This window comes from Heteronotia binoei, chromosome 10 (genome assembly GCF_032191835.1).
Source record: "Heteronotia binoei isolate CCM8104 ecotype False Entrance Well chromosome 10, APGP_CSIRO_Hbin_v1, whole genome shotgun sequence".
NCBI classification, from domain to species: domain Eukaryota; kingdom Metazoa; phylum Chordata; class Lepidosauria; order Squamata; family Gekkonidae; genus Heteronotia; species Heteronotia binoei.
In genome coordinates, this window is record NC_083232.1 from 42,435,866 (window position 1) to 42,698,607 (window position 262,742).

Below are 262,742 nucleotides of genomic sequence, written 5' to 3' on the forward strand. Positions count from 1 at the left end.
TTAATACATCCTCTGATGGTTCTCGTTGTTGTATTGAGTTGGACATCAAATTTGTGCATATGTGGGCTGCTGAGCCACACTGAAGCACCATATTCTGAAGTACTACACACCAGCCCCAAAGCTGAGCATCTAAGTGTTGTAGCAGACACACCCCAAGTAGTACCACATAATTTTTGGATAACAGTGTTTTATGTGTGAATTTTCATTGCCACATTGGTAAGATGGTGTTTATAGCTCAAGGTCCTGTCCAAAGTAACATCAACGTACTTAGGGTATGGTGTGAAAAAATGTTGACGTTTAATGGAAATAGAAGCAGGCCTTGATCAAATAACACGTTGGGCACAGTCACTACTCAAATGTAGGCGTCTCTTGTTTGCAGAGCACTTCACAGATCTCTTTGCAGTTTTTACCCCCTGTCAGATAGAATTTAATCCCATTGGCCACCGAATGTTTTGGTTTTTCAGGTTTCAGCAGCTATTTTTGCTTTCATGAATCCCCCTGGGAGTCTTCCTGTTCTCATGATGTCAGTGAGAAACTTTGCAAGCCACTTCTTAGTGAATGTGCTGTTGTGGATCAGTAAATAATGATGGATGCAGTCAAAGCCTAGTTAGTGTCTTTCTGTTCTTAATATCCTTAAGTGTCTTAGAAATCTCATCAGCACTGAAATCCCCTGAGAGCTTGCAGTCTCCAGGGCAGGTGCGTTCCAAAATCTGGAGTTATTTTTTTATCTTGGTTCTAAAATCTCGATCCCTCAGAGCTCTAGATAGGGATACCAGTTGGGCAGCTGCCTGGATTGATGTTACCACTGGATTTCCTCGTAGCACAAGTAGGTTTGCACCTAGTTTTTTCAACATACTCCAAGCTTTCCTACTGGAATGCCTGAAATCCAAATCTGCAGTTGCTATGGTCCATTTTTGTCTATGTGCAGCATTGAGTTTATGGAGTAGTACATCTGCTACTTCTGGGTCTTTGCTGTCAAGGGAATTTTGATACAGCCTCTCACTCTGCTCTAGCCTGGAATATATATTTTCTGAAATCTTCGAGGAATGTGCATCTTTGGCCATAGATATAACAGCTCCAGTGAATCGGCAGTAGTTATTATGTGTTGGAGGGACCCATCCAAAACACCTATCCAGATCTTCAATGAAACCTTTCCAATTAGCCCTCTTAAAGTTCCATCATAGTCTTGGAAAAGCACTGATAACTGGTATTTGGATTCCTAACTCAAGGATTACAGATTGACACTGGTTGTGTGGGAAAGCCTCAAGAACATGCCTGTGTATAGGCAAGGGCTAATTTCTCCAGTCAGACGAAACAAATGTTAAATCAATGTTGGCTTCTCTATTCCATGAAACTGATCTGAAGGTGACTCTGTCTTTAGCATCAAAAACAAAATGCAAGCCATGTCCTTCACCCCATCAACAAGTGCCTCACTGTTCCTGTTAACCATGTATCTCTCATTTCCATGGTGGCTTTAAAAGTCACTGGCGTATACAGAAGGATGAGAGTTGGTTGATAGGACATATGCTGGCCATGAAATTGCAGGTTGGTGAACATTGACAACATGTACTTCCCCAACTTTGTGACTGCGTGGATGTCATTGTGGATGTTGGTCAATAACAGCTTCACTTTTTCAGTGTTGCTGTAAGTCAATATGCCATTGGAATGCTGGTATGTGATGCCAATAACACCATATTCTGCAATTTTTGCTCTGTGGCAGACTTGATTTTTATCAAGAGGAGTTTCTTGAACAAAGCTAAATCTATTTTATTGGCCAATAAGATTTACAACAAGTATTTGCATTTAGACTTGTTTATATCTTCAATATTCACTTGGCAGATTTGGATGCAGTCTCCTATACCTCTTGTCAAGTAGTCCTGAGACAATTTGATTATTTCCATGTGTGTAGTGTAGCCAGGAGATCCTACGATTGTCTTGAAGCCAGAAGTTCTAGATCTTTAGCGTTATCCAGCGTGCAAACATGATGAGGTGAGCTAGAATTGCACGTGGAACACTAATATAATCAAGTAGTCTAAATCATATTTTGACCCTATGTTAGATAAAATTGGATATTCACTACAGTCTGGTATCTTTTTAGTACTTTCTCTTACTACTCACTTTTCTGGTCTTCCATACCCAGCTCTTGCTATGTTAAGCTAGTTATTTTTCACAGCATCCTTTCTTATTAGTGACATTTCCCCCTACTCCTCAGTTCTCTTTCCCTTCAAAACTCTGTCTTCACCTGTTCACTGAAGGTTCTGTTTGCAGTCCAGAAGATATTCTATCCCAATCCTTCAGCTAATCTCCTTTCTTGATCCTTACATTTCTTGCAGATTGGGTCCTTCATGTTCTAAACATCAACCTTTCCTTGAGGGCTTTACTAAGCCAAACAGTTCTTACCATTCTCCCACAAGAAGCTGTAAAGTGAAGTTATGAACCATCAGTAAAGTGGGCTCTGTTGAGTCAGTGGACATAATTAGTTGCTGCCACCACAAGTACTGCACCCTACATCTCTTGGGAGTTCTGTATCAACAATTAGGCTCAACATTAGGGAGAACTTCTTGAATGTTAGAGCGGTTCCTCAGTGGAACAGGCTTCCTCAGGAGGTGGTGGGCTCTCCTTCCTTGGAGGTTTTTAAACAGAGGCTAGATGAGCCACACTGACAGCCACACTCCATCTGACAGCAATGAAGATCCTGTGAATCTGGAAAGAAAAGGTCCCCTGTGCAAGCACCAGTTGTTTCCGACTCTGGGGTGACGTTGCTTTCATAACATTTTAATGGCAGACTTTTTTTACGGGGTGGTTTGCCATTGCCTTCCCCAGTCATCTACACTTCCTCCCCAGCAAGCTGGGTACTCATTTTACCTACCTCGGAAGGATGGAAGGCTGAGTCAACCTGAGCCGGCTACCTGAACCAGCTTCTGCTGGAATCGAACTCAGATCGTGAGCAGAGGGCTTCGACTGCAATACTGCAGCTTTACCACTCTGCACCACAGGGGAGGTATTTGTGAGTTTCCTGCATTGTGCAGGGGATTGGACTAGATGACTCTGGAGGTCCCTTCCAACTCTATGATTCTATTATTCTAATTACAGAAACACCTAGGTTCCTCCATGGAACTTATCGTCAGACAAATCCACCTGGGCGCAGAAAGAGCCCAAAGGACTAGAAGGAGAGCCTTCCACCCACTTCCGCTCATAGCAAATTACTTAATAACCTTGTAAAATCAATGTCTAACCTTTAATAACACTAAAATAAGAATATTTTATGTTGCTATATTGTGCATATACATAAAATGCTATCACATGTGTGAAAATTATTTTTTAAAAATTCTATTTATTTACACTATTTATATCTCATCTTTCAGCCTGTCAGGGCCACCAAATTGGCTAACTATTGCAGCATAATATATCATAAAGCCAGTTAAACGCAGAACTAAAATCAGGCTTGCCAGCCAGTAGCTGGCACCCAGCGGAAGATGGCACCCAATGGATGGAGCCAGTGAGGCAAAGATGGCACCCAGTGGAAGATGTGAGAGGGCAGGAACATGGAGCTGCATGTTCACCTTGATGGCATGATTTCACTCCTTTTGAAAAATTTCCAAAAGAAGATAGAATTATAATTTGGTACTTGCTCTCAGCTGCTAGGACATTGTATGCGCAGTTGTGGAAGCAAGAGAGAATACCAGAGATATGGGACTGGATCTTAAAAGTTATAACATGGAGTGAAATGGACAAATTGACAAGAATTTTAAAAGACTATGATTTAGAAACTTTTAGGTTGGAGTGGAAGAAGTTCAGAAGTTATATAGAAAAAGAGTGGAAAATAAAAGGACATTGGACAATTTTTGATAATGATTAAGTCTTAAAAGAAAGAAAAATAGAAATTTTTGTTTTATTAGTGGTACCTTTAAATATTAGTATTTTAAATATACAACACTGGCGGGGGTCAAGTAATGGGGGGAGGGGGGATTAGAAAAGTAATATATGGGATAGATAAAAAGAAGTAATTAATAATGCGAAGAATTAATTGTTACCATGTTACTGAAATAAAAATGTTTTAAAACAGAGAGTTAATTATAACTACTAACAGAGCTGAGCACCTGTTTTTGAGCGCAGAGCTCTTCAAATCAAAATATAAGGATGATGCTCTGTTTGTGGCCCCCACTAGAATCTTGCTATAACAAGTTAAATGGCCTACATTAAAGGCTGTTGTTAATCCTATTCTTATTTGAAATGTCACTATATGGATCTAGATTTCTCTTAGAATCATAAGTGTTGCAAGTGACCTCCAGGGTCATCTAGTCCAACCCCCGAACAATGCAGGAAATTCACATATACATTTATTTATTTATTTATTTATTTTATTCGATTTATATCCCGCCCTACCCCACCGAGGTGGGCTCAGGGCGGCTTACAACATAAAAACCAACAGAATCCATTTAAATACATTCATGATAGATTAATAATTATAATTATACAATAAAATATATAAAGTACATATAGAATACATAAAAATACATCCCCCCGCGCCCCCAGTTACCCCTGCTCCATGCCCAGAAGATGGCAAAACCTAATTTGAATATATCTTATATTATTATATTCTCAAATAGTTTTATTATATTGTTCTTTTAAAATGTAATAATATTTGGAAAGTAAAGACTATTATTGATAATGTAGTTTACTGATACCTTAATAATTTAACAGGAAGCCGTGGTATGTACATGTACACTTGTAAGCATAACATCGATATATTCAGTCTGTTTATTATCTGAGTTATATAGAAGTATTTTATCATAGAGTTTATGTTATTGTATGATTGTATTGTATGAGTTGTGGATTAGAAGTGACTTTAACATTCCTTTTCTGAGGAGGGCATTTCATTAATTTTTCTTGCTTCTACAAGGCAAGCTACACACTTCACCCAATATCTCTCCTGCATGTAGGAGATACAGGAGCCAAGCTTTTCTTTCGTCTGGTCAACTTTAGTTCAAGGTGAGCTTGGAATCATTGTTCCCTCTAAGCTGAGTTAGCATGAGCTAACTCACAGTTTTTTAGCTTCCAGCTCACACATTTTTGTCCTAGCTCAGGAAAAATGGCCCCAGAGCACAATAATTTATGCAGTAGCTCACAAAGTAGAATTTTTGCTCACAAGACTCTGCAGCTTAGAGGGAACATTGCTTGGAATACACCTATTTACTTAAAATCCCTCCTCCCTACCCTAGAAATGAAGATAATTAGCGAAAGGAATGCATTCTGTAAGCGCTCAGAGGCGCTTCCAACTTTTATTTTAACTTGGATCCAACTTCTCGACTAACAGAACGTCAAGGCAGCTATCACTCACTCCCCGCCAATCCCTCGGTCAACCAACGCAATTTGTGAAGGGGGGGGGGGCTTTGAGAGGAGAAGCTAAGAGGGGCGCTTTTCTCTTTCTTGGGGGTAACGCCTGAGGCTGGACCTGGGCAAGCTTAGAGGTAGCAGCTACAGGCAGCTTAGTAAGAGGAGGAGAAGGAGGCGGCGGCGCGGACGTCACTTTCCCCGGCCGCATGTTTACGTGGAGATGAAGATGGCGGCGCCGGTGGGTCCGCCACGGAGTCTCTGCGCCTCGTAACGCAGAAGAATTCGTGAGAGTTGAAGTTCGCCGTCCCTTCCCGCGTCTTGGGACGGCGGGCTGCCCCCTTTCAGCCTGGCGCTCGGTAACGCTGTGGTCTCTCTGCGCAGGGGCCATGGAGGACGAGGAAAGGCAGAAGAAGCTGGAGGCCGGCAAAGCCAAGGTAAGAGACCCGAGGCGGTGGGTAGAAAGGGAGGTTGTGCAGGAGGGTCAGGGCGCGAAGAGGGACAGGCCAGGGCGCTACCAAAGAAGGGCAAAGTAACCGGCAGGCAGGATTTAATGAGTGACGGGACATAAAGGCTGCCTATGCCCCCTCTGGCGAGCGAGCTAAATTTTAAAGCTCCAGGGACAATTGTGCCGGCGAGGCGTGCCCTGGCATCTTTCCCGTGCTGCGCTTTCTTTGTTTGACACGCTCTCTTTGGGTGTTCTGTGGAAGTGATAGTGGTAAGATGGGCCATTCTTATTCGCTTTAAAAAAATGTTGCGTTGCAGGTTTGGAAACTGTTTTCGCTTTTTTTATGTGTAAGTGTGGTAATGCGGTTGGCTCGTGACAGCTGTTGCTGGACAGAGGCAGCACATGCCTTGAAAATGCCACAGGTGCCAAGTGGTGTGCACAAGGCTGTGCCTTCTCTTGCTGAATAAATTAGTCCAGCAGAGCCGCAGATCTCACATGCGCATTGAACTGGAAGTTTCATGCAGCAGAATACAAAGGGAATGCATAGTGTTCTGTCTCCCCCATCACCATCATGTACACATGATAGCAGCAAGTAATGTAGGAATTATTCTTATGCGTCTGATTTTTGTTAAGCTTCCACCCAAAATAAAAGGTATCATTTATTATGCATACATCCCATTGTATTTCTGGGATGCCCAGATATGTGATTGGTGACACATAAAGCATGTTTTTATTAGTATGAAATTAATTTAAATGTTGTTATACACAGGAATATGCCTTTTAAAAAGTGTATGGCAAATATGTTCTTCATAACTTTTGCAAGGATCTCAGTGTACACAGTAATTTGCATTCCTATTTATCTTTGTAATTGGTGATTAATTGTGAAGTTGCACCATAGGTCCATTTAGTTCAGCATTTTGGGCTGTATTAGTTCTTTGAGATCTTTTCCAGAACCTGCTACCTGTGATCCTTTTGACTGGAAATATCCAGTAACTGTCATTGAGATCTCCCAAATGTGACTGTGTGTGGATTCTTCTCACCCCTCTCTGAGGGATAACCAGATCCAGAGTTTGAAATTGGAATCTCATGCATACTAAATTTGTGCTGTTTTGCAGGGTTTGCTCTTTCTCCGCATTAAATAGGAATGCAAACACAAATTGTCTTCACAGTGTGCTTATAAATAATATAGCACCATAGAGCTATAGCTAGCTGTAAGCGAAGCTGCCAGTTACTCAGTGAAAGGCCAGTCCTTAATGTGTTAGAGAGTGAACACCTTATCACACTTAACAGAATTCAGAGAACAGAAATGGTGGGTAATTTTAGGGGGGGTGAATGCTTATTTTGCCTTCTGATATGTGAAACTGGATAGCAGTTAATTTATGCAGTATTAGGTAAACATAAAAGTGTACTGGCCTAAAGGTGGAGCCTTTGGCACCTTTGTTATCAGCATTCCTCTGTGGTGGTGAAATTTATATGATGTATTTCTGTATGAACAAATCTTCAACCAGGCTATTATTGCCTTCAGATAGAGTTTTAGGGATGCTTGCGTCTTAAGCATTACAGAGAAGGCTGCTCGAGCATAATTTTTATTTATTTACAAAAATTTGTTTCCTGCCTTTCTGTGCCCACAAGGCAGTTGACAATTTAAAAAAAATACATGATAAAATCACATTTTAGAATTGTTAAAATCATCCCCCAGCAACATCATGAAAACAATCAAATCAGAGTGAAAATACATACAAGACAACCCACCCCCCAGCAATTAAAACATTGGAAGGAATCACTGAGAGAATACAAACAAAAAGCCCCTACCCACTGTTGAAAGGTGGCAATAGAAGAATCTCCCTGGAGAGAGAGTTCCAGAGGATGTCTGGGTAGAGCAAAAAGAGGAGAAATTAAAAATGGAGAGAGGTAGATAGGAAACAAATGAATAAAAGAGTAGGAGAACTAAGGTCACAACCGTTTCCATATAATCTCTTGCCTGCCCTAATGGTATGGTTCCAAATGTCTGTCTTAGCCTTTCCTATCTTTTATTATGAATGCCTTCTATATATTGGACAATATTCCTTTTATTTTCCCATCAGATAACCTCTGTCTTCTTTCTGAGTCCTGCATCTTAAAGCAAAGGCTTTCTAAAGTAGCCTCTTCATAGTAGTCCACTGCCACCTGTCACTGTCTTGTTCTAGAAGTGCTTGTTCCATAAGTCCTGCATTACTAGAACTTCCTGTCAACAGGCTATAAGAAATCTATTAATACCAGAACTTATAAACATAGTACACAGTTCTAAGCCATAATTTTAAAGGCTCTGCATGATTCTCTGTAGGAGTATGAATGACAAAGCTTTTTGTATGTCTTTGTGAGATACTTGGTGAATGGTACACTGTTAATCCTTTGTTAAAGAGTTGCTGCTGTCAAAGTGGCTTGCAGCCAAAGTTTTTTCCATTGAAGTTTAGACATCTGTATTATAATACCTAGTTAATACCATCATTCTACGCTAATTTCAGTAGCCTAGTAGTATCTATACTTGCGATGTGATAATAATTATAATACTGGTTTGGTGATTGCAGTAGAGTTGTATGGCAGAGGGCATGATTTAGAGACCCATCAATCATTCCTGTCAGTAAATCTCATTCTACATCCCCAAGCAAGACTCTGGAGGATGGCAGATATATTCCCAAAATAATTCTGAAGTATAAAGAACAGTTTGAGGGTTTAGAACCAGTGCTAGTACTAATCAAGAAACTTAATATTAATATGCATAAAGTAATCTTTCTTTTGAGTGCCAAAGTTTCACATCATTTTTCTAAACTTTTCTTTAAACTGAGGAAGAGAGCTTTAAAACAAATTCAGAGAAACCATAAAATCTTCAGTGACTTGCCTACATTTCTTCTCATATTCTGGGAGTCAAATGCATATGGTGGTTAGGAATGTAGAACTTTTACGTTAAGCAGGAAAATATTTGTGATTATTATGTTAATGATGGTCACTATGAACAATGAACTTGATAATTTTGCTATACATTATGCATGTCTAGAAAGAAAGCATGATGGGTGCCCTAAATCATGAGACTGTCTCCAGATTTAAGAAATAATGGCAAGTTTCTTTCCTTAACAGTCTCTTTCCTTTCCTTATCAGAGCAGCAGCTCTAAATATAGATTTAGACAAGATCCTACGTGTCTGCATAACACTCCCTTGACAGCACAGCTACAGCCTGCATTGGATCACATTGCTTACATATTAAGTGTGCTTACTGAAGATTTCCAAATTATTCCTGTAACTATTTTAAAAGAGTATAATATCCTTTAGGATGGCCACTGTGCAAAGTATCTTTCTGAGCAAGAACATGATCTCAACATGTTCTTGGGTATTTTGGAGGTTATTGCTCTTTGCTTCCTGTTCCTTTTCAGATCAATGAACAGCAGTGTTTAATTGCTTCATATGGAAACTACAAAGTTTGTGCTTCATAAAATCTCTGTAGGTAGGAACTTGATATGGGCTCATTCACCTGCATTTTGGCATTGCCAGATTTGCTCTGTGATTTCCTCTGACACCCCCCCCCCCAACCTATAGCTGGTTGTGCCATCCTGTGTTTGTGTAATCATGTACTTAATGTAGGGTTGCCAGGTCCAATTCAAGAAATATCTGGGGACTTTGGGGGTGGAGCCAGGAGTCTTTGGGGGTGGAGCCAGGAGTCTTTGGGGGTGGAGCCAGGAGACATCGGGGGCGGAGCCGAGAGCAAGGGTGTGACAAGCAAAATTGAACTTCAAGGGAGTTCTGGCCATCACATTTAAAGGGACTGCACAAATTTTTAAATGCCTTCCTTCCATAGGAAATAATGAAGGATAGGGGCACCTTCTTTTGGGGCTCATAGAATTGGACCCCCTGATCCAATCTTTTTGAAACTTGGGAGGTATTTTGGGGAGAGGCACTAGATGCTATACTGAAAATTTGGTGCCTCTATCTCAAAAAACAGCCCCCCCAGAGCCCCCGATACCCGCGGATCAATTCCCCATCATTCCCTATGGGAATTGTTCATAGAGGTGCATGATGGCTCTGGGGGCGGGGCTTCCCCCGCCGGCCAGCTGGCTGGGGGCGGGGGGAAGCCTGTAAAACCGGGGGATCCCCCTCTGGGACCTGGGGATTGGGAAGCCTAACTTAATGTACTTTTAATTAATATGTGCCTATTGTCATGTGGTTTTGGTCTGTGAGTCTGATAATAAAAATGGATAAACTTGGTGATAGATCTTCAAGCATGACCTGCAGTATTATACCAGTAAAAGTGGTTCTCATTAGCTGTTTTATATATAGCCTTTTCTTCTTCTCTGGCTCACTTCTAGGATCAGTGGTCAGAAATTCTCCCATCCCTCTCATGTTAATGCATTAAATACTTTTCCTTAAGAATGCTGCTGTTACTTCTTATGACTGCCTTAACAATGGAGTCTTTGATAAACGGCTTTCCCTTTTTCATGTCTAGATAGTCTCCTGACTTTCTTGCCACATGTGTAGCAAAGACTGCTGGTATCAGCCTTCTGCTTGCTTTCCTTTGTTCTTCATTCCCATGCAGAGGTGTGTCTCCTTTCCCTGACTGTACTAACATAGCCGGCTGCTGACAGAGCAAGACATCAGCAGTAGTTACTTCTATTATTCACACACACAAACCTCTTTTCTGCAGAAGCAGTGAAATTCTAGGCAATGAATGGGCAATTTTAATTAAGTTCAGGGTTTGTGCACAATGCATGTGTGTATGTGGAATGCACATATCCAAACAAAGGCCAATCAATAAGAGGTGTAAGTGCTAATCTTATTTGTAGACATTTGAACAAAGAAAGGTGCTTGCAAGGCTTGAAAATGGTATTGTAAAATAGCTACTTCCAATACAATATCTGAGGCTATTGTATTTGCTCTATTGTTATGGAAATGTAATGGGGGAAAGACTATTTATCTGTACATTTTCCATAACTGCAAAAAAGGGGGAGGGGAATGCCTAAGATGGCATATTTCTTAAAAGAGGCATACCTGTTTTTTAGCTTTGAAAACCACTTTGTGTTGTAAACTTGGCAGTTGTCATTACTAAGTATCTTGGAAAAGGGAATTGAAACTATAAAACTCTCTATGAGTTTGAGCAAGCAAATTATTCTTAGTTCATTGGAATCTGCTGTTTACATAGCTGTGGTATATGTTAACTGATGCATGGTAATTCTGTGATACTGCAGTAGCAAACAGGGGCGTAGCTAGGGCTTTGGGGGCCCGGGGCCCAAGATTTATGTGGGCCCCCCTATGTGTGTGCACGCCGCCAGAAACAGGATATGATGTCACTTCCGGTGACGTCACTTCCGCAAGATGGCCACCACTTGCGAGGGAGCCCTGCTGGAAACAGGAAGTGATGTAACTTCCCCAAAATGGCCACCACTTGTGGGGGGGAAACAGGAAGTGGTGTCACTTTGCGGGCGGCACCCCCCCCCAAGATGGCACTGCTGGTGCGATCTAGGTCATGTGATTGATAACCTGATTACCCCACCACACCATGTGACAGGGAGAAATGCCACAAGCAGCCTGCTGGCCCAGCTGTTCCCCTTGTGCCCTGAACTTGTGGGACTTCTATATTAAGCAAGCTTACAAGAAAAACAAGGAAAACAAAAACAGGCATACTGATGTGGTTTTCAACAAGCAAAGCTATAAGGAGGTCCCCATGGAACGTCTAATCACTTAGATTTTCTCCCAAGCTAGGATTTCCCTTGCCTTTATGCTAGTTGCTACTATCAGATCTTTCCAGGGATCCCTGGATGTCCCATAAGTAAGAATAAGCCAGTCAGCTATTTGTTAAAAGCAGTTCTTTATCTATTCCACCCTTTGGGTGAAGAAGTACTTCCTTTTATCCGTTTTAACCTGACTGCTCAGCAATTTCATTGAATGCCCACGAGTTCTTGTATTGTGAGAAAGGGAGAAAAGTACTTCTTTCTCTACTTTCTCCATCCCATGCATTATCTTGTAAACCTATATCATGCCACCCCGCAGTTGACGTTTCTCCAAGCTAAAGAGCCCCAAGCGTTTAACCTTTCTTCATAGGGAAAATGTTCCAACCCTTTAATCATTCTAGTTGCCCTTTTCTGGACTTTTTCCAATGCTATAATATCCTTTTTGAGGTGCGGTGACCAGAATTGCACACAGTATTCCAAATGAGACTGCACCATCGATTTATACAGGGGTTTATGATACTGGTTGATTTGTTTTCAATTCCCTTCCTAATAATTCCCAGCATGGCGTTGGCCTTTTTTATTGCAAACGCACACTGTCTTGACATTTTCAGTGAGTTATCTACCATGACCCCAAGATCTTTCTCTTGGTCAGTCTCTGCCAGTTCACAACCCATCAACTTGTATTTGTAGCTGGGATTCTTGGGCCCAATGTGCATTGCTTTGCAGTTTGCACTTGGCCACACTGAACCTCATCTGCCCACTCACCCAGCCTCAACAGATCCCTTTGGAGTGCCTCACAATCCTCTCTGGTTCTCACCACCCTGAACAATTTAGCGTCATCTGCAAACTTGGCCACTTCACTGCTCACTCCCAACTCCAAATCATTTATGAACAAGTTAAAGAGCATGGGACCCAGTACTGAGCCCTGCGGCACCCCACTGCTTACTGCTTACTAGCTTGGTGTCAGGGAGTGTGGTCTCATATGCAAATGACTTCCTGCTGGGCTTCTTCTACCAAAAATGCCCTGCAAAAACAATAGTGATGTCAGGAGGTGTGGCCTAATATGCAGATGAGTTCCTGCTGGGCTTTTTCTACTCAAAAAGCCCTGGTAATGCATGACATTTTCTCTGTATAAAAAAACCCTTGCTTACAAGAGCTAGGTGACTGGTGTCTGTACATTTCAAGTCAGTGTCCCTAAGAACATAAGAGAAGCCATGTTGAGTCAGACCAGTGGCTCATCCAGTCTAACACACTCTGTGTCATACAGTGGCCAAAAAGACCCAGGTGCCATCAAAAGGTCCTCCAGTTGGGCCAGAGCTCCAGAAGCTCCCCCACACTGTTGCCCCCCAAGCACTAAAAATGCAGAGCATCACTGCCCTAGACATAACAACGTAACAGAAGCCATGTTGGATCAGACCAACGGCCCATCCAGTTCAACACTCTGTGCCACACAGTGGGCAAAGCCCAGGGGTTATCAGGAAGTCTACCACAAGCAGGGCCAGAACTCCAGAAGCCTCCCCCCACCACTGTTGCCCCCCAAGCTCTAAGAATGCAGAGCATCACTGCCCTAGACATAAGAACATAACAGAAGCTACATTGGAACAGGCCAATGACCCATCCAATCCAACACTCTGTGTCACACAGTGGCCAAAAAACCCAGGTGCCATCAGGAGGTCCATCAGAGGAGCCAGTACACTAGAAGCCCTCCCACTGTGCCCCTCCAAGCACCAAGAATATGGAGCATCACTGCCTCAGACCTAAGAACATAAGAGAAGCCATGTTGGATCAGGCCAATGGCCCATCCAGTTCAACACACTGTATCACAGAGTGGCCAAAAAACCCAGGTGCCATCAGGAGTTCCACCAGTGGGGCCAGAACTCCAGAAGCCCTCCCACTTTCACACCATTCTGCACTCAGCTCAAACTGGGCAGCCTCCCCGCCCCAACACAAGACCCTTGCAAATATTTAAACCCGATTTTCATTTCATTCTTAACCTACCAAAAGCCAGCCAAAATAAAAGTCTTCTGCCTGTTCTAAGATGAAAGGATGGGAGGAGGAAGGAGGGGAACCACATAATTGCTAGCTTGACAAATGTAAGGTGAAAAGTTCTTCCTTGACTTCCCATGAGAAACTTTTCGTTACATTTCAGCACTTTACACAGCCTTTCTGAAAAGCCACTTAAGAAGGACCACTGTTAAATGTGGGATGGGTCCTATGATATATTACTGCGAAATAGCACTTTAAACGCAGTGGGTCATCGTAACAGCTTTGCACTTGGGTCACAAGTATGATGCCAGCGGGTAACCCTAGAGCAAATTAAGGAGCAGTGGGAGAGGCTGTAGTACATGATGAGACAGCCACTGCCAAGACAAAGTAATCCCAAAGCCAACTTTCCTGAATAAGCAGCGTCAGAGACATAATAATAATAGGAGCGCTGCGCCTTTAAGCCGCGCGGATGGGAGCTGTCCTGCGCTTTCTTCTCGGCGTTTTTTGGCAAGTCCCACCTCACGGGGGCCAACCCGCGCGCTCGGCTAGTGTGCGGGCGGGAAGGCCGGCGGCACCTGTCTGCTGGGGGGGGGGAGGGCTTCTCGTTCCGTCCAGGAAAGGCGGGAGAGCTCCCTTCGCTGCTGGAGAGCGGACAGGCAGGCGGGAGGAGCCGGAGGCAGCCCCTGTGGCTGGGCGCTTACCTGTCTGTGGGGGTGGTGGGCTCCGAAGCGATGGCCGTGACGCTGGACGCCAGGGAGAGCGAGGGAGACGCCGGGGTGCTGAGCTGGCTGCCGCTGCTGCTGCTGGCCTCGGCCGCCGTTGCCTGGCGCTCCTTGTGGTGCTTCTTCAAGTGCCAGTTGCCAAACGCCGAGCGTTTCTTGCGTTCTCCGCCGCCGGCCGGGGGGCTGTTGTGGCGATGCTGCTGCTTCTCCTGAGGAGACGGCGAGGGGAGCGGCGTCTCCCGGCTCGTGTCCGGCTCCGAGTCCTCCGACTAGCTCCTGTGAAAGAGCCTGCCGAGCCTCCTCAAGCCCCCTTTCTCCATGCCGCGCGCGCTGGCCCGCCTCACAGCACCTTAGCCTAACACGGCCATTGTTCGGGGGCCCCCCTTGGCAATGCGGGGACCCCCGGACCTGGGGCGACCCGCCCCCCCTCCCTACGCCACTGGTAGCAAAATTTAACTTTTGGATCTTGATCGTCACAGCTGAGTTCTGTAGATTTTGATACGGCACTTTAAAATATAAACCATGAGCTGATGACTCCTATGAGCGAGGAATATGTCTGAAGACATCCTCAGCTAACTAGTTATCTAGAGTTAAAAATCTCTATATCTTATTTTCAGTTGTTTAAGATATCCTGTTCTGTAGTAATTTGTTTTAGCCAGTTTGGTGTAGTGGTTAAGTGTGCGGACTCTTACCTGGGAGAACCGGGTTTGATTCCCCACTTCTCCACTTGCACCTGCTAGCATGGCCTTGGGTCAGCCATAGCTCTAGCAGAGGTTGTCCTTGAAAGGGCAGCTGCTGTGAGAGCCCTCTCCAGCCCCACCCACCTCACAGGGTGTCTGTTGTGGGGGAGGAAGGTAAAGGAGATTGTGAGCAGCTCTGAGACTCTTCGGAGTGGAGGGCGGGATATAAATCCAATATCTTCTTTTAGCACTCATAGATTGCAAGAGACTGATAATCCTTTTGGTTTATAAACTCCATTTAGACATTGTGTGCAGATTGTTTTATCAGATATTTTTAGATTACTTATCAAACAATGTTGTCTTCCTGACTTTATCTCACATTATTTGCAGGAAAAAGGTTTTTCCCCTAATTTGTATTTTAGTAAATATCTCTGAAAATGGCATATGTCCTGGACTCTACTAATGGATAGGTACAGCACTCAGGTATACTTGGAGAGAACGATGTAAACTACTTTGGTTCCCAGTTGGGGAGACAAATGAGGTGTGTGTATATGTGTGTGCAGCAAATAATAAATGTAGCTGAAGATGTGGGAGCAAGTTGGTAGGTGAAAAAAAAGACAAGGAAGCAGGGAAAGTTGAAGATATGGGGCCGCCAGGAGGAGGGAAAGAGGAAATAGTGTGGAGAGGGAGATATAGGAGAATGCTAGGTGCTTTCTGCAAGTATTTTCAGGTTCCCCACCACACAACTGGGTCAGTGGCTAGCACTGCATAGCCAGAATTTTCCCAGGTAGAGGCAGCCTTTGATGATGGAAAGACTCCCAAGGGGAGGGAAGGAGGGAAAGCTTAAGGTGGGAGGGGCAAATTAATGGGATGTTGCTGGCGGGTGGGAAGGAGAGGAGGAACAGGAATGGGGAAGTGGCAGTGGGGGCTTTTAGTAAAGGGAAAGAGGGTGGGGAATGAGAAGCTCCCTTCAAGTCCCTGCTGGTCCCCTGGTTTTATATTCTAATTCAGAAGCTTCCATGATACATTGTTTCTACTACCTATGCCTGTAAAAAGAAGGGTTTGGGTATCATGTTTAAATCTTAGCATTAGTATTGACTGCTTCATTTCTTGTGTTGAGTCAGAGGAGAGAATTACACCTCTACATAGTTTGCTGTATAAAGACTAAATAACAACCCCAAAAGTTAGTGCTTCTGGTGCTATTTTTCCTGAGCTAAGACAAAAATGTGGAAGCTGGAGGCTAAAAAACTGAACTTGCTCACACTAACTCAGCTTAGAGGGAACACTGGTCCCTGGCAAGAGGCACTGAATTAAAACACTGAGATCTTTTCTTGTATCCTACCCCTCTGGTCAGCTAAATGTGGAACTGTCCTTGGAAGAGAGGATAGCTTAGCCCCTAGCTGAGCAAAATGATAGGATCTTGGGCCTCTGGACTCTGTACATAATGGCACAAATGACATGCAGGGCATTTCACCAGTACCAACACCCCTTTCATGTACTGACCTTGTGAAATGAAGTATAGTGCAGAAGCAGCACCTCTTTAACTCACCTTAGAGCCAAACCAGGTGGCAGTGACACAGATGCAGGGGTTGGAGGAGTGCAGTTCCTAAACCTGGCCTTCCATAAACTAGGAGGACCAGGCTTGTTCCTTAGTGGCAGTGAGGCAGATCAGAACACGGGTGATCCATCTCTAAGACCTGCCTCATTGTAAAATGGCTTTGAGCAATGAAACATGAAAATGTTCCTGTGTTTCAGAATGTAATGACTGAGCATTCTCGTGTTCCTGTACCTTTAAAATTGCAAAGACCTGTGGGCAAGCTGCTACTGAAAAGCACTAAAAGCAGAATGATTTGTTTTTAGAACTGTTCTCACCAGGTGTTTCTATAGTTGAAGCAGGGAGATCATGTTCCTATTTAACATGAAACCATAGTTTAAGACTAACTCTGGTTAATGCCAACTTCACATCCTGGCTTTAAAACCTGGTTTGAGGTACCCTAATTAACACAAATAGTATGGTAGCCTGTGGTTACACAACCAATTAAGTATGGGTAGCTAAATTATTTTGTTTTAAGTCTGCAGTGGGCTTTTGGCTGCTTTCCAATATCACAAATAAACCGAGCCTTATTCATAAAGAGAATGAGTCTCCTAAATACTAGATTTACATACTCTTTCCTTCTCCTCTTACATCTTGTATTAGACTTGGAAAATGAAGACAATGTACTGGATAGACTCTGGTTTGTTATTGACTTTATTTTAAACATTTATTAGCCACCCTTTCTTCCTAACAGAGCTCAAGGCAGCTTATGATGCCCAAACTACAATAAATGGCAGTTTATTCTCTTATGTACAAAACAAACTAGGACTTAAAGTATGGTTAACAGTCCTGGTTTTTAACAAGAAAATGATTGCTGCAGTTCTGAAGTCTTAAGACCCATGGGTTGTCCAGAATTAGAAACTGCAGTTTCCCAGCTGCGTGAACTTCTGCAACTCATTTCTGTCATGATCAAACCACAGTGTTGGGGCACAAAGACTGGATATGGGCTAAGCATTGAAATCAGTTGTAGACAGATTTGAGATAATACAAAGCTCTGTGATCTGGAGAGAATGAAACATCTGTTCCCAATAAGTCTCTTCTCTGATCATTGAACTTTTTTGTTAAAGAGGAAGCTTACTACCAGTTTATAATAAGAGTGGTAAGGAATCTTTTAACCAAAATGTTTATCTTCATGCCCTTATACTGAAGAACAAAAGCAATTTTAACTATATAAACAGAATTAGAGCAACAAAAGAACAAATTGTTATAAACTACACCTGGCAATCCTAGTACCCATGGAGAAAATGACTGCTTTGTAGGGATGAGTCTATAGAGTATGAGCCTCAAGACAGCTGTTTTCTATAGGGGAATGGATCTGACTTCAGCTTTCCATCTTCCCCCCTCCCTGTAACCTCTATCTAGGAAAAGTACAGTCTTTCTCCACAGTGGGGGACTAAAGCAGCTTCCATCATTCTCCTCTCCCCCTTTTGATCTGTACAACAACCCTGTGAGGTGGGTTAGACTGAAAGTCTGTGACTTGGTTGCCTAGCAACACCCTCTGGCTAGGAGTTTCCCCAGTGGCCCAATCCTCATCTGTCCTGAGGTGAGGCTGAGGGGAGGAGGGAGAGAGGGGGTGACAGGAAAGAGGTGGCAGTCAAGGCCTCTGAGGAAATGCTCCCGTGGAAATGCCTTGCTGCCTAGTTGCATTATGGCAGGGGCGGCAACTTCCTGGCTCTTTTGGTGGCCTTGGGAGGCTGTCTGTGTGGGCCATTGAGGGGGTGGCCGAGGTCATTGGCTGCAGCTGCGACACCTTTTGTGAGGCTGCAATAGAGCAGTAGCCCTTTCTGAGGCCGGTTGACAAGAGGACAGAGAAAAGCATTGGAGATTTGTTTGTCTTTGAGGTAAGACTATTTTGGAAGTTTGTTCGACATTCCTGAGCCTGCAGTAGGTGGAGGCAAGGGAGTCAGCAAATGGGAGGCCAGAGACGCTGACTGAGCTGTAACGGGCCAATGGTTTATGGAGCCAGTGGGAGAGCTCCATTTGGCCACCACAACAGGGCTTTTATATATAAAGGATATCTAATACTGAAATGTGGTCCCCATCTTCAGATACCTAAATCCAGTGGCGGACTGGGCCTAAAAATATTGGTTGCCAAGAGACCAAGGGGGGCCACCCACAACTATAAGGCTATAATTTCAGTCTTATAAGAAAGAAATAATTTTTTCAAAAAATACATAAGTAGGAAAAGGTACAATTAAAATTTTTGCGAAATAAATGTATATATATATATTTAGTGATTACAATGTACAGATACTGGCAGTATACAGTAGATACTAAATGTAAATACAGATTGCATTTTCTCCAGGGGAACTGATCTCTGCCAGCTGGAGATCAGTTGGAAAAGCGGGAGATCCCCAGGCCCCATCTGGAGGCTGGCAACCCTAAATACAATGTAAATTTTAGTTGCGTTGCAGTAATAATATTGGAACTTCTGTTATATTTTCAAGGTACTAAAAGGACATTAACATTTTTAACATATTGTCTAATGTTTAAGGGGGGCTCGCTTGCCATTGGGCAAGCTGACACCCTGCTCTGTACGCCACTGCCTAAATCCATGGATCAGGGCCATACTAATGCTGAACAGATTTTTCTGCAAGCTGGGGAGAATTCCCCAGTTGTGCAAAAAATATGAAATGTTTAAAAAGTACATTGGTGGATTAAAGTAAAGCATTCTGTATACATGTGCAGACAATGTGCTTATCTTTAGAACTTACAACATTGATGGACATCAGGAGCTGCTCTGGGCCGATCCGTGGCAGATGCTGGGAGCTGCTCCAGGCATTGGAGGAATTAGGGGGGAATGGGCAAGGATGCTGCTGAGGATGGAGGGGGAAGCAGGTGAATGCCACACCAACAGTGGGGGCCCAGACAAGCAGATAGCTGACGATGATGAGAAGGTGAGATGAGATTAGAGAGCCAATCTTTGGGGGGGGGGGGGGAGAGACAAGATGAGACCAGAGACCCAGTGAAATGGGGGGGAGGCAAGCAGAGAGCCAGCAATATTTGGGGAGGTGAGTGGAGACCTGGCAATATGGAAGGAAAGTGAGCAGAAAGCCAAATATACAATGGGGAGAGGTGAACAGAGAACCAAAACAAAAGATAGAACAGAAAAGAAATAAAGCTTTAGCGGGGAGTAGCAGAAAGGGTGAAACAGGGAAATGGAAAGCAGGAGGAGATGAGAAAAGAAAGGGTGAGTGAGTGGGGACAGAGGCTGCTTAGAGGGGAAAAATCCATGTGAGCAGCTGTCTTAAGCAATTGAACAAAGCAGGAACCAAGTTGCACCTTTAAGACCAACCAAGTTTTATTTAGAAAGTAAGCTTTCGTGTGCTGTCTAAGCACACTTCATCAGACGAGGTGTAGTGGTTAAGTGTGCGGACTCATATCTGGGAGAACCGGGTTTGATTCCCCACTCCTCCACTTGCACCTGCTGGAATGGCCTTGGGTCAGCCATAGCTCTTGTAGGAGTTGTCCTTGAAAGGGCAACTGCAGTGAGAGTCCTCTCAGCCCCACTCACAGGGTGTCTGTTGTGGGGAAGGGAGATAAAGGAGATTGTGAGCCGCTCTGAGACTTGGAGTGGAGGGTGGGATATAAATCCAATATCATCATTATCTTCTAGAAGTCTAGAGGGAGAGAAGTGGAGTAATCACACTCTTCCTGCACCTTCCTGTAAGTCCTCACAGGCCTTTTACTTGTCAAATGCTATTTTTTTTAAAAAAATAATAACTTGATAAATCTTATCTTTTTAATATCAAGGCTTGACTTTTTCTAGTCACCTCATAGTTAAGAACTTGATTGACAAGCACTGCTTGGAGATTCCTGCAACCCTTGCTGGTGTTTCACGAGCTTGCAGCTTTTATAATTAGCTCCTGTGTAAAAAACACAGATGGTGTAGAGTGACCATAGTTTTCTGTATATTTCTGATTAAACCAAACCATATTTACCCTATAAAACTTGATTAGACAACTAGTACGTGGACTGGATCTATTTCAGTAATAACTGCTGGACTATGCATTTCAACTTTTTATTTGGGAAACAGAACTGAAGCATTTTGACTTACATCAATTCATTGTGGCTTTCACATCTAATCTCTGCATTCCCATCTTCTGGTTAGTTATTCCAGTATAAGTATTTATGCAGATGCTAGAGATGGGACCTTGCGTCTTCACAGGTGTTGGGTAACATTTGTGCATATTGGAGGTATTTGGGGGCTACATTATACATGTCTCCAGTGTGCTATGTGTCCGTAAATCTAACCATAATTCTGCACTGCTGTCAGAGTAGTCTTTGGTGTTAATAAAACAATTTTTAATTTTGGCCTTAGATCTTTTCCAGGTACATTGAATGCAAAGGACATCAATTTAATAAAATTAAACAAAGTGTACAAGTGCACATTTGTCACTGAAATAGTATAAATTCAGTAGATGTCTTACTCTGTCAGAAGGCTATAAAGTGCCACAAATAAGGAGTAATAGAAGTTGGGTAGTGTTGTCTTCTGTTGCAGGGAAATCCCATATGCATTTTCTCAGAATTGTCATCCTTAATTTCTTTTTATGTTATCAATCTTTCTAGGGATCATTGTGTCCTCTTTGGTGATAAACATTGATCAAGTGCTAGTTTTTTCATATTTTCAGTGGGATGCTTCCTTCCTGTTACACCATTTTCAGTATGCATACCTGTTCAGCATTTCACTCCAGGTGCTTATAAAACATGGCCTTAAGATCATAGACTGACACATCATTACAAAAAAGAAGCCTGGTGAAGAGTTCTGAAGAACTTGAAAGTTTGAACACTGTTTTGTGTCATTTTGCTTGTTCCAATAAAAGAAGTTATGTAGTTCTCGTTTTTGGATTATACTTTGGACCAGTGCAGCCTCTTCACTGAAACTGCTGAAATCCTGTTAATACCACCTTCCAGCAAGCAAACACATTCATGCTGTGCATCTCTATTGCTTGTTTTATAGGCTCAGCTAATCCAGATTATGTTTACTTACTGATTTACCAAGCATACTTATCTGTCTAATTTAGTATGATTGGTTGTGAAGAAAGATATACCACTTCCAGCACAAGCCTGTACAGAATTACTTCTGTCTAAGCCCATTGACCTCAGTGTATTTAGAATGGAGTAACTCTGTCTAGGATTGCAGTTTGTTTCATTCTTGCATCCCCCAAATTTCCCCACAAGATTTAACTGACTTTTTGTTTTGTTGTTCTATTAGATACACATGAAATATTTATTATATAAAACAACAAATCCTCAACGTTCTCTGTCATGCAGTTGCAGTAGTATTTTGCAGACAGTATAGTATCCAGTTGGAGTTGGAACTGAAAGCAGCTGGAGAAAAGGAGAAATTGCAGTGGGGGCATTAGAGTGGGGAGTGTTACGAGCAAGAGTTCTCTCTCTTTCATTGCAGCTTGTGATATTTTGTGGAAGAGTTTGAATACATCCAGGACTTGCTTATATTAATAAATTGTACACTTTGATTCAGGTCTTTTGCATTTTGCTGTCATATCTTGCTTTACTCCTGTGGTGTGCTTTTGAATAATTTGTTTTACAGTGAAAGATATAATCAGTGCCACGTTGGTATTGCTTTTGGAAACTGAATACTAGTCAGGCAGAGTTTCAAAGTAGATAACTGTCCAGCAGATGAGTAATAGACTGGTCATGCCAACTGTGCTCACACCTGTTCCTTATAGCAGACATGAAGTGAAATAATTACTGAAGTTGTGCAAGGATTGTCAGTAATTTTGTGTGTGTGACTAGAGGTTGGCATATTTAGTGACAGTCTGTGTTTTTGATTAACCTTATGTGTGCCAGAATCTCTGGTAGGTTGTTTGGTGAACTAGCAAGTTATTCTATGTACATTGCGAAAATATTGGTTCAGCACATTGCAGACACCATTTATATTCAGCCATGGAAATATCAGACAGTCCTGTCCTAATCCCGATATATTACCATTGCAGCACAGTATCCCTACTCCATGTCCTGTGCCCGTTCCACAGAGATTGAAGGTGGTAAATGACATTAATAATTAGTAATTAATAAAGGGCTGCTGTAGCAGCAAAGAGCAAGTACACTTCAAAGGTCTGCTTATAGTGCTCATGCAGGCTCTGCATCTCCTCCATCAATTTTGGGGGTTTCCACATATTAGGGGAGACTGAATTTGCTTTCCTTTGGAGGGAGTTGCATTGGAGCTGTGTCTGCTGTCACTTCTTCATGGAACTCTCTGAATCTGCATGGTAGTACACATCAAAGGTGTTTAGCTAGCATTAGCAAAGGATAGAGTGGTGTTGCTGGCAGTCACCAAGGAATGTGGTTGTGATACCTGTATCTCCCCAGCTGCAGGGGGGGGGAAGTTGTAATGTAAAGTTGTGAATTGATGAAGTTCCAGCGTATGTGTCTAGGGTTGCCAATCCCCAGTCAGGGGCAGGGGATCCCCTGATTTGGAGGCGCTCTCCCTGTTTCAGGGTTAGCAGAAAGTGTGTGGGGGGGAGGGAATGTCTGCTTGGCACTCCATCATACCTTTTGGAGACCAGTCCCCATAGGGTATAATGGAGAATCAATCTCTGGGTATCTGTGGGGGCTGTTTTTGAGGTAAAGGCACCAAATTTTCAGCATAGCATCTGGTGCCTCTCCTCAAAAACCCTCCCAAGTTTCAAAAAGACTGGACCAGGGGGTCCAGTTCTATGAGCCATAAAAGAAGGTGCCCCTATCCTCCATTATTTCCAGTGGAGGGAAGGCATTTAAAAGGAGTGCAGTCCCTTTAAATGTGATGGCCAGAACTCCCTTTGGCGTACAGTCATGCTTGTCACAACCTGTCTCCTGGCTCTACCCCCTAAAGTCCCCAGATATTTCCTGAGCTGGACCTGGCAACCATATATGTGTCACTCCCCTTTGAACTGCACATATTTACTGCTGGCAGCTGTTGGAGAAGGCAAGGTTGTTAAAGCAGTACACAGAGTAAGTACATGTGGGAACAATTGCACAGTCACAGTTTGAGACCAGAACTCTTTGTTCTTTACTTACCTGAGTGGAGTACATTGTGTTTCACCACCATTTGGGGGGAAGGAACTTATTTTCTTCAATGCTACATCAGATTTCTTGCTGGAATAGCACTGCACCAGGTGTTGGGGATGTGACCCAGGAGTAGAGAGACTTAGAATACTGACTGAGCCTTTCTCTAACCATGGTACGCTCTTGATGAAGCCCAGCTTTATGTGCTGATATTACACCAGCCTGACACCTTTGTGGTGCTGCTGGAGCTTCAAAATACAGGATATACCAATGTAGGGTATATTTACCACGGTTATTCTAGTTGTTAGTTGCCAGTGGTGCTTGCTGTGCTCTGTTTTTTTTTTCCTGAAGTATGTTTCTTTGAGGTATACAAACTACTGGTTATTAATGCTTACTCAAAATTATTAGTTTGCAAGACTTGTTGCTGGGTACTATTTTGTTTATTGCACTGCATTAAAAATATAAATAAGTGGCTGAACTCCTTTTCAAATCTTAAACAAAGAAAGGGATGAAATGCATGTAAAGGACATTGCTGGCTATGTATCTGACATTAATAAATATAGTAGTGTTTGCATATTTCATTTAGCATGTTTTGCTTTTTAAAAGCTATTCTCTGCTTTTTACCTTTCTAAATGTCTTTGAATTCCTGGGTTCCCTTTTTAAATAAGTGACTTCTATTTGTTAAACATATGCTGTGGGATAACGCTCTGACAATTCTTTCAAAATTTGGTTCTGCTAATATTTGGGCAGGGTATAGAATAGTATTTGAACTATCTTTGAAAGTTTCCAGTATTCAAAGTGAATAGGATGACTTAGCACATAGTCTTTAGAATATGTATGAGCTGGGTTTTTAGGCAGGAGTTTGAGGGGGATACAATACAGGGGGCACTGTTGGGGATGATATAACATCACTTCCAGGGAAAATTGGGAAGTGATGTCCACCTTTCTAGAGATCACTGGAAATTCCACAGAGAAAGCACAGAGTTTGCAATGATTCCTAGAGGGCACTGACATCACTTTTGGGTGTTCCCAGGCTGGGAGTAATGTCATATCATCACAAGTGGCTTTCTTGTTAATATTATTTTTCTCCTGCTGGTTGCTGGAGCTGTTGTACGCAATTGGAGCCAGGGATGGGAGATCTCCCACTGCCAGTGGGAAACTGTTAAGGCTAAGCCTATTGATGGAGACAGAGAGAACCAAAAGTATGACTTGGAAAGCTCTTTGTACACTCCAAACGGCTTCTTCTCAAACTACTGCTTGTTATTTTCAAAGAGCCATGCTGATTTTGTATTTAATTAGAAAGCTATTGAGCCTTTGTATGGTATCTTAAAATGGAAATACGTACTGTGCACTTGGAATTTCATAATGTCTCATCAAGAAGTTTAGAATATTGTGATTACTTAGCCATGTAAACTTTTTTCTCCTGAAACTCCAAAATACAAGGTTGCATCTGTCCATTAGTCATAGTTACTTTAATGTGTTTCTTTACTAAAAATAATATTACATATTAAAATCTTGTATGGAGATATATATATATATTAGAGGGAAGATTTGCAGCCTTAAGCAGTTGTTGGATGTCTGGACTGGCTGTATGAAAGGCTAAGGGAACTGAAAGCCATTCTTTCCTCCATTAAGGAGATAAATCTCTTGAGCTTTCAGTTGCTTACCTGAACTTGGTGGGGTTAGCAGCAAATTGAAAGGAAGGATAATTAAACGATCTCTAGTCTTGTGGGTGCCTTTTATTGTTGTTTTTAAAAATATTAATGAAATGTTGAGGGTTTCCAACATTATCAGTAAATTTATAAATACTTGCTAATGTAGAGTAAAAAAGGCTATGTTAATTGGGTAAGCTAATTAAGGAGGCAAAGAAGAACAGAAGGAAACAAATGCTAAATACGCCGGTGAACGTTTTTGGCTCAGCAAATCCCAGGGTCTTTCTGTGAGTGGAGCAGGAGCCATATGCCAGTGTGTCAGCAGTCTCGTCAAGGGCCTGAGATTGGAGTCTTCTGCTGGGGAAAGGAAAAGTCTGTACTTGAAGAAGGACAAAAGTAGATCGCTGTGCAGCATGTTATGGCTGATTTGCAAATACGGCAGCCCTCTGGTGGCATTTCTGTTAGTTTGAGGTTGGCTGATAAATAGAAGAAAAACCACTCACATTCCATCTTACAGCAACTGGGAAGAGAGGAGGTTTTTTTGTCAAAAGTTTGAATCCTTTTCAAGTCATTCGAGTGCTGAGGAAGAGGTTGAATGGAGACCTGGCTTTCTGGACTGGTGAATATCATGAGCACAGTATTTATTGCATTATATGGGCAAATGATACTGACTTTTGGCATCGGTTTTCAAAAAGGCATTTTTTAAAAAATTATAAGATAGGTCAGTGCTTGTGCCTGTATTTATTTTGTACCTTATAAGGAGACATGTTTATTCAACGGTAGCAAATCTTTCAAAGGAATGAAATCAGATGATAAACACTGGATGGTACTCCAGTGTTTAATCAAGTAGCCAATACATAATTTTCTTCAAGGTACCAATATTTGCTTTCTGCAATGAAAAAATATATATTGTGCTAGTGTAGTTGTGAAAATCCATTTATATCTCATTAAAAGTGATAAGCTGTGTGAAAGGCATTGACTTACAGTATTTGAATAGCTTATGCACTAATTGGTTTTCAGCTGTTCTTTGTCTGGCTTACCTGTGACTTTTGTGCATAGGCATGTTTTGCTACAAGGTAGGGTGTCTGATAATTTGCCTTCTCTTTCCTGTTATGCAGTTACAGAGTTTACTTCTGTGTATTTGAAAGTATTTAGAGATAATTTCATTACTTCTGCATTATGAACTCTTTAATAAAGTTGTTCAACTTTGTACCAAGTGAAATACTTTTCATAAGACTTTAGTGTGATGCTTAATAAGATGATGGTGAAGAATACAAAATGGGTAAATATAGATCATAGATTGTGAACTAAAAATGTGTTTTTAAGATGTGAGATTCCTTGTGAGCTCTTTTAAAGTAGGTAAGATACAGGTTAAGTATAACATTTGAACACAACACCTGATCATGTTACATATTGATGTACTGATCATATTACATGTGGCTGTGTGACGTTATTTTCATACCTAACTATATCCAGGGATATTTAGGATGTAGGACAGTAACCAGCTTAGTTTTCATTAACAGTTACTCTGGAGGTTTATGTAGCACAATCTATAAACCCTGATAATTAGTGTCATTTGCAATAAAGAGAAAACCTTTAACCCTAACAGGATTTTCTTTTTGTATACAGCTTGCTCAATTTAGACAAAGGAAAGCACACTCTGAAGGACAGAATGCAGCCAAGAAGCAGAAAAAAAAGAAAAAGGTCGCAAACACCAAAGATGAAGAACTAGTTCAAGAAGGTCTAGATATTGATCAGTCACAAGGTGAAGATACATATACCCACAGCTGTGAAAGAGGAGCAGCTGCTACACCTGACTTTGCTATAGTGAGGACTTTGCACAGTAGCGAAATGACCAAACATGATCAAACTTATACCACAGAAGTAAGTGTTTCTGATTTTTTGGGGGGGGGGGCAGATTATGGTTGTTGCCATAGATTTCCAGTTGGAATTTAAGAATCTCACATTATCTTCCACAGTAACGATCAGTGATAAAACTTTATATACATGTGTTCTCTTTTATATACATGCTTTCTCTGCTTTATTGTGAATTATGAAGTCACTCGCCATACATATTACAAGAAAAAAACTCTGATAAAAACAAATTACGTTTTTATTCCTTATGGTTCTTTTATCTAAATAATGTAATGCAGGGCTTTTTTGTAGCAGGAACTCATTTGCATCTTAGGCCACACACCCCTGATGTAGACAGTCCTCCAAGAGCACACAGGGCCTACTGTAAGTTCTTGGAGGGTTGGCTACATCAGGGGTGTGTAGTCTAATATGCAAAGGAGTTCCTGATACAAAAAAAGCCCTGATATAATGAGAGGTATTTTTAAAAACTAATTTAAAAGTGAAGAAAACTAAATCACCAATGAGCTGTTAATAAATAAATATTCTGCATTTTATTGGATGGAGTGTAAAAACACAGATGATTAATTCACACATTATGAAGTCCATGTTGTGGGCACATGGCTACCACAAGAATTTTGTGTGAGATATTTGGAGCATGCTGGTGACTTAATAACAAGGAGCATGGGGGCATGACTTGGATAGGTATTGTAGCTAGCCACACAAGAGGAAGAGGCTTTAGCTCTGCCACCACTCACCATTCTCCTAAACAAAAATAGGTTCAAGGAGTTATTGTTTTCTCTGTTGTGAAATTTATATGTAGCCATCAGAATATGTACAGGCAAAAAATGGCTTTCTTCAGCCATTTCAGGTCAGGAAAATAGCCTCTTCTCCTTGTATACTATGATCCTGATGCAAACTGGATCTGCACACCCCTGGTAATTAAGTTCCCAGGTGGAACCTCCCAGAACACATCTGTAACATCTGAATTGGCTGTTACTGTTTAAAGACTGAGTGGCATATATGCAGGGCCGGTTAGACTGGGCCAGGAGGGCCATTTGGACTCAGACTCAAGCTTAAAGGGAGCTTCAGATGTAGATCCTTTTTAAATTTTTTGCCATTTGACAAGTTTTGCAACTTGTCTCACTCTTTTTTTATGCTTTGTTTTAATGTGTTTTTATTATGGTTATGAGCCTAAGAAGCTGGAACTAGCTAGGGTTCCTCTGCTTGCTAATTCAAAATGAATACAGCCTCATTCTGAATTTGTTGTTTGAAAAGAACAGTATGCTATACCAAATTCTGTATGAGTGTTAATTTACAATGCCATATGTAGTTGGCAGTTCCAAGCTATATTCTGTAGCCAACATAAAGTTTTCTAAACCTTGAAGCTCACATGGTTAATGTAAGAAATAAAGAAGACTAAACTATGTTTATGAAAAGCTTGGCAACCATCAGGAATTAAACTTAAAAATTACATTTAAATGCAAAAAGCCTTTTGATAGTAATGTACCTAGGGTTGCCAAGTCCAATTCAAAAAATATCTGGGGACTTTGGGGGTGGAGCCAGGAGACTTTGGGGTGGAGCCAGGAGACATTGGGAGTGGAGCCATAAGCAAAGTCGTGACAAGCACAGTTGAACTCCAAAGGGAGTTCTGGCCATCATATTTAAAGGAACTGCACACCTTTTAAATGCCTTCCCTACATTAGAAATGATGAAGGATAGGGGCACCTTCTTTTGGGGCTCATAGAATTGGACCCCCTGGTCCAATCTTTTTGAAACTTGGAGAGTGTTTTGAGGAGAGTTATCAGATGCTATGCTGAAAATTTGGTGCATCTACTTCAAAAAACAGCCCCTCCAGAGCCCCAGATACCCCCAGATCAATTCTCTATTATTCTCTATGAGAATTGATCTCCATAGGGAATAATGAAGTGCCCAGCAGACATTCCCCCCCCTCCCGTTTCTGACGACTCTGAAGTGAGGGATTGGGATCTCTATTCATGAGTTGCTGAACTTCCAACTTCTTCAAAGTAACACAGAGCAACCAAAGGTTCAAGTTTACCTTTCCTATGCACAGGACGTCTGAAAAGATTGTGCAACCAACGGAGGGTCTGGGCTAATTTCACAGCCACTGTGAGCAGCCATGTTCTTCTGTCTACTCCCCCCACCCCCATTTAGCCTTAAAGACACAGACACACTATCCATTCAGCCTTAAAGACACAGACACAAGAGGAAGCCTTTCCAAACGGAGTCTGAAGCCTCTGGAGGTGGAAAGGCACATGGTGGCTGTGGGGGCTTTCCCCCGCCGGCCATCTGACTGGGAGAGGGAAGGAGCCTGGGAAAGCGGGAGAACCCCCGTTGGGATCTGGGGATTGGCAAGTCTAAATGTACCATTATCTTCATAAATTTTTAATTTTTTTAAAAAAATAGTGGTAATTTAGGCTAAAAAGCTTAGAGTAACACTGAATTCTACAAACTGGAGTTTCAGTTGAACTTGAAACTTAGAATGGTCATCAGACTTAAGTACTCTGGAAAGACCTGCAGTTCAAACTGACAACATACATTCTAATATTTACTTAGTATACTAACCAGATATTTCTTAGAACAGATTAACTTGAAATATTGGTTCTGAAATAAGGAAAGTTAAGGTTGCCTTACTTATGCAGCATTTATATACATGCTCTCAAGACACATGTAGTTGGAATATTACTCAATACTATAGTTATGCAAGGCTAAGAATCCTTTTGCTCATTCTTTTAGAAGTCTGAACAATAAAGTATAATTTGCATCCTTTGATTTTTATTCTAAATCGTTTTACAGATCTTTTTTCTACTGGCAAAAAGTGTATAATTATAAAAATCTTTTAAAATGCTATAGATAGGGACTGTATTTTTTCAGGAAAGAGTGATAATAGGATCAGTGTCCTCATCTGTTAGTACAGAGTTATGAATTAACCTCAGAATTCATTTGTGCTATGGTTTGGGAATAAGCATACTATCTCAAGGAAAGATATGCACTAGATCATGGCATGAGGTTGGATTTGCAAATGGATGTACAACTAGAGTACTTGGAGAATAGAAAATGTATTTCAGTCTGTGGTGTGTGGACTTTGAAAAGTTTCATCCAAGGAAAACCTGACAGAATACTCTCTAAGGATTGTGATTCCAAAAAGAAAAAGGTTTGGTACACCTAATGATTTGGGCATGCTTAGCTCAGTTTTATTTTGTTTCTTGATAGATGCTTCTCTTCCAACACCATATCAGAAAATACTTTTAAAAAGTCCCCTAGCATGTGGTGTACAGGAAGGAGGCTGGTACTTGAGAAACATAATCTCAGAGCCCCCTTTAGGTACACAGAACTAATTGTGTGACATTTTGGACTATGTGACATTGTGTGACATTTTGGATTAACCCAGTGTTCAGTTCAGATGCCAGATTTATTCCCAAATTAATTGAAGTCTAAGACTGACTAAACTCCAGATTCAAACTATGTATTGGTATGCATAAAGTATAAGTAAAAATCCTCCAAAAGTATAGGTTGCCATTAAGTGTGGGATCTGAAATATAATCAGTGTCTTGATGTTTTCACTTTAACATAAATAAAAATTAGCAAATGTGGTTTGTAATTTATGTTTGTTTATGATGTTGTTGCTACAATTGGGCAACCTAATTTTGAGCATGTCCTGAAGGCTACTTCACTGATTGTTTTCCAGTTGCACACATATGTTAGCATTTAAAAATGTAAAATGTAAATGTGGAAAGGGCACAGATTTGCAGATGTGTCATTATAAGTATAGGGAGCCACTTGTCTACCTTCATCTCTCAACTGAGTTAGTCCATAAATTTTAACTTGGCTCAGTGTTGTTTATACTCTTCACTTAGCCTTTCACTCTTCCAAGTTTTTGTGCATGAAGAGGAACTGGAATAGGCAAAGAAGGAACTCAAGCTGGTTCTTTGTTCAAAGATCAGCACAACAGAGAGAACCTTGTCAATTGCACTAAGGGAAGTCAGTTTTCTTTGATGCACTTTGGAGTTCTTGGTACCCAAGGAAGAGGATTTTTTTTGCTTCTGGGCTTCCTGCTTTTGGTGAATAGACTTGTGGAAGCCTGCTCCCAGTGGCAAACCAAGCCTTGCACCTATATATTGGGTGAAATAGCTCTTATATACTGTGTGGAGAAATGCATTTTCTCGTGGAGGGTTGGCAAGCAGCAAAGCCTTCCCTGTGCATCTTACCAGTTTATTTCTCTAGGTAGAGGAGGAAATCCTTTTGCTGGCACATCAGTTCACCTCCATACAGATGCTAATGGATTTAGACAAAGGAATGGTCAGTAATCCTCCTCCTCTTCCCCCAGGGATGGCACTAGGGAGTCGGCCAAGTGGGCCACTGCCTAGGGCACCATCTGGCGGCAGGGGTGGGCTACTGCAGGCAGGAAGGAGGAAGCATGAGTAGAGGCAGTGTCAGCTGCCAAGACCTAGTCCCTGAATGGGTGGCCACGCGGCATTGGTGTCCGGCGATGCAGGGGCCGTCCTGGTGTGAGGGACCATGAGGTGCGCATGGCTCTCCCTTTGCCTGGGCAAAGTTATCTCCCTCCAGTCCTCCTCCTTGGCTGCTTAGACCACCACCTTCGCAGCACAACCTCACTGAGCTGACTCCCAAGCACTGGCCCTGTGGTCACTTGAGCAGCAGGCTTGGCTGAGCCTCGCCACCTGTCCCTGCCTGCCCTGTGGTGCTATGCACAGCCCAAACCAAGTTCTGAAGCAGGCGGCAAGGTGGTCTTCCTTTCCCTTCCATCTTCCCCAGCCGGTTGATTGGTGCTGGGCCTGCTGGCTGGCTTGGGGGTGATGGGTTTGCTGTTGCTGTGGCAACGGGGCACTCCAGATGGCAGGGTGCCTGAGCTAGGCCAGGCTGCTGTTGCTGCTGTGGGAGGAGCTCTCACCACCTGCTGCCAACCTTGAATCCTTGGGGGAAACTTTCTTATAAAAGGCACAGACCATGACTGTTGTACTTGGCAACAGTATTGCCAGAACACTTTAGAATAAATGGATTAATCTCTCCTATTCCAATATTGATTGATTCTCTCTCTTAAATCTGAAGCTTTTGAAGAACTTAAAAAAAAAAGAAAGAAAATGAGGCTGTTGTTTCTTGGTTGAATTGTATTTTAGAACATGAGAGATAGGGCACCAGAACAAACAAGTTTCAACCCCTGTTAGGTCCCCCCCACACCCCCACCCTGCAATAAGCCAGTGAAGGAACTCTTTGGGAGTCTCTCTTGGAGTCCCTTTTATCTTTGAGGACTTCTCTAAGGCTCAACTTTTAGTTGGGCAACTTTTGTGAAGATGATGGCTTCTCTTCAAAACCATCACCATCTTTTCAAACCTCACATATTGCAGCCAGCTTGCTTGGCACATAGTCACCCCTCCCCACCAAGTGGAAATTTTATTTAGGGAAAATGAAGTGCATCTCTCAACACATTTGCAGATTGTGCAAAGTGTATTACAATATTGTGCTGAGGAGTTACAGATCCATGTGTGTGGTAGGCCAGTGGGGTGGGGGGCCTCGCCTAGGGCGCCAAAAAGCCTGGCACTGGCCCTGTTTCCCCCCCTTCTTCTCAAGACAAAAATGCTCCATGGGCATCCACGTGTAAAATGGTAGAAGGGCAGAAAACATGGGAAGAATACAGAAAATACTGTGAATAATTATACTCTGAATAATTATATTAATATTTAGAACTACATAATATATAGCAAAAACACAAATACATATAGCACAAATACAAAAAGATACTGATTAACAATTGATTCCATACTACTCAGATGCACAAAAGCCACTCAATGATAAAAAGCTTTTCATACAGAGTCCCAGGAAAACCAAGAAGACGAGGGAGGAGAAAACTCTCCCCAGAACTTTCTTCAAAATGATAGAAGACTGAAATATACTCTCAAACAATGCCGAAGTCACTTGCCCAATGATAATTTCAACACGAAATAGGTACCTTTTTCAAGGGCTGGACTTCTTCCTCAATAATAATTTTCATGGAACAGTATAGCCTTCGAAAATATAATATATGAACACAGCAGACCTGCAAATTCTAACACCTGACCAAGCAAGAGACTTGGGGGTGTTAACATTCTAGAGAGGCTTGAAGAAGTAACTCTTTGGAGACAACAGAAAAAGAAGCCTTCACCTGGATGAACCGGGGTCAGGGGGAGGAAAAACAGATTTGTTAAAATCACCTTGCAAAGGGAAGAAACTCTTTTTTCCTTTGGGTCCTGAGCTGAACAGACTTCTTGTTTGAGGTGGGAAGCAGGCAGCCATTTTTGGACCATGTGGCTGGCCCAAAGAGCTGAGAGTAAGGTAATGGAAGATCTTTAGAGAACTAGGACATGTAAGATAAAGAGGCTGTCCTAATTTAACATCTAGTTAGGGCATGTTTTAGGGACAGAGACAGAGGAATTGTGTTTTACCAGTTTCTTTTTTCCCTTCCTTTCTTCGATCTGGTGGTGCTAAAAACATGCTTGTAAACATTTTATTCTGGAAGCGGTTCTCTGTACCACATAGGCTTCCCAATCCAAAAGTCCCAGCGGGGGATCCCCCGGTTTTACGGGCTTCCCCCCGCTCCCAGCCAGCTGACTGGTGGGGGAAGCCCCGCCCCCTCAGCCACCATGCAGCTCTAGGTCTTGGGCAGGTTTAGAAACCTGCAAACAGGTCCATTTCAAATTGTGTGTGTGTGTCTGTGTGCCTTTAAAGTTGAGCAGGAAGTACTTCATGGGAAGGGTCAGCAACACAGTCCCTCGGCTTGTTTTGCTTTCGTTTCAGAGCAACTGTGTGTGTGTGAGAGAGAGGGAGCAGCATAGCCCCTGTTCTTTTCAGATGTCGTTGTGGAGGAACCAGACCCAGTAGTGTGTGAGTGTGAGAAAGAGAAATGGTTGCCAATCCCCAGGTTTGGAGGCCCTCCCCTCCGCTTTAGGGTCATCAGAAAGTGGCGGGGGGGGGGAGGAAATGTCTACTGGGCGATTATTCCCTATGGAGTATGCTTCCCATTGATCCATGGGTATCGGGGGAATTGATCCACAGGTATCGGGGGCTCTGGGGGGGCTGTTTTTTGATGTAGAGGCACCAAAATTTCAGTATAGCATCTAGTGCCTCTCCCCAAAATATCCCCCAAGTTTCAAAACGATTGGACCAGGAGGGTCCAATTCTATGAGCCCCAAAAGAAGGTGCCCCTATCCATTATTTCCTATGGACGGAAGGCATTTAAAAATGCATGCTGTCCCTTTAAATGTGATGACCAGAACTCAATTATGCTTGTCACACCCTTGCTCCTGGCTCCGCCCCAATGTCTCCTGGCTCCACCCCCAAAGTCCCCAAATGTTTCTTGAATTGGACTTGGCAACCCTAGTACCACGTAGACTCACATGGTTTCAGACATGCTATTTTAAAAAGGGAGCTCCAGGAAGGTGGGGAGAGGCAAGCAGTTGACAACTGGTTATTCCCCCAGGGATGCACAAAACATTAACCTGTCCCCATGGTAGCCAGGTGCTGGGCTAATGGGAGATGCTGTGGCAAGGCCTCTGAGCTTGGAAGGGGGACTGGGAGTCCTGATCCTCTCAGTGGGAAACCCTACATTGATCAGGTGGTAGTGATAGCTACTGGGAGAGGGTAAGGAAAAACCTCTCCAGGGGATTTGGGAACCCTAAGGAGGGTAAGGTAGAAATGGGGCCTGCAGGACAGAGTAGGCACATCTTGCCCCATACTGTATAAGAAAAGGAGCATTATTCACATCAAACATGAAAAATTCTGTTGAAATCTATACATATTATAGTAGTAATAGTAATTACAAAATGCTGTCCTTGAATCCAACCAAACTGGAAAAATTATTTTCACCCAAAAGAATAGGAGCTTGACTAGCCTAATGGATCTAAAAGAATAAAAAGATGAAGAGAAGTCCTAGGGAGTAATTGACAAAAAAATGGAATAAAGACACTGTAGTATCTTATACTTTAGTTGTCTTAAAACAGCAGAGAAAAATTAAACTCAAAAATTTATCCAAGTAATGAATATTTGTTTTGATACCGAGCGCTCTCTCTCTCTCTCTCTCTCTCTCTCTCTCTCTCTCTCTCTCTATATATATATATATATATATATTGTGATGCATGTAAACATAGAGCTTTCATACAAGTGGAATTTTTCCATTCATTTTTATGGGAAGAGTCTGTCCTGTGTTTGTTGAATGGTAAACCCAAACCCAGCGTATGGCAATGAATGGGGAAGTTTTGTGCATTCATTATCCTCTTGTATGTTCTGAACCTTGTAAAAAAGAGCCTCTGGCTTTCACTCTCCTTTAGAAATACTGTAATTCAGGGGTAAACATGCCAGTTTTAAGGGCATATGATTAAGAACTGAGGGGAAAATGTTCCTGAACTATCATTGGAACAATCTGTTGGGCCCAGTCAGTAGTTAATAATTGTAATTGTTTACCTCATGTATTCTCCATAGGAAAAGGCCAACGCACCATAAACCAGTTGTCTTCAGATCGGCTGTCTCTGTGCTTAATTTTGGATCAATACAATTTTCTAGGTGCCTCTCTTTCTAGGTGTCTCTCTTGCTTTTTTGGCTTACTACAGAGAGTCATCAACTTTCAGTTGGATTTATTTGTCAGGGAACAGAGGAAGTATAAGGGCTTGAGGGGATAATGGTGTGCATGGCATGTATTTTATAGAATAGTATGGATAATTTTATCCTTCTCATCTGTTTCAAAACATTTTACAAAACTGTCTCAACAAAGGAAATTTGATTTGTTTGAAATCTTACAGCTGTATGTTTATTTTTATCCTTTTATTTTTATCTTATTTTAGTTGGAAAGTGAGATTTCTACCACAGCTGATGATTATAGCTCAGAGGTAAGATCAGTTTTTAAATTCTACATAAATTAGTTGGTGTAATGACTGCTTGAATGGACTTTCCCAATTTAATGTCAAAAAGTCATTTCAGAATGTATGTATTCTTACCCGATGTTGTATATGCTATGCTAATATTTACTGTCTAGTTGTATCGTTGATCCCATTTTGTGCAAGAGAGAGAGCAGCTCATACATTTCCCCCAATGTGATACTTGCTTTCAAAACTCTGCCCCAAATGATACTAGCAGCACATGAAATAAGAAATTAGAGCCCTGTGGAAACATACATATTAGGCTTTATGAAAGTATGTAGTAACTCTTGTCTACAGATGCCCTTTTTAAATTGTACTTTTTTCAAGTTCTGACTATTGAAATACTGTTGTATGTGTATTCATTTTTGTAGTAGATTAATTTTACCTTTTGTACCTACCTTGCAGTTCTTTTATAACAGTAAAATATTTTTTGAGAGAATGTTAACTGAGGAAATACTTGGCAGGGCCAAGGCGGTGATGTGATGGATAATAGTTATAAACTTACTCAGCATCTTTGTGCTCAGCTGCACATGAATGTTGATTTGAGCTTAGTGAATCTTGTCACATAAGCAGGCCTGGTAGAGACCTAATATGCCTGTAGACTCTCTCTCTCCCTCCCTCCCTCTCCCCCCTTCTCTTGTCAGTGTCAGTCACAGTGTAGATTACCTCTGCACCAATTCTCCAGGTTTTTTTTGTTATCTCAAATTGTGTGGACCTAATGAATATTTGTGTGTAAATGTCTTAAGTTTTTATTACTAGATTAATTGGTTAAATAGAAAATTAATAAAATCCTTCATTTGAAAGCCCTGACAATACTAACTTCTGTCTTGATCCAGTTTATTTCTTAGACATACTAAAATTTAATGTGATCCAAACAGGCAGGGTCTGCCTGAGGCAATGGGGTTAACTCCACTGTCAGAGATTTTATCTTGTCTCTTTAGTAGCAGTGGCATGGATAATGTGCCCCCAGTACTTGCTTGAAAAAGCTCCAGGCAAGCATCACATTTGGTAGACTGCTTTTGTATACCAAAATCTAGAAGACTGTTTTTTAAAAGAGGTTGCTAACAGTATTCTAACATGGAATCATATTAATTAAACACTCAATAATAGTTATGATTGAACAAAGTTGAATGTTCAGTCAGATATACAGTTCTGAGATTTACAGAGAGAGATCTTGGATTGTTAAAGATTTTCTACCTCTACTCCCTTCCACATCCCATTCCAAATTCCACTGTGACACATTTATAAGGAGTTATAGAAGGTTAACTATTGGATACATGCATGTCTTTTGCAGCTGACAGGGTTAAATCCAAAGGTGCCCTATGCTGAGGGAAGAGTCTTCAGTTCACTGAAGATACTACTTTATTTAGAAAAAATGATTTCAGGAACATAAAATTCCTTCATCATAGGAAAGAATACCTTTGAGTTTAAACCATGGAAACTGAATATTGTTTGGAGTGACTAGATTTTTGTAGCAATGAAGAAAAGCCAGATGTATATCCATTAAGTATGGAGGCCTTCAAGTTACATTAAATAGGCTGACAGTATATGCAGCTATAATGGAAGAATCTATCTGCACAGTAGTAATGAAGTGAATGTCTCGGCTTCCACCATCCTAGCTTAAATCAGTGAACTGTGCTTACAGCCATCTCTTTTTGCTTGTGGAAAAAAAGAATCCAGAACTACAAGCCGTTCCATAGCTCATAAAAGACAGTGCAGCTGTGTTTATTATAGCAGACACTTGTAAAATTAAAGCATTTGTGTGCCCTGCTTGAAAAGAAAATCTCAGCTCTCTAAATTAATTAATCAACAGAAAGGTACTTTTGATTGTGCAGTGGAGCATGGAGAGAAACTGTGACTCAGTGGTAGAGCTTCTGCTTGGCATGCAAAAGATCCCAGGTTCAGTCCCAAGCATTCCCAGTCAAATATCAAGTAGTAGGTGATGTCGTCATCATCAATGTTTAATACGATCAGACCCATCAAATAACAGCAAACAACATATAACATCCATATAGCAAAATGTGCAGCTCATGCAATTTGATGTCTCAGTTTAAGACCCTGGAAAGCCACTGCTGGTCTGACTAGACAATATTGACCTTGATGATTCAATGGATTGATTTAATAAGGCAGCTTTGTGTGTCCATGTATGTGTTCAACATGTGTAATATATTTTGATTTAAGATTTTGCTTAAATCACCTAAGCTACATGCTAGAACATGGCATCTTGACACATGACATAATCAGTTATTTAAAAGAACAAGTTGTTAGACTGCAAATTCAGTTTAAGGAATAAACAAATTTAAAGGGAAATAAATATTTGCTACAGATATCACCCAGAAGTGAAACTTTCACCCACAGCTGACACTATTTAGACTTCGTTCTGAGATTACTGAAATTAGTAATGAATGTTAAACAAGTTTTTAAGGGCTCATATGCCTGACCAGGTCACTCAAGTGATAATACAGTAGACTTAGTGAATTTACCAGGGGAATAAATTCAAGGAGTAGATCTTCTTATTACCAGATTGTCAAAAATTCAGTGGAACAAGTTAATGTTTTAAAACTTCTACATTGTTTTTAGAGGATTTTATTATATATTTAATATGTTATTCTTGAACTAGAAATGTAACACTGTTTCCTTCTTGCAAGATTTTATGCCTTGACATGTCTTTGATATACATCCTGCTTACTAGATCTATACAAAGGGAGATGTATTTCAGGTACATTTACCGTAAATGTTATTAAGTTTTGTATAAACCTATAAAAGCATATAGATTGTAAGTTAAAAATGTGGTCTGATGCAGAGGTAATATTTAAGAAGAGTATGTAAGAACAGACAGTGAGACGTGAAATCAAACATAAACTGGAATTTATGAGGGCCTGTGGATTAGTATCAAGTAGACATAGTAAAGGGAAATTGGACATATGTGAAATGAGATACTGAGAGGGGAAAATGATGCACTATTCTTTGTCCTGATATCAAAACCAAATATCTGTTGTGCTCTGTATCCTTGAAAGGTTTTTCGAATGGGAATTAGCACATACTGTAGTGTTACATCTGGGTTCACAACCTTTTCAAGCCTGTGGACCCCTTTGAAATCGTGACAGTGTTGAAGGTGCAACCACAAAATGGTTGCCAAAGGACCAGAGCCAGCTGACTCTGCTCCTGTGGCAACCATTTTGTGATTGCACCCACACAGAGCAAGCCTAAGTGCAGAAGAAGATATTGAATTGTTCTAAAAATATACTGGGAAGAACTGTGAAATGGTATAACCTGTGGTAGCAACTGCCACTGAAACAATATTATTTTAATCTGCTCAGCCAGTGGATCTCTAGTAGGCAGCCTTGCTGGACAGGATCCCCATCTGTCCCAGCCCGCTTTCTAAAAATGCTTGGTGGGCAACGGGAATGGTGTTGGAGGGCAGCATGATGCCCATGGTCACCTTGTTGGGGACCTCTATATAGATGTATTTTGTCCATTATTTGTTGACTAAATTATGTTTTTTTCCTGTTTTTACTGCTAACTGGAAACTGAAGTACGGAAGGCTTAATAGACAGTAATATGATAAATATCTGGCAGAGAGATTTTTTTTCCCCTTTAGAATTATTTTATTAAATCATAAACGTACAACAGCTTCTTAACTCTACACACGCACTTGGCAGAGAGATTAATAGTTGGGGATAGGCATTCTGGTTTTGATTTCAGAGAACGTTAAAGTTGCTGTGAATCAAATATATGGAGTGTTTTATGAACAGTTAATTTTGTTGTATTATTTATGCTGGTTATATTATTTAATCAGCTGTCATTTATGGCTCCTGGGCTATGCCATTAAACAATAGATTACAAATATACAAGTAAGGTGCTTAGGTATTAGCAGAGGAATTCCTGCATTTCAATAGCATTGAACTCCTCAACATCAGTTTTCATATTTTGGAAATAACTTCTGATTGGGAAGGTAGAGCAAGATCTTGTTTTGCAGAACTTCTCATTTCCCCCTCGTGCATTCTGGATGCCTACTTCTCTTTTGGAGTTGCCAAGAAACATGAAAGAGAGTGCATGAAGGAAGACAAGAGAAAAGGGAACTGAGGAAGAGTGTGAGCCTAGGATTTGACTGGGTGCTGTGTTTGAACTAGGCCAGTCTTTGTGGCTTTCTTAGATAAGATTTTTGTGTTTGTGTGCATGCCTGGAAGCCATGGTGGTTGACTTCTGGTGACCCCTACTGGGGCTTGGACATTCAGAGAGGTGACTCTATTTCCTGCCTCTGCATCCTGGCCCTGGTATTCCTTGGAAGTCTCCCATCCAAATACTTGCCAGGGTTGGCCCTGCTTAGCTTCCAAGATCTGATGAGATTGGACTTGCCTGGGCTATCCAGTCAGGGCTGCTTAGGTAATATTTTGATCACCTTTACTATGATAATTATAAAGGCTGTAGTATAATCCTTAGCACTAATTAGCACAGATGTGTCAAGAACACAATAATGGCTTGTACTGGACTGCAAATAACTTTTTGCTAGTAAAATGTCTATCTTTTAGTAGATGCATTTAGTGGAAACTTTGGATCATCTTCTGCTGCCCAATACTGAAATTGTCTTTGAACAGTATAATATTTATTGAGTCATTAGTAAGTAGCATTATCTAGCTAAGAGGTCATCTTTTTAATGCAGAGGTTCTGTATGGCATATTGCTCTGTAAACTTTGGATGTTAAAAGTCAATGGATGTTAAAACCCAGTCAATGGACATTAAAATCCTACAATTATACAGGTTGCTTATCCAAAATTCCTTCCTTTGCTTTGGTGTTTTGTGGCAATATTGTTATTCCTACCCAAAAAATTGTTAGTTGAAAGAACTATGATTCTGCATAAATCAGGCAAAAATTAAAATGTAATTACCGTAGATTAAAATAAAAAAGATAAGGTAAATATTAAGTTGTAATGCATATAGCAATTGTTTTTGTACAGGTAAATGGTTGCAGTTTTTTGTCGAAAACAGAGGTACCTGGAGACTTTATCAGGGTATTGTATTGGACATTAAATCATGGCATTGACTTTTAAAAACACTAAATATTAATACACTACTAAAAGACTAAATGATTTGTGTTGGAAAATAGTACAAGTACTAACGGTTTCTTTTATGCTTGCATGCCATATAAATTTACTAGCATACTCAATCTCACATGTATGCAGTCTCTTCTATAACATTCAGGAGACAAAATTCTGTTTAAAATAGTGACTTACAGTAGTTCTGTTGTCACTGCTCTTGACAAGCAAATTATACTAACAAAGCAGGTTTCCATAGCAATATACTAAAGTGTTATCTCATATGACGAAAATGAAATGGTTTTAAGCATGGTCGTGTTGAACAAATTCTATAAAGGGTGGACTGTTAAGAAACTTGGATTGGTTTAGGAAGAAGAATTTGGATTTGGAGAGAATTATTCTGAACTTGGGATGCAGCATTCTCTGACACGACTGGAGATGGTGGAGAATGAATTGGCTGGAAAACAGCAAGAGATTGAAGAGCTAAACAGAGAGCTAGAAGAAATGAGGGCAGCATATGGTACAGAAGGATTGCAACAGGTATAATTACCTTATGTTGCTTTCTGCATGTTTCATGGTAACACTGACCATCCTTCATTATTGTCTCTCATGGTTTTGAGGAGGAGAATTTTTGTTACTGACATTTGTTCATCAATACTGTTTTTGCTTTTCAAGAAAATCCCATTTGTCTACCTCTTTGTCATCCTTTTCACTTCAGTGTTTGATTTTTGTATTTGGCAGTAATAGTGATGGCAGCAGTGTAACCTATCCTCAGTTGAGGGGGTTCACAGTTTGTTTTACAAGATAGCCTCTTCTGTTCCATTACGTGTACTGTTCTCGGTTTGTTTCCCCAAATGAGCTACTGGCAGAATTGAATTGCTAGTCAGAGGGTGCATTCACACACACTAAATCTTGCTTTGCAACTGTGTAAGAATAGCAAAATCCACTTGCAAACAGTTGCCATGTGAAAGGTCCCAAAGACTTTATGCCTTACTTATTTATACATTTTCCCAAAGTGATGAATAAAAATGGCTTCAGTAGAAAATAGAAACCTGAGGACTGACACTTCAGTGTGCTATGATAAATTAATACTGATGTGGTTGTACTAAGGCTGCTAAATTGGGGCTCTTTCTACTGAGGGAGAACTATGTCTGGATAGTAGTTCTGAAGTAAGTGTGTGTTTGTCCGTGTCTCTATGGCTTCCACATGGGGATATGTGCCCAGCAGGGAAGCTTTTTGGGGAGAGCTTCCACATGACAACATGCTCTTTCTGAACATGTCTTGTGGTGCTTCGCGGGCTTTTCCTTTTAAGTGGAGCAAAGGAAAAATTTAAAAGGTGGCATGTCAAGATGGCAGAAGGATGGCTGCTGCAGAGTCTCCATATGAAAGTTCTTCCTGTTGCCAGCCCAGGAAGGGGTGGGGAGGCAGAGCTTAACTTTCGAATGGTAGAATTAAGCTTCCCCCTTTAGCTTCAGTTGCCTTTCCTTGTTCCTAGCTTAGCTTTAGTATCTCTTGAGCCATGGCTTAACTGTGATGTAGGAAATGAGCTGCTTGTAGGTGAGCATATGATTTGTGCTGACATGACAAACTGTAAGTAGTGGTGTGGAGATTGTTGGGCAGGACCAGCACCAAGTAGTACACAGGCTGGGCCATGAAGAGGATGTCCCCAACTGCTTGTGTCCTGTTTGCTGCTGCTGTTGCAGCCACAGTGCCATTTTGCTTCCTTGTGTGGAATGTTTGAATGGAAGAGATAATGTGCATCCTGTGCATATCTGACATTCAACTTAGAAAATTTCCTTCAGTGTGTACATTTAAGACACAATGGTTTCTCACCTTTCAGTATCACCAGAGACTAGCATTCTGTGGAAAGATATTTTTTAAGTACATGCTTTGACCTGTTTCTTGTGTTTTATGTGTAGTGAAGACGTGCCAAATCAATTTTTAAGTACCTTGTAAGGACCAGCTCTCCCCATATGTCCTCAGCCTTGTGCTCAGCCTTATGCTCAGCCAATCAACACTTAATAGTTATCCCCAGCCCGAAAGATGTCCTCAACTAGGGCCAGGGCAATGAGATGACTCTTTTGCATCTTTATTCTTATAGCAAAACTGGTCAAATCTAAGGATATGAATCCTGCAATTTGTAAATGGACAAGAGAGATCTTTCTGTGAACCTGAAAAATGTCTCAGGTTTGCAGAAACATCCAAAATCTTAAAAAATCCCAAACCAGATGGTTGGTTGGTGAGCAACTGAGGAGAATAAAATTAGGCTGGGAAAGAGGATATGGGGATTTCCAGGCGAAGGGAAAGGGGAAATAATATGGAGAAGGGAATACAGGGGAAAGTGAGATGCTCCCCCCCCCCCCAATTCTTAAGAGTTCCCTATCATGCAAGTGGGCCTGTCCCAGCAGCCAGTTTTGCTGGGGGGAGCTGAAGACAGAGGGGCAGATAGAAGTAGGTTGACTGTTGTACAGGAAGAACTAGGAGGAAAGAAAGCAGGAAAAGGTTAAAGACTATGGGGTCTTTCAGGGAAGGGAAAGAAGAAAGGGGGGATTTAATGTCCCATGCAAATTCTTGCAGGTTTCCACTTGGAATTGCTTTAGGAAGTTATGTTTATTTTGTTCTGCAATTTTATATTTTAGGAGATTTGTGTATAGAATATTTGGGAAAAGCCAATGTGAATTGATCACTGTGTTCCTTGATTATATCAGCTGTTACTGATAGACTGTGTAGCCTTGTACAGGCTGTGTTTTGTTGAATTTTTAGCTATAATATTGCCATTCAACTTTCTAGCATGTTGGTCTTAAGTGAGAGATAAAAGCAGTGCATACTTTTAATTTCATGTTGAAAGAAATTATGGTTGTTTTTTTTTAAAAATCCCTTTTAATGTTAAATCTGGTGTTCAAAGACCTTTGAGTTGCCTTGAAAAAGAATACTTTCTAGACATTTACATAGTCAACTAATTTACTTTTCTGCTCTACCTTTGTCACGTCTAGACTTTCAGACTTTCTGCCTGTTTTGTTTGTTTGGCATCCCATGTTTCTTTTTTGAAGTATTGAAGGAAAAAATGCTTAACATTAATTAAAAATAATTCTACTAAATGCTACTGTGTTAGGGTTGAGAAGAGAGAAATACAGAAGGAGAACAAGGAACATGGAATAAATCAGAAAAAAAACTATTAGGGTTGCCAATCCCCTGGTCCAATTTCAGGAACTGCAGTCCACTGCCAGCCAGCTGGCTGGTGGGGAAGCCCCAACCCTGAACAGTCCCCCCCTGCATTGATGTTGTCTGTGTGATGACATCACCCAGAAGTGGTGTCATCATGCTCGGCATGTCATGTGTGGAAACGCTAGCGTTTTGGCTAAAACGCTGATTAACAGAGTTTCTGGCCAAAATGCTAGAATGTCTATGTACAATGTGCCCAGTGTGATGATGTCAATTCCTGGTGATGTCATCATGCCCACACACACATAGGAATATCCCAGAACGGACCCAGGAGCCCCTGCTGGAAGCCATGTAAGATCTGGCAACCTTACACTGTATAGCTGAATATACCTGAATATTTGTACAGAGATCAGAAATACCTATCATACATAAAAGCTAGAAATGAGTACAATAAGTACACATTTGATTTTCTGTGATGCTTAATTTCAGAGGAAGTTTGTTATAATCAGGGGTGGAATTCTAGCATATTAGGCTGCACCCCCCTGATGTAGCCAATCCTCTAAGAGCTTCCAGGGCTGTTAGTAGAGGGTCTACTGTAAGCTCCAGGAGGATTGGCTACATCAGGGGTGTGTCTCCTAATATGTATAGGAGCTCCTGCTAGAATTCCATCCCTGGTTACAATGTAGCTAGAAGTCTTCATGTTAGCTTTGTTTTAAATTGAAATTGAACATATTGAACATATGAAGCTGCCTTATACTGAATCAGACCTTTGGTCCATCAAAGTCAGTATTGTCTTCTCAGACTAGCAGTGGGTCTCCAGGGTCTCAAGCTGAGGTTTTTCACACCTATTTGTCTGGACACTTTTTTGGAGATGCAAGGGATTGAACCTGGGACCTTCTGCTTACTAAGCAGATGCTCTACCACTGAGCCACCATCCCTCCCCCATTTTTTAAATATCAGTACCCAAACAGTGGAAAGCAACTGATTTGTACAAGCCTCCTCACTTTCATACAGTAGTTTTATACTGGTCTAACTTGCTGTTTTGGCGTTCATTTATTTGTAACTAATTCTGTATAATCTGTGGAAATTTGACAGGACACAAATATTAGGCTAAAAACTTCCAGCCCCTTCTCTATCCCTGCTTGACACCCCTCCCACACACTCATCTACTTTCCTATCATCCTTCCTCACTGTGTCATTCCTCCTTGAGGCCTTGGAATCTGCCAGAGCAGGGTGTGGGGCCTGGTCTGCTTTTCTAGGTCTGGTCCTGCTCATTGTGCCCTTCAACTCAACACAGTCTCTAGGCTCTGAGAAGGAGGCAAGGAACCACTTCCAAACTTATTTGGGTTGTGGGCAAGAGAAGCAGTATTCCACATATTTCGAAATGAAAATTGTATTTCCAGGCCTTTTACCTCCTAGAAATAGAACTTTTCTTTGTTTTGATTTATTTAATATCATTTATTCTTATCTGAAATATTTCTAGCATAATAATTCAAAGTATCTCTGCCAAGCTATGTTTTCCAATATTAGAAAATATTAAGAGTTTTCAGTAAATATAATTTCTTGAGTATTTAGATGTTAAAGCTGATTGGAACTGCTCTCTGTTTAGTGTAATCAAAGCCCAGCATTCTGTTGGTATATAAAGAAAACGCAGTCATGATAGGTGTCTAATGTTTTATTAAACAAGTATTTCTGACCCATTTGGGACACAAGATCTTGAAAAGTTTAGAACTATAAAAATACACATCTCTTAAGAATACATTTCTCAAAAGTTCAGTTAAGCATTAATATAGAACATGCTTGGGGCCTGTGAGTAGCTGCAGGCCAGAAAAATTTGGAATTTTCCCCAAGTCTTCCTCTTAAGGATTCTGTATGTACTCAGGGGCTTAAACAGACTGATCCTGCCCACTCATCAATATTCCATGGCCCTATAGCATATTCAGTCAGCAAGCTAGTTTTTAGCATGCTTTTATGTTTTTTAAAATGTAATTAATTGAAGCCGTATTTCGCTGCAAGTTCCCGAGTACATTGCTGACATTTTGTCTGTGCACTGCTTGTTTTTGCTGCTTTCATAATCCATGCAAAGGACAGCCAGCTTTCTATTAGACAAAGTAACTAAGATAATTGTTTAGTGTTCATCTGGGAAATGATGTTTATAGTACATCTTTGTGCTTAAAAAACTTCACATGTATGCTTGAAACGTGTAGAAATGGCAGAAACAGACTCTGTATCCAGAATTTTATCAAGTATAACTAGTCCTGATGTGCATTCTACAGTTCATTTTGATTAATATTAACACTTTAACTTCTAGCTACAGGAATTTGAGGCTGCTATAAAAAAAAGAGATGACATCATCACACAACTCACTGCTAATCTTCAACAAGCAAGGAAAGAGAAGGATGAAACCATGAGGGAGTTTTTGGATTTGACTGAACAGAGTCAGAAACTGCAAATTCAGTTTCAACATGTAAGTTACCATGATGACAAACTTTTTGTTGCTATACATTATCAGTTTAACTATCTAAAGACCATACCAAAATACATCTTGCTGGTTCTTTTTCAGTGTGAACTATTATTGCGGTTAGGAAGAGGGAGAAGGTTGATCCATTGACCCTATTAAGTGGGTTGAAGGTATTTGGTCTAGAAACCAAATACGATTTTTGTGGAATCCCATTTGTACCTATTTTGTCAGCCCTGTTCATTAATTTCCGGAGGGGAGATTCCTTTTCTAGTGCTTGAAATACAAAATTTGATAGATATGAAAAGCAAAAGAGGAAAAAACTTACATTGAACATCTCAAGTGCGGAAATTTTCATTCAAAGGAGAAAAGTGAAAAAGAAAGCAGGATGATGATTAATTTCTTGTCTTCTCCCTCCTCCAGAGATCCGTCATTCCTTCCCACACAGATTTTAAATGAAAAAAAATTTCCATATTTGTAGCGAGTTTCTCTTGAGCAAAGATTCAAAAACCTACCCACTGATTTTTAGAGAAAACAAAATACTTGCCTACATATATATCTGCCATAGGGTTGCAGGTTCCCCTGGTCACTAGCGGGTTGTCAGATCCAGGTTGGAAAGCATCTGGAGATTTGAGAATGGAGCCTGAGGAGGACAAGGACCTTAGTGGGGTACAATGCCACAGAGTCCACCCTCAAAAGCATCTATTTTCTCCAGGAGAAATTATCTCTGTAGTCTGGAGATGAAATGTAATTACGAGACACCCCTAGCCTGCCGATGTAGTACACAACTTTGGAATTCTCCCCCCCCCCCCGGGAAGATTCAAATGTCTCCCTCTTATCTGTGTCTTTTGCCAGCTGACAAAGACTTTTTTGTTTCATTTGGCATATCTCTGATAATGGATTCTGGCCCTCTTTCTAGAGCTTGTTGAATTTTTAAATTTTATATTTTAACTTTATTTTGATTGTTTTAATGTTTTTAAGATTGCTGACTTATGGACCTTAATTCTGTGGAAAGGAATCGTAATTTTATTTTTAAAAATGAAATAAAATAAACTGTGTATTACTTAGCCTTTATCTAAGTATGTAATATTGAGTTCTTTTATTTTTAAATATGGTTGAGGAAATTCATTTGTTAATTACAAACATAGCTTCTATGCAACTTCTATCCATAGCTGATAATAAGTTTTCCTAAAAGGCAACGTTTTAGCATCATGGGTAGTCAGGCAGTCCTGACATAATGTAGCCCTATAACATAAACTATACTCTGAATGACAGTGCTTGATTATTTAGCATGACTGTTCTATAGTAACAGGCTATAATTCAAAACTTCAGTCAGGGTTTGGTAGGCCTAATACCCAAAACTACAGTAGGTTTGAAAGGTGTGGTCATTTTATCCACTACCACATGATAACTGCTATGAAAAGGCTGTTACTCAGATGATTTGTCTCCTGAATCCAGGAGTGGATTTGGAAATGAAAATAGTCGTGGAGCCCCAGCCAAGCTGAGTGTTGCCTGTGGCATTAGACACTATCTTTGCAGAAGCTACTCAGCTGAGCAGCAGGCATTTGCTCACTTATTACTTCCACCCCAAACTGGCAGCAGTGCACAGAGAGACAATTTGTGAGCTGACACCAAGTACCATGGCTGATGAAGAATCTGAGCTAAGTGGCCCCTAAGGCATTGGCAGGTTTGCTAAGGCTTGGATCTGCTTGCTCTTGGACACCAGCAGCCCTTGAGAGCAGTGGCCCACTAATACATTTCCCTGAAGTTTAGGGGCCTCACAAAAGCAAGTCATAAAATGCAAGTGTATGGAGGATATTGTCAGCATGATTTGCTTCCTGTTATCTTTACTGGGAAGAAATGGAGTATACTGAGTGGTCCTTTTTTGCCCCTGGCTATTGGTATTCAAACAGTATTAAAAGCTTAATCTGTTCTGTGTACAAGTTGCAGGCAAGTGAAGCCCTAAGGAATACTAGTCACAGTAGCACAGCTGCGGACTTACTGCAGACCAAACAACAGATACTTGCATATCAACAGCAGCTAGAAGAACAAGAGCAGCTATTGAGAAGCTATAATATGAAGAATGAAGACTATGAAATGCAAGTTTCCCTTCTGCAACAGAGAATAGCTGGCTTCGAAATGGTATGTTTCTTATTAATAACATTATTATTATTATTATAAACAGAGAGGGATTCTCTCAGTATCGTGTGTGGGTTTGCCTAGTTACTGTAGCATAAAAAACACTTAAATTCTTCATGGATATGTAGATGGAAAGTGCTTTCATGAGAATTTTTCTTTTCATTTCCCTTTCTTTTATATAGAAATTTAAAATATAGTAGTAGCCAAAATGAATTTAATCACTCGAATTCAGTGAACAATATTTATAATATATTGGATAATGGGCATCTATTTAAAATAGTATTTGTATGTTTTTAAAAGGCATTATTTATATAGTTTTATTTTGTTTATTACATTATAATTTTTTGTGCTTTTAGACCAACATTTTTATATTGTTGTTCTTTTGAAACAATAGCTATTTTGAAAAAAATAGTTTACTCTCACATCTGTAGCAGATGTGTAGCACACATCCAGCTTGGAACCCTTGTTTTGAATATTTCATGATCAAACTAAAGTTTACTCTTGATTAAGGTAGGCAGAAGGAATTAATGTTCTAGACTGGAGGAAATATTCAGTCTTGCAGCCTCTTTCTCTTTGTTTAACCATGGTTCAATAATGGGGAGCATCTTGTTGATAAACTTAGATTTACTTTTTAAAGGTTTATTTGGTTTGGTTATAATTTCAGATAATGTAAATGCCACCTAAATTCACATTTTCCTATAAGCAGCATATTATAGCACTTAAAAGCTAGCTAGAGTTCTCTTGGTCATCACTGAGCTCCCACCCTTCCCCAAACCTCAACCTGGAGTTGGCTATCTTATGCAAGCTTGCATTTGTGCATTTACCCAGGCCCGTAACTACAGTGGGGCCCCAGGGGGTCCAGGCCCCACCATTCAAACCTCTATGTAACCTTTCTGGCCTCACCTGTTAGTCCCCTGCTGCTCTGTTCAAACAGCGCCTGCAAGCGCCACTGTTGAGTCAGTCAAGCAGCACTCACTGCCACTGCTGCTTTCTCGCATTTTGTGCCACTGCCCAACTTTCACTGCAGCCAAGAGGCCCTCTCATCCCTGTCCTGGGCTTTTTCCTGGAGAGGAGAAGCCCAGAGGGGATGATGTGGCCTTGGAGCTTGAATGGGAAGCAGTTGCCTGCCTGTCACAGCTCAGCTGCCCATGAGGATAGGCAACCAGTTTGGGCAATCCATGGAGCCAGAGCAGGTCTGTGGGCAGGCACAGTGTCTCGCAGGAGAGAGGCAGATAAGAAAGGGTGGAGGGGAAGCGGAGCTACTATGAGTGCCCAGGTCCTGGAAGGACAGAGTCCTTTTCTCCAGCATTCAGGGAGAATGAATTACTTTTGAAAAATGTGGCTGTCACTGCCCCCCATCCCCCCGCAACCAAAAAATCCTGTTGAGGGCCCCACCAAATTTGGAACTCCTGGCTATGGCCCTGCATTTACCTCTCATTCTGCGATCCAAGCCTTGAGTCTCCCATAGCGTCTTCTACATATGATGGAGAAAATGGATCATAGCCTATTATATTATTTGTATGAATATTTGTATGAATATAGAAATTTGTATCAGCAGATGCAAATGTAGAGATGCAAGAAATCCTGGCAACATGTTTGTATTGCAGGAAAGGAGGCACATAGCTGAAGAAGATTGTATTAAGAAGAAGCTACAAGAAAAAGAAACAATTATTGAAAAATTGGAAACAAAAATAAGAGAAGAAGAAGAAAACATAGTGGGTCTTCAGAAAAAAGTATCACTTGCTGAGAAATCTATTGAAGAATTAAAAGAAGAGGTTTTACAAAAGAACAAAGAGGTACATAATGTGAGGGTAGAACTGGCAAGTTCGAAGCAAAAAGAAAAACAGTGTTCTGATGAAATAAAACAGCTAATGGGAACTGTGGAAGAACTGCAAAAGCGTTGTCACAAAGATAGCCAATTCGAGAAGGACATTATGCAAAGAATGGAACATGAAGCTCAAAGAAGACTTGAAGACCTCAGGGCAGAATTAGAAGAAGTGCATGGGCAACAGATAGTACACATGAAGCAAGAATTAGTGAGGGAACATACAATAGAGATTGAAAAGCTTCTTGCCCAACAGAAAGCAGATCTGGAGAGAACTTTGAATTTAGGTTCTGATAATGCTAATGAGGACCAAATACATTTAATGAACATTGCAATTAATGAATTGAATCTGATGTTGCAAGATGCCAACTACCAGAGAGAAAAGACAAGGCAGGATTTGTCACAACAGCTTGAAGAAATAACTTCAGAGAAGTCTTCTCTAAAAAGTCAAATTGAAGATCTTTATCAAGAACTAAGACTTGCAAGAGAACAGATTCAGAGAGCCCAGAAGACTATAAATGAAAAGGAAACCAAGTTACTTGAATCTGAAGAGTTACTAATCTCTGTTGAAGATGTAAAAGCAGAGCTTGCTTCTGCAGTGCAGATGCAGACAGAACTAGAAATAAAACATGAGGCAGAAATTACAAATTACAAAATAAAACTTGAAATGCTAGAAAGAGAGAAGGATGCGGTTTTGGACAGGATGGCTGAATCTCAAGAGGCTGAACTAGAGAGACTAAGGACTCAGCTGTTGTTTAGTCATGAGGAAGAACTATCAAAACTTAGAGATGATTTACTGCAAGAGCACAGAATAAACATTGAAAATCTTAAAGATAATTTACATATTAAACATAAACAGCAGTTAGATGGATTACAAAATGAAATGACTAAAAAAATAGAAGCCATGAAGTCAGAAAATGATAATTTAACAGTAAAACAGAATCAGTTTATGTCAGAAATATCAAGGCTGAAAGATTTGCAGCAGGCCATGGCAAATTCTAAATCAGAAGAAATGTCAATTCAGATCCACGAACTCCAGAAAGAGATAGAAATTCTTAGGCAAGAAAAAAGAGAAAAGGGTACTCTTAAACTGGAAATCCAGGAATTGCAACTCAAAATAGAGTTATTGGAAAAACAGATGAAAGAAAGAGAGGCTGATCTTCAAGAAAAATGTACATTACTTGAAACACAAAATATAGTTCTTGAAGATGAAAATAATGCTCTGCAAGAGAAATTAAAAAACTATGCTGTTATGAATATAGAAGAAAGTTTGATCATTGATAATATTAGTTCCAATTCACAGGACTTTGGTTTGCAAAACAGAATAGAAGATCTGATAGCAGAAAATGAGAGACTTGTAAAACAAGAAATTGTACTCAAAGAAGAGATTGAGAAGCAAAGGAATTCTCTTTCATTTACTGAGAAAAACTTTGAACATAATTATCAGGAACTCAGGGAAGAATATGTTTCTCTACTAAAGGTAAAATCTGATTTAGAAAAGAGCAAGAATGAACAAGAGGCTGAATACAGAGCAAGACTCCAAGCCTTGACAGAAGAGATCCAAAACTTGCAAAGAGATATGGCAGTTATACATAAAACCCAAAGTTCAGCCTTGCATGGTAAGAGAGAGAAATTTTTAAGATCAGAAACATTCGATATCGAGGAGGTTGTAGAAAAAGATACAACAGAACTTATGGAAAAGCTTGAGGTAACTCAGCGTGAGAAGCTGGAACTTTCATTTAAACTTTCAGATCTTTCTGAAGAATTAAAGTTGAAGGACAGTGAAATCTGTCAACTAAGTGAAGAAATTAAATCTCTAAAACAAGATAAAGATTGCATTGCAGTGAAGTGTAAAGAACTGGAACTCATTCTTAGTCATAGGCAGGGAGTGAATATGAAAACTTATGAACATAAGCTGTACTCCAATGGGGGAACACAGTTGGATCCTAACACATTTGCTGAGCCTGGCAGTTTAATATCTGATTCATGCAAAGAATATGGCAATATAGTAACAGAAAGAGAAGAAAAACAGACACCAATCAAAAGGATAGTTCATATTCCAGTGGAAGAGGCAATTCAGCAGAATCTGAATCCAGAACCACTGTTATTATTGGATAATTTACAGCAAATGAGTGCTGAATTAGCAGCAGACCCTTCATGTGTGAGCCTTGTGCAAAGTGAAAACAAACTTCGAGACCAGCTAGATATGCTAAAATCTGAACAGGTATTTATTTCCACTTTACACCTTTTTAAATGTTTAGTTTACAGTGAACTAGGATGATGTCTTAGTTAATATTTACTAGCCATGGGGTTTTGTTTCATGTAAATTGGAAAAATGTGTTCGTATACTTTAATCTACTGTTTAAGAATAGAAAATATGTATAAATGTAGGTATATTGCCCGACCTGAAAGTTATCTGTTGTTTGTTTGGCTTAATTTACAGAATAGTTAAATGCATCCAAGCAGGGGTGGTCTTAGTGATTCTGGGGCCCTGGTTGAGGATGGGGCACCTTTATTCCTACCCACCCCACTCTAAACAAGAACAAAATGCATAATTTTCACAATTCACGTGCCTTCAGAAACGCACCATGCTTTGTAATTTGACTTTAGTCTGTTTCCCCAGTATTCAACCCGCCCCCCATCAAAGCCAAAAAGGTAGAGCTATTAACATTATAATAGGAATGTGTCTGTCACTGAGGGTCCTTCTCTCTCTCTGACTGAAGTGGGCCTTTTATGTTACTACTCTTGTTGCCAAGATCTCCTGTCACTGCGAGTAACTTTTTAATAATAATTCATGTGATTCTTTCTCTGCTCCCCCCCCCCTTTCATTTTTCTGCCCCGTTTGGATGATTGCATTTCATTGCTTCTGGCTAAAATTGCCTATAACATAATGTTAGCTAGAATGATGATTGTGTGTATTTTAAGACTGACATACAGTGTGTGCTTGATTGATCATGTGTGGGTGTTGTTTTTTTAATTACCTACCAGCATGAGTGGAGTAGCTCATTTGCAAAGGGCAGGTAGACAGCTACAACTAGCTGAGGGAGGCCTTTTGCTATCAAATAAATTTAAAATAGATGAAAATACAGTTTTTCTTTCTGTACATTGGTAAAGTATTTGATAGGGTTGTTAGGTTCCCTTACCTTGCCAGCAGGGGCCTTTGGGGGGTGTTTCAGGAAGTGGACAGGGACGTCCCACTCCAAGTGGCATTTTGGACAACTTCCAGTAAAACCAGAAGTGGCTCAAAAAACAGGAAGTGGGACACAGCCAATTGAGTGGTCCTTATCACTAGGGGGAAACAAAGGGACCACACAAATGGCTGCCAGCCATACCATGGCCAGTTTTGCTCCCCACTCCACTTCTGATCTGGGAGAGGGAAATGAAACTGATCACTGAAAAGGTTTGCAGCCAGTTTAGCCTAAACTGGTTGCAAGCCTTCTGAGTGATGAGGGTCGCTGAAGACTTGCAGCCATTTGAGGAATTTTGGGGGGTGGGGTTTCCCCCCATCAGCCAGCTGGCTGGCAGTGGATCAAAGCTTTCAAAAGCAGGGGAACCCCCACTGGGACTTGGTCATATAATATATCACCACCACTGGCTTGTCAGGGTGTCTGCAGCACAGGGCCCTGGACAATTGCCCAGGCTGCCCCACAGAATGGGACACCAAGGATGTTTAAAAAATACATGTTCCTTCTGATAGCAGTATATTATAGTGGGGCAGTACTCAGGGAAAGAAAAAATACTAATATTGGCTGAGACTTTTGGGTCTTTGCCTTTTTTGAGAGTCAGTGCTTCTTGGTGGGTGTAGGTGTGAGTGTGTTTGGAAACTTGTCAGGAGTTGTGGGGGAATACCCCCAAATGCCCTTAGAGCAGACAGAATGTAGCTTGATAGTTGATTGTACACAGCATTGAACTTAATGGAATTTTGAAAATATTTGCTCTCTTTAGTTTGTTTCCTTTGAGGTTATATGGAAATGTTTTGCTGTTTTCAGTAAAGCACACAATTGCTGATATTGAAGATTTTTATTTTAGCTTACCATGGTGGTAAGTGGATTGTGTTCCCTTCAGTTTTTAGCTGTACAATACCAAGTATCAGTATCCAAAGCAAAACAACAATGTGCATGCTGACATATGAATAACAGTTGAATAGCAAAATAAATTACCATAAATGCCGTTCATCCTCGTTCTCTTGGTTTGGATGTTTGAAATTCCAGGAGAGATAGTATCCCTTGGAAGCAGATGCATGAAATGCTGCCTGATTCAACATGAATACAAGCACAGCGCTGCTTTCTAAGGGTGATTTTCAGAGCAGAGTGTTCCACTTTTCAGCTTGTTGGGACTCAGCTCCTGTATTTGCAAACATGCTGTATCTACTATTACTTCTTTGGTATGTCGGTATTCATAGGGGTTATTCTACATGTAAGAGTCTCAGGTATCATGAACATGAGGAATACTGTTTTCTTCATCTTTCCTCACTGTATCTTGATTTTACAGTTTGTTCCCTGGAAGCGTGGTTTTGCATTTAAACTAAGAACTCAGTCTGTTTGTTCAGTCCAATAAAATTTTAAAACAGAGTGCCATTCCAATTTAAGCCCTTGATGAGATTTGTTCCAAAGGGTTTTTATTTCCTGCCCTGTAAGAGGATCTTTGAAACCTAGTGGGAGACTACTAGTTCTGCTGACAAATAAATATTACAGCTGTACAGACTATAATTACATTTGTTTAAAAGGAAATATGGTTTGCAAATATTGTACTGGAGTGGGAAGTAATCTGTAGAGAGTCATATTGGGAGCCAACTTTTTATTTCACATGCTTGGATTGCTGCCTTTTAAAATAATTTAACCTTCTGAGCTTTTTAGCTCTATTGTAGCAATTTTTCATAAAACAAGAGACTTCTAAAAAAAACTTACATTGTGTCAACTTTTACTCAGAGTGATCTAAAGCTGCAGATGGAGGCCCAGCGCATTTGTCTGTCTCTGGTTTATTCAGCTCACGTGGACCAAGTGCGTGAATACATGGAAAATGAAAAGCAGAATGCGCTTTCTGCTCTTAAGGAGGAGCTCCAGGTTTGTCATGCAGAAGAGCTGTATGAGGTTAAGAAAAACCAGCTGGATTATCAAGCTACAAAAGATCAAAAACCAGGTAAACCACTTAGGCTTGCCAGCTTCCATGTGGGGCCTGGAGATCTCCAGCTGACAGAGATCAGCTTCCCTGGAGAAAATGGTTGCTTTGAAGGGTGGACTCTATGGCATTGTAGCATGCTGAGGCCCCTCCCCTTTCCAAGCCCCACCCTCTCCTGGATCCACCCCCAAAGTCCCCAGATATTTTTTTAACACAGACCTGGCTACCCCAACTAAAGCAGAAAGAATTTTCTGAGAGAGGGGGTTAAGTTTGTGAGGATATTTTATATTATATGGCAAAGTATTTCTCATTATATATTACTATTTCTGAAATTTATTTGTAGTTGTACAAACATGTCAAAGCTTGGAAATTTAAAAGTTATTGTGATTAAAGGAAAGAAAAACATTGCAGCATGTGGTGGACATTTTTCTGGTTATTTTACACAACAGGTCTCTTTTTGATCTATCAATCTCATGTATTCTACAAAAATGCTTACAGCCGCATGGACTTGCTTTTCAACCTTGGTTTAATAGGGAGGTGATTTTAGGCTTGTAAGGCCTTCCTTCTGCAGAACTGCAAAAACCTACCCTGCTCTCTCCCTATTATCTTAGCCATTCACATCTGAAAGTAGCAGAATCCCTCTGGTTACTCAGCTGTGGTTCAGGCAGTGATTGGGGCTAACCATCGTTTTGCCCATAAGGATTCTGTTCAAGGAAGGATCCTTCTGCTATCAGATGCCTCAATAATGGGTCAGTTCCGTAGGACATTGCCCTACCTGAACTGTTTTCTTAACGGATAGCTGACTGGCTGGGATGAATAGCTGTGGCCACTCATTCTACCCTCCAGTTGCAGAAAGGAAGGACTTTCAGCACAGTACACACTAGTAGCTGAGCTCACCAGAAAAGGCAGCCATTTTGTAAAAGCAGAAGGCTCCAGACTTGCAGGATCATTCCTGAACTTGTCTTGATTATATTTCTGCTAGTGTATTAAAATATTCCTGGTAATGTATTAAAATATTCCTGTCTCCTCAATCAGGAGTTTCCATATTCAGCTCTGCATTTTCAGTGTAGTTGAGCATTGGTAAAGTAAGCCACCAGTAATTTAAAAAGTAAGCCACCAGGTTATGGGATTTTATAAATGCAGATTTCTAGATCAGGAAGGTAGGGATTAGCAAATGTTAAAGTACTTGTGTTTATGCAACTACAATACAAATTGTAAAGAAGAACTTTATGCACTTAGGAATGTGCTAGCTGAGCTCGCTAGGTGGAGCTCTCAGCAGCTACTTCATCTGTGGAAAGGGAAAGCCTTTGGATAATGATTAAGTTTTAGGAAAAAAAGAAGAGTATTAATTTTTGTTTTTATTAGTTAAAGGTACCTTTAAATATTAGTATTTTAAGTAAATAACACCGGCGGGGGTCAAGTAACGGGGGGAGGGGTGGGTAGAAAGTAATATATGGGATAGATAAAAGAAGTTATAAATGATGCAAGAAATCTAATTTGTTATCATGTGTTACCAAATAAAATTGTTTTAACCAAGGAAAGCCTCATGCCTGCAAGAATAAATACGTATAGTTTTGATTATATTTCAGTATTTTTATACTTGGTATAATTGTTGTACAAGATGAGGAACCTTACAAAAGAGGAAACAATTGTTCTAAGCACTGTGCACAGTAAAAAAGACTTTGACATCTCAGATCAGGTTCATCATCCTCTTGGAGAGGAGTGACAAGTGGAGTGCCTCAAAGATCTGTCCTGGGACCTGTTTTGTTCAACATCATTATAAATGATTTGGATGAAGGAATAGAGGGAATGCTTATTAAATTTGCCAATGATACTAAATTGGGAGGGGTTGCAAATATAGTAGAAGACAGGACACAGGATGAATTTGACAGGCTAGAAAACTGGTCTAAAACCAATAAAATGAATTTTAACAGGGATAAATGTAAAGTTCTGCATTTAGGTAGGAAAAATCCAATGTATGGTTATAGAATGGGGGAGATTGTCTTAGCAGTAAGTATGTGTGAGAAGGATCTAGGGGTCTTAGTGGATCATATGCTGAACATGAGTCAACAACGTGATCCAGTGGCTAAAAAGGCAAATGCAATTTTGGGCTGTATCAACAGAAGTATAGTGTCCAGATCACATGATGTGATGGTATTGCTTCACTCTGCTTTTGTAAGACCTCACGTGGAGTATTGTGTTCAGTTTTTGGCACCACATTTTAAGAAGGATATAGACAAGCTGGAATGGGTCCAGAGGAGAGCAATGAAGATGGTGATGGTTCTGGAGACCAAGTCCTATGAAGAAAGGTTGAAGGAGCTAGGCATGTTTAGTCTGGAGAGGAGGCGGCTGAGAAGTGATATGATCACCATCTTCAAGTACTTGAAGGGCTGTCATATAGAGGATGGTGTGGAATTGTTTTCTGTGGCCCCAGAAGGTAGGACCAGAACCACTGGGTTGAAATTAAATCAAAAGAGTTCTGGCTCAACATTTGGAAGAACTTCCTGAGCATTAGAGCAGTTCCTCAGTGGAACAGACTCCCTTGGGAGGTGGTGGGCTCTCCTTTCTTGGAGGTTTTTAAACAGAGGCTTGATGGCCATCTGACAGCAATGAAGATCCTGTGAATTAGGGGGGAGGTATTTGTGAGTTTCCTGCATTGTGCAGGGGGTTGGACTAGATGACCTGGAGGTCCCTTCCAACTCTATGATCTATGATCAGCACATTTAAGTTGCTAGGGGGTACTAGCGCATAGAATTTTAGCTGGTTGCTAAGGAACTTTAGCTTCCAGTTCACAAGAATTTTTTCCCTTCTGTTGGAAACAATGGAGGATGAGGGCACCTCCTTCTGGGGCCCATAGAATTGAACCCTCTGGTTTAATCTTTTTGAAACTAGCGGGGGGGGGGGTGAAGAGAGACACCAGAGCCAGTTTGGTGTAGTGGTTAAGTGTGCGGACTCTTATCTGGGAGAACCGGGTTTGATTCCCCACTCCTCCACTTGCACCTGCTAGCATGGCCTTGGGTCCGCCATAGCTCTGGCAGAGGTTGTCCTTGAAAGGGCAGCTGCTGTGAGAGCCCTCTCCAGCCCCACCCACCTCACAGGGTGTCTGTTGTGGGGGAGGAAGGTAAAGGAGATTGTGAGCCGCTCTGAGACTCTTAGGAGTGGAGGGCGGGATAGAAATCCAATATCATCTTCTTCTTCTTGTGGAGAAGATGTAAAATGAGTATATTTCACTTTATATTGTTTCTGTTGCCCCATTTGTACAGATACCAAGTGGAGTCTGTCATTGTGGGTACTTGTGGATTTATTTATTTATTACTTTAAATTTCTATCCCACACTCTCCGCAAGCGGACTCAGGGCGGCTAACAACATTCATTTTTACAAATTAAAAACCAATAAAAATAGCTACAATTTAAAATTATTTAAAAACATTTCATTTCATGGTGCTGTATCATTACAATATAATATAAGCGGTGATCATATGGTACTCTATAATGATGTAGGGTGGCAACTCTCTCCCGGTTAGATCTCAAAGGCTTGTCAAAACAGTTCGGTCTTACAGGCCCTGCGGAAAGTAGCGAGATCCCACAGGGCCCTTATGGCCTCCGGGAGAGCATTCCACAATTCTGGTGCTGCCACCGAGAAGGCCCTAGCTCACGTCAGCCGCAACCTAGCTTCCTTTGGTCCAGGGACGGACAATAGATTTTTTTGTCCCTGAACGCAGTGCTCTCCAGGGAACATGTGGAGAAAGGCAGTCCCGCAGGTAGACAGACCCCTGACAATAGAGGGCTTTAAAGGTCAATACCAACACCTCAGAACACAATAGGTGCCAGTGCAGATCTCTCAGTACTGGCCGAATGTGCTCCCACCGGGGGAGTCCCATTAACAACCGTGCTGCAGCGTTCTGCACTAGCTGTAGTTTCCGAGTCAGCGCCAAGTGTAGCCCCATGTAGAGAGCATTACAGTGATCTATTCTTGAGGTGACCATAGCATGGATCACCATTGCTAAGTTGTTGCGCTCCAGGAAAGGGGCCAACTGCCGCACCCGCCGAAAATGAAAAAAGGCGGATCTAGTAGTGGCTGCTACTTGGGCCTCCATTGTAAGAGAGGACTTAAGGAGCACACCCAAGCTCTTGACGTTAGGGGCCGGTATTAGTGACACCCATCAAGAGCCGGCAGAGGGATCTCCCCCCCTGGACCACCCCGGCTCAGGTAGAGAACCTCCGTCTTCGTCGGATTCAGCTTCAACCTACTCAGCCTGAACCAAGATGCCACGGCTTGAAGAGCCAGGACTAGGTTTTCTGGGGTACAGTCGGACTGACCACCCATCAATAGATAGAGCTGGGTGTTGTCTGCATATTGGTGACATCCCAGCCCATACCTCCTGACAATCTGGGCAAGGGGGCGCATATAGATGTTAAATAACTTTGGGGACAGAACCGCACCCTGTGGCACATCACATATAACTGGGTGCCTTTGGGATGATTCCTCCCCTTTGTCCCCGATCTTGGAGAAAAGAGGCCAACCACTGTAAGGCAGACCCCTGAATGCCCACGTCGGCAAGGCAGCTAGTCAGTAGCTGATGGTCAACCATATCAAATGCGGCTGACAGATCTAATAATAACAGCACTGCTGAGCCGCCCCAATTCAGATGTCGCATGAGGTCACCTATGAGGGTGACCAGAACTGTCTCCGTCCCGTGACCTGGTCGAAAACCGGACTGAAATGGATCAAGATGCTCTAACTTTTTAAGACCTACCAGCATTTTTAAGAACACTAGCACTTTAAAATCTGTCCTCCAGCTAATGAATTATCAGCTGTGATATATCGCAGTGGTTTAAGACTGTCCTTAAACTGATGACCCTACCCATATGTTACTGCTCATCCTGAGGCTTTTTAAAAATTGAGTCTATTTGGACCTAATTGAATATTTTATCTGCTAAATTGAACTGAGATATAAATTTTGCCAATTAATTAGATATTTTTTTTGGGGGGGGGGGTTAAACTAATTGGCTAGGATAAAACAAATTATTAGCAGTGGGAACAAGTTTTAATCCGGTCATAGGAAGTATTAGTGAATAGAGTGTTAGGTTAAGTGAGTGGGTGGGAGGATCAGGATACTTTGATGTGCACACTGCTGGTGATCTGAGACTCTGTGAAGACCATCAGTAAGAGATGTCTGGCCAGGGGAGGGGTCCTGGGGAGGGGAAAGTACAGTGGTGGGAACAGGCAAAATTGGAATGGAAGGAGACTGAGACACAAGAGGGCTCACTCCCCTTCCAGCCTGTGTCCCATCCCAATGATAGCAGGTATGGGGGCCAAGTGGAAGCACTCGCCTCCGTCCCTGGTATTGTGCATTGCCAGGTCCATAAATAATAAAATCTCAGTCCTGCAGAATTTTTTAATCAGGCAGGACATGGACCTGGCTTGCGTGACGGAGACCTGGGTGCGGGATGGGGAGATGGTTGCTCTCTCCCAAGTAGCCCCGCCTGGGTTCTCCGTTCTTCACCAGGCTTGGACTAGCAGGCGGGGGGGGGGGGGGGGAGGGATGGCTTTTTTCATATGGGAGGATTGCTCCTTCAGGGCACTTCCACCGCCAAGGATCATGGGCATAGAGTGTGCTGGCTTGATGTGGGATGTTGAGGAGAGGTTGGCAATCTGGCTGGTGTACCGTCCGCCTAACGCACCAGCCAGTGCCTTACAGTCCCTGATGGAGGCTGTAGCAGGCTGGGCATTGGAGCATCCTCGGCTTATAGTCTTGGGTGACTTCAGTGTCCATGCCAAGGACATGGCTTCCATTTGGGTGACGGACCTAGTGTCTTCCATGGCAGCGCTGGGACTCTCCCAATATATAACAGCGGCCACACATCGGGCCGGACACACGTTAGACCTGATCTTTGCGACGGGAGTTGCAGTGGATCAGATTTCTGCCGAGGCAGTGCCATGGTCTGACCTCTATGCCCTGAGGGCCTGTGTGGATACGCCACCCCTATCCCATTTAGGCCGCGAGCAAGTTCTAGCTCGCCCGCGAAGGCAGATGGACCCTCTGCGGCTTCAAATGGCTTTACAGGATCCCTGGCCCTCTGGTGACTCGTTAGATGAACTGTTGGAGATCTGGAATAGCCAGCTTTTCACAGCCATTGACAAGATTGCTCCCTGACGTCCTCTCCATCCTCATTCACAATCCGCTCTGTGGAGAGAATGGCGACGTACTCGCGACAAAGCTACGAGAACATCTTATAGGTCATTTATGCGGACCTATGAGATGGCAGTCCAGGCCACAAAGAAGGCTTACTTTGCGTCCCAGATTGCGTCTGCGACCTCACGCCCAGCACAATTGTTTAGTATAATTCGATCATTAACAATTTTACTGCAAGGTAAACCAAATGTTAGAGAATTGGAAATTGGCTGTGAGGCTTTTGCAAGTTTTTTTGCAGATAAGGTCTCGTTGCTCCGATGCGACCTCCTCGCCATAATTGATACAGTGAAAGAACTTGAGGCACTGAGCGTGTCTTCTGGTCCAATTCTAGATTCCTGTAATCCACTCGACCTAGCGGAAGTCGATAGGATCCTTTTCGCTGTACGCCCTATGACTTGTGGTTGGACCCATGCCTGTCCTGGCTTATAAAAGCTAGCCAGGCGCTGTTACGTAAGCCACTACAGGGTATTGTCAACAGATCCCTGGTAGAAGGGATCTTTCCCACACCTCTTAAAGAGGCTGTGGTCCGTCCCCTCTTGAAAAAACCATCTGCATATCCGACTGTATTGGCAAACTATCGGCTGGTATCAAACCTTCCCTTTTTGGGTAAGGTTATAGAGCGGGCGATGGCAACTCAGCTACAGGGATTCCTGCATGACACTTCCTGGATTGATCTGAAATTAAGAAGAAATTAGATTATGTACTTGATAATAGCACAAAGGTGGTAACAGAAGAGAGCCAGTTTTCTTTTAGTAGAACCATAATGTTGCAAAGGTTTTTATAATGCTCATATTCAGGGATGGAATTCTAGCAGGAGCTGCTTTGCATATTAGGCCACGCAACCCTGATATAGCAATCCTCCGAAGAGCTTACAAGGCTCTTTTTTGTAAGCTCTTGGGAGGATTGGCTACATCAGGAGTGTGTGGCTTAATATGCAGAGGAGCTCCTGCTAGAGTTCCACTCCTGTTCATATTGTACCATGAATTTTTATTCCCAGTATCTTATTGCATTTTTGTGTTTTCAGTTGTTACTATTGTTCTTATGTGTAATGTATTTTTACCACTTTATACAACATTGTCAGGGTGTAAAAGCTTTTGAGTGTTGACTTTCCAAAGCTTGTCCCCTGAACCTCCTACTGGTCTCCAGAGTTCTACTGGGCTCAAATCTAGCTCTTCTACTGGAGACCAAAATGGTTAACCTCTGAAACTATTTTGTATTCTGTTAAAGTAAATGGCTATACAAATAAAAATGGGCTGCAAGTATTTCTGTATTGGTCCTTTTCCTTAAACAGCAGAAAATAAAGTGTTATAAACCTATTTCAGTGCCAGTTTGTGTTTGCAGATAAACAAGGGCAATCTATATCTGCGCGCCTAGAAGGGCTTAGCAAGACAGTAGCTGAAGAATGCTCCAAAATTAATCAGGTGAGAAACATTTTTCCATAGGAGAAATGAAAATCTGCATTTTTATTTCTGGCCTAACTTTTAAAAGTTTCATTGTACTGTGCACTCAGCCTTTAGTGTAAAGTGGAGAAACCAAAAAAATATAGATAAATATCATGGAGCAGTAGAATATGGCAGATTCTGATTTTAAGGCTGACAACAGGCCCAAATAAAAAAAAAAGTTCTGTCACTTTAATAGAGGCTTAATGTGTGGAAATGGGTAGCTGAAGTGTGTTATAGTAAGGAGGTAAATTACATCACCTGATACATTAAAAGGCCTTAAGGCATTGTTATATTAAAGAGACAGGACATTTTTTTTCTCTAGGCAGTTAGCAATCCTACCTAACTCTGTCTTCAAGATCATAGTAGCATGAAAAGTAATAATCCCTTAATACTTGTTGCTTTTTCTGCTTAATTGATATAAGATACAATATTAATATCTTTTAAAAAAATTTTCCTTGTAGTCTCTGTGCAATATTCTTCATGAAGAACCTTCCATTGCTCTTGAAGATAACACTGGAGAGAAATCTAGCACTGTATTAATATCTAGAATTGAAGCTCAAGGTAACTCAAATGTACACACTTCTTTTCTCACTGCCTTCACTGTTCGAGGCAGCAGCCTTTCTATTAAAAAGCTACAAGGATTTGCTTCTCCATAAAATCATTAGAGAAGAACAGACATTAACAAGAGTGGGAACTGGTTTTGGAAAAACATGGAGAATATATATATATATATATATATATATATATTTACTATTCTTGGGAGTGGAAGGCATGGGAATACTTAGAGATCTGGTAGAATTCGGGACAAATCAAATACTTATCAGGAAGTGTGAGGTCAAACTACCCACAAACTAATTAAGATACTTGTCTACAATTTAGATTTGGAGAGAACACTGCAAACTATCCTAAGCAAGATATTGGAGGAACACCACAGTTTATTGGAATATCATGCACAGTTTTTGAAAGATGTAACAAAGGTAGGTAGCTTTTAGTAATTTCTAGATGACACGTAATCCTTTCATTTCAAAAATACATTCAGTCCTGTGCACACTGCTTAAATCTCATTGTCTTCAGCCTAATTCACTGAAAAATCAGTGGGCTTGCTTTTTGAGAATCCTAATGCCAAATTAATGGTTATGGTTCACATTTTAGGAGCAGCTGAAATACATTTAGCAACAACCAAAGTGGTGCAAATTTCATTCCCAGATAAAAGATTAAGTATGGGATGATCATCTGAATCATCAGGGAATGTTGCAAGAAAAGGGGTTCTCAGGAAGGCTCTTAAACTACCTTAAAAAAACTTTTTTTGTTAATGAGTACATGATTTGGATCATCTAGTTATAATACCTGTAATTCAGCCTAATTGTTTGCAGAATTACATCTATTTGAACTAGATGATCCAAATCATGTACCCACATTTAACAAAAAAACCTATCTTTCTCATTATAAGGGCTGCAATATATGTTCTGTTAATACCTGTAATCCAGGGTAATTGTAAGCAAAATTACATCCATTTCAACTAGATGATCCAAATAATGTACTCATGTTTTTTTAAAAACTCTCATTATAAGGGCTGCAATCTACCTTCTAATTAAGGTAAACTCAGCAAGACATTACAAAGATGTGATCAGGTCTACTGTGCCACAGGGAGGAGGCATGAGACTTGAACTGAAGACAACAGTGCTTACTGTAGGGCTTTTTATCCCAGATCCTCCTCAGTGCCATTGTTCCTATAAAAAAGCTATTTTGCTCCATTGGGGAACATTTACAGATACCAATTTCTCCTTCCTCCTTCCTTGCTTTCAGAAGGAATTTAGAAAGGTGAGAGATCTGATCACTATGTTCTCCTCTGTGTTTCCTTAGTTCAGTCCTTGGAGTAACTACATAATAGGAATCTTGGTTCTTAGAACACCCATCTAGGCACTATCAGAAAATTGTAATATCGTTATTTTTAGAACAGATTCATTTTGACACTTAACAGTTTAGGGGAGAAGGTTGTGACCAGTATTTTTATATATATTTGCTAGTAGATTTTTATTTTATATTCATAAATAAAGCTGCAGAATGAAAGAAAGTTTTAGAAAATCCTGTCAATTTCAGAAAAGATAACATTCATATTGATTTTTTTTTTGCTCCGTTTCCCTAGGTTGAAGAATTTAAGTTGTCACATGCAGACCACAATGAAAGAAAAACTAGAAATGCCCAGCAAAGTCTTGGACGCTTCCATACGCCATCTCAGGATCTTAATGGTAAAGATATGTACATATTGTTAACATATCTGTAATGTAAGTAAACAAGATGATATCTGACAAAAGGTCTCTAAAGTGCTACTGGACTTGTATTGAGATGGGGGTGGGAGGATTTGGAAATCTTTTCAGGATTCTTTGATTTAAGTTCTAAGAGGTCTGGGGAGGTTACTTTCTTTGTCCTTGGTTCTCGGTCTTATGTAGCTGTAATCAGGATGGTTTTTGATGTTGTATGTTTTGGTCCATTTTAAGAAGTCACCCAAGCAGTGTTTCCTCTAAGTTTCCTCCAGCTCACACATTTTTGTCTTAGCTCAGGAAAAATAGCCCTAGAACAAACTAATTTATGCAGTAGAATTATTACTTACAAGACTCCACAGATTAGATGGAGCATTTCCCCCAAGTATGTAGAAATCTTACCTTGTCTGTGGGTGGTTTGATCTGCTGCTTGCATGATCCTAATGAGGGCAGCTCCTTTACTATTAGACAGAGGGCAAAGCTGGGAGCTGCTGGAGACAGAAGCCTGAAATCCCTAAATCTCTCCCTTCAAGAACTCAAAGATTTGAGCCAGCTGACTTCTTTTCTCCCCTCCATTCACCTCCCCCCCTTTAACTGATACTGTGCTGCCCTCCAAACCTCTATTCCTCCTTGAGCATCAGGTGACATTTTTTAATTAATGTGAATACATATATATTTTTGTATACCTGGGCATGCTCTACATAAGTAGAACCCCCTGCCTTTCTCTGTAGGTGACCTTTTACTGGTTCCTTTTACTAGTTCCCCCCCACACAATTTAATATTGACTGTAGTAATGATTTTAAAGTATTTTTAGATTCCATATCAAAATTAAATGTTGTAGAAATAACAACAGTGTGACTTTTTTATACAGTATTCATGTTTTCTATTTCTTTCATTGTTGTGTTCACTATTTGAAGATAGTGGCACAGATGTATACTTTTCTGGGCTGTTCAAGATGGTGGTTAAGGTAATTCTGACGGCTTATCAGCTGTTGGAAGGTGATAGCAAGAAGAGTTTGAGCTGATCTGGGCAGTGCTCACAGTTGCTGCTCCAGTGCTTGCCATTGTGTGTGCACCATGAAAACTGGATGCAGTTCAGAACTGAACATGTGATTCACAATTCCTAGTTGTACTCCTGTGGCTGCATATGCTACCACTTACAACAAGGTTTTAGGAGGGAAGGATCCTTCAATGGAATAAATAATTTATATTGTTAAGGATAACAGTACACTGATATTATTGCTTTTTACATTTTCATTTTTTGAAAAAAACTATTATGATTTGGTCACATATAGATTTCAATGTTAGTCAGTCTCACTGGGAAGATATGGAGAAGTTTAAATCTCAGCTTGAAGAACAACATGCTCAAGAAGTTGAACGCCTCCGATCCTATTACCATCAGCAGTTGAAAGAAACTGAGGAAAGATGTACTACAGAGATAGCTCACTTGCAGAGTAGACTGGAAAATGCCAGGGTCCCCTCTGAATGTTTCAGGTACATTTTGGTTTTTGTCTTCATATTTCTATCCATAATGTAGGCTGCAGTCAGGGCCAGCTCAAGATTTTTGTGTCCAAGTAAAAATGAATTTTCCCATCACAATATTGTTGTCTGTTAGGAGGAGGGGCAGAGAATATGCTTTGACTTCATGAGTTTTATTTATTGGTACGTTCCAGTTGTCACCCTGTTCCATACAGGGGGCAGAGAACAAAGTTTTGCTTTGTTCACTTCTATAGTATGGGGGAAAGTGAGCAGACAACAGATGCTGTCTTTCTCTGTCCCCCAAATCCTGTTTCAGGCCATACTGTGTGAAGCGTTTGTGGAAGGAGAACCAATTGTTCCATAACTCAATGGATTTTTCCATTTCACTTGAAGCCCATGAATTATGCTGCCCCTGGTCAGATGCCTGTATTGCCTATTGGGTTGAGTCAGCTGTAGTATTTATTACATGGAGAATAATTTCTTATGCTGAAGAAGGGTTAGTACTTTCAGAGAGTACTAGAGCCTTTCAGAGTAAAGTATTAGAGCCTGATCTGTTGAACAACTGCACACAATATCTTGACATCACAGGCTTGACAATACCTAAGGTTCAAGCAAAACTCAGCTTCCCCATGCAGTTTACTTTAGGAAGAAAGGAGAAGTTATGTATAAGCTTGACGAAGAAATAAGGATCTGACAGGTGCAGAAGGTTGATTATGTAGATCAAAATACATTTCAAGCCATTATCACTTCATCAGGAAATTCTCACAAAGAATATGTAAATAAAGATACACAGTGTTCAGTTGCATTGCACTCACATGAAAAATTACAGTAGAAATCAAGCCATTATAATTGCAGATGAATAATTTAAAAATTCGTTAGAAATGTAAAAATCCCTACTCCATTGTTGGAGTCAAAATAAATACTAAATAAGGGTAATCAGAGGACATTTTATAACATACTGGTATTGGCAAGGCTTTTTTTGTAGCAGGAACTCCTTTGCCTATTAGGCCACACCCTCCTGATGTAGCCAGTCCTCCTGGAGCTTACAGTACACCCTGTACTAAGACTCCTGTAAGCTCTTGGGAGATTGGCTGCATTAGGGGTGCGTGGCCTAATTGGCAAAGGATTTCCTGCTACAAAGAAAGTCCTGGATATTGCTATGTTCCAGTTTGTATTTCTTTTAAAAGTTACTATGTTTTTGGTTGATCTTTTCTCTGGTTTCTTTGATCATTGATGAATTCTGCTAGGTTGGGGGAGGGGTCTTTATTACAAGAAGACACTTGAAAAAGTGTCTCACAGTACCTCTTTGAGGTTTTAAAAAAAAGATGAAACAAGGTAATAATATATTAGGAGAGATGCTATCAAACATTTACTTTATTATGGTTCTAATTTAAATTTCCTTCTTAGTATTTCCAGGAAATCTCAGACAAATGAAATGCTACAAAAAGGGAAGCATGCTGAAAGTGATCTCCAGCAAATTGCAGAGAAGGCAGTGGAGGTACTGTGTTCTGGATTTTTACTTTTTGCAGCACTATGTTTAGTGTTTTGCTAAAACTGAAAACAGCAGACTTTGGCAATAAAAAGTTCTACATGTAGGTAAAAATAATGAGAGTTCATGCCAAATAATATGTGTTGGGTTGCATCCTACCACGGAGCTTAGCTATGTGTGGATCCTTCCTTCCTCTAGCATAAAGAGCCTTCCTCTGAGGAAAGGCTTCTTCCTCTGGAAGGAGGTTCCATGCTTACCTGGGCAAAATGCAAGTAATATGCAGGTAATTTCATGTAATTTTTAAAAACCAAGTTCAAGTGTGCACAAGGTTTAATCAAGAAATGTCAAAGTCATAAGTCTTTAATTGAAGAAGATTGGGATTCTTCTCTCCTTCCTGTGAAAAGAAATCGTTTTACTCTGGGCCGTAAAGTTTTGATATAGCTTGCAGCGGCAAATAACGATTTATATTTTTGTTCATGAGAGAGCCAGCATTTCCAAAAAGGTACTACTACTTTGCAGCCCCATGGTGCAGAGTGGTAAAGCTGCATATTGCAGTCCAAGCTGTGTTCACTACCTGAGTTCAATCCCGGCAGAAGCTGGGTTCAGGTAGCTGGCTCATGGCTGACTCGGCCTTCCATCCTTCCGAGGTCAGTAAAATTAGAACCCAGGTCAGTAAAATTAGAACCCAAAGTGTAGGTGATTGGGGAAGGCAATGGAAAACCACCCCATAAAAAAAGTCTGCAATGAAAATGTTGTGAAAGTCCCAGAGTTGGAAACGACTTGTGCTTGCACAGGGGATTACCTTTACCTTTTTTTACTTTGCAGCAAGATCAGTCCTGTAGCACTTTAAAAGCAAATGAGTTGTATGAGTGTAATGTAATCTTCTCTATAAAGTGCAAGATAAAGTAAGCTCGTGTATAAAAACTGGAGCAGTGAATTACCACTATATAAATTAAAAACTCAGTGTAGTATTAATGTAATATTAATAACAATCATAGCTCTTATAGCTTTTCCTTTGGTCGTACTACCTGCATAGATTTAATGCCTAAACCTGCACACACTCATGCACGTTTTAAATTATTCTTTTCTTTTTCTTGTAGCTCTCGAATGAAGTTGGCTTGATTGAATTTCTGGAAAAACAGTATCAAGAAAAATTATTAGAAGAAATAGCAAAGGTACAGAGTTAATAGGGCCAGTAATTAGAGTTCAGTTCAAGTATCTTGCCAGTCTGTGGTTAGGGAAGCATAACTGTGATTTGTGGTGATATGCGAATTGACAAACCATGACTTGCTATTGGCTGACAGACTAGGATTAGAAACTGCATTTAAAGGGGGAAATTTGCAAATTTTTGGTTTAACTTTTGTTTTACAAGACTTTTGAATTGACAAGTCCAGAGGCAACTGCACCAGGAGATGGGAGTGCTGAACAGTCAGAAGAAAAAGGAGTTGCCTTCATAATTTTAATCTTAGATCTGAGCCTGACTGTCAGACTAATGTGGGGCTAGGAGGAGGGAAGAGTAGCAGGGGGACAGGAGAAAAGGTGAGGAAATGTCCTGTTCTCCATTTGAGGGAAGGGCTATGACCCAGAATCAATCCCTGGCATCTCCAGTTGAAAGGACCAGGTAGTAGATGTTGTGAAAGACTTCTGCTTGTGAAGCAAAGAATGAGTTGAGACAGTCAGTCTTCCGGCCACAGCATGAGCTGTCTTGCTGGATTCTTGTCCAGCCTTTTATTGAGTCATATCAGATAATCACGAGAGGTGAAATAGCTGAGTTGTACAAAACTGTTTTGTCAAGACCTGCGACATGCTCAAGAGCAGAGACCAGATTATCATATTTACTGAATTTAGTATTTTTCCATGGGCGATCGCAAAGTCCGCTGTGCCTGGTTCCCTATTAACTTTTCAGGTATGCCTGAAAGGTCAAGGAGCAAGGCAGAGCCACTACATTTCACTTTTTTTTTGTTTTATAAATTGATGGTCCATCTGCGCAAGAGCTTTATATATATAAGGCAATTGTTGTGAAATAGAATTTGTGGGAACTGTGCGGCAGATAGAAAGACATTGCTGTAATAAGGAGGGTGCACACTGAATTAAACAGCAACATAAAATCAATATGACAAAAACTAATATTCCATACATTCAAAGTGTTCGGAGCCAGGCTCCTGAGGGAAGCCAGAACCATAAGCTGTTCCACCAGGAAGGGAGGACGTCTTGCTTGATTTGCTGTGTCAGTTGTTTGAGGGCTTGTATTTCCTTTTCGATAATATGACTATTGTCAGACAAATTAAAGCAGCACATCTGCTGCGCAGCTTCACAGCCTTGGTGATGTAATAACAACAAGTAATTGATTGCAGCTCAATTGTCTAAAATAGCACTACAAAGCTGTTGCTGTTCTACCGTGAGTGCTGCCAGAGCAGCTGAGGTATAATTCAATTCTTTAGCAACTACACAAGCAAGTGCATTTATGTTACAAGAGTTGCAGGTGACGAGGCCGGGGACACCTACAAACGAGGCAGCGAGGGCCACATATTCAGCCTGAGATAATAATGCCTTTTCAGATGAATCATAGGTAGAGTCTAAGGGGACAGTCTCTCTGTTAATGCATGAGGCAGAGGGTTCTGTAAGCCAGGATCTTAAAGCAAAGCGACTTAAACAACATATAGAAAGGGATATATTAGCAGGAATATAACTAAAAGTTCGACGGCCACAAGAGAAAAACCACCCAGGTGGTAAGGGAATATGGCCATAATTACTGGTTACATTAATTGTTGCATTACATTTCTACAAGGGGGCACCTGTTTGCATGCCACTGTGCAATGGCTTATGGTGGGAGCAATTTACCATCTGTGCAAAAGTAAGATTTTATGGTTAGCCACATATGGGGTATTTAGAGTTAAGGCATCCGCTGGAAGCTTATAGGTGGGAACGCCCCAGTTGGGTAAAGTTGCATAAGAGATCTGGGATTCATTTAAAAATTTACCAAGAACTGTATTGTTTCCTACAGTTCCTGGAGCCTTGCAAACGGGAATTAGGTTCCTAATAACATATGTAAATCAGTGTGTTGTGTCAAACAAAAATGGGAAACTTTAATGTTAGCTAAGCGTTCCCAAATATTAAACTGAAGACGATCTCCAAAACTAATCACCTTGACAGGAGACAAAATATATAAACACAGACAACAAAGAACAGTCATGGAGTTCATTGTTAGCTGTGCAATAACAGCAGCCATCAAGTTTTCTGGGGATGGCACTCGCCCAGCTTCTTCCAATGTTTTTTGAGCTTGATTAGTTAGACGCTTCACATCCCCCCATGTGATACCACGAGCTGTCTGGGTTTGCGGGCGTCGCACCATCTCCCGTTTGAAGCTGAGATTGAAATTGGGAATCGGATTTGGGAGACCCTGATGCCACGCCATCTTTAGCCGGGCAAACACCACGTGCCAGAACCCACAAAGGACCTACAGGAGAGAACACAGCAGCATGTCTGCACCCCCAGGTAATAAGGGGAACCAGACTGTGCCAAGTAGGATCAGGAAGTTTTTTGTAATACACCAAGGGTTGTGAAAGCTCCGAACATTGCCCAAAATGTTGATCAAAGGCAGAAAATCTGGTTGGGCCAATATTTAATTGATTCAAAGTAAATAAGACCAAATTTAATTGTTCCTGAATCCACATTTGGGTAGGAACCTTCATTTTCACTCCTTTTAATTGTTTTTGAAGAGTGGTTTTAATGTCCAATTAGCGCATTCCACAATAGCTTGACCTGTGGAATTATATGGAATGCCATGCCGGATCTGAATGTTCCATTGTGTACAAAAATCAACAAATCCAGAAGAACTATATGCTGGGGTGTTATCAGTTTTCAACAGTTGCGGACGATCCATTACCACAAAGGCAGAAATAAGATGAGCCATGACATGTTTGGTGGCTTCACCACGATGGGCAGTAGCCCAAAGATATCCAGAGTATGTGTCTATGCAAACATGGACACAGTACAAGGGTTTGAAGGAAGCTACATGGGTAACATCCATTTGCCAAAGCTCGTTAGCTTGCAAACTATGTGGGTTAACAGCATAATCAGGAATATGATTATTAGAGGCACAATGTGAGCATGAGCGAACAATTTGCTAAGCCTGATCAAAAGGTAATGAGAACTGTTTGGCAAGTGCTTTGGCGTTCTGGTGAAAATAGCTGTGACTGAGAAAGGGATCAGTAAATAGAGAGGTAGCACCTTTTAAGGCCTTATCAGCATATGCATTGCCCTGAGCAATCACACCAGGAAGATTCGAATGGCTTTGGATGTGAGAAACGAAAAAGGGTAGCGTATGGCAACAAATTAAAGATTGCAAGGTTAAGAATAGAGCCAACAAATTAGGGTCAGTTTGGGGAGTGATACATGAATCAAATTAAATGCATATAAGGTGTCAGCTATTAAGTTGAAAGGCCTTTGTGAATACAGCTGAAAGGCCATTATTATAGCAGCATTTTAGCCTGTTGTGCTGAGCGCTGGTGCAAAGTAAAGTGCATCTTCCACGTCTTGGTATCAGTTTCATATAAAGCGATGACGCCACGCGTCTTGCTCCCATCTGTATACAAAGTTATGGCTTGTTTCAAAGGGACTTTGGATTGTATCGTTTGTGCCTGTAAAAAAGCTGACATTACCAAGGTAAGACGAGGGTCCTTCGGATAATGGTGCAAAATTTCTCCAACATACGAGGCTAGAAACTTGAAAGTGCAAGGCTGTCTGAAACAATTGTGTCACTTCTGACTTAATCAATGGCAGGATAATTTGTACTAAATCATTCCCAATGATTGCTTTAGCTCAAGTTCAAGCTTTGATAACAAGGTCGAAAATAGCCCAACATATGGATAGACATTTTTAGGAGAAGTGCTAGACAAACAAAGCCATTCCACCAAATAAATTTGCTGATCATTTCTGGGACTCCATAGTACTCCTGTAGGAGTATGTGGAGTAGACAGAATTAATAAACTCAATGCTGAAGTGTGAGAACTGATGCGATCCATGCACCTTTGAGTGATCACTTGGTTAACATAGTCCAGAGCTTGTTGAGCCTCTGGGGTGATCCTTATAATGTCTGCAGGTTCTTTTCCTATTGTTAAAAGTTTAAACAAAGGCGCTAATACTGTTGTAGGCACCTTGAAGTACGGTCGTACTCAATTAATAGTGCCCAACATCTGTTGTAATTTTATAAGAGAAATATGGGTAAGTTTAGAAATTGTGGAATGATGGAGGCAGCATAACTCTGCAATAATTTATGCCCTAAGTATAAATAAAGAGCTTGACATTGGACCTTTTCAGGGGCAATTAGTAGCCCCTTATTCCCTAATATTTTACGTAATTGTTCGAGCCAATTAGAATCAATACATGGGGCCGCTATCAGCGTATCGTCCATATAATGATAAACCAAGGCTTGCAGATACTGTAGCCGAAATGGCTGCGGTGCATCATTGACAAAAAAACTGACATAAGGTCGGACTATTCAACATTCCTTGGGGTAACACCTTCCATTGATAACAAAGTGTAGGTTGTTGTTGGTTCACCACTCCTACAGTGAAGGCGAACTTTTCTCTATCTGCAGGGAAAAGCGGAATCATGAAAAAGCAATCTTTCATACCAATGACCATCACTTGATAATCGTGGGGAATAAGATTAGGGGTTCCACACTGCAGCGCCCCCATTGGTTAAATGCATTTATTGACCGTTTGCAAGTTGTGTAGGAGTTGCCACTCACCATTCTTTTTCTTGATAACAAACACTGGGGTGTTCCACAGCAACGTGGAAGATTCAGTATGACCAGCATGAAGCTGTTCTTGTATTAATGACTGTAATGCATCCAGTTTTTCTTTGGTCAACGGCCACTGTTCTACCCAGACAGGGTCTGGGTAAGCCACTGAAGAGGCAATGCGGTTGCCATTTCTTTAGACATTTAAGACAATTTTTGCTTGAAACTGACTTAATAAATCACGCCCCCATATATTCATATGAATGTTGAGGACATATGGCCGAATGAAAACTGAATGAGAAATCAAAATATCTTGAGGGAGAGTAACTGAGATCCACGATGCACTCTGTTGCGCAGGTTGTCATCCTCCTATGCCCCACAACTGCTGCACCTCCTGTGTGCTCCAATCCGAGGGCCACTCAGCCCTTCAGATTACAGCAACATCCATTCCAGTATCAAGTAAGCCTATAAAGGACACACCATTGACGTGCAAGGTCAGTTGAGGGCGAGCTGCGGCGATATAGCTATCTAAAGCAGCAATACAAGAGTCGGTGGAACCAAACCCATGGCTTCCATGCTCTTGAGGTAGGGCTCCTCCCAGTACCATAAATGGCACCAAAATAAGTTGTGCATAAGACACTTCAATGAGTAAATCCTGTGGCAGGTTAACCCACACCTGAACACAAACAACTCCGGTATAATCTGAATCAATCACACTCGGGACTATGAAAACACCTCTTTTGCTGGCACTGGAACATGGCAACACAAGACCTACATACCCGTTGGGCAGGAGCCCGGTAATTTGCATTGGATGACTTGCACTTCACCAGGCAATTGAAATTTAACTGCTGCTAGCGCTACAAAATATAGGTCAATTCCAGCACTGCCCGTCGTCTTGGCATGTTCTTTCATTAGAGGGGGCTAATGCTTGAGTCGGTGCTGTCTCTATCTGGGCCGGGGCTAGAGACAAGCCCAGTAGGGAGTTTCCCGCCCTACACTGATTGGCCCAGTGAAAGCCTTTGTTACATTTAGGGCATTTGGTTTTTGGCTTATTTTGAGATTTCTGATCCCCATGTCCTCTGCCTTTTGCTTGGCATTTTTTATTATAATGCCCTGGCTGGCCACAATTGTAACAATTCCCTTGTGGTTTATTTCCCCGAATTAAGGCTGCTGCTAACAAATTCATACTATGCCCTTGTGTTCCTATATCTTGGCATTCTTGAATGTAATCGGACAATTCCACCCCGGATCGATTTGCTAGCCCTTGTAAGGCGTGTCAGCAATCCAGGTTAGCATTTTTCTTGGCCAATTTCAGCATCAATTCTGCTGCGTCAGGATTATCAACCTGTCTTCTGATTGCTGCCTGAAGACGGTTGATAAAGTCTAAATAGGGTTCTTGTGGCTTTTGACGGACAGTTGCAAAACTATGGGCTGGTCTCCCTTCTGTAGGTACCTTGGCAAAGGCCTGTAAAGCACATTTAGATACAATAGCAAGGGTCGCAACAGAGAGTACTGCTTGAGCTTCAATAGTACTAAACTGTCCGGATTCATATAGTTCAGCAGTATAAGCCCCATTGGAGGTACGCCCTTGAGCATCAGCCAACTTATGATATTCACTGTCCCATACCACATACTGTCCAGGAGTTAACATCATCCTCATCATATTTTTCCAATCTTGAGGAATCATAGTGTATCCATTAGAGAGTGTTTCTAAAAGACCTTGCACATAGGTTCCCCTTATGCCCGTATCTCTGATAGCCTTTCTAATTTCACTCAAAACAGAGTAGGGCAACACAGCATAGTTAACAACCTGTTGCTCGTCCTCATTCTGTGCATATGTTACTGGGCATACAGATAAAAGGTCAGCCATTTCTTCCCCCGGCAACGCACCCTTTTCCTGTTCCTGTTGTACCATTTGTTGGAAGGTACTTTCCACAGGTTTTTGTTCCTTCTGTCCAGTATCTACAAGAGGGACAGGAGGAGTGGTAGCAGGAGGATGCAACTGAACATTAGAATAGGAGGGAGGTGGCTGAGTGCTAAATTGAGGGGGGGTAAGAGCGTCGGGACCATAGGTACCAACAGCATGATTACAATGGAACCACAAATGAAGGGTCTCCACCGGAGTTCGTGGTTCAGCATGAAGAGCTGTGCCAATTCTCTACCAGTCAGATACCCTGAGGGACCCGCCCTCCAGGTACCAAGGGCATTGCTGCCCTATTTCTTTTACCAGTCCCTGAACTTTAGATTCAGAAATAGCCTGCCCCGCCTTTCTAAGGAAATAGGTCAATTCCCTGGCGTGTGCTTTCTGTCTCTGAGAAAGCGAAAGCTCATACTCACCCTGAAGGGGATTCCTGAAGGAATGAAGAAGGTGCACCAAAGTCTGTTCCAGACGGAGTGAGTAGGTTGTGTGCCCCACATTTGGCACCACATGAAGCAAAGAACGAGTTGAGACAGTCAGTCTTCCAGCCGCAGCGTGAGCTGCCTTGCTGGACTCTTGTCCAGCCTTTTATTGAGTCATATCAGATAATCACGAGACATGGTCTGAGGTAGAATAGCTGAGTTGTACAAAACTGTTTTGTTAAGACCTGCTATGTGCTCGAGAGCAGAGACCAGATTGTTATATTTACTGAATTTAGTATTTTTCCATGGGCGATCACAAAGTCCGCTGTGCCTGGTTCCCTATTAACTTTTCAGGTGTGCCTGAAAGGTCAAGGAGCAAGGCAGAGCCACTACATGCTTGAGGCCCTGGACAGCTGCTGCCAGCCTGAGTAGACAATACGGACCTTGAGGAACTAATGGTCTGATTAAGTATAAGGAAGATTTATGTGTTCATTTATAGTACAAATATGCTAAGCTCCTCACCTACATTAATCTGAACACTGCAGTACAGTTCTCAGAGGAAGAGTATTCCTCCTTTCCCCAAGCTGCATGTAAGTGTTCTTGTTGAACCTGGAGTCAAGATATGTGCAGTATGCATCTTCTGATGCCACACACTCCTTCCTATAAGAGCCTTTAAGCTGTCAGAGGATCTATCTTATTCAGATTTTATTATTAATTCCCCCTAAGTGTCTTTTTAGTTAACTTTTTATCCTGCCTTCCTTCAAGGAGTTCAAGAGGCTCTCTTCTTCTCCATTATATCTTCTCAACAATCTGTGAGAGACATTAGGCTAACAGAAAGAGACTGGCTTATGGTCACTCAATGTGTTTCATAGCCAGCAGGGGATTGAAGGTGGGTCTCCCCAGTCCTAGTCCAGCATTTTAACATCTGTACCACACTGACTCCTCAGATCTTTATTTAAACTGCAAAGGAGGTAACTAACAGCTTAAAGGATTGTAGGTGTAGGGGTGCCGAATTTGGAGTTTTGTGCAATCAGTTGCACAATTCTGACTATTCCCCCTCCCCTGCCATTTTCTTTCTCCTGTTAGTTTGTAGGCTGAAGGGAAGCCAACCACAAGTCTAGCATTTACCAGGAGTGGACCAGGTTTTGAAGGCTGCACATCCCAAATACTCCTATGTCTGTTCATTAGGGGGATGGGAAGGTTGACTCTAAGCTAAAGATGGAAGTCACTATTTTTATGTGTTCTGGCCGATGTGTGTAGGAAGTTCCCTGTTTGTGCATGGTCTCAGTTTGTTCCTTTGCTGATTGCTGCAGAGCAATTAATTTCATAGTGCCTGGTCCTTGCTGTATTGGGGTGCACAAAAAATTTAAATGATAAAATATTGTATTTTGCCAAATAGCTGTTAAATGTAGACTAGGAGCCTACTTCAACAGTAACATTCATGTGTCAATGAGGAAAGGCATCCTATTGATAGGTAATAAAATTCCTTTCTGTCTCTATTCATTTAGGTTGTCGTAACCATGAGTGTACAGTTTGCACAGAAAAATGAACTTGAAAGAATTGCTAATCTAAAGGGAGATGACATGTTGATGGGTAATAATTTGAGTAGAACGGAGTGCCCTGAAGAATTAGAGAGTCGTAGAGATGAGAGAACAGGCACCAAGTACGAAGCAACTAAATCACTTAGCATGGAGATCAGTGAAGAGTACAGTGGAACTACATCTATTGATGGACAGTTTCAGCCAGATGTTAAGTCTGCAATGGTGCCTGGACTACGTGAAGTTGATTCAGTGTCCCCAACAGACTCCTCTTCAAGTGATAAAGAGCTTATGCAAAAAACATCTCAGGTAAGTGCAGTCAGATAGCCTGTCATCTTCAGTCTTTTGATATTTTGAAAAGTACTAACTTGATTAAGCTATTCTTTATTTGAAACTTTATGCATAATTAGCCAACCACACATTCTGTTTTGCATGTAATGATATTTGACAGCTGGAACTAAAATGTGTAATTGTCAAGGGTGGTAATCAGCTTTTATGGTTCAAACACTCATCTAGAATAAGGCACAAGGAAACAGAGCTACATGAAATACATTCTGTGTTTACACATTCTTATTATTGAAGAATGTTTTAAAAATGTTTTTAAAGCCTTCAACAACAATGTTTTTAAAACTTAAGAGTTTCTGGTCTGGTGTTTCCAGCTTAATAGGAAGGAAATACAACCTGTAAATATACATTATGTATACATAACTTAAATGGACTATAAATGTTTCTTTGAAAGCCATCAGTAGTGTAGCATGTAGTGGCCTGCTGTTTGACAAAGGGTGATCACTGGGAGCACATTATGTGCTTTTTGAATTCTTGCTTAGATAATCTCGGGTTAGTGCAAAGTACTATTTTTCTGCCCGAGATATTGTGTTTTTGTGTATATCTTTTTTGCAAACTGTGATAAGCCTTAAAAAGAGTTTATAGGTGCTGTACAGATCATTGTAACAACAGACTAAAAGTGGCTTTCTCACATTACTTTCCAAGTCAGTAAAAGACATTTATATAAGCCCTCTCATTTACTATCCCACAGTTGCCAAATTTGGAATCTCATCAAAATGCAAGTAAGCATGTTTGTAAGAATTGAAAATTTAAAAAAAATCTGAGCTATGTTTGGATGTCCAGACTAGAAATTCAAGTGTATAAATGCTTTTATGGATCCTATGACTTCCTCCATCAGAGAGAGACTTCCTTCAACAAAGAAAATCTCCTTTTCTCCATCAAGGCAGTCATTCTTCAGTGGAGAAAGTTCTTCCACTTAGCCTTCCTTCAAAGAAAAAGAGAGTCGTAGGATTCAACCCTATATTTGCTATTAATATGCAAGGTGATGGGCATGGAGCATTTGTAGGAGTAGAGGTGTTTATATTTCTATTGAATTACAGATGCACACTGCCCCCCACTCTGACTTTGGAAATGTGTCTTGAAAGTCTTAACTTGCTGGGTAAAGGCAGCTGAGGGGAGAAATTACAAATAGTGAAGGGAAAGTGTTGGAGCTACTGCTTAAGAATTGCTGTTTGGTAAGGTTGTAAGCTGCAGTCAATACAGCTATATGATTTAAGCCTACTTAACACAAGGTCAACCTAAGAGCCCTGTGGCACAGAGCGGTCAGCTGCAGTACTGCATTCCAAGCTCTGCTCATGACCTGAGTTCGATCCCGGCGGAAACTGGGTTCCGGTAGCCAGCTCAAGGTTGACTCAGCCGTCCGTCCTTCCGATGTTGGTAAAATGAGTGCCCAGCTTCCTAGGGTGAAGTGTAGATGACTGGGGAAGGCAGTGGCAAACCACCCCATAAAAGTCTGCCATGAAAACGTCCTGATGTGATGTCACCCCATGGGTTGGTAATGACCTGGTGCTTGCACAGGGGACTATCTTACCTTACCTTAACACAAGGTTAAATGTTACTGTATATAAAATTTACAGATTACCAGTGAAGACTCCATCTCCAGCATGGTATCTTCTAAACAGATATTATTGTATGAAGAGCGCTTGGAAGATATGCGTCAAGAACTTGTCCGACAGTATCAAGAACATCAGCAGGCAACGGAAATGTTGAAGCAGGGCCACATGCAGCAGATGGAATGGCAGAAAGAAAATCAAGAACTCCTTCAAGCAGAGCTTGATAGACTTAAAACACAGTTAGCAGAGGTAATGTGTGCCTGGGGCACAAAGAGTTGATTGAGTAGCTTGCTGTATTCGTTTTATCACATACCCAAAAGTACAATCCAAAGCTAAACTTCGGTGTATTTATTAGAACTATTCATATCTCTTGTGCATTAGATTTTAAACCTAAATCATTCTCTATTTTTGTAGCTAAATCTAACAGAGGTTTCTTGCATAGTGTGGGCAGTATTCATGGCCCAAGAACTCTTTAAGACCATAAGAAATTAGTTGTGAATCTTGGTTCCTCTGTAGTAAGATAGCAACATTAACATTTTCTTTTATAAAGATATCAATTTATTGTGAGGGCAGTTCAAAAATCTCCTTTGGTGCTAGGATAGAAAGAGATTACAGTTTGACTGTGATTAAATTATTTTATATCTTCCCATTATGTAAGTAAAGATGGAAATCAATCTCAAAGGAGATGTCTGTTGTTATTTGCTTATGATAAACATAATTAATGGCATAATTACACTTAGTATGTATTTAAAATTGTGTAACTCAATGTTTATCACATGCTGGTCTGGGAACCCCCAAATCTCTGCATGGCTTTGCAAACCATGAGGAAGCCTGTTTCACCCCATTAGGCTACACAAAAGTGGATCCCTCTCAGCTTTCTTGGAATGTTGGCAGGTCTTTGCCACTACAGGGAAGGGTCAGAAAAGCTGAAGCTTGTAGAGTCACTGCCAACTACCATCACTTACCTCCTGGACCATCTCAGAGCACTAGACAGAAATGTGCTGATTAGTTGATGGTGTAGCTCAGCCTGAGAAATGTGAATGGGCTGAGGGGAACCAAGGAGGTGGAGTCTGAAGGCAGCCATCATTGCTCAAGTTTAAAATTGAGCTGGTTTTCACATTATTTTCTAATTCAAAGGTTTTCAATCAGGACAAAGGAAGGTGATACTCTGCATTTATAAATATTAATACTTTAATAATAATGGCAGTTTTCAACTGAACACTGAAATTTTAGATTTTATGTGATGCTGATCTTTTTCCTCTTGAGACATGAACTCGTTGTTACACATAGGCAATACAAATATTTTACTTAAACTTGCTTCTAAACTGTAGAATATGTGGGTCTCACTTTATTGTTTGAAGGCACTTGGGTATGGGGTATGTCCAGCAAGTTGTGAGCTTTGAGAGTGGTTCTCTAGCACATAGCAGGCTGCAGTGAGTGATAATGGAAGAGCTTGAGGCTTGGAAGGGGGTTAAATGAATAAATGGATGTTCTTTAGTTGCTAAAGTCTGAGAACTGCTCATTGATCTGGTTGTGTTTTCTGGGATTTATTTTGTACACCATGGTTATCATTGTAATGTGGGGGGAAAATGAGCAGTCTTTCTAATGATCAAAAATGTGCTTATTCCTTGTCTTGTTTCTAATATTGTAAAATATCCTTGTTTTAGAACATAGCACTGGATAGTGACCACATCATCACAGAAAGAGAACAAATGCTTTTAGAGGAACTAGAATTACTAAGGAAGCAATTAACACCTGAGGGAAAGAAGCTATCTTCTGAGCTAAAAAACAGTAGTACTCAAACACAGGTAATAAAAGACTTTGACTAGAAGCTGGTGGATCTAAATACAGTGGCATAGCTTTCACCTGTTACTGTTTTCAGGACAGGACATTTTCCTATTGGGTGTCAGGTTTACTGAAAGGGGGATTGATTGAATAGAAAGGTGGAGCTTGAGCAGCTGGTATTATATTGAAGGTGAACTCTAATTTTAATGTTGCTGTAGTAACGTCCAGCAAGGAACTAAGAAACTGTTTACTTAGCACAACAAATGATTCTCATAGGCTATGACTAAACTGCTTCAGTCTGCAGTGTAAGGTTTTCTTTGATAACAGCATGGTTAATTATTATTTCAAATATATGAAGCTGGCAAATTAGGTTTCATTCTATAACATTATGATATCTCAGAACAACTAACTCCATTATGACAGGATTTTTGTCTGTTTTGTCTTCTCTGCCATTGCAAAAACTTACCCAGAATGAAAATAGAAATGAAACTGAATCCAAAGAGTGCATTTTGGAATGTGAAGATGGAGATGGGAACCACAGTGAAGCTTCTTCAGACATCTTTTCCAAAGAAAGGTATACTGAGCTTGTATCAAGAAGGCTGAGATATGTTTGATTTCAGCCTGGTAATACTTTGTATGCTACAGAGGGAGGCTCATCTAATATGACAACACAGCAGTCAGTGTGATTAATTTTGATGATTGAGCTATTATTTGACTAAAATAGGCCCGCAGGATTTTTTTTTTGTATTGTGTGTGTGCACATGTGTGCATGGATGCCTGGGAGTCATGACAACTTCTGGCAACCCCTTCTGGGGCATGGATGATGTTCAGAGAAGTGACTTGATACAGCATGCCTCCGCCTCCCAGTCCTGATATTCCAGGGGTGACCAAACTTGCTTAACACATGAGCCACATAGAATAAATGTCAGATGTTTGAGAGCCACAAGACATGAATGTCAGATGTTTGGGAGCCACAAGACAGGGAGGAGGGAAGGAAGGAAGAAAAATAGAGGGAGAGGTGGGAAAAAAGCAACATTAAATGTGTTCTCCAAGCTGGCCAATAGGGCTGTGGGGGCTTTAAGAGCTACACAATATGTATGAAAGAGCCACATGTGGCTCGTGACCCACAGTTTGGCCACCCTGTGATATTCCAAGGAGGTCTCTCATCCAAGTACTTGCCAGGGTCAGTCCTGCTTAAGCTTCTGAGATCTGATGAGATCAAGCTTGCCTGGACTATCCAGGTCAGGACTAGGCCTGTAGTTTTTTGGTTGGATAGTTCCTTGTTTTAACTTGTCTTAATTACTGCACTGGATCAGTGTATTAAATAGTAGAACTCTGATTTTTTCGGGAATATAAAATTTTGTTCCATATTATTATTCTTTATTTCTAACTCTCATTTATAATATGTCTATTAAGTGTGGTGAACCATTTCCCCTTTCATGGGCTAGCTGCTATGACATGGGAGAGTAAACAACGCTCTGTATTTTTTCTTACATTTTGTTGCTCACTTTATATCCAACAAAACTTATTGTACCATAAAGCTTCCGGGTTCCCCCACCCCCCGGTTGCCAGCCCCATCCCCCCAGCCGCTGGCGGGGGTTGGGGGGGTAGGACTGCTAGATCCTGGTTGGGAAACTCCTGGAAATTTGAAGTTGGAACCTTGGGAGAACAAAGACCTCAGAAGGGTACAATGATACAGAGTCCACTCCAAAGCATCCACTGATCTCTGTAGTCTGGAGATGAGCTGTAATTCCATGGGATTCCTAGGCCCCACCGTACCACATTATTTTCTTAGGCAAACTGTCATTTAAAAACTGGATTATCTATGGTGTATACCCAATTTCCTGTGGTCTCACACACTTCTGTGCAGTTTTTAAATTTAATTGTTCTTTTTTCTGTCCACTTGCTGGATAATGGATCATCAACTGTGCTGATGGGAAGTACTGTTGTAACTAAACTAGGGGTTTATGTCACATATAAGTAAGTGTTAATGTGAATTCTTAAATATATTCTAACTGTACACAGCATATAATTTAGTTAGTAACACATCAAACCAAAAGAACCATGTTTAAATGTGTATCTAGATTATTCTGCCTTTAATGCCAACATTTCCCAACAAAAGCAAAATGCACATCTGGCAGGATAATTCTTAGTCACCTTAAAAGCAGGGCTGGAACCAGGATTTTAAAAGTTGTGAGACTTTTTAAAAAGTAGGTGGAACCTTTCCCAACCACTGCAGGACTTGTGGCTTCTCAGAAGCTTTCTGGGGTAGGGGCAAAAGCTGGAGGCTCTGAAAGAGGCCACGTTGAGGCAGTCAACCCTAAAGCTTTGGCATCCAGAAGGGACTGCATCTTGTGTGCAAGCAGGGAGGTTTCCTTCCACCTCCCTCTCCCCGACCCCCGGCACTTTGCAACTAGCACATTCATCCATCCCCTCTGGCCAATTCCACATGGCTTCCTCCAACTCCCACTCCTCTGCCTCCCTCCTCTCTGAGATTTCTGAATAAATATGCATACGATGGGAAAGCACAGTGAATATTCCTCTCTGTTAACCTTTTAAATATAGTACAGATACCTCCACTGTTCCCTCTCACTAATTATAAAGTAGTCCTCTTAAGTTCTAAAATCTTGAATAGAAAAATACCACTTTATGGTTGCTGAATCTTTTTCAGTGAGAGTAATATGATAGAGTCATTCTTATAAGTTTGCCAGCAGCCAGCCCTCATGGTGCTCATTAAAGAAATTAGTAGAATCTGGTTTGACTGTAGAGGGAAATCTCTTGGGTTTTATGTTTCATTAACCATGAGGCGTTACTAGCTAGGGATAGGCCATGTTCACTGAATTTACTAGCTAAGGATAGGCCATGTTCACTGAATGTTGCCTACAAATAAATGTCATATTTTTTTCCTTTGTGTAAGCTCTCACAGAAGCAGAGAGCATTATTCTGGATGTGGAGCAACCCCTCAGGGAGTGCATTGCCACTACACTGAGCATCTGCAGCTACAGTTAGAAAAATTGTAGTACTTTAATAAAGTTGGTACAAACAGGGCTTTTTTTGTAGCCCCCGATGTAGCCAATCCTTCTGGAGTTTACAGTAGGTCCTGTACTGAGTCCTGTAAACTGCATGAGGGCTGTATTGCCTAATGGGCAAAGGACTTCCTGCTGCAAAAAAAGCCCTGGGTATGAATGTCCAGGTACCTCTGCTAGCAATTGATATCAAGCAAGACTTCATAACAATTAGGGTTGCCAAGTCCAATTCAAGAAATATCTGGGGACTTTGGGGGTGGAGCCAGGAGACTTTGGGGGTGGAGCCAGGAGCAAGGTTGAGACAAGCATAATTGAACTTCAAGGGAGTTCTGGCCATCACATTGAAAGGAACAGCACCTTTTCAATGCCTTCCTTCCATAGGAAATCATAAAGGATAGGGGCACCTTCTTTGGGGGCTCATAGAACTGGACCCCCTGGTACAATCTTTTTGAATCTTGGAGGGTACTTTGGGGAGAGGCACTAGATGCTATGCTGAAAATCCGGTGCCTCTACCTCAAAAAACAGCTCTCCCAGAGCCCCAGATACCCGCTGATCAATTCTCCATTATTTTCTATGGGAATAAATCTCCATAGGGAATAATGGGGTTCCCAGCAGACATTTTCCTTCCCTCCCCCCGCTTTTTGATGACCCTGAAGCAGGAGGAGGGCTTCCAAACCAGGGGATCCCCTGCCCCAACCTGGGGGTTGGCAACCCGAATAACAATGGAAGATGCTATGTCTTTCTCTTTTTAACACACGTACAGTGTAATTTTGTATAGTGGTATTCGGCATTACGCCGATTTGTTTCAATAGACTGAAGTAACTCTACACAGAATTGTTTTACTGTTGGAGCTCTAGAAGATTATTTTCCCTGTGGTGCAGCAATGATTCCCATGTGTCTTTACTGAATACTGATTATAGAAAATGTGTCTTGTTCTAATTAAATTAATCATGTAAACCATTGAGTCCTTTTCAAGTTAAATCTAGTTAACAGTTAATGCAACTATTGTAAGGAAAATATAAAGAATGAAAAATTGTGGTTGAGTTCCCTTTCCTTTTTCTGTTAACAGACATGGTTTACAGAAGGCTAACAACAGACTCCTTAAGATTCTCTTGGAAGTTGTGAAGACTGTTGTCGCTGTAGAAGAAACAATTGGCCGCCATGTTGTGGGGCTGTTAGATTGGTCATCAAAATGTCAGTTGCCTTGTAAAAGTCTTTCATGGGAAACAAAAACAGAGGACTTGAAAAAACCGAGCGTCCGTGTGGGATATGAAGCAGGTATGTGTAATAGATTTTTTTTTTTTAGCAAGTATTAAAAATGAACATTAGAGAGGTACTGTTGTTACTCTAATTACCAAGGGCAAGTGTGTTGAAGGGCTATAAGATTTGGTTCTTGTGTCTGCTTTTTGTGTGGTTTCTTTCACATGAAGCAGGAGGGGTATGCTTTCTGTACACGTAATTTCTCTCAGATATTTCCTAATTCTGAAGAAAGCACAAATCAGGCATTCCTTATGAGTTTTATGATAGCACCATTGCCTAGACATTTTTGTACAGGTTGTTATTGATGCTTTTTACTTTGATTCCATGGCAAGCAGATTAATTGGTCTGCACTTCTTGTATTAGTAGGTGTTTAAGGTAACTCAGTTGTTTGTTTATCATAGATCTCACAAATTTCAACATTTTTAATGAGTATATCATTTGACTGTCTTTCCAGTACATGGGATCCTGTTTAAAGCTCTTAGAATTATGTTTAGTCTAGCACATCTCACTTTGTCTGTTTGTGTGTGTGTTGGACTTCAAATCTTTATTCACTGTGGAGTTTTGAAGTGGGTTTGCTTACCTCAGTTAGAAGGAAATTTGGTTTGTATTAACTATGGCTAACACCCATGCAGACACAATACTATACAACATAGTTAACCAAACCTGAAAGGTTAGAAGGGAATTTGTTTGTAGAATGGGGAGGAGGACATGCTGTAGCTTGCAGCACACTTCTAACTAATATCCTCACCACAATTAGGAGTTCAGGAACATTACATTTGCAGAGTCTTAAACAGTAGTGAGACACACTCTAGAAGCGAGAAACATGTGTTGTGCTTAGAAACAGCATCAATACCTCCAGTCCAGTCTGGTGGTCTGTAGTATTCTCAATATCTAAGTGCTGTTATAAAATAGTATTCTTTAGAGATCCTTGGAAGTTATAATGCCCTGAGATTGTTATAAATGTTCCTTGTCTGAGATGGAATACTGCAGCATAAAAACCTTCTTCAGATGATAAGGAATACCACTACCTCCCCATATTCAAACGTTGCAATGTGAGTCTGTCACCTGTACCCATAGGTGACATCCCTGTATGCAATATTGCTTCCCTCCCTAAGTACCTCCTAGATTTCCCAAGAGAATATTGAGCAGTACATTTAAAGACATTGAGAAGGGGCCAAAATAGTAGAAAGGAGGAGGGATAAAGGGAGGGAGGAATTAGTATAAAGAACTTGGGGTAAGAGCAGTGTTCCTTCTAAGCTGAGTTAGCTCACAGATTTTTTAGCCTCCAGCTCACACATTTTTGTCTTAGCTCAGGAAGGATGACCCCAGAGCATAATAATTTATGCAGTAGCTCGCACCTTTAGTTCCAGTAGCTCACAACTTTAATGCCCTTAGCTCACAAAACAGAATTTTTGCTCACAAGATTCTGTTAATTTGAAAGGGCACCGGTTATCCAAAAAGATAGTTTCAGGGGATGGCTGTGTTGGTCTGCAGTAGAACAGCTAGAGTACATGCTGTCTTCAATTATTTTACCTAATCACTCTCCTTCATATTGAGGGAATCTGCCCCCCCCACAGACTTTCACAGCAGTTGCATTGGAAACTCAACAAACTGCCACAAACTGGCACTTGGTGTGGAAAATAGTTCAACCTGAATTTTAAATAACAAATCAGTGAGTGGATATTGTCTGTATTAGACAAACAACCCATTGAAAGTGCTTTGTTTGGGGAGCGGAGCGTCGCAAGAAGATGGCGGATGCAAATTGAAGAGCTCCGTTAGCCTCCTTCCCCCTTTTTATCTCTGAAATTGATCTCGTGAACTCCAATGCCACCAAACACAAGAGGAAAGATAGCGCGACAGAAGCAAAACCAGAAAAGAAAAGTCTCTGTATCTTCGTTTTTTACTCAGGATGGTCATTCAAAGGTTTGTGGCCTTACAGCGCGCTCCCCATCGCCTACGTCTCCCAAAATGGCGGCAAGCCCGACTAACTCACATCTAGACTTGTCACCTTCCCCTCTGCAGGCTGAGGACGGACCAATCACTCACAAAGATCTAGATTTTCTTAGATTAGACATTCATAAATTTTTCCAGGACTCCATTGCTGAGTATGTCCGTCCAATTAATACTCAGTTGAAGGAAATAACAGAAGACATTGCCACCACTGCTAGGCTAGCAGAACAGGCGGCAGAATTAGAGCTTGCTCTTAAAGGGGAAGTAACGCAATTAAATGAAAGAGAAGTCAAGATGCAAAATAGGATCTTTGCACTAGAAAATAAATGGAGAGCCCTAAATCTTAAATTTCGAGGGTTTGATGAGGGGATAGAAATGAGAGAAGACCACTCAACATTTCTTTCAAAATGGCTACAATCAAAATTGGCACTCAAAGACGACATGGCACGTGAAATAGTAAGAGCCCAAAGACTAGGTCCATTAAACCAGGCACGTCACAATCAGCCAAGAGACATCTTAATACAATTCTCAAATGCTAGAATTAAAGAAATGATCCTCCAAAAAGCCAGGAGAGAAGACGATCTGTCCTACAACAGAAAAAGGATTTTAATTCTTTTAGATCTCTCCCCAGAGACACTGGAGAAACATAAAAGTTTAAAGGTCTTCACGTCCAAATTGCATGCTGCTAGTTTGCGATTCCATTGGAGCCCGGCTTCAGATATCCTACTTTTCAAAAATGGAACACTACATAAAGTCTTTGACCTAAAATCAGGCCAAGATTTGATGAAGGATCTCAATTTAAAAATTACACCTGATGAAGAAGAAGCGTTTTCCAACTCACGAAGAACACGGAGCGGCTGAAATATGAACCTTATAAATGTACAAAATCTGTTCCTTTGCATTGTTTTTAAATGAGTAGTTGGGATAAAAAGTTCTTAAGCAGTCAGTTAAACCATCGACAGTTTTTGATATTAGGGAATGAGAAGTTTAGGGGGGAAAAATGGTGACGTTACAAGTCCGGGTCTGAAGCTGTAACTTTAACACAACGCTTTTTAAACCTAAGCCTAAACCAGCCTACCCGTTTAATATTTTACTTATTTTACTTTTCTTTTCTCTTTAATATTTAGGTAGGCTAATATAGGAGTTAGTGTTAGTTAATAAGGGGATGTATGGTGGAATGGTTGATGAAAGGTTTATAATTAAATAACTGAGAGTGTTTCAACCCATAGGGGGATGGATGAAGGGTACCGGCAAAGAAACTTGCGAGCTCAATTGGAATTAGCCCAGGCACGTAGTACTTTCATTTTAAGGACCGTCGGCTTTTATTCTAGAAAGTTGCGCAACTAGAGGGGGTTTTTTTCTTTGAGGAGGGAGGGGGTTTGTCTCTTGAAATGGGTGTGTAAATGCTTCAGGCAGATGGAATGTCGGTACTTATTGACTTCCTGATAACAGTCACCCGCGCAGACTCAGAACTCATGAGGCTCTTCAATGGCGTTCACCAGTGCTTCACTCATGGGGAACACACGCAAGGCGGGGAGAAACGAGGAACATACGATGCGACTTGAGACTTGTGCAGGTATGACGATTCCTGGCAGCTCCCCTCAACAACCTCTGATCTTTACATAAAGATCTTTGCAATATCAAGATAACTGCGATATGGAGAACAAAAGCCCTATTTGAAACCAACGTTCTTAGACTTTGCGACAGGGTAGCAGTTTGGGTGGGTGGGGGGAGGAGGTTTGATATGGATTAATGTGTGTATGTATGAGAGTATGTGTGGATGGGTGGGGGTTTTTATATTCCTTTTATTATTTTCTTTGGAAAAATGAAATGAATACTTATGGAATTTTGTATTTTTAATTTTTAACTCTAATCTTTTACTGCTTAGGAATTTAAACGTTATTAAAGTTCAATTTATAACAACTTTCAACTGAAATTAATCACTCTCTTGATATCTTTACATTCAAGGTAGAGTTATATGAACTAAAATAGAATTAATTTGAAGGTTTGATATACATCTTGAAGTGTTTTTTAAAAAAAATGTTCATAAAGACTTCAATACCCTTTTTAAAGTCAGCCAACATAGTTGGTGAAATTAAGTAGCTCTAAGTAATGTTTTTTTTATTGTCACCTTTGTTAATACTGGTTATGGCATTTCAAGTTGCAGCTTACTTAACTACTAAATAGGAAAAAGGTTTTTAAACATAATGAAGTTACTATTGTCTATAAACTTAAAGCTACATTCTGGAGTTTATAGTTAAACTGTTAACATTGGGGGGCGGGAACTAAAAATAGTTTTTCTCTAATATAGTTAGTTGCTCTCACTTTTAACCTTCCGTAAGGAGCACTAGTTTTGTGATAGGGAGACCTGAAGGTTTTCTCCCTAGTTTCTTCCTGGTAAGGAAGTTGGTTGAAACTACACCCTAGTTTAGGGTCTTAGAATTAATTTGTGTTTTTTAATAAGTTTCCTTTTTCATTTCTAGTCTTCTTTTGTAAAAAACTGAAAAATCTTGGAAAAATTAAGGTGGTATTCTAAATTTCAATCCAGGCTTGCTTGTTAAACAAAAGGTCCAGTTATCTTGCAAAACACAGATCCTTAACTCACAATGTCCAAAAACCTCAAAGTTATTACTTGGAACTGCAGAGGTCTAAAAAATCCAATAAAACGTACCCGCATTTCCAATGCTTTAGTAAAGGAACGCCCAAATATAGTTTGCCTCTAAGAAACACGTCAAAAAAAAGACTTTTCCCTTATTACACACTAACTGGTTTAACCAAATCATTCAAGCTACTGGTTCCTTGAAGGCAAGAGGAGTAGCAATACTTTTTTCCAAATCTACACATTTCATCTCCCAGGATACAAAGATAGATCCCAGAGGTCGATGTGTTTTTGTAAAAGGAACGTTGAATAACACCCCTCTAACGATTGCTTCTATTTATTCTCCCAATAGCGGTCAGTTGCAATTCTTGAAAGAGACCTTAGCAGCTCTGATGAACTTCAGACAAGGAGAAGTCATAATTTGATGGGCCCTATCAAAAACCTGTAACTTTGTTATGGAGAATGGTATACTCCCAGACTCTTGGAGGGACTTAAGAATGGTAGTGATACATAAAGAAGGGAAAGACAAGTTGGATCCAAAGTCATATAGACCTATTTCCATCCTGAACCACGATTTTAAAATTTTTTCAACTGTTTTGGCTAGGAGATTAAATAGAATAGTTAGTTCCTATGTTCACACGGACCAAGCTGGTTTTATACCAGGCCGCACTATTATGGATAATATCAGGAGAACTCTTAATTTAATTCACCATAGTAGAGCTTCTCACACACCATCCTTAATTCTTTCCCTAGATGTGGAAAAAGCATTTGACATGCTGGAAATAAGATACCTCAAGGTGGTTCTGAAATACATGGGCTTTGGTCCAAATTTTTTGAATTCTATTGCAGCCATTTATAATTCACCCAGAGCCCAATTAAATATTAACAACTACAGATCAGATGACTTAATTTTATCGAGAGGGACGAGACAGGGATGTCCTCTCTCACCTATATTATTTGCTCTATCACTAGAACCCCTAGCCCATATAGTTCGCTCTGATCCAGAAACTGAAGGTCTGAAAGTTAATGGTGTCACACAAAATCTGTCTTTTTGCGGATGATACGGTTTTCTATCTAGGAAACCCTATGACTTCCTTGAGCAAATTAATGCTAACTATTAGAAATTTTAGTATTTATTCTGGTTTTAAAATAAATATGGCCAAATCTCAACTATATCCTATTTGCATCTCTCCCGATGTCCACCAACAACTTACTAGCACTTTTCCATTTAAATGGGTAGCAAACACATGGCAACACCTGGGAATTCGTATTCCTTTAAATTTGTCTAAACTATTTGACGCTAACTATAAACAGATTTTTAAAGCTGGCAAACTTGACTTAACGTCATGGCTCATGCTAAATTTTAATCTGCTAGAAAAAATTGATTTACTTAAAACTTTTATCTTACCTAACTTTCTTTTCCTCTTTCAAAACCTTCCTATCCCAGTTCCTGACAAGGAAATGAAATTGTGGCAAAGCAACTTTACGTCTTTCCTGTGGCAGAATAAAAGACCTAGAATTTCTTATCAAACACTTTCCAGACCAACCTCTCAGGGGGGTCTAGGAGCTCCAATTTTAATAAAGTACTACTTAGCAGCCCAGTTTAGGAATATACTTCTTTATGCAAGAAAGAGAATCGTAAAGCATGGGTCCAAATAGAGGCAGCCAGTATCCTTCCGGCTCGACTAAATGAATTCCTATGGAACATCAAATCTGACAAGAAAAAAGCCTATACAAACAACCCCTTTTTACAATTTACTTTAGAACTCTGGGACAAACACCGCAAGTGTCTAGTGCAGCCTTCTTCACCAATCATGACCTTTCTCGGTCAACCATTGTTTCCCCCAGGTCACTCTTCTTTTAATTTTAAATTGTGGAGGCAAAATAATATTTCCAGACTTAAAGATATTAGTTCATTGGGCCGTTTATGTTCACTTAAATAACTGGAATCCAAGTTCAAAATCAAATTACCCTGGTATGAATACCATCAAGTATATGAGTACCCTAAATAAAACAATCCCTTTGATACCAGTAACAAATCAATTTAAATAGGTTTGAGAAACTTATCAAAGAAGAAAACATAAACATGAGAGGGGCAACTTCTATAATATATAGTTTATTAAATCATAAGGAGTGGACACATGATACTTCTCAGCAGAATACATGGCATAAGGATTGTGCCCAACAATTTACAGAAGAACAGTGGTCCAGAATATGGACATCACCACTGTTTAAATGTAAAGCTATATTTTTAAAATTGCAACACTATAAGATGGTCTCCCGCTGGTATCTAACTCCAGCTTCTCTTCACAAGGCAAACTTGAGTCCAAACCCTCTGTGTTGGAAGGGTTGTGGGGAAATTGGAACGTTTTTGCACTGCTGGTGGTCATGTCCAAAGTTCCAAACCTTTTGGAACTCTATAATAGAAAAGGTAGAGGTTATAACAAATGATTCCATCTCTTTTTCCCCAGAATCCATCCTTCTAAATTTATGGAAATACAACAAATTCACTCCTCTTAAAGCGGAGCTTATCTCCCTTTCACTGCTGGCAGGTAAAATCCTATTAGCCAAACATTGGAAATCAGTAAAAATTCCCTCTCTAACTTTGTGGTATCAAAAAATATGGGACATTGTGATTCAGGACAAAATTGCTTCACAAATTTTATTAAATGAAAATCCTAAGGCTGGTGATAGATTTTTGGAAAAATGGTGTATTTCTTTGAACACGTCAATGAAAAATCTTCAAAGAAAAATAGAATACCAAAAAAAAAATACTTGGACTTTTTCCTTTATTAAGGTAAAAGGTGTTATGGTGTCTTCATATTTCTGATGCCTGCTAGTTTGCAGTTGGATTGTAATTTTTATTTATAATTTTTTGAATTGCTTTTTGTGTAACTCAAATATGATTTTCAATTGGTTTTTAAGTCATTTAATAATATCTGTATGTTAACAAAACTGTTGTTCTTGTTAAAAAAATAAAAATAAAAATTTTAAGTTATAAAAAAAGGCAGTGCTTTGTTTGTGAATGTACTGCATACTTAAGAAAATGGTTTGTAATAGGAAGGGATTTTCCCCATGCTAATTCACTTTTGCAGCCTTTGCCATAGAGGATCATAGAACGGTTAGCGCTTAAGTGTTTAACCATCCTGGGTGTGAAGACTGAGATTCCTTCCATTTGAACTTAGTCACTTTTGCTCTTTGGAGCATAATAATATGTGCTGTAAAACTCAAGACTACACTTGCCTTTTCCTAACTTGTACTGGCTTGTTTCAGTATTTAAAAATAAACACTGATGAACCTTGTCATGGTTATTTATAGAATATAGAATTTAATGGCATGAATATAAGGAACATAAAGTTAAGGTGAAAGTTTAGATTTCAAATATGAAGGCTTCATTTTTTGCTTTGAAAGAGTGGAAGTATGCCATACTAAAGTATGTTTTTTAAAGTTGGCATTCCTTTGTCAGCTTTACTGTAAAGCCTTTACATGTGGTCTTGCATTCCCCTGACTGGCTTCAAGTTCCAATTTCAGATCTTGTTTTGAAGTAAATGTTAATATCATTATAAGTCTTAACCATAGTTAAGGCCAATATGTTGAAGGCAGGAATTAATTTTGTAAATGTGAAAAGTCTATGAACAGAAGAGTGATCCTGAGACTTTTAACCATGCTTAAAGAAAGGACAGAGAAAGATATCTGCAACAATTTGGTAGTTGCATAATACATACTGTATGAGACTTATTTTACTGGACCACTGAAGACTGACTTTTAGATGTAAATACTTAGTTATAATATGAACATCATTTCCCTTATAAATATATTAATTTAAAATCTGTGCTTTAAGTGATTATCACATACTGTGTTAATACAGGGAACTTCATCCTTGGTCGCAGAAAATGAGATAGCAGCTGATTTGTCAGGGGTAGGGAACAGTGGCTCTCCAGATGTTTTTTGCCTTCAACTCCCATCAGCCCCAGCCAGCATGGCCAATGGCCGGGACTGATGGGAGTTGTAGGCAAAAAACATCTGGAGAGCCACTGTTCCCTACCCCTGGTCTAGGTGGTATGGGGGGGGGGGAGATCTGACCAAGGTGGTATGCGGGGGAGGTATCTTTGAGAATTGATATTTTGGAGCTGACATCATAAGAATTTTATACCAAAAAAGATTCTACAGTTAATGGTGAAGTTTATTGCTTCTCCCCTCCCACAAAGAGGAATCTGCACCAACCCAATCCCACCCCCTTGAGAATACAGTGACAACAGCTTCTGCAACTGGCATGAGCCTGACCTTTCCCCCTTTTCCCTAAGCCATGGATCCATCCTATGCACAAAGCAAGCAAACAGGCCAAGAGCCTTCTGGTAGAGCTGGATACTGATACCAGGCTGAGAGAGAAGGAGGCACTTGAGGATTGATATTGGCTGGCATTACCAGTGGACAGAAGCCCAGCAGAGGTTACAGTCATCAAGCTTGCTAGGTGGGGAAGTAGGAGAGGAGTCACTCACCCAAAGATGCAGGGGTATGGTAGTTGATGGGAGGAGCTTGCCCTCTGGGTGATGCCAGTTAACTGAATGTTCTGGATAATCGGATGGCAGATAATAGAACTTTTATTATGTTTGGTGTTGTGTTTCCTGTGTTTAAACAGATTAAATGTTTAATTTATTCTAAAAACAGAAATTTTAAAATTTATCTGCTGCAGATTTTTATTATTTCCCAAAAGGGAAGAAGACTCAATAAGGATTTGTATTGTAAATAAAATTTTCAAACAATTGTTTTCAAGGAACACTTTTAAACATTCTACTTTACAAATTACTAAACAGTTTTGTCAACAGTTTGTATAGTCAAAAAGTTGACTGTATTATTGGATATCCTTACAAATTTAAAAGGATCATACAGCCAAATTTTGCCCCAGTGATAAATTGAGACAGCACAGTTTGTATTTAGTAAATAATTATGCATAAGTTTAACACGTACAGTGCCATCCTGAGAGCCAGTTTGGTGTAGTGGTTAAGTGTGTGGACTCATATCTGGGAGGACCAGGTTTGATTCCCCACTCCTCCACTTGCACCTGCTGGAATTGGCCTTGGGTCAGCCATAGCTCTGACAGAGGTTGTCCTTGAAAGGGCAGCTGTTGTGAGAGTCCTCTCAGCCCCACCCACCTCACAGGGTGTTTGTTGTGGGGGAGGAAGGTAAAGGAGATTTTGAGCCACTCTGAGATTCGGAGTGGAGGGCGGGATATAAATCCAATATCATCATCATCTCCTCTTCCTCCTGCTCAGAATCTGCTCAAGTCTTTTTAGTGGGGATTACACCCAGGAAGGTGTTCTCTAGAAGGCACCGACTTTAAGCTTAGCATGATGACCAGGTTGAAAAATAAGTGTCAGCAGATCTGGCGTATCCTAACACAGGTGGCTGTATCAGCCAGACAAAATAGAGGTCCAGTGACATCTTAAAGACAACATTTAGCCCATTATGAGCTTTGTGAGTCACAGTTTAGTTTCTTGGGTAAAATGGGAAGAACAAAAATGTTTTTTCTTTCTTTTTCTTCCCATCATATCTGAGAAAGTGAGCTCAGGCTTATGCTGGAGATTTGTAAAAGCTGGGTAGATCTCTAGAAATTGTTTAGTTTATATCATTATTTTTAAGATTAGGAAAAAATGCCTTTTAGGCATTCAACTGAGCACCTAGCATTAGGAAGCAGAAGCTGACATTCAGTGAGTACATGTCTAAAATGGTATCCAGGACACACAAACCCCCGAATGTCTCCAGTGGTTATAAACTTCCAGCTGCAGCTCAAACAATGATGGCAGGTGTAATGAAGCACATACTTTCAGCTGTTTTCTTACGCTTCCTCAGCCTTTCTTGATAATGCTACCTCTGCTTCCACTAAGGTCTTTGATCTACCAGTCTGTTTAGTCATAATTTTATGTACCTGTGTCAAAGATGGAGGCAGTATCCAGATTGCAACTCAAGGCTTTTTTTGAGCAGGAAAGCACAGGAATGTATCAGGAGGTGTACCCTACTATACAAGTGAGTTTCTGCTAGGCTTTTTCCACAAAAAAAAAGCCCTGTCACAACAAATATTCCTTCTAAGCCGTGGAGTCTTGTGAGCAAAAATTCTGCTTCATGAGCTACAGGCAAGAAAATTGTGAGCTACTGCATAAATCAATTTGCTCTGGGGCCATTTTTCCTGAGTTAAGACAAAAATGTGTGAGCCAGAGGCTAAAAAACAATGAACTAACCCACACTAACTCAGCTTAGAGATAACACTGGTCACAACCCAATGTTATAGTCCTGTGGTAATCTACATCAAAAAAGTATTTCTTCTGGTTTACCAAAGTAAAGCTAATGCTGTTGTATGATGTCTGTCCCAGAGGTGAGCGAAGTATATGAGCTCGGTGCTTGCTTCTCACCAGAGTCAGGCCTCTATCAACATACTTTCCCTGTGCAAAGCGCAAACAACTTCCTGGCTGATCACAGGAGTTGTCCAAGTGCCATATGGAATCAGAGTTGAATTGTCGATGAATAGGTAGTGCCAAAATTAGAGTTTTAAAATATTCTCAAAATATTTGAAACCATGACCCAGTCCTTCAGCAGTTTTGCTTTATAAAGGCATACTTAATAACTGGTAATAAACTTATATGTATTTTAGCTGCTGATATTAGCATACATTTTGCTGATCTAGTGTATAAGAATCTCATCATCATTAGGAAGTTTGCATTTTCTTGCAATTATGTAGTTTGTGAGCATATTATCCTGTGTTTTAAATTAGTTCACTGTGGACGCGGTATATCCAGTCTTACAGCCTAAGCAAAATTTCTTCTAAGGATCAAGATTATAGGGTACAATAAATGACTCTGAACGACATAGTGTGAGTTTCAGTTTTATTTCTGAAAACTATAATTAATTTTTAGCACTAATAAATTCAGTTAAAAATCATGTAGTTCATAATGACAATACCATTCAGTGTTTCCATGATAAACATAATAGCTGGATGACTTGAGAGATGTGGTTTCCTGCTGTGTATCTTCTGGGGCACAGCTAAGCCCAAAGGAGTGGTTTCAACAGCCTATAACTAGAGATAGTAAGCCCTGAACCCTGTGTGATCTATTTTTTTGGGAGGAGGGGATGTGGGGTGCAACAAATGTGACCATGGGTGAAGTCTGCTGAATCAAAAGGAACATCAGCTGCTTGCTCTACAGTTCTGTACATACGCAGTGAAGTGTAGATTGAGTCTTGCTAATCAGCACCCCATTGGACTTTACACATAGAATACATAACAAAATTTGAATCCAGTAGCACCTTAGAAAACAACAAATTTTTCCAAAGTATAAGCTTTTGTGAGCCAAGGCTCACTTCATCAGATACAAAATAATACACTAATAATCCTTTTATTTGAATGTATCTTTTCTGTAGCTCTGCTTACTGTGCTCCAAGTTCTTATTTTGTCAGACGCTGAACAGGGTATCTTACCTGGTCAGTACTTAAGATGGGTGAACTTCAGAGAGCATCAGTTGTGTCAGTAAGTGGTGTTGGTGGCTCAGTAGGGGGGTATGCTTCCCTCAACTCAGTCTTTAACCAATGCATTGGTATAGCATTGACGAACAATATCCTGGATGTACATCTCAAAGGTCCTTTCTACTCTGAGGATATTAAAGCTCCTGCAGTACACTGACACCCAGAGGCCCTTTACCTCCCGGGTGTTGAATAATCATATTTTTATATTATTGTAAAAGGATGCGTGGTCCTGTCAGTAGCAAGTCTTTTTTCAGGGGTTTGGAAGTTTTAAACTTTTTGTCCAAATCCATTTTAAACATTCGACAATGTTTGGGCTGAAAATAATTGCCAGCAATCCCCGTGGAAGCTGCATCCTAATGAGTTGGATTCTGCAGGGCATGTCAAGTGCTTTGAAATCCTGTGCAGATGAAAGGTGCCGTCCAAATGTAAATTGAGTTCATCCAGTTATTCATTTCATTCACACACAACTGTTGTATTTAATTTTTTTTCCCATGAAGTTTTATTAAATTTATGTTAGCCTTCCAAAACATAAAAGGAGATATGAAACAGTAGTTAACATTAAGGAAAATATTTCAGTGATTATTTTACCAAAGGCAATACACCAGCCTTCAAGTCAGCACTTTAAAAAATACATAGGAACATGAATTGGTGGCTCTTGTTGTAGCTCCCATGATAATGAGAGAAGTACCAGGACCCCCCACTGCTAATTTTTCTTTTTCCAAACATGTGTTGCTTAGTGCTGTAAGCATGTAAAACCTCAGGTAAAACTGTCACTAACTGACATTGCAATAATACGTAGAGTAATTCTGTACAGGATTGCATTGTTAAGAGTGGTTTTTACTTCTAAAACAAAAGATGCAGACTAATAAAAGGCAATGGTGACTAAAAACAACAGCATGGCAATGGGGGTTTTAAAATCACTGTTACAATAACTAATGAGTTGATGCATGTAATTGTTACTGGGAGGGTAATACTAGATGCATGAGATTTATATGGAGACAATAGTTGTTTCCATATAGACCAATCCATAATTAGGAGTAACCACCCAGTATGCATGTTTGTAAATCTTCTTTCCTGCATCTGTCTTTTTCACACTGCCACCTCCTGACTTCTAACTACCACGCTACCCAATTGTACTTACTCTTGAGTAAGTTTGCATGGGATTATAGTCTGAGTCCTGAGTGTCAATGGAGCCAGAATATCTATTTTGTCCCAACTCTTACAATTAGCAGGCCTTTCTTATCTACTGAAATCGATTTGTAGAAAAGTAATTTGCTAAAGGAATTATCAGAATGTTGCTGGCTCAAAGTAATACTGAGTTTATTGAGTTTATACTTTCTGAGCTTGTATGGGAAACTGTTTATACCAGAAAATATCCTTGCAAAACATGGCAGCAGCTTTGACTGCGGCCAGATAAATTTAGTTTTCTGTGCTCTATCTGGTATAGGAATAGACCAAGGGTGGCCAAACTTGCTTAACGTAAGAACCATATAGAATAAATGTCAGGTGTTTGAGAGCCACAAGACAGGAACATCAGAGGGAGGGAGGGAGGAAGATGGAGAGGGAGGTGGAAAGACAGCAACTTTAACTTTAAATGTACTCTCTAAGCCTCTGACTGGCTTGGCTTGGAGAAGTGATTTAAAGAGACAAGTGCCTTCTCCAAGCTGGCTGGAGTGAGGGCTTTGAGAGCCATGCAATATATGCGAAAGAGCTACATGGGGCTCCTGAACCACAGTTTGGCCACCCCTGGAATATACTATTGTGTGCTGCAAAAATATTTTTCTTCTGTTAGTATCTCCTTTTCTATTGCCTGTCTTTTTCTCTACCTTGTGTAACTTTTAGTGCAAAATGTATTTATTTTGTTGTTTTTGTATCCTGTTTTAAAGTTGTAAGAATAGCCATATGTATGTTTTGTAGTTTCTTCAATCACAATTCATTATTTATATGTAAATATATATAAACATTTTTTGCCATTCTTAGTACCAAAAAGTTATACAATATATATTGTTTCCTCCTTTTTTGCAGAAAAGTCGTTTTCATCATATCTTGGCAGTAATCTGGAAGATGATGTCAGTAACATTTGGTCAGAAGTAACTGATGAAAACCTTGTCCTCTCACAGTACCTTGCAGAACATGGCTTTGCTGGAGTGGAAATAGACTCTGAAAATCAAGAGCTAGTTTTAAATATCAGCTTTCGACTTCAGGCAGCTGTTGAAAAACTTCTGGAAGCAATCAATGAAACTACAAATCAGGTAGTATTTCTTAATTATATTTTTAGTGGTCAGTGTGATAGAGGAGGAAAAGAACCGTTGTCTTAAGATCTGTAGATGTTTTCAAAATCAGTCCTGGCTTTTCAATGAAGTTCTAAGCATAGTCTTGTAGCCTGGTGCAGATGGTTTCCATTTTCTTGACCAAAGTTTAGTGTAACCCAGGAGGTGGAAATAAGGCCAAGTTCAAGGTTTAAGGCCTCCTTTCTTAAAGCCCCCCTCTCACTTACGTGCCTTAGCTTAAACAAAGTGACTATTTATGACAACAGAGAAAATATGATTTTGCACACAGGGTATGGTATGTTGGTCTTCCGCGTTTATTGAGTAAGAGCTCTGAAGATGCCAATAAATCCAGTCCTGTACACAGCTGTGTTTAAACTAGCTATATACAATTTATTTACAATTATGATACAGACTGTCAAAGTGCTCCGCTTACAATTCACCATCCAACCTCCACAAGTAGTGAAGTACTTCTGTACATTTATGCAAGTTCTCCAGGTGATGGACCAATCAGGTTAGTGCTGAGTCATGTTTACCTCAGCCTGGCTGATGCAATCTGGCAGTCTGCCAAATGCCTCTGCCAGCCAGATCATCTACTGTCATTTAGATCTTGTGCTGTCAGCAGTGGTCTGATGCCTGCACATATACTAACAACTTGTGATGGAACCGGCCTGATTCTGCCTTCAGACCTGGTCCTGTCAAGTCCCGTCAAGTCCCTTTTGAGTTGCCAACTCCTGAAGGGAGCTTATCTTCTTCCCGCCACTAGGGCACGCTGCCACCACCTGCTCAATTTAGGGGTTCCTGACTGAGAGGAACAGGACTCCCAATCACCCTTGCCAGTTCTGAGGCCTGCGTCAAAGTCCTCTGCCAACCTAGCACCTGGTTATGACAGAAACCAAAGTCCTCCTTTGGGAGACCCCTGGAGGATTGGCACCCTTGCCAACTGTATGCCTTTTCTTTTCTCTGGACTCCCCTCTTGCAGTAGCGTGGTCTAAGGTGGTTGGAGAAACTGTGGTACAGAGGGACTCCCTTTTAAAAAGACAAAACATTTATTTAAAATTTGCAACTATGAGGGGGGCGGCGCGTCGATCATAAATGGCGGATGCACTTTGATCGGGCTCCTGATCTTTCCCCCACAAGTTGTACTTTTTAAGACATCAGACTCTGTAGTAAGTCTTACCTTCCATGGGCCAACCACGCAGAAACAAGAAGATGGCGCCAAAAGAAAAAACTTCAGTTGCTGCTTTCTTTAAACCAAACGATTTGGCAAAGGTTAGTGGCTCTGCTACCCACTCCGTTTCTAACATGGCCACTTTTAACAACTCTCCCTTCACCCTAGTGAGGAGGATGAAGACGCCCCTTTGTGTAGGAAAGACCTAGACCTTCTGAAATTAGACATTCATTGTTATTTTAAAGAGGCAATTGAAGACTTCCTGAAGCCAATTAGATCCAAAGTGCAAGAGCTCACAGAGGAGCTATCAGCAACAGCTAAATTGGCAGATCAAACGGCTGAAGCAGCCCTGTCACTTAAAGAGGACGTTAAGTCAATAAAGAAATCTGAAGTCCTTCTTGATTATAGGGTTGCTATTCTGGAAAATCGCATTCGGGCTTCTGACCTGTAATTTAGGGGTCTGGAGGAGTGCGAGGAAGGGTCCACAGACTTGGCTATATTTATTACTAAGTGGCTGGTGAAATCTTTAAAAATTGAGGAGGGGAGCACGCTTGGAGCAACGGTTGGGAGCAATGGCGACGGCACGGAGAGGAAGACCCTGATACGTCCTTGTTCAATTTACATTTCCTAAAATGAGGGATCTCGTCTTGAAAGAGACAGGGCTACATGGTGCCCTGTCCTACAATGGCAAGAAAATTTTGGCGCTTCTGGATCTCCCCCCAGATATATTGGACAAGCGGAGGAAAATGAAACCTTTTGTGACGAAGCTGCATGCAGCAAATGTGCGTTTTCGCTGGAGTCCTGTGGCGGACGTTTTGGTGTTTAGGAACGGTCTACTGCACAAAGCTTTGGATATTAAATCAGGCATGGATTTGCTGAACTCTATTGCTGAATCTGTCTTCTGCCGAAGAGGATGAACTACTGAAAGCCAACCCCTCGCTGGAAGGTCTCCCTGCTTAAGAAGGCGTTTATTTGTCTTTTCGTAGACATTTGTTCCTATTGCTGCACTTTGAGACTTTTTCCAAGACAATAGTTAACAAACTTGTTTGAAACTTTTTGGCGGACATTTTTTATGGTATTGCATTTGTTGTCTCCCTATGTTCCAATATACTCCAAAAGGGCCAAAAAATGTTCTTTGCACATCAGTTGATCTTTAGGTAGAATTTTTGTTTGTGTGTTGTTGGGATGAAATGTAAGTGTTTAGTGCATAGTATTTGTACTATTTCTGTTCAGGAGTGAATGTTTTTGTGATGAACTGAGTGTGGGTTAGATGATTGAGATCCACGGATGATTGCATGCATGGTTGAAAGCTTTATAGTTTTAAGTGCTGGCTGTTCTTTTTTATAGGCTTGAATGTGTTTAGGTGATGAGTTTGGAAGAGAGGGATATGGTAGATTTAATTGTGCAGGTATATATACTGTGTATGGGTTAAGGTGATTGCAGGGGGAGAATTGAATAGTTTTTTAGAGGCATATTAACTTTTTTGCAAATTATATAAGGAAATGGGTCTTCTAATTTATTTATTTATTTACTTTGTTATTTACTCTTAATGAATTGTTATTTATTCTTTAAAAGATAAATATATGTATGGGTATGTATGTGGTTATACTGAAATGTATGTAGGTGTGGATATATATAAGAATGTAGGTATGTATGTCTGTATGTATGGGAATGTATCTATATGTATATAACATTTGGGTATGTAGGTAGAAGGGTATATAGGTATGTATGCACATATATATATATATATATATATGTTTGTATAAGTGTGAGAGCATAAGTATATTTTTGTATAGGTGTGTGAGGGTGCTTGTATGTGTATGTAGGTGGGTGTTTATATAGGTGTGCTGGGGTGTGGGGGTGTGTATATTTATGTTGGTAGTTGCAGTTACTGCACAATTGCTTGTTGATGGAATTTAATGGTCTTTACATACAGTGTACTGTCCCAAGGGGCACAATCAAATTTTTTAAATAGTTAAAAGGGTTTTTTTATTAGCAGTTGTTGCTTATTGCTATAGATTTTGTAATTTCATAATCACTACTGGAAGAGTTCATATATAAAGGGTTTTTATTATTTCATTAGATAGATAGTTATTTTTGGAAGATTCATATGTCTATCTCACTAAGTGCTTTAACATGAAATAATGGGAGTATTTGGAACTGTTGGATATTGGATTAGTTAAAATTGTGCTATTACACTTTTCTAATGTTAAACTCCCTATTGTTGGACCATGAGAAGTCTGGCCGGATAGGGGAGTCTGATTATATATCTTATTGGGGGGGGGGGAGAATGATTGGTCTGTCAACTTCACACTATTTAAAATTCATACACTGAAGTTTCCCCCACGAGATTAGGTTAGTTTGGTTTCGCTGTAAGGGAGTACTGATTGTATTTCTCCCTTGCCCTTCTAGTGTTAGGAGGTTGGTGAAGCCAGTTCCCTAATTTGGGTTTTTTCTGGGGGGTTTTGGCCTTGTTTGCCAGCACAAGTTTGCAGTGTGCATTGAGAGTTTGCTACAGTTTTTATTTTTTTCCTGGCTTATTAGCCTTTGAGCTTCTGGTTACAAAATGTCTCGCAATCTTAAATTTGCCTTGTGGAATTTTAGAGGTTTTAAAAACCCCATTAAACATAAACGGATAGCCAACTATTTAGAGAAGGGTAAACTTAACATTGTCTGCCTACAAAAAGCGCATTTGAAGGCCTCAGCACCTAATGTCTTTAGATCTTGCTGGTTCTCTCAATCTTTCCAGGCCCCAGGTTCATCCAAAGCATGGGGTGTAGCTATCCTGATATCCAAGCATACTCCTTTCGTTTGTCAGCAAATAAAAAAAGATCCTAAGGGCAGATTTTTATTTGTCAAAGGTGAATTGGATGGTGTGAGTACAACTATTGCCTCAATCTATGCTCCTAATAATGGACAATTAGACTTTCTTAGAGAAACATTACAAGAATTGCAACCCTTTCAGCAAGGTAACTTACTTGTCAGAGGTGACTTAAATTTTGTTGTGGATCCTAAATTGGACAAATCAGATTCTTCCTTACCTTCATCAGGGAAACCATCCCCTCTAACTAAGCTGAGTAAAATTCTTCAGTCCTTCAATCTAATTGATGTCTGGTGTACCTTGTACCCTAATAGTAGAGATTATACTTTTTTCTCCTCTGTTCATAACTCCTATTCTAGAATTGATTTTTTACTAGTATCTCTCTCTTTGATCAACCGTATAGATAATGCTAACATTGAAGCAAGGACTATTTCTGATCACTCTCTGGTGGTTTGTGACGTGCTTGCTCAGGACTCTGATGGAAAAGGTCCCAGTTGGTCCCTCAACAAACTGCTGCTGTCAAATGAAGCAATTAGTAAAAACGTAACAGAACAAATCCAATCTTATTTTTCTTTGAATGCACAATGCAGTGTTTCCTAAGCTTATGTATGGGACGCCTTTAAAGCTGTCATGAGAGGCAACCTCATCTCTATTGCTTCTGCTTGCAATAAAACTAAAAAAAAATCAACTGAAGACCTAAAGGCGTGCATCACGTTTCTACAAACTAAACACTCAAAGTATGGTGGGGAAAAAACCTTAAAAATTAAGTCAGGCTAGGAAACAGTTAGAACTGCTTGAGACCTCTTCCATTCAGAAGAATTTTTTGTTTCTTAAACAAAGATTTGTGACTAAAACTTCAAAATCAATTAAACTCTTGAAATATCGTATTGCTCAGAAAATGGCTCAGAATATAATTCATGCAATTTGAACCCCGCAGGGAGTTATTAATTCCTCTTCTAAAAAGATCTCTGAAACTTTTTTGATTTTTATAAAACATTATATGAATCTGCTAACCTGAACATATTGAGAAATATCTAAACTCCATTGATTTCAAATCTTTCCTTGCTGAAGATCATGCTACTTTCTTAGACAAACCTTTCAACTTGACTGAATTAAGTTTGGTTATATCCAAAATTAAAAACAATAAGGCTACAGGCAGGGACGGTTTTCCAATTGAGTTTTATAAACATCTTAAATCTTCTTTATTAGCCCTTTTATTAGACACTTGTAATTCTGTTATGGAAGAAAGTCAACTTCCCCCAAACTGGCTTGAGTCAAGGATGATAGTAATCCCAAAGCAAGGAAAGGACAAACTTAATCCTGCTTCCTATTGTCCTATTTCTGTTCTTAATCATGATTTTAAAAAATTTTCTTCTTTACTTGCAGAACGTTTGAATAAGATTATCACCCACTATATACACCCAGATCAGGCTGGCTTTATGCCAGGTCACACCATCACCGATAATATTCGTAAGTCACTCAGCCTGATCCATCTTCTTCTCCCTCCTTAATTTTATCTTTAGATGCTGAAAAAGCATTCAACAAGGTAGAAGTAAATTACTTAAAAACTTTACTAAGGTATATGAAATTTGGTCCACGCTTTTTGAAATCTATTTATGCCATCTACAGTGCTCCCTCCTCACAAATTAATATTAATCTCTTTAGATCGGATGAGTTACATCTTAATAGAGGCACCCGTCAGGGTTTCCCCTTGTCTCCCCTTTTATTTGCTCTTTCTGTTGAACCCTTTGCTTATGTAATCTGAAGTGTCCAGGATATTACAGGTATATCTGTTAATAATGTTATTCATAAAACAAGTCCCTTTGCAGATGACATGGTTTTTTACTTAACCAATTCCCTGAATTCCTTAACAATATATATTTTTTTTCAAATTTCAATGTTTTATTGAAGTAGTCAAGATCATACAAACATAGGGTAAATGCAATATCAACGGTAAGCTATGCATATTAATACATATCAAAAATTGTAATTGATGTATCGCAGCTTGAGTTAGGGTATGATACAAGGTAGAGTAAGGGGTATAACAATTTAAATAATAATATAACCACAACAACTATGGGAAAAGGAAAAACATGTACACAGGGCGAACTGAATAAGGTAGGTCATTGGATAACCAAGAAGAAGGGCAATCACAGGTAGATACTTAGAACAACAAAAAATCTTTATACATAGTACTTTTGGTGAGAGAATGATGTAAAATGGATCACTGTCCAGTTTTTCCAGAACAGGTAGCCAAATTGCAACATAGTTAGTATGGGCTTGAAGGGGGTCTGATTGGTCTAATGAGGCTTGGATCCTGTCCATTGCGATCTGTTTCCAGATTTTGAGTAGCCAGGAGTCGAGTGACAAGTTGTTTAAACTTTTCCAGGTTTGAGCAATCAATGATTTTGCCGCAGTCAATAGTTTAATGATTAAAGATTTTTTGGAGGGAGTAATTTGTAAACCTGACCAGTGATTGAGAAGGATTACCTCCGGGGTAACAGGTATTAGGACGTTTGTTAAGGATGAGACATGAGCACAAATTAATGACCCAAAGGGTTTGAGTTTAGGGCAGTCCCACCAACAATGAATGTAAGATGCCTTAAGGCCGCAGTTCCTCCAGCAGTTAGAGAATCCATGGGGCGAAGTGTGGGAGAGTTGATTAGGCGTGTAGTACCAGCGAGCAATTAGTTTGTAATTTTGCTAAAAGATGTTTATAATTTTGGATTAAGCATAATTGAACTCCAAGGGAGTTATGGCCATCACATTTAAAGGGACAGCACACCTTTTTAAATGTCTTCCTTCCATAGGAAATAATGAAGGATAGGGGCACTTTCTTTTGGGGTTCATGGACCCCCTGGTCCAATCGTTTTGAAACTTGGGGGGTACTTTGGGGAGAGGCACTAGATACTATACTGAAAATTTGGTGCCTCTACCTCAAAAAACAGCTCCCCCAGAGCCTCTGAAACCTCCAGATCAATTCCCCATTATACCCTATGAGAATCGATCTCTGCATAGGGAATAATGAAGTGCTCAGCAGACATTTCCCACCCACCCCCCATTTCTGGTGACTCTGAAGTGAGGGATTGGCCTCTACTCACGAGTTGCAGCCAACTTCTTCCAAGTAACACAGACACCCCATCCCAAGAGGAAGCCTTTCCATTCGGAGACTAGAGCCTCCGGAGGGGGAAAGTCACATGGTAGCTTTGGGGGCCGGACTTCCCCCCGCCAGCCAGCTGACGGGGGGTGGGAAGGAGCCTGGAAAAGTGGAAGAACCCCCGCTGGGACCTGAGGATTGGCAAGCCTAGACTGCGGTCCCCCAGAAACAGGCCTCCAGTGGGAAGGAAAGCTCTCAGGACCTCCCTCCTCACCATCAGTCCAGTTTAAAAATAGATGGCCTGGGGGCTAACCTCCTTCAGAAGAAGGGATTTTCATTAAGGGAATGCCCGCATCAGACGATAACTTCTTCAGCCGAAGCCCCAGCACTCCAGTCTTTGGAGAGACAAATTACTAGGCCTCTGCTCCACCCCCTCCCCAGTTTTTTTTTCTTTTCCCAGTTGCTCCTACACACTCTTCTTCCAATATGCAAATTATGTAGTTTCATTGCTTTCCCCAACAGCATATATCCCCAAAGCTCTACATAAGAGATTGGGAATGCCCTGAAATTTTGTAGACTCCATTATCTCTCCTCCCCTTCTCCACTCATTGTGATCTTCGGATCTCATCCCTTGTCAGTCTTATATGTGCACATCAAACAAACATGCTTAACCAGAATTTTCATCATAACCGGTGTTAAAATTTAAGATTAGGTTTCAGACTTAATTAAGAAGGAACCTATTCAAGATTAAATATAGCTGGCAGCCATTCATATATCATATGATTAATGCAAACTATGATTAATGCAAGGGAGTGGGAATTTATAGTGGAGAGGTGGGAGAGAATGAACACTGATATTCCCATTTGTACTTAGATTTGCATCAGAAGTGAATAGACCCATTGATATTTTCCAAGCAGAAATATAACAGTTGTGAAGGCTTTTGCTTTATGAATAACCTTTTGTCCTCAAATTATAAATTGTGTGAATATATTTAATGCCCCTCTTTTTCTAAAATGTTAATGGAAAAAAATAATCAGGTGCTCTTGGGTTACAGAAGGTTTGTCTCTCCTTGTGTTCACTTTAACAGGGCATTTGATTTGTTCTGGCTTCTGGAACTCTGTATTTTCTTTGGAAAATATTCGCTAGTACTATTAACAGGTTAACTGTCAATAGAATAATGGCATTAATTGTTTGTTTGCTGTTTCTTAGTTGGCTGCTGTAGTTTTGCTTTTGGCACCTTTTGAAGGTCATTCATTTCTCTGGATTTGAACTCTTATTGGCATAAACATTGGCTTGTGGCTTTTGGTTTGCTGACAAGGGACTTTGGGACAGGGGAAGCTCTGCACTATAAGGACTGCATGACAGGCATGACCTGAGGAAATGAGCTAGTCTTTTACTAAGGTGCTTATTTGTCAAAGTCCTCAATGTGGAGTTGTTTCAGCTGTGTTTTGTCCAGGGTTGTCTCTAGTTGTTGCTACTGTTTAATTTGGGGTTTCCCCATAAGATTTATTACTACTATGTCACCTGCAGCAGAATTTCATTTATCATTCCCACATTGCAGTCTTAAGAACACTTGCCTGGCAATAAGCCAATAGACCTGTTTAGGCTCACTCCCTTTGGAAGCTATTTCAAGGTACATTCTGTACCATAAAGATCTAGGAGGGGTCTTAAGTTGGCTGTTTTTTACTTGCATACAATTCTTAATAGAAACCAAAACATTGCTGGGAAGATGGTGCCTACTAAAAGTCTGAAATGCTTGCCTTGCTTTTAGTGATCTCTCATAATGGCTTGCTAAACAAGAGGAAAAATTCTTTACTGTGTTGTACAGTTCCTTAGTGTCATTAGTTTGAGGTTTCTTTTAAAATAGTATTTCAAAGAGGTGGGAAAACCAGTATTGAAGTTGCTGCGTTAATCTCTGCTGAGTGCTGTGTTTCTGAGCTCTAACATGGATTTTGAATCTTGTCAGGCAAGCTTTATTGTGGGTGTGTTAAATTCAAATTCCATCTGCGCTGTGTACCTGTAGTAAAGAAATTAAGCCACTCCTACTCTCCTGACCTCTTCCTCAACAGAGGCATTGAGAGCCGGCCTTTTACTCAGCACGATGCAGTTTTCTCTAACTTCTTCTCACCACTGAAAGGAGAGAATAAAGGCAAAATAACTCTATTTGATGAATTTACTTTACTCCCCAAGAGATTTTTATGAGTTGACAGCGACAGAAATTACTTTGGGATGGATTGACTGCTTGCTGCATCAATGAAGTTGATAGTGAATGCCTGACTAGCATAACCATTCAGTTTTGTTTGAAATGTTTTTTGCAAGTGGTGATGCTTCTTTTTCCCTTAACTGTGTGCTCACTTGGGAATTCTCTGTGCTCACAGTTTACTTAAGAGTGTGAACTGATAAATTCTGGCTCTCTGCAGCAGACGAACAATTGGTAAATTAGTTTGCCATGTTGTTCAGAATATTTAATCCTATCATAGCTGAGGCAAATAGCCCTATCTGTTTGGAAATGAGCTGGCTGTAACAGCCCATTATTCTGGAATGGATTCCTACAGTACATATTGGGCATCAAATTTATTCAGTGGTTTGCAGTCAAGAAGAGTCCAAGAAGAAGACACTTATGAAGTCGAATCTCGTGTGCCGTTACCGGATCCTTTTCCCTTCACTGATCAGTTGGATGAAAATAATTCTGTAGTTATAAATACTACAATTTTTCATGTTAGTCATAAGAAAAATGGACATAGATTAAGAGTTGTTTCTAAAATTTCCTTGCCTGCACCCCCTTATTCAGTAAGTATAATAAAACTTGAATTAATTTATATCTCTTATTTTGCACAGATATTATAAATAGTAAAGAGCAAATGCTAAACTGTATAATGATTTTTTACTCTGCAATTTTGTTTATAAAATAATTGATAATTCAATTCAGATTGACAATATTATACAGTGAACTGAGTTTGTAGTAATTTAATGTTATTAACATAGATGTAATGTATTTTAGATACTTATGTTACTCTGGTAGTAGTTACTGTTTAAAACTGAAGCACAAGTTTGAAATCCTTAACTGCAGCATATTAAAATAGTATTTAATCATTACATTAATGCTTAATATTATTACTGGAAGGGCCATTATAAACTCAAACTTAATGCTTCTGCTTGTTCAGTACTTTAGTAACGGTACTTTTCATTTGATCTGATTTTATTATCTGATTTTTAATTATCTGTAGGGTTGCCAGTCCCCAGGTGGGGGGCAGGGGATCCCCCGGTTTGGAGACCCTCCCCCCGCTTCAGGGTCATCAGAAAGCGGGGGGAGGGGAGGAAAATGTCTGCTGGGAACTCTATTATTCCCTATGGAGATTTATTTCCATAGAAAATCATGGAGAATTGATCTGCGGGTATCTGGGGCTCTGGGGGGGGGCTGTTTTTCGGGGTAGAGGCACCAAATTTTCAGTATAGCATCTAGTGCCTCTCCCCAAAAGACCCCCCAAGTTTCAAAGAGATTGGACCAGGGGGTCCAGTTCTATGAGCTGCAAAAGAAGGTGCTCCTATCCTTCATTATTTCCTGTGGAAGGATAGAATTGAAAAGGTGTGCTGTCCCTTTAAATGTGATGGCCAGAACTCCCTTTGGAGTTCAATTATGCTTGTCACAGCCTTGATCTTGGCTCCACCCCTAATGTCTCCTGGCTCCACCCCCACAGTCTCCTGGCTCCACCCCCAAAGTCCCAGATATTTCTTGAATTGGACTTGGCAACCCTAATTATCTGCTATAGCAATACTAATTCATTGTATTTTAAGTAGATGAAGTAATAGCTACCTAATGTTATTTTTAAAGGTTATCCTGATCATATGTCTAAATGAAATGGTAGTATGCAATACTGTATATTTTATATACTTTCCCTAAGCATTGATGCGAGAAATCCTAAGCATATCTACTCAAAGGACAGTATTCTTAAGATTGCACTGTTAATATACTTGGTGGCCTGTAGCCGATCACAGTTTCTTTTACAGAACAGAATTTCCATTTGCAGAAGAGGGGATAGTTGCTTCCAAATCCAGTTGCCTCATCCCACTGTAGACCTCCAGTTTGCCCCCGTGCAGCTTCTGAGGGTTCACTGAACTCTGGGAACAAAACTTTGAGTGCCTCAGTGGGCTGCAGGAGGAGAAGAAATGTGAGAATCCATAGATGGTTGGATATACACTAGTGTTTATCAAAAGAGAAAGAAAATCTTTAGTTTGATTTTTTGGGGTGAACCTCTAGCTATTTATACATGTGCAGTGATGGTGTTGTTTTCGGATTACCTGAATAGCTTTCTCACCTCCCATAGGGGCAGTGGAAGATACAACTACTTCATGAGTCCAACCATCTGCATTCAGCCTGTTGTTATCCTTCTAAATCTCCAGAGTTTGGATAGCTCCGTACAGATAGGCCAGGGTGTTGAATGTGGGAGCTTTTCAGTGCAATCCTGTGTTAAAATATTCCAGATTGTGTATGCAAATCTGTCTGTTTAGATTGGAATAATTCTGCATGGGACAACTTTAGTCTCTCTTCCCCCAATACTGTTTTCTGTACAGTATTTATCTGAACTTAAAATCCTGATTCCTTACATTGTTTGTACTGTTTGCAGTTGGTTTGTTCAGTTCCCCATCAATGGAGCAACATCAAAGTTAGATATATCACATTATTAGTATTAAAATAGTGAATAGGCAAATTTAAGTGTTTTACTCAACAAAGCTTTGCCTTCTGAAAAAGACAGTATAATAAGACACACAATATGTGAATGTATTATAGACATCTACTAGTTCTAAAAACAAGGGTGTGGATTCTTTTTATATCCTGCTGCTAAACAAATATATGCTGTGTCATTTTGTAATTTGAGTGCCACGTGAAATGTCAGCAGCTTTATACTGTCCAAGTCAGTTGGACTGAATATTTTAAAAACTTTAATTGTTTAACTGAGAGGAGAAAACAGAACACCTTCTGCTATATCCTGATATATTTTAGTGTATCTTAAGAGCATAGCTCTAAGAATGTTATTTTCTCAAGTTTATTCCATGATTTTGATTTTATAAATTATGACCAGTGATCCCCACCCCCCAATAGCACAGACCTATTCAGACTAGTATAAGGCAGGATTTATGGCCATTACAGTACTGAAGATTTATGTAGAAGATTGTAAGGCCTTTGAGATGCTTTAAAAATGTAACTTTTTATTATATCCATTTTAATTAAAACTTTGGTCAAGTAAGTGAGTAAAATCAGTACAAGTTAAATAGTGAATATATAATTTAGGACAATAGTAACAGGGCATGTTGTACAGGGCATGTAAAGAGCCAATGTACAAATTAGGTCACCTTAGGTGCCCCCCCCCCCCCCCATGTAAGCATCTTCTATGAAATCACATGTCTTTATCGTGGCTCCTTCCCCTTGGAGAAACTGCTGTTTTTAGAGGTAAGGTTGTAAAACTCTTTATTTTGCAAGTCCACCCTAGGTTGTTCCCTTTAGCTTGTATTTAGTTCATTATACTATCTGATAGTGATTTGTTACATGTGGTGCTGAATTGCTTTTAATTTTTGAGAGTGTGAGCCACTCCAGGCTTGTAGAAAGGCAGAATCACCATGTTTACAATAAAATAATACTACATTTTAGAAAAGAGCTTTATATTCTACAAAATGTTTCCTGTGGGTTTGATTATTCTATGACCTTTCATAACAGTTTTTACTTTGCTTAAACACATATACACGTGTAAATATCAGCCTTTATCTATCATGCAGTTCCAAATACTTGAGCGCTTTAGGGTGCTGGTTTCTAACAGGAGCCCTCTCACTGTAGTCTAGAAATTTATTTCCAGGGGTCAACATAAGAGAAAAAGTTGCACCTGCAGAGTGAGCAAATAATCAGTGTAAATTGACACATATTCTCTCTCAAGGAATGTAAGTGCCCTGAAGTCATTGAAGTGTGTGGAGGGATACAGATCACTTGCATATTGTGTGTTGTTTTATTTCAGCCAGCAGAAAGCACACACATTTCTCAGTTGGTGCGGTTATTTCAGATATTCAGCGTGCCACACTGCTTTTCTTCTAAGTATTTAGAACCTTTCATGAAAAATGTGTAGTAAGACAGAATATCCAAGTAATTATGTGCTAAAGATTGTATTAGACTGTCTTTAAAGTGCTGTGTATATTTAATACAAAAAATGAGCCTGCCATGAGTTGACATGAACTAAGAAGTCTCACAAGTTCCGGCATTTGGACACGGATGTGATCATATGACTTATTGTACTATAGTTTGCAGATATTTGCTTATCTTGTTAGCTGTGTTGTGTAAATATTATAAAGTTCTTGTTGAGATGCATGTGGCAGTTAATGAAGAGGTATTCATCAACTTTAAAGAAATTCCCACAGCAGTAACAGTTTCAGTGTAAGGCTTGGAAAAATGTGCTTGTAACTTCATCAGAACATAATATTTTAATTCACTTTCCTTGTAGCTTGAACATGCCAGAGTTACTCAGACAGAATTGATGCGAGAGTCCTTTAAACGGGAACAAGAAGTCACTGAATTGCTCAAAGGTCAGGAGGATTTGCAAGAGCGATTGGATGAAGAGGTTAAAGCTAGACAGCAGTTGGCACTGGAGCTTGGCAGAGCAGAGAGTGAGTAATGGTTTTCCTGTTATGTGGAGCTTTAAAAGCATTACATGTCACTTCATTATGTCAACAGTATTTTCAAATTTTTTGTCTAAAGATTTCACAGTTATAAAGCAATTCTGATATCATGAATCCTCATCTGTTTTTGGTAGTTATGGATCAAATAACCTTTTTCCATTAATAGAAGAATGGAGGTTCCAAATAACTTGAACTGAAAATTAATTCCAGTGGTATATCTAGCTTATTTGGTGCCCGGGACAGATAATTTTTTAACACCCCCCTCCTTTTTTTTCTTTTGCTGTCAAGTTACAATTGACTTATGGCGACCCCATACTAACTTTTACTAACACTAGCCAAAGCATCACAAAATAGTGCTTGCAAGCTTCACCAGACTGGCTGTTAAGAAACACACTATCCCACATAGAAGGTGCCCCTGTCCTCCATTATTTCCAAAGGGCTAAAGTCAAACCAGAGAATATCTGCAATAGAAACTGAAGGAGGAACATTTTTGCAAGCCTAGCAGAACCAATGCAATGTACAGAGTACCCAGGAGTACCAGTGAAATCACAGAATGATTAGCAGAATCAAGTGCCATTGTGGTAATTGCAGCTCAACAGGACTGATGTAAAGCACTGAATCACAATCCAAGAAAGCAGGGGGTTGGAGATTCAGCAAGTCCAGTGATACTTTGGCAATGCCAGCTCAACAGGACTGATGTCAGTCACAGAATCACAATCCAAGCAGGGGTACAGAGAACCCAGCAGAACCAGTACAGTGTACAGTGCCTGTGGCAATGCCAGCCAATGTCAAGCACAGAATCACAGTCGGAAGCCCAGCAGAACCAGCACAATGTACAGTGCCCAGCAAACCCAGTGCCTTCTGTTCACAATATTAACAAAGATTTGCTATTATATTACGCTTAAATGCCTTGTTTCACCAAGCAGGATAGGGATGAGAAGGTATCAAAAACAAGAAGTGAAAATAAAGTGGGGGGGTACAGAAAAAAATAGGTGATGGGAGACAGAAATGAATGAAAAAGTGTGGAAAAGAAATTAAGAGAGGGAAAGGTTGTTTTGTCTTGCTGCAATACACTGACTACTGCTTCACAAGATCTGGCTGAACTGGGTGTGAAGAAAGGAAGAGAGAAAGGCTAGACTATTGAAGGAAAATGGCCTGCAGGCTGACCATTATTGTAACAGCTATCAGCATGCTGGCTTAGTTATTAAGCAAGTTTGCTTCAGTCCTGGAGAATGGGAAGTCTGGCTAATCATAATGTACTTTTTGTTATGCTCAGACTACCCTGCACCCCTGATGGCTGCAGCCAGAACTGCATTTTTAAAATAAGAGGAAAGATGCTTGGCTGGATGCAGCATGACACTGGCTTCAAGAGCCATCCTTGAGCTGCGCCCGAGGGAGACTGCATCCCTGCCCTTGGTACACCACTAATTCAGATCTCTTTGAAAATTGGAAAGAAAGGCCCATAATGAGAAAGGCAGGTAGCAGAAATGAAGAAAAAGTGCAAATCGGTTTGGAGACTACTGACATTAAGGGGTGGGGCACTTCACAGATCTTCAGTGGATCATCTAACCTCTTTAACCTTCACAAAAGAAGAGGTTTATCTCCTCTCAATAATTTCATTATAATTCCTTTGCTCTTGTAACAGACAGCCATGTTCTCCTCAGGGTGGGTTGATGGTGAAAACAGCCATGTTCTCCTCAGGGTGGGTTGATGGTGAAAACAACTGATTAATGATTTCAGAGGGTGGCTGTGCCTTGACAAATTCATAGGGGATTCTTTAGATTTTGGTTTTCATCACTTGAATATGTCTCTTCATTATTAGAAAAGTTGAAAGATTACAAGGTCATATGAAAGGGAAGTAGTGTGTTCTGTACTTGTAGCATTGGACTTCATGCATGACTCAGAATCTGTTAACACTGTATAACAGCGAGTTATGCTGTGACATCCTGCCTGGCACTTCTAATAGAAATGTGGGACTAAACAGAGTAGGACTGGCTTAAGGCGTTTCCTTTGTCTCTTGCTACCAAGATAGTTGGAAGGATCCCAGTGCACCACTGCCCTAAAGGGCTAATCAATTCGGGTCAGCCACAACAGTTAGTGCAGGCTCATCTGCCATTTCTTCCCATACTGCCATTGGTTAGGTCTGTGACTGCTCAGCTTGTACCTGGTCAGCAGTGGTACCTGGTCAGCAGGAGATGATCGCTGAGCCTGCATCCGTTGCTGCTGCTGGCCAGAGCATAGCTCTCAAGCCCGCCCCACTTGTTACCTGGCTAGCAGCGCCATAGGAGCAGGCAGTAGGCAAGTCTCTCTAGGAATTTTACCAACCATGTCCATGTGAAATAGCCTTTATGTGGGGGCTGCTTATCTTGGATCCCATTGGTGGCACTGCACAAGTAGGTAACAGGCAAGCCTATGCCCATTGTCTTGCCTTGCAGAGGCTGCATAGTTCACCTTGCCCTTGGCTCCCTATCAGTAGACTGATTAGGGGTTTCTTGCTGTCTTATTCACACTGGCTGGTGATTATCTCTGTTCATTATTTCTATTCATACCTCCCCTTACAAACAGATCTACTGACTCTGACATTACTGCAACCAGCAGCCTTTTATAATATGATGTTGTCATCTCAGTTTTTTTATAAAGGACACATTTAAGCCACGGTTATTACAGTCTTTCTTGTTTGGCAATGTTGCTGTATATTATGCACAAATAAAAGCAATCACACTACACATTTTCCATAGGAAAAATTATGTACCTCTGATCTCGTATAACAAATGAAGCTCCTCTGTAAGTAATGCCACTGATTATAGCTTTAACATATGTTAATATGATAAGATTGGTGGATTTTTCTACTGGCTTCAGTGCACATGTTCTGTGATTTATCTGTTTTGCCTGTCATTCTGGGACAAGTGAACAGTTACCTACAACTTTATCCCTGAAATCTTTAAGGTAGTGTATCAGTCTGTAAATCAAGCATTTCAATTGTTATATTTGGCTTCTATTTTTCTTGTTCCCTTATACCATAGAGTTACTATTAATGCCACCAGTGTGTCTAGACCAGAGTGTTTTTACCTCCTCAATCATCTTGATCTTTCCCTAGGGTCATTCTTCCTTCCTTCCATTTGCACTATTATTACACTAACTATCCACTATCCAAAGCCAGTCTGTTTAATAAATAAATGGAGAAGCATTTATACCACTTATCAGTAATGCATCTGATGTCCATAAGTTGTGATTGCATGCACACGCGCACACACTTTTCAAATCCTAACCATTCCTTTCTTAATAAAGCACCATATATTGCTGCTTCTCAGCGCCTCATTTTCTAGAATATCTCTCAGAACCCTTTTTACCGTAATTTATCAATGACCCTTTAACAGTCAAAGATATTATATTATGCTGCTAGCACAGCCACTAGAGAATGCAGTATTAGGCCACATGAAAGGAACTACACTGAACTCAGTTTCTAGGAAGGGTTGTACTGATGGGGAGAGGAATTGTAATGTGCAATACTCCCACATGGCCTAGGGTGTTTGCTTAGGAAAGAAGGGGTCCATCAAGCAGATGGGAAAGATCAATTTAGCAAAATTAAAATTACAGAAGGACTTTTAAAAGTGGTCTTTGAATTTACAAGTTATGATTTGGAGCATGTTGAATACATTAGAATGACAGTAAAATTAAAAAGAGCCTATTGACCCAATCAGTCAACAGATAGGGTTGCCAACTCAGAAAATACCTGGGACTTTGGGGGTGGAGCCAGGAGACTTTCCCATTCCCTGAAATATATAAAAATACATTTTATAAAAAATGCAATTCCCCTGAATAGTCTTCATTTCCTTGTCCCAGAAATTCCAGTAAATGAAAGTGAACCCACTAACAAAGCAGCCAAAATAAACATAGTTTGTTTGCAAGCATACATTTTTGTGATCTCACTGGGGCTCTAGGCACAGGAGCTGCTGTATTTCCAACCAACAACACAGGCAAATGAATAGACAGAGATATGGAGTTTTCCTCCATCCCATTAAAAAAAGACATCTGAAATGAATCTAAAAAACAAGCAGAGACTATGCTCTCTCCCACTCTCTCTCACACACACACTTACTGGCTCTGATTCCTATATAAAGTTGAAAGCAAGCAGGGACTGGGCTTCATTTTTCTCATACACGGAGCTCTGCTTCTGGCCCATCCCGATGCAGCTTTCATTTCCTGCTTAATTTTAAAGACACACACACACTTTTTAAAAACTTGCAGAGCTCTCAAGACGCATTGTGGCTGTAGGGACAGGGCTTCCCTGCCAGCCAGCTGGCTGGGGGCGGGGTGGAGCCTGGGAAACCAAGCGTTCCCTTCCTGCTGGAACCGGGGGATTGGGAAGCCTGTCAGCAGAACAGATTTTAATATAGATAATTCAGATTTGTTTGCTGGACTTTGTGGTTAGTCCATATTTAAACTCAGAGAACATTTTAAAGCGTTCATTCATTTAACATTGTTAGATTCCAATGGTACATCTGCTTCAAAAGTATATATTCTCCTTCATTAAAATAATTTTGGATACTGACAGGGTTATAAGCCACATCTCGAAGACTTTCCATCTAGTAGTTGCCATAGCACTTAGTCCTAACCCCTCCTCTTTTTTGTGCATATTGGTTAATTTCTCTTGCAAGTGGGTTTTAAGAAAAAACAACTTCAAAGGGAGAGACCAGGGGCTAATTCATGTTTTTGCAATGAAAAAAGCCAGAGAAATAAAGCTTTAGAGTTAATTAACCTAATGTTGACCTATTAGAATAAAAAAGGAAATCATGACATTGGCAGGATAATTCCTTTTTAATGACCCAAAAGTTACAAAATAGTTGGCAGATTTGTAGGACTCTAAGGCTGGGTATTACTATTAAACATATTAACACAGGTGAGTATGTTTAGAAGTGTAAAATACGTTAACACTGAGTCAAACTTTTTATGGCTTACGAGATTCTGTGTAGGATTGAGATATTTTGATGTTGGTTGGAGGAGGACATGTTATAAGCTTGAACTGAGCCCCGAAAAGTAACATCTTGGACCCTCCTTCCCTGGGTATCTCAAGAGTTTAATCCTTTGTGGAGCTATGGACCATACTGAAGGCAGTGAGTGACTGAGATGCACTGGAGGATAACTTTGTCCAAAGCACTATTTGTTCGGTAGAAGAGGGAATTAAAAGATCCTTGGGCCCATATCCTGGTCTGTATACTACTGAGTGGACCAAATGTTATTTTCCCTTCATCCTTCATGCAGTTCAAAAGATTTCATCATTAAAAACATGTTGCTGACCAGAATTCTAGTTAGTACAAGATTAGTTAATGGTTTATTGTTGTTTTCTTAGAAGTTTTTCTTAAGTTGCTACTTTTCTTACTTGGGCCAGTGATATAACTATTACTGGCTTATAGATTTTGACCGGTAAAGTAGTTGTACTAAGAATCACAGTTTGCCTATTTTATATTACTGTTTTGCCATGCCAGATTCTTTTATATATAGCAAAAAAAACCCAAAAATCCAAGGTCGTGTTATAGAGGAACATGCATGTTCTATGCCCCAAGCACTAGCTTCTCATACAAAAAGCATAGTACTTGTACAACCAGAGACTTGCAAAAGCAGTATGCCATGGGAATCAACTGTTCAAAGAAACAAATTCCACTGGGCTTGAATAGGCCCTCGGGTGAGCCTAAAGTAATTCTTTGAAATCTAGCCAAATACAGGGATTCTGATTCCTCTTAGAAGAGTTCTAATTTGGAGCAGTGCAGAATAAAGAGAGGGAATAATGTGATTCAGGAGAACTTGGAATGTTATGCTCTGATGGTAAGACAGGTAATAAAGTTCTTTAGATTATCTTAAAAATGCCTGTGCTTAAGAACATAAGAGAAGCCATGTTGGATCAGGCCAACAGCCCATCCAGTCCAACACTCTGTGTCACACAGTGGCAAAAAAAATTATATATACACACACACTGTGGCTAATAGCCACTGATGAACCTGTGCTCCATATTTTTATCTAAACCCCTCATAAGAACATATGCAAAAAAAGCAACATACCCCTGATTGTCTAAATGGGTTGCCTGCATCTCAGTATACTTGTCTATAAATCTTCACTTATCACATTTCTTTAAGGAATATTTACATGACTGCTGGCATTAAAATGTCCTCTTTCTCCTCTATTCCATTTGTTCAACTGTGAAACAAGCAACTTAACTTGTGAAGACTTGTTGAAATAACTTGTAATGATGTATCTGCTGTAATCAGGAATTTATAAATGAATAACTCCTGTGCTAGAAAAAAAAATCAGTAGTGCAAAACTATGTTGACATAACTTATAATGATGTATTTAAACAGTAGTGAATGAACATAACTTTAAAAAGGGACACATTTTTGGCAACCATTACAAATCGCCGGTAATCATCCATCCCCAAAATAACAGATTTATATTCTCAGCATATTAGTTATCCAATTCTTGGACACAAGCCTTATGGTGCCGAGGGAGCTTGTGTGTGTAGCAAAGCTTTATAAGGAGTTCAGACCCTGTCAAAAGCCAAATTCCTTGCAGAGTCACTGGAAGTGGAATGGTCATTCCTGAGATACCAGACTAAGATGCATTCACCCCCTTCAGGGATCAGTAGCCACATCAGTAAAAGAGAATGCTACAGTAGTATTTGAATCTTTATTTCATTTTCCATCCCTTCAACCATAGGTTGGTGGGATTATGGAGAAAACAAAAATGGAGCAAGTCAATAAAACAATAAATACTAAGGTCATTTAAAAATGTATGCAAGAAATCTAGCAACAGCTTCCAGCTAGCCCATATAATTTGAAAACAGCAGTTTTAGAATAATATAATCACTAGAGCAAGTAATATCCGAGTTAACAAGCGATCATGCCTAGCTAAAGTAACCAGAGGGCAGTGTAACAGCACATATGAAATGCTTTCTATTGCTCCAGAATTTATGGTTGTCATTCCCCAGTTGGAGGCAGGGGATCCCTCAGTTTGGAGTCCCTCCTCCCACTTCAGAGTTATGAAAAAGCAGGAGGGGGGCAGGGCAGAATGTCTTCTGAGCACTCCCATCATATCCTATAGAGACTGAATCCAATAGGGTATAATGGAGAATTGATCCATGGGGCTCTGGGGGTACAGTTTTTTGAGGTAGAGGCACCAAATTTTCAGCATCCAGTGCTTCTCCTCTGTAGCAGCTAAAATGACTAAACTGAGGCTATGGTACTTTGGGTACAATATGAGAGGACAAGAGTCACTAGAAAAGACAGTAATGCTAGGAAATGTTTGAAGGCAGCAGGAAAAGAGGAAGGCCCAACATGATATGGATTAACTCAATCAAGGAAGCCAAAGCCCACAGTTTTGCAAGATATGAGCAAAATTGTTAAAAATAGGGTGTTTTGGAGATCATTAATTCATAAGGTCGCCATAAGTCAGAAGTGACTTGATGGCACTTAACACACATTTTATTGTCCCTTTGAGAACACTGCATTTCTCATACCTGTGGTATGCCTGAAAATAGATTATATAAGGTATTTGAAGCATAGTGGCTGTCTGAATGGTAACTGTGATATACATTTATCACCATTGGTATTGTTCAGTAAAAGGATTTGTCAGTTTATCATTCTTTTCAAACAATTGCAAAATGATCAAAAAAGTTCAAAAAACAATTTTTTAAAAATCTGATCTAACGAAAGGATTAATAGTTTGTGCTGTGACTGTAACTAAACTGAGTCCTTGAATTTCTGTGTGGCCAAGATATTTTACACATAATTACCAGGAGAAAAATTGAATTCATCAGACCATGACACTTTAATTTAGTTCATCAACCCATGCAAATAAATTAGTAATCCTCATATTATATTTGTTTATGGTAGCATGAATGTATGCCTATTAACATCATACATCTCTGGTTGAGGATCTTATATTATTAGATTCTGTTTGGATGATGATCTTGTTTGTTTTTTCTTATACATTTACACATGTACATACATGTACACACTAGGGTGTGATCATGAGCCAGCTTTAGACTTGCACATATTTGTACATTCCCATGTCTTCACTGAGAGCAGTGAACACGGGAAAAGAATGACCAAATAGGTCATATTGTAAGAAATAGATTATAACAGTCAGCGTCTAGTGCACATCAGTAAATTGTAGCTGTGCTTAGGTTGACATGAAACAGTGCAATGAATCACTGCTTAACAGTTTTATACAGGAAAGAAAGATAACTACAATTACTGGGAAAAAAGACCTTGGTTTTGTTACTGCGTAATATATTGCACCAATGGTTGTAAAGTGAAAATTACTACAGCCAAGTGTTTAGTCTAAGAAAAATTCAGATTTTACCATTCATATTTTGATGTCACCATATTGTTCATGATCATGGGCCTGTAGGATTTGAAACTACCTGAGAATTGGGAGTTTGTAGATGTCATCTTGTGAAACTCAGTGGTTGGAAGGAATGACCTGCCTCTTCAACACTTTCATAAAAATGCATGGGGAAGTAGACTAGCACTGTTGCTTTTCCCTTACATTAAATGCAGTACTGCAGAAAGACATTCTGATGTATCAGTTGTGCTTGCATATGGTTGGTAGTATGTTTATGTGTTTGTCTATGTGTTTGTGTTTTGTCAATTTTTTGTTGTTGTTTTACATACGTGCTTTTAGAACATACAAATGTTTTGGCAACTTGTTACCTTGAGGATCCTGGAAAGGCAACATAAAAATGTTTTAAATAAATTATACCCATCCCTGCTTAACATAGTTAAGGCAAACCAAATGGTGCTTTTTGTGTGGGAATGTAAAACTAAAATTGCAGACAAAACCCAGTACTGTTATTGTGCAATAGCAAATCTTTGCAACTGAATTGTCCACAAAGGAATACCCAGTTGTGAATGATACAGCATTAGTGTAATATCCAACCATGTGTGGATGCAACCTTTTAAACTGACACTTTTGCCATTTATAGTTATGTAATGTTAACTTGTTCTGGAAAGAGGTTTCCATTCCCCCTCCCCTTGCTGTAATTTTGATGTACTTACTTGAAAATGACCATGCTTGATTGATTTTTTTTCCTGTTCTCCTATAGGTCTTGTTGATGGTTATGCAGATGAAAAATCACTTCTGGAAAAGCAAATCCAGGAAAAAACAGATGTAATTGAACATCTCGAGCAAGACCTCCTTTGTACAGGTAACAAATTACAGGAACTAGAGGCCGAGAGGCAGCAGCTTCAAGAAGAAAAGGAGTTGCTCTTCAGACAAAAGGATGCTATGAAAGCCGATGCAGGACCAATAGAACAACGTATGTATTCCTAACAGTGTCTCATTTATGTGTTCTAGTTTTACTTTGTGACATTTTGTAGCATTTCATGAACATAGAATAGTAGAGAGAGAGTGGGAGGGCCTCAAAGCCAGCTGCTCTTTCTGTGACAAAACTATCCACAACTCTCAAAGTAATCTGTGTAATCAGTAGAGAACAAAGTGTGCCACAGGCATGGTGCAAGTACACCTCAGTTTCAAGTGTTTCAGGCAACTGTTCAGCTGCCTCTGAATTCAAGGTGAGATAGGTGGTAAAACCTAGAGACAAAAACACCTTTCCTAACCCTAATGTATCAGTCAACCTTGATACCACTCACCCAGCTTTGCTTTCTTTTTCTTATCTCACACTGAACAATGTGAGTGCAAACTACAGTACTTCCAAATTTATCTGATACTTAAGGATAGCACTTGGCTAGTCCTAAATATTATTCCAGGGATTTATTCATTGTGGTTTTTTGACTGCAAAATAAAGTCACTGGGAAGTATTTACTTAAGTATCTGAAATGGACCTGAAGTGTAGTTTCCCCCCCTCATCCTTGCTTCAAGGTGTTCAGCATTTTTCCTCATAATACAAATATTATAATAACAAAGGACACCCAAAGAACTTCATACCTGAACCGAGGCTTGAAACTTTGGTTTCCTTTTTTAATTATAGCAGCACTGTATACAACTCTTGCCTTGGTGTACTAAGCTGAAAACCTTCACAGTCAAGTATAATTAGAAAAATCTCCATATTCATAGGAAAGAGTGCTCATAAGAAAGAAAACTATATATTTCCTAGGTTTTGATGTTGACGTTCTGTAGAAAGAAAACACAAAGCTATTACTTAAATAATTGTTTAACAAATGTGTTTTCTCTTCATAAAGCAAATTCATGTTTTAATCATGCTTTCAGTAAGAAACTGCATATTTTTGAAAGACTATTTACTGAAGGTGTTAAAATGTGCCAAAAATGTTTATTTAGTAATATGATCTCTGCTGGTAACTTGTGAAATGTTGTCTTTTAAACTAAAAATAATGCAGAAACAGGAATAATAGTTGCCTGCTATTCATTACTTTTGAACAGGTATTCTATAAGGCGATTAATGTTAAAATATGGTTTTCTGTTTCACAATAATCTTACAAATCATTAGTTTCAGTAGCAGGTGCAATGTTATGAATTTATAATACAGTGTTCATGGCATGATTTGACTGTTCACATATCTAGAAGAACCAAATGTAAGTTTCGCATTCAAATTATTAGCAAATAACGTAACTCTCATATTTAATAAATTAATGACACATTTCTTATCTTATCAGACATTTTCACTGAACACATTTTATCTTCAGCCTCATTTTTCTCATATAGTATTACACCTTGAGAAAACTATAGATGGCATGTGAATTACTTTTGCTTCTTGTTTTTGTTTTTTTGTTTTTCTGTTCTCCTAGGCCTAGTAGATGCTGCAGTCGATGCAGCTTCTCAAGCAGGTGTGTTTGTATATTGCATGGCCAGTCTTTCATTGGGTGGCAGATTTTTACTACTTATAAATCGTGGTCTCTTCTTTTGGGCTTTCAGCTTACTAACATGACTTTAATTTTTGCTGGCTTGCAGCTTTCATATTGTACTTCATGCTCACAACTTTTCTTTTTAATAACAATTGCTCACAATTTCTAATTACAATACATTAGTAATGATTTTTAAGCAGATTCATTTAACCATCATCTTAGTCATTAATGATTTGTGAGTTGAGGTGGTGTTAGTGTACAGTAGCCTTTTGTTTTGCTTCTAAGCTGCAAATATATCAGTTTGTAATCACTTACCAAATACACTTCTATATTGACATGTGATGTTCAGTAAGCATGATGTAAGATGATGGTACCCAAAATCTCTGTATTGTGTAGTGCAACAAAATGGCCAATATCTGGTGACTTTTTTTCCTCACCACCCTGCAAATGTGTCAAATACCCTGATCTATCAATCTATTACTCTGTAGTAAATCTAATTTAAAATCGCAGAGGGCCTCTGTTTACAGCCTGTATACCCATTATATATTGAAGATTATTCAGATATTGTATATTGTGACTCATTTATATTGGCAGTAATTCTTCTGATTATTTGTTAGACAATACGTTCATTATGAGGCCCCTTCTGATGTAGTACATATGTCTCCATATGCAGCATCACTAAGTGGAAGGAGTTTACAGTGTGTCTCCTTTGTACCCCGTTGTAGCTCAGCTCCTGAAAGATGTGGTGCAGACATAGGGAATAGCCGTATTATTAGCAATTTGATAGTGACTTAGAACATCCAGAGTTACTGGAATTGGAAGGAGACTTGTTCTAGAGTTTCCTGTGCTGCTAATGTAACAGAATAAACAACTTCTAAGTTTTCCCAAACAATTTAAAAGTGGAGGGAGGAAAGAATGAGGTATGTGTGTATGAGCTCAAAGTCCTTAACAGAACATCCCAGTTGCAGGTAAGAAATTTCCTTCTGTATTCTTGTTGTAACTCACCAGGTGAAGGTCTGTGGTATCCTGCCTTAAACATATATATATATATGTATACACCTCTTGTTGGGAAAAATATGTTGAGACTGGATTAGCCCTATTGGATGAGAAAATAGCTGGGTTTTAATGCCATCATACATTTTCCCAAGTATTAAATTGAATATATGATTCGTGATGGTAACACACTAAATAATCTTTTGTGTGAATAGTTAACCAACAGAAATAATGCAAGTCATAAAAGAAGTCATTAATACTTTTCTGTGATATCTTTTTATTTCTATTAAAAGATACCACAATACAGGTATGGAAAAACCCAAATCTATTTCCATCCTTTGTTGTACTCTAGCATGGACACATGATTTTATTGTGGTTTTGTTGTAACAGACTATAACTAACTTTGTATATCTAAAACAATTGATGCTCTTATGAAACAGAGTTGCTGGCAGAGACAGAAAAGCTTATGAAGGAAAAAATAGAAGTACAACGGCAAGCTGAGAAAGAATATGACTACCTTCAGAAGCAGGTGAAAGTTCTGGAAGCTGATATAGAGGAGCAAGTCAGCCGTCTTTTGGAATTAGAGCAAGAAAAGAATGCAGAATTAATGGATCTAAGGCAGCAGAACCAAGCTTTGGAAAAACAACTGGAGAAAACAAAGAAGTTTCTAGATGTAAGTAAGAAAATAGTTACTTAACATAGTTGCAAATCCATCTTGCCTTTTAGGACAGAATAAAGTAAGGGCAAAAGCAGGTATTCCTGTTAACCCTGTGGGTTTCTAGCACATTTCAAAGTAATAAAATTGCTTTTTAAAAAATTGTGTATATTAAGCAGTGTAAACATGTCAGATGAATGACAAATGGACCAAAGTTCAGAATTTTCAAATCAGCTCTTTTCAGCTTAGATAGACCAGAAAATTATGTCTGTCCTTTTAAATTAATGTGAGTATGAATTTGCTCCTTCACACATTTGGAAACAATAGTGGAGGTTAGTTAGCAAAGTAACAAAGATGTAATTTTGCTGAAGGGATGACTAGTGTAGTATCTCTGTATTATGGCTTGCTAATGTTAGTAGAAGCCCCATGGCAGAGTGGTAAGCTGCAGTACTGCGGTCCAAGTTCTGCTCACAACCTGAGTTTGATCCTGGTAGAAGCTGGATTCAGGTCGCCAGCTCAAAGTTGACTCAGCCTTCCATCCTTCTGAGGTCGGTAAAATGAGTACCCAGCTTGCTGGGGGGAAAGGGTAAATGACTGGGGAAGACAATGGCAAAACCACCTTGTAAAAAGTCTGCTGTGAAAAGGTCGTGATGCAATGTTACCGTCGGAAACAATTGGTGCTTGCGCAGGGGACTACCTTTTTAATGTTAGTGTAGGGCATTTGGGTATTTACCAGGGCATAACTAATCTAAGTTTGATTTGATTCTGAAAAGACACCAAAATGGTCTCCTGTAGTACAACCAGAAATTCAGGTTAGCAATAATAAGTGCCAGTTATGGGATAATAGCCAGAAAAAATAGCTTATGATTTTGCTGTATTGGCAAACATTTTAATTTTTTTTTACAGTTTCCTATACCAAATGTTTCTATATGTTACTAACCCTGTCACTATTGAGTAGACAAGAAAGCTGGTAGCCACAGGTTTCTTGCTTCCCATTGCTTGCATCATATTTTAATAATCATTAATAAGTCAGCACCTGTTTTGAGAAAGTGCTGTAGGCTGCAGGTTTACATCCCACCTAGAGTGCTGTCACAGACTGCTTTGATAATATACAGCAGAAATAAACCAGCATTGTTTTTTCCATGACAGGATAAGTTGGTTGGAGTAGATTTAATACATCATGGGGCTTCCTGCTGTTTACCAATGGCAGATACATTTAACAGTCAACTAAAGCAAGACATTGTGCATTAATCATTTTTATGTTTGTCAAAATGAGTTCACTACAATGAATACAACAAATATAAGAAATATATTATGTTTCAGGAACAGGCAATTGACAGGGAACATGAAAGGGATGTATTCCAACAGGAGATACAAAAACTTGAGCACCAGCTGAAGATTCCTCAGAGATTTCAGCCTGTCAATGAACACCAAAATAGAGAGGTAAGATACTGACCTGCTGTCACCTCTATGTCTCCATACACAAATCGAAGCAATAATAGAAATGCTGTAAAAATGTTTACAATATGTATAAGGCAAATGCCAGATTGCAAGAAGCCCCAGTGAGAATAGGGAGAGGGAAATATTATGAAGAGTGGCCCCAACAATAAACCCATGCAAAACTAATCAAGTTAGCAGCTAATAGAGTTGTGTGCAATGACATGATGGCCAAGATCACATGAGTTTTATATGCTCAAGGGACACTAGAACCTTACAAACTACTTTTGAAATTGAAGGGACTGTTTAAATGATTGTATGACATAAGGGTTTTCTTTTTTAAAAAATAAAATCTCAACCATACCTAAGTTAGCATTTCCTTTCAAAGACAGTTTGCGACATGACAGTGATGTTGGTGAGATGGTTCTCCTGTTCCAATGAAAAATGAGAAGACCTGCTGGGCATGGTTGGAACCTTTGAACATGCCTAAAGAGCTCGTAAGAGCCTTAAATTACTCTTGCTGGATCAGACTGACGATCCATCTAGTTCAGCATCTTGTTTCCATTAGTGGCTAGTCAGACTCCTCAAGCAGGCCTACAAGCAGAGTCTGTACTTTCTGACTCCTCCCCAGCATCTGAAAGACAGAGGCATTTTGTCTGCGAATCTGGAGGGCCCATTCGACTGTCACAGGTAGTGGCCAGGAACAAGATCCTACCCTTTGTAAATCTGTCCAACCCGTTTAAAATAAACCAATCATCACATTTTGTGGCAATGAGTTCCCAAGTCAGCTGCCTGTTGTGCAAGAACGTCTTCTTTTTGTCCATCTTGAATCTTTTGTCAGCCGATGAGTTGTCAGGTGACCCTGAATTCTTTTATTATGGAAGAAGGAGAAAAGTTTCCACAATCCATTTTCTTTGCATCATACATAATTTTGTAGGGCTGTCATATCACCCACTGTCACCTTTTTCTAACTTAAAAAGCCTTAGATGGTGCTATGGCAGGCACTCCTAAACCATGGTTTTTCTGGTTGGCCTTTTTCTTTTTAACATTTTCCCAGTTGGGCAGCCCAATCCAGACATAAGTGGCGGCCGGCCGCGGCTTAGCTGCCGCGCCGCTAGTAGACTTCCTGAGGACTTTGGCATGCTGGAGCGTCGGGAGGGGAGAGGCGCAGCTTGCTGTGAGGGAGATGGTTCCCATGGCAACGCTGCTGGCAGAAACACAAGGGAGGCGGAGGCAGCCGGAGGGGAGGGCCAGCCCATCCCCCCATTGGCCAGTCCTGGTGCATGCGCCGCGGCTCATGACAGGGATGGGGAGAGGCGGCCCCAGAGAGGCTGATAGCCATCCCCAACCCATCCCCAGAGAAAGGAGCCAATGATTGGCAGACCATCACAGGCAAAGGAGAGACGTCCCACCAACACAGGGAGGGAACAGGAGTGAGGCTGGGCATGCGCGCATGAGAAGCCTGGCTTGGTGGCAAGGTGGGGATGGGGGTGAGATAGGCCTGTACGGGACCACGGGGAAGCTGTCAACCCCCTCACACCCTCCCGCTGTCAGAGACTCTACCAATGGCAGGCAGGCAAGCAGGAAGTATGAAGAGCAGGAGTTTGCTGTCATAGACAGCAGCTGGAATGTGTGTCTGGGAGTGAGCAGCCCAGCAGCAGACACCCCCCCACCCAGAGACCCCATGTTGCCATGATGCCCCCTGCCATGTGCATGGAACACCTCCCCCGGGGGCCGCGGAACTCAGAGTGCAAGTGCATCAGCCACAGAACTCTGAGTCCACCTCATCAGCCCCCCCCCTTAGTGTCCTGTGCACAACAGCCCTGTGGGGTCAGGTAGGCTGTCAGCCCGGGCAGGCAGAGGGGCGGCACTCCCCTCCCAGTCCAGCCACGCGGGGGGCAGCGTGGCAGCTCATAGACAGTTCCCCCCCTAAAACCAAGTCTGCCCACCCTCCCAGGCAGAGCAGGCTGCATTTCAGCCTGGCGGTCTCTTAAAGGGACAGTCTCCCCACCTCCCCGCAATGGGGCAGCTGCCAAGCATACACACCCCATGCCCTGCCAGGGGTTGAGAACGTGGCAGAGGGCAGACCAAGGGAAGGAAGCAGGCGGCAGCACAGGGGAGCAGAGTCAGCAAATGCCCCCTGCCGGAGCCCACTGCCTAGTTCAAGTGTCAGAGATGCTTGCACACCAAGCGGTCAAGAGCGAGGGGAGGGGGAGGCTGGGGGATGGACGGTGGAACTTACCCAGCCATGGGCGACAGTCCTCACAATCAGAGCCTCCAGGAGCCCGGAACCTGTGAAGACCTGGAAACAAGAGCAGTTAGCCCCAGGGGAGAGACCTCTCTCTCCCCATGGCAAGTCAAAGATACTGTCAAAGCAACTGTCCAGCGCATAACTCGTCACCAACGTGCCTGCCTGTCCCTCACTCTAAGTCTGTATGGCCGGGAGCTCACTGGCAAAACTTCCTGCCACGCGCTCCTCTCCCTAACAACTGAGTTGGGCGAGTCCAGAGCAGAAGTATTTCTAGGAAGGGGGAGACCGCGATTGGGTGCCGGGGAGGGGGCTCATCAGCCCAAGGCATGAGGGGATTGGAGAGGCAATCACACTGCTCCCTAAGGGGTTTGCGAGCTTCTGCAGCGGTGGAGGCAACAGTTGTTTTTTATTTCAACGAGTGCCTATGGGGCACGCTGCCATTTTTGCAGGCGTAAAGTTGCGCCTCTCGGGGGGTGCATGTCATGGGCCAAACTGCTCAGGAAGCTGCTTAAGCCTGGCTGCGCCCCCAACTCCACCCACTCCTGCACCTGAACGCTGCGCTCTGCCTCACTTCTGCCCATGCTCAGGCACAGCCCTCAGGCGCTGCTGCCCTTGGGCGGAGTGGCGCTTGGGTGGCTCCCCGCCCACGTAACTCCCCCCCCTGCTGTGGCGGCGCCAGTCGTACATCGGTGCAAACCCCTCCTGTGCCCACGTAGCGGCTCGTCTGCTCCCAAAAGACTTTCCACCCCCACCCCGTCTCTGGATTGTGCTGTTAATCTCCCTTTTGAGATGCAGTAATCAGAACTGTATGTGGTGTTCCAAATGGATACCCTATACAGTTTATCAGGGACTTGAATAAAGGCATTACTCTATTGGCAGTTCTTTTCTCAGTCCCTTTTGTAGTGACTTGTAGAATGGGATTTGTGCTTTTCATCAGCACTGCACACTTAATGAACATTACCATTGAGATAAGCACAATAACTCTTAGGTCTTTTTTGCCTAGTCAGATCCTATCAAGTTTATACATGTAATTCAAGTTTTATTGCTTTGCACTTATGTTGAATTTAATTGTCATTTTGTTCTTTGTTCATGCAGTTTGGAGAGGTCCTTCTGGAGTTCTTTGTAGTCTCTGTGTTTGTTTACTATCTTTAACAGTTTGGGGTCATCCACAAACTGCTAATTCTCTGTTCATCCCCCAGTTCTACATAATTTCTGCATAAATTAAATACCAGTGGCCCTATTGCATTTTCCTAATTAATGTAATGGTAGTCAGAGACTCCTGTTATTACAACATTGTTACACTTAGCTACTCCTCTGGTTTTTCCTTCACCCTTATAACTCCATCAAAAACTTTTTGAATTGTATAACATGCAAGCTGCATGTCATCATTCCCCAGCTATACTAGTGGTTAGCTAGTTAAGTTTTTCAGCTAATTTTATGTAATTTAATACAAGCTTTGTTTTGCTTCAGCTTGGCAAAATGAAACCCAGCGCTTTGCAATTAGTAGTGATTATGTGCATCTACTGAGGGCCTTGTGTGTGGAGAATGGGTAGCAAAGTTTGGTCTACCTGAAAATAAATCAGGGAAGGATATCACTGAAGTGAGCAACAGTAGTTTGCTTTCTAGAATTAATCAAATTCTCTTGGGTTCTTTGCAAATGCATAAAAATATACAGCTGGATCCTATCAATATGGTACACTAATGGCAATGTTGTTATCTAGTACAAGGAGCCCTTCCTCTAATGCAAGCATTAGGAAAAGCTTCCTTGCAGTGGGGGGGTGGAGAGGAGGCAAAGTTCCAGCATTTGTGGAATGGATCTCTAGATCCAATCCATTAACTACTGTTAGAAGAAAAAAAGTAATAGCTTTTAAAAGGTTATATTCATCACCTAGTAACACACACTTTGAGATAAAGAAGAAGATATTTGATTTATACCCACCCTACACTCGGCATCTCAGAGTGGCTTACAGTCTCCTTCCCCTCCCCACAACAGACACCCTGTAAGTTCTTTCAGGATCTCCTCTTGAGTAAACAGCTTTGGGAGGACGTGGCTGACTCCAAGGTCACACCAGCAAGTGCATGTAGAGCAGTGGGGAATCAAACCCAGTTGTCCCAGATTAGAGTCCATGCTCTTAACCAATACACCAAATTGACTCTCATAAAGTATATGAAATATTAATTATTTGCCTTTTTTGGACAGGGAGGGTGTGATACATACTTGCACACTTTGAGAGTTTTTGCCAGCTATTTTATCAGTGTAGAATAGTGGCTGTGGGTTTAATTTGCATTGGTGAAATAATATACAGTTGATAGAATGGAGGACATTTCTGTACTTGCAGTTTGTACTGATAGCTGTTCATAATTTGTTCAACAGGAGAGTGTTTTGTTGTTGTTTTTTCCTGTCTGGTCAATCAGACTTTTCTCTGGGAGGTCTTTCTGGTTGTCTTAGAATGGAGTATTCCTTGGTAATATGAATGGCAGCCAGTTCTCTTATTCTCTCTTCCTCTTTTCAGCCTGCTTTCTGATTCTTCCATCTTATTTTCCTTATCTCTTTGGCTATTGTTTTTACTTTGAATGAATAAATATTTTGGATGCTGATTCTTCTTCCTTGGCTCAAAACATCTTGTTTTTACCTCTGGGCAGCTTAACTTGACTGTCTGTAATAGTGAATTTGTATTTATTCTATCTCTTTATGTGCAAATTAAAGTGTTGGTACACCTTTTTTTGCTAAACGTCTTAAGACTTATTGCAAAACAATCTACATCCTTAGTATCCTCTGAATTTCAAAAGATGTCAAATACAATTCCTGCCTATTGTCACCAGGTTGAGCAGTTAACAAATCATCTCAAAGAAAAGACAGACAAATGCAGTGAGCTTTTGCTCTCTAAGGAGCAACTTCAAAGAGATGTGCAAGAACGGAATGAAGAAATTGAGAAATTAGAGTGCAGAATCAGAGAATTGGAACAAGCCTTAATGATCAGTGCAGACAGTTTGCAAAAGGTATTTTGTATGCCCTGTTTTTATGCTTGAATTTACAATTAACAAAATTTTATGTAATTATTAAAGTATGATAGCTAATATACTTACCTTAAAGGTGGAGCAAAGGAAGCAGTTTGGGTCTGCAGTAAGGGGAGAATTGCCTCTAGAAGCTCAGTTACAGGCGGAACAAGAAGCTGTAGACAGAAAGGAAAAAGAGGTAGAGTATCCATTTCAGTTATTTAGGCACTTAAAACTTTTTATGCACAGCTCAGTACATGAACTCAGCTTATTTCTGCTGGCCATATAGGCCTAGACCTGAAGGACAAGATGTATGTGATGCTGTGAGTTGTGAACACTTTCAGTCTGGTCTATAGGTGTGATCTTTCTATAGACCTTGAAGAACAAACTGGTAACCTAAAGATGAATCCTCAAAACCATTCTGTCTCTATAAAAGAGAAGAAATTGCAGCTGTGAAGATATTCTGGGTTTATGGGCCAACCATTTCTCCCTAAGGGATACTAGCATCATGAACACTCAATATCCCTGAATTGCCCACCACTTAGCAATAAAAGCTTCTCTGATTATCTCCAGTCCTTAAACACAGATTTATATGACCTCTTTGTGGATGGGACAGTGGAAGCAAATGCTCTTTGTGCTGGAACATGATCCTAAACATCCACAAATCTTTTCAGATGAAAATGAGTGATTGATGGGCATCAGCTGTCAGAACTGGTCAGTCATTACCTCCTTTAGCTATGTGCAGGTGTATTATTTCGATAGCCTGTGGTCTGCTTCATCTACCTCCTCTGCCACTGGCCTTTGTCCCTAACCTCAAATTGTAGCATGGCTGGATGAGCCAGTTTTTATCTGAAACAGTGTTCACAGTGGAGCCTTAAATTATATGCTGCTATGTGGTTTTAATAAATTTGAGAGGATTTTTTGTTCAAACCTGAAAATAAATACAGCAGTTTGTTTCTGAAAATAAAAGCCTAATTCATTGAAGTTCCTTAAATTATATTTTGCTTTTAAAAAATGGTCCATTTGCCGCTTGTTTTGGATATACAGATAATAAATCTTGAAGAACAGTTAGAGCAGTTCCGTGAGGAACTAGAAAACAAAAATGAAGAGGTACAGCAGTTGCACATGCAACTAGAAATCCAGCGAAAAGAAGCCACTACACGGCAACAGGAGCTAGAACAAGAGAATAAATTATTCAAGGTAATCATTTGACAAGGAAGTTTATACTTTCCTTCCTTCTGCCTCTGAATGAACATGTTAACCTGCAAGTCTTCAGCTTTTATAAATACCTTTTCAATTTCATAAAGTATATTCTTGTGTCTCTGAATATTCCCCAGTTTTGCATCTGATGAATGATCCAGAATTAAAGAAGAAAATGTATGTTACATTCTATGCCACTGTTTTTTGTCTGTAGGAGGAAATGGAAAAATTGGGATTAGCTATCCAAAATCCTGAAGATGTTTCCATAAAGGATCATCAGCCAGTTACGGGGAAGTTTGTACAGATCGTACAGGAAAAAGAACGGGAAATAAATGAACTCCATGAACAGATTGCAAAACTGCAACAGCAGCTTGAATTTACAACAGATAACAAAGTACATGCCTTTGAAATCTCTTTTAGGACCCTTCATTTTCATAACAGATTTGACCCAGTAAATGTTCCCTCTTTCCAGCAGTGGTGTAATCTTTGTTCTTGAAGTCTATGATAATCCTATTCCTGTTATAGTCCTGTGGCATTATTTCATCTGTTCTATAGTTGCATCAATAGTACTTTTATTTAGACTATTCCTTCTTGACTTGGTGTTAAAAAAATCTCTTCTGGGTTTTTAAAGCTTCTTGGAATTTTTGAATGCCGTTTGTTTCTCTCTGAATATCTTGATGGATTGATCTGAATCTTCTTTTAGCTTTTGCATTCTTTTCAATATAGACTTCTTTTAGGTAAAATTTTGAACTATTCATTGTATGAGTAACAAGTTAGAGCCAGTTTGGTATAGTGTTTTAGTGTGTGGCATCTTATCTGGAAGAACTGGGTTTGATTCCCCACTCCTTCACTTGCTGCTGCTGGAATGGCCTTGGGTCAGCCATAGCTCTCATAGGAGTTGTCCTTGAAAGGGCAACTGCTTTAAGAGCTCTCTCAGCTCCACCCACCTCACAGGGTGTCTGTTGTGGGGGGGGGAAGAAGATATAGGAGATTGTAAGCTGCTCTGAGATTCGGAGTGGAGGGTGGGATATAAATCCAATTTCATCATCATCATCATCAAATTAGCTGCTGTGCCTTTTCCCCTTTACATTCTTATTACTTTATATCATCCTGATTTCTATAAAATCTCATATGTTTTGTACATTAGCTATTGCTTGATGAAGCTCTTTTTGTTGTTTACCTCACTTTGATGTTCAGACTGTGGAATCCTAAAAAGTTACACCTTTCTAAGACCACAGAAGTTACTGGGTTTAGAAGATTGTAATTCCACTTGGAATTGCACTGTTACCAGGGTTTCATATATTTCCTTCACTCCTAATTCCACATAGTTCATATAACATATTCTACAAAATACAACCACTTCAGAAACGTAAGAAAGTTACCATCTGATTTGAGGGCTAATAAACTGAAAATCATTTCTGTTTTGTTCTACATCTGTACAGTGAAGAATACTTAATTTGTCAAAGTCTGGAAGTGTGTTTGGTTACGTTGTTTAAACATCCAGCATTCTGAGAAGCTGTGTCTTTCATTCTCAAACAAATGATGAAGGACATGATGGTACTTGAACATCTTAAATATTTGCAATTTGTAATTATTTGAAAAGCCAATATAAAGACATAGTTTTATTAGAGAAAATACCAGTTGAACGAGTGTTAGTAGAAATTATTCTTAAAGTAGTTTGTATATCTGGAAATGTAATTCCCTGAGGAGAGATTTGGTGGCTCAGTCCTGCAAATGGTCTCTTTGGACTTCTCACCATTAATGTGACAATCTCAGAACGTTTAGAGACAGGTAATTGTAATACATTAAATTCTAACAAAAACAAAATCTTAGCAAGCTTTCAAAATTCTTGGGCTTAGTTCTTCCAAATTTTATGTAAAGATGAAATTAACTGGGAATCATGAAATATACTACTTCAGGAAAAATGAACACTGTTGGCATATGTAAGGAGTAATTGCTAAACAAGTCTGGCATAAATTACAGAAATGACTACCTTTTTCAATAATGAAATGTTCTTTTCTTTCTTTCTTTGACCACTTAGGTAATTGAGGAAAAAAATGATCACATAAAGGAACTGGAGGCCCAAATAGAATACTTGAAGAGTGATCAAGAGCGTGTAAAACAAAACAGTGAGCAGGAAATAGAACAGCTGAATGAAGTTATTGAAAAGCTGCAGCAAGAGCTGGCAAATATTGAGCACAAAGAACCTCTGGACTTCTCATTGATTCAGGAAGATGCAGATAATATAAAACAGCAGCTAGATGTAGTGGTGGCAGAAAAAGAAGCTCTGTTGAGGAAAGTGGAAAGTAGTGATATAGAGGTGTCCCATGCAAAGCATGAACTGGAGGAAACAAAATTAAAAGCAAAGAAGTTAAAAGAAGAACTAGATACCCTGAAGGAGGCACATGAACGAATGGGAGAAGAGCATGAAAATGTGCAAACGAGAAGTAGTATGGCTGAAGTAGGAATGAAGCTCAGTGAACAACCTGTAAATAAGAAAAAAACTAAAATATGTAATTCTGTGGATGAAAATGCTAAAGATTCATTGAGCAACACAGACACAAAGTTGCAGCAGTTTCAGAAAGTTCTTAAGGAGAAGGATTTGGAGCTAAAACAGTGTTACAAGCAAATTAAAGATTTAAATGAGCAAGCGCAGGCTGAGTCAGAGGCATTTCAGCAGAAGATAGTAGAGCTGGAAGAAACACTGGCACAGAAGGCTGCTGCAGCAGTTGTTATTGAAGCCCAGCTGAATGCGGTTCTAGAACAAAATAAAGTCCTCCCAGAAATGCATGCAGGAGGCCCCGAGGAAGCCATACAGACTATTCTAACAGAAAAAGTAGATAGCATAGTAGAAGAAGATGCAAAGCTTAGATTATCAGCACTGCTAGAAAAACTTACAGAGATGGAGTGCCAAGTGGCAAATGCACATAGTAACTTGCAGATAGAAAAAACAAAAGTGGAAATGGCACAGAAAGAAGCGAAGGAAAAAGAAGGAAGGCTTGCTGAACTACGGCAGCTTCTAGCAGATGCAGAAGAAAAGCACAAAAGGGAAAGGGCAAAGATCTCCAAGAAAACAAAAGCTCCTCAGGTATGTTCCCCAAAGCTTGTGCTTACTTCCTAGTAAGATTGTGCATTTTGCATGTTAATAAAACCTAAACCAAAAATGCTGTGTTCACTCCTTGATCCTTCAATCACAAAAGGAGCACACAGAAAAACTAGGAGATACAGGAGCAGGCCTGCCAACCTTCAGGTGGGGCCTGGAGATCTCTTGAAATTACACCTGATCTCCAGATGACAGATACCATTCTCTAGGACGATATGGAGCTATACTCCTCTGAGGTCTCTCCACTTCCCAGTCTCCACCCTCAAAATCTCCAGCAGTTTCCTAGTTTGGTGAGAGCCAGTTTGGTGTAGTGGTTAAGTGCACGGACTCTTATCTGGGAGAACCGGGTTTGATTCCCCATTCCTCCACTTGCACCTGCTAACATGGCCTTGGGTCAGCCATAGCTCTGGCAGAGGTTGTCCTTGAAAGGGCAGCTGCTGTGAGAGCCCTCTCCAGCCCCACCCACCTCACAGGGTGTCTGTTGTGGGGGAGGAAGGTAAAGGAGATTGTGAGCCGCTCTGAAACTCTTCGGAGTGGAGGGCGGGATATAAATCCAATATCTTCTTCTTCTAGTTTGGAATTGGCAGTCCTGTATCTAGGCTTGCCAATCCCCAGGTCCCAGCAGGGGTTCTTAAGAACATAAGAGAAGCCATGTTGGATCAGGCCAATGGCCCATCCAGTCCAACACTCTGTGTCACAAAGTGGCCAAAAAAATTATATATACACACACACACACACACACATATATACACACACACACTGTGGCTAATAGCCACTGATGGACCTCTGCTCCATATTTTTATCTAAACCCCTCTTGAAGCTGTCTATGCTTGTAGCCGCCACCACCTCCTGTGGCAGTGAATTCCACATGTTAATCACCCTTTGGGTGAAGAAGTACTTCCTTTTATCCATTTTAACCTGACTGCTCAGCAATTTCATCGAATGCCCACGAGTTCTTGTATTGTGAGAAATGGAGAAAAGTACTTCTTTCTCTACTTTCTCCATCCCATTCATTATCTTGTAGACCTCTATCATGTCACCCCACAGTCGGCATTTCTCCAAGCTTAAGAGCCCCAAGCGTTTTAACCTTTCTTCATAGGGAAAATGTTCCAACCCTTTAATCATTCTAGTTGCCCTTTTCTGGACTTTTTCCAATGCTATAATATCCTTTTTGAAGTGCGGTGACCAGAATTACACACAGTATTCCAAATGAGACCGCACCATCGATTTATACAGGGGCATTATGATACTGGCTGATTTGTTTTCAATTCCCTTCCTAATAATTCCCAGCATAGCGTTGGCCTTTTTTATTGCAATCACACACTGTCTTGACATTTTCAGTGAGTTATCTACCATGACCCCAAGATCTCTCTCTTGGTCAGTCTCTGCCAGTTCACACCCCATCAACAGTTCACAACCCCATCAACTTCTTCCGCTTTCCCAGGCTCCTTCCCACCTCCAGTCAGCTGGCTGGCGGGGGAAAGCCCTGCCCCCAGAGGACCATGTGCCTTTCCACCTCCGGAGGCTTCAGTCTCTGATTGAAAGGTTTCCTCTTGGGATGGTGTGTCTGAAGAAGCTGGAAGCAACTCATGAGTAGAGAGGCCAATCCCTCACGTCAGAGTCGCCAGAAACGGGGTGGGGGGGAGGGAACCGTCTGCTGAGCACTTCATTATTCCCTATGTGGAGATTGATTCTCATTGGGTATAATGGAGAATTGACCTGGAGGTTTCAGGGGGTCTGGGGGAGCTGTTTTTTGAGTTAGAGGCACCAAATTTTCAGTATAGTATCTAGTGCCTCTCCCCAAAGTACCCCCCAAGTTACAAAACGATCGGACCAGGGGGTCCAATTCTATGAGCCCCAAAAGAATGTGCCCCTATCCTTCATTATTTCCTATGGAAGGAAGACATTTAAAAAGGTGTGCTGTCCCTTTAAAATGTGATGGCCTTGGAGTTCAATTATGCTTGTCACACCCTTGTTCCTAGCTCCACCCCCAAAGTTTCCTGACTCCACCCCCAAAGTCCCCAGATATTTCTTGAATTGGACTTGGCAACCCTACCTGTATCGGAGCAAATGTTTTACTTGTCCACAGAGGCAAATGGGTAGTCCTGCAGACTAGCAAGATGACAAATGCTACTCTCCCTGTCTAGTGAAAGAGGCAACTGTTTTGCTTGTATGTGGTAGGTAGACTGGTAAACAATGCTGAGGACCAGGGAAAAATGAATGCCACACTTGCCTCATCCCTGGACACTGGAGATCTCTTGTCTTTAATTTTGTTTGCAAAAAAGCAATTTTAGGAGAAAAGGGATGGTTTTTCAGAGGGAGAATGGTCATCTTCCCACACACATTCCTCAATAAATATTATTCCATACCAGATGATGTTAGCCCCAGTAGGGAAAAAGTTAGGCAACATTTTTAATGATGTTGGCCAGATTAGAAGTGATCGTCACTGTCTGCTTAGATACGAAGAGAACTGTGTTATGGTGGGAGTGCTTCCTTGCTGATGTGGTTTTGGATTTGCTGTGCAATTCTTGTTCCAAGGTTCTTCACAGACTGTATTCTGAGTATGCTGCAGCACTTTTATGAACACATACATATTTTCTATGCCAAAGATGTCAGTTGATTTGAAAATCGTGACAGTTTATCAGTATTCTGATAGGTGGTTTTATTAGACAGCAAGTTGTGCAAACTGCTTAAATTGTTGTCCCATATCTTAGGTTATGAAAAATAATGTTTTTTTTTCCTTTTGTTTTGGCATGTAGATGGTCCAAGAACAGAGTGAAAATAAACAAAGAAGTTTACTACCTGATGATCTTGAACTAGAAAAATTCAGAGCAGAGTCTGTTGCTGCTAAGGAAGAGCTTAACAGTTGTAGAGAGAAAACAGAAAAATTGAAAGAGGAGTTAATGGTAAGAACTTTTTGAGAATTTTGTTTCCACATAGAGGTTCTGGAACTGTTCCACTGCATTCCCTCTAGCCCTATTTTCCTCTGAAGATTGCATGGACTCTTTGATTTTTGTAAATGTATGTTTGATGGACTTGGTAAAAAATCTTACTTTAAAACCATTTTAAAGTAAGTAAAGTAAATTTTATATTATGCTATCAATTCCTTGAAGGATTGTTCATTTTTCAGATGTTAGCTGCGTACAGTCGTCATAACAAATCACAGATTGTACAGCAAATAGGCCTAAGAGCTAGTTTGAGCAAAAATCCTTGTTTGTTTGCTTCCTGTTTCCTCTGCGCCTCTCAGCTGGAGAAATTTTTTTCCTGCATTGCTATATCTGTATATCAAAGAGGGCAGGAAGAGGCGGTGCTGCATCCTAAGTAGCTGGTGGCCGCCCCCTGACCCACCCCAAAGACATCCTATAGGGCCCGCATCAAGTTAGGCCGGACACCTGCTTCCTGTGCTTGGTCTGGCCCTGCCCCTCTCCACCAGCAAAAGGCTGCCTTGCCTATTACCCCTCTCCATGGCTCCACAAACGGGGATCAGAGTAAATCCAGATCTCTGGTTCCTGCATTGCTATATCTGTAGCCAGGTGGCTGTAAGGGACCATGTTTCTCAGACTGTGGTTTAGATCCAAATGGGGCTGTGTGCCAAGCAGGGTGGATAAAAATCAATAATTTTTTTAAAAAAATTAAAAAATCGGATTTTTTAATTTAAATTGGATTTTTTAAAATAAAATGCTTTTTGAGTAAAATATATTATCATCCAAAGGTTATTCCATCATGAAATAAGGATTAGTTTTTAATTCTAAAGCATAAGGCTGTATATTCATGCAATGTTTAAAGTAAATTCTATTAATCCATTCACAATGTCATGCTCTTCCAGAGGTTTCTGTTAGATTACTGGGCAGTTTCTCTGTCTCTGTCTACAAGATATTATCACAGAACACAGATGCTTGGTTTTGCAGTTCTCAAAACTGTAATTTGTGTCTGCAGAGATTACATCGCTCTTCTACGCAGCAAAAATGTTATAAAATGAACAGAGTTGAGAAAAAGAATCTCATTGTTCTACAAACCTATGTACACAGAATCAACCCCTTAAGTGCTAAGTTTCAAAAAGTTCAATAAATAGAAAAAGATTGCTTGGAGTGGAATGGAATAGATCTGCACAAGAAGAAACTTAAGTGTGAGGAGGGAGGGGCAAGCAGTAAAAATAAAAGTGAAACTTTTTGAGCAGAAAACTCCACAAGACTTTGGACTTTTTGTGTGTATAACCCAAGGCTTATCACATTATTCTGTGAACAGTTATTATTCTAAAAATGAAATCTTAATATAATTGTGAATAAGTGTAAATCAGTCTTTATGTAGAAAGCTATGATTTAAATCAAGTCTTACTGACTAGTGATTTAAATTGTGATTCAAATCCACCTTGGTGCCAAGCTGGAGACCACAAAACTCAACTTTGTGGTCTGTATATAGTCCTTATATGCTTATACTGTTTATTAATGCTTCTTTTTAAAAGCCACATAAAGCACTGCAGTTCCTATTCTTTTATTATGTGTAGGTAAAAGAAGCAAGTGTGATTTGTCTTCAGGAAGAACTAAAGCAAACAAGGGAAAAACTTTCTCAAGTGGAAGAGAAACTTGCAGTTTATGTGCAGAAGGAAGAAACCGCTAACAGATTGAAGAGAGTATGTACCAAAGAAGAACCTGATGTCAACAGAACAAACGCATCATGTCAAACTAACAAAACGATACTTATCAATAGTTGTAACCAAACATTGCAGCTGCTTACCAAAAATGAAGGAATACAGAGTGATTTGCAGAATGGGTGTTCATCAGAGGAAGTTGCAGAAATCATAAGGGAGTTCAGTGAAAAAATTGATCAGATGCAAGAACTACACGCAGCTGAAATAATGGATATGGAGACCCGACATATTTCAGAATCAGAAGCATTGAAAAGAGAACAGTTCCTTTTAGTACAAGAATTAACTGAAGAATGCAGTTCTTTGAAGGCTGTCATAGAAACCTTGAGAGATAAAGAGGTGTGTACTAATGTCATAACACTCTATGTATTTTCTTTAAAAATTATACTTCAAAAGAACAATCACACTTTATTACTGACAGCAAACCATGACAAAGGCCTACTTGACATAAACTAATCACCACTGGGTTTGGGGTTTTTCACTTAATCTCTCCTCCTTCCTTTTTCACCAGAGGTAGAGCAGCTGCCAGGGCCCAGTGTGGGTGGTACAAAGTGCTGGCATTCCTGAGGGCAATGGCAACAGCACTCCCAACTGCATACACTGGCCAGTGCTGTTGAGGAAGGGGTGTGTAGGTGGTGCAGGCAATTGAACATGGGCATTAGGGGTGCTTACAAGCTGGAGAAGAACACACAAACAAATAGGTGCATGCAGGTGTGGGGGTGGAAAGAGAGGACCCTGGGAATGTATGAAAAAGTTGCAGACTGCCCACTTTCCACCCCCATTTTGGCTCAGCATGAGTTTCAGAGAGATTTTTCTGAAAATGAAGTTACTTCAGAAGAAGAGGCAGGTTTGGGGGAGTGCCCTGGAAATGACATCACAGGAAGTGGTGGGGTTTTGGTTCAATGTGCCCTGGAAGTGACATCATTGGGCCCCTGACCTGGAAGTGACACCACAGGAAATGACATAATTCCTGTCTCCCGGCTCCACCCTCCATGTCTCCTGGCTCCACCCCCAAATTTTAGTGGGCCACAAAGGAGAAGTGTAAAAATAACGGCCTCAGGAAATAAAAGTTTGGGAAACCCTGGTCTAGAAATTGGATGTTCTAATATGTGAGCAAAAGAGTCTTCCTGTGATATATTAATTTCAATATTAATGCTATTCAGCTTTGCATTGCATTGCATTAATAAAGGCAAACTATAAATAGGAAATAAATATTTATCCCAAAATATTTTAAGCCATTTTGCTGAAGCGGCCTCATTCATTTCCCTTTAGATTTTCCCTCCATTTTTCTTTTATTTTCTGACTGAGCAACCCTAGTGGTCTGTTTTCTTCTTTCCTGAAGAACTCTGGCTGTCCCACCTGCCTCAGCATGATATTTTACTGTTGGCTCAGTCCAGCAACCAAAGGGAAGAGTCAGGATTCCCTTTAACTTAAACCACTGAAAATGGCACGTGAGACATCTGAAATTCAAAATTTACTGAGCAGCAGTAAAATCTTTATGATTGGATACAAATTTGAGACAAATTTCTTCCACATCCATTTTATCTTTCATATTGTGCACAAATCTTTTCCTCCATTAAAAAAAACAAACCAATGATTCCTCTTTTAATTAACTAATTATACAATCTGCTTGTTATTATTCTTTTAGTGCTACTTACCATTAAATGTTCAAATGGCATCTTTTTTTTCCAGGTTCCATATTTTCTTAATAAAGCCATGATAATGTATCTGACTTCTAAGTCCTGATGCAATGGGGAGTTATGACCTAAAATGTTCAATAACTTAGTTATAAGGAGGTGTTTGATCACAAAGTAATTTGTGTGGATAACATTGGTGGAGCAAACTCCATACATCCTTGTCTACTAATCTCTCTGGTTCTGATACATTTTGTTAGCTTTAAGATACTGATTTTGATGGAGGTAGTCCCAGAGATGAGAATGATTTAAAGTTTTACCCACTCTGCTAAGGGAATTTTCTGCAGTTCTTATTTCCACTTTCTGCCCTGTTACCATTAATTCTTCTAATATTTTTTTTTATTTCCAGTATATTGACCAGAAGGTTTATAACATATTTACATTACATACAATTTTTTTGAAATTAACATTTATCTGTTATTCCATATCCTTAATAACCCATGTTCCACAATTCATTATTGGTGTTTTTTTCCCAGGAATTCGCGAGAGACTACATGTTGGATTTTTGGGGGGATGTGGGGGGGGGGGGGTAGATACTAGACAAATATATGCCCTAGCCATTACAATTTCTTCACATTCATTTTATACCTGCTAGGTCTGTAAATGGCTTCAGAAGTTGCTTTAATTTTACTGTTGATTGGGCTCACTTAAGGTTGATGGAACATTCATAAGATTTTTTTTCTCATATGTGTTGGATTTAATTAGTGTAATATTTACATTATCCTGACTTGCAGTAATGAAAGTTTCAGCAAAGAGATCTATCATGATGACGGAGAATGTCCCTGAAGGGTTGCCCTGCTCAGTCCTAAATGAAATGACACTCCATCAATTAATGCCTGGGCATTAGGATTTGAATATAGAAACAAAAAACTTACTGGTTAAATCTGCTTAATTAGGACAGACCATTATTCTGGACAAAAAACTTTTTCTGCATCTAACATGCAGGATTTTTGCACAATCTTAACTAAACTGAAGTTTTTTGCGACCTCTGAATTAGGTTTCTGTTTTGGCACACACAATTCTCATTAGAGTGCTGTACTAATTTAGAGCAGCATGGTGTTGCATCATTATAGGCTAGATTCATATTTAATTTCCCCAGTGGCCAACGGGAAGAATACCAAATCTTTAGAAGTACCACCATGATTGGTACACAGCTTAAGCATAGAAGTTGCAGCAGTTAGGAGACAGCAAATGTGAAGCAACTAAGGATATCTGTGTTTATAGAAACCTTGCTACATAGTGTTGTATTTTTAATCTTTGTCTCTTCAAATTTTAGGGGATTCCTTCTTTTTCCCAGTCTGTATCTTCTAATGCCAGAGATGGTTGTTCTAGTGGTAAGAGAATATTACTCTTTCTTATTTTCCATAAGACTATTATCAGTTATGTATACCTAAGGAAAGAAAAATATTGTTATAGCTTAATAAACTAACTAGTTCAATTTTAAATACTTTGCTTAGAAGTTTCATTGATAGCCTCTGCCATCCAAGTCCGGGCAATCTTCACCTACTGCTGATCTGTTTCATTGGGTGACCCAGAGTTCAAGTAAGAGGGAGGAAAATGTCATTCTCAATGCAGCTCAAATCCCATATAGCTGTCATTCACAAGGGTTGAATGATCCCTGCCCAAAGGAGGCTGTTCCTCTTGCCATCAGAAGCGCTGGAAGGATCTAATCTGCACTGCCATACCAGTCACAGTTTTACAAATCTCTATCATGTTAGTTGGAGGGGGAGGGGTTGTTGTTTGTGTGTTTTTCTGCTAAACTAGAAAGTCCTAAATGTATTATCAATTCCTCTAAGAGAGGTTCTCCAACCTCTTGATCATTGTGGTTGGTCTTTCCTGTCTTTTTCCAACATTTATGTTATGGAGAAAATCTCTTATGAGTAGAGAGGCTATATGTTGTGAGAAGGATTGCTTCATTACACCAGTTCAGCATTTTTGAGACAAAATTAAGGAGGCTCCTAAAATAATATAATAACAAAATAATTTAATTAGCCATGAATTCTGGAAAGTATTTTAAAAGTATAATCTTTTTTCTAGGCCTAAAATGCATTCTTTAATCACTGGGAAAACAATATACATTGAGTTTGTTTAATTGTCAGTGTCAAATTTTATGATAGCACAGTTTGACTACTTACAATTTGTTTTAGACTCTAGTTCAGACTGGAGCCAAGGAGTATATCTTGCACCAAGTCAAGGATCAGATAATGTATCAGAAGAAATAGGAAATGAAGATGAATCTTCAGCAGATTTCCTTCCCAAGAAAATAAAGGTAAAGCAAAGCTATTAGGTTTTAAAGTATAAAGCAAGTAATTTTCCTCAAGAACCCTCACATAATCTGTTATTAAAATGCATCTGTATGAGTTGGCATACTAGTCATTTGAACATTCTTATTGCCTGTTTATGTGATCATGGTCAACTCTTTGAAGCTAAGACTGGCATTGGGTGGGTGTCAGCTTACCATTTTAGTTTCATTACTGTATAATGTTATTTCTTGTCAAGAGTAGGAGTTGAGGACTGCTGAGATCTTGCTGTACTTAAGGACAAATTTAGCTTAGCTCACCTACTAATGATCTTCTAAAACTTTAGGCATCACCTGTTAGGAAGACCAGCGGCTATTACTGTGTTTTATTTTTTCTGATTTTTTTTTTATTGAAACTGTAGCCTGGCCATGGTGTTGAGGATAAAGCCACAGAGTAACTGAAAAATTCATATTTATTGAAATGTCACCTAATATCAAAAGTTATAACTATCCATTAGATTTTTTTTCAGGTTAATCATATTGTTTCATAGTTACAGTTAACCAATTTGTTTTGTTAAATATCAGCAGAATCAAATTGGTTTATGATTTTTAAACACTTTTATGCCAGAACTTCTTTTATCATTTTATTTGTTTTTAGATGCTGTCTGATATTACCAGCGGTAGATTTATTGAGATTTTAGTTAGAAGGCGCTCTGGTCTGGATACTGTGGAAAAGCTCATAGAAGAAGTGACAGAGACTTCTCTTCCTCCAGTGGCCTGCTGTTTGTCTCAGTACTCCTCTCTGAGATTTCTCGTAGTCAGAGCATGCTCACTAGTAGGTCACCAGGCAGAGGAAGTGATTGTATTCAATTCCCCCTCCTCACTGCTGCTGTTCATACTGGGGTGCTTTTTGTTCAAAGATACCCCCTCCCCCAACTCCAGCGCAGGAAGAAGAGGGGGGAAAATCTACTTTGCCAGCTGCTTCTGTGAACTTTTCCAAAGCTCCAGCTCTCATGGTTTTATTCATTGTCTTACTCTGATTGTCTTTAGTATTAGTGGTTTTGGCTGTCTTCATGTTCTTATGTTTTTATTGTAGTTATTTTTCACTGTTGACAACACTGTTTTAGTATTTTTTAAATATAAATGTGGTTACTAAATAAAAGCAATTTCATTTATTTATGCAGGAATATGGTGAGATGTATTTTAAATTGCAAACAATAAATGACATACTTTTTAAAAATTCTTTTATTATAGGGGTTACTAAGAGCTGTTCATCATGAAGGTATACAGGTGCTGAATCTCACAGAATTTCCTTACAGTGACAGTGACGTACCTTCTCTTAAGCAAGGGGCAGAATGTTGGTTGCAAGAACGCAAGGCATTCTTGAGCACTGTTTCAGCTTTGAAGGATTTAATTGCTAAAATGCAGGTTCATGGGGATCCTGAGGTAACTATATTTACAAAAGTGTTCTTTCTTCTTTCTTTCTTTTTGCTCCTCCAACACCAACCCCCAGTTTCCTAGATTTAAAATTACAAACCCATTAGTAACTTAAAATTAATAGTAAAAATAACACAGGCTTAACAAAACTGTCTTTTTCTCCAGCCTGTCTATGAGACCAGAGGTTACCAATTTCATTTTCCCTGATTGTATCTAAAACAAATATAAATTGGCCTTGTATCTCAGGATCAATATTTATGTAATTCTAGACATGACAAAACATAGATCTACATGGCAGCAAAATAAACAAAACTTTCTTCCTTTTGGTTTTATTACTTCCAGAATATTGAAAGACATTTACATATAGAGCAATAAAATAAAATCAATGTTCCAGTCAGTCAAAGATATAATTAAATTGCAGCAGATCTTAGATTTGTCTAATACCTTGAATTAGTTCAATTCTGAAGTCAATTTTCAGTTTTCCTATATTAATATTATTGTTTCCATCCACATACATATTTATTTAAATATCATTAACAAATGAAAAGCCAAATAAATGTACTTAATAAAAAAGATGGTGGAATGCATTTATCAGCTTTTCCAATGGTAAAAAAAGCAAAATTAAAAATTAAAAAGACTTTTGCTGGGGCCTGAGTGCTGAAAGGCCACATGGCACAGAAAAGAAGGGGTGTTAGAGGAGTTCAGTTCAAAAAATTGTAGGATCTAACCCATTTCAGACAGCTGACATCACAACTTGACTATAGTCATGCCATTGTAGCTTTATGTAGGATCTGAATCTGCTGGTGGCATCTCAGACTGGCGATCTGAACTTCTGTTTGCTGTCCAACAAGTCTTTCAAAGAGAAAAGGATGTTCTTCTAGCAGTATTTCAAACAGAACTGACTGAAGGAGGCACCAGGGATGTAATGGAACTAATTGGGCAACTAGAAAGGAGGCTTCAAGAACAGGTGAGGTCTACACAAGACTGATGTTTTTCTCTTTGTAAATCTTTAATTGTCAGACATTTATTTTAAAGTATTAATCTACCCCAAATGAGGCTAATAATTTAAAATATAAAAAGCTATATTTGTTACTAAAATAAAACCATCAAATTTTTTCTATAAATTGAACAAAACGGTAGAATAAACATACACAGCGGGACCAAAGATAACAATCTGATGGTGCACAAAAAGGTACCAGTCTACACAAGTTGTTAAAAGGTCAGTAAATGCTACTTTTTATATTGTGTTCAGTCATGTCATACAACTTTCCTATCAGATTCACATCTGAAAGTACATCAAAGGAAGAATTTCTACACCACGACTCCTTAAAATATTTAGAATGTTGCTTGAAATTGTGAACCATTGAGTAGTCCTCAAATGTATGCTAAACGTGTGCTATTTAATTGCTATACTTTTCTGCTGAAGTAGTTCAGTGAAACACATTTTAATTACAAATTTGAGCTATTAATATTGGCAGTCTACGTAGTTATTTCTGTAAGGAATGCAAGATAACTTTAAATAATAAACTGAGTTATTGCCTACTGATTAGGTATTCACATCTGATTTTTTAATTTATAACAGGGTGCATATCAGAGAGCTGCTGTGGATTGCATTCAGAATGCAGACAGGATAAGTTTGTTAATGGAAGTCAAATGGTTGCGCTCCCAACTGAACAATCAGAGAACTGATTCAAAGAGGGAAGCTAAAATTGAGCCAAACTGTCAAGGTAACTTGGAGTGGTTATACCATGCAGACTATGACCACTTTTCTAGGCTCAGCTTATAAAAATGCTTTATCATGAGTAAAGTTGTCAATATATAAAAATTAATAGATTAGTGATAGATTTCATGATGTGCATGCTGGCAGAAAGTACAGAAAATGTTGATTTAGGGGGGAGGTTTAGTATTATTCTTGCCAATTTTTCTCTCTCATTGCAGACCCCTACTTCGTCCCACCAACTCTATTCCTTGGTTTCCATCTCCAAGGGGCACAGCACAGCAGCAGCTGGGTCATGGAGGGAGGGAGCGAGGAAATTCAATTTACATAAATGCTGCTTCATTTGTGCTAAGTACAATCTAACAGTTCTATGCAGAGTTATTCCAGTAATAAATTCCAGTGGGCTTATACTGGAGCAACTTCACATAGGATTGCAGTGTTAACTATTTATAACAACAGTTCAGGTCTATTTGGTCTAGAGGTGATTCCTAAGTAGGCTAGTCCTTGCCATGTAATTAATTCACTCCTTGTGAAGGAAGAGCATCTAGAGTGAAATCTAGGGCTCTGCCTATCTGTGCTGTCATTGCTGGTGATGATGATGGTGTTAGATATGATCTACAAATGCTAGCTGTCTACTCGAGGTTTGCCAAAAAGATCCTTTATTATTTTACGATAAACTTTCTAGAGTTGCTGGGGTGCAACATGGAGATGCAAATGGAGCTCAGTAGCATAAAGGACAAAGCAACTGAGCTTCAGGAGCAGCTGAATGCAGAGAGGATGATGGTTGCTGAATTGAAGAATGGACTTGAACAAGCAAAACTAGAACTGGAAACAACACTTAAAGCCCAACACAAGCACTTAAGAGATTTGGAAGCAATCAGGTGAGGTTTTCAGTGATTATCTTCTACAGATACTTTGGGACTTTGGTTACCTTGTGTTAATATCAAATTGCAGCAGGAGACATGTACTTGGTCCTGAAAATCATCTCTTTTTTTTACAATATGAAACTCATTCTTCTTTTGCTTTTAGTCATAGCATTAGAAAGAACTTCAGTTGTTGCTTGTTAATTTTATCAATGCAATAGGGCAATTTCTTCAGAAGTGAAAACAAAAAGTTGCTGTCACAGCTGAAGTCATATGGCAAGGCTGCTTATTTTTATTAGGGTTGCTGATTTGCCTAGTTGGCAGGGCAATGTTACAGGACGAAGCAGCATGTTAGTTAGGTAAGTGCATGGTCCCAATTCTATCTTTACCATACAGCAGGGGTGGCCAACAGTAGCTCTCCAGATGTTTTTGCCTACAACTCCCATCAGCCCCAGCCATTGGCCAATCTGGCTGGGGCTGATGGGAGTTGTAGGCAAAAAAAAATCTGGAGAGCTACCGTTGGCCACCCCTGCCATACAGGAAGAACAGAGTGAGTTGAACTGGGGGACAGGGAAATTTCATCCTTTGATGCTCCCATACAAATATCCATCTCCACATTACTGTTAGGAGACAAATGTAAGACATGAGAATTATATATTAGTCCTGTAATATGTATTTGTAAATGATTGCTCCTTAGTAGTTCTCTCCCCCCACCACCACCTTCCCAAAAATAATCTAAGGAGGAACCTTGTCTTTGTTTCTCTTAGAAATGAACTGAAAGTAAAAACAGCTGAATTAGACATGCTGAAAGATACACTGGCAAGTGAACAGAAGAGGTCAAGAGAGCTTCAGTGGGCGCTGGAGAAGGAGAAGGCTAAAATGGAACGCAGTGAGGGGCGAGGAAGAGAAGAGCTGGAGGTAAGCGACAGTAGCTCTTAAAATCAGGACTAATTTGGGCAGGAATGCACAGGAACACAGTTGCTGCTAGCTTGGTGTCAGTGGGTGTGGCCTGATATGCAAATGAGTTCTCGCTGGGCTTTTTTTGTAGAAATGATGTGTGAAACAATAGTGATGTCAGAGAGTATGGCCTAATATGCAAATGAGTCCCTGCTGGGCTTTTTCTACAAAAAAGTACTCTTAAAGTACTCTGTTCATACAAACTGTAGTAATGAAGATCCCAACTTTACAGCTTTAGCCTTTCATCCTTCTCTGTATTTCAACTAACACCCAGTGCAGCATACCAAGATTATAACTGCTGCTTTAAAGTGTACCATTTTGTCACAAAAATGTCTGATGTAAATGATCAAATTAAAAAAAATAAGCAACAGGGTATGTATTACTTAATTGCATATGTACAATAAGGTAATATACTTGTCCCCATGATATTCACTTCTGATTGATATAGTTTTTAAAAACTGAAAATTATTTAAAGACTTTCTGGGATGACATTTTATTCTCTAAATCAGGGGTCCCTAATGTGGTGCCTGTGGGCACCATGACACCTGCCATCATCTTTGTGTATCTTGTGTGTGTGCGCCCACCAGCTGTTTTTTGGAAGTGGGCAGGGCCAGGTAGGACTTCTCCTCAGCAAGGCTTCTGATTGACTACTGGAGATAAAAAAAAATAAATCTGTGCTTTGCTACCACAGCTGCCATCACAGCACAAAGATCTGTACTGTGTCACTGAAGCTAAGCTGTGGCAATCATTTTGTGGTTGAATCAAATACCTGTGGCAGCCATTTTGTTGTTGCACCCACCATGGCATGTCAGAATTCCAAATGTGCTCATAGGCTCAGAATGGTTGGGGTCCCCTGATCTAATTCATCAGAATTATAGATTTCATAGACCGAGGAGGAATATGTGAAAGTACTTACATTCATTGGATTGCCACAGAAATAGCCATTTAGCACTTTACCTGAATTAGCCTCAGGGTTGTTGTTTTGGGGATAAAACCGGGGAGGAGAGAACAAGTTTGTAAGCCACTTTTGGTTCCTACTGGGTAGAAAAGCAGGATATAAATACATAAAATAAACCAATTTGCTTATTGCAGTTAAGGAAATAGCTCGTGTTTAAAATAACAACTGATCAATGAACATACCTTTTATCTAGTGCAGGGGTGGCCAACGGTAGCTCTCCAGATGTTTTTTGCCTGCAAATCCCATTATCCCCAGCCATTGGCCATGCTGGCTGGGGCTGATGGGAGTTGTAGGCAAAAAACATCTGGAGAGCTGCCATTGGCCACCACTGATCTAGTGTCATTTTAGGAATTATTGGTAATTGACCTACAAAGGTTTTATGTCATTTTCTGTTTCAGTTGATTATGGTATAGATTATTATTCTTGGCATGGAAGCAATCCACCTTATTGAAAGTATCTTGTTGACACTTGATTTGCATATAGACAGACAGACCCACACAGCGCTAGTTTTGAGATATAGAGTAAATAATGTACCCAAGCCTGTGCAGCATATTGCGTTACCCATACTTTGCTGTTTTCATAAGCATCACTATTTTTATTATCTGCCAGACCAAGTGTTTGCTTTCTAAATATATGACAATTGGTATTTCTACAGGTTATCAGATTTATATTATATTAAATTTATATTTCATGTAATATGATTTTAAAGTAGGCTTCTGAAATAAATGGGTGCACTGTTTGCTATTTTGCTCTTGCAGTTACAAGTGTACCCTAAATGTGTCATTTTCATGTTGAAATTGGGGGTAGAATAAGCTATTAATTTGGAACATTGGATACCTTGTTTTAATATCAAATTGCAGCAAGAGACATTTACCTGATCCTGAAAATCATCAATTTTAATATAAAACCCATTTTTCATTCTTCTCTTGCTTTTATTAATTAAATTTCTGTGTTAATTAAACCCTGAATTGTTCACACCGGTTTGGTTTTTCCTTTCAGTTTATACCAGGGCTTTTTTTTTGACCCTTGGAAGTGAGCAAAACCATGTGCCTACTGTTTTACCATGTTCAAGTATCAGATTATAAATTGATTCCAAATGATAGTTCCAATCATATTTTCATCTATTTCTCCCTCTCTCCCTCTGGTCTTTTCTTGGTCATGGAAGGATTTGAAATATTCGCTTGAGAATGAAAAACAAAAAGTGATAGAACTGAATAAATTTTTGGAGTTTGAGAAGCAGCTGTCAAATGATTTGGAAAAGAAAGTCCAGGCCCAGGAAACTCTTAATGCAGCCCAGCTGTCACAAGAGCGCAGCTGTAACTCTGAGCTTCAGGTACTCCTGGAATCTGAGAGGTTCAGAGTTCTTGAACTGAGCAGTGCTCTAGAAAGGGAAAAAGAGTTCTGTGCCCAGCTTCAAGCAGCTGAACAGAAGAGGCATGATGGGGCTCTAAAACCAGCTGAAGAATTACTTGGGGATCTGCAAAAACAACTGGATGAAAAACATGGCCGCATAGTGGAGCTGGTTAGTGAAACGGAGAGGTATAAATTGGAATCTGTGCAGCTGAAGCAACAGATGGAAAAAGAGAGGCAGTTTCAGAGGAAGACTCTGCAAGCTGAGCAAGAGGCTAATCTCTTGGCACAGAAAAAAGTTCATGAACTGGAGTCCAAAGTGGAAGATCTTCAGTGGCAGCTTGAAGAAAAGAGACAGCAGGTTCATCAGCTGCAGTGTGAGGAAAAGAAATTGCAAGGAATCATCCAAGAACTTCAACAAGAGGAGCAGAGGAAAGAGGCAGGAGCCAAAGTGGAAATAGCAACACATCAGAATCTAAATGAGGTAGGGTGGCTCTCAGAAGGACATGTCACATGGAATTCGGTTTCATCATGTCTCTTGTTTATGTATGGCTATTTCTGTAATGTTTCATTGACTCATACTCTAAAGAGCTTCAGACAATGTTTATAGCCTTTATCATATACAAGCTAGGAAGATCAGGGAGCTGTATAGCTAAGCAAGGCACCTGAGGCCCAGAACTTTCAGAACAATTTCTTTCCTTACTGCTGTTCTTTAGTTCTCCCATCCTACTGCTACCAGAGCTGCTATTGGCATCAGCAGAATGGGCAAGAGCCATATGTCCACTCTAGTTTGGTTTTTCCTTTCGGTTTATACCAGGGCTTTTTTTGAACAGGAACACAGTTCTGGCTGGCTTAGTATCAGGGAGTATGGCCTAATATGCAAATGAGTTCCTGCTGGGCTTTTACTACAAGAAAAACCCTGGTTTATACAAAGGAATGTGGTTGAAGTCTTGATACTAGTGGAAGGCAGATTGCCAAGGGCCATAACACATTTGTTCAGACATTTAAATGCATTTTATCACAACTGTTAGCAATTTCTCTCCACTCTTTATTTCTGGCTTGTTCTGGCTTGTTCACATGAGGCTGTGGAGCCAGCCTCTTCTAGTCAGGGCTGCAAAGAGCCACCATGAGGCCCCAGACAAAGATTCCATCTGTCCCTCCTCGATATGACCCTGATCCAAATATTGGAACAAAAATATTGGAATTTCACTGGCTCTTAACCATGCATCTATAATAATAAAAGGATCCACATGTCCACCTGTCTGTCTACTTGTGGCAGGAATAGCTTATCAGAAAATAAAACTAGGAATCTTAAAATTGGCTACGAACTTTGGGATAATTGTGGGAGTTCCAGGACCAAAATTGAAAGGAACTGTAATATCTTAGCCCAGGTTATCTCCGGCCAGCCCCCTCCCCCTTGCTATTTTCAATGGAACATAAGCTTGTGTAGTGGTTAAAGTATTAGACTAGGATCTGGGAAACCCAAGTTCAAATCCTTACTCTGCTGTGGAAACTTGGTGGATGACCTTGGGCCCCTCACAAACTCTCAGCCTAACCTACTTCATGGGGTAGTTGTGAGGGTAAAACAAAGGAGATGAGAACGATGTAAGCCACTTTGGGTCCCCCTGGGTAAGAAAGGTGGAATATAAATAAAGTAAATAAATATTCTAACTTCTGTTCCTCATTTGCTCCCATTAAGGCATATTACCCATTCTATTATTGTGCATGTAAAGAGTGCAGAAGGGGAAGCATATCTTTACTACTTCAGTAGATTATGGGAAACTAATAACTTCTCCCTGATCCGTTCGTAATATTAATGAAGGTTTACTGCAAAACTACTATTAAATACATTCTAAGTTGCCAATTAGTATAGATGAAGAATTGATACCGGCAAGTAGAGGGTGGGTGAGAAAAATTGGAAGTGGGGATAAACAAATGGCAGATCATGAAAGGAAGAGAGCAAAACGAAGGAGGAGAAAAGTGTGTGGAAAAGAGTTACAGTAATATAGGGAAAGACAACAAAAGGTTTTGGTGGAGGGAAGTTGCTGCCACATTCTAACAGGACTCCCCCTTGGAAGATCTGGCTGTGCAGGAACCAGGTGAAACTAAAGAAAGAAGGACACCGCGGCAAAAGAAGCAGAGCCCGCTTTCCAATGCTCACCGTGTTTATTTTCAGCATTACAACTGTGCTCCCAGCCTTGTTGCACTCCTATTTAAATCCCCTGTCGATACACCTGGTGCTCATCTCCCTTAAAGGGGCTGGTGCTCTCTCTTATACCATCAAGAAACCACAGACAATGACTTTGTGAGAAGTCTGCATCCTGGCAATGACTAGTTTGTCCTGAATGGTCTTGCCTTGATCCAATGGTGGCTTGGCTGATGGGTGTAGCAGAATCTGATCACCAAATGGTTGCTCTCAGCCATGTATTGAAATTTTCAGAAAGGCGCTTCCTTCCCTGCACCCCTAGTGGCTGTAATCAGAACTGCATTAGGGTTTTTTAAAAATACATTAGGTGAATACAGCATGACTTCAGGGGGCCTCCAGCTGACTTGTGGCTCCCAAATTTTGTCCCCTCATTCTCCCTCTCTTGGTGCCCTGACCTTAGGTTTCCAATTCCAAGTGAATAGACCGTACCTAGTGGCAGAAGCCAGAGAGGCAGTTCAGAAATATTTATTGTATGTAGGGATAGGCCCCAAAGTCCTGTATTATTATTGTTGTTGTTGTTATCTTCTATCCCGCCCTCTCCGCAAGCCGACTCAGGGTGGCTGACGATCAATTCAAAAACATTCACAGTTACCGTTTAAAATGATAAAATAACAATTTAAAATTTGTAGGTGCTGTTCAGCTTGGTACCTCTCCCCATGTATAGCATAAGCACCTTACAGGTACTTACTCATATTATATTACTTAATATTATCCAGCTGTACAGTTGTCAAGGATTGAATGACCCAAATATTTGCAAACTCAAATGCATGTTTACCAGGGGTGTCAAATGACCAGTTCACCCAGGGCTTTAATTAAACCCACAGGGCTCTTTTCTCCCCACCCCTATCCCCCTCCTGTCCTCACGCTTTGAAGCTCCGAGGCTGATAAAGTTCCCTGCTCTTTCTGCCTTGTCTTTGCTGGCTGCAGCAGGAAGCAAAGCTGCAAGGAAAATGTGGAATTTGCCAAGATAGGGCTCAGAGACCTTAATGGAAAATACATTCCATGTTTTCCTTGCAACTTTCTGCTGCAATGTGTTTCAATAGATCAGTTTCACTTTCAGTGTTCCTATAGCCAGCTGAAGCTTATGCTTTCTGGAGTTGTGTCCTTGCAAATAAAGGGTTGATGCTTTGAACCCGTTTGTCTCTGCTGAACGGACCTGACCTGGTGAGTACTCTAAACTGGGAACCCAGAGCCAAAGGAGGATATTACACTGGAGAGCCATTGCCAATTTGAGTAGACCCCCTGGCAGGAGTGGGGAGAGGAGGAAAGAAGCTTGCAATGTCATTTCATTGTTTTCCCAGGCTCAGAGCATTTTATATGTTTAGTTTCTGCTGCGATCCTTGTGCTTTTTCTTGATGTTTTATTTTTAAAAATTGCATTGCCAAATCCCACTATTCCCCCACCTTTCCATTTAAAACAAAATATTGCAAGAGTTTTAAGCATTTTAAGTTAAAAAATAATTTCATTAATTGTGTTTGTGTGTGCCCTTTAAAAAGTTTTATGTCTCTATTACCTCACATTACATTTTATTACACACATGGCCTGGCCCACAAAGTCCCATTTGTGTCAGATCCATCCCTCCTAACCAATGAGTTCCACACTCCTGAATATATCTCTCCGATATGAATCATGAGAGTTTAATGGTCTTGGCTGCAGAGAATGAGAGGAGCTACATTTAAAGATTGCCCCTCCCCAGACACCTGGAGAATATATTTCTAGTTGGCTTTGTGACATAAAATAAGAAAAGCACCAAACAAATTACTTATTTTGAAACATACAGCTGTACAGTTCCATGAGATCACTGGTTAACTCATGTATGGTGTTCTTCAGTGTCACTATCTAAAATTTGTCAATTTTTGCTTTATTTTAATTAAGAACTAAGTTGCCACAAGTAATTAATTCTAGGCCTTTGCTGCATATTTACTGATACAGGCAACTTGGGATACATCTGATGAGAGAACAAGAAAGTGGGTCTTCCAGCAAAAAATGGGAGCAGCTGAAACAAAAGAATTGTCCTATTCTGCTCTGATTGGCATGGGTGGAGGAGATGTTATTAAGGAGTCCCAGGATCTGCAGGCTGCCAGACAGAAGCTAAGAAATGTGTCTTCAAAGTTGAAACTTCTGGCTAACAAAGCTGCCAACAGGTTAGATTAACTTTTGCTACTAGTAATAAATAATGCGTAGATCATTGACTTTTCCCAGAAATTTCAGAAACCATGGTCCTGACTCATACTCTTCATTTACAAATAGATTTCCAATCAGTTGGGTTAGTGTTATGCCAAACTGCAAGTTAGAATTTGAAGTTTTATCAGTCACGCTGCCTTTGGGACAAAAGCCCTAATTCTTGCTTCAGTCAATAGCATTAGTTTTAGGCATAGTGTAAACTGCAAGTATGCAGGTAGGATGTGTTTGTATTTTCCTACAGACTCTAGGAATTATAGGTGCTTTTGTACAGATGCCAAGAGATGCATCCCTTTAAAACTCAGTGACCAAATCTTGAGTCCCAGGTGGAAAGCTTTAGTTGGGAAGTCTTTTGCCTAGGGGAAAACTTCAGTGCCTCTTTCATCTTGACTGCAATGTGGGGAAAGTGATAGGGATAAATGGGCCTTTGATTCCAGCAGGAGAGGAGAATCAAAGTTTTGCGAAGCTCTTCTGAGAAAAGGTGATTTTAATGGAGTGATTTCAAGGATGTGAGAAAAGTAAAATCATACCGGTGTTTGGTGAGACAGTTCTAAGCATAAAGAAGATAAGGGACAAATGCAGAGGAATCTGAGGAAGCAGGATACTTTTGTATGCCTGAAGATTGTGGAACTGGGAAATTAGGTAATAAGCAAGGATATTGTGGGATACGGGGGGATGGGCACAAGGCCATGGAAAGTAAAAGTAAGAACTGAATGGACATCACATATCAGGACAACAAGAAGTGAGTTATTTCGGTAGCAGAATGATAGATAGAGATGAGAGGGCCAAGGTATCACCAAGGAGGGTAATGCTGAGTAGTCAAAGTGAAAATTGCACCAATCAAACATTATAAAGTATCATTAATCTACAATGTAAGCAGAATTTATGTATTTTTATGTTCTAATAGCCACCCGTGGTCTCCATCTATGTTGAATAAAATAGTTTGTTTATTTTTGAACTTGTGTGCCATTTTCAGAAGTATTTTTTTTATTTTATCAGATTTATATCCCGCCCTCCCCTAACGGGCTCAGCGCGGCTGACAACAGTTAAAAACCACATAGAATACTAAAAACAATATACAATAAAATCAATTCTTCACATTTTAACCATAAAATCCAAGATGCACGTTGGTGTTTCTCAATATCTATATTTGTCCAGTGGGACTGTCAGTGCTGTGGGACATTTGCTACCTCCCCTTAACTATTGAAGGCAAGTTTAAATAGTTCGGTCTTAGTATAAATTGAGCAGGTGATTTTGTCTCTTCCCTCAAGTCCCTGGGCTGTGCAGCAAAATATAATAACATGACAGGGTTGGACAGCCATAAACCTTCAAATAAGAAGAAAATAGATAAAGGGGCTGCTCAGCCAGAAAGGAAGAAAGAAAAATAGAGGGAAAATCCTGCATGTGAGGGAGGGGGCAAGATTGCCATACCAGCAAATCAAACAACAACACTGTTTGAGCGCTAAATCCTATGAGGATGAAGAATCAAGACAGATCTTGACTAGGTGTAATTTAAATTAATTAATTAAAAAGTAATGATTAGATAAATGACTAGAGAACAGTCTTCTGTTTTGATACATTTCTGTCAGAACACATGCTGTTACACTTTATACATGACAGGCATTTTTATTTATTCAGGCTGCCATTTGAAAAAACAGATGATGAAGACTTTGTTGAAATACAAAATGATATTGAAGAAGTTCTGTTGCATTTGCAAATGTTATCTGGCTTTTCCAACCTGGAGGCAGAGGTGAGATTAATGATGAGGGAAACAAAGCTTATTCAAGACATTTCTGATGTAGAAATTAATATAAAGTTAACTGTGGAGTTTTAACTATATTTACTGCATGCGAGCCAGAGCTATGAATGCAATATGAGCTTACAAGCTTTTAAAACCTATACCAAATATAATAACGTTATTAAAGTTATCAGGGGAAAAAAACAAACAACCATTTGTAGGTAGTTCAGATTTTTTTTTAGAGTTAAGCTGTTTGTCTCTAAATGCAGCAGTTTTCTATAGCAGCTGGAGTTGTTCTGAGCCACTTTCTTCCTACTTGTTTTCCTTTCTAGCTGAATTCAGAGCTACCACCCTTTAGTTCATTGACTGAACGGTTACTGAAACAAAATGCTGAACTGACTGGATTTGTCAGTAGACTGAGTGAGGAAAAGAACAATTTGAGAAATGTCATCATGAAACTGGAAGAAGAACTTAGACGATACCAGCACAGAAGACCCTCTGGAGATTCTGTATGTTTGTTCTTTATATGAATGCAAATTGTTTTTAGTGCTTGTTTGTATAAACAGAGTTTTATATATATTAAGCCCCATGGTGTTGGGGTTCTTGAAGCTTAGTAGCCTTTAGAAAGATAACCATAGTACTTGGTTATCATAAGCTGATTGACCAAACTATCTAAAATGTTTTAGAGGCCTGTATCTTGTGTATGTACATGTTGAGATCAGTTGTATCATTTTCTTGCACTGGTAGATGAAGATGGATGTTAGTCTGTAGCAGTAGAAAAGAGTCCAGTAGCACCTTAAAGACTAATAAAAATTGTGTTAGGGTATGACCTTTGAGGAGTCACTACTTATACCCTACCGCAAATTTTGTTAGTCTTTAAGGTGCTCCCAGACTCTTAAAATGTTCTTTCACTGTCAGTTTACTTTTGGTGGAGCTATGATAGTTTAAGTGGCCTACAGATTTTTACTTCACAGTTAACCTTCAACTTTTGTCCTGAGCTGATGTGCATTCTGATCCATCAGTTCCTCTCTTCCACACATACTAATGATTTCTGTCAAGCACAGGGGTGTTTTATCTCACAGTTTAGCAGGACAGCTCAGATGGCTAGGTTATATGTACACCATGAAAATTATCACTTGACATGTATTTACCCTTTGCCATACAAGTATTCTAACACACAAGAAAATGAACAGCTTAGGCTGTTGTCAGATTTGTGCATTTGGAAGAGTGCTAAAATTTTAAAAGGCTCCAGTACCTGGACTTCAGTTATACAGATTTCCTGCTTGTTGTTTTGTTGCCCTCCCTCAAGTTATGTAGAACCAGGGCTTTTTGGTTTTTTTAGCAGGAACACACAGGAGTTCAGTTCTGGCTGGCTTGGCATTGAGGGTGTGGCGTAATATGCAAATGAGTTCCCACTGGGCTTTTTCTACAAAAAAGCTGTGTGAAACAATGGTGCTGTCACCATAGCTGCAAATGAATTTCTGCTGGGCTTTTTCTAAAAAAAAAAAAGCCCTGTGTAGAACCTATGTGTATATGAGGCGAATTTTAGTTTTGTTTTTTACTTCAGAATATTTATATGCCACTTTTTCATCTGGAAGCTCAGGGTAGCAAAGAACAACACCTTACATTAAAACACCTTACAATAAAAACTATTAGGTTACAAAATACCAAAAAAAGCACACAGTAATCAAATAAAACTTTATGCAAATACTCACTGAAACAGAGAAGCCTTACTTACCCTTCTCAAGGTGAACAACGGTTGGATCAGGAAACTCATCCCACAGTATCAGAGTAGCTGTACAAAAAGCATATGGAATGGTGGCCAAATATCATCTTTAAGGAAGGTACTAGTAATAGATTTTAGCCCAAAGAGTAATGTATGCTTGGACTCATACAGGGATTCTACCCACCTGTCTTCCATTCCGTCTTTGGGAATAACATATACATGGATGACTTTCAGCTGGTGAGGCTCAATAAAGTAGATGTTGTTCATAAATGTGTGGCCCATGTGTGTAGAGTCAACCCTTGTCCTTTGTGGCTGTTGATATCGAGCCAGGCTTGGTTGGTCAGATGGACCCAGGAGATAATAAATGCCTTTTATTACCTCCTGGGTGTAAATCTTGGAAGCAGTGGTCCTATGCCCCCTTCTAAAGAAGGTATCCTTAATCCCCACTAACCTGAACTACTGCTGTCCAGTGGCTAGCATTATTTCTTTAGGCTGCTTGAGTGAGTGGTAGTACTCTTCATACTGGTCCATGTTTTGTGATGGCCTGGGTTTTTAATGCTGTATTTTAATTAATATATTTTTTAAAAGTTTATATTTTGTAAGCTGCCTTGGGGCAGTTTCCTGGAGAGGCAGCATAGAAAATTTATAAATACATTTATAAATAAAAGGTCTAGCTTGCATGATGTTTAAGCTCCCAGGTTAAAGGGACAAAAAATTCATACATGGTAGATGGTATTTATGTCTCTCATGTCTCATCCAACACAAGGAAGCAGTCCTTTCATTGATGTGAGCAGAACTCCACTTATTCTGAAAGGATTCTCTTCCATACTCGTACAAGCTCAAGCAAGCAAGGTGATACATTCCAAAACTTATGTGCTTATTCCTTGCATTTGTTTTTTTAAATTATCACAAGCCTTTTAGATCATCACTGTGCAATGGAGGAAATACCAGTACGCTTGTTTCTTCGGAAGGAGAGATCTGGAAAAGAGAGAAATTGACTATGCAGCAATCCTTGAAAGAGGCAGAAGCAGAGCTGGTCAAACTGAGAGCAGAGTTAAGGAATGAAGCTTTTCTGAGAGAACTGGGATCTGATTCAGAAAATGCTGCACTAAAGGTTGGAAACTTTTCATTTACTTTTTGGGGGGCCTTTTATTTCAATATCAAAGATTGGCCATGGGTTTTTCCCTCCCTATTAATCTGAAACATTCACACCCAAAGTAAGATAGGCCCTTTCTGTTGAAGGCTTTCACAGCCAGAGTTCATTAGTTGTTGTAGATTTTCTGGGCTGTGTGGCCATGTCATTGCAAGACCTGACGTGGCATTGTGAGATTTGACATTTCGCCAGCAACTGTGACTGGCATCTTTAGAGGTATAACCCAGAAAACTGGAGTTCTTTCTGGGTCAGAGTAAGAAGACGGTAGGCAGGTAATTTATATCTACTCAGGAAAGTTAGGTAGGGCTGAGTCATTTTCTTGTGGGAGTCATTTTGTGTTTTTCAGGACTGGAAGCTATGTCCTATTAATTTTTAAACTCTCTTCCTTCCTGTTGAAAATGTGTTTATGTTTATGAATTTCAGTGGCTTCCCTATGCAATCTAACATGGTAATTGAATGTGTTGTCCAACATTACAGTGGCTTGGAATAAGATATTGTGTCCTGTTTGTGTTAGGCTATGTTGTGAAGAAAAACAGTCTCCCACAAAAAAAGTTGTTTTTGCCATATATCAAAGGAATTACTGATGGGAAAATTTATGAAGAAACACAACCTACAAACAATATTCAGGCCCACTAGAAAAATACAACAGATGCTACGACTAGCGAAAGACAGAAGAGATCCCCTCACTTCTGCAGGAGTATACCACATACCCTGCAGTTATGGTCAGGTTTACATCGGGACCACGCAGCGTAGCATCAAGAATAAAAGAACATAAAGGACACTGCAGACGTGGCCAACCTGAAAAATCAGCAGTGGCTGAATATAGCCTAACTCAAACAGGACACCGTATCTTATTCCAAGCCACTGTAATGTTGGACAGCACATCCAATTACCATGTTAGATTGCACAGGGAAACCATTGAAATCCATAAACATAAACACAATTTCAACAGGAAGGAAGAAAGTTTAAAAATGAATAGGACACGGCTTCCAGTCCTGAAAAACACAAAATGCTCTACATCTTACATCAGCACTATAGATAAGATTGGAATTTCAATTGCCAATCCATATACAAAAGAACCCCCAAAGGAAATCTCCTCCATTAACAGGTCGCAGACTGGGAGGCTCCCTCAAGATAATGACTCAGCCCTACCCAACTCTCCTGAGTAGATATAAATTACCTGCCTACCATCTTCTTCTTACTTTGACCCAGAGAGAACTCCAGTTTTCTGGGTTATACCTCTGAGGATGCCAGTCACAGTTACTGGCGAAATGTTAGGTCTCACAATGTCAAGACCACGGCTGTACAGCCCAGAAAATCTACAACAACTAGTAAGTACCTTTATTACTTACACTTAGTTTAGCCAAATGCACATTATTTGCCATTGTAGTTTTTCTGCAGAATAAATAAAAGAAATTCTGTATGTGGTCAGAATTCCATGGAGCAAAGATCATGGAAGTAGGATCTCCTCCCCACACCAGCCAAAAAAAGGAGTTGGTGCACCTGAAGCTGTAATTGCTAAGAGCAGCAGCTGCAAAGAGGCTGGACTCTGATAAGTGAGGGAAAATGAACTGCATATGAATGCCAGGCTCAACATATCAGTTGTTTCTTACTTCATTATTAATTTCCTTTCCATTCTAGAGAATTTATGGCAGGTACTTGAGAGCAGAGAGCTTTCGGAAGGCTCTCATGTATCAGAAGAAATATCTGCTGCTTTTACTGGGTGGCTTTCAAGAGTGTGAAGAAGCTACCTTATCTCTCATTGCAAGAATGGGTGGGCAGCCTTCCTACACAGACCTGGAGCTTATTACACGCCGTCCAAAGGGCTTCACACGTTTCCGGTCAGCAGTTAGAGTACTAATTGCAATTTCAAGGTATGGCTTGTATAATAGAAACCATGATCCGTAACAGGGACAAAAACCATAGTTAGAACCATGATCCTATGTTGTAAAATGATTTTAAAAGTATCTGCTATATTTTACATCTGAACCATTGTGCATTAGCTAAATATTCATAATTAGAGAAAGCACAAATAGATTGTATATTTTAGTATTAGCAAGAGAAAGGCCTATGATCAAGGCCTATTAGCAAGGGAAAGGCCCATATACTTTGCAAAATAGTGAGCCAAATCACCGTGATTTCCCCCTTTCTGAATGTCAGGTTTTTAATATTGTTTAATTTCTTTATGACTTAATTGTTATATACCGTTCCTGTTGCTTCATAGAAACAGCCCCATCATTTGAAAAATCATATCAGTATAAATCGGATTTCCTTGATTTGTAGGGACACCATATCAGCTGTTGCATAGCATATCTATGACTCATAATGTGCATGTTAGAAGCAGAAGCACATTACCATTTTTTCTGTTTTGTTTTAAAATGCAGAATGAAGTTCCTTGTTCATCGGTGGCATCGAATCACAGGTTATAGCTCAGTAGGCACCAGCAGAGATAGTTTTAGCCAGAACACGGGTACGTAAAAGGTTAATGGATATATCTTCTGAGATTATGCATTGCAGTCCTTTTCCTTCTTGGAGCTGGAAAAACTTGCTCCTATGAACTGATAGTCCTGGAGTGGCCAAACTGTGGCTCGGGAGTCACATGTGGCTCTTTCAACATATTATGTGGATCTCAAAGCCCCCACCTCTACCCTGTCAGCCTGCTTGGAGAAGGCATTCGTCTCTCTGAATCACTTCTCCAAGCCAAGCCACCTGGAGGTTTGGAGAATGCATTTAAAGTTGCTTTCTTTCCACCTCTCCCTCTCTATTTTCCTTTCTTCCTTGCAGCTCTCAATCATCTGACATCCATGACTTGTGGCTCTGAAACATCTGATGTTTATTCTGTGTGGCTCTTATGTTAAGCAAGTTTGGACACCCATGATAGTCCTTTCTCTATATGGAATCTCCTTTATAGTACACTGTATTATGTAGAGAACTGATTGAATGTGATACATGAAGCTTGTGTGGTGTTGAATAGGAACTGTGAGATCCCACACTGCTATGTAATCTCTCTGGGTGACCTTGACCCAATCACACACTCTCAGCCTAACCTATGTCACAGTGTTGTTGTAAGCATAAAATGGAGGAGAATAATGTAAGCTGCTTTTGGTCCCATTGGGGAGGAAGATGTAGTTATAAATGAAGTAAAATTTAAAATAAAAAGTGATGTTTAGAACAAAAGTTATTTAGGATGTAGAAATGTAGTAGCTTTCTCTAAAGCATTGGTCTCCAGCTGGAGAGTTTCGCCATAGGATCGTGTCATGATCTTACTTACAGTGGCCATGTCTGTAGCTCCAGCACTGGGGAGACCAGGACAAACACCTGGGGGACCCCAGCTCAGATTCCCACTCTGCCATGGAAGCTTGCTGTGTGACTTTGGGCAAGTTGCTTCCTTCCAGCCTAACTTACCTCACAGAGCTGTTGTGACAATAAAATGGAAAATAAGAGAATGATGTAAAATGCTTTGGGTCCCCAGTGGGGAGAAAATGCATTAAGGAATTATATCTATAAACTATAAGAAATGTGTTCCTTGAAAGTAATTAATAAAACTGAGCTTCTTTGCTTATCTATAGCTCTTACTTATTATTTTCTTATGTAGGCAATGAACTATCTGGTGGTCTGGAGCTCTTTGGGGAACAGAGACATTCTTATCGATCCAGATCAGAGCTGGAATCTCTCAGATCTCCTCTAAGTTACCAACATAGGTAAATTACAATTTCTGTTCTTTTCCTGCATTTAGAAAAAATTCTAAAGCAAATGAGCTTGTAAAACAAATCAGAATGTAGCTTGCTGTTCACCATTCAATGTCAAGAGTTCCTCTTGCCGTTTTGCTTCTCGCTTTGCAAGCTATCTCTGTGTAACAAATTAAGCATTTTTTTCATCCTGATCTCTGGGATGGCCAAGGCCATCTCAGCCTGATATATGTGCACCTGCAGGGGGCCTGGGAAAGAACACTGGAGGAGGGACTGCCTGCTTTGTGCCTTGGGTTCGAATGCATAACGGTTTAAGCTTAAGCTATAAGTAGAGGGCATTTGCCCACCAGTGTTAATTTCCACAAGAACCATCTTGCCCTAAAGACCTGCCAGTAAATCATTAAAGACTATTCTTTGAATTGCCTGGTGTTGATTGCTGAACTGTTGGGGACTTAACATTCAGACCCTTTCAGCATGTTCAGAGGCAACATAACCACACACACCCCCAAAGTACCAAAAGGAGAGGCATTACCTTATAATATGGTATGCAAGATCCCAGAGACATCTGCTTAGCTACCATGTGAAACCAAGGCTGGTCTTTGTATCTGGTAGCAAGGCACTTCTTCCACAATTTTTAACTAAATACACATATCTGGAACTCTATTGTTTTATGATAATATCTGCAAACTGTTACTTGTTTTTCTTTTTTATCAGTAATACATTTATTTATTTATTTAAAACATTTGTAGGCCATCTTTCCACTCAATTCAGGGTCCTAAGGCAGTGAACATTAAACATTTGATACATGAAAGAGCGTTTAAAATACAAATATATATAAAATATTAAAAACAAATAAAATGTAAGATAAACTCATACAAATGTTAAACACATAAAAACACATTAACAGGAAGCAGAGGTAATAAGTTAGTACGGGAATGCAAAACAAAACAAATCTTCACCCACTGGTGAAAACAAGGAGGGAGGGAGGGAGTTCCAGTTTTGGCACCATGTCCCGGAAGGCCTTTTCTTGGGTAGTCTCAAGTGATGGGGGCATCTGAAACATCCTCATTGGTTCTTAGGAGTAAGATTTTTCCTTCCAGAATTAAAAAAAAAATGTTAAGCATACTCCCTAGATATACTTGCCACAACTAAGAAACCCACTGATCTCCTGGAAGGTAAGCTACTGCCTTAAGGGGGATGCAGTTGGGGGAGGGGGGACCCAGGGAGTATCAAAGAGTACTCAGAATGTTTAAGGGATTGAAACGTCTTCAAGTGAAAGCTAGCAGATTCATGGCTAAAGGAGAGAAGTTTATAACATCGGTATAGAATGAAACCATTCAATGCCTCTTAATTAGATCTAATTCATGTTCACCCAAACAAACCGATTGGCAGTAGTATCATAGGACTGATGTCCACTAGCTTGGGGGGGATTGTCATTGGTGGTGGTTGTGGTGTTTTGTTGTTAAGAACTGGACAGTTTCATAGAATAGGCCCATCAACAGCAACTAAATAATAACAGCTAAATTGAGGTTTATTTTGAATACTAGATGTAGGGGATGAGCAGTGCAGCAGCTCTTTCCTTCATACCTTGCCTATGGCCCCCTACTAACATCTTGTTAGCCACTGTAGTAAACAAGATTCCAACTTAGATGAACCTTTCATCTCATTCCGTTAAGGTGCTTTGCAGATCTGGGTATTTGATTGGCCAATTTTTATACTATGAAGTGCATTGAAGACCCTTTAAAACCTTTTCATCAATATTTTTCATTGCTTCTCTCTTCATCCCAAGGTACCACGGCGTCCATACTGATTTAAGCCCAGTTTCCCTTGCATGTTCTCAACTACAGAATTATGATCCTGACAGAGCATTAACTGATTATATCAGTCGTCTGGAGGCTTTACAGAAGCGCCTTGGAACTGTACAGCCGGGTAAATATTGCTGCATTTAATATAGCAGTTCTGTAGTTTTAGTTTACTTTCTTATGACTGTCTTGTTAGTATTTGAACATTTACATGACAATTGAGTTCATTGTAGAAGGCATTTAATTATTGGTGCTTATTTTATGATCAGATTTTGTATTTATTTTCTGGCTTTATAGCACCAGCTTCATACGCACAACTGCACTCTGGTATCAGAAGATAATCTTTGCAACGTCTTCACCGCTGGTAGTGACATCAGAGAGAAATGCCTTCTGCGAATCTGTGCTCCTGCTGTGCTTTTGTATAATGTGTATATTGTGGGACCAACATGAACACAGCTCAATGATTGTACGCAGTTCACCTTGCTGGCACCTCCACATTGACTGGAACTTCTGTATATAGGTACTTTTGTGGTCATTCAAGCCTGATCATTAAATTACATGTATATTTGTGGGAATGCTAATTTAAACAATTAAATTATTAAGAAGTGTGTATTTATCACATGGATGAGAGGATGAAACTTATGTATTGGGATTGCTGAATGCATAGTTGCAAGTGCACAACTTTTTCTGATAAGGCTACTTGAAGGACTTTTCATGATTTTATCCTATTTGCTACTGGCACTGCAGAGAGAAATATCACTTGTAGAAACCTATTTTTGTAAAGGTAGAAGTTTTGAATTTTATGGGTATTTTGTCAAAAGTACTGAAATAAAGATGATTTCATCCTTTTAATACTCTAGTGTTTGGAAGTGTGGGGAGAAAGCGTGATGATCTGAATCATGCCATTAAAATATTTTCACTTGACACTGACAGACAAGTCACACTTAGGCCATCAGGCAAGTTTCCACTTCCTTTCTGCCCGTTATCATTGGGATGAGTGTGATTTTTTTATAACATATTGAATGTGTAATGAATGTTTCTTTGAAATCCAGGCTGATAGCTTTTGCAGTACTTTCTATTTTAATTATTTATGTCATCACAGTATACTACACTACTAGCCCCACTGGAAGCAGTTTTGCTTATACAGCTCTGTGTATAAAATGTTAATTTGTATTGAGTTTTTCATTTTAAAAAATGGGATTGCTTCTGGATAGAATGATATTAATACAGCCTTAGTGGAATGAACACAAATGCAAGTTAGTTGCTCTCCATTTCTGAAATATAGGCATGGTTGATATATGCCTCAGTTGATGGCAAAATGAATTTACCACGGAAAATGTCATTTTAAAAGGCTGCCTTAAGAGGTAATTTGGTTTGGGGTGGAAGATCCCTATGCAAGACAATTGTTGCATCAGTTGGGAATAGTGATCGCAATACTATGAAGTTCAGCACATGTGTGAGTGGAAGCCTTCCCGTATATCATTTCAGGAAACTTTCCCCAAAAGGTATGAAGTCAAAAGAAAACTGAAAGGGAGACAGAAGTTCCTTCTGTAGATTTATAAATTAAACATACTATCATGGATGCAGAGAACTCAAATGAATTCAGTGGGGCAGTGTTTTTCCAGAGGATTAATTTCTTGTCATCTAAAGCTGATGACAAACTCAAATGTGAAAGCGCTAACTACACACAGACTCCTGTATTTAATTAAAAATTTTAATGAGGTCTTAGAACATCAAGTCACTCCAATGACTACATTTTAACAACTGACAATCCTAATCACTGATCTCCACATTAGTAGGACTAAACAAACATCACGTGTCTGCCAAAAAACTAGCAATGGCTCAGTTCCTGTATACATTTTATCTGCATGAGAAACTAGCAGATTCCATTGCCATATGCTTGACTCCTCCAGGTTTATTTTCTCCAGGGCAGGACGATTCTCTCAGAAGACACATGCTGAATTTTCCACAAAGGAGAGGATAAAAGGTTTTAACAAATGATATTCTTTAAGAAAAAATGTAAGGACTAATTTTAGGAGGGACGATCAATGTTTCCTCCAAAACAACAGTGACATTTCCAAGGCCTGCAGCTCCCATTCTTACTGATTTGTGGCTTCATCTAAACTTAAAGAAGCTCCCACAGTAAAGCTCTAAAACTCAGTTGAACTTAGCATCACTTTACTGCAGCAATTTAGACTTTTCTTAAGGGTTCAAGAACAGCAGATAAAACTCCTAATTTGTGTTAAAAGATGGGAGTCTAAAAACCTACTCAATATTAGTTTTGTAACACAGCATCCATTTCATTCCAGAGTTAACTGAATTCGAATTTTAAAGCCTGAAATAATTAGGAATGCTTATTCAAATTACATAATTAGAATGTAAAGCAAGGAACAGACTTCCAGGTATTCTAAGAAGACATCACATTTTTTCACAGCAGTACAAACACAGACCAATGCCCTCTGGTTCAGTCTTCACATCATTATTTGTCCAGAAATGACTCTGTAGATCAGCTGGAGAAATCTGTATTGTGTAATCTCCTTTTGTATCTAATAACAGGGTTATTGGGTGTGTGGATCATAGTGGTATAATTTATAGTAGGAAAATATCCATCCACCAAATCAAATTCATACAAATGCAGAAGAGTTGACCAAATTGTCTTAATTTGAACATAAGCAAAGTTTTCTCCAATACAACGGTGACGACCTAAAAAGAAAGAAGCCAAAAAATTTAAGGTTCCTTAAATAAGTTTGTATTTAGAACTGTATATTGGAACTTTTATATGTCCATTTTCTTACATTTATCTTCTGAGAGAAATGGAAACTCTTGGTAATCATATTATAGTTAACATTTAACTGATTTACAGCACAATCCGGGGGGGGGGGGGGAGTCTTTTGGGAGCAGACGAGCTGCTACATGGGCGCAGGAAGGGTGTACGCCGACGTACGACTGGTGCCGCCACAGTGGAGGTACGTGGGCAGGGGGCCGCCCGAGCGCGGGCAGAAGTGAGGTGGAGGAGGGGGTGGAGTTCGGGGCGTGGCCAGGCTTAGGCGGCTTTCTGAGCAGTTTGGCCCATGACAACCCCCCCTCTTAAGAGGCATAATATCACGCCTGCAAAAATAGCAGCGTGTCCCATAGGCACTCGTTGAAACCAAAAACAAAGGTTGTCGCTGCGGAAGCTCACAAACCCCTTAGGGAGCGGCGTGATTGCCTCACCAATCCCCTTGCGCCTCGGCCTGGCAACCAATCGCGGCCCCCCCTCTCCTAGAAATACTTCCGCTCTGCCTTACACAACTCAGTTGTTAGAGACAGGTTCGCGAAGCGGGAAGTTCTGCCGGCGAGCTCCCAGCCATACAGACTTAGAGTGAGGGACAGGCAGCCACATCGGTGATGGGTTTTGCACCACGCGGTTGCTTTGACAGTATCTTTGACTTGCAAGGCGGAGAGAGAGGTCTCTCCCCTGAGGCTAACTGCTCGTTTCCAGGTCTCCACAGGTTCTGGGCTCCCGGAGGCTCTGCATGCGAGGACTGTCACCCATGGCTGGGCAAGTTCCACTGTCCCCCCCCCCCACCATCCTCCCTCTCCCCTCGCTCTCGACCACTCAGTGTGCAAGCATCTCTGGCACTTGAACCCGGCAGGGGGCATCTGCTGAACCCACTTTCCCTGTGCTGCTGCCTGCTCCCTTCCCTTTGTCTGCCCTCTGCCGCATTCCCAACCCCTGGAAAGGCGGGGGAGGGGGGTGGCAGCTGCCCCAATACAGGGAGGTGGGTCAGAGACTGTCCCTTTGAGCGCCCGACTGAAATGCAGCCTGCTCTTCCAGCTGCTGCCCTTGCAGGTGCTTCTGATCTGTCTCCGTTTTGCAGGTGGGACTCCAACCACCACCACCCCACTCCCTCAGCTGCTTCTGCCTGCTGCTCAGAATGGAGCCCTGCCCATGACGAGACTGCCCAGCGCGCTCCAAGGATAGTGTTGCACTCTGTTCTGGAAAAATAAAGTCTGAGCTGTGCACTCTGTTGCCTCTCCTGCTTGGCATCTGCTATACATTCCTGGGGCAAACCCCCCCCCCGGTCAACGGCATCTCCAAGGGAATGCCTGGGAGGGTGGGCAGACTTGGTTCTTAGGGGGTGGGGGCAGATGGGCTATGAGCCACCACACTGCCCCCCAGCCTGCTTGGGCTGATGGCCTACCCGACCACACAGGGTTGTTGTGTGCTGGGCACTTGGGGGGGGGGGGCGCTGAAGTGGATGCATGCCAAGCAGCACATAGCAGGGGGCGGCAGCAGGGCAACACTGGGGGGTGGCTCCAGGGGGTGTCTTTCGGACTTCGTCTGGCTGCTCCCAGACACACATTCCAGCCACTGTCTAGAACAAAGAACTCCTGCACTTGGCACTTTCTGCTTGTCCGCGCATGCCTCTGCCGACCAGCCTGCCATTGGCAGAGTCTGACAGCGGGATGGAGTGGGGGAATTGACAGCCTCTCAGGCGCGAGCTTTCCACCCCCTTGCCCAGTCACGTGCAACAGGCTGGCCAATCATGTGGTCCCACGCAAGCCTGTGCCTCCCCCGCCTCGGCGGAATCACCATGGCGATGGGTTCTCTCTCACTCAGGCTGCTCTTCCCCCTCCAAGCGTGGCGTAACATCTCCCCTTTGGATGCCAATGAGCAGCGCCATAGATCTGCCCACGCCCGAGCAGCCAGCCACCACATATGTCTGGATTGGGCTGTTAATTGGCTTGCATTTTAGGGGCTAACTTTAGAGACAAATCTTTCATTTTTCCAAGTGCAAGAAAGAAACATACTGCAGAACAGATCTTGATTAATAGTTTTTTAAAAGAGAACCAGTACAAACAGCAATATTGCAGACAAATGTAAATTTTTATCCATAATTTAGGCATAATTACTGCAAGAAACTTACCAGCACCAAACGGTATGTATGCAAACTTCTCTCCAGCAGCAGCAGGGCTATCCTGGAGGTAACGGTCTGGTTTGAAGCTTACATTTTCTACCCAATAGTCCTTAAGTCTTTGATTGACAGTGGGAGACACACAAACTTGATGCCCAGGTGGAATTGTATATCCAGCAACAGTCTAGGAGCAGTTAAAAAGCAAAACCTTATTTGTAAAAGCTGTTATGCTCCAATACAATGATGGCGACCTTAATCTCACTTTTAGATAGAGCAGCACACTGCTCACTCCCTTTATTAACTAGTAAATATGAAGTTTTTCCCATCAAGTTGAAGAATGCAATATCTGAAATAAGCTACTGGAAGTGAAAAAACTCCCACATTTATATCACCTTTTCTCCAAGGAATATCAGCAAACCAACAGATGATGTCTTCTTGCCATACACCAGTGCACCCCAAGAAGTGAGATACCAAGGTATACAGAAGTATCATAAAGAACCAAGGATCCACTTGTGAGCTAGGAAGCTGTGTCGAGCCATTGGGAAAGGCAGGATAGAAGTGCTTTAATAAAAAAAACTACAGGCCAATTCTGGCTGAATTCAGACCTCACAGTAAGCCAAAGGTTATAAACTTATGTTTTTATTAGTCCAGTGCTTTAGTGTAATGGCTGAATGCAGGCTGCTGCTTAAACTGGTACGAAAATGAATATTCAAAATCATGCTCTGTACCTGGCTCACACTTGCTGCAGTACCACCACATCACTCATTCTCCTAAGAAATAAAAGGGAGAGCTGTCTATGGGGGGTGGAGGTATGGCAGTAGGTGGACTGTTTTTGAATGTAACACTGTTTTGTGGGAAATAATTTCCAACAAAGTTTAGAATATGGTAAAGTGACAAAGAGAAAAGATTCCTTCCAAGTAAGTATTCATTGCAGGCTTAGCAAGTTCACACTGCCAGAATAAGAAATCAGGGAGTCAAAACTCCTCCTGTTTTTTCATACTTTACAAGAATTGTGAGTCAAGCCCTGACCGGCCCAGGCATCTTCTCAGACCGCATAAGCTAAGCAGGGTTAACTCTGGCAAGTACTTGGGATGGGAGACCATGAAATACTGAAGGCAGGAACAGGTTTTATTCAGCCACCTCTCTGAATATCCTCTAGGCCCTTAGTAGGGGTTGGTCACCAGACCAGGTGCATACACACACACACACAAAAATACAAAAAAAGTTGTGAGCCAAGAATTGAAAAGCAACTTAGAAACATCATAATATTGTCCCAAGCTGCCCTAGATTCATAATGCTACCCCATAACATGTTATTCCAAAAACAGATACACCACTGAATATATACAAAAGGTTCTTACTTGTGGAGTTCTAACCATCCTCATCATAGTCATTATAGGAGGCCTAAGTCTTAGCGTTTCTTTCAAGCAGCTGTCCAGCAAACTCATATCCTTGAGCTAAAACAAGTAAAATATTTGTTACTTTCCATAGTAAAAATATTTCACATACAGTCACGTTAACATGGTTGTAATTTTCTCTACTAGGAACTCAAGCAGTAAACTAGCCCTAAAATTTGTGTCTCAAGCACACCACCAGAAATGTATTCTCTTTGAAGCAGTCCTTAATATCATAAGATATTTTGTCAATGATGCAGAAAAGAAAACACTATATGCTATGGATAACAAAATACATGCATCTCTGTAAAGGAGAATGTTGCCAAAGCACATTCAACAACCCTTCACATATAATTGTGAATCAGAGTTTTTCCTATAGCCATGCTGTTAAGATCTCAAACTGAGATGATACCAAATTATATCCATTAATTGAATAATGGAATTTGCCTAACATTTTGGCAGAAACACTATATGAGGAGCAGAGGAAACTGGGAACATCTGAGCCAGCTGCATTAGGCCTGGGCTGAGCATCTGCCATTCCCCTTTACCAGGTACCTGAGGTCAAGGCATGGTCCAAGATGCAAGCCAAAGGCCTCTTCTCCCCTAGCTTGCATCCATGGCCCTGTGCAAGTTGTGCCAACAGAACCAACACCAACCTTGGACAATTTTGCATATTATCACCTACTTCAACAGTGCACTATGTGCCTTTTGAATGGTGTGTATTTAATTTTCATTATTCTGCATACTTTGATTTGTAAGCCACCGAGTCCCCGAGGTGGGAGATAAACCAGTTAAAATAAATATTAAATGTATTACTTGAAAGTGAGTTATATTGTGACTAATAGGAGTCACTGCAAAATAAATATTCACTGGGTTGAGCTGCGTGTTTTTAGTACAAATAGATACATAATGACAAGATTAGATGCACAAAGATTCCTGTTCACAGCTGGAAAATGGGTACCCCCCCCCACACACATATTTTCATTTGTGCTTTGCTAAGAAAAAGTAACTGGAAAGTGCATGTAGCACTTACAAGGAGAGTAAACAGATGTTTAATTTTTCAGTGACTGTATTAGATGGATGAAATAAAGGAAACTACAACCCTCAGCTTGCAAGACCTGAGCAAGGCTGTTAACAACAGGATAAGAACATAAGAAAAGCCATGTTGGATCAGGTCAATGGCCCATCCAGTCCAACACTGTGTCACACAGTGGCCAGTATATATATACATATATATACACACACACACACGCACTGTGGTTAATAGCCACTGATGGACCTCTGCTCCATATTTTTATCCCATCCCCTCTTGAAGCTGGCTATGCTTGTAGCCACCGCCATCTCCTGTGGCAGTGAATTCTACATGTTAATCACCCTTTGGGTGAAGAAGTACTTCCTTTTATCCGTTTTAACCTGACTGCTCAGCAATTTCATTGAATGCCCACGAGTTCTTGTATTGTGAGAAAGGGAGAAAAGTACTTCTCTCTCTACCCTCTCCATCCCATGCATAATCTTGTAAACCTCTATCATGTCACCCCGTAGTCGACATTTCTCCAAGCTAAGGAGCCCCAAGCGTTTTAACCTTTCTTCATAGGGAAAGTGTTCCAAACCTTTAATCATTCTAGTTGCCCTTTTCTGCACTTTTTCCAATGCTATAATATCCTTTTTGAGGTGCGGTGACCAGAACTGCACACAGTATTCCAAATGAGATCACACCATCAATTTATACAGGGGCATTATGATACTGGCTGATTTGTTTTCGATTCCCTCCTAATAATTCCCAGCATGGCATTGACCTTTTTTATTGCAATCACACACTGTCTTGACATTTTCAGTGAGTTATCTACCACGACCTCAAGATCTCTCTCTTGGTCAGTCTCTGCCAGTTCACACCCCATCAACTTGTATTTGTAGCTGGGATTCTTGGCCCCAATGTGCATTACTTTGCACTTGGCCACATTAAACCTCATCTGCCACGTTGACGCCCACTCACCCAGCCTCAACAGATCCCTTTGGAGTGCCTCACAATCCTCTCTGGTCCTCACCACCCTGAACAATTTAGTGTCATCTGCAAACTTGGCCACTTCACTGCTTACTCCGAACTCCAAATCATTTATGAACAAGTTAAAGAGCATGGGACCCAGTACTGAGCCCTATGGTACCCCACTGCTTACTGTCCTCCACTGCCAAGACTGCCCATTTATACTCACTCACTGCTTAGCCAGTTTTTGATCCACAAGAGGACCTGTCCTTTTACTCCATGACTCTCGAGCTTACTAAGGAGCCTTTGATGAGGAACTTTATCAAAAGCTTTCTGGAAGTCAAGGTAAACAACTTCTCCTTTGTCCACATTTGTTCACCCCCTCAAGGAATTGTAACAGGTTAGTGAGACAAGATCTTCCCTTACAGAACCCATGCTGAGTCTTCCTCAGTAACTTGTGTTCATCAATGTGCCTACTCATTCTGTCCTTAATGGTTTCTACCAACTTTCCCGGTATTGAAGTCAGACTGACTGGCCTGTAATTTGCTGGATCTCCTCTAGAACCCTTTTTAAAGATGGGGGTGACATTTGCTACCTTCCAGTCCTCAGGAACGGAGGCAGATTTCAATGAAAGATTACATATTTTTGTCAGGAGATCCACAAGTTCAACTTTGAGTTCTTTCAGAACTCTTGGATGTATGCCATCCGGACCTGGTGACTTATTAGTTTTTAATTCATCAATCAGTTGTTGGACCTCCTCTCTTGTCACTTCAATCTGACTCAAGTCTTTCAACACCCCTTCCAAAATTAGTGATTCTGGAGCAGGCAAACACTTCTCATCTTCCACAGTGAAGACGGAGGCAAAAAATGCATTCAGCTTCTCAGCCATTTCCCTATCCTCCTTCAGTAATCCTTTTACCCCTTGGTCATCCAAGGTCCCCATCCTGGCTGGTTTCCTGCTTCTAATATATTTGAAGAATTTTTTATTGTTGGTTTTTGTTTTTTGCAATATGCTCCTCATAGTCCCTTTTTGCCTGCCTGATCACAGTCTTTCATTTGATTTGCCACAGCCTGTGTTCCCTTTTATTAATCTCATTTGGACTAGGTTTCCACCGCTTAAAGGAGTCCTTCTTACCACCTTTTACAGCTTCCATTACTTTATTAACCATGCAGGCCTTTTCTTATACCTGTTTGTGCCTTTCCTAACTTGTGGTACATATTGGTATATAGATTATGTCTTGGAGGTAATTAATTCATCGGATCACCGTTAAGTCAGAGGTGACTTAGCGGCACTTAACATACAACTGACTGAAAGGGCAATTTAGCCCATCCTACTTTAATTTCTGCTCCTTAATATCGATGCCTGAAGGAAAGTCTGTTATACAATTCTGATGCTTGCAACACTTCCACATCAAGTTCTGAAGTCATTTAGTCTCCAAATAATTCTGCCTACAAGTTTCAGTATTATACAACTGTGCCATCTGTACAGATAAGCAAGGAATTACAAACCCATACAAACCTGATCATAATGTAATGGTGGGAAATTGTCTCCACACACTGTTTTTTGCTCCCTGTAACACCTTTCCTGGAGTGATTTGTCTCTAGCCAAAAAAAAGCCAAGCCAGGCACTGGTGGTTGAAGATGTGTGCTGCCCTGCTAACAGCAGCCCAATCAGCAGCCCAGCAATTTCATCATCTGTCAGGTGATGCCCATCCCTAGATAAGAAAAAGGAAATCTACTGGTTAAAACATGCATCCTGAACACAATTTATCTACTCTTCATGACCAGGCTGCTTCAAATACAGATCAACAAGAAACATACAAAAGGCAGTACAATTTCATATTAATAGAAGAAACAGGAGACTTCGGACTCTTGCCAAGATGAAAACAAGCTCTGAATTCTCTAAGAATGAGAGGCCATGCAAATTCAGAAGTATATGACAAACTAATTATCCTACAAATGTAACCAATTTCAGTATACAAGATCCAGGGCAAATATGACTTTTCACTGACTAATTAATCCTATTTCTCACAATGCAGGATCAGTTTCATGAGATTCATATTTGGATCTTTAACAAAATAATTAATTTAGACAAATCATCTCGGTAAGACCTTTTGAGGGAATCACAGCTCATGGGTTTGATCTTTGATGCACAAAGTGAAGCAGTTTGATCCACTAGACTCCTGCCTATCATTATCATAGGCAATCACATCTGTATTCTTTCTGTTCCACAGAATCCATTTTAGCAATTAAGAATTAAAAAGCCCCTTTCAAGTCAAAAAAGGTCAGGTGTTGGGAGGCTACTGGCATTTTGTGCCATGTTCCTGTTCTGCCTGAAGTATTAGCTGTATTTATTTCAGTAACAGTTCTTCAACCCTGAAGTATTAGCTGTATTTATTTCAGTAACAGTTCTTCATCCCAGATCCAACTCTCGTCCTAATTTACTTCATCCAGATACATCGCTTTTCTTGATAACATGAATTTTAGCTTCCTTTAAAGCCCAGCTTCCTAAAGTCTGGCCTATAAACTTCAGCTGTTTTTTACAAATCGCAGCCCAAACAACATTACGTACTTGTAAGTGACATCCAGTAGAGTCTGAAGCATGTCATCCTCTCTTTTCAGGGACTGTCGGCGTTTCTGAATTACTTTGTAGAAGATACTCTTTATTTTTTTGTGGGCTCTATCTCTTCGCCTGCAATTAAAAACATCTAAATAATACAAAGTAACTAAATACTTGGCCTACAGATCTGGTTTTGACAAATTTATACATACTGGTATAAAACTTAACAAGAAGAAATTTTATTTATAGTCCACCTGTATTTCTATTCAAAAACAAACATGAATGTGTCTTGTTTCGAGGTCTAGTTTAAAAGGTATATAATTTAAGGTAGTTCAAAGGAAGCAACTGAAATGCAGTGGGAAGACAGCTGGACATGTGGATAAACACCTGCCTTACCTATGAAGTGCCTTGCCTTCGGGCATGATACTAAAGTTATGGAAATTGACAGCCTTGTTGAATGCTAAAATGTCACTCCTAAATATGCTCCTTACAAGAAGACAAGGATACAAACACAGAAATGTAAATAGAGAGTTGACAGGAGAGGCAGTTGTGACCCACCAAGATTACAAAGTTGCTTACAAACAAAAAACCTGAAATCCAGCAATATGAAAAGGGGGTGGGGTGGGGGTTATCCAGTATAAATGAAACAGATTTGAGAGCTTAACAGCCAGATAATTCAGCACATTAATCCACACTAACAGTTTCAAAACCCCTATGAAGATGAAATCATTTTTACCGGATTCCTGATTTGTTCTTTATTAATCGACAACAGGCTCTTAAGATACAAAATTCAATCTTAAACACACACTCTAGTACAAGAAATCTTCCTAATTTCTGAAGAGAGCCTGCTCCAAATTACATACAGGCACTCAAACTGCAGGATAAAGGCTAGACAAGAATCAAAGGCTACATTCCAATGCATACTTGCGCAGAAATTAGTAGACGTGCATAGGCTCATGCTGCACATCTGTGAAAGATTAGGCTAATGTGGTTAGGATTTCACATTCTTTTGCAATGTGCCAAAAGTGGGGGGAGGGGGAAATCTGCAAATTCAAAACTGATCTCCTAACACTGCTTTTGCAATAGAGAAGCTCCAAGAGCACCAGTATAGGAAGGACCTATAAATGTCTGAACCCCAAGTTTGAACCCCACATCATTTCTTCCTGTGACTGGGAAAAGCCAGAGGCAACACTGGCATCAGAAGCAGAGGCACTATTGATGATGCTGGACTGGAGGATTCATTACTCAGGCAACACGGGAAGGAGTGTCCACTGTATTGTCTAATGTACCACTTTCAGAAAGGATTTTCAATAGGAATGTGAGATAATGGTGTCTCCAGCATATGAAAATCAAACAGATGCTAGGAAAATAAGTCAACATTTAAACTGAATAGTGTTTTAGCAAGACTGAACATGATCTGAATTGGAACGCTGGTGAAATGAAACATCCAAGGCTATGATGATTTAATTCCAGAGCAGTAGCAGTCTATTGGAGAAAAATAAAACAGAACTCCACTGGTACCTTAAAGCATAACAACACTTATTCCAGCATGAGCTTTCATGAGTGAGGGCTCACCTCGTCAGATACAGTGAAGAGGAAATCATATTCCAACTTTTTATAGAGAACATTTGTTCTAGAAATATGATTTCTTCCTGATAGCATCTGAAGAAGCAAGCCTTCACAAAAGCTCGGGATAGAATAGATGTTGTTACACTTTAATGTGCCACTGGACTTGTATTATGTTGTAAAATTAAACAAAAGATAGATGTATTACTAGGGACTGTTACAGAGGTAACATCCCAGACTGCTTTAGCGTGGTTAAAAGATAATGGTCAGTTGTAGGATCATATGTTGCCTCCCTCCATGTGAATTCTAACCCCAGTCCACCTTTACCTTTGTTACTCATATTAACCACATACTCCCAAGAAACTGAGTCTACTAAAGCCATGACAACTTATAACCCAGTTGGTGGCAGTGGGAAATGCTATGAAGTCACAGCTGACTTATGACGACCTTGTTGGGTTTTCAAGACAAGAGACTTTCAGAGGTGGTTTGCCCTTGTCTGCTTCTGTATCATGACCCTGGTATTCCTTGGAGGTATCTCATCCAAATTCCAGCCAGGGCTGGCCCTGTTTAGCTTCCAAGATCTGAAGAGATCAAGCTAGCCTGGGCTATAAGCCAGTGACAAACTGTAAAGTTCCTATGTTTTACCCAAGTGTCTCACCTAAGAACTGTGGGCATAAAAGGCAGCCCTGGTTAATATCACCCACCCAGGAGGGATATGTGTACAAGAGTAGCAAGAAAAGAGCACACAGTCCTGCAGCCCACTCTCACTGGTTATATTATTCAGTAGGCTCAGGTTGTAGTAACTGCACAGAATTGCATTGTAGGAAACTCTGAAGACTTCTTTTATTGAAAGACATGTTTGCAAGTGGAATCTATAATTCATTAATTTAATTAACAAATTGATTATCTGCTGGTTGAGTTGTTCAGTACCTGAAGCTTGGCAAAGGCAACCAACGTGGCAAAAGCCAAGCAGCATGTGTAAATCCACCATCCAAGTCAGCATACAACTGTGCTACCTTCTCATTGAGGATACTTCTTATCTCTTTCCCATGAAGACAGTGACTTGCTGTCAAAATTATCAGTTCTGAAAGTGCTTCGAACAAGTCTATGAAAAGAAAAGGAGGACATAAATTAAAGGGAGAAAATAAAGTGCTCAGCCTTACATTAAGGGTGTGTGTTTGGTACAAACCAAGCTGGAAAAATACCTGAAAAATACCTTATCAGCTGGTTACTGAGTGTGCTACCAATTCAACTATCCAAAAATGGACACCCTGAAAATATTTCAGATTTTTGGGACTGCTGGATAACCTTTAAAGGCCTTTGGAGTATACTTCCAGCTTGGAGAAGACATTTTTAAAGGGACCATGATCCCTTCAAATGCCTTTGGAATGAACTCTCAGTTTCAGGTTGGAAAAGGCATTTAAAGGTACTACAAGTTCTTTATATGCCTTCAGAGTTCACTTGCTGCAGAGTTCCACAACCTGAAGAAGGCATTTTAAGAAACTGCAATCCCTTTAAACATCTCCCCCCTGCTCCATTGTAAACAGTGGAGGATGGGAGGACCTTCTTCTGGGGCCCACAGAATTAGACCTGTCCATTTTTTTTTAAACTTAGGTTTAAAGGAGAGGGTTTGAGGAGAGGCACCCTTGCAAACTCAGGACTGTTACTCTCTTGATTGAGACAATTCATCTCATGTTGGGCTGTCCTCTTTTCCTGCATTACAGTGAATCTTTTCTTCTCATAGCGTGACCATCAAAATGATCAGCTGTTATGACACACTCATTTCTTTTAGAACCAACCATAGCTTTTCATTATCCATACAGTCAAAAGTTTTGCTGTAAGCTATGAGACAACAGGTTGTCTTATGAAATTTTCTCATATGCTTTTGGAAGCAACATAAATTTGTAATATTATCTCTAGTGCCTCTTCCTTGTCTAACTGCAGCTTGGACATCTGGCATTTCTCATTCCATATAAGGTAACTGTTGTAAGATTTTGAACATCAGTTTACTTATGTGAGAAATCAATGTAACAGTCCCACAGTTGCTGCAATCTTTGATGTCTCCTTTATTAGAATTGGAATGTAGATAAAGCATTTCCAGTCTGTGGGCCATTATTTTGTTCTCCATATTTGTTGGCATATTCTTATTTAGAGTCTGAATGGACTGTATTTCCGTGGCTTGAAATAGCTCTATTGATATCCCATCAGTGATTTATTTCTCTCAACTGCTTTAAGTGCAGCTTTCACTTAACTTTCTAAAACTGCAGGTTCTTTTTCAAAAGAGTCTTCTTAGAATTTGTCATCCTTTCATCTATTTTGTACATTTCTTTAGCGTATTGCTCCCATTTTTTCTTCATTCTGCCCTGTTCAGTTAATGTACTTCGATGTGGATTCTTCAGCATGCCTAACTGTGCTTTTAATTTCCGATTTCTTGGATCTTGTAGAACAGATTTATCGTTCTTCCTTTTGTTGTTGTTCTCTTCTGTTTCTTTACACTAATTATAATAGTTCAGACACTGAATGGCCAGTCACTAAACTCTGCATTCTAATTCTATTTGTGTCATATTTTTACTTCTGCTTCTCCAGTATCTTTAGCAATTTTAAGTTTCATCAGCCATCCATCAAGGCTTTTCATTTCTTTTGGCTTCAGGAATACTCTCTGCATATCCTTTGATAATATCTCTGGTTTTAACCCACTGTTTTTCCAGTTCATGTTCACTTTAACTTAGTGTAAATCTGTTCTTTACATGGTCTTTTTAGGCACTATGAATGTTTTGGTGTTTTTCTTCAGCATTGTTCTGATTTTCAATATTAATGATTGCCTGCACAATTAGCTCCTGACCTTGTTTTAGCAGAGTGAATACAACTCTCCCATCTTCTGCTTCCAATTATGTAATCTATTTAATTTGTATTGGCTATCCGGTGAGGTCCACAAATACAATTGTCTGTTTGGTTGCCTGAAACGTGTTTGCAGTGAATGACTTGTCATCCCCACAGAATTCTATGGGGATGAGCCAGTTTGGTGTAGTGGTTAAGTGTGTGGACTCTTATCTGGGAGAACCGGGTTTGATTCCCCACTCCTCCACTTGCACCTGCTGGAATGGCCTTGGGTCAGCCATAGCTCTGGCAGAGTTGTCCTTGAAAGCGCAGCTGCTGTGAGAGCCCTCTCCAGCCCCACCCACCTCACAGGGTGTCTGTTGTGGGGGAGGAAGGTAAAGGAGATTGTGAGCCGCTCTGAGGCTCTTCGGAGTGGAGGGCGGGATATAAATCCAATATCTTCTATCTTCTTCTATGAGTTGCTCTCCTGCTTCATTTCATGTCATCATGCCATTAGAATTATTCGTTTCTTGGGCAATCTGTTCTCTTTAGGAGTCTCTTCTTGGAATAAAGAGAACAGATTGCCCAGACAGCTGAAAGAGACAGCTGTGAGGCCTTTCTTGAAGAAACTCTTTCCGGATCCTTTTTAACCCTATTAGCTAGCAGATCGATCTTTTTGAGTATGGTTTTCAGAGGGGAGGGCAGCATAGCTTTCGATTGCTATTGGTTTTCTGGAACCATCAATCTTGTTTCTGAGAGTTTAGGGATTGAAATGAGCTAGTTTAGGGACTGATATGGTCCTGGTACCATTAATGAAGGATTTTCTCTCTCTCTCGGCTTGGCTTCGCGAACGAAGATTTAAGAAGGGTGCAATAGTCCACGTTTGCTGCAGGCTCGCTGGTGGCTGACAAGACCAATGTGGGACAGGCAGGTCCGGCCACAGCGGCTGCAGGGAAAAGTCTGATTTAGGGTTGGTCCTGTAGCAGTGCGATTCTTCCTCAATCTCCTTTTGTCCTCAAGACCAGCTATGCGTGTGTTCTCAAAGGAAGAGACAGCCTGGTGGATGGTGTGCCTCCATGCTTTGCGATCTGAGGCTAGGTCAGACCACTGGTGATGGTTGACGTGACAGGTGCTAAGGGATTTCTTCAAGGAGTCCTTGTACCTCTTCTTTGGTGCCCCTCTATTTCGATGGCCGGTGGAGAGTTCGCCATTGACTTCCCAAAATGGTGGGCTCCCCAAGGACTTATTTATATTAATCTTCAAAGCTCCAAATAATGTATACGTGTGTAACATTTTTCCTTGCATGAGTCAAGATTTATAAATTTAGAGAGTTTAAGGTCATGTGGGAAAGAGGAGAACATTGTAATTTCTTTGTTTACCCACTTTTAGCTCTGATGCCCTTTCAGAAACAGTAGTTCATCTACAGTTTTGCGCACTATATCACAAATGTAATAAAGAATAAGAGACACCTAATGCGTACAACTGATTGTAAGAAAGTATACTAGCCTAGCTTGTTGTTCTTAAGGATTTCTCAGCAACTCAATATTGACCTGTATAATTTCAGAGTACAACTGCTCATCTTTGTCTGTTGAAAGTAATTATACAATGCAATATTATGTCACAACAATAATCATGCTTCCTTCATTTCATGTTCTGCTCAAACACAGCTTTTCAAATTATATACTTACTTCTTTCTCCTTTTTCTCCCCAAGTTTTAAAGTATTCCTTAGTTTCTTCTTCTATTATGGGCACATGATTTTTAAATTGTGCTATATTCAGACCACTTTTCAACATCTTTTTCTGTTCCAAAAATATCTTCAAGGATAAAGAAAGAAGATGTTATACAAGACAAACTATCCCGCTTGTACCATTGATCTAGTGAAGACAGACTTTCTAAGCACAATTCAAAATTAGACACAAGCTTAACTCCCTCCACCATGCAAATCAACTGGATGAAAGTTGCTCAATTTCAGCAGGATCATGCCCCCATGTTACAAACATATGATGTCTATAATAACTTTAATTGCACATAAATTGTTCAAGTGTTATACATGGAAAATAAAAAGCTTTTCTCCAGAAAAGCACATCTGAGATGACAGAAACTTTTCTCCCTTTCTTCTCCAAAAGTCTTGCTGTGTGGCAAAGGTGAACTGTACCCATAATTAGCTGCGGTGGATTGGATCCAAAGATTCCCTACTCAATGCATGAAGATGGCACCCTGCTATCATATTTAACTATATTTTAATCCTGTTTCCTTCACCAAGAGAGACCCAAAGAAACATACAGAAAATATAGCTACAATCAAATTTATATAAAACAAATTATAAAAAAAACTACCAAAAGACATAATGCAGCAGTTACCTTACACTACAGAACTCTGTAAGAAAAAATTAAAATAAATCTAGAGGTGGTCTTTTTACTTGCACAAAAGGCTGTGCATACCTTCTGGCACAATATGAAGCATGAGAATTGCTATGTGGGGAATCAAACCCAGTTCTCCCAGATAAGAGTCCGCACACTTAACACCTTTGAACTTATGATTTGAACTGTAGATCAATAAATGCACTCAAACTGATAATCTCAGCAGTCACCTATATGTTCACTCTGTATGCTACTCTTGCTTGACTTATTTTATCAGCTGGAATACTGACGATCAAAACAGCATATTATTGATGTTGTTTCTGGTATCCTGCTATTGTGAAATCTGTTTCATGTTATTGGTATGTTATTAGAGACTATTAAACAATACACATACTGAGTGAGGTACATCATATGCAACTCCTTTGCCAAAGACAGGTGTGGTTAGCCGTGAATACACATCTTCTGCATTCAAGTCTTCATTTTTGCTGTTGAACAGAACAGCAGCAGCATCACTACCCAGCAGATAAGTAAATGTCTTCCCCACCATTGTGAAGCTAAACACAGGTCCATACTGTAAAGAAAGCAAGGAATTGAGAAGTCGAATGCAAACAGGAAAAATGTAATTATAAAGAATGCCATTTTTATTTTATAGCAAAAATTACACTGTAAGAGCTGTTACTGTGATTTGTTATTGCTTCAGACCTGTACACATTCAAGAAAACAAGAACAACATAAAGAAGTTCAATAACCTAATTAAACTACCAGGCTTGCTTAAGCACCAAGGGCAACTGGTTTGATCTGGGAGAACCAGCTTTGATTTACCACTCCTCCTGAAGGAATGGCCTTGGGTTAGCCATAGCTCTGGCAGAGGTTGTCCTTGAAAGGGCAGCTGCTGTGAGAGCCCTCTCAGCCCCACCCACCTCACAGGGTGTCTGTTGTGGGTGGAGAAGATATAGGAGATTGTAAGCCACTCTGAGTCTCTGATTCAGAGAGAAGGGCGGGGTATAAATCTGCAATTCTTCTTTAAGAAAACAGGTCTATTGCTAACAGCCAGAAATGCTCCATGCATCTGAGGCCAAAGGAACTGCTAGAAACATATAATGCAGTAACTTTAATAAGATGGGATGTAGCAATGCCTTGGATGGTATACAGTTCAGAAACCCTATGCATTTAGAGCCTAATCTGTTGTTCTATCGCCATAATTTGTTTACTTCATATTTATCTCAAATTTTTAAATAACTATTGACTCAGTAGAATATACATAATACATACAAGGCCAATACCCAAATAATAAAAACCATGCAAAATATGAGCTCTGCATCATGCACTTCACTTCAAGATCCATTTTCTGCACAACCCTCAACCATGATGAGTCTAGCCTGGAAGTATCTCTGTTTTACTGGTAGGCCATTAGTTTCATCAATGTGCAGGTCTCGTTCATCAACCAGTCATTAATTCTGGACCTTTTTTCTTTCCTTATTTTTTTTTTGCTCACAGTTCCTAACAAAACCGATCTGGCTGTGGTAATCATATATAAAGCCAACACTTGAAGCTTTTTAGAAATATCAACCACAGTAAGATCTCTGGTTTATAGTGGCTCTGTCTCTCCAATCCAAATGATATAATTTCTACCACTTGTTTCCAATAAGCTGCTGTCCATTTACATATCCATCACACACATTGGAGTGGGGGGGGGGACTGCCTTCTCTACCTCACATAACCAATGCTTTTTACTCCCAGGTCCATAGATTTTTGCTAGCCTGAAAGAGGTTATGCCATCAACAGGTCACTTTCATCAGATTTTCCTTTGAAGAGAGGCAAATCGTAAAGGTGGTTCCGTATGTAAATATGTATCTCCAGTTTTTATCAATACTGATTATCTATTTTGTCATCTTATAAGAAAACTATTACCTGGTTTATGTAACACATCCAATAAAATGGTATGCAGATTCAGAAAATGGTGTACTTCACATTTAATTAACACTTTCTTGATGTGATTCTTGCAATCGTAATCAAATTTCACTATTTGAAATTGCCCAGCAGAGTTCTGCCCAAGAAATTTATACTTGTGCCTCAGATCTTGGACTGCCACAGACTTGCATGCATATATAGCTACAGACCATCCCTCCTTGTCTTTCATTTTATCTCTTTTGACTCTTGACTTCCCTCAATAGCCCAACTTGTATAGAATGGAAGCTTGGAGTGACTGGTTTGTTATAAGTTAGATTCAGCTAGGTAGCCATGTTGGTCTGAAGCAGCAGAACAAAAGTGGCACTTTTAAGACCAACAAAGTTTTATTCAAGGTATAAGCTTTCGTGTGCACACACACTTCTTCAGATACAATGAAATGGAAATTACTAGTCCATACATATAGTTAAGAGGGCGGGAGCAGTAAATTAGCATACAACATAATGAAGATGTTTAACAGATGCAAGGACCAAACAGGAATAACAGCTTCATTCAGCCCTTACATCTGTATTCTCATCAATTCCCTTGAAGGGCCATACATCCTCTTTATTTTATTTCTAATTCGGAATAATAGATTAGAATAGTAGATTATAATGTAACATAATTAATAGTAGAATGTAATGTAATTTGTAAATGGTAGATTGGAATTGGTTACAGGGGAGATAACTCTATACAGCCAATTGCCCCTCTTCAACAAAGATGCTGCTGCAAGGTCACCTCCATGCTTGAGAGGAGATGGATGGAGCAAAATGGCAAGGTCTCAGTTAATTACTCTCAGCATTCCACAGTTAAGGATACATGTAAGTGCTCAGCCTGCTGTTAACCTCCAGCTCTCCCCTGGCTTCCAAGAGGGAGGCTGGCCTGGAGCCCTGACAGGAGAGGCACACTTGATTGATATGCTGCCACGAGGCTGATTCTCTGTATGAAGCAGACCACCAGCCCACTCTGCTTCTCCTAAGATATTATATCTGTATGCAGTCTCCTATGCCCAGGTTTAAAGTTCCCAAATTAAACTCTCTTCAAGTAGGGTCCAAGACAACTGAAAGCTCCTGCAGCTCCAACAAATAGACCAATTCCCAGAGGTCTTTCTTAGGATTAATTACGGTGCAAGAACTTTTAAGTTAGTGATTCCACCAGTCGTCAGTACAGTTTAAAATACAATCCAGAAGGTAGGTCATCTTACATTAGCCCTAAGGCATAACAGTAATCCAAATCAGCCAGCGCAAATCCAAGGTTCCCAACAAAATAGCAATAATTTCTGGATATAAGCCTAAACTTTACTCACAGCCTAACCCTTAGGATAAGCCCACCATAATGAGGGAAATGTCTCCTCTTTTACCCTTATGAGAACCATAGGCAGTGATTAGATTCACCTGCCTCCCCTATCTAATCACAAGCTTGACACATGCAATTAGCTAGATAGAAATGATCTGGTTTGACAGGGATCATTAACGAGAATCCAAATGATCTAATAACAGCCTACAGGTGGCCTACCAGTGATTCCATCTGAGGGCTAGGCTGCTGCAAGCACTAACCCCAGGGTCTAAAAGTTGCAAACTAAAATTTCAGAATAAGTGACCTCAGTCACTACAATACATCTGCTCATCAGTCTCGTTCTGACATATTTATTTCCTTCACTATGTCCCCCCCCCCCCGAATTAAACCCAAACAGATGGTAACCATATAACCTAAGCTTGCTTTCCTGTTTGGTCCTTGCATTTTCATTATATTGTATGCTCATTTACTGCTCTCGCCCTCTACCTATATAGAAAAAGAAGGTCAGAGTCTCAGAGCAGCTTACAATCTCCTTTACCTTCCTCCCCCACAACAGAAAACCTGTGAGGAAGGCAGGACTGAAAGAACTCTCACAGAAACTGCCCTTTCAAGGACAGCTCTGCAAGAGTTATGGCTGACCCAAGGCCATTCCAGCAGCTGCAAGTGGAGGAGTGGGAAATCAAACCTGGTTCTCCCAGATGAAGAGTCCATGCACTTAACCATTACACCAAACTGGGTTTCTGGTAAATTCTATTTCATAGTATCTGAACAAGAGTTCATGAACATGAAAGTTTATACCTTAAATAAAACTTTGTTGGTCTTAAAGGTGCTGCTGGACTCAAATTTTGTTCTGCTGGCTTGTTATAAGGTCTTAGTCATAATGACATCTTGTTAGTCACAACATCTAAATGTTTGGTATTATTTTGACTGCTTCAGACTCAAGACAACATGAGGCTCAAATATTCTAAGTAATTCAGTTACTACAAAATATTATCAAGAAAAATACTCACCTTTTCGTAGGCATTTTCTAAAAATTCAATTGGACTTTTCCCAAATGCAACTGCATGTCCCAAAAAGGGGATGTTTGATGATATAAAAGGAGGATATTTCTGCAGAAGGCAAAAATACTTTTAATAGTATTGCAGAGAACAGAATTACACAAGGTTGCATGATCAAGAGCTTATATAAAATATACATAAATCATGTATAAATCATGAATGGAGGCTTAAGAAAAATAATAGCCAGTTGCAATCTGCTTAGTGGGGTATGGTAGTGAGACAATCATCAAAACAATCAACAATCATTATTACTTGTAGTAGGACAGAAGTGAGCAGAGATAGGATGTAGCACATGGGTAAGAACAGGCACAGTGTCTTTCATCCATGATGATGATGATGATATTGGATTTATATCCCGCCCTCCACTCCAAAGAGTCTCAGAGCGGCTCACAATCTCCTTTACCTTCCTCCCCCACAACAGACACCCTGTGAGGTGGGTGGGGCTGGAGAGGGCTCTCACAGCAGCTGCCCTTTCAAGGACAACCTCTGCCAGAGCTATGGCTGACCCAAGGCCATTCCAGCAGGTGCAAGTGGAGGAGTGGGGAATCAAACCCGGTTCTCCCAGATAAGAGTCCATGCACTTAACCACTACACCAAACTGGCTCTAACAGTAACAGCAGCACCAACACCAACAGCTGTGCTTGAGAAGGTACTTGCTTGAAATGTGACTGTGGCAAAGCACAGTTGGCTTGCTCTATCTAAAATCTTGCTGCTGTAGCTAGAAGTTTGTAAGTTACCTTTTGTACCACTGAATCTATATATACATTTAAGATCAAGGACTTTTAAAAATGCCTATATATGCAATTCATAGTATGATATTATAACTCTATTAAAACATCCAAACATAATGCAACTTTTTGTAATAGCTCTGTCCATTTAAATACATTCTTATAATAGCTTGTCCTTTTAATTGTTTCCATACTACAGCTGAACATAATAAGCGCAACCTTTTTAATCACCTAACTGTGAGAAAGCCTTAGGATGCTCAAACAACTATAGCCATAGTAGCAGGTGTGTTAATTTTTTTCCCCTTTTCAGTCCAGTTGTACACGGCAATATTGAGATTATATTGTAACTGATTTTTATAAATGACTGTAGTATTATTTTGTAACAGTCCAGGATCTGAGGAAGACAGTATGAAATGAAGCTGAACAAATCCAGAATCTTTGTCTATGCATCGGAATTCAGGACTGTGATTTTTCTCATTGGGATATTATGGACTTTGAAAGACTACACAGTTAAATTGTGTTTCTTTAATTATAATGCTTAAATTTTCTACATGAGCCCTACTATTTGGATTGTATTACTGAATATGATGTAGAATTTTGAGACTTTGTAAAAGATATACATACAAACTGATTTTCTGTATTATAGGGGTTTCTGACACATTGTGATAATAATACAATAAACTGTCAGAGAATCACTCTTATCTGTTAAAATTCTAATGAAAGCAATATACCTTAGTGACTTTTTAAACAAATAGTCTTTATTGGTGTACAGCATCACATTGATACAGTTTGATGTATTTTACAGAACCATGACCCTTCCTGTGATTTATGAGCCACCGAAATTGGCATCCAGACATATCTTTCTCATAGGAAGCTCTGTTTTGACCTGATAGTGCTCATCTGTTGCAATGGGGGGATGGACATCTGGCTATATGGGGTTAGGTATGGTCTACAGACTTGGCTACAGCTGTAGGACTGTTGGCAATACAAGGCCTAGCTCCTGTGGTGGTATCAGCATGGAGCCATATCCATTTTAAGAAAACTGGCCACTGGGCCAATCTTCCCTAACAAATGGGACAGCTCTATTTGTCCAACACCATTAGCAAATTATATATATAATACTAAAATAATATAACCTCCTGATAGCCCTGTTCTCAGATACGTTGGACAGCTTCAAAAAGGTGACCCAATCCACCTAAGGAAAAATGAGCAGATGAGTAAGAGAGAGAAGAGGAATTATTTGGACTTGGAGCTTGGGACACAGTTAGAACACAAATTGCGAGTTAAAGAAACATCTTAAGATGCAGAGTCTAGAGCTGATAGATCTGCTGCCTCTTTTTATCAATTTATACTGTACTATTAAATGTGTACATAAAGCAAATAGTACATAGCACCGTAAGCTTTCAAGTCCCCTCATTCAAAGGAAACCAACCATTCTAGCTAATTCTTAGGGAAGTAGGGCACTTTTACCACTATTATTCATTCATATACCCACTCCATGCAGTCCACTCATGATATGTTTACTCACAAGTTCAACTGAATCCTATATGGCTTACTCCAGACAAAGACTGCAGTATAATATTCAGGCTCTGACAGCTTAGTTTTATTTTATTTAGAAAACTTATGTCTCACCTTTCTTTGGCTAAAACTGCGTTAGAAGCAGCTAACAAAAAGTATAAATATAAAATTATGCAGGTAGCTGTGTTGGTTTGAGGCAGCAGAACAAAGTTAAGAGTCCAGTGGCACCTTTAAGACCAACTAAGTTTCATTCAAGGTGTGAGTTTTCATGTGAACACACACTTCTAAAGTGATTCTTGGTCTTAAAGGTGCCACTGGACTCAAACTTTGTTCTAGTTAAAATATAGTAGGTAGCAGTATACACTAAATAAAAGCATCAATAAAATAGCTGTTGACCTATCAGCTTAAACTGATGAAACACACTCCAGGCCAAGGGTATTGAACTTATTTGTTACGAGGGCCAGATTGTACATAAATGGGACTTTGCGGGTCCAGGCCATGTGTATCATAAAATGTAATGCCAGGTAGTGGAGATATAAACTTTATAAAGGATACAGAGAAACACAATTAAAGATATTATTTTTAATTAAAATACAACCATGCTTAAAACTCTTGTGATGTTAGCATAGCAAAGTCTAGTGCCCCAGTCAGGTAACTTAGGGCAAGCATGGAGATAATAATATAGTCCTGAGTCTTTCATCTACAGATCATGACTAGAACAGAGCTTCCTGCCAAGAAAGGAAGGCCATGAGGTATTTGGGCAATCTTGAGAAATGCACTGCCTACACCGACTACTCTGTTGACAATAAAGACGAGCTCTTCTGGGCTGACTTCATTAGCCAAGAGAAACAAGGATACTGGCAGTGGTTTCCATTTCACGCACCTACCCTAGAAACAAAAAGTGAGCCAGGTTCCAGACACACGACATAAGCTCCAGGGAACTGCCCTCCCCCCTTTTTTTTTGGCAGCGTCAAGTCACAGCCAACTAACTGCAATCCTTTAGGGATTGCAAGGCAAAAGAAGTTCCAACTGGCATTGCCTGCCCTCTGTATAGCAACCCAAGACTTTCTTGGCGGTCTCCCATCCAAATATTAACCAGGACTGACTCGCCATAGTTTCCGAGATCGGGCTAGCTAGCCTGAGCCCTCCTGGTCAAGCCTTTCGTAACTAGTCCATCCCAGGGCATTTTCAACCTGCCATGCAACATTCTTGCCGGATGCTTCCCTTCAGCAAGCTTCCCTGCAATTTTACCTCTCAACATGAAGTCCCAGCGCGCTGCTGAGGAAAAGGAGGAGGCAACCCATTCTTACCTCTTGGCTGGTGCTGGGCTGTTTCCGGTTGCGAGAGCCCACCTGAAAAAAATACCCCAGGCTCAGGGCGAGGGCGGCCAGCAAGAGAGACAGAGAGCTCCCCGCAGCCTTCTCCAGCAGCAAGCTCCCCACATCCGACAAGCTCCCCATCGCCGTCTTCGCGCCCTACAGAGAGAGAGTCCCAGCCGCGACTTACCGAAGGGGGGCGGGGCCAATACCGCCTAACTTGCGCTGGGCTGATCTCTGCTCATCTGACGAACGCCGCGCCGCAGCCAATCAGCGAGCGAGCAGCAACAAGGTGACAGCGGCGCCGACTTTCGGGTGGCAGAAGCAAGCAGCCTAGTTGGCTGTGTGTGTCTGGGGACACGGCGAAGCCGGCGAGCCACGATGCAGTTAAAGTAGTAAAGAGCTGTTCTGATTGGCTCAGCCAGGATCCAGAAAGAAGCTCTACATCCTCGTAGGCAGAGGTGGCCGGACTCACTTGCGGGGGGGGGGAGGGGAGGGGAGGGGGAAAAATTCCATTGATCCCTATGGAGACATCTTCTTAAGGCATAATGGAGAATCGATCTGTGGGTATCTCGTGCTCTGGAGGTGCTGTTTTTTGTTAGAGGCACCACATCTTCAGCATAGCGTCTGGTGCCTCTCCTCAAAGAATTCTTAAAGTTTCAAAAAGATTGAACTAGGGGGTCCAATTCTATGAGCCCCAAAAGAAGGTGCCCTTATCTTCCATTATTTCCAAAGGAATGAAGGCATTTAAAAGGCATCCGGTCACTTTAAATGTGATGGCCAGAATTCCCTTTGGAGTTCAGTCGTGCTTCTCACAACCTTGGTCCTGGTTCCACCTATAAAGTCCCTAGATATTTCCTGAGTTGGGCCTGGCAACCCTACTCTATATGGAGCTGATAACACAAGACAAGACAGTTGTAATCAACGCTCTGCAGAAAGTTCTTACAATGTCGACAAAGGGCAAGCATTTCTGTAGTAATAGATTCTAATCAGATAAAAGTATTTCATATACTTCCATTCAGAGATACATTAACTTTAAAAGACCCATTCGGATTCCACAATCTTTTTATTCAAGGCAATAGTACTTAATACATATTCCTTTATTCAGTTAATGGCACAAACCAATTGAATTGAAAATAAAAGTTTTATTCGTTCTTCAGAACTTCACTAGTCTGGAACAAAGTTTTAAAGCTTTTGCTTTGTTAGTCAGATAATATAGGCCTGTCATGGTCAGTACTCTGATCAGCTGGTCTGTCATGGCATCAGGTGACAAAGCTTCATTTTCAGATTTCCAGGAGTCCAGTGCCTGTGTGACTTTCTCTTCTATTGTAAGAGCTCTAATGGAAAAACAGTGAAAATATTTACTAAAGCAGTGGGTTTAGATAGAATTTGTTCCAAACTAAAGTACAAGCAGCTATATCTAATGACACCACAAAATATTGAAAATACTATCGAATGAAAGCAATTCTAATTATCCTATGGAAAAAAAGCATGTTTAATATTTCACTAACCTGTTGTTTTCAATAGATTTGTATACAGCATTTTTAAGTTGTAGTTTTTGGCAAAAAAATTCAAAATTTTCAAAGGGTATATTGCTAGCGATGGTCTTCAATACACTCTCCAGGATCTTCTCTAGAAGAAACATAGGACAGTAATAAAACAGAATTCTAAGCACTAGTAACAGGGACAGAGAGCTCTCTTTGAAATGTTGGGACATTTTTAAACATAGATAATTACAGTTAGAAGCTAAAGTTCAGATTTTTAAAATATTTCCAGAAATGTACAGAGATAGCCAACAGTTGCTATCACATATTATTAATCTTAGCAATAAGCTTCACTACTAACATTCTACTGGAAGATTTTAGGTGGCCACCTAAGAATATTTTGCTTGGGCTCTACTATTTTATACAGATACTGATTATTTGCTTTCTCTGAACCCATTTGACATATATGCTTCTGCTGCTCTAGCATATAAGGAGATGAAGAACAACTAAAGGTATCATGTACAGATATGCAAGAAAGGTCCAAATAAGAGCTCTCACGAGAATAGCTGAGGAAGAGCTACCATGTCTAAGATTTGCCAAATCTTAGGTAGGGTTAACAGAAAATTATATATTAAACAAATTAGGGGTGTCTGAAACTAAGAAAAGTAATTAATTAAACTTACCATCTCTTTCATCTGCACTTTGTAAGTAGCGTGTAATGGTGAGCATTTGTTTTCCTTTGCAGACTTCCAGTGGAGGTCTAACCAGAGCATTTCCATCAAAATTTATATCTTTCAATAATTGAAGAAAGTGCAGATCACTTGGCAGAGCTAGTATCTTATTGTCTGCCAAAACAAGTACACACAATTATATCAGCATTCTATTGATCTCTTTGGTCAAAAATAAGCAATTGAAACCGGCTACGAAAGAAGTCTTTGGTAAGACATTGCAAGACAACATGTGGATAACATTTTTGGTTGTTTTCTTCTGTCTGGCAATGTACATTTGTGACTGTCCTATTATCTAGTAGCCAAGGGCTGACTACCTCCAGTTTTGCAGAAAAATCTGATTTTTAAAAAGCTGGTGTAAAACCAGGGATGGTGGCTCAGTGGTAGAGCATCTGCTTGGTAAGCAGAAGGTCCCAGGTTCAATCCCCGGCATCTCCAACTGAAAAGGGTCCAGGCAAGTAGGCGTGAAAAACCTCAGCTTGAGGCCCTGGAGAGCCACTGCCAGTCTGAGTAGACAGTACTGACTTTGATGGACCAAGGGTCTGTTTCAGTATAAGGCAGCTTCATATGTTCTTCATATGTTCACCACTAGGGTTGCTGGCTCTGGGCTGGAAAATACCTAGAGATTGGGCAGGGGAGGTTTGGAGCCTGAGAAATGTGAAGTTTGGGGAAGTGGGGTATAATGTCATACAGCCCACCTTCCAAAGTGTCCATTTTCTCCAGGTGAATTGATCTCTGTTGCCTGGAGATCAGTTGTAAATCCCAGGAGATCTCTAGTCACCACCTATAGTTTGGCCACCACTGTGATAAAAATACAGAGCTTCAGTGCCACATGGAAAAGGAGGCAGTAAAAGGGGTGGGGAACAGAGGTTGAGCCAGCAGGAGAGAGGTGACAAAAGCAGAACTGGAGGGGAAGACCAGGCAGGTAGGAAATAGTTTATTCCTCCCTCCCTCCCTATGGCTCTCAAACATCTGTAGTTTATTCTATGTGGCTCTTACATTAAACAAGAGTGGTAGTATACAGATCACTATCTTTTCACTGGATCTATGGCAAGACTGAATATAACCTATCTGAAGGGGAGAGATTAGATTAGACCCTCCTTTTTTCTCTGTGTTTTGTTATCTGAAAGCAACCCTATATGTGTTCTCCATTAGCAGGTATTATCATTGCCTGACAATATATATTGACAGTTTACCTCTCAAATTCAGGTGCTGTAGATTAAGGAGTGAAGAAAAACTTTTTGGAAGCTTTGTTAAACAGTTGTCATTTGCTATTAAAGTGACCAAAGTTGCAATCTCTCCTAATCCTTCTGGGAATTCCTGTAATTCATTATGAGATACATCGAGTTCTTTCAAGGAACTCAGCTCAGATATCTTTTCTGGAAGTTGTTTTAACTGAGGATAGAAATGACAGAGTTTATACAGAAGTCTATTAACCCTTAATCAATATCAGTTCCTGAACCTCTGTATTTGTCAGTGATCCATCATCCAGGAAAGCATACATGTCTGCTTTGCTGCCTCCAGATTAGAGGTAGGAAAGACAGGAAAAATTCCTTTTTTCATTGCAAAATTTCCCTTTTTCATTGCAAAGGAATAATACTTTATATTTCTTTCTTTGCCAACTGAAATTTTAGTTTAGCATGGAAGTGCTGGTTTGGAGAGCACCCACCCACATAATATCCTCTGTCCTGCTTCTGTGTATTCCCTGTTTTAGTATTTTTCCCAAGGCAGGTTTAGTATGATTTCCTGAAAAGATCACACCTTTGGACGCTGTAGAGGGGATTGTGGGCATTTTTGCAGGTCCTGCTCTTATTAGTCATAATTGTAATCTATTGCCATATTGTACTAGTCCACCATTTTTCATTTTAACGCAATTAAGTCTTTAGCCCTTTTTCTTGTAGAGTTATAAGGCAAATGTGCAGAGACTGCATATTTGTAATTGTTTTTAATGTCTTTGTGTGGTGCAATTTATACCTGCGTTTGTAATCCACCTTAAGCTTTCATTTGACAATGGGACAGGTACAGTAGAACTATCCTAATAAATAAATAATGTCAAATTTAACCACTAAATTATTTTTATGCTTTTATAAATGCATATTTGGTTACTGAGAAAATTATGTAAATATAAAAATAGCACCTTACCTTTAATCCATTTTTTTGGGACAATGTTAGCTTCTCTAGTGAAGAAAGTTGGCATATTTCATTGGGAAATGATACAAGGTAATTGTTTGACAAGTTTAAGTCTTTTAGCTCTTGCAACTGACCAACTTCTGAAGGTATGATCTCTATCTTATTTTCTGAAAGGTCAAGCCTCTTAAGATGGTTAAGAGCACATATCTCACTGGGAAACAAAACAAATTTGTTATGGTGTAAGAGCAGAACCTGAAGAGACTCCATATATTTCACATGTGTTGGGATTCTACTTATTGAGTTGTTACTTAAGTCTAAGTAACTCAGATTTGTAAGAGTACATAAGTGTATGGAAAATGACGACAATTTGTTATGACTTAGATTTAGATACTGCAGGACTTTAACAAACGTGATTTCAATTGTTATTTCAGAAATATAATTTCCACTGAGATTTAAATGTTTAAGAGCAGTCAGTGCACACAATCCAACTGGAAATAAAGCCAATTTGTTGTAACTCATGTCAGCTTTAGTGATTTCTGTACAACTTTTTATTTCAATTGGAATGTACATTAATGAATTTCCTGATCCTTCTATAATTGAGAGAGATTTAAAGAATGCTATTTGTTCATCTAAGTAGATCAGTTTATTTCTGCTTATGCAAATTTCCCTCAGATATCTTAGTTTATGCAGATCACTAGGTAGCTCTTTTAACTGATTGTCATTAAGAATCAAACGTTCCAGCATGGTACAACTACAAATATTATCTGGAATGCTTTTCAATAAATTGTTGGCAAGATTGAGATTTCGGAGTTTTTGCAAGCTCTCTACTTTATCTGAAAGACTTCCCAACTGGTTATCTTTTAAGGAAAGTTTTTCTAAATTAATCAGCTGAAAAAGCTGTACAGGCAAAAATGTAAGCTTGTTATGCTTCAATGAAAGTTCTTTTAACATTTTAAGTTCCTTAATTTCCTTTGGTAAACTTTTTATCTGATTTTTTGACAAACTGAGTTTACTTAGATTTGGAAGATAGCACAGAACCTTTGGGAATATTGAAATACAACTGGATTCCAAGCAGAGCACATTCAAATTTTGCAAGCTAATAATACTCTCTGGCAAAGTTAATTTGTTCCCACTGACATCTAAGATTTCCAGTTTTACAAGACTTTCCAATGGAGGGAATTCTTCAAAGTTGTTATAACTGATCAAAAGACACTTAAGTTTCTTTAGTCTTGAAAATTCATAGGGAAGATATGATATTTGGTTATGACTGATGTTTAGTGTTCTTAGGTCTTGAAGTAGGGAAATTTGTGGAGGTAATGATGTTAACTGATTTCCTTCCATGGATAATATGTCTAGGTTTGTCAATGTACCTATTGCTTTTGGAATTATTTTTATTTCGTTGTAGTTTAATTGCAAATATTTTAACCCTTTAATATCAAAAATTCCTGTAGGAATTTCTGTCAGTCCTTTAGCATTTAACTGAATTGTGAAATCATCCAGCATCAGGTCAGAAAGCATGTCAAATGATACCATTTCAGTTGGCTTAGCATTCTCAATAGAGTGTAGTAATTTTTTTCTGGCTTGCCCTTCAAAAAAATCTGAAGGGATTTCACGTAATCCTTCAGCATACATATAAGCCATGAGATCAGTATCCTTTGTTTCAGGCATCGAAGTAACTGGGATCTTTTGTGACCGTTCAAGTTTCTCTGGAGAGTGCTGGGTATCTTTTTCTGAATCTTGTTGGGAAACTTCATGAGCACTTTCTAATAGTTCTGTAAGGCTCTTCAGGAATTCACCTGACTTTCGTTCCTGCAGTTTGCTGCTTGATGAACTCTCTGCTATTCCAGGACTTGTACCTGATTGTAATATATCTGGTTTTGTATCCATCTCAGGCATTTCTGAGTTTTTGCCCATTTCATTAGCATTAGAACCAGTTCCATCGCTTGCAGAAATCTGAGAAATTTCCTCCTCTTCCTGTGAAATAATATTGGTGTTCCATTCCTCTTCTTGTTCACCAGACATATTTTCCAAAATAATTTTTCAGTCAGTAGGTTTACAGGTACTACTGTGTTATTTCCAGTATTTTCTCAGGTAAAAAAAAAATACAACAAAAATATGTATGAGATGGATTTAATTCTCATTAAACTAAACTAATAATATTAGCAAAGTAATACAATATTTGGTTTAATACAACACAAAATATGTACACAAGTCAAAGTGATGTTCTAAAAGCTGCTATGTTTTAAGATTAGAGAAACTAATTTACAATACAAGTTAATAGTAATAATTTTTTTTCAAAAACATCTAATATACATATATGAAAATATTATGAATTAGCATCTTTTAAAAATGTTGATGAAATTCTCTCATAGTTATCACTAAATTGATTAAATTGACTTATTCCCATATCCTGGACTGAAAGGCAAGTTATTTGTCTAAAAAGCCCTAATTTAATTCCGTTTTGTTTATAGATCCTATTCCATTTTAATGTAAAACTTGCTGTATGCAACACATTCCCTTCATATCACTCTCACCTCATGGAATTCCTAACTGCCAGTGCATTTCAAGTGAAAGTTCCAGCCTGGCCCAAGCCTGATTGGCTGATTTGACATGATCAGTCCAGTTCTGCTTACTTAAACATAGCAGTCTTTAGAATGCCATGTCAATTTGTGAGCATATTTTTGTCAGGGATTATGCCAATTTTTTTTATCTGCTGGGCTAGTAATTGACTGATAGACACACAGCATAGACTTAGGCACATCAACTTTTTGATTATCCTGGTAACTGAAATGACCACATGCTTATTTTTCATAAGAAAAATAGAGGGCCTTACAAATTGTCTTCAGGATGCTCCACAGTCTTTCTAGGTCTTCATGCTTATAACAACTTTGTGATTATAGGAAAATATTGTCCCCATTTGTTTAAGATATGTGAAAGGCTTGGTGAAGAATTAATACTTAATAACAGCTAGTGCAAAGTTAAGATTTTTTTTTTTTTTTGCCTAACCTTCTTTAACATCTTAACCATACAGTGAAACCATAATTTTGTTTGCTGGGCTTGGCCTCTTGAGGGCATTTATAGGGAGATAGCAAAAAAGGTTTGGGCACAGAAAAATACAGAAATAGTCTTAATCAGGATGTGTTGGATTAGGTACAGAAGATGCATCCTAAACTTTGGTTAATACTTAACTGAGTCTAGGAAAAACATCTGTGTAAGAGCCAAATGACTGTAAGAAGCCATCCTCTGACTCATGTCCAAGCACGGTAATGTTCACCAGACCACCACTACTTTTGCTTCTGGTATAAGAGCAAAGCATGGTAAAAACACAGCTCTCTAAATCTGAATGACTATAAGCATCAGTAACAGGCAGGGCTTTTTTTGTAGCAGGAGCTCCTTTGCATATTAGGCCACACACCACTGATGTAGCCAATCCCCCTGGAGCTTACAGTAGGCTCTGTACTAAGAGCCCTTTAAGCTCTTGGAGGATTGGCTATATCAGAGGTGTGTGGCCTAATATGCAAAGGAGTTCCTGCTACAAAAAAGCCCTTGTAACAGACATAATTAAGAAAGAAATTCAATTAACAGCTTTCATTTGAACTATAATGACTCAATGTGGTCATTATAGCAACCAGTTTACTTGACATCAATAGCATGACCCCTGACCTGGCTGGCCCAGGCTCAGCTAGTCTTATCTGATCTTACAAGCTAAGCAGGGTCAGCCCTGGTTAGTACTTGGATGGGAGACCTCAACGGAAGCCCAGGGTTGCTATGCAGAAGCAGGCAATGGCTAGCTACCTCTATTCATATCTTGTCTTTCAGTTTCTTCCCGCCGCCGGGTAGGTGTATAAAATGCAATGATGTGAAAGTCCAGCAGCGGGGAAGGCTGGGTGGGTATGTGTGATTGCACAGATGACCACTTGAAGATCATCAGTTACAGGTAAGAAACCTGTCCATCTTCATCGTGGTCTCTGTGCAGTCCCACATATGGGTGACTGGCAAGCTACCTTGCAGGAGGCGGGTGCTGGATCTGTAAAGAAGGTCTGCAAGTTAGAGTAGAATAAGCAGAATAAATTTGTACTCACAAAGGCCGCAGATGACTTCAGTCGAAGATTGATCTCAGCACAGCCTGCCCAAAGGATGTGTCACGCCGGGCACGAACGTCGAGAGCGTAGTGCGAGGCGAAGGTAGATGGGGACGACCAGACCGCAGCAGCGCAAATGTCCTCCATCGGAACACCCTTACAGAAGGCTGTTGAGGTTGCGACCGCTCTGGTGGAGTGAGCTCGCAAGTGCTCAGGTACGGGCTGCTTAGCCAGTTCATAGCATAAAGATATAGTGGAGGAAATCCACTTGGAGAATCTTTGAGTCGAGATTCTGGCACCCTGATTATGGGTAGCATAAGAGACAAAGAGTCTATTGTCCTGTCGGAACTGCTTGGTCCTTTCGATGTAGAAGGCCAGAGCTCTACGTACATCTAGGTGATGCAGGGTGCGCTGGGCTGTGTCTGTAGGGTTTTGAAAAAACGCAGGTAAGACGGAAGGTTTCCCAAGATGGAAAGGCAATACGACCTTAGGCAAGAAGGCGGGATCAGGGCGCAGCACCACCTTGTTATGGTGGAAAATAGTATACGGAGGGTCCGACCTGAAAGTGCAGATGTCGCTTGCTCGTTTGCCAGTAGTGATGGCTACTAGAAGGGCAGTCTTCCACGTCAAAAGTTGTAAGGAGATGGAAGCCATAGGTTCAAATGGTGGTTTCATTAACTGACTGAGGACCAAAGATAGGCTCCAAGCAGGTTGTATTTTGCGAATTGGAGGGTGAAGGTGAAGGATTCCCTTCAGGAAGGCCTTAGTGGCGGAGTGCGAGAAAACAGTGGAGCCATCAATGTATGGATGGAATGCAGAGATAGCTGCCAGGTGCACTTTCAGAGAGGAGTGAGAGAGACCAGCCTTGGAGAGAGTCAGGGTGTAAGTTAAAATCTGATTGATATTGGCTGACTCAGGTCGAAAGGAATGTAATTCCGCATACGTAGAGAAACGTTTCCATTTGAGGTTATAGGCTTTCCTGGTAGCCGGTTTCCTAGCATTGAGGATGATATGACGGACTTCTGGTGTGAGAGTTAGGAATTGATTCTCCATGCTGTAAGGCGGAGGAGAGTAGGGTTGTGATGAAGAACCCTGCCCCTCTGCTGAGAGAGGAGGTCCTGAGTTTGCGGGAAGCGGTGAAAGAGACCGTGAGACAGCAGGAGGAGAGTGGTAAACCACGGTTGACGTGGCCACCAAGGAGTCACTAAGATGCAATTGGCACTGTCCGTCATGATTTTCTGCAATACTCTCGTAATGAGAGGAATTGGTGGAAACATGTACAGCATTGGGCCGCTCCAGGATTGCAGGAAGGCGTCCCCTGCTGACAGTGGAGACGGTTGGCCGCGGGTGAAGAAGTGTGGGCACTGAGTGTTCTCTTGCGTTGCAAAGGCATCTATGTCCGGCATACCGAACCTCTGAAACACGGGAAGGAGATAACTGCGGTTGATGGACCACTCGTGATCGTTGATGGGATGTCGACTTAGAGTGTCCGCCTGAGCATTTTGGACTCCGGGTAGATGCACTGCAGATAGGAAAATGCCCTGGGCAATGCTCCAGTGCCATAGGCTCAAAGCTCTCTTGCACAGTCTGATGGAAGCAGTGCCCCCCTGTCGGTTTATGTAGAAGACAGTTGCAACGTTGTCCGATGCGACTTGGACATGCTTGTTGTGAAGTGATGGAAGAAAGGACCGCAGAGCCCTGTGGACTGCCATCAACTCCAGACAATTTATGTGAAGGGAGCGTTCGTATTCTGTCCATTGGCCTTGTACGGTGAGCTGTCCTAAGTGGGCTCCCCATCCCCACTTTGAAGCATCCGTGGTGACAATCACCGAGGGAGGAGTCCGAATAAAGGACATTCCCTTGAGAAGGTGATGGCGCACAGTCCACCATTTGAGAGACGGAATGATGTGAGCCGGGACAGTGAGCACAGTGAGCTGATGTTGACGCTGAGGATGAAAGGTCCTCACGAACCAAAGCTGAAGAGGGCGCATATGTAGTTTGGCAAACAGCAGCACAGAGGTGGTGGCGGCCATGAGGCCTAGCATCCTCTGAAAGGTGAAAGCTGTCTGGGAACGATGTAGGACAATGTCTCTGGCCAGAGACATGATGTGTTGTGCTCTGTCTGCTGGTAGATATGCCTTGCATGACAGAGTCGAAAGATGAGCCCCTATAAATTGAATGGATTGAGTAGGTGTTAGGTTCGATTTGGAGGTGTTGACTTGAAGGCCCAGAGTGGCCAAGAGGGACAGTGTCGTGGAGACATCGGACTGGAGCTGTTCCTTGGAATGGGAGACGACCAGCCAGTCGTCTATATAAGGGTAAATGGAGATGCGCTGTTGTCTCAGAATCGCTACTACTACCGCCATGCATTTGGTGAACACTCTCGGGGCTGTGGAAAGGCCGAAAGGAAGGGCACGGAATTGGTAGTGTTGATCCCCTATGGCGAATCTGAGAAATCTCCTGTGATGATGGCTGATGGAAAGGTGAAAGTATGCATCCTGGAGGTCTATCGAGGCCATCCAAGCTTGTTCTGGGAGCAATGGGAGGATGGATTGGAGTGTGACCATCCGAAATTTCTTGTGATGAATATGGTGGTTGAGTTTTCTGAGATCTAGAATGGGACGCAGGCCCCCGTCCCTCTTCGGAACGAGGAAGTAGCGGGAGTAGAACCCCGTGCGATGGTATGAGGGGGGAACTGGCTCTATAGCCCCCTTGGCCAGCAAGGTTGCTACTTCCTGGAGAAGATGGGGTGATGGAGGAGTAGAGATGAACCTGCGGTGAGTTGGGATCGAATTGAACTCTATTGAGTACCCGTTTAGAATGATTGAGAGTACCCAGGAGTCGGATGTTATGGTTTCCCAGTTGTGGAAGAACGGCTGCAGTCTGATGTCTGAGCGATGAGGTGTTGGAAGGGAAGCAGGAGAGTCAAAGAGACTGCTTATTGGTGGGTGTTGTCTTCTTTGAGGTCTGAGGGCGAGCCCTTTGTTGGAATGGCTGCTTAGTCTGGGCAGGCTTGCGTCTCCAGGGCTCATTTTGACGTGGGGATCTGGACCGTTTGAAGTAATTGGGCCTCCAAGGTCTTTGTTTGGAGATGGATTGTGGCTGGGTGACTCCTAGCCGCTTAGCTCATTTTCTGCTATCGTCAACGTTGGAGAGAATGTCATCCGTAGTAGCATTAAACAGTCCCAGACCATCAAACGGCAAGTCATCAATTTTGAATTTGATGTCCGGCTGCAGAGAAGAAGACCTGAGCCAGGCGTGCCTGCGCAGGGCAATGGCCGAAGCTAATGTCTTGGAGGAGCATTGGGCTGCATGACGGGCAGTATTTATCTGCTGCTTGCTCACTCTAGAAAGTTCTTGCAGGGCCTGATTGGCTTGCTTTTGGGCAGCTTCCGGAAGGGCCGTGACCAAAGAGCTGAGTTGTGTTGCAAGGTTGTAGGCGTAAGCTGAAAAATATGCCATGTAATTATGTATCTTGGTAGTAGCAGTAGTGAGGGAGTAAATCTTTCTCCCAATGGTATCTAGTTTTTTACCCTCTTTCTCAGGGGGAACAGGGTGCCTGGTTTGTTTGGATTTTGAGGAAGAGTGGACGATCATAGAGTTGGGAGCTGGGTGACTGAAGAGGAACTTGGACTCTGGCGCATGCACCTTGTATAGCGCCTCAACTCTCTTGGACGTCGGCGGAACAGAGGCCGGCTTGTCCCAGGCTTCCTTTAGAGTTTCCAAATGGACTGGGAGCATAGGGAAAGATGATCCCGTAGGGAGGTCCGCATGAACAAGGTCATAGACCACGTCAGAGACTCTTGGGACGTCTGATGTTAATTTCACATTAAGAGATGTAGCCATGTTGGAAAGAAGGTCAAGGTATGACTTAGGGCCCTCGGATGGAGAGAGGTCTGCCGGCTTGGCTATGTCAGAATCCGGAGAGTGGAGGTTTGAAGCTGAGGAATTGGATGATACCGATTGTTCAGCCTCCGAGTCGTCCATGGTGTCAACCTCTGGAGTTTTTCTGAGCTGCTCAGGTGCAGGAGGCTCAAGTGCAGGTGGTTGTGTCGGATTGATAGGGGACGGCAGTTTAGGCCTGGGGTCACTGAACTGATGAGGAGACCGGTCTCGGTACCGAGGGCGGTCGCGCTCGCGGGAGTAATAAGGCCTCTCTCGGGGTCTGGAGTCTTCACGGGACCGATAGTGTTCTCAGGTGCGATGTCTGTAGGAGCCGGATGAGGGCGATCTATAGTATCTGTGGTATCTGCGAGGAGATGGTGATCTAGACCTCGAGGGAGAATAATAGTAATAATGGTCCCTGCGTCGACTTCGGGATCTATCATCTCGGAGCCGAGGGAGTTCTCTCGGAGTCGAGGGGTCCCTACGTCCACTTCGGGATCTATCATCTCGGAGCCAAGGGGGTTCTCTCGGGGTCGAGGGGTTCCTCGTTAACAACGGTGAAGTGATCGGTTGTAGCATAGGGAGCTCACGGAAGCGGTCCTCGAGAGGAATCAGGCGCTGGCTCCTAGTCGAAGTCGGGGACTCGGTACCTAAGATTTGGTCTGGTGGTGACTCGTGCACCGATGGTGATCTAGAACTGATGCGCACAATCTCCAAAGGCGTGATGGCCGGAGTCGAAGTGGATATCGAAGCCGGGGTAGTCCGTGTCGAGGCAGCAGCAGTCATGGCGGGCCAAGGTGTAGGAGGCCTAATTATGACGACGGGTTCGAGAGGAAGTCGAATTGCGGCGTCGGGTTCGAGAGTCTTATGAGCAAGTTTTTGCTTCTTGGGAGACTTCGGATTCGAAGTGTCCTTCGGAGTCGAGGTCGAAGGGTCTCTCGGGGTCGACTCGGTACGATGCCCTTTCTTGGAGTCGTCAGACTTCTTGTGGTGTTTGCCGGATTTATGCTTGCTGGGAATCAGCGCCACGGAAGCAACCGGCTGAGTCGTTCCCTTTAGAAGTAGGGAAGACGGCGATGACTGCGAGGCTGCGGCTTGCGCCATTCCCGGGCGGAGAGACGACTCTAGCAAATGGCTTCTGAGTCTTGCTGCGCGGTTTTTCCTCGCCTGCTTGCCGAACTGGCTACAGTGCACACAAGAGTCTGTTCGGTGAGCTTCCCCGAGGCAGAACAGGCAAAGAGAGTGCCCGTCCGTAGATGGTAGCTTCGCCGAACAGCGAACGCACCTCTTAAAGGTAATTTTTTCTTTTTCCTTCCCTTCCATCCGCCCGGAAAGAGGGGGGGGGAAGAGGGGGTCGAAAAAACGAAGTAAAGAGAAAGATTTTTTTTTTTTTACGATACCAGAATGAAGAGAAGAGGAATCGGTGAAGAACGTAGATTAGAAACGGGAACGTAGACCAAGGAAAGGACTGAAATGAAGAGGGAGATCAGCGAGATAGGTGTTTTCCGGACGGCGGTAAAGAAGAAACTGAGTGGGCTGGCCACCTCCCCCTCGTCTGGGCATGCGCAGTCGCTGCCCCCTCCCCGGGACGAGGGGAAAGGCGCGCCAAAAATAACGCTTAAGGATTGCTTTGAATTCTCCGAGATGGGCTCGATCCTGCGGATTACCCATATGTATGACTGCACAGATGACCACTCGAAGATCATCAGTTACAGGTAAGAAACCTGTCCTTTATTGCAAAGTGCCAACATGGCAATTTAACCTGAATACTGAGGTTTTAGTTTAGAAAAAACAACTCATAGTGAAATTAACAAACTGAAAGAGCATTTGGTCTGGATAGCATTTGCTTAGGAACCCAACAAAATAGTAACATGTCAGAATGGGAGAATGATGGTGAGAGTGTTATAAGGCAATAAGTGGAGGCTGTTCATTGCTCTGTTGCTTGCAAGTCTGGGTTAAACTGAGAATATGACTTTCCCAGAGGTGTTTCTGTCCACCTAATTCACTTTTGAACATGTAACATACGTTATAAACATCATTCTAGTTTGCCATTAGGGAAAAAGAATACATTAAAATATAGTGTGTTTAGTAGGAGCTGGTGGTTAGGGTGTCCAAATCAGATCTGGGAGGTCCTGATTCATATGCCCACTTTGCCCTGGCAGCTTGCTGAGAAACCTTGGACCAGTAATATATTCTGAGTTAACCCGCCTCATAAGTTTGTTTCGTGTAGAGGTTAAGTGCGTGGACTCTTATCTGGGAGAACCGGGTTTGATTCCCCACTCCTCCACTTTCAGCTACTGGAATGGCCTTGGGTCAGCCATAGCTATCACAGAGCTGTCCTTGAAAGGGCAGCTTCTGGGAGAGCTTCTCTCAGTCCCACCTACCTCACAGGGTGTCTGTTGTGGGGGAGGAAGATAAAGGAGATTGTGAGCTGCTCTGAGACCCTGAGATTCAGAGTGAAGGGCGGGATATAAATCCAATATCTTCTTTCTTTAAACTAAAACTGCAATCCTGTGCATGTGTAGAGAGTAGGTGCCACAGTGCTCACTGTAGATTACTTCCGAGTAACCATGGAGAGCACGCCCAATGAGGAAAGGCTAAGGGACTTGGGGATATTCAGTCTGGAGAAGAAGAGGTTGAGGGGGGAGACATGATTGCTCTTTTGAAGTATTAGAAGGGCTGCCACTTAAGAGGAAGGCAGAGAGCTGTTCCTGCTGGCAGCAGAGAGGACTGGCATAGGAAAAACTTTTTAACAGTAAGTAGTTCAACAGTGCAATCAACTGCCTTCACTGGCAGTCTTTAAGCAGCGGCTGGACAAATACTTGTCAGGGATGCTGTGCAACAGTTCAAAAACAGCTTATCAACAATTTGCCTTATGGTCCCTGTAGCTTGAAAGAGCTCTGCTCAGATACTGCTATCAGAAGCATCGTATTTGAAAGCAAGGAAGCCTGCAGTTCCTCCCTTTCCACTCCTAAACCAGAGGTGATCCTGGCCACTGTTTCTGCCAGATTAGTGTGATCCAACATTTCCTGTAATAAACCCACATAACTTCAAGAAAACCATACTTGATTGAAGGTCCTGATCTCTCATCCCCCACCCCTGCATCCCCACACATCCATGCTCTCTTCTTCCCTTCGGCTTGGACTGTGCCACAACAGTTTTGAAATATGACACACAACCAGGTCTTGGCCACATGAAAATATGAAGCTGCCTTATACCCAGCTCTCTAGTACAGGGGTGGCTAAACAGTGGCTCAGGAGCCACATGTGGGTTTTTCACACACATCATGTGGCTCTTGAAGCCCCCACTAGAGAAGGCATTTGTCTCTTTAAACCACTTCTTCAAGCCAAGCCAGCCAGTGGCTTGAAGAATGCATTTAAAGTTCAAGTTGCTTTCTTTCCACCTCTCTCCCTCCCCACCTATTTTCCTTTCTTCCCTCCTTCAGACATCTGATGTTCGTGTCTGGTGGCTCTCGCACATCTGACATTATTCTATGTGGCTCTTATGTTAAGCAAGTTTGGCCACCCCTGTCCTAGTGGGTCCCATCTAACCCCCTCCCTAAAACTGCAGGAACACCTGCAAGGAATTTTCCTCTGTGTGTTGTGCTTGGGGGCTGCATTGTGGTTACACCCCCCCCCTTCAGATTTTCAAAGGTGCCCATGAGCTCAAAAAGGTTGGAGGGCCCTGATGTCTCTCTGAAGGAGGCCCAGTTAGGGTTGCCAGGTTTGGGTAGGGAAATACCTGGCGATTTGGGGGAAGGAGCCTCAGTTTGGGGAGAGGAGGAGCTTCAATGAGATATGACTCCAGAGCCTCGTGCGCGGGGGGGGCGGGGAGACAAGGGAGCGCGCGTGCCCACAGAGAGGACTCTTGAGTGCCGCCTCTGGCACCTGTGCAATAGGTTCGCCACCACTGGTCTAGGTGTTCTCAAGAGGTCCTAAGTGGTGACAACAGGTTACCAGTGTATTTTCTAGATGACCCTGGTTCTAAGGAAAGATACTATCTTCCCTTTCCTACAAAGAATGATAATGAATAATAATTTCAGAGTTATTGGAAATTTGCACATGCTATATCCCTCTTCACCACCACCCTGGCTGAACAGGGATATTGGATTCTTATCTCATTACAGATGTTAATTTAAGTTAAATAGTAGGTTGTCATTATACAGTTGTTCAGTGGTAGAGCATTTCCTTGGCATGCAGGGAAGGTACCAGGTTCAATCCCTAGCATCTCCAGTGAACAGAGAAGATAGTAGTTGATGTGAAAGTTCTACGACTGTAGAAAACCGCTGCCATTCTAAGTAGACAATAGCAGTCTTGATGGACTAATGGTCTGATTCAGTGTACAGCAGTTTCAATTCAAATATTCACGTGTGTAAAACACAACCCACACAGGAAAAAGTGTGACTAAATTTAGCCTCCACCTCATCTCCCAAACAGCCAAATAAAATGCTCACTTTCAAAAAAAGATTTCACATGTGCAGCCCTGGTTGGTAGATATGTATGCAGGAACTAGAACCATGCCTTCTTGAACACTTAATTACTCTTCCAGCTAGGAATAATCATGCTCCTAACTACCATGTTCAAATTTCCAGTAACTCTCACATTATAATTCAAGTTTAATCCATTGCTTCATAGTTACTGTTGTAGGGGAGTGCTTCACATATTTCAGTGGTGGTAACAGTGAATACAAGGCTGCACCCTCATCTGGATTCACTGAACAGGATGGAAGAACTGATGACTCACAACCTAAGCACCACAGCTTTCTCAGGTGCAAGACATATATTGTAGGAACTGTTAAACAATACTGATAAAAAGGCACAAGTAAGTATATGAATCCTAAAATCAACAACAAAGATTTACTTAAACAAAAGTTTTATTTTTAAAAAAATTATATAAAAAGTCATCTGTAAGCATTTATACAAATGAGGTATTTCAAAAATACATACACAAAAAATAAATTAGAACTAAAATGAGTTATCAGTAAAAATGAAATATGCGGAAACACGGCATCATTCAAGGCAGTTTTTAGTATATACAGTACTCTGGGTGTATAATGAAACTATTATTTTCAAACTGATTTATAAAAGCAAGGGGTGACACAAATCCTAACCAAATCATCTGGTTTCCAATAAGCCTTGTGTATTTTTAAGTGTGCATTTTGTTCCTGAACTCTCCATCTAACTGCAGCCCCCGGTACTTTACTGAGTGCTATTCTGGAAAGCTTCCAGACTCTCAGGGGCTGTGAAGGATTGCAGAATGAAAAGTTTCTAGTATCTCCAAAAAGCCCTGGTTTGTGCCTGCTTTCAGCTTCCAGTCAGAGAGATCAATTTGTGGTTACCAGGTTGAACTATGGCTACTGTATGGCACTAGCTCCTACATTACCAACTAAAAACTATATGACATGTACTTTCTGTAGAATCTATTAGGCCCTGTAAATAACTTAGTCTTACTTAACATTCGTACATTTGAGTTTACTACACAAAATATTATTCTCCAATAAAGCATTCAAAAAAGGATTTAACAAGGTAACTGCTATTTACATGTTTACCAAACAATGCAACTTCTGAAATTCAATAAGCTTAATATATTATTCCTTGTACAACTCATATACATGTAAGTCTTTATAATGCAGGCATTATAAAATTCATGACACAGCTATTCTTATTTCAGTCATTTCTTTCACCAGGAATCAATTGGCTGCTTAATTTCATCAGCAGTTTCATGACGAGACCAGCCTAAGCAGAAAATACATGTAAAAGTCAAGATTTTACAAACACAAATATCGGCCTGCTTTTAAATCTCAAAATCAGCACAAAAACTTTTATTTTTATACCAAACATTTAAGGCTGCAATCCTGAAAACAGTTATCAACAGGAGTTTCTGACTACATGAAAACTCAAATTAATAATAATTGAAATTAAGTTGCCAGTAATTTTTCGTGGAAGACTTTTCCACGAAAAATTACTGGCAACTTAATTTCAATTATTATACAAAACATTTAATGTTAAAATGATAAAACCTCTTAATACATAATATCTAACATTATCTATTACTCACATATTACTCACTCTCCAAACAAATGTGGGGAGAAAAGACTAGTGGTAACATTTCCAATTGGAGTTAGTATTAATTTCTACTGAGCCCAAAGACTTCCCCTCTTTGGAAATCTTCTGATTACACTTCGCAGGATCAAAGGTCAGGCACATTACTTCTGAAGTTTTATAGTGTTATCCCTGCTATCTCACAGAAATGTTTGCTGTATCATCTTGTATAATACATCCCCAAACTAAATTCTGGTGGAAATGTGAGATCTGGACTACAAAAGCTGGATCTGAACTAAAAGTCAGGATTTTCCAAACACAAATAACTGCTTGCTTTAAATCACAGACCCTCCCTCACATCGTTCCTCAGGGTCCTGATTCCCCAGGAGCAGCTTTTTGTGGAGATCAGTGGAAGAAGCAGGAAAGTTCCATTCTGCTAATAAGAAAATTTAGTCTGGATTTAACCCTCATTGTTTGAACATGAAGGACAAAACATATACACAGTCACAGAAGAGCAATCAGATCTCAGGGTGGTGATTTTCTGTAACTTAGTGATAACGGAAAGGGAAGGTTGCAAGAGGAGGGGACAAGATCCCCTTACTGGTTCTTGCCAGCAAAATCCACTGAAGTGCTTTCATTTTTCACTTGCCCTAGACTCCTATCCTGACTTTGAGGCTGGGAGGTCTGCAAGAGGAAGGCAATGAACAAAACTATGGTTTATTACTTAGGATGCAACGCTAAATCAGAATTAACAGTGGTTTCTAAACCTGCTTGAACCATGGCTTCAGTCTGTAAAACAACTCACAAACCATAGCTTGTAGATTCAAAACGAACACCGAACAATTGTTTGATACCAAGCCTAATTCTTGACTTAAAAAGATGATTGTGTGAGGTATGGAATATAGATTGTTAATCTATATGGCAGTCTGATTGTTAATATGGCAGTCTGATTGTTAATAGATTATGCTTCCAGTGCTAACATACAAGTGCCATCTCTTTTCCTGAGACTTAAACAGCATTTCTACTAGCCCTAAAAGTGGTTGTACACATAACACCAGTACTGAGATGTATCTGTACACAACATTCAGTAGCTTGCTTACCTGCTTTGTATGCACTGTAAAACTCATTTTGTTTTCCAGGCTATGAATCTGAAAACAGGTATCTACATCTCCCAACTGCCACATGAAACAACCATACTTTAAACTGATGAGCAAAGCCTGTAATACAAAAGGAACAAACTGGAAGACCAGAATAAACTTCCAAGTTGCCACTGAGCAAAGATCCTCTGAACAGTGATAAAAGCTTCCTTCCCCTTAGCTTATATAAAATAGATGTCTGACATATATACTAAAATGGGGAGACAGTCTGATAATTTGTAACAAGTAATTTTCATAATAAAAAATACCATAAGTGAATACCTCATTGACAAAGACAAGGACCAAATTTTGTTTCATGATAAAAATACCCTAAATGAATACCTCATTGACAGAAAACAAAGACCAAACCTTTCAAAACAACTTTGAACCTGCTACTAATCAACACATGAATTCTTTGCTACTTATGTTATACCCACTTTAACAAAGTACTCCCCACAAAAGCAATATTTCTTCTTTGTGGACTCTGGGTATTACACTAATTAAACATCCAACCCAAGCAAGGAATAATTTAAAAGGAAAAAACCAGTCCAGAGGCACACTTGCAGAACACTGAAGATATTTTCAGTGCTTCCCCATCTATAACTGCACTGTATACTTTCCTCAGATGAGGGATAAAGAATTAAAGTTCCTGAGCTTGCCTCTCCAAGTCACTTTCTCTATCAGCATCTTAGTGCTAGAATTAGTGAAGCTTTGAAAAGCAGCATCTTTAAATTGGTAAAAGAGAAGCAAAAATGTGCTTGTGTTTTGTACTCTGTTGTCAAGAGTCATTGTTTGCTACTTAAAATAGCCATAAGGCCAATGAACGTACCTTGGTTTCCATATTTAGAAGATGTAGTCCTTTGACATTTACGCCTACGTACACTCTGATGACTTTATGATTACTTGAGCTCGCTTTTGTGAATACTTGTCCTGTGAAAAAAGCAGCTCCATAGGTTGGGATCTCCCAACAGTTCTGCAAAAACATGCGCTGCAGGTGATGCATCTCTTTACTCACACCCTCGCTAGTACTGAGACTCTGAAAATACAAGGTGACATATCCACAAGAAATACTGTAATAGCTTTCAGTTTGATTTCATTTCTTTAGGTAGAATTTTTAAGAAAGCTACATGTAACAACTGCAAAGGATTCAGAAATGAATAAGTAAACTGATCACAAAGCTAAATTTTACAAACAATAAATGGGTTAATATAAAATACAAAGCAATAGATTTTTAAAATTAAGACATTTATAGTACTTAATTTTTATTTTAAAAAGATTTGATACCGGCACCCAAAATAGCGTTTCTGTGACTGCAAGGACTTCTGCCCATTTTATTTTTTATTTTTATTTGATTTGACTTTTAGCCCGCCCTTCCCGTAGAACAGGCTCAGGGCGGGTTACATCATAAAAACAGTCAACAGTAAAAACAATAAAAGACCAGTTTAAAATATATAAAATCTAAAATTAGACAAATATGGCAGATTCTGCCTCACAGATGTGACCTATTGTCCAAATCCAGCAGATCTTGTAGCGCTGGGATGGAATGAGGAATGAGGGGGGGGGGGAGGCCGATAACAAGTGATGCCAACTGCCTCAGCTGAAAGCCTGGCGAAAGAGCTCTGTTCTACAGGCCCTGCGGAATTGAAGCAGATCCACCAGACAGGAGCCAGGGCTGAAAAGGCCCTAACCCTCGTCAAGGCCAGATGGACGTCTCTGGGGCCGGGTATTACCAAAAGTTGTTGGCTTGCTGATCGTAAGGATCTACGGGGCTCATACAGGGAGAGGCGGTCCCGAAGGTATGCTGGCCCCTGGTCATATAGGGCTTTAAAGGTAAGTACAAACACCTTGAACCAGATCCGGTACTCAATGGGTAGCCAGTGCAATTCACGCAGCACAGGATGGATCCGTGCCCGTACAGGCGACGAAGTCAACATCCGTGCAGCAGCATTCTGCACCAGCTGCAGCTTCCGGAGGAGGGTCAAGGGAAGCCCCATGTAGAGAGAGTTACAATAATCTAGCCTGGAAGTGACCATTGCATTGGTTACTGTGGCCAGGTTGTGGGGGTCGAGATACAGGACCAACTGTCTGACCCGCCTCAGATGGAAAAAGGCAGTGGTGGTAACCTGGGCCTCCATGGTTAGAGAGACATCCAGAAATACCCCCAAGCTCTTCAACCTTGATGCAGGCGTCAATGGACCCCCATCAAAGGATGGGAGCCTGATCTCTGATCCCAGTCCCTTATAACCTAGGCACAGCACCTCCGTCTTCGATGGATTCAGTTTCAGCCGGCTCTGTTGCAGCCAACCAGCCACAGCTTCCAATGCCCTACCCAATTCCTCTGAGGCTGAATCCGGGTGGCCATCCATCAGCAGATAGAGCTGGGTGTCATCTGTATATTGATGACACCCCAGCCCATACCTCCGGATGATCTGGGCAAGGGCGCACATGTAGATGTTGAATAACATTGGGGAGAGAATTGCTCCCTGCGGCACACCACATTGTAATAGGTGCCGCTGGGATAGTTCATCCCTAAGCGCCACCCTCTGTCTCCGACCTTGGAGAAAGGAGACCAGCCATTGTAGGGCCAGCTCCCATATCCCTAAGTCGGCGAGGTAGTGGGCCAACACTTCATGGTCGACCATATCAAACGCTGCTGACAGATCAAGAAGGATCAGCAGCGCCGAACTGCCTCGATTCAGTTGCCTCCGGATATCATCCACCAAGGTGGCCAACATGGTCTCTGTCCCATGGGCAGGGTGGAAGCCGGACTGGAAGGGATCCAGGACAACAGCATCCTCCAAGAAAGTCTGAACCTGCGTTGCCACCACCCTCTCCACTACCTTGCCCAGGAACGGCAAGTTTGAAACTGGGCGGTAGTTTGCTAGGACTGTAGAGTCCAGAGAAGGTTTCTTCAGGAGGACGGATCACTGCCTCCTTCAAAGCCCCTGGGAATGCCCCTGTTGAGAGGGACAAATTGATGATCTCCCTTGGGGGAGTTCGTATGTCGTTACTGCAGGCTTTCACCAGCCATGATGGACAAGGATCAAGGGGGCAAGTGGTGGGTTTCACAGCAGCCAGGGTCTTGTCAACTTCATCCTGGGAGAGCAGGCTGAAATGGTCCAAAACTGGACCTGAAGACGGGCAAGGGGCTTCCAGTTCCATTACTGTATCAATTGTGGTTGGAAGGTCGTGACAGAGCGACAAGACTTTATCTGCAAAATAATCCGCGAAAGCCACATAGCCTATATCCATTTCCCTAGTGTTTGGCATGCCCTGAGGCAAAGATGTTAAGGATCAAATTAGTCTAAATAATTGAGCTGGGCGCGATTTTGCAGAAGCAATGGAGGCAGCATAGAACTCCTTCTTTGCTGACTTCGTCGCCATCTCATAGGTCTTCATAAACGATCTATAAGATGTTCTTGTAGCTTCATCTCGGGACTTCCGCCACACTCTCTCTAGTGTCTCAGCTCCCGTTTCATCCGCTTCAGCTCCAGGGAATACCAAGGAGGCAAGTTGATATGGGGCCGGAGAGGGCGCTGGGGAGCTACCACATCAATGGCTTCAGAAAGACTGCCATGTCAGTCTTCCACCAGCTCATCCAATGGGCTGCCAGGGGGAATTGGATCCCACAAAGCCTCCTGGAACCTATTTGGGTCCATTTGGCTCCACGGGCAAGCATAAATCCGCCTAAACAGGGAGGGTTAGGCGTGGATAGCCAGGCCTTCAGGACAAAGTGGTCTGACCGTAGCACCACATCTGTTGTAATACAGTTCACTCCAATCCCCGAGACAAAGATAAGATCTAGCGTGTCACCTGCCTGATGTGTGGGAGCTGAAACAACTTGGGAGAGTCCTAGTGCTGCCATGGAGGACACCAGGTCCTTAGCCTGAGAGGTCACATCCTCTACATGGACACTGAAGTCTCCCAGAACCAATAGTCTGGGATACTCCAATGCCATGGAGCATGATTCGTCCTGCTCACGCATGGCAATCCCCAAATCCTGCACCTGTGGGATCTCCACTAGCCCAGGAATAATATTTCAGGGGCATTTGGGACTAGTGGTGGGGGAGTACATTTTGCAGGTAGAATCCTTTGCACCTGCAGATTCGCTGGTCTGGATCCAATCCATACTGTTTCAAGTTCAAATGTATTCACCATCTCACATCTTCAAAAATAAAATCAATGGCAAAACAATCAGCACTAGGAGCTATTTTGTGTGTGTTATTTTACTGTCAATGGTAACATTTCCAGAAAATAAAGGGCCATTTAAAAAAAATTATTGAATTGAAGACCATTTTTAAGGACAGGGACAAAGAGCTGATGGGTGTTCTCACCTTGTACTCGTGAAGTATTCTGTTTGTCCAGTGTAGTGCCTTACTTTTTAATTTTGTGACTGGTACTATAGATTTTAAGTTTTCTTCACTGGAAATAAAATCACAAATATTGACTATTTGTACTATACTTTATAGCTATGAAACATTTTTGTCCCAAGAATGAATCCTGATGTGCAACACGAAATCACACACCTACTTCTACATGTGATGATCTATCTGGTTCAGCAAGTAGTCCTTAAATTCAGCTCTAATTGGTGGGGAATGACAGAATGCCTACCGTCAGCGACAGCTCCAAACAGCTGATTGGTGGGTGAGGTATCTCACCTACTAGATGTATATTGTTTCCTACAATGCAGCATCCTTATTTTATATATACCTTTCTCATCTTTATCACAATGTGTAGCAACCAATATCTAAAATAAAATGTAATTATTGTTACAAAACAACTAACTAAATCTTCCATTAGACTCAACCAACTTTATACATGTTGACTTCAATTAGGATGACCGTGTTGTAGAGATCTGCTACATATGAGCAATATGTATTTATAAGATATTATTTAAAACATTTGTACACCAGTTTTCAGTTTTAAAACTTTCAAGGCAGTTAATACACATGAAATTACTAAACATAAATGATCTACACAGCACATAAAACAAAGCATGGCACGAACAGAAAGCAAAGCCAGAAAGTATTATCTATTTGCTAAGATGGTTAGTAAGGGCACAGAGGAGCAGAAGCGATAAGAGGCTATAGAAAGAGATAAAAGGCTATAGAAAGTGCATAGTGAAACTTCCAAAATAAATATCATTATTAAATGAATTTCATCACGTCCCAATATATAGAGCTACCTAGCGGAAAACACAGAAAAAACCCAAACTCAAGCCTCCCTCATTTCTTCTAGCTTCCCATAGTTCATAATTATAAATAAGTAACCTATGTTGAAACCTGGTTGTATAATTATGTTAGAAACTTGATGTGGTATAGTAATGTTGTATTAAGATTGGGAAATCAGATTATAAAACCCTACTCACCATGAAACTCACTGGGTGACCTTGAGTAAGTTACTCTTTTTCAGACTAACCTACCTCACAGGTTGTTCTGAGGACAAAATGGAAGATGAGAGGACTATATATACCATCCTAAGCTTCTTGGAGAATCAATGGGATAAAAATACATCAAGCAAACTACATACACTTTTACATATTTAAAATATTTTTAGCCCACCATTTTTTCTGTAAAGGACTCAAAGCCAACCAGCCTAGTCTCCATCTTGACTGAACTGCTCTATCTCAGCCACATGACCCCAGCTGATAGAGAATGGCTTAAAGCAGGGGTGTCGAACTCATTTGTAATAAGGACCAGATCTGACATAAATGAGACCTTGTCGGGTTGGGCCATGTCATGCTGGGCCAGGTTGCGTACCCATTTAAGATTAGGTAGCAGAGATATAAACTTTATAAAGGACACAGACAAACACAATTAAATTTAAAAAAAAACCCCTTAAAATAAGCTTCAAACATTAGCGCCCATTGGTCTTAAAGGTGCTTTCTTTGTATTTTTCCTATGCGATCCAGTGAACTGGGCAAAAGAAGCTCTGGCTCTTTCCTTCCTTCCCGAAGGGACCGGGGGGGGGGGGGGTTGGAAAAGCCTCAGCCAATAGAAGGAAGAGAGGTTTGGCTCAGTAGCTCTCCTGTGCAACTGAGAGACCCTGGCAAAGCAAGCTCTGCCTCTCCCCCTTCCTCCCCAAGGGAGGAGCCTCAGCCAATGTTGAAAATAGAGGCTTTGCTCCTGTTCAACTGAGCAAGCCTTGAAAAGCGATCTGTGATGCAGAAGGAGGCAAGAGAGAGAGAGAGAAGGAAGTAGATGACAGCCAGTTGCTCTGGGGCCTGATAGGAGCCCTCTGGGGGCCTAATCTGGACCCCGGCTGCATGTTTGACACCCCTGACCTAAAGCAAACACAGATGCATCTACAGATTTAGTTGGATGACATCCTATGCCAAAACTTTGAGTGATCTTATTCAAAGGTCTTACATAGATATAAAAAAACACTACAGGACACCACATTAAAACCCGTTGCTACTCATTCCGAGTTTCCAATCACACCCTTCTGAACAGGGTCTCGTAGGAAAGACTTAAATTATTCAACAACTTTCTCCCGATCTCTACACCATACTCCAAGCTTCATAATAAAATCAGCCATCAACCATGTCAGGCAGCTGGGAGAGCCTACAAAATTTATACAGAAGCATTCCCTTACCAATCTGTATGTGCAGTTTGTTCCAAACTGGACCAGAAGCGAGACCTAAAAGGCTTGAGGTCAGAGAAGTCATCCAGGAAACCCTGAAGCCAATAAAATACTTCCATCCTATGAATTTTTAATTTAGTTTTTTTAATGGGTTTGTTTTGCTGGCAGTGGCCCTCTTCATTTCTCAGAGAGACTTGTTGGTCCTGACTCACCAGATAAAGTTAGATGTCCTAAAGGAACTGATAGAATTCGTTCAGAATATGTCCCCCCCAAAAAAAACCCCCAACAACTTAATTTCAAAAGAAAACAATAGCAAATTCACTCACTTCAGGAAACCCTGTTTGTGCTTTTTACTTTCATAATTTCCATAGACTATTTGCAGCAGAAGACTTGCAAGGGTTATAAGCTTAGCATCAGGTGAGGTGTAGAAGCCTTTCAGCAGATTGTACCTGGCCTCATCAAACAGGATAAGAATAGCCAGTGGATCCTCAATCTACAGCATAAACAATCAAAACAATCAAACATATTTAGCAAATATAATTGTAGTATCAGTAGCTCTATATGCATCAAAGATGAGTTGCTAAGGTCTATACACATCTTTGTTTTTCCAAGGAAATGCTATATCTGAAGCATCAAGTTAAGTTAAAGACCTCTTCCTTCTTCCTTTCACAAAGACACCTTCTCTATTAAGGTTAGCAGTAAATATTTAAATGAATGAGCAGATTAATTTTAAAAATCAGTTTATGGGTAAAAGGGTGCCTTAATAAATAGAACAGGGCTGTTGTTTGTTGCATTGTCTTCTAACTGCTGTAATCCAAGTATTTTAGAGTTGGTAATCATTGTTGTCTAGTGTTGTAACCTGCCTTGAGTTTCAACAAGACAGACTACAAATAACATAACTAAATAGAGTGCCAACTGATTTTGATTATTTTTTGTTTCACTAGTCCCATGTGTGAAACATATGAGGAGAGCCAGTTTGATGTGGCGATTAAATTCGCGGACTCTAATCTGGGAGAACTGGGTTTGATTCTCCACTTGTCCACATGCAGCTGCTACGTGACCATGAGTCAGTCACAAGTTCTTTCAGAGCTGTTCTGCTCAAGAGCGCTTCTTGGGAGAGCTCTATCAGCCCCACCTCACAGATGTCTGCTGTGGGAAAGGAAATGAAATTATAAACTGCTCTGAGACTCTGAGTGAAGTGCGGGGTATAAATCCAATCTTCTCCTCTTCTTCTTCCCATGTGTGGCTTCTGTTATGAAACATGTGAGGAATTTCCAATGCTTACCAGTAGAACACAGGCTCTGCTTGTGGGGGTGGGGAGTGGAACAATTAATCCCTGACATATTCTGTTAAAAAGGTTAACAAATGTTGGGAAAGGCCATTCTTCGCCTGAGACTGCCCATTGCCAGTCAGAACAAATATTAAACTAAATGGACCAATGAGTCCATATGAATGTTGATGCCGATATGCTACACAGCCACTATTATTGATTGTAATATATTGAATGTGATGCCTATTTTATGGTACATCATGATTTCAATGATGTGATTTACTGGATTTTATTGTATTTATTGTCTATAATATAATATTGTTGGAAGCTGCGGTTGGAAGCTGCGGGAAGGGAGGAGCGGGTGTGTATATATATATATATATATATATATATAAATAAATAAAATGAAATGAAATGTATATCTACAGCATGATTATTTTATAGGATGGTTGCTCCCCTTCTGGAGAGATCACTCAAATGGGGAAACTTGTAGTTTTGAAAATGTGTTTGACATAGTAGAATATGCAAAGGCGAACCTTTTTTTCAACCGCCAGAGGAAGTCTCACATCTCTCCTCAAGAAAAGCTGTGGAGTTTCCCTTTGAGGATCCAGGTTTGTCAGTTCAGTGAGTATTTCAGGCCAATCACGGACATGCTGCAGAGGTTTATGATATGGCTTCAACTGGAGACCTGTACAACAAATGCAAAACATGTAAGTACAGATCAAGTATGCATATACTGTACAAAGTTTAATTTGATTTTTTTTTAAAGCCCATACATTTTACCAATATAAATTTAATAACAACTAATTCCATCTATATTGCATTTTAACCATTCCAACAAGCATTCTCATATACTGTTGTCTATATAAATGTCCTTAAAAATGAATGACAGCTTTATTGAAAATCAAGTCACTTTTATTGTAGAAAATAACTCCTTTAAACACACACTAAAAGGTCAACAAGGAAGTTGCATATTTTTAAAAGCCATACAATACTTATTAAGACCAAGATAACACAAGGAAGTTCTAAGCTGGTTCAGAGCCAAAGAAAAAAACATTAGTGATATACTACACAGGGATATTATGACATTTTATTGGCTAACATGTTTTTGATGTAGCATAAAATTTCACAGAGTCTTCTTTATTTATTTATTAAATTTTTATCCTGCCCTTCCCTGCAAACAGAACACATGTTGGCTCACAATTAAAAACACAGATAATACAATAAAAGCCTTTTACAGTTCTATAAATTTGTTATACTTTAGATACACCAAGATGACCAATGAACCTGGGAACATGTAGTCACTGGACATACTAGGGGTTTTTTTTTGCAGGGGAGAGGAGTGCAGGGAAGGCCAGAATAAACAAGACAACTGTTGCCTCAACCAAAAGCTCGGTGGATACAGGTCCTGAGGAACTGAAGCAAATCCTGCAGAGCTCTGATCTCACTCATGTCCTTCAGGCTGGGGACTCCCAGTAGCTGTTGTTCAGATTAGCATAATACTCTTTGAGGGACACAGCGGGAGAGGTGGTCCTGCAGTTATGTTGGTCCCAGAGCTTACAGGCCTCTCGATACAGGGCCTACTGTAAGCTCCCGGAGGATTGGCTACATCAGGGGTGTGTGTCCTAATATGCAAAGGAGTTCCTGCTACAAAAAAAGCCGAGTACTGGGAGCCAATGCAGATGGCGGAGCACTGATAGGATATGCACTCCTAGGACACACGCCACTGAGTTTTGAACCAGTTGGAGTTTCCGAGACCACCTCAAGGGCAGCCCAGCATAGAGCAAGTTACAGTAATCCAGCCTGAAGGTGACCACTACATGGCCCACTGTGGCTAGATTGCAGGGAGAGAAATAGGGAACCAGTTGCCTGACTAGCTGAAGATGGTAGAAAGCTCTTCTGGCAATGGCCTTGACCTGAGCCTCCATAGAGAGTGAGGCATCCAAGATCACCCCAAACTCCTCACTGTCAGCGCTGGCATCAATAATGCCCTGCCAGAGGTTGGGAGACGGATCCTTAAATTCATTCTTTCATAACTCAGGCACAGGACCTCCATCTTTGATGGATTCAACTTCAGGCAGCTCTGCTGCAACCAGCTAGCCATGGCTTTTATTGCCCTGGCCAGAACCTCTGGGGTGGCATCCAGTCAGCTGTCCATCAACAGATACAGCTGGCTAGGGGGTGAATGTAGATGTAGATGTTAAATAACATAGGGGAGAGGATCGCCCCTCTGTGGAACACTGAATACCAAAGGGTAGTGTGGTGAAACTGTCTCTCCAGTCGCCACCCTGCCCCTGTCTGTGGAGAAACAAGGTAAGCCACTGCAAAGTGGACCCTTGCTGTATCAATCGTGGAAGTCTTCATCTGTTCACAAAAGCTAATACAAGAATAAAACCTCCTTTGAATATTTTCAAAAATTATTTAGATCTAAATCTTAAACACTTTGCTTCGGAGACAAAGGCTGTGATTGTATAGAGATTTCCAGTAGCCCTTTCACCTTGAAATCACTACTACCTACATAAAAGTAGTTCCAGTGCAGCTTTTATTAAGTGCATGAATCAATAAGGATTTAAACCCACATCTTTTCCTCTCATTATTAATATTTAAAGGCTTTTGGGCACTGGCTAACAGTCACAAAAGAATTGCATTATAGCTCCATATTTGTTACAGTTCCTCCTCTTGATGAAATATTTACTTATGTGGATATTTATACCTGACTTCTCCCAATGGGACACAATGTTCTCTCCCCCCCTTCCTTTTATCCTCACCACAACCCTGTGATGTAGCTGAGGCCCTGGGTGAAAGACTGGCCCAAAATCACCATGGCAAATCAGGGATTCAAACCCAGTTTTCCCAGATCTTAGCTCTAACCACTAAACCATACTGGCTTTCATAAACAGCCACAAATGACAAAAGTATAGAAACCTTCACCAAATGTTCTAGCACTGCTTTGACATGTATAGTAATCACTGTGGTGTAGCAGAACTATAGACTAGACCCAGAGAAACCCAGGTTCAAATCCCCATTCCTCACAAAACTCTCTAGTTGACCATGGGCCGATCATTCTCTTTCAGCCTAACTTTCCTTAAAAGGGTTGTTGTAAGAATAAAAGTGATGGATTGAATCCAGAATAAATTTTCTGCTCCTGCAAGGAGGCCCTTTTGTCAGAGAAACAGAATATTCCTGCCCCTCCTCCCATTGAAGCTCACTCATTTCCCTCCAAAGGGGCTGCTGAGGGGACAGGGAACCCTCATAGACAGCTTAAGAGACAAAACAGGAGTCTGCAGCATCTCTTTTACCCCATCTCTTTGTTAGCAGAAAATTGAGTCTGGATCCAACCCACAGTAAGGAGAATTATGCATACCACTCAGAAAAAAGGGGTGGGGTAGAAAGAAATTCTATGTTCTCAAATATTATGTTCACAAAACTCCCAACCTTTAGTACTTACTAAGGTTTTCAGAACAGATCCAAATAGTGAAGTACTGCTGTGCTTCTTGAGAAAGATGCATTCCTTCCATTATCTGTTGCACAGTAGTGTTGTTTCCATGTTTCAACTCAACCGAGCGATATGATCCATCCATCCGATAAATTCGCACCTTCTCATACTATAGGATATATTACAAACAGAAGTGCATAGAATTTGGCCGGCTACAACAATGAGCCAAATTTTTATTTATTTAAAAGCTTCCTATCCTGCACTCTCCAGAATCCACTGATGTGGCTAACAACATAAAATGAAACAATAAATAGGTTAAAGACAAGAGCCTGTGATATAGATGACAAACAAGCTTCAAAGGGCCGGAATTCCACAGGTGCAGCACTAATTAAAGGCAGCCCCCACCTCTAAGTGCCACCCACCTTGCTTCAGTGGGCAAGAGGCCAACACAGCTTAGGACAAGGCCTTTAACTTAATGAGGACTCAACAGGATGGGAGATGGTCCTTCAAGTATCCAGGCATTAGCGCCTTCAAGGAAAGTACCACACTCTGAACTATGCCCAGTAATAGACAGGCAGTCAGTGCAAATCTTTTAGCATAGGAGTGACATGATTCATATCCCACCTCTGACCACAACCTCTGGCCATAGCATTCTGAACTAATTTAAGTTTCTGGACAGTTTTCAAAAACCATCCCGTCCACAAACTGTGGGAAAGGCATGAAACTCTGCCTCTTACGATGCAATCCTATGTACACTTTCCTGACAGCAAGACCTGAGTTGGATTCTGAGTAGAGGTCCTTAAGAAGGCACTCCTTCAAGTATCTGAAGAAGTATTTGAAGGGGATGTATTTCTTTTGTGATGTGTGTGTGTCTGCATCTGGAGGTCATGGTGACTTCTGGTGACTGATCCCTACTGGGGGCCTGAAGGATATTCAAAGAGGTGCTGAATAAAGCCTGTCCTTGTCCTCCTGACTACTGGTATTTCAAGGAGGTCTCCCATCCAAGTGCTTGCCAGAGTCGACCTGCTTAGCTTCCAGGATCTGACAAGATTGGGCTTGCCTGGGCTATCCAGGTCAGGAGAGAAGGCACTGCTAAAGAGCCTTCTAAAGAAATCTACTCAGGTGGGGCTTGCTCTCAGGAAAGTGTTCTGAAAATTGCACCACTAGTAATTGCCTCATGGAAGAGTGGTTCAAGAAAGTCCCACATAAATAAATATAATCAGGGGAGCATGCTGAACAGGAACTTATATACTTTCAGCTATACTACCAGATAACTTAAGAGGCAGAATGAATGTTTAAAATGGAAATAATAAAATCCTAATAGAGGTCACTGTACAGTTATGTCTTAGTTGGTTTAGCAGCAAAGTGAATAGGAGAACGGAGCTGTCTATTCAACAAGTTGGGATTGCATTTGCCTTTCTCTAATAATAATCAGGCACTCAAATTCTGGTCACTATACAAGAGACTAGTGCTTGTACACAAGTGATCAATAAATGTTTAAAAGGTTAATGCATACTGGTTTATTTATGGCCTCTTTCAACAAGTTAGCTGTTTTTTCCCATTCATTTTGTTTGTTCTCTTCACAGATGTTCAATGGCGTTCTTCCTTGTTGATCTGAAATATGCTGTAAACAGAAATAAAAATGATTACAAATACAGCCTTCTAAAAGCACAAACCCCTGTGAACACTGGAACATGTACAGTTTTTTGGGGGTGGTGGTGGGAAGGAGACAGCAACTGCTGTCATGCACTGGCATGGTTTTGCTTGTGCTCTGTGCTTCCTAACTCCAACATGTGGAATTGGTCAGCTCTGATGTGCACTAATGCAACATCTGCATATGTTCAGAGCATTGACTGGCTATTCCTGGTTCAAGATGGCAACGGCATCAGAGAAGAGCTTCCTGTTTTGCTTCTTGTATTGTGTTCTTCCCACTGTTTTAAACTTTACAGCTGGCAAAACAGTGTTCAAAGGCAGCATGAGAAACTAGGAACAAGCAATGAATCTTACTCTGTCAATTTCTGGATGGTTTAGGAGAATCTGAACAATATCCGCATGACCTCCCCCTGCAGCAAAGTGAAGAGGAGAGCTGAGCTGCCCATTCAGCAAGTTGGGATTGCATTTGCCTTTCTCTAACAACATCCGAGTGGCTTCCACTTTTCCATACCTACACAAAGAGTAAATACAAACAGCATCAATGTTTAAAAATAAAGAGAAGATTTCACATGTGATGAAACGAGTGGATGTTCCTTGTAATTATAAGACAGGTGACTTGAATACCTTCCTAGAATAACCTCATATGCTTCACAGACTTCCACTCTGTTAACTGTATGGATTTATTCTATGTAATCTGCCTTGAGCCTCAGTGAGAAAGGCAGACTCTGAATAACATAAATAAATAATAAATAAAACGTATCTTTGCAATTTAGTGAAGCGACTGTGTGTGTGTGTCACTGCTCTATAAATAAGAGGGGAAGTAACCATTCTCATTCAATTCCTTTTTTCAAAATTTTTGAATTTTTCCCTAATACTTCCAACAAAACTCAAATATCAGTTCCAAGGATAACACCTGGAAAAACCATGCAGTTGTTAATAACAGCACTGCAAATCACAGGCTGTATGTAACTGCAATGTTTGTAAAGGTTTCACAAACACTGAATTTTGGGTTATGTTTTTACAATTAGAATGTAATAATGATAAAAAGCAGTGAAATGCCATCATTATGATGAGGTGTGTGTTCAGGTTTAGGAAGGATTTATATCTTGCACAGAACCATTAAAGGAGCTACAATATATCACATGGCAAGCCCCCACTGGGGCCCTCTTAGTGGAGGCCAAAACACACTTTGTGAGTACAAGAATTTCACCTCCACTGCAAGATTCTCCTCCGATTCAGTGCTTAAGTATTCTGCATAGAAGTGAATGGCAGCCATTTATTTGTATAGAGAAAGGAAAAGGGTGGAAGCTCAGACAGCTTCAGGAAATCCCAGTCCCTGGAGTTGCCTTCTTCCAACTCTGCCCTAATGTAGCCAGCATACATTGTCCTATAGAGCCCAATGGAATTACACTAGTTCACTACTGCAAAAGCACAATCATTCATCTGCACAGACCATTCTGATTCGTGACATGTGACAGAACCTTGGGAACAGATATATGCCATTACATTTTTCATTTGGAAAGAGTGTTCTGCTTACCAGCATGCATAATGGATAGGTGCCCAGTGGTCATTGTCCAACTGGTTTACTGAAAGGTTTTCATCTAAGAGCTGGCTCAACAACTCAGTGTCTCCTTCACAAGCACTACGGTGAAGAGGAAAGTCATCAACCCACTGTCGCTCCCTAGAAAAAAAAAGAGTTGGAAAAAATGCAGTATGTTGGTCACGTTGCACCTCTGTGACATTCAAAGACATAAAAGGTTAATACAATAATGAGATTTTATTAATTCACACAAGGTAGCAACTGAGCCAGATTTCCCACACCCATTAATGCGTCTTTAACAAAAGGCACTTTGAGATGATATTACACATCACAGACCTACTGGTAGGATATTTCACTTTAGAACCAACACATGTTGAGGGAGAAGTTTAAAAACCCTGAGCTATTAGAATAACAATTTTATCCCATCGAAGACAGATTAACACACTGGTCCTTAAAGACCAACTGGAACACAGGTTATTTTTATGAACAAAAGGAATAAAAGTAATGCAATACTTGTCCTCCATGACACTGCTCATGCTGCGCTGCCACTTTTCACGCTTTGGAATCTGTATTTTGGAGTAGTCTGGAGCCCCAAGACCAAAGTATGGATTTATAACCACTTTATCAACCTGGAAACACCATATAATAAAAAAAAGAAAGACTCAAAACATATACTAAGGAATATTAGAAGCTAACAGGAATATAAAAGCTGTCCTGAAGTTGTTATTCTGTTGTCCTACCCTGTTGGTATACTGAAGATCTGACCCAAACAAAGGATTGTAGATACACATGTCTGCTTTCTCCAGCGCCAGCATTTTACTCTTGATTTCTAACGCAGTGTATCCCATGTGAAGTGAGCTTTCAGTTTGCCCAGGTTCAACAGCATATGCAGGGTTTGTGACGTTTGTTTTAATTCTTTCTAGGGGAGATGGTCTGAATAGAGCTGGGATAGAATGTGATTGCAAATGCCGTTCTTCTAGCCATCTGTAGAACAGAATGAATAAGCCTCATTAGCAATGATTCCTATAACTGCAGATTAATCTGTACTAATTGTGTACTTGAATAAGTGGCATTATACTAATCCTTCACAAAGATACATGCTCAGAGGCTCAGTACTACAGGTCAATATCCTGTTGCCCTGATACACACAAAGATAGTCACTACCAGGGCCTTTTTTGTAGAAAAAGCCCAGCAGGAACTCATTTTCATATTAGGTCACACTCCCTGACATCACCATTGTTCAGCATAGGGCTTTTTTGTAGGAAAAGTCCAGCAGAAGCTCATTTGCATATCAGGCCACACCTCCTGATGCCAAGTCAGCCGGAACTGTGTTCCTGTGCATTCCTGCTCAAAAAAAGCCCTGGTCACCACTAAACCTTCTGTACAACTTGAGAGCAATGTTCCCTCTAAGCTGCGGAGCCTTGTGAGCAAAAATTCTACTTTGTGATCTACTGGCATTCAAGTTGTAAACTACCACATAAATTAGTGTGCTCTGGGGCCATCCTTCCTGAGCTAAAACAAAAATGTGTGAACTGGAGGCTAAAAATCTGTGATCTAGTTCACACTAACTCAGCTTAGAGGGAACACTGCCTGAGAGTAAGACCAACTGAACTGAATGGACTTGCTCTCATTTGCACCCCTGACATGGAGGCAGACTCCCAGTGAACAGCACTTTCCTCTGGCACTAGGTGCTTTCTGGCTGACTGAAATATGCAACTTTGCATGAGTGAAAGCATCCAGCACTGGAGGACGCTTACAACACTATGGATCCTGCCAGCATTGGTCAAGACCAATACACAGGCATTTGGCCAGATCATGCCTTTGGTTGTTCAGTTGGGTAGAACCAGAGAGCAAAGGAACATGCAAGAACAGCTAATAGCTAATTCATTATCACTGGGAGACTCAGACCTAACAGTTGTCTTAGGAGTTGTCAAAGCAACCTAACAGTTGTGCTGGGTGCAGCTCAGCTGATGGAGAAAAACCCCCCTCTTCTGCAGGACTCTCACCACTATCATGAGCCTATGAAACAAGTTCTGATTCATGCTGTGACTCAGCAGGGAGTCTTTGATCACTGTTGCTGTGGTCGATGCTGTACTCATCTATGAGCGACTTATTTATAAGTTAAAGCCCTCCATAAAAATAACTTGTGAATAAATAGTTTAGAGATACATCAAAGGATTTTTTAAAAAGCCTGTACATTCAGGAAAATAACAAAATAATTTATAACAGAAAGTTTTCTAGATGTTCAAACATTAACAAATGCATTGTGGCATAAGCTTCCATAAGCTGTGTCATGCACAGAAATGGGCTATGTGCCATAATAAACTTGCTAAGTCTTTAAGGTGCCACAAGAGCCTTTGTTTTGACAGATCCACAGTGCAATCTGATGTAAAGTTACTCCGCTTTAAGCCCAATAAAGTCAATGGGCTTAGCCTGGAGTAACTTTGTTCAGGATTTTGCAGTAACAAAGAAAATACAAGTCACTTGGACTTGTATTTTAAGGCAAAAAAAGGAAAATATTATCTAATTCTTTACTGATAGATCAAGATGGGTAGCCATGTTAGCAAAAAGGAGTAAGAATCCAGTAGCACCTTAAATTTTATCAAAATCTGAGCCAGGGTAGGAGTTTTCATGAGTCACTGCTCACTTCTCCAGATACCAGGTAAATTACATACTTATCCAAGTAAATTAACATTCTAGCTGTAAATGTAGCAAAGTGAGTGCTTGATTCACTGCAGACCCTCATAATATCTTGTAAACAGTAGAAAACTGGGCATCCAGGACTGTATGCATATTTTGTGTTATCTATAAAAGAAACAAGAATTAAAAAGCAATTTTAATAGCTACAAAAACCTTTGTACTCCATGATACAATTTTAACCTTATAACCATTTCATGTTGATGTTCTAATCCAACCTCTTATAAGTACATTATCTCAAAACCTTCCCCTTAAGTTTGCTCCTTGACTGTACAGGCATCTGTTTCTCACATCATGCAAACCCAAATACTTTGCACTTGGCAACTTTTTCTTCTAAAGACCATATTGATTGTAATTATGATGCTCTGTGGAATGCAGTCATGCAAGTGTATTGGATACAGCTTGCAATTTAATTCATGAGAAGGAACCCAACTCTCATTTAAGACACTGGTGACTGTCCTATTTATTTTAAGCTTCCCCCGCCACATACACCTCCTGTAGCAAATGGAGCTTGAATGCAGCTTAATCAAACTATGAAGTATTCAACTGTCTGGGATGCCTGAATGCAAGAACTCCCTGCACACAGAAAGCTAGATGTCAGACTAGATGCCTTGGATCTCAATAAAATAGGTGGACTATAAATGAAGTAAATAAATCCTAGCCTGGCATTTACCTTGACATGCTCGTTTTCTGTGTACAGAAACCTTTTAGTAGAGTAGCATTTTATCACATGAGCCTCCACTGCATTTTGAAATAGTACAATCAAGACATAAGTTTACTTCCTCATCTGTTGTATGATAGAATTAGGCCTTAGAGATATTGCACTTAAATCCCAGCTCTCCCACTGAACTTTTCCAGCCCTAGATTCTACCCTTTATCTCTGCTCTTCTTGTTTGTTGATTGCATTTGGAGAAAACAAAGATTTGGCTGAATTTGTTCATGTTCAGCATTTCAAGCTCATATGGTCACCTTTCCTATCTACTATGCCAAGAACCATTTTATCACATTATACATGAGTACTGCCAGTCCTTGGGGCCTGTACTACAGGGGTACGCATGTGTGTCAAACAGGCCTTGGCATGTGCATCAAACAGAGGGATGCCAGGCCTTTTTGCTCAAGCAAAGCACATAAATAGCAGGGAACATGGTCTGTGCAGCACAGTCAGCTAGAAAACCAGACCGTGGCAAAAAGACTAATCCTCTAGAAACAATACATTTATAAAGTAGAATAAATGTTAACACATAATGCATACACATAAGAATATTACATAATGCAACACGTCACCATCCTAAAGGTAGAGAGAAATAGTCTCAAAAAACAAGTCCCAAGCACTTCAAAATGATTTTATAATCCAATGTCTCTCTATTAATAGGTGCTTGCTGACTTCTCTGGACCTGGAGACTCTTCTCCCACTGTTGGGGTGCAGGAACCTTGAGCTTGACAATCGTTTCGTCTTTTTCGAGAGCCCTGGTTCATCCTGCTATATAGCCTCCTTGGAAATGTTTACATTCATTCAAAGTGGAAAAAGATAAAGCCTTCTACTCAGCTGAGTAGAAGAATGTATACTGCAATATTTGAAAACTCCAGAGGACACCACCATATATTACAAGCGTAACCATACCAACTTCTAAAAACATAAAACTTCAACATTTTATTTTTACCTTTTACAACGGTTGGTACAACAAAAAGTGATGCATCTTTGCCTGCTTTCTCTCCATCAAGAGGAAACTTCTTCATTAACATAACTCTTTTTCCTGGACATAATAATATATACGATTAAGTAGAAGAAGCATCTCTCTTAAAATCTGTCTCTGTTGCTAACATGCAACATACAGAAAACTAAGTGGATGCTTATGCTCAAGTTTTAAGTTCTCTTAGCATGAGTTTAAAGGTAGGCTGGGAGCATCAAGGAGGGATTTCTTGCCTGACATCTCCCGCTGCCATCCTCTGCCTTATTTGACCAAATATTGGACAGCAGATTCTATTCCCATGTCTGCTTCTGGTTTGGCCACATCAGCAGCAACAGAAGAACTGTAAGTCAGCCAGAGCACTGCCACAGTAATATCCTCTATCCCATCTGAGACAATCAAACATGTTTCTGTTCCAGCAAGTAGTCAATCAACCAGGGATTGTTTCACTCAGCCAGGTATTTTATGTTGCTAAGTAACACTGAAGTTTTATTGATTTGCTTTATTTATACCCTGTCTGTCTCCACAGTGGGGACCCATGGCAGCTTCCATCATTCTCCTCTCCTTTATTTTATCCTAACAACAGCCCCGTTAGGTAGGTTAAGCTGTGTGGTTGGCCCCCGGTTACCTTGCAAGGTTTCATGGCAGAGTGGAGATTCATACCTGGGTCTTCCAGATCCTAGTCTGAGACTCTAACACCACATTGCCTCAAACTGATTAGTCTGAATTTTCCTATGATAACTTGGTTAGTAACCCTGAAACCACTGCCATGAGATTATAAAGTATAAATAAAGAAAATAAATAAATCATTGCACTTGGCTTAATAAATTACAATTTGCTTTACAGAGAAAAACAACAGAACAGTGTTATTACCTTTGATACCTTGATTTCCTGGTGAAATTGGTTTAGTGGTTTCTAGTATATAATCCAAGATACTTTGTGTTACATCACTGCCTCCCTGAAGCTTAGTTTCCAACAGCATTTTCTTTCTTTTTTTCTTGTGTCCTTCAATGGGAACTTCCAGCAGCAAAATCTTGTAACAACCAAATTGAAAACAAGTTAAACATGACAGAGTGGGTGTCTGTTCAGGGAAGAATAACTCCATAAACCTTACACTTGGATGACACGCAGGCATACTTGACTTGACTTTACAACCAATGTTACACCACTGTCAAAGCAATTATTGACGGTCAGAAACAGCATGGAGGCTAAGTGGGAAGGGAGGGAACTGGAAATTCATAGAGTCATAGAGTTGGAAGTGACCTCCAGGGTCATCTAGTCCAACCCCCTGCACAATGCAGGAACTTCACAAATACCTCCCACACACACATACATGCCCGCTCCATGCCCAAAAGATGGCAAAAACCTCCAGGATCCCTTGCCAAATTGGCCTGGAGAAAAATTGCTGACTGATCCCAAAGTGTCAATCAGTATTTCCCTGGGTGTGTAAGAAAGGGCCACAAGAACTAAGCACTGATGCAACCCCTCCTGCCCTCCTTCTCATGACTGCTGGTGTCTTCTTCCAAGTCTTTGGTTGCATACAAGCCAGTTATTTTATACTTCAGTTTTCTGAATGTCTAAAAGAAACTTTAAACACTGGTTTTCTTACACTCATCCTCTTTCCTACTGGCAACACCATCCTCATGTCATGAAACGATGCCAGTTGAGCAGCACTGAGGTCCAACTGTGTTATTGCTCCTGAAACTACTGAAAATTATTTAGTAATAGCTGGCCTGGAAGATGTAGAGTAGAAGGAAACATGTGACAAGCAGAGACATGTTCCATCTTCCAGAACTATTTTGTATGCAAAAGTTATATTCCTGTAGGGTACCCTCCTGAGTTGCCATTCATAAAGATGTATCTACGACAAGAATGCCATTTTCACTGAAGCTGCACCTGTGCTGCCTATAGTTATACAACATAACTCCATTTAATGCAATCGCTACCTACCTCATATGATTTGGCCCGATATTCACGAGAATTCAGACTTGCAGTATTTTTGGGGCGAATGACAGCCACATAAGCATCAGTTGTAAATTCTGGGTTTCCCATGATTTGTTATTACTCCTTTGTTACTGAAAAGAATAATTAAAAAAACAATTAAATTGCTAAAAAACAGGTTCACAAAAAGCTATAATTCTCTCTCTCTCCCTCTACATTTTGGAGGGGCTTTTCTATATTCAGAACCCATTTTTTTTCTTTGTGCTCTGACTCCTTGATTGGCTAAAGAAAGCCAGCACGTAATTATGTATCTCAAAGAAAGGCAATACATAACTGAAACCAATCTAAAACACTTTATTAAACTCATGCCTAAGAAGCCTTGTTTAAGGAATGCAAGTTAAATCCAAACAACCTATAAGGAAATGACTAAGAGATGCGATACCAACAACGTCCTTTGCTGGTCATGAACCACATATTCAAAAATGGGCTGCATATATGGTTCTTGAAGCTAGATCTAATATTTGGAGTTTAGCATGCAGTTTGCAACACTTACCACCCAGTGCTGAAGAGATATGACTATTAGCTTTGACAATGAAACAGTGCAATCCTATTCAGTGTTACTCCAGTCTAAACCTATTGATTTCAAGTCACCTAAGCACAGAGAATAGTATTGATCTCAGACTTCCTTTCCTGTCAGTATGCAGGACTTGGATTCATACTTCTTGCCCTTTTAAATAATACTCTACTATCAAAATTTACAGCATAGACATAGATTATCAGATAAAAGGTAAGCACCAGTAAGTTGTGAATGCAGATCTCTAAACTGGGACCACTATTTGACATAAGATTTATACTCATAAAAATGCCTTTAAAACTATTATCATGAAAACAAAACTAACAAAATTAAAACATTTTAAGACAAGATGCAATATTTCCCATGGCAACAATGAACATTTTTACTGCGTTAGAGTTTATGAAACAGTAAAAGGTGAAACTAGTACATTATTTAAAGTGTTGATAAAGCAAGAGATCATTCTTCTTCACTCCTAACCATTATTTGTCAACACTGTTGCAGGTAAAGAACTGTAATGATGAGTCTGTTACTGATAGCTCAACCCATACCAAAGTTAAAATAAAACTATCAAGCTTAATCAGAATTTAGTTTTAACGCTCCCCCCCCCTGTTTTTTTAAAAGGGCTATGGATCATCCACTAAAGACAGAGCTGCGCAGCAAGGGCAGTGGCTATGTTTAATGCTGAAGGCTGGACAGAAGTCTCTGACCCCAAGCCAATAATGGTTAAGGGCTATACCAAGATGAGATCCAAACAAGGCAGCAATTGTCAGTGGGATATGAACAGATGTCTTGTTGGAAATGAAGGCCCCTGCTTCAGCCTCCAGACTCTGTGGCACAGAGAACAGATAGCTAGATAGGCACACTGACCTTTCCTTCCTGTGCTTATTCTTCTGCCACTGTCCTCTCTGAAATGTAGACTGCACTCTCAGGGACAACTTCCTTTCACTCACTCTCTCAGATCCTTTTTCCTTCCACACATCAGGAGGGAAGACACACTGTCCTCTCTTGGAATGAGGAAACAGATGGTCCTCTTGCCATCTGCTTCCATCCTTAGCTAGTAAGTTAGTACTCTCTCCTCTTTTTTATCTAAAGTGTACTTCTAAAAGAAAGAAAGAAGTACTGCTCTTTTAAACGTGCAACGTGGCTCTGTGTAGTGTTGTAAGCTGAGTAACCTGGTGAAGAGACGCTGCTACATTTGTAGTTTTATTTAAAGCACTCTGCTAACCAGTGAGTATTGGACTAACAATATCAGTTAACCCCACTATGTCTTGCCTGATGAGGCAGCACTGCAAAACCCTTTTCTCCCACGCAGCCCAACTTCAGTGTGTGGATCTAACCCACATTCCCACATATACAAGATCACACCTTTGTTTTCTGTGGTAACTGGTCTGGAATAATTACTGTCTCAGCAACTACACGCCTTCATTGCAAGTACAACCAAATACCACACTTTAATCACCTTAATAGCAAGATGTCATACACCGATGATGACATGTGAGATTATGTGTTGATTGCTCTGTGCAATGATTATGGGAGGACTGGTGGTGAGCAACTGGGGCTGATAGTCACTGAACCTAGGATTAAGTGGCTCATTCAGAATTAGGGCTATAGAGCGGAATTGGGTGCAGGAAAAACAGATAATTTTAAGGTGAGCAGAATGAACAACAAATATGTCTCCTATGCATGCTTACTCAACAGTACAAGGATGACATGAATACATGAAGTTGACTGATGGTGAACCAGACCCTTGGTCCATTAAGGTCAGTAATGCCTAGTCAGCCTGGCAGCAGGTTCTCCAGGGTCTCAGACTCATGTTGAGGTCTTTCACACCTCTTACTGCCTAGTCCTTTCAATTGGAGATGCCTTGGAGTGAAACTAGGTCCTCCTATATGCTAAACAAATACTGTACTACTGAGCCATGGCCCCTCCCTTCCGAACAGCCATAACAGTACACGGAAAAAATTCCAAGGGATGCAATTTATACATATATTAGAAAAGGAGATTTACAAGGTTGCGCCATTTTCAGCAGAAGAGGTGGGAGTCACATGTTTAAACGTTTCTTCCCTAGGGGGTTGTGTGAGTATGTTTTAACTCAGCTCCTTGCGGATCCAAAACAAGCATGTCAGGAAGAAAAATACAGTCTAGCTTTCTGTAGACACACCGCTTTTATGCACCTTGAGGGCTGGGGGTGGGGTGGGGTTATTCAAACAGGCAGCTCTATACTGTCATTACGGTGAATGGTCGCTTTCGACAGAATTCAGCGGTATTTACTTCTAAAGGAATTGTGCACATACTGCAGCTTCAGCCTATGCACCTTTACTCAGAAACAAGCCCTTGCTGTGTACAGCGCGGACTTCCTTCCAGGTCTGCATGCAAAGGACTGCAACGTTTACAGACCAAAGCGATGCAGCTGAAATCAACACCCGCAAGCTAAAAAGAGGAGACCGGGCACTCCGAGGATCCTGCCCCTGTTCGTTTCCCTTACCTTGGAGAACCCGCAGTCCTTCCGCTTCACAGGGATGCATCCTCCAGCCCCCAGCGGAGATTTCACTTTTCGGCGCCGGCTCCGCCCAGCTGCTCCCCTCCCACCCCGGGCAGCAGATCCGCTTCCCGTGCGGCTCCGGCGGCGGATGAGTTTCCGGGTCGGAGGCCCGATTGCTTGTTGCCGCCGTTGTGTTGTTGGCCGCGAGAGGTGCGGCGGCTTTCTTTGCGAGATGCCTCAGCTCCGGCTGGGACCGTGACTTCGCCTCTGGGAGGAGGGCGGGCAAGCGGGGAGCAGGGGGAGGAAAGGACGCTGCGGGAAGAGGCCGGCGAGGCCCGTGCGCTGCTGCCAAGTGCAGAAAGAGAGACCCAGGCGCCGGGGAGGGAGGAAGGAAGGAAGGACCCCGCAGGCGAACAAAGGGGCAACAGCGCCCAGGGAGGGGAAACTGCGGACCCCTCGGCCGGGTCTTCTCCGGCTTAGCTCGGCCGGGCGCCTCCCCGCGTTTCTGCGGGGAAGAGAAGGCAAGCGGAGCAGCAGCCAGCAGCCCAGCTGGGTGAATGGATGGAGGTGCCGGCTGTGTGAACAAAAGGCACTGAGAGGAGCCGGGGCATCAGCCCTCTCTGAGGAGCCGGTGAGTGTTCCCGCCCGGGCCGGCATCGAGTCTTGGCAGAAAGCAGCTAAAACTCCCCCAACGAAACCCCCGCAGCCCGTCACAGCTGCAGGGAGTGTCTCTCTGTCGCTCAGCGCCTCTTGTCTCTGTCTCCATCTGTAGGGTTGGGAGGAGGTGAAAGGGCCGAGCCGGCCGCAGGGTTGGGCAGCTGGTTGGCAAGAAGTCCTGTGGCTTCGCGCTTCGATGGATGCCGGCTATGCTTCCAGTGGTCGCGCCAGTGCTGGGCCAGGAGCTGATAGGCTCGTCCGAGAACAGCTCAGGGCATTCTGTTGCTCCAGCCGCGCCGTCCTTCAGTGCCACCCTGTTTGGTGCAACATAGCTGGTCCTGCAGCTTGCTTGGACTGAGCTGGGTGAACAGAAGAGGATTTGGGAGGGTGTGTAGCATTTCTGGTTGAACGCAAGCTTGGTGGCGGATTCAGAGATGCTGGTTTTCTCCTCCCCTGATGCCCCACTGGGTAGCTTCTGCAGCCGCCTGGGTGGAACAAGGGTATAGGGAATGCACCCCCTCCCTACTGGGTATGTTATAGGCTGAAGAAGCTTTGGATGAGATGTTGTTGTGATCTGCCCTGAACCCACTTGGGGAGGGCGGAATAGAAATCTGAGAAATAAAAATAATAAAATAAATAAAAAATAATTCTCCAGTATAGCACAGCTAGATGCAAGTCAGGGTATAGGAGCAGCTGCATTCAGCAGGATGGCAGAGGAGGAGGTATGCTCACCCTGTCTCTGATGCTCATTTGTGTTGAAGGCGGCTGCTGTTGTATCGGCTGTGTATCTGGCTGTGCTGCAGAGATATGGGTGCCAAGGGATATGTTTCTGCTCCCGCCCCACCCTCTAGCTGATATGTTGGCCTAAGTGACTGCATTGGGCATTGAACCAGCCCCTGACTGGGGAAAACTAAAGGTGTGTGTCTGTAATGCTGCACCTGGAAATGTGGAGGGTTCAGCAGAGGGCAGGCGATACCAGGCTTGACTATAGACTTGGGGGTACCTGTAAAAGCTTGCTCAGCTTATTAGCTGCTATTTTAATACCCTCTGTACTTGGAGTCCAGAGTTGCATGGGTCGCTTCTCCCCCTGTTCCCTACCCCTGATATTTCATTGTAGGCCATGTTTTGAGTTTCTGATATGCATTGGTGGTGATCTGTGCAGAGAGGAAGACATTCTAAATCAGTTGAAACATAAGACAAGGGTGTGGTTGTGCGTAGCGATGTAAACAAAATGACATCAAATTAATCTGGGTGAAGTACTATCCTTGACTCTTAATCAGTGTTCAGTAATTCTGCAGGTTGTACCAACTGACCAAGCCTTTTTTGGACTGTACCTCTTCAGGTCACAGGGGCAGGCTTCATGTATGAATACTCCCCCATGGAGGAAAGTTCCTTGTACGTAAAAATGTAGTTTATTGAAGGAAAGGGTTGAGCGAAGTTCACTTCCTAATGAGTTCATTTCTCTTGGATATGCAGCGTGTTGGTCTTTGTGGTGAAGTATTTGGACAAGTAATTCTCCTAGCCATAGTCTGATGTGGCAGAGACCAGGAATTTCTGTTTAATAGTATAAGTTGGCTGCTGTGCAGATGACAGGCAGGATCACTTGAAAACATAACAGCCATATATGTGCTGTATTTATTGGAATCTTTTAGGCTGCCTTTTGCAGCATAACAGAGGAGCTAAAAAAATACCTAAGGAAGCCAGTTAAAATAAAAATACAACCACGAGTGTACAAATGATCCCAGAACTAATTCCTGCTGCCGCTAACCATGAGTTCTCTTAAGTAATGCCTTACAGGTTTCCTAAAAGCAGGCAGAATAGAAATAATATTGGCTCCCAAGGGATTCCTATTCCACAAGTCTGAAGCTGGGAAGAGCTCATGAACAAGCTGCAGCTTTTCTCCCTACCCTAGGAGAAGGTACAGCAAGTTGATGCTGAGAGGAACACAATTTGATTGGCATATTGGTTCACATAGGGTAATGATGTCCAGTATGGTTCATGTGGGTGCCAAGTTTGTGGTTTCCACTGGCTTCTTCCCCTAAAGAAAAGAGCCACTGTGGACTTTCCTCTAGTTCAGGGGTGGTCAACGGTAGCTTTCCAGATGTTTTTTTGCCTACAACTCCCATCAGCCCCAGCCAGCATGGCCAATGGCTGGGGCTGATGGGAGTTGTAGGCAAAAAACATCTGGAGAGCTACCGTTGGCCACCTCTGCCTAGTTAATTAAAACATGGGTCTGAAGATGCCCACGTGGTATAATTTTTGCATCTGCAGGAAGAACCCATTTGGAAATATCAGTTAACCCCACTATGTCTTTCCTGATGAGGCAGCACTGCAAAACCCTATCTATCAAAGAAGAATGCTTGGCTTGGAACCCTCCAATATTTTGTGATTGGATGCATCCCTCATGATTGGCCCATTCCCAGTTGGTAGCCATTTTATTGTGATGCCTACGTTTCTGTTCTCAAACTTCAAAAAGTGCCCACTGGTGAAGTTCTCAAAACCAGTTCTGTACACTGTGACAGCAGTAACTTTCCAGGGGAAAGGGCTCAGTTAAAGGTTTAAATCACATATTTTTATATTAAAACCACAACATTTCAACAATACATAGCTTGTCCTATAAAGCTGTAGCTTTGGGCTTAAATTATCTGCAGTATTTCAACTAAAGAAATCCCTAATCCTCTTCAGTGTGCATAAAGGGTTGTAGGATAAGCGCTGGAATGTTATGTTTACTTGCGTAAGGCATTATGGGACAGGACATTGCTGGTACAGAATAATTCAAGACTAGTAAAAATGTGAAATACTAGGAAACATGTAGCGTTTTCCCTTTAGGGCTTGAATGTAACAGTGTTGTGAATATTAGTGACTTCTGTTTATCTTTTATATTTACTTGGGCTTGAGAGTCGGTACATAGACTTTTAGAGAAATACTAGCTGAAATAGCTACTAATGGAAACATGGTAACATTCCATGTAATGTCAGTAATAGCAGGTCACTGTGTATGATCTATTAATTGTCACTGAAGAATAAAAAGAATATAATACAAATAGATCCTTTTGGAATCCTAGTCTAACCACCTACATATTGTAGTGTGTTACTGCAGTAAGCTACATTAATTTTAGATACATTTTGAAAGATACATCAGATATTTTGCATTTATCTGCAAGCTGTAAATTCATTATTATTAAAATACATAAAGTGAAAATGTGATTCTAAACCTTTTCTCAATTGCTTTGTTTTGGCCTGTTTCAAAGACAACTGTGCAATCCTAAACAAAGTTACTCCCTTTTAAGTTCCTGGACTTTGTTTAGGATTGCTCTGTAAATGTTATAGGTGGGGGATTCATACTTTGTAGGCTGATGTAATATTGCCCATCTCTTACCTACATTTGGGAGATGGGGAGTGCGTGGCCTTTTCTTCCTTGTGCGGTCTCTTTCCTTTATTTCACATGCTAAAATTTTAGTCATAAGTTGTGTAGTTGTGAAAGAAAAGATGCCTTTTCAGTTATAGCCAAAGATTTGCTTAAATAAAATGAAAATATTTCTGAATGTGCTTTTGATCAAGAGAAAATGAGCTACTAATAAACAGTTGGAACACAAAGCATTTGAATTATCCATTTTATACTGTTTGGGGAATCTTATCTATTATAGAAGACAGTCATGTGACATAGCATACTGTCAAACAGAGAGCTTTGTATAAAACAGGAGTTATGTGGGTATGTAGCTTGATACATCCAGTGATGGCAGATATTGTTCACTTGTATTGAGCTAAACGTTTTCGTAAAGGGGATGTCTTTCTTCTCTAGAACTATAAAGATTCTTATATTTTGAATCTTTTCCTACTGGTTTGTACTAAGTTGCATTTTGTATAGTAATTCACTAATGTTATTTTACTTCTATAGACCTGATGTATTTCCGTAGACCTGCTGTAGATTTATAGATATAATGCTATAGATGATTGGATTAGAAGACACAACAACTACTAGGATACACTTTCTGAAAAGGGAGCACTGTGATTAATGGTTTCTTCAACCAAGCTGTCAGCTTCCATAGCACTGTGTCATTAAATCTATAGGACTTGGGTCCCCAACATTGTGCCCACAGGTGCCTGGGCACCCACTGACACCTTTCCTGGCAACCAACAAGTGTTTTTTAGAAAATGAGTGGGACTAGCAGAGCTTCAAATTGACCACTGCAGATCTGACTGATACTGCCAGATGAGTGTTTCTTACCTAGCTCAATATGTATATTTGTGTGTATGCAACATTTTAAAACAATATGTCAATTTTAAAAAGCTTTTAAAGACCTTCTGCCTGAAATTCTGAAGAGTTACAACCAAAGTTGTGCATAACCTCCTTCCTTGACATTTTGTGGTTGCGTCCCCTTCTGTAACACCTGTCTGTGTTAGATTTCTAAAGGTATTTGCTAACTCTGATGTAGGGTTCTCTTTCATGGTAATGCTACATTGTTCATTTAGAAGGTTGGCATATAAGTAATGTTTTAGTTTAGCAGATATCCACTTCTCATTGTCATCTCAGTAATCTACCAGAGATGGGGTCTGACTGCCACCATGATAAACTGCAATTAAGGAAGCTCACATTAATTTTTGCCACCAGATTCCGATTGGGTACAGGAGGGTTTTTACCTCTTTGCCCTGCTTCTGGGTTTCACAGAGGCATCTGGCTGGCTGCTGTGGAACATGGGGTGCTGGATGGATTGTGATTTCATCTAGTAGAGATCTTTTTTTCATTTTGATTTTGTTGAACTGTGTGTCAGGTAGTGATATTGATTACTGTAATTTATATATTATAAAAATCTAGTTGGTTATGATATAAAGTTCAGTGTTTTACTGTTCTTAATACTTCTCTATGATGGAAAATTATTTAGTATTGATTAACTGAAATTTCATGCTGGAGGAAAACCTCTACAAAAATTGCTATATATTATATGTAGGTTTTATATTGAGTTTCTTTTTATTTCTGCAGTTATCCTCTGACTACCCAGTCGAAACAGATTACTTTGTGAGCACCTTGGCAAGTCAAATAAAATATAGAAATGATTGAGGCTTCAGACCTACCCTGTGGTCACCAATTACAGGGCAGGCATGTAGCCAGTTAACAAAATCTTATTGGAAGAGTAATGAATAGGGATGGGCACAAACTGGGAAAATGCAATTCTGTTCATGGCTTGTGGCATGCCCGGTTCACAAACCATGAACTGTCACAAACTTTGAGGAGTCAAACAAACTGGTTCCGTTCATGAGGTTTGTGACTCACTACAATGGCCTCCCAGCATGCTAAAGACATCAAACTTGCAGAGGATCTCCAACTGACTCTCCTTTACCTGGCCTCCAAGTTCAGTGAGGTGGATTTATGTGGTCCAAGTTATGGCCCCCAGAAAGATGCACCCAGGAAAGTGCTTTCTGGGGAAATGACCAGACTTGGAGGCCTGGTAGAGGAGAATCAGCTGGAGTGTTGAGATCCCCTGTGAGTTTGATCTATCTAGCTGCCACGGGATCTGTTCTATACACTCCTGAACTTGCACCTGTCAAAATGACAGCCTGACATTTTGACAGGTGCAGATTCAGAAGTGTGTAGAATGGATCTTGTGCAAGCTGGAGACATTAAAGTCTCAGAGGACCTGCCCCAGATGTTCCTTTACATGACCTTCAAGTTATAGTGAAGTTTAGTAAATATTTAGATGAGCTGAGCTAGTCTGTCTGGAAATGTATCAGTTTACAAACTGGCATGAACCTCCACAAACATGTAAAATGCATGCTGATTGACCTGCCACAAACTTCACTTTGTGAACCAGAAATTGACCAGAATTCATCACAAATTTTAGTTTGTGAGCAGGTTCATGCTCATCCCTAGTAACAAAATAGAGACAATTAGTCAATGGCAGAAACTGTCTGCTAGAGAACTATAGTTCCCCTTGGAAGCTTTACAAGACTGTAGACTGCATCACACAGAGACCCCCCCCACCCCTTAGCAAATGGAATTGGCAGTGGTAGTCTTGATTCCTTGTGACATGTGCCATTCTTCGAATGCTAACATAGATCCTTTGAGTGTGTATAAGCATTTCCCATTCATCTCAAATGGAAACTGTCCCCTTCCCCCCCACCCCTGCCAGGCACCTACAGTTCTCCTGAGCAAGTAGATTAATTTTTATTTATGAAGAAATGTTTTTTCACTTAGTTTGAATCTGCTGCCTTGTAACTCCTCCTCAACATGTCTGCCTAGGCAAATGTGGTCTTCTGATGTGATATTACTGGAAAGGAGGCCAGAAGAACTGGGCATTCATTTGACTGAGAGGGAAAAATTTGGTTTCTTGCACACATCTGGAGACCTGCACACATGCAATCTAAGAATGGTTTGGATCCAGAGTAAATTTTCTATAAGTGGAATGCAAATTTCCTGTTTTCCCTCTTCCACTGTAGCCCAGTTATAGCCACAAAATGCTGCTTCTGGGGGATGGAGGGGACTCTGAGGAACAATGTGAGGGAGTGCGCAGCAGGAAAGGAGAGTTGGTGGAAATTGCCAATCTACTCTGGATCCAGCCACTGTTTATCCTGAAAAAAGTGACAGCTCTGCCATAATACTTGTTTGTTAAATGGTAGACCTGAGTTTATATTTGTGATATAAAGTTCTCACAGTTCAGAAAAGTGTGTTAAGATTCAGTTGCCATCCCATATGACACACATGGATACTTTATCACTGTACATCAATATATCTGATTCTCAACATGGTCAGATTTTGGATTTAAATCCAGACACTGCAGCCATGAACAGACAGATCTGAAAAATGCTCCAAAATACGCTCCAAGTTTGCATAAAAATCTGAACTCTTACAAAAACAACTTTGGGGGAAGTTAATACTACCCAGTACAATAAAAGCAGCACATGTAGCTTTAAGATATAAATGGGCTCATTAACCATTGCTAGTCAACCACACAGAACTGTCAGCTGTTAAACTTTGGTTTCTGACAGTAAAAAGCAGGGTGGGTGCAGGACTTTTTGAGGGTGTTTTTTTTGTTGTTGTTGCTATGGAGGGAGGACTCGTTGGGGCTAGTCCTGGCACCGGACAACTTGCTACCATTTGACTTGCAAGACTCACTTACTGTTCACCAGCAGCCACCCCACAAAAAAGCCAGTGTGGTGTAATGGTTAGAGTGGGATCTGTGAGACCCAGCTTTGAATCCCCAGTCTGCCATGGAAGCTCACTTGGTGACCTTTGGCCAGTCATGCACACCCAACCTAATCTACCTCTCTGGGTTGTTGTGATGCTAAAATGGAGAAGAGAAAAGTGATATAAGCTGCTTTGTGCCCCCCCCCCCCCATCGCAGAGAAAGCTTATAAATGAAATAAATATAGCTAAAGATGGACAGGGGATAAAAGATAGGTTGGTTGGTGGTTGGGAAGGGGAGACGGAAACAGGAAAACAGATTCTATGGGGTTTTCAGAGAAGAGATATAGGAAGTAGTGAGGGGGGAAATGAGACTCCATTCCCCCCACAATTCATTGGCTAAATTAAATGTATTAAATTAGATTTATGGCTAAAAAAGTAGAGTGGAACTTTTGACTTTGGATACCCCTATTTTTAATGAAGTAATGTTCAGGAAATTGTGATTTTTTCCCCACACCTTTCCAGTGTTTCACAAACCAGCATCTATTCTCCCCCTCTTCTTTCCATAGTTTGGGACAAACTGGACATAGTCAAGCATTCAAACAATGATCTGTTGGTCTATATGTGAAATAATTTAATGGAAAAGAAGAAAAATGAGTTTGTGAGCATCTTGGCAATGCATTTAATAAAGCACATGTATACTAAAGTACCTTCGATGACAGTTCTTATCCATGTATCAGTTTTGAAACAGGTTAAACATCATGCCATAGTTGTAGAATATATGTCACTTTTCAGAGTTATAATATACAAGGAGTAGTGAGTGTGTATGTGTTTGTAAAAATTGATATGTTCTAAGTCTATGGCATGAAAAAATAATTATAAAGTAGTATGTAGGCTAGATAACTCTTAATGGGTTTAATAACTTGAGATTGTAGCCCTGCACCCTGTTATATGCAGGTATGTTTTGTTGAAATTGGCAACCTGTGTGTAAAGCAATGCTTTGCAGTCTCCATAATAAGCCTGCTTCCCCAGGCCCCTGTTATATAGTTGCCTGCAGGGCTTTTTTTTTTTAGCAGGAGCACACTGGAACACAGTTCTGGCTGGCTTGCCATCCGGGTGTGTGGCCCAATATGCAAATGAGTCCCTGTTAGGGCTTTTTCTACAAAAAGCCCTGTATGAAACAATGGTGACATCAGGGGGTGTGGCCTAATATGCAAATAAGTTCCTGCTGGGCTTTTTCTACCAAAAAAAGCCCTGGTTGCCTGTACAAGTCTTCAGTGCATTGGAAGACTGTTTTTTTTAAATAAAAAACATTTCCTTCTCCATTTGTCAAGTGGTGAACTTAAAGCTCTGTGAGTTTATTTTATCATAAGGACCCGAAAGTCTGGCCCTTATACTATATTCATATGCAAAGTATCATTTGTTGAAACTGTAATATGAGCATGTTCTCTTAGACGTACCACAATCCTGTCCATACACACAATCTCATAAGTAATGAAATAAATGTTTAAATTCTCAGATTTCATTTTCTGTATTTCTAAGATTATATGGTGTCACCTACTTGAGCTTTTCTAACGTTCTCCTCTTTAAAAAACAAAAACACATAACTTCTAACCTGAAGAAGAGTCCATCAAAGCTTGCTGTTTTGTTATTAGCTTCCACCATTATTTGGAGCAATGTTGTCAATTACTGTAATGCTTTGTCCCTTTTCCTGCGGATGCACAAGGAGCTTTGAGACAGGTAGTTCTCAAGAGAGCATGTCATATAGGAAAGCACAAATCTATTAAAGTACAAGTCCTGGTTTGATTACAGGAGCACTCACACTCTGTTCTAGAGAAGGGGTTGAGTTGTACCAGCAATAAACTTTGGAACATAACTTGTTTTAATCTAACCCTGCTTTTTACTAGTGGCAGTAAATCTCACATGATCCAGACACCCCATGTAAGTACTCGTATGTGTAACAGACAGGGAAATATGTTTTGGTTAATGTCCTCAATATGGTCTATCATTGCTCATTGTAGTGGGGATACTGCCTGAGCTGGCCAGATTCCAGTAAAGCATATCCTATCCTTTCCTCTGTTTGTATTCTCCTCAGGATAGCATACCAGTTGTTGTGTGGGTTTTTTGAATAATTGTGCATGAAGACTGCATCACTCATGAATAATGCACTGTTGAGTTACAGCTGACTCAGGGCAACTCCATCTGCAGGGTGCTCAAGGCAAGAGATGAACAGAGGTGGTTTGCCTTTGGCTTCCTCTTGCATAGCAACCCCAGTCTTCCTTGGTGGTCTCTGATCCAACTGCCAACCATAGCTGACCCTGCTTAGCTTCCTAGCTCTGATGAGCTCTGGGTTATGTGAGTTGCTGTATAACACATGAATCTGCCTTGTACTGAATCAGACCATCAGTCCATCAAGTTCAGTATTGTCTCTTTGCATTGGCAGTAGCTTTCCAGAGTCACATCACCTCTTACCTGATCCTTTTAACTGGAGAAGCTGGGGATTGAACCTAGGACCTTCTACACGCCAAGCACTGAGCCATGGCCCCTCCCGTTGTATTCATATATGTATCAAAACTAAGTGAATATTTCTAAGTTAAAGATGTAACACCCATGGAACCTGAAAGTCCACAATTAAGTAAGAAAATGTGTAAAAACAATGGACATGAAATTGGATCTCCTAATAAAAATTAGTTTCAGACCAGCAAGCATGGGGTGGGGGGATGTTATGAATATGAAACTGGGAGTTCTTCTGCCCCTTCATCTTCTCAGATGATGCTTTCAGCTGTCTCTTTACGTACTTGGATCAGAGTTGATTTTAGAGGACGGAATGCTTCCAATAGCTGCCAGGAATATATATTGATGCTTGCAGAATACAGGCTTCATTTTATTTCTCTAAATCTATAAAAAAGAAACGTGGGTCTCTAATTTGCTCCAATCTGTATCCAAATTGGTAAGGTATTTCTCCAACCAGTAACTGAAATTTGATGCATGTTGATACCTTGAGGATGACAATATTCTGAAAATGGGACTGTTTTATCTCTTGTTCATGGCATGAAGCCAAGCCATACTCAGGGATGCCAACCTCATGGTTGGGGCCTAGAATTCTCTGGGAATTAAAACCGATCTTCAAGCTACAGATACCAGTTCCTTTAGAGGGAAATGGCAGCTTTGGAGGGCAAATGTTATTGTTTACCATAGCGTTTATGAGAAATGGAATTTGTAGAGTGGCTATAGAGGGTGTTGCCTGTAAAATTCTAAAAGATTAGTATGACATGCAGAACACATGCATACAAAACTCTACAAGTGATGTAAAGTGGATTCTTCTTCACATATAGAACCAATTTGGAACTAGAGTAGGTGATATTGGCGGTAGTAGTCAGGAAACTACAATACATGTGATACATATGGAGAGCTACAGTTCTCAGTGGAAAGAAGAGGATGTGCTTGTGTCAGTATTCTTGCAGGGTGTCAGCTGTAATTACTAGCGATGTGCCTAATGTGTATCATCCAGTCAGTGAATACCCATCATATGGCCATTAGTGGAAATTCCGTATTGCAGCAGACAAATGATAACCAGGGAAAGAAGACAGGCACCTAATGGTCACTGTCAAAATTCACTAGTGTAATGTCATAATCCCAACATTAACTGGATCTCTGGCAGATAGCCAGTATTCTTTGTAATTAGCAGGCATCTTTTGATTTTTGAACTCTTATCTAAGCATACTTGAACCTAATTTAGAGTATTGGATACTTCCATTATTGTAAAAATTAGGTATAAAAAATGGAAAACTGCCCAGTTTAACATCTTATAATTGTTTTATGCTGTAGATGCAGATGTTAACTCTCTTTCATGAGAGTACCAGAAAGTGAGCCAAAACACAGAGAGGGCCATCTCAAGCAAGATTTTTAGAGAGATGGGATAAAAATATTCTTAATGAGAGCTTTTTTTGAGCAGGATTGCACAGGATCACAGTTCTGGCTGGCTTGGTGTCAGTGTGTGTGGCCTAATATGTAAATGAGCCTGCTGGACTTTTTTTACAAAAATTCTGTGAAACAATGGTGACATCGGGGTGTGACCTAATATGCAAATGAGTTAGGCTTCCCAACCCTCCTGCCCTGGCGGGGGACCCCCTAATTTGCAGCCTCCTCCCTCGCTCTCCAAAAATCCGGAAGCGGGGGGAGGGAGGGGGAGAACATGCGTGTAGGCATCATGCAGTTGTAGAGCTCCTGCAGGTTTAGAAACCTGCAAACTGATCCGTTTAAGGCTGTTCCTTTAAGGCTGCGCAGGAAACAGGAAGGGCTTCATTGGAAAGGGTCAGTAACAGTTTCCATGGAGAACGCCCCCCCCTTTCTTTTCCTTTCGTTTTCACAGCAAGGAAAGTTCTGCAGGAAGAAGATCTAGTAAGTATTTGTGTGTGTGAGAGAGGGAGGGGGCAGGGGATTCCCTGGTTTGGAGGCCCTCCCCCCCTTTAGAAAGCATGGGGGGGGAGGGAAATGTCTACTGGGCACTCTATTATTCCCTATGGAGAACGATTCCCATAGGGAATAATAGGGAATTCATCCGTGGGTATTGGGGGCTCGGGGGGGGCTATTTTTTGAGGTAGAGGCACCAGATTTTTAGTATAGCATCTAGTGCCTCTCCCCAAAATACCCCCCAAGTTTCAAAACAATTGGACCAGAGGGTCCAATTCTATGAGCCCCAAAAGATGGTGCCCCATCCTTAATTATTTCCTATGGAAGAAAGACATTTAAAAAGGTGTGCTGTCCCTTTAAATGTGATGGCCAGAACTCCCTTGGAGTTCAATTATGCTTGTCACACCCTTGTTCTTGGCTCCACCCCCAATGTCTCCTGGCTCCGCCCACAAAGTCCCCAGATTTTTCTTTAATTGGACTTGGCAACCCTAAAATGAGTTTATGCTGGGCTTTTTCTACCAAAAAAAGTCCTGTTCTTAAGAAACATAATATAGCAGTACATAGCCAAACTTGCACATCCAATCAGGTTTAGAGAGATGTTCTTGGCAGCGGCATGAGTCAGAACAGAACCTATAGTCTTTGTCTAGGGAAAGAATCTATTAGAAATTATGGTGATGACAAATTTTGTCACTTTATGAAGCAAAACACTATACTACAAAATACTACCCAAATTTAACCTGGTTACCTCTTTGACCTTGGTTATGATACAGGTTACATTTTTGTAAAAAAAGAAAGGAGCTAATTTATTATGTGTATCTGAACCAAATTCTCTTCTTTCCAGTTGCCATGCTCCTAGGCCTGGTGCGGCCTACAGGCTCCGGACAAGCCTGTGTTAGAGTAGCTACAGGGCCTACATTTCCCAGGATCTCTTCAGTCCCTCTGATTGGGTGGGCAGAAGTTTTGGAGGGAAAACTTGCCCAGAGGGGTGGGACCTGGGAAGAAAGGCTAAATAGGCCTGACTAGAGACAGAGAAATGTTCTCTCTGGAACGGCTGAGCTGGAGGCAGGTTGTAGCCGGAGAGGGTTCCCTCATCCAAGGAGGGTAAGTTGGTTTGAAATTAGAAGAAGGGATCATCTAGTTAGTTGCATCAGGGCTCCCCCCCCCCCCGCTTTGTACCAATCTTTACAGTTTTCATATTCACTGCTGCACTGAAAGTTTTTTTTTTACAAACCACGTGTTTTTGAGCACTTATAATACACTTATTGTTGTACTGCTTGGGTCCTCATGTCTCTTCAGTCACAGATAAAAGGTTTTGTTAAGAAGGAGGACATGGGTCAGGTGGGTGCTCTGGGCCTTCCCAGACAAACCGTTATCAGAGTGGTGGCAGTAAATAGGAGGCCCTTCCTGGCCCCCTGGTTTGTATCACCAGTAAAGGGACATGATGCACCAGTTTTGCTGAAGCTTAATTCAGTTTGATTGGTGCCTGGATGGGTGACTACTTGGGAACCACACGCTTCTTTTAAATTATCTTGTTCATCCTGTAGTGTCTTGAGGTAACTCACAACAAATCACACTGTAAGATAACAGTACAACAAATAACATAAATGTCAACACCACCATCCCAAGCTTAAAATCAACAATATTATAAGTAGGAAAAACCATTCTGAAGAGTCAGTTGAAGAAGTAAAGTAAAAGGAATTGAGACCCAACTTTCATAAAAACCACATTTTTAAAAATCAGAGAAATAAAGCATGTTGAGCTGTACAGCAGAATTAAAACTAAAACATGAACCAGAAAAGCAATAGAACCCAGTAGAGCAACATTGTATACAGTAATCATTTAAACAGTTAATTCATTTATATCTCACTTTTCTCCCCAGTGGAGACCCAAAGCAGCTTAAGGGGAGGAAATTAAACTGAAAGCTTGCTCAAACAAGTGCATCATTAATTGATGGTGGAAATTCATGAGATATTAGCGTAAGGAGAATATTCCAACTTGGGTATTAAAACTGAAAGACTCAGGCCTTGGATTCAGCGGGAGCTCACAGGAGTGCAGCTCCTCAACCTTTCTGACAGTTCCACTTCCTCATTCCCACCTTGTCCATTGAGTAGTAGGTGCAGCTGCATAACAATCTCTGGATGAGGTCCACCACCTATTTTTCTACAAAATGACCCCTGGAAAGACTCCTTTTTAAAAATAACACTCCACCTCACTTTTGTTGCAAATAGAAGAAATAGGGCCAGTTGTTTTAATGTTGCTGTTAAGATTAGTAAAGAACTGCCATCCAGAAGAAAGAAGATAAGGGAAGAAAATGTTTTGTGCTATAGTCCTATCCAGTTACTGTTGCACTTGCACAAGGCCTAAATTTTAATTTTTAAAGCCTTATTGATACTTTGCATTGTTTTGATCAGTGGCTCTCAGCTATTGGTGCAAAGCAGAAGTAATGCATGTGTGATGTAGGGTTCTCATAACAATTACAACTACCCTCATTCCCAGTAACACTACTGCAATTTTTGTTTACTATCCTTGCATGTTACTATAGCAGTAAAACTTAAAAATAGTATTTGTTTTCTTTTTATTACTGCAGTTTTCAATTACTAATGGCATTATTTTTGTTTCTGTTTTACAGCTGTAGCAACAAAAATGACTCTTAACAATACAACTGCAGTTTTTTGTGTCCTTAAAAATTACCATAGGTGATAAATAGAATAACAGTACCTGTAAACATATTGTAACTCAAGGGGTTCTGTTCTGGTGTAGCTGTCCCAATTAGACACAGCAGGTGGGGTTTCTTATTAGTAACAAGAAGTAGATTTTATTTGAATAAAAAGAAAAGTCAGCACAAACAGCCGAGCAATTCAGCAATTGAGCGGGAAACCTGTTACTATGGGAAACAAGGTTATATATTAAATGCTGCACACCCAACAGTTACTTACATAAGAAGAACATATTTGATATATAGATTATCTTCCCATCCATCATGGAAACCAATTTCTGAAGATTTGTTGATAGCTGACCTTACCCAATCGAATAATAGGGCTGACATAATGAAGACAGATTTCCAAAAATGGCTTTGGGCTGCCCTTACTTTTATTCCTTTGTGGGGTTTAAAACCAAAAGGGTTTCCCTGATCTTGTTAATCTTCTATTATTTACCTCTACAACTCCTCTAACAAATTTCAAACTTCAATTACTTTTTGGCTTATTAGGCCCCTCTCACTCTACTGTTTATAACCAAACATGTGGACACACCTGTTGTTTTTTTCTGATTCTCCACCAGTCTCCCTTAGGCTATCCCTCTCCTGTAGGTCAGTATTCTATTTAGGGTCTGGTATTTTTCCCAACATCCCCACATCATGTAATTAGATCCTCTGACCACACTTGTACCAGTTTGTGCCAATGGATATGGGTTAATCTATACATCTTGTTTCTGTTTTTCTGCTTCTCCCACTGAACCCAATAATATGCACACACAAATTGTTTTTTCCAGGCTTTCCAGAATCCTCCCATCCAGCCCCCAAATAATTTATGATACTGGTTCTGTTTCCTTTGGGCTGGATTGTTTTGAATAGAGTTTGTAGGCCACCAAGGGATTCTCCAAGGGTACTCCAGGACTCATCTGCTGTGACCTTGTTGTCCTGAGATAGATCTTCTACTCAAACAACCTTCATCTGGTTGATCCATTCAGTCAGGGGGTTAACTAAAATACTCCATATTCTCCAAAGATGTTCTTTGTTTTCCAGGTACATTGCACTTTGATTAACAGCAATGAATACAAACTCACTAAAAGTCAGAAGAGATGTAGGGCCAGATGATACAGAAGTCACAAGAGATTCATAGTTCAGAAAAAACCTTTCATCTTGAACACAGCACTCCAATAGATCTTTATGGGGGGGGAAACTGAATTAAGAACAGCACTGGAGTCACATTCAAGAGATCCATGTTATCAGCCTGATAAGCTGGTGACCCTAGTACTTTTGGAGGGAGTTCTTTAATTGCAATTTCTATCAGGGATAATGACTTTAACACAGGCTTGCAACAACACAGTGAGTACTTCTGAACTTTGTCTCTCTTTCTTGCTACCTGATTCAATCGCAGCTTCCAGAAAACCAATCTTTCCTTTCCATATAGCATTCTGAACAATATTAGAAACATCTTTTCCTACTGCAATGAAGCCATCCTGGATTGCATTTATAAATGTATTGGCTGTTTACAAAAGAAAGAAGGACTAGTGATCACCGAATGCTGAAGAGATTCTAAACTAAGTACAACTTTGTTTCCCTTGGCAAAAGTCAAGATTTCTGGCTCTTGGAAGAAGTGAAGCAGCATTTCAGTTCCTAAGAGCTGAATGGCAGGAATTATTCCACCTCCTCCTGTGCTAGAATTCAGGACCATTGAAGTGACTGGGATTCCAAAACAGAAAGCGCCTACTTTCTATTCTTCAGGCAACTGTAGAATAGACTACATTGGTACATTGAAAAGAGGTTAAGGCCTGGCTTGTTCCCAATATCAACACTGAATTGTAACAAGAGGCTGATAACTTTGAAGAAAAGAGGAATACTTTTGACAAAATGAGCCTATATCCAGGTGCTCATTGGATGGACCTTTCTTTGTAATATTGTAAAGTTGTACTTTATAATGTGTACAAAAGATTTATGTGACTCTCTAAAAAAGTTTTACTAAATTTGTTAGCCGGTATATCACTGTGTGTGTTTGGTTTTTTTTAACTTTCCTGTAATATGAACTGTGATCCCAGGTTGTTTTTTTCTGATGGTACATTGAGTGCCTATAGGATGTTAGGTGACTGCACTAGTGGTGGTCCCAGGGGAATCAGCAGATATAACTGTGGTATTGGATGGTTAGTGACAGCTCTGCATATTCTGAGTCTAAATTATCCACCAGCATTTTACATGGGCCCTTCCCTTTTCCTTTTAATTGTCACAAAGTCATCACAAAATCATAAATTCCAGCCACTCCAAAGTGCAGCAGTTTTCCCACAGGTATCCCTCAACTATACAATCCAGAGGGAATGGTCAACCCCCTCCCAGCTTGGAAAGCCCACATGTAAATGGAACCCAGGAAGCCCACATGTAAATAGGACTGACACTGGTTTTACATTCCTTAAAAGGGAATCTCAGTCCCGGTCAATCTTCTAAAAGGGTCATGTGGCCTGAAACCAGTTGACAGGTGCGGCCTGAACCAGGAGAGCAAATCTCTCATTGTGGCCGCAAAGGTTCCAGTTGTTGTCCAATCAGCCTCAACTCCAGCCACTGACCAGAAGGTGTCCCATCTGGTGCCAGAAATTGTAACACAAGCGGCTCTGTCATGGTGTGTCTGCTGCAATTTCTTATTAGTAACAGGAGTAGATTTTATTCAAATAAAAGGAAAAGTCAGCACAAACAGCTGAGCAGTTCACAGACTGGGAAAAGCTGCCCTTATATAACATTGTATCTGTCAATCAAGCATTTGAGTGGGAAACCAGTTACTATAGAAAACATGTAAATGAGAAGTCTTTTCCTACCAATCCTGCAATATAAATGTTGTTCTCAGGAAAAGTGGGAGGTTTGTTTCTATCATGGTGGGACTGGTCTCAGGCACCAATCCCCCTTAGGCTACTCCCTCTCCTCTAGGTTGGATATGGAAATTTGAGACTTGCTGGCTTAGATCACCCATTGGGCAACATAGAGTATTATATGAAAGGCAGTTGTTGTAATGGGGAAATACCAGAACCAGTTGCTCAGTGTTGTCACTGTTCTTTACTTCTCCAGGGATGACACTGTGTGGCAACTGCAGGAGATGCTACTTAATACAAGTTGGAGAAATGCAGCTATCCTATAGTTGTTTAATAGCATTAAAATGTTTTTCTCTCCCTCCTAGGCTCAGCAAAATTGCTAGTCATGCTTGTTTTTTGAAAATAACTTTTTCATGTCTTCTAGTTATAATTTGACTTTAAGTATCCTATTTGTATGCTAATAGTTACGATTTGAATTGCACTATGCAATAGCTGTATATTTCAGCTGAAACAGAATATGTGCTGCCGCATAGACATGGAGTATGCCTTCATTACTTTGTGTTGTATGTGATTATGGGAATCATTCATACTCATTAATGTTTGTAGTATCAGAAAGTAATGTTGTTTAGTGTGTCAAGGTTGTAATTATGTTTATTAAATTTTCATAGACACGGCTCTCTGTAAGTGCATGAATCCAGAGTGTGTTTAGAGATCATCTGCCAATCACAGTTCCTTAGTTTTTAAAAAATTCTTATAGTTGGCATTTTCAATCTGTCAGAGGCACCATGAGGGTTTTACCTGTTCACAGTTTTTCATGATCAACTTACATCTAGTTACAATCTTGATGTTTATAACAGAAATTATAACGTCTCCATTTTATTATATGCATAATTTATTATAAATAGAAAACTTTTAAAACGGAATTTGTTACATTCTGTGACCCAGAAGAAGAGACATTGGCGTGATATGGCAAAGAGTGGGCCATATACACAAACTTTACATTCTTAGTTTTATTGATCGTGCTACTTGTCTAATACACACTGCTTGTAAATATAGCAGAAAATATGTTAGAGAGCCTTACAGAACACAGTAGGTTTCAAGATGTTCATAGAGGGTGCACTAACTGATTCCCATAGGAATATGAATGTAGTTCCTAAAGACTTCTGTACTTGGCTGCATTTCTTGACTCAGTTTCTCAGGGCCTATGAGACAGATATTCCACTGGACATACGTTTGAGGACAGTGACTGTTAGACAAATCAGTGACACCCCCTCCCCAATGTTTTATATTCTTCTCCCTCCCCTGTGTTAAGATCTTCTATGAGGAAATATGGATTGTATTCCAGCCACCCACCCACCTTGTGGGACAGACGTATGATGCCATCTAGTTTAACTGTTTTTAGGTATTTTATTATCATGTAGTTATTATGTTTTTATATATATTATGTTCTATACTGCCCAGAGTTGTCCTTGCAGGAAATGGAACGGGATAGAAATAAACATAAACATGCACATGGAAATTCTTACTATTTTTAGAAAGAATCTGGAATAATTCTAAAGTAATCTTAGATTTTGTGTAAATGTTAATGCTTTTCTTTCTAACAGTGTATTTCATTCAAGGGTTAACTTTTCTGCTTTGAACTGAAAATGTCTTTAAGTGATATTGACTGGCTGAATTGCCTCCTTGTTAGAGGGAAATGGATGTATACGTATCTCAGATGGCAAATTAAGATGCCTTTGGGAGAGCAACAAGGTCATGCTGTCTCTTTGCAGTATATGGAGAAAGACAACAGTTCTAGGGGATTATAAGGTTAAGACTCTCTCTAACAAAATTACTTTAATTAGACATCTCTTTTGCTTTATGGAAAGTAGAAGTGCTTTTTTGTCCTTTTGTAGGACTCTCATGGGGAAAAAGTATTACTGCTGTAGAGACACTACATATTCATATGCCCCCAGACTAGTTATTTGTTTTTTGGTTAAAACAAATATATTTGGTAACATATGGTAACAAATTATATTTCTTGCATCATTAATAACTTTTATCTATCCCATATATTACTTTCTACCCACCCCTCCCCCTGTTACTTGACCCCCGCTGGTGTTATTTACTTAAAGTACTAATGTTTAAAGGTACCCTTAACTAATAAAAACAAAGATTAATATTCTTTTTTCTAAGACTTAATCATTATCAAAAATTGTCCAATGTCCTTTTATTTTCCACTCTTTTTCTACATATCTTCTGAACTTTTTTCACTCCATCTTAAAAACTTCTAAATCATAGTCTTAAAATTCTTGTTAATTTGTCCATTTCACTCCATGTCATAACTTTTACAATCCAATCCCATTTCTCTGGTATTTTTTCTTGCTTCCACAACTGCACATATAATGTCCTAGCAGCTGAAAGCAAGTACCAAATTATAGTTCTATCTTCTTTTGGAAATTTTTCCATTTGTAATCCCAACAGAAAAGTCTCTGCAACTTTCTTAAATTCATATCCTAAGATCCTAGAAATTTCTTGTTGAATCCTCTGCCAATACTTTTTTGCTCTTTCACAAGTCCACCACATATGGTAGAAAGAACCTTCATGTTTTTTACATTTCCAACATCTGTCTGGCATCTTATTATTCATCTTTGCCAATTTCTTAGCAATCATATACTATCTATACATCATTTTAAAACAGTTCTCTTTAATACTATGACACGTTGAAAGCTTCATAGAGTTCTTCCACAAATATTCCCAAGTTGCCCACTTAATCATTTGAGATTTCACTACTTCATCTTCCGTAGACCATTTTGAAAGTAATTTATATAATTTAGAGATTTTTTCATTGTCTCCAAGCAGAACTTTTCCCATTTCTGTTTGCTCTTTTCTTATTCCTTCAGTTTTAATGTCATTCTCCACCAAGCTCTTTATTTGTTGCATTTGAAACCAATCGTATTTATTATTCAGCTCTTCAGCAGTTTTCAATTCTGTTGTGCCACTTTGTATTTTTAGTAGTTGATTATATGACAACCACTTTTCTTCACCCGTCTCAGCTGTTATTTTTATCACTTCGGCTGGCGCTATCCATAACGGTTTTCTCTCATCTCCATATTTCATATATTTCATCCATGTATTTAGCAAGCTGTTTCTTATATAATGGTGAGAGAAAAAGCCGTCTATCTTTTTCCCCCCAAAATACATATAAGCATGCCAGCCAAATTTATTTCCATGACCTTCCAACACTAAGAGTTTTTTGTTTAACAGCATTATCCATTCTTTTATCCATACTAAACAAACTGCTTCATGATATAATTTTAAGCCTGGTAATTGAAATTTGCCTGTCTCTTTTGCATCTGCTAAAATGTTCATTTTAATTCTTGGTTTCTTCCACGCCCACAAAAACTCTGAAATTTTTCTTTGCCATCTATTAAATTGTTTACTGTCTTTCACAATCGGAATAGTTTGAAACAAATACATTATTCTTGGTAGAATATTCATTTTAATTGCGGCTATTGTACCCAACAGTGACAAATTAAGTTTATTCCACTTTAACATATCTTCATCCATTTTACACCATAGCTTCTCATAATTATTTTTGAACAGATCAATATTCTTCATTGTTATCTCCACACCCAAATATTTTACCTTGGAGGTAACTTCACAGCCCGTTAGTCTCTGCAGTTCTTGTTGCTTATTTATTTGCATATTTTTACATAGAAGTTTTGATTTTTCTTTAATACAAAGTCCCGCCAACTCCCCATATTCTTGTATTTTGGCTAACAACATAGGTGTGACTTGTATGGGGTTTTCATTTATAAACATATCATCTGCAAATGCTCTGTATTTGTAAATAAATCCTTTTACTTTTAATCCTTCTATTTCTCTATCTTCTTGAATTTGCATCAGTATTTCAAGAGTCATTATAAACCGACAATGGGGAAAGTGGAAACCTTATCTTGTACCCTTTACTAATTATCATGTCTTCTGTAAGATCAGCATTTATACATAGCCTTGCATGTTGTTCAGTATATATTGCTTTTATCATTCTTATAAAGCTTTCTCCCAGCTCCATTTTCTCCATTAGTTATCTGTTTTGTGCTCACAGATTTTTCTTTCTTTTCCCAGCTGATTGGCAGAAAGAACTAGGGAGCAATTGGGCTTCATTGTCTCCCAGACTGGAAAGTTCTGGAAGATCCATGTGCTTAGCAATTTGCTACTGCAAACAAATTCCTGGATCTCCTGATGAGACATGTAGACTGCTCAATATGGCATTATTCAGACAGTTTGCCTTTGCAAATACTTCTCACTAATCACATAAAGGATCTTTTGAGTAATATTTCTGTCTCTTGCACATATTATATATGGTGTTGGTTCAAGAGTATTTGATGTAAAATAGAGTTGTGTTTTCAGTCAATCAATCAAGTTTATTACGGTTAAAAGACCAGCAAGGTTGAAAACAGATTTAAAAGACAGTTTTTGAAATGTAAGATTGAATTGATGCATAAAAAAGTAGAATCACAGTAGAACCTGGACTTAGGAGTTAGCTTATGGCCATCAGGCAAACCAGTCTATTGAATGTATGCCAGAGAAAATTTTAAAATTCAGATTCATTTTTCAGCATTTGACATTTTCTTAGGCAGTTTCGTTTTCTAAGTGCTAATACACAACATTTTGCTATCACATAAGATACAAATTTCTGAGTTGTGTTTTGAAAAGATGTGTCAGTCACATTTTTATCCTACCCATTCCTGCTTCAAAATATGTCAGGTTAGCATACAGGGTTCTTACCTTCCACCTTACCTTTACTACAAAGAAGCTGTTACTAAGATGGCAATAGCCTTTCTGGCAAGCTTTGTGCTTGAGCTCTAGAGCTCTTATAGTTGGATTTAAAAAAAAAATCCATTGCATACTAAAACTTGGGGTATTTAAATATAAGTATTTCAGCCTAGTGGTAGAGTATGTTGTGCATTGTAAGTGTCTTACAGGTGTCATTTAAACTGGCCCTTACATGGATACTGTGTCCTCAGTATTCTTTTTGTTCTGTGCTTCTTTCATTTCCTTTCTGCCTCTTTTCACCACTGCCTACCATTTGCTTCCCATGCAAAGCTTATTGTCAGTGATAGGCTAATTAGCCATATGCTCCATAATCTAATCATCATGTTCATGCTTTAAGCATTCATTCTCCTGTTTTCTGTGTTTCGTTCCCTAGATGTTATTTCTCTTTCCTGCGCGTTTACTGCTGCCTGAAACCTTACTTTGTTAAAGTTTTAACGTTTTTGAGCCAAGTAGTCAATACTAGGTCTACAGCCAGTAAGACATTGGCAACTATATATATATTTTAAAAATCCCTGATAAATTTTATTATGCATGTATTCATTTTTACTGTTGTGAATTTTAATGATGGCTGGGTCTTCCCAAAATAGTTAAAGAAATAATATAAATTAAAAACCTGCTCTTTCACTATACCACTGTATGGGTGGAGAAGAAGTTAGTTTAGTTCAGAGAATCATAGTAAAAATGTTTACCATTGTCCATTCAAATGTATGTTTGAAACAAATAGGTTTAGAGATTTCGTTAAAAGCAAGTGAGTGAGAATTTTCAGGACTGTGAGAAGAGCCAGTGGGGCTGTACAAAGACCTTCAGAGAGTACGTGATTCTCATTGTTGACACAGTTGTTTGGTAAAAGGCACATCCTCATCTAAAGGTTTTAAACTTTACAATGGAATTAGTAAGTGAGTGGTAAATGAATTATAGTGCCTCTGTAGAATTTGAACATGTCAGCCTTGTAGATACTTAAATTAGTTACCAGGTCTTACCACATCTTCTCTAGGAGAGAAGTTCTCTTTTTCCAGGGTCCCTGATCAACATTGCCTATGATTCTTCTAATTGAGCACTTTTGACTTTGCTGGAAATACTTCTTTCCAGCTCCCATACAGAGCCATGTATACTTGAGCTTTGTGATCTGCCTGTTTCTTGAGGCAATGCTAGCACCTACTCTCAAGTATTTCACCTTCCTAATTGTATACAGGACTGCACAGAGACTAAGAAGGGGAGAAAAACAGGATACTTGCCTGAAGTTGATGGGGGGTTTTTGAGTGATACAACCTGCCCTACTTTTTCCTACTGTAGTCTCTCTTACTACATTCAGGAGAGTGATCTTCAGTGGTCTGAAACTGAGCAGAAAGTTGCTCACCACTGTATGGTGCATAGGCATGAGGGCATGCATAGAAAGCCATGGAGGAGAGGATTTGAATCTCAGTTTCTGAGTTAGACTTCTAGAACTTTATTAAGGTCCTCCTATTCTGTCATGGAGTTCCTATATGTATGACTGGACAGATGATTTTTTTGGAGATCACCAGTTACAGGGAAGCAATTTGGTTTTCTAGGATTTGTGAATGTTACTTTCATACAGATGACCCTGTGAATCAGGGGTGGCCAAACTTGCTTAATGTAAGAGCCACATAGAATAAATGCCAGATGTTAGAGAGCTGCAAGACATGAATGTCAGATGTTTGAGGGAAGGAAGGAAGGCAGATAGATGGAGAGGTAGAGGTAGAAGAAAGCAACTTTAAATGCATTTTCCAAGCTGCTGGCTGGCTTAGCAAAGTGATTTAAAGTGGGAAATGCCTTGTCTAAGCCAGCCAACGGGGTGCTTTAAGAGCCATACAATATGTGTGAAAGAGCTACATGTGACTCCCAAGCTGCAGTTTGGCCACCTCCACTGTGAATGCATGCAAATATGTACATATTATGCCCCAGGACTTGAGGGGGATTCAACACTTTTGAGGGGGGGGGAAGTGGAGGGTATTTGGTATTTTAGGCAACCCCGTCTTCCCACTTGTAGTGGCTTCTGACAGTTGGCAGGAGAGATTGCTTTTACACTGTTAATTCTACCCTAAGGATAACTTTTCAGACTGTAAATTTCTTTAAAAGTGGCATGTTTCAAATAGGAACTAAACTTAACACTGTGACTTAGGCAGGGGTCATTTTGTAGAAAAATAGGTGGTGGAGCTATTAACTCATTAGCATATGCCATTCTCCCACTAGCCAAAATCAACCCAACACCAGAAAGGAGAGCCCTGGGTGAGCAAGGCCTGCTTGGGCTGGCTAGAGATCCAGCCAGCCCAAGCAGGCCTTGCTCACCTGGGCTCTCCTTGACCAACCCTCCACAGTGAAAAGGTCAGCAAGCCACCTGTTGGCTTCTCCAGGGATTAATGAGGGCTTCTGGGGGTGTGGCAAAGCTCCTGGTGGCTGGCTGCCTGCCCACTCTCCTAATCTGGGGATTGTTATGCAGCTGCACCTGCTATTCAGTGGACAAGGTAGATGGGGGGGGGGGAGGGGGGACCCTCAGAAAGGTTCAGGAGCTGTGCTCCTGTGAGCTCCTGCTGAATTCAAGGCCTGGACTTAGGAGTTAGCTTATGGCCATCAGGCAAACCAGTCTATTGAATGTATGCCAGAGATCTCTATATTGTATAAAATGGTCTCAAGGTAGATATGGAGCAGAGGTCTATCAGTGGCTATTGCCCACAAGGTATAGGTGGAACTCTCTGTCTGGGACAAGTGATGCTCTGTATTCTTGGTGCTTGGGGGGGCAACAGTGGGAGGGCTTCTAGTGTTTTGGCATCACTGGTGGACCTCCTGATGGCACCTGTTCTTTTGGGCCACTGTGTGACAGTGTGTTGAACTGAATGGGCCATTGGTCTGATCCAACATGGCTTCTCTTATGTTCTTGTATTCTTACTGGACTTGAATCTAACTGTTCTGCTGTGGACCAACACAGCTACCCATTGAAACAATTAAAAGATAGTTTACAGTAGCATATAAAGGCTGTCAGTTTTCCTTTTAAAATGGACAAAATAATATATTGTATCTCAAGAATTATAGCATATGGGCTGGATTAATAAAATTGCCACAGTTTTTCAATCTTGAAATGTGAATTATTGTCATTATTGTCTGAACTATTCTTTAAAATCTTCAGAAAGTCCTATTTTGCTCTAGAGATTTAGAATAAAGAGACTTATTGGAGAAACCAGGAGTAATTAGAAGCATTTTAATTGGCAATTTATAACACAACTAATAACATATAAATTGTACATTTGCTGCTTATAAAATCATACTTATGTAATATCAAGATATGGTTCTCTGTTCTATAGAATATAAATATCACTTTAAGGTACCAGGCTTAAAAATGTGTTCTCATCCTCAAGTATCTAACACAGTCATAGTTGGGAGCCATGTATGGCTCTTTGACATGGCACCTGTGGCTCTTCTGAGCACTATTCCTTATGATGCCTTA

General features: G+C 40.6%; 4 protein-coding genes across 7 annotated transcripts; 1 reads left to right on the forward strand and 3 right to left on the reverse strand.

The window, feature by feature from the left end:
- The first annotated feature begins 5,294 nt into the window (after positions 1 to 5,294).
- On the forward strand, positions 5,295 to 168,830 carry AKAP9 (A-kinase anchoring protein 9). 2 transcript variants are annotated; one of them, XM_060248483.1, is made up of 51 exons: positions 5,295 to 5,771; positions 26,753 to 27,007; positions 35,827 to 35,871; positions 40,860 to 40,913; positions 41,307 to 41,477; positions 46,411 to 46,566; positions 48,502 to 48,699; positions 50,304 to 52,745; positions 55,450 to 55,660; positions 63,178 to 63,257; positions 63,740 to 63,839; positions 64,158 to 64,255; positions 65,425 to 65,527; positions 66,834 to 67,032; positions 68,425 to 68,515; positions 69,607 to 69,681; positions 78,098 to 78,436; positions 80,050 to 80,274; positions 81,693 to 81,833; positions 82,281 to 82,384; positions 85,906 to 86,114; positions 100,183 to 100,409; positions 113,999 to 114,161; positions 123,271 to 123,483; positions 124,931 to 124,969; positions 126,421 to 126,653; positions 127,959 to 128,078; positions 133,147 to 133,323; positions 133,418 to 133,519; positions 134,368 to 134,520; positions 134,735 to 134,914; positions 136,562 to 137,608; positions 140,383 to 140,529; positions 142,128 to 142,607; positions 145,239 to 145,296; positions 146,110 to 146,231; positions 147,456 to 147,647; positions 148,417 to 148,605; positions 149,221 to 149,365; positions 150,041 to 150,236; positions 150,986 to 151,136; positions 153,299 to 153,967; positions 157,622 to 157,833; positions 159,509 to 159,620; positions 159,941 to 160,117; positions 162,248 to 162,448; positions 164,129 to 164,361; positions 164,872 to 164,957; positions 166,083 to 166,188; positions 167,966 to 168,105; positions 168,276 to 168,830. In XM_060248483.1, exons 1-51 carry the CDS (start codon positions 5,724 to 5,726, stop codon positions 168,317 to 168,319), a joined length of 11,658 nt encoding a protein of 3,885 aa, XP_060104466.1. In that variant the 5' UTR covers positions 5,295 to 5,723; the 3' UTR covers positions 168,320 to 168,830. The 2 variants fall into 2 exon arrangements, with proteins under 2 accessions (XP_060104466.1, XP_060104467.1); XM_060248484.1 differs by lacking the exons at positions 5,295 to 5,771; positions 26,753 to 27,007; positions 35,827 to 35,871; ... (18 more) ...; positions 100,183 to 100,409; positions 124,931 to 124,969 and adding an exon at positions 109,994 to 110,303.
- An 848-nt stretch (positions 168,831 to 169,678) lies between these two features.
- Positions 169,679 to 193,650, reverse strand: LOC132578457 (lanosterol 14-alpha demethylase). Its single transcript, XM_060248485.1, has 10 exons — positions 193,412 to 193,650; positions 189,808 to 189,906; positions 185,949 to 186,125; positions 184,882 to 185,008; positions 181,307 to 181,481; positions 178,823 to 178,942; positions 177,770 to 177,965; positions 174,237 to 174,332; positions 172,889 to 173,060; positions 169,679 to 170,681 (listed from the first exon to the last, which is right to left on the reverse strand). Exons 1-10 carry the CDS (start codon positions 193,559 to 193,561, stop codon positions 170,485 to 170,487), a joined length of 1,509 nt encoding a protein of 502 aa, XP_060104468.1. The 5' UTR covers positions 193,562 to 193,650; the 3' UTR covers positions 169,679 to 170,484.
- Positions 193,651 to 194,502: 852 nt separating this feature from the next.
- Positions 194,503 to 199,796, reverse strand: LRRD1 (leucine rich repeats and death domain containing 1). Its single transcript, XM_060248486.1, has 5 exons — positions 197,772 to 199,796; positions 196,826 to 197,024; positions 195,585 to 195,746; positions 194,929 to 195,049; positions 194,503 to 194,754 (listed from the first exon to the last, which is right to left on the reverse strand). The coding sequence occupies exons 1-5, from the start codon at positions 199,779 to 199,781 to the stop codon at positions 194,574 to 194,576; spliced, it is 2,673 nt and encodes an 890-aa protein (XP_060104469.1). The 5' UTR covers positions 199,782 to 199,796; the 3' UTR covers positions 194,503 to 194,573.
- A 10,783-nt stretch (positions 199,797 to 210,579) lies between these two features.
- On the reverse strand, positions 210,580 to 237,059 carry KRIT1 (KRIT1 ankyrin repeat containing). Of its 3 annotated transcripts, XM_060248499.1 has the most exons (17): positions 236,768 to 237,059; positions 233,718 to 233,842; positions 232,641 to 232,800; positions 231,741 to 231,833; positions 230,058 to 230,187; positions 228,123 to 228,366; positions 227,896 to 228,011; positions 227,380 to 227,523; positions 226,197 to 226,353; positions 225,706 to 225,813; positions 224,202 to 224,358; positions 221,290 to 221,441; positions 219,810 to 219,976; positions 217,236 to 217,323; positions 213,731 to 213,937; positions 212,866 to 212,982; positions 210,580 to 211,459 (listed from the first exon to the last, which is right to left on the reverse strand). In XM_060248499.1, exons 2-17 carry the CDS (start codon positions 233,817 to 233,819, stop codon positions 211,391 to 211,393), a joined length of 2,211 nt encoding a protein of 736 aa, XP_060104482.1. In that variant the 5' UTR covers positions 233,820 to 233,842; positions 236,768 to 237,059; the 3' UTR covers positions 210,580 to 211,390. The 3 variants fall into 3 exon arrangements, with proteins under 3 accessions (XP_060104482.1, XP_060104481.1, XP_060104483.1); XM_060248498.1 differs by lacking the exon at positions 236,768 to 237,059 and having other exon boundaries at positions 233,718 to 233,846; XM_060248500.1 differs by lacking the exons at positions 210,580 to 211,459; positions 212,866 to 212,982; positions 213,731 to 213,937; positions 217,236 to 217,323; positions 236,768 to 237,059 and adding an exon at positions 217,522 to 217,648 and having other exon boundaries at positions 233,718 to 233,846.
- Positions 237,060 to 262,742: the final 25,683 nt, after the last annotated feature.

Excerpts from the sequence above, each read along its gene's own strand:
- AKAP9 (XM_060248483.1), top strand. The coding sequence starts at position 5,724 with ATGGAGGACGAGGAAAGGCAGAAGAAGCTGGAGGCCGGCAAAGCCAAG. Across the intron at positions 48,700-50,303 it reads GAATAGCTGGCTTCGAAATG|GAAAGGAGGCACATAGCTGA; the intron begins GTATGTTTCTTA and ends TTTGTATTGCAG. Across the intron at positions 69,682-78,097 it reads TATTAGAAGAAATAGCAAAG|GTTGTCGTAACCATGAGTGT; the intron begins GTACAGAGTTAA and ends CTATTCATTTAG.
- LOC132578457 (XM_060248485.1), bottom strand. The coding sequence starts at position 193,561 with ATGGGGAGCTTGTCGGATGTGGGGAGCTTGCTGCTGGAGAAGGCTGCG. Across the intron at positions 185,009-185,948 it reads CATATGATGTACCTCACTCA|ATATTTTTGGAACAGAAAAA; the intron begins GTATGTGTATTG and ends TTATCCTTGAAG. Across the intron at positions 173,061-174,236 it reads GGATGGTTAGAACTCCACAA|ACTGTTGCTGGATATACAAT; the intron begins GTAAGAACCTTT and ends AACTGCTCCTAG.
- LRRD1 (XM_060248486.1), bottom strand. The coding sequence starts at position 199,781 with ATGTCTGGTGAACAAGAAGAGGAATGGAACACCAATATTATTTCACAG. Across the intron at positions 195,050-195,584 it reads AAGTGCAGATGAAAGAGATG|AGAAGATCCTGGAGAGTGTA; the intron begins GTAAGTTTAATT and ends TGTTTCTTCTAG. Across the intron at positions 194,755-194,928 it reads AAATCTATTGAAAACAACAG|AGCTCTTACAATAGAAGAGA; the intron begins GTTAGTGAAATA and ends TTTTTCCATTAG.
- KRIT1 (XM_060248499.1), bottom strand. The coding sequence starts at position 233,819 with ATGGGAAACCCAGAATTTACAACTGATGCTTATGTGGCTGTCATTCGC. Across the intron at positions 232,801-233,717 it reads ATCGGGCCAAATCATATGAG|ATTTTGCTGCTGGAAGTTCC; the intron begins GTAGGTAGCGAT and ends GGTTGTTACAAG. Across the intron at positions 221,442-224,201 it reads GATCTGTTCTGAAAACCTTA|GTCTCCAGTTGAAGCCATAT; the intron begins GTAAGTACTAAA and ends TTTGTTGTACAG.